This window comes from Chaetodon auriga, chromosome 19, assembly GCF_051107435.1.
Source record: "Chaetodon auriga isolate fChaAug3 chromosome 19, fChaAug3.hap1, whole genome shotgun sequence".
NCBI classification, from domain to species: Eukaryota; Metazoa; Chordata; class Actinopteri; order Chaetodontiformes; family Chaetodontidae; genus Chaetodon; species Chaetodon auriga.
The window spans coordinates 13,130,891-13,411,741 of NC_135092.1; the positions used below are offsets into that span (position 1 = coordinate 13,130,891).

At 42.4% G+C, this 280,851-nt stretch overlaps 4 protein-coding genes across 7 annotated transcripts; 3 read left to right on the forward strand and 1 right to left on the reverse strand.

The window, feature by feature from the left end:
• The first annotated feature begins 11,647 nt into the window (after nt 1-11,647).
• Nucleotides 11,648-28,824, forward strand: opn4xa (opsin 4xa). Of its 2 annotated transcripts, none has more exons than XM_076757917.1 (10): nt 11,648-11,735; nt 20,791-20,926; nt 24,680-24,813; nt 25,150-25,353; nt 25,458-25,629; nt 26,112-26,273; nt 26,512-26,619; nt 26,704-26,878; nt 27,247-27,374; nt 27,518-28,824. In XM_076757917.1, exons 1-10 carry the CDS (start codon nt 11,729-11,731, stop codon nt 27,543-27,545), a joined length of 1,254 nt encoding a protein of 417 aa, XP_076614032.1. In that variant the 5' UTR covers nt 11,648-11,728; the 3' UTR covers nt 27,546-28,824. The 2 variants fall into 2 exon arrangements, with proteins under 2 accessions (XP_076614032.1, XP_076614033.1); XM_076757918.1 differs by having other exon boundaries at nt 11,653-11,735; nt 27,250-27,374; nt 27,518-27,666.
• A 3,496-nt stretch (nt 28,825-32,320) lies between these two features.
• On the forward strand, nt 32,321-67,793 carry pdlim5b (PDZ and LIM domain 5b). The gene is made up of 13 exons (XM_076758813.1): nt 32,321-32,404; nt 37,344-37,449; nt 47,769-47,920; nt 55,393-55,426; nt 55,763-56,286; nt 58,868-59,022; nt 59,815-59,842; nt 62,736-62,884; nt 65,224-65,404; nt 65,549-65,729; nt 66,199-66,319; nt 66,399-66,514; nt 66,643-67,793. Exons 2-13 carry the CDS (start codon nt 37,351-37,353, stop codon nt 66,730-66,732), a joined length of 1,830 nt encoding a protein of 609 aa, XP_076614928.1. The 5' UTR covers nt 32,321-32,404; nt 37,344-37,350; the 3' UTR covers nt 66,733-67,793.
• A 580-nt stretch (nt 67,794-68,373) lies between these two features.
• Nucleotides 68,374-118,524, forward strand: bmpr1bb (bone morphogenetic protein receptor, type IBb). Its single transcript, XM_076758679.1, has 14 exons — nt 68,374-68,493; nt 71,756-71,825; nt 73,850-74,014; nt 103,124-103,460; nt 112,301-112,460; nt 113,078-113,180; nt 113,526-113,628; nt 115,136-115,232; nt 115,314-115,458; nt 115,962-116,154; nt 116,262-116,559; nt 116,661-116,836; nt 116,935-117,065; nt 117,441-118,524. Exons 4-14 carry the CDS (start codon nt 103,373-103,375, stop codon nt 117,564-117,566), a joined length of 1,620 nt encoding a protein of 539 aa, XP_076614794.1. The 5' UTR covers nt 68,374-68,493; nt 71,756-71,825; nt 73,850-74,014; nt 103,124-103,372; the 3' UTR covers nt 117,567-118,524.
• Nucleotides 118,525-118,612: 88 nt separating this feature from the next.
• Nucleotides 118,613-228,849, reverse strand: unc5cb (unc-5 netrin receptor Cb). 3 transcript variants are annotated; one of them, XM_076757958.1, is made up of 17 exons: nt 228,054-228,849; nt 166,775-167,005; nt 158,886-159,029; nt 153,577-153,680; nt 141,800-141,980; nt 139,997-140,164; nt 139,565-139,729; nt 135,731-135,787; nt 132,863-133,054; nt 130,885-131,247; nt 128,113-128,200; nt 127,781-127,952; nt 123,987-124,220; nt 123,112-123,261; nt 122,787-122,951; nt 121,861-122,039; nt 118,613-120,586 (listed from the first exon to the last, which is right to left on the reverse strand). In XM_076757958.1, exons 1-17 carry the CDS (start codon nt 228,169-228,171, stop codon nt 120,427-120,429), a joined length of 2,871 nt encoding a protein of 956 aa, XP_076614073.1. In that variant the 5' UTR covers nt 228,172-228,849; the 3' UTR covers nt 118,613-120,426. The 3 variants fall into 3 exon arrangements, with proteins under 3 accessions (XP_076614073.1, XP_076614074.1, XP_076614075.1); XM_076757959.1 differs by lacking the exon at nt 135,731-135,787; XM_076757960.1 differs by lacking the exons at nt 135,731-135,787; nt 139,565-139,729.
• Nucleotides 228,850-280,851: the final 52,002 nt, after the last annotated feature.

A 280,851-nucleotide genomic window follows, 5' to 3' on the forward strand; every position in this document is an offset into this window, starting at 1 on the left:
CTTTCTGGTTTTAATTTAACATGCAAAATGCTGCTAAAGATGGCTGTTCAATAAAAGGATAGAAATCCCACCACTGACACTTTAAATCCACTCTGACTTATCTGTTATTCTGTGGTATTAAGGCTTTTATTTGTTTGCTCATGGGCTGAAACGTCTTGTCAATACATGTTTTCTTCCAAGCATTTATGCGCGCCCTGCCCATTCTGGAAGCATCTGCATTGGTGCTGAGCCAAGTGCTCATTGTATGGATTCCTTTCTGTCATGTTCTCACATGGTTTCATTGTATTAACCTGACAGCTGCCGGTGTTTCCTTTATCATGATCCAACCCTCTGAATTCATATCACCTGTTTTTGTTGGTAACTTTATGGTGATCCGTACAAGTTCCGCACATAACGACACATTTGACGTGTTCGGGTTGTCCACGCTGGCTGAAGTCACGTTTCACCGCTGAGATTGAGACATGACCTGGATGTACAGTGTATATGAGCTGTTCTGTCATAACTGAAAGTGAGCCCAGTTCCTTCACATCAGCGGTCATAATTCTCTCTGCCCTCACTGAAGGGGCACTGAACCATCACACCAGCTCAGGTTTGTCCACTCAGCCGCACTATAATCACCCAGTGTGCTTCTATAACTGGAAGACAAATGAAATTTTAAAAAATAATATATTTTTTTCTGCATTTGTTTCAACAGGAATATGGAACCGTTCTGAAAACGGCACTCTGCAACGTCTCCTCTGCCAGTGCATGCTGGGATCGCCTCCAGGTTGCCATTTGCTCCCAACAGGAATAAACAGGTAAAGAGAATGAATGAAAGGAAACCATACTTACATAAACAAGCTCCGATGCATGAATGTAATGTGAACTGGCAAAACAGAAAGTTATAATGAAAGCCTGAGTCATCTGAAAGCAGAGCCAGTGTTGTCAGAACTCTGTGCGGTTCTGCAAGGTTATTTAAAGTTCAGCTGGAGACTTTTAGTGAAGTCGGATCTGAGAAATCTCAATCAGCTGCTTCTATGTCTGCAGTCAAACAGACTTACATTTGCAAAAACATATCTGGTTTAAAACTGATCTGTTACTTCTTTTATTTATTCCATGTTTTGTTCTTTGCTATTTTTATGCTTTATGTATCAAACCTAAAACCATAGAATGGATACTATGTACAGTAGATCTTTTATCAAACATATTTGAACATGCAAAGATCTAATATTTCTCAAAAGACAATGATAATACACATGATAAATATATAGAGAGTGCAGTATATTGAGCATGAAAATGTATATAAATACAGTACATTTTAAAAAATAACATTATGCCGCATATACTGTAGGCCACCCTAATAAATCTATTATTCAATCTATTTAAATGCTACTATATCCCACATAGAAAATCACTTCAATTGCATTTGTAAAAGGAGATGACAATGGATATGAAAATTAGTATCGTTAAAGCTAATTAATTTACAGGACTAATCCTCCATAGATGTGTTTCTATGACAGTGCATTTAGTTTACATATGGAAGAAAGCTAAATTATTTCACTGGAAACTCTCAGTGAACATTAGTTCACAAAAGTCAGCGATGGATCAGCAAAACTGATGCATCGAAACCTGTGACCTTCCTCATTCCTATGACGACTGGTTCGGTAGCATAAAACAGACGTGATTAATGACCGGATAACTGCAGCAGCTCTCACGCAGGAGATATTTCTTACATGTCATCGCGTATGACATCTCATGCTGGGACACAGCCTCGCTCAGAGATGTGCCAGACAGAGGCTGTATTGTTTGCTGATATCTGCAGCAGTGTCACCAAAGGATTCCTCTGTGACCCTCCTCTGTCTCACACAGGCAGAGTTGTGAAGATAATGGTCACCGAAAATAGAAGCATCTTACAGAGTTCCTTTATGTGGGAGCGCTGCGCAGTCTGAGGGGTGCCATAAGTCCCCTGAGCTGAACACTCCAGTGACTATAATAAATATTAATTTGTTTGGAGGAGAAACATGAGTAAGCTGAACGAATCACCACCACATGGGGTGTGAGGAAGAGACTCGTCACTCGCACAGAAGAGCCCTCTTTCATTATTTGTGCCACTGATGGGACGAGCGCCTCACTTTTTGATGTCGAGCCTGCGCAGAGCACTGACAGGCCATCAGATGGAAATAACAATGACTCCCCATAGAGTTTATATGAGCGTATAATAATACTCAGACAAACAATCCAGATCACTGCAGCTGCTTCAGTTTAATGTAGAACTGTAAAAAATAATCTGAAACAAATGTCCCGCATGGCCGCTCATTTTTCTTCGCCTCTGCGTTGCCTGTCTTCTTGTGCATATCCCTTCATAAGGACTTGCTAAGTTTAAATGACTGTGTTTCAGGTCAAAGCCATATGACAAATGGTACGTTAATGCGTTTTCCGCCTCCTGACTCAATGAGTCACTGTTGCATGTAACATGCAATAAATATGGGGCATCTTGTTCAACATGTTTCATTTCAACTACACAATGTCGCCTTTGATGAATAAAAGATTTCGACACACTATGCACGACTCCCTCAGGAAGACGATGCCATAAATATAACTCGAGGAGGCAAACAACAACTGACATTTCATTTAAAGCATTGTTGCGGCTTGGATGGTTAACATTTCGAGTTCCTCAAGAGATTCTAAGGGTAAGATGCAAACAGCTTCATCAGCGTTGGCTTGTTAGTATATTCAAAAATCAAATTTCATGTTCAAGGCACAGTCTGTCAATTAACAGTGATGGCACCCATCTACCTTTGTTCATCAAGGTGTTACAGAAAACAGAATGACAATAACCTTTTAATCTATCTATCTTCTTCTATCTTCTATCATCTATCTAATTTTCACTCCAGATGAAGACATACAAACTTTGTGATAAGCTCATAAAATGGGATGTGTTGCTATAGATTCAATTATCCAACAGCATAAATTAGCTAAAAATTAACTCAACATTAAACTGTTCGCACATTAATGCATCAGAAATAATAGTTATACAATATATTCATCAGGATAATCAGTACTTTTACTTATAATAATTTCAAAGTAAAAGTACCCTTTGCTGATAATAGGTTTTGTACTCTTACTTCAAGTAACATTTTGAATGCTAGACTGCTGTTTTTACATGATAACCAGTATTTTGTTTTAAAAATCACTACAGACATGAAGTCAAACGAAGTCACATGTTCAAGCAACTTTAAATAAAATTATGAACCTATATTAACTAAACTGATGTTTTAGTGTGTGTTTAACTAAAATAATTGATTATGGCCACCACTGGAGACTTTGAATATTAACACTGAGCTGACACTGCGCAGGTTGAAGCCATCCATTGACAGTTTGATGAACAGTACATGGACACAGCTTGTGTGACCCTTCTGTAATATTCATGAGTGGACAAATTGACTATCTTACAAAATCCACCACAACACCACCTCAAACTATGGTCATTAGCGGGCTCTTTCATTTACTGTCATTGTGTCCCTGCTGTGGAACAGCAGCTCAAACCCCATATCACAGTGCTTTTTGGCTTGAATGCTGACCAGGACAGTGGCCTCTCACTTTGTATTCTGCATGTACTTGTGTGCAGAAGTGCCGGTTGTCTGCCAGAGTGAGCTCAGCTGTCAGCAGGCACAGAGGCCCCCAGATCACCCTTGGCATAGAGACGGAGAGACAGAGAGCAGGTAGTCATGGCAGATACAGCACGATTGGCATAGCTTTCAGCTGATCCATTAGGGTGTGCTACAATTCAGATATGGCGCGTGGCCAAATGCCCAGCCATTGTGCCATCCAGTGCAGTATTTCCATCTGTTTCACTCATTGCTCAAACATTCTATGAGTATTTGTTGGCATCAATCGTACATAGATTGTATGCGTGTGAAAATATGTGCTAGCATGAGTGTGTGTCTGTGTGTGTGTGTGTGTGTGTGTGTGTGTGTGTGTGTGTGTGTGAGATAGAGAGACTGTGCGTGTGAGTGAGTGTGTGTAAATGAGATCACTTGGTACTATCAAAGTGCAGGCAGGACTATGACACTGTTATAAATAGAAGGGAGGAAGTAAGGAAGGTTAAATCTCTCAGACACAGACACTAAATCTGTAGAGGGGAGCCTTTTAAAAACCCACATGTCCTTTCAGACCCATTTCACCACATGTATTTACATTATGTGCATTCTGTGGCGCTCTCCTCCGGTACAGTGTGAATGGTGGACTGAGGTAGTCATAGTAAACTAGAAGGAGCTATGAGGTCCAATATGAAAAGTTGAAACAACTCAGTTTTCCTCTTAGGGTCAACGCTGTATGAAGGTTTAGCCCGTCACAAGAGCCTGCTATAGCTGCATACTGTGTGAACAGCTTATTATTGGTCAAGGGTGAATTATCACCCCATGAGGGAATCGAGTAAGCTCTCTCCCATGGACCAGTGACTTCATTGGGCCATAGTAAAAACGATTAATTCAAGGTCCTTCATTATTGCTGCGTAAGCATTCACCAACCTACTGATTTTTTTTTTGTACTTTTCACATATACTGATGAAGGATTTAGGGAATATTGTAGCCTGAGAGCACAGGGCTGGACAGGTGGGATACATAGATGGACTCTGAGATGCACTTCATCTTGGCTACTGCCCAAACCCCGAAGACATCACGAGCTTCTGTGTTCAGCTGTCGGCGTGACAAAAGCTGGATTTAATAAAGGAATTTCAGAGGAAATGCATTTGTACATCATGTATTGAATGGTGAGCCATATGTCCAAACATACACAACACTATGCTTATAGACACAGCAAGGTTGCCTGTGGTTAGACTGATAAGAGTTGGTAGACACGTTTAATTCAGGCTTCCATCCTCCTTCCCTGCCTGTCCTCGACAGCCCATGATCCTGGCCACTCGTGTCTACCTGCCGGGACTTTGACCCCTGACTTTCGGCAGCTGTCAGTGGCGCCCCTCATCGAAGAGGGGACATGTGGGATACTAGCACCCCTCCCCAAGGTGGCACAGTGTCAGACTCTTTGCTGGCTTTACGGTTTTGAGCATTCAAAGAGCGCCCGCCACGGCCTCCTCCTACTGTGTTACTAAACAAACAGTGCTGGCTAAGTGCTGATCACAACCACTGGGCAAAGATGAAAAGCTCCCTCGGGGGGATGGGACACGATTGCTCTGCTTGTTGTCCATTTGTTTTATGTATCTGGATCAGTTTACAGATTTGAACCGAGCTATTTTGATTGTAACCTCTAGCCTTCAAGCCTCCTCGCTGGGCGGCTCTGCTAAAAGTGTGCTGCATGAAGCTGGGTCTTGACTTTCACAAAGCTTCTCCGTCCCAATGTAACAAGGTCATACTAATTGGAGAAGGAAGTGTAGAGGATGTCTTTGGGAAGGAGCGGCAGTGGTTAGAGAGTGATAGCAGTGAGGGTCAGATCCTGTTTCTGCTCTGGTTCCCTGTTCTAATCCAGCCTGGTATGTGTTGAGATCAGAGCAGGTCCCTTTCACTGCAGCCATCCGGTCGCTGTGCAGTGGGACTCGCTAAGTCCGCATTTCCTCTGCTGCTGAAAATTCGTTGCAGAAAGTGTGAGACGACTTGTCTGCTGCAGACTCATCCCGGGAACCAAGTTCACTGAAAGGAACTTGAAATGAAATGACCCAGGAGAAACAGTCCCACAGTCCATTTCAGGTTCTAACCCCTGAGAAACATGGCAGCAGACAGCTGTGTGTTCCCCTTGATGTATTTATGTCACCCGCTTACATAAATACACTATGACACACATACACATTCACACTCATACACGTGGGCCTGTGTGTAAATGCACGCTCCCACACGGACACACACTAACACACACAAACGCATACAGCGATGCACACACTCACACACACCGAGGCATAGACACACACATACCACGCTCCCTGTCAGTAATACCCAGAGGATATTATGTCTCTCTCAGCAGACTGGACAGTTGATCAGAGCAGCATGACCACATGGTCACTTTGATGTAAATCACGAAGAGCAGTCACCTTGAAAATCGCCTGAACTGTAAATACGAGAGAAGAAACTTGCTCTGAGATGAATCAGTTCATAGACTCACTCACACCTGACTCATTCATTCACAGGGGAGAGGAGTGTTTTCCTCTGTTTAGTTCTCTTTTTGGTCTTGGATGTGATTGGTTTAGAATGTAGACAGATAGCACGGGTATCACAGGGGTCTTTCAGCCAATTCAAAGCTGTGGACTTAAGCGTATTGTACAAATTGCTAGAGCTGTCTCTGAAGAGGTCAAACTACAGCAACACTAGAATATATATATATAGTACACTGTATTATAGATTTATTACATCATATATTTATATAATTATAGAACACACACCAACAGCTAAGCATGATTTAGTACTGATGTAGTCCTCCTAACCGATTGCAATCTGGGTTATAGCTGGCCAGGTACTGCTGTAATGTAAACTGTTTCCATCAGATGGATCCACTATTTCACCACAGGCTTAAGTTAAAATCCTGCATCATAAGATAACGCTTTCAAACACTCTCACACCCGAACACTGCAAGCTGGCTACACAGAAACACACACCTCCATGCGTAGAACATGGCTCTCACACTGCTCGGGTTAGAAGTTCAGATTTTAACTGGGGCCACCCATGGTAATGTAGAAACTCTTGGTCGTGCCAGGCGGTCTAAATCCATTAAGGACAGATGTGGACTTTTCCAGGCCTGACAAATATGACTCATGATTACGCTAAACAGGATGTGGTGTTTCCCTGTGTTTCATATTTCACTATTATCAAATTACACGACCTCTTCAACACTTCACAGCCTGGTGTATCAGGAGTATTAGCACATATTGTTACTCGGTCATACCACTTAACAAACACTGCTCAGTTGTTCTTGTAATGAAAAGAAAGGCGAGTCAAATGTGGCGGCAACCTTGACCTTTGTTTCATGAATGGCACATAAAAAGTGGCATACAATAACAAACAGTATGGAGCTTACAAAGAGACAATTGGATGTAATGCCACGATAATCTAATCAGTTCACTTGGGAGTAGAGGTTGTGGGAAAGTTGACTTGCAGTCTTAATTTACCAAGGTCAAATAAATTAGTGATAGCTACGGGCTGTGTTGGTGGATCCTTGGATCCTAGATTAAATCAGACATAATATGATATCACATGTGAACTAATTAAATAGTTAATTATATCCTTGGTGGATACTATATCTTATTAAACAAGAGTAAACATGCTATGTGACTCCAAGCTAAACCCCTTTAATACCTAGATGGAATTTTTAACTCTTCAAATATCTTCAGTTTCATTTTTAGACGCAGCGGTGGAACTGGGTATGTGTGTCGGATCTTGCAGGGATTACTGACAACACTCTAGAGTGTGAACTGCTGATAAAGAAGCAGACAATTAGGGAAAAGGATGCTGGGATAATCGTGCATGTTATCATTATCAGGATATGGAGGTCAGGTTTATTTGACAATGACTCGGGTCATTAGCTCCAAGGACAAGAATGATTTGTACACAACAGGGCAGTGAGTCATTCAGGGTGGAGGGAAAACTCTTTTCAGTAGTTGTTTTGAGTCTTGCGGGTTGCTGAAGTATCTGGAGACATACGCTTAGGTTCACAGGTCAAGGTTCAGGTGACAGCCGGTGAATTGCTCTGGGCATACTGTTGTCTCACGTCTACGAGAAAACAAGTTTGTGAGCTTTGAAACGAAATATGTCAAGTGCATAAAACACAACACTTGGACCAATTTTAAAGAGGTGTGACTAGTCTGTTAAAATCCTTATTCATGGGACCTTATTCATGAAATCCAATCAAAGGGCACTGATGACACATCAGTCCTCTACGTGTTTGCTGAGACACATGACAACATACGAACTTTAACTGTAGCAAGATAATCTGGCCTCATATCACACATCACTGCCATTCCAAGACACTTTATCAGTTTAAGCCCCAGTCTGAAAACACTACAGCTGTCTTTTTGACCTGTGACAGGCGATCTCACTGCAGGTTAGGATGCTGAGTCGGCTCATGTTACTAACAATTGGCATGTGCGGGGTTTGTGTGTAGAATAACCAGCAACACGGTTGATGCGCTGAAACAGCTGAGAACACTCTGGATGAACGACAGCCTCACAAATGGATGTGACAGATAGATAGATATATGGCTGCGTGGGTAGCCACACAGGTGATGGATGGATAACCAGACAGATATATATAAACATATTTATAGATATCACAGTGGATGCTACAAGCTTGCAGACTGCATAGCATTAAAAAGTAACAGAATACAGTGAATGTAAAAAGGTTGCAAACTGGAAAAACATTCAGTCCCTGTATGGCAAGTTCAGTGTTGCGCCTTTTGTTGTGAATTATAGGTCAGCTGAAGGGTCAATTATCCAACTCTTAGTGAGGATCAACACACTCATGCATTCCTTTAGAACTGTTTTTCTGCTCTTTCAAAAAAATATTCTGTTTTCACCAGGGGCACAAGGGCACAGAGGGCAAAGCTTTGGAAAGAGACGACTATCGTATTTCCAATACATTTCTTCGGAGAACAGAAGAACCTTCGTACCTGTCGCAAGTGTAAAACAGAGAGGTGTCAAAAGCGAAACGCGATCGGCATATCTGACAAAGGGGAAACTGCTGTGGGGGATCAGTTCAGAGAGAGAATGACCCGCGTCCCCACAGCAGATGGGGGCTTTATCGTTAGGGCCGGAGGGGGAGAGAGCCACAGAAGAGAGACGCAGAACCACAAAAAAGGTTGGAGACGCGGCAGGGCTGTGACACATGTCCCACTGCGGAGGGGGATTTTACTCACCTGGCCTTTGGTGTGTCATCATGTTACCAGTCCTGTCATGAGTCTCCACCCTGTCCGCCTGCGCTGCATTGTTCTGTACTGCATGTGGACAAGGGAATAAAAGAGAATAGATAATGAAAATGAGAGTAGGCTAGGCAGTGGGAGTGAGCCGCATTTTGGCCTATTGTTACTGCTGTATCTCTTTTTTAACAATACTAAAGTGAGGGATAAAGCTGATCAAAGGGGTGTGTATGATTGCTCTGGTGGGTGTAGGATCATTGGTTGGTACGGCAGCAAGAGTGAATAGAGTGGGGGGTGTGATGTGCCATGGAGGAGGAGAAAAATGATGCTGCAGATGAAGAAGTGTATCAACAGTGATATCGTACTTCATCTGGCAGAACTTGAAAAGACACACCTGAGGACCGCTCACTGAATACCACACCTGGGCTATGTTTTTATATCACCCGACGTCTGTTACCATCTGTCTCATTCAAAGTAGCTGCACCCAAAATCTCCCACTTGTATGTGGGACATCAAGACATTTTATAGCTTTAATGACAACTTTTGTTGTGCGTTGACACAATGCAAGAGAAAGAGAGAGGAAGGTAAACGGCTTGTGTGAAGATCTGAGTTGAAGAGAGTCCCTTAGTCATAACACACCCCAGATGTGCTTAAGCCCAAAATAAGCAATAGATAAGGCCAGTTTTACTGTGTTCAGTCCTATTTACACTGATGTAAAAACAAGCCTTCACTTGCACTGTGTAGAAATGTGTTCATCTGCAGAATTAGACAGATCAAACAACAGAGGTGAAAGACAAGACAGCTGACTAGATATACTATATAAAACTGAAACAACTGGAAACCATAATACACTGAATTGACACAGAGGTGCACATGCTTTAACTTTAAATGTGGTCATGTTTTGACTGAGGTATTTATAATATAAACAAACTCTGTAACAAGCAAGGATATAAAAGTAACACTTCGAAACATGAGCCATTTGGAGCTCAGAAATAAGTTACGCAGTCCCAAAAACCTCCACGTCAAATGCCTTTGTAATGGAGCTGTTTTTCTAAATAGGACCGTGCGCACACACATGTATGTGTGTGCACGATACAGTGGACCTTGGAGGTTCTTTACAGGGAGACTGAGTGAGAGAGCTGTGTGCCAGTGTGCCGGAGGTGCTGCGAGATCAAGAACAGTCCACCCCCAGGTGGTAAAGCTAAGCTTTCAGGGGTGAAAGTTCACAGACACCGGAGTGGTCACACACGTGTCAGAACACTATTTACAACTGGAGAGGCCCACCTCAGACCACCTACAACTGTTCTTCCACTACAATTCTGTACATCTGCACAAAGTGCTGTGCTTCACGATCCACTAGGTGGTAGTAAAGCTCCATACAAAGCATCTCCTCATCATGCCATCCTGACATGAATGGCTCTTATCCTCCATCACTAGTATTTCCGTAATATATCTCATCTCTGATCCTGGATTATACTGTATAATAAGAAAACCACAAAAAGAAGAGAGGATTACATAGGCATTCATTTGCTGCTGAAATGAAACCTTAAAATGTGGTGGCACACAGCTTCAAATGCGTAAGTGGCCATGCATGTTTGTGCATAACTATGTCCTTAATTTGAAACGGGTCCATAACCTTTGGGCTCTTGTTCAAGGTCGCGAAGGAGTTCAGAGTGGTTAACGGTATTGGAATGCAAACTAGTTCTGAGCAATGAGGTAGACTTACTAAATTTATTATTCAAATATTTAAAATAGAACAAAACTCTATACGTAATATGAGAGCATCATCTCTCATTGCGGCTCCATGAATATCTTTCTGTATCCAGTGATCATACATAATTACACTCATCCAAGTCATCCAGTTCCAAGTTTGGTGAAAAGACACAGCGACTGCTCCTCAACATGCAGCCAAAAACAGAAGACATGACATGTAACATTTATATGCCAACAATGTCAGAATGGCCTTAGAAACACTTAAGGCTCATTTTCTTTAAAAACAAATGAAATTGATCAAATGTATTAGCTGTACAAATTGTTCAGCAGAGGATACAGTGAAATTTAACAATGCCATTGAACACGTCGAACTGACTGATGAGTAGTAAAGATGCAATATAATAAGTAAGATGAATGATTCTGTGACAGTGCAGGACAGTTACAACCTTGTCCATTTACCTTTAAACATCAGTCTGGTAGATAACTAATTTAAGTAAACCCTGTTAAGATTGACTGCCATAATTTTTCTTGGAATGATTGATTGTTGTGCACTGCTGGAAGTCAGTTGCTGTGACTCACAAAGCCTACAGCATCTGAACGTACTCCACCAGATCCTTAATGGTTTGAAAGCAATTGTGCGGACAAATTTCAAAAGGCCGTCTTACTTCAGAAGGCTACAAAACCTCAGCCACCAATTACTTAAAAAGAAATAAACAACCCCAAATGTATGGGGTCCACATTCCAGAGGGGGACTAACTACAACATGAGAAGCCTGAGAGCTTTGCACAATGTCAGAAATGGAGGTACTCCTCTGCTTCTAAGGGGGTGGGTTGGGTGGGTTCATGTAGGAGCATTTCGCTTGCCTCCTACAACATTGGAAATTGAACATGTTGCCCTCTGGTGGTTGTTAGCAAACATCACAGTAAAGCACGCTTGACCTCAAAGGTGTCCATTGTGCTGAACCAGCATGCACCTGCCAGACTGTCAAAGGTGTCTGTAGTGTGTGGCAGGGGGTACAAGTCTCTAATGGTGGTTGCATTCAACTTCCTGTAATCAATGCATAATCTGTATCTACCATCCTTTTTTCTTCCATGACCAACAGGGAAAGACCAGGAGTTACCACTTTTCCCCGATGGCATCTTGTGAAAGGAGCTGCTGAACCTGCCTACTGATCTCTGATCCTATGTTGGGTGAGCCTCTGTGCACTCTCTGTCTGATAAGTGGATCATCTGCTGTCTTGATACTGTGTCCGACCATTTTAGTGCATCCTTAAACTCACTCATTTACACCCTAATCTGACCACACGCACCACCGAAAACTCAAAAACACATATAACAACACCATTAAACTCGACTGAAGATGAGGTATACTGCATATTATTTAGCATGTGGCCACTGCCAGAGCAAGTGCAGCAGGGTCACTGGTCTTAGTAAAAACAAATCTGTATGAAACAATACCACAGCGATGGAGAGCAGGAAGAGGAAGAGGATATGGAGCACATACATCACCAAGAGGAAGCAGCAAGGTGTGTCAAAACACTTTCAAAATTATGGCAGAAAAAATGCATGAACTGCAAAAATGTTGGGAGAAAGAAGTCAGTGTTTGGTGTCCTGATTCATTACTGGAGCAATGTCTGATGTGCCATCATCACCTCAGTTTCAGCAGATATCCTCTGGGTTTGATTACTATGAGTCTTCAACATAATGCCAAATGCTGATATAGATACAGTAGTCAACATATTTTCCCAGAGAATACTTATTATTCTTACATCTGACTGAGTTTTAGCTTTCCTCTTGTCTTATCCACTTACTGTACAGTATATTCTTGTTTTTAAGTTGCAGAAGAGTAAATAATAAATGACTGGCAGATTTTGTATGGCATTTTGGGAGGTAGAGTAGCATGGCACCTGAACTGCAGTTGGACAGGTTTCAAAAAAAGCTGGACACTTGAGAGCTTCACTGACGCAGCACTGACTGCTGGGCTGTTGTATTGGATTGCGTCATGTAGTACAGGTGTTATGGCGTGCCCACAGATGGCCATTGCCAACAGTACTTTATGAATGTAAAGTTCACTGTCACAGTGACAGAAATTTAGAAGTGCAGGTGAGTCATGTAAAATGACTGTAACTGATAAAGAAATCTATTGAGCAGACAAAATAAATCATCCTCACTGAAAGATTTAAAACTGTGTATGTGAGAAAAATCACAATGTACTTCATAATTCTGATACTGATACTGATATTTGAGAGTACAGTGTATTGGCCAGTATCTTTTTTAAATATATATATTAACACATAACATTAGCAACTACTTTTGATAACTCCATTTGTTGTTCATTGTGAACTCTGAACGTGAAGTAGTTCAGTTTAATGTGTGTACTGAACTTTGAGCTAGCTCTCATCAAGTGTGAACGTGCACAACAAGGGTGTGTGGTGAACAGTGAGGTTCATCAGATATCTGTCAGTCATCAGCATATACTGTAGCTGTATTGTTAAAATGCTTATGATGTTCAATGTAAATACCATGGAGTGAAGAACCAATAGCCATAATTCATTCATGGCTCAGTAAAGCCTCAGTCATAGCTTCTGACACAGTTCACTGTGTTACTGAGGAAAGCTTTATCAATAATCTCTTATTCCTGTGAGTTGCTGTGCCACACTATAACTAAATCTGTGGTAATCCCTATAGACAGGTCTACAGGAGCCCTTAATATAAATGGGTGGCTGATCCTCTGTGCCATTAGATAATACTTTTCCCCTGATGATGGCCTTGGATTCAGAGTGTACCTCCAACCATCTACTGCCTCACTGTTGCTGATGCTGAGACAATTATGTAATGAAGAAATATAATCAATGTAAGCACATTCAGAATGCACAAGAACACACTGTGAAGGTGACTAGTCGTTCATTTAACATTCCTGTCAATTCTGTGCATGGAGTAGACTGAGGGCAGGTGAGGTGAGGAGGTCTTTACCCATGCCGAAGAACATGGAGACAGGCAAGGACACCCTTGAAATGCTGAGGGCATTAAGGGGCCCATTTCCTACAGAGCTCTTGGTATAGTATTTGTTGCAAAGCAACTATGCCTGGTGCTGAAGCTAAAATGAGTAATTACAAATTTTCTGCTTTCCATTTTGATCTTAAAGATTTTTAGAGACGGTCTCTGGCAAATCGATATGCCTCTATCCAGAGCTTTCTCTTACATGGTTTGCAGATGCATTCTGGTGCAGAATGAGATATTGTGTGCAGACCCTCTTGAATTTCATTCTGTAGTCCACTGCTTGTCTCTAAAACCCCTCAGGGCAGACAAATTCTCAAGTCCAAGCTCTTTTGTCGAAATGTATTTTGCATGTTGCATTTGTCCTTTTCACACCACAGATGGAGTGACAGAGGTGACAGACCATTTTGACAGTAATTGGATGCTTGATTGTTGTGTTGGGGTCACCGCAGGCAAGAGAAGCAAACAAACAGCACTCTCTTCTAGCCTGAATAAAACTGTAGTAGACACCCATTCTTGGGTACTTGCTGTCATTTGCCTTTCCCATATTCATACCTCTGAGATGATTGGAAGGCCATTCACTTGTTGTGCAGGGTATAGAGACTGGCTCATAACTGACAGCAGCTTGGTGCACTCCCCTCTTGACAAATCAGGGTGTAACGATGCCCTTTCTTCTGGGCTTAAGTGAAGTGGGGAATTGCACACCCATGTCATTCTGACCCTTCCTCAATGTTCTGCAGACCTCATTTTAGCAGATATTGTCAGGCAGAAACTCTGTCTGTCTGGCCTTTTTCAGATGTCTTTGCCATCTTTTATGTTTCTCATTGAGGGCAATTTTGGGCATTCTGGAGCCTAGTTTTGGTTAATATTAAAAAGAGGTCACCTGCATTAGGGCAGAACTTAGTGCTACTGATGCAAGAGCATTTGCTTGCCTAATGATAGCCTAAAGCCTGCAGGGTTTATCTGGTTTCTTTTCATTAAAAACTCTGTTTATTATTAATAAAAAGGCCTATTATTGTGGAGCCATTTAATCATAATTGATGAGGCATTTGTTCATTATATTAAGTAGGGATTTTATCATTGTGACAGCACTTGTGCGATTTGTTCCTCCCAGCAAATGTTTCCTTTTTCTTTTATGTGGTTGCGAACTGGTTCTCAAGCTTCTGCCTTATCAGCTGAGAAATCAGTACCACCACAAAGCAACTGATATTAGTAATACGTCTGTGCGTCTGTCATCCTAATTAGCTGCAAGACACCATTTAATATTAATAACCACTTACTGGTTCGTACAGGGACAGTTGTGTTTTCAGTGACTCTCACATCCTCCATTTTAACTGTCTTCCTCCGAGCTATGAAATAGTCAAGCAAAGTGGCAATACACAGTTCTGCCTTGTGACCACATCATCTCAGTATTTACTACAGTCATCAGCCACATTGAAATGTGTTTTGCTGGACTACTGTACTGGATTGTATTGAACTGCATGTTTAAACACTGAATTCACCCCTGCACATGCTTCCCTTGGAAGCATTTCAGATTTAGCTTTCTGATCAAGTGCACGGAATTACTGAAAGCTCTCTTTGTCTTAGCTACATGAAGACAACAGTTAAGCTTTGTACCCATGACGCTAAACGCCCTCTCAGTGAATCAGCTGGTCATCACAATTGTATAGTTTGACTCAGAAAATAATGAAACAAGATTCCAAAAAATGACACAAACAATATAGAAAACAACTCCAAAAACACAACAAAAAAACAAATATCTGCCTCCTTGTGATACCATGTCAGATCTCATTGTAGTGAAGCTAGCGGGTTGGAAACTAGTGCATGTTCATAGGTCTGTTTCTCTTTCAAGTGCAATGACCCGGAAGTGTAAAGGCTTATCTTCCTCTTGATAGATGGTATCCACACTGAATCTTCACAGAGAAAGCTCGTTTTTTTAAGTCGCTGCATCCCGTTTTAAACCCACGCAATCTCGTTGCTATGACAGAGGCCAGATTTGAACAAAGAAAAATGAAAATATTAAGGGCAAAAGGAGGTGCTGCAGCTGTCTGCTCAGTTGTGCATGACATGATAAACACTGGGAGGCTTTTATCGGAGTGCTTTTCTCAACATTCTCCTCACACGAGGATGAGCAGCCAACAAGTCTGATAGAATGTAAAAGGTTTGGTGCTTTTGTAAACCACAAGACTTCACTTTGCAATTCTCAAAGCACAGAATGGAAGGTAGCGGCAACTGCCCTCTGTCCCTTTCTCACCTCTCATGTCATTAGCTACGGCATCTGGTGCTCCCATTCAAATGTGCCACTGGCAACGGATATAAAATACACAGAAATCAACACCACTTTGGAAAACACACCCTTTGCCTTGATTGAGAAGCTGCAATGGCGCAACATGCTCTTGGTGTTTAAAAAAATGTTCTATTGAAGCACATTTTCTTTGTAAAAGTATTTACAAGAGTTGTGATTTTCCAAGTTTTACCAAAAATGTCTTTAATACAATCAGACCAGCCACTTGACTTCCCATGTAAACAAACAAACAAACAGTAACACACGCACATCCTCACGCACGCGCACATGCCACACGCTGGCTTGATCGATGCATTGTGCTATATGAAAGCTGTGTGTGATGGGTAGCCAGCAGGGGGATGGGTCAATGTGCTGCTGCTCGCTTTCTATCAGTCTTTGTGTGTATTCTCATATTCTCTCGAGCGCTGATAGCAGCGGCTTACTGTTGCTGCACTGTATGAGAGAATCTCCGTCTAACTTGAGGATTAGAGAGGCAGTCATCAACCTTATCCATTTCAACCTTAAGCGTGGTGGATTTGTAACCAGCAGTTTTACATGCTGTACAGCCTCAGTGTCTCTGTGCTGGAGAGGAAAAGGGACTTCACTCTCTGGATAAGGTAAAGCAACACTTTGTTTATATCAGGACTTCATTAAGTTTTACAGACTAGACCTCCTTTCTTTATTTTCTGCTGTTGCATACTAGTATGCAAACCATGATATGTTTATCTATTGGAAATCAACAATATGAAAAAAACTTTCTTTGACAGCTAAAATGGTCTTCAAGAATGTCTTTAATCTGATAATTGTATCCTGGGTTGTTTTCAACTATGCATGGAAAGATTAGTCTTTGGTTCTCATACTCTTGCTTAAAAACATACTTTTTTGTTTGAGCTTGCTTGATGTACCAGTTTCACGTGAATGTCTTCTTGAGGGGGGATTCCTTCCGAAATGCAGTCACTCATTTTTAGTTCTTAGTTAAGATCTTTTTTATTCTTACCACCACTTCTTTAACCAAAACAGATTATACCCGGATCATATACAGTAGTGCTGATATCAAAAGATGTTTTTACCACATTATTTGTATATTATTTATCATCAAGACCTCTGACAGACACACTTGTTGATTTGAACAATGCTGTGTAATGCTTGCCATTTCATTTGTCAAGAGTATTTCTTTAAGCCATTTACCAAAAGATTTGCAGTTTCATAATATGGTTTTTGAATGCATTTTACAATCCATTTAACAAGTAAAAAATAATGTACTTAAAACAGTACATGAAGCAGACAGCGCATGCTCACTCCCCTCTATCAAAGCTGTTGTGGATCTATTTGCTTTCAATGAACATGAACTTCGTACAAGTAATTTCTACATGAAAATGAACACATACGATGCTCCTGTTTCAGTTGTGAAATGTTCATAAAAGACAGTAAAGAGTGCATTTCACTTTTAGGGTGAACATAGATGCACTAAATAAGAAATTGACTTGATTTATGGAACTTTAGCCTTTCATTTGAAACAATGCATTCATGCCTAATGAAGGGAAGTCAGAGGTGATTGAGGGTTCCTCTGACGCACAACCCTTCACTGAGCACAGCAAGAGCTCCCTGTCTGGGCCTGACACACTTCATTCCCATGTGTACTTCATCCATCCATCCACTGTGCTCTAATATAATGTGTATGCTTGTGTTTTCATTTTTTTCACCAGACAGAAAATGCCGGACTATCAATTTACAGAATTTAGTTCAATGAGTTTTAATAGTAGGAGCTGTATATAATAAAGAATATTTTATGCAAACACACTAAAAACATTTTAGTCATAGCAACATGCTAACATGTTTTTCATGTACATGTGCTAAGAGTCAGATTCACTAATGCTGTGGTGGATTAAGTACAGTACCATCACCCATCTTAATTTTGGATTGCGCATTGCAAGTCAACAATGGGTACAATTAACAACATGTTCTTGTTCTTAAATAAATTATTAATGCGATACATAACAGATGTTTTACAGCATCCTCTGAAATGGATGTGGCAGAGATCATTGTGTTCCACCCAACTCTTTTCTATATTGCAGATCAGAGGCAGACAGGAAGTGGGTTTACATAGGCTGATAAATGCTGTTAATATTGCGTGACTCCATGCGTACTCTTGATTCCATCACATTAACAAAACATCAGAAATCCTCTTATAATCACTGCCGCAGCAATGGCCACATGCAACAGCATGTGGAAGTCCATACAGCCATTTTCATTATAGAAATACTTAGACTTAATCACCTATTTAAGAAATAGTTATCAGTCATTTACAGCACAGTAATCACTGAGCATTTCTGACAAATAAAAAAAGTTTACTGTTACACTTGCATAGATCTTGTCTGAAGCACTCCCATCCATTATTAAATGCTATGTTGCGTTATTAGTTTTGTTGGCCTTTTGCTGGCTCTATGCTCTGAAAATGTGTGTTGTGGCCTCAGAATGACCTCAGTAAAACTCAGTTCACTAAAAAAATAAGACCAGTTCAATAATTCTAAGTGAGGCCTCTCCTTTCTGACCACAAAGTCCTTGGAAGCTTCACTGTTCTCTTTTAGTGATTAATATTCGGCCAACCAATTTTACGGTTTGCACGCGTTAATAATTGATATTAAAAGGCACTTCCTGTCATAATCATTAAAAGACATGTAATTCATTACAGAAAAAACCACACTCATTATTAATTTGTCAGGTCAAGTCACCAAAGTGAAGTGGAAGACTTTTTGGGGGGCTTTTTAGTCCAAAAAAGCAGTGTGGGACAGCAATTTTGTTTTAATGTGTCAGGCTTTAGGGAAGGCAAAACTTGTCTGATATCAGTCCACTTTGCAAAGGAGATTTCTAAATCTCAATCATTGCCAAACAGGTGCATAAGCCTGATCCCTGCTCCCATGGTTAACCATAGATAGGTGCAGACACACCTTTAATAATCTGTTTGCACATCAATACTTCAGCCCGCTCCACCACTCCTTGGATCTATCACTGAAAATAACGTGCAATTTTACCCATTATGCTACTTCAGTGAGGTTCTCTAACAATAGCTGTCATTACATTCAGGTGTCGCTTTTTACAGCAGCGATATCATTAATTCATTGTATGTACCTATAGACCATTGACTATGTCAATCATCTTCAGAAACATTATCTGTGATTTCGTTTATGGCGTGCATGTATTTCACACATGGCTGTGTTGACTGCAAACAAATTACACAATTCATGAAACTGGCCAACAACGCAAACAAAATAAGTGAGGCAGAATCAAAATATCTATTACCTTATTTGTCCTCTCCATCTCACCATATCACTCTTGGATCCCTCTAGAAATGTACACCTGATCTATATGCACAGGGAGGCACACACATTCTTACCAGACATTCTGCATTTATTCATACGTTACATGCAAGGAATGGCATATGCATAGTTTGTGTGCCTGCACATGTTTAATGCATCTGGCCCTCGGAGTGCAGCAAGAGTCTACAGCCATGCTAGCAACACTTTGAGGCTGCACTTAGGCACAGCAGAGCTTTGAGCTAAATGTGAATGCTCATAATGACTATGCCAACATTATGATGTTTAGCAGGTATAATGTTTACCATGTTTACCATCTTAGTTTAGAATGTAAGCATAACATTTGCTAATTAGGACTAAACCAACTACAACCCTGATTCCAAACCTAAATAGCGAGAATTACCGCCTCACAGTTGTATGACTCCATGTCTGTCCAGACTCATACAAAAGTTTGGGAGAATCTTTTTCAAAAACTTCACAGGGATGCTAGTTTTTCAGATATTTGGTCATAAGCTTAAGTGTTAATATTTTGACTTGATGGTGGCAGAGGAAAGCTTAAAAGACCCCTGAGGGGAACATGAATGTCTATACCAAATATCAAGGCAATCTTTCTAATAGCTGTTGAGACATTTCACTCAAAACCACAAATGTGAATCTTAAAGTGGCGCCAGAGGAAAAGTCATGGGATCACCAAAGTCATCAGGCTTCACCCTCTATGGACCATTACAGTCTCTACAAAATTCCCTACAGATCTCTACAAATTTTCCTAGAAATTCATTCAATAGTTATATTGATTGAGATATTTCAGTCTGGACCAAAGTGGTGGATTGGCCAACCTAGCCTCAGACTGTGACATTGCTATCCATGTAGTCATGCTTTTAGCAAGGCTAAAAAGGTGCTCAGGTGTACAGTTTTATGGCTTTTCAATGCTTTTCCATACAGCCTGAAAGCCAGAAAAGAAAGAGTCTGTACCATCCAGTCAAACAAACAAACATACTGTGTGGTACAGGCACCAGAACGCTATTAACTTTTCCTCAGAACTTACAGATAAACTGCTCAATTGTATTATAGTGGCCAACAGTAACCCCCAACACTTCCTGTTTGAAAACTCAACAAAGTTCATAGTTGAGTTTCCAACATCAACAGTGAGCTGGGAGGAAATGTGGCAATTTCCTCAGATTACAGGTGAAATAGTGGATGTGGTAAAAATGTGCACACTCAACTGGTACATGTACAAAGCATATAAAGAAACTAAAAATAACGACAATGGATGTGATGAAAAATTAAAAGGTGGATAGAGAACGTAAAAACTAATTTACTGCATGTTTTGTTGATACTATTAAGATCACATAAATGTACTCAGATTACTTTGGCCCGCTGGCTCAACTAAATAAAATGTTGACATGAGGGAATGCCAACTGAATAAAGATGCAGTGCTGCAGACACAAGCTGTATGCCATCACATCTTTTCATATTTGTGCCTGCAGACATTTCACTTGCTGATCATGACAAGCACTCTTACATAATGCTGGAGAGTTTAGTGGATCAGAATGACAGAGAGGAAGATTGGTTCTGTATGAATGTCACTGGGACACGCTGAAAATAAGATACTGATAGATAGATGCTGACATTCGTGTGGTTGTTCTCACAGAAATGGACGTGGAACACGGATTCTATCGGCAGGTGGATGTCCAGGACCAAGCTCACTACATCGTTGCCTTCTTTGTCTTGGTGATTGGAGCACTGGGTGTTACTGGGAATGCCTTGGTCATGTACGCCTTTTTCTGGTAAGCAATGGGGTCATTAAAATGTGCTCGTCGGTCATTGTCAATTTAAGAGCCACATTATTTAGCCAGTTGTAAATTACTAGCCTTCTCTACAGCTAAATACCTGTGCAATAACATTTATTTATACTCCTTCTTAACCTGAAAACAATTGCTATTTGTAATTCTGCAGCCTCATTACAAGCCTTTTTACTAAAGGAAGCGGTGTTGTTTCAATTGACATTAAATGCAAAGGCAAATTTTGACCACCTTATTTCTCCCACAACATTAATCACACGATTATTCCCTTATATGTAATTGTTTGTGAAGCAAAACTATTGCAAATAAAAGGTTAGGGTTTGGTTGAAGTTATCTAGAACGGTGTCTAGACATCTTTCTAACTGATCTAATGAGAAGGACTGCATGTTCTCATCCAAACAACAATGTACAATGTACCTCTATTTCACACTGTAACAAGCCTCTGTTTGCCGCAGTACTTATCATATTTCTAATAACACATTCTGGGAGGTCAGGAAGAAGGGTACAGTTGGACTGTCGGAGCACAGTGCTCTACTGTTCAAGTTTTATTTGAACTCCAAACAAGTGAGTTCGCAGACTCTGTTTGCCTGAGGACTTTTCTGTTAATAAGATAACGTTAGACACTTAACAGTCCCTTTGGTGACACATTACCAGAGGTGGAGGAAGTTATCAGATCTTCTACAAGAAGTAAAAGTCTCAATATCTCACTGTAAAAATACTGTGAAAAATAAAAGTCCAGTATTGAAAATGTTACTTAACAAAAAGTATTATCAACAAGCTAACTGTAAGTATTTTATATAGTTTAATCTATAGCAATGCATTTTAGGATCGTTATTGTTTTGTATGTAAAATCTAATCTGTAAAGTAACTAGTAGCTATAGCTGTCAAATGAATGTAGCAGAGTGAGTACTAGTTTGTCAAAAGTGTACTTAGGTACAGTAAGCAAGTAAACATACTTAGTTTACTTTCCACCACTGCAATTACAATAACTAACAGCACATTTGAGAAATCTGACGTATATTATATCTGAAGTACATTTTTTTGAATATCATAAGTAGTGACTCTTTACTAAAAGTTCTATACCAGAGAGGAGCAAAAACAAACTCAAAGTCATGCTGTTCATGTGATATACTTTCTACCCTGCACAGTACACTCAGGAGGTCTTGGGTGTTACAGAGGTTGGCGGTGCTTAACAGGGGAAACAGTGCGCTCTTGCATTAGGAAGCACAAATATCACAAGCACAGGCAGAGAGGTCTTCACAGCAGCCTGCAGGCATTCAATATCAGGAAGCAGCTCAGTGATTTTCTAACTGTCCTGGATAAATCAATGCATAAATTCAATAATTCAGTCCGCCACTCCCTTATTTACACACAGTCAGCAGTGGACTACCACCTAAACCACATGAAGTTTAAATAACATTGCTGAAGCTCCCATTATACACTGACGTCAGACAATGCAACCTGATTCTCAAGCCTATAACGTGCCCCCCGTCTCATGATTTCCAGACAAAAACTCAACCCGAGATAGCATTCACTGGCGTTCATACTTAAAACCTGAAGAAGGGAACTGCCTGACTCTTGTGCGATATATTTTGTCTTATTTTTTGGCAGTGCTGGGAGCAAGACTTGAATGACTAGAATGTATATAAACACTGACTGCATATTATTCTCAGGTAAGAGATGTCAGAGATGATCCTATTTCATCAATTTAAGTGTTAAAAAAGGACTCTAAAGGCTATACAGTATTAAACTGCTGTGTGTGTTGCATACAGTATAAATACTATGGCTACTACTGCATGTATAGTATACCTGAGTAGTATACTCCTGGGTATATAGTATTCGAAGTGAAGTGTTAGATAAAATCCTGGGCCTGACATGTTTTTTGCATTAGGTCTAACCTCCAGTGATACACAGCTATCTCAAATGTTGCATCACTCGATTTCTTCTCCAGTCACACTTGGTCAGTACACACCCGCTCACCTGCATGGAGACACACAAATATACTCCAACTTATCTGTCCACTCAATGTTCACTCTTTTTGGTGTTTTAACAGTCAGTGGGCAAAGCAAGGAGGACAAAGCCAAGCAGTTATGACACTGTGTGAACACTGGTCTGACAATGAGATATTCAGAACAAGGAAGCGTATATCATTGTTTTTTGAACAAATATTCATCCCACATCTGTGTCCCGATACTCAGTATACTTTTGCGTCACAGTAATAAATGCCAGTGTAAAATGCTCACTGACACAGATTAAACTGACACTTCATAGATGAAACACATCAAACGCAGCCATCAATAGGTAATATTCTGAAGCATTCTTTACATTTAGGTGATCTTAAGACTTTATCAAATAGAGAACATCACCACACACTGGTAGCCCTCCACACAGCCTGGTGCCATTTCTGAGTGCTTGTTTCAGCACAACAAAGGCATTAGATAGGATTTACACACTGTGGCCAAAAAGCAATCTGAGATGTATGTGTGTGCAGTGAACTATGGCATGCTAACAGAAGGTTATCAGAGTGCACAACAGTACCGTGCATTACAACAGGACCATCTGTGCCCAGCCACAGCCTTAGAAAAAGCACTGTCAACATCTGCTGTGGGCCCTACATGGACTGTCAGTTCCAAGCTCATTATTGTTAATAAGTTTTACATGTATATGCAAATGTGTATCAGAGGTTTTGAGTGTAAATAGCAACAAATTCAGTTTGTCCTAAGATATGCTAACACAGTCGGCGGATCCAGCTTACACTAATTGCACAGGAGGAATGGATTTTTGTGTGCATCTACTTCGGCTTCATGTTGTGTCTGTTCAGTTTCTCTTGTGGACAACACAAAACAGCAATGTTACCCAGACAGGACTGACCTCAGGAAGATTTGAGGGAAGTTACAAGGCGTTTCCATCAGGGACAAAGCTTGAAAGGTGCACACAAATGTAATCTTCAAGTGCAATTTAACGTTCTTGTTCAGCTTGTTCACAGGCTTGGCTCCAATTGAAAAAAAAGAGTTGTTCATTTGTCGTTCATTTGTGGGAGACACACAGATGTTTTGACAGATGGTCGAATTCCGTTTGCTACCTTTAATCTGCGCCCTCTCGGGAAATACAGAAGTTTGTGTTGGAGTCAACAAGTGAATATATAATGGCAATGTTCCTTGGATTTTCTTTTGGATATCCTACTTGCATTTGGCTAATGGTGTTTTCCTATTGCTTTCCTGACAGTGCATCTCCATTTAAAGGTCATTCATAATTGAATTTCCGACCTATAGTGATGAAGTGCCAGCTTTGAGCTTTAAGGACATTATTAGTGTATAAGTGCAGGTAGTATTTAATGATCTCCTGATTCCCCTCCTAAGAGTTGCAATCTTATATCTTTGATCAATCTTTGAATTGATCTTGCCACCAGAGAGTAAGAGCATTATAATGGCGGCATTATTGAAAGTGAATGTTTGGATATGCCATTATCATTGACTTCCACTCCTATGATACATATTGCATTGGCCAGTGTATAAATCTCTATGTGTCTGTACACTGTTCTGGGGCGATTAAAAAAAAAAAAAAAAAATCTTTCAAAGCGGTTTAGCTGCAAAGTAGAGTAACATCGTGTTATGTCTGTTACGATAGCCAGCAGCATGTACAATTAAGTGTGTGAGTAACACAATTTGTGAAGTGCATATTTAACAGTACATAACAAAAAGATCATATTTGAGACTCTTCAACCATCATGTGTTTCAGTAACAAGAAGCTACGGACTCGCCCCAACTTTTTCATCATGAACCTGGCAGTCAGTGACTTTCTCATGGCAATTACACAGTCACCTATCTTCTTTGTTAACTCCCTTTACAAGGGCTGGATTTTTGGTGAAACAGGTATTCTTTTCACATTCAATTAAACACTGTGCACTCTAAAAAAGCTATGTCATTTATGTATTTATCTATTATTTATGCATGGAGCTATGTGTGACATACAGTTCTAATTTATCACGTTACAATTTAATGTAAAAACATTGTTTTTTCCCCACACAGTACTTTACACTACAGTGTTTTTTAGTGTCTCAGAATTCTGCATGTGTTAAGTTAAGGACAAGCTTTTTATCTTTGCCTAGGAAGACCCCCACTGACCCTACATACCTCATACAACCCCACTTCAAATAATCCAAACTATCCCTTTAATGAAATATTGTCTTCTTTCTTTGTTCTCCACAGGCTGTAAAATGTACGCATTCTGCGGTGCTTTATTTGGAATAGCTTCCATGATAAACCTTCTGGCCATCTCCGTAGACCGCTACATTGTCATCACCAAGCCTCTGCAGGCCATACAGTGGACCTCCAAGAGACGCACTTGTCTCATTATTGCCCTGGTCTGGCTGTACTCACTAGCCTGGAGCCTTGCACCACTTTTGGGGTGGAGTAAGTGACTTATTCTCTCATCTCTGCAGTCTTTTTTATTTAAATAATTTACGCTTGTACACCCTACAATTCCCTTTTTTGTCTTTGTCATTTTTTTCCTCAAGGTTCATACATACCAGAGGGTCTGATGACCTCATGCACATGGGACTACGTGACATCTACTCCTGCCAATAAAAGTTATACTTTGATGTTATGCTGCTTTGTATTCTTCATCCCTCTGGGCATTATATCCTACTGTTACCTGTGCATGTTCCTGGCAATCCGCCATACAAGCAGGTGAATGAATTAACATGGGTGAATACATAGCACTTTCATGTACTAAGCAGTTTGAAAATGATTGAAATGCTGCAGTTTAAAGCAAGTCTATCTAATAATTGTATAAAACAGCAGCATACTAGTTTTTCCTTTTCTAGTTTCTCTGTGGGCAAATGTGGATATTTTTGCCTGTTTTTTCACATCCTGCCTGTCCACCAGTAGCCCTCCATGTGCTACGTCTGTAGCTGTTACACATTTGCCAATTCACTCCTCAGCATAAAACTGTAGGTGGTAATTTGTAACAAGCTTGTGTGCAGGTGATTAATTACCCACTACCGCGACACCTAGTTAAAGCATACTCACACACACACTCACAATTACCAAGAGTGACTGTCAGGTGCAACTCAAATACATTGCTGGCTCCTGTAACGTAGCAGTCTTGTATGCGTTACACACTAAACTGCCTGCGAACACTACATTGAATTTTTCCTCTGTCCCTACAGAGATGTGGAGAAGTTGGGGTCCCAGGTGAGGAAGTCGACCCTCATCCAGCAGCAGTCTATCAACACTGAATGGAAGCTGGCCAAGATTGCCTTTGTGGTCATCATAGTGTTTGTGCTTTCCTGGTCACCCTATGCATGTGTCACCCTCATCGCCTGGGCTGGGTAAATAGGCTCCTTACGTTTTAATAGTCTGAACTCATTTTTGTGTGTACAGACACATTGGTAAAGCCTGGTATTAAACATAAGACATAAAGGATTCTTGCACTGTGAATTCATTTCAGCCATTAACTATATTCCACCTCTGGTGAATACCATTGTATATGGCACAATGAAATGCTATGCAATAGGGTAAAACCACAGAACCAGTACCATCATACTGCTTCTCTTTACACCGTCTCAGATATGGAAGCTTCCTCAATCCCTATTCCAAAGCCGTTCCTGCTGTTATAGCCAAAGCATCAGCCATCTACAACCCTTTTATCTATGCCATCATCCACTCGAAATACAGGTGGGTGCAGTCATCCAACTAATCAGCAACCTAAGCATGAAAAGAATATGGAGGTTTTTCAGAGAGATCATTATTTTTCCACAGGGACACCCTCGCAGAAAAGGTTCCCTGTCTACACTTCCTGTCCCAGGCCCCCAGGAGGGACTGCATATCAGTGTCACACAGCGAGTCTTCCTTCAGGGACTCAGTGCTGAGCAGTCAGTCATCAGCCTCCAAAACAAAGTTTTACCGAGTTTCCTCCATGTCTACAACAGACACAGTGAGTTTGGCTTTTGAGGTTGTATCCGTGTAGGTAGTTTTCTGTGTTGGTCTTGAACCCTGTTTTGTGCAAGTGACAGAGTTGCCTTTTGGTCAGTAAAAGTCACTAGAAATAGGCCATACATTTTTTTAAAATAAACAAACAAACCCTCATAAATAGCAGACTGTTAAGCTGTGGCAGAAGTTCAAATGTGGAATAAATATTATCCTTCTTACCTTGAATAGACATTTACTGCTGGGTTTGCTAGATAGGTCTATACCCTGGAAACAATAAAAAGTTACTAAGACATGTTAAATAATAAGCAGCCATTAAGTCACGTTAAGAGTCACATTATTACATTCTTACCTTGATATGCATATCCCTTGTAGCAGTTGTGGAGTGACATGGAGCTGGACCCTATTGGTCATCATTCCCTTGGAGCCCTGAGGGACAAAGAGTACAATTTATTGGCAATGCAAATGGAGGAAAAGGGAAGCCAAAGCCAGAAACAGATCAGGTAGGCACTCATTGTTATATTTTTTGAGTTTAGATTCAAATAATATCCAATCAAAGGCTGTAAAGGAGTAACATTTCATCACAATCATATACTCAGAAAAGGGCTTATGTCATGTCCATTACCATTGTGTTTTATTGTTTTAGACTCCCATCTCAGGGCGAGGCTCAGTGAACAGATGTGACCACAGCCTATCGCCCACAGCCTGAGTGTTTTAACATACTGATTCCCTCAGCGTGGGGGAACTGAATCCTGCAATCTGGAATAAGAAGAAGAAACTGGAAGATGAGCAAGAGAAAAAGGATGAACATGAACATAGAGAGGAACAGTAAGTACGGCAAGAGATCGAAGATGAAGGACATGTAGGTCCTCATCCAGCCAGACTCTCGGGATAATAATGTATGTGTGCACTCTCAAGCAACTATCAGACTAAACTCAAAGACAGACTTTCTGGACCGTGGCTATTGTGAGGAACAACAATGCACACAGAGCAGGCAGAGCCATTTACAGCCTCCAAATTGTCCTGCTCAATTATTTCGAGTGCAAAGATTTCTCTCCCCAACACCAGGAAGCTAAACGTTGAATATTTTATCTATGTGATTATGTGTTGCGGTGTCACAGCAGAGTGAACAAGTTTTTTCTTTAAGAATGTTGAGATTATCTTTTAAAGCAGCTGTGAAGACCATTACTTTTACTATTTTGTCATGCAACCAAATACATATGTTTACAGGTTTTTGTGCAATAGTTATTTTCACATATAATCCTGACACACACACACACACACACACACAAACAAAACTGAACCTTAAAGGACCTATAGACAATGAGTTCAAAATGTTATGCACTTTTGTCAAAAAAAAATGCAAGAATCAACTGTATACCAAGAACAATTAATTAAAGCCAATCATATTTATGATCAACCTGTTCTAAAGAGACCAAAGATTGTGGAATTTTGGAATGTTTCTTGTGAAATCTGTGAAGAAGCTGATTTTATACATTTTTTTTTTTTTTTACTTTGCATCTAAGGCTAGCCATGAGCCTTGCTCATTTAAATGACCAATGAGGAGATTTGGTCACCACTTCATATGAATGCCATGTCTATAATGCACTATTAACACGATAATTATGTCTACAATGCATTTATGAGTCAGTGTAGATCTCATAATGTGTGTATGACACTGCATAACAGTGTTTATCATGTTTTGTAAGTTGCTGACATTATGTGCTAATTCACAAGTTCAGGCACTTTAGTAATGATGCATTGCAACCCAAGACTTTCATTCACTGCAGCTATTTTGGAAACATTTTACATATTTGATGGCAGGTCATAAAGACTCTTGACACTTTGATGTATCACATACCATCATCTCTTATTATCATTCTGAAAACACAACTCTGAATTAGGCTAATCGTGTCTTATTTGTTGTGGGAAATAAACTTTTCATTTGGTTCTCAACACATTTTTTTTTTTAATCTACCAACAAATACTTCTCTTCCACAAGAATTCTATTTTGCCACTTCAGAGAATTGTGTCTTTACATTTTGCTGTAGCTATGATATCAGTTTCTTCTTTAATACAGTTAGGAATTTGCAAGTGGTGTTATGAAGTGTTATGATCAACAACTTACACATAATAAACTCTGATATATGGTGTTATGCATAATCATTTCACTGGGGGTTTATAAATGTTTTATCGCGCCTGCATTGCCAACATAGCCCTCCAGAGGTATTACAACAAATTATGTATCATATGTGAGAGCCTGCAGAACAAATGTAGGTTATATACAGTGCTCTCAAGAAGTAGATAGAGGTAGATATTTTTTTCCTCTAATTCTTTTTTTTAACCCAACAAATCTCATTTATTTTCTGTTTGTCAGCATATTTGCACACATTAGAGCAGCTAGAGTAAATGGAGATAAAGAGCGGGGAGATAGAGAAGGGGATGACATCTAACAGATGTCCCACACTGGATTTAAAACCAGGACATACGATGCATGTGCGCTGACCATCTGAGCCCACAGGAGGACCAAAGTCGATTAATAATATGGATCTGTTCAATGTATGACTGTGTCAGCAGGGGGTTGCTGCACTACATTATGCCTGCTTTTTCATTTTTATTTGTTTTATTTATTTGCTCATGTAATCACACGGTGCAGTTTCCTCAAAAGGTGAGGCCAGTTATCTGACTCTTAAAGTGTGTTCTTCCTTCAAATTCAAACACACACAAAGCCCCCTTCCAAACGGTCCTTGAACTTTAATTCCAGGATTTCCTGAGAGGTTTGCTTATCCAGTTATGTAAAGATGATTTAAAGGTACGTGCTGCAGCCTTACATAAAGGACTAGTACACTTCAGTGGTTCAGAAACATGCACGGGGGGATTTTGCTGCTGGGCTTTCCATCGGTTTCTAACCATATATTGACATGGCACACATATAGTTGAAAGAAAGCCGTATGCAGCATAAAGGAAACCACAGTTAATGGTAATCTGTAGAGTAGGTCACACCAATTAGTGTGTAGAAGGAATCAATGCATGTTTATTTAATAAAATATCACAGTGCAAAAAAAAAAAAGATCAATTCATAATAAATGTCCAGTGTGTAGAATTTAGTGGCATCTAGTGGCGAAGAACTGAATGCCTTGTCTACTAACATAGTGAAGCAGCACTGCAATTAAAATGTTTAACAAAATACTGTGCAATGCTGATGCCTCAGTATGCACATTCCTGAATTGTTTGAAAGAGAGAGATTAAGGGGCTTTTGTCTGCCAAATGGGACTGCATACTATTTTAGCTTAGTGTACAGGACAAATGTCCAGACATGCCATCAAATAGACAGACTGAACTGAACTGAACTGCCTAACCTGCTCTGCTGCACTTCACACAGAATCTAATAGAACATGTGAATTAGGACTAACATCAAAATCAATCTGCCAATTACTATTTGTATATTTTTCTGTACATCTTAAAATATTCGAGACCACTTTTATCTAATCTTAGTTTTTAAAACCTTGTTGATTACATTTGGACCCTTTCAGTTACATGTTGTTGCTTATTCTAGGAATGGCGAGTGAGTTGGTGACCAAAGCTCGGTGAAGTGAGAGACAACATGAGAGAGCAGTAAAAAGCATAATGAAGCCAGGAATGTAGTAAGCAAAGGTAAAAGCCTATTATCGCACACTATCAACATCTTTCTGTGTTAATTAAAACTTTGGATGGTCAGAGCTCACATTGTTTTTTTAATGCCTTGAGTTGGCTTTAAGAAAACCTCAGCCTTGAGCCAGATGACAACAAGACGAGCAACAAATTTTTACATACCAACCTGCCATTTTACAGAGGAAGGCAGGACTAACATTGCACTCCCTACCCCAAGGCCATGGATTACACAGTGTCTTAAATCCACAGTAAATGCATGAGCTGTGAAGCATGCACTTTCTTTGCGTACCACTAGAGAGCATACCAACACCATGCCAGTAAAAACTGGGGAGCCTGTTCTGATACAGCATCCAAGTTAAACAAGAACCACTTAACACACTTGTACATAATGAGTCATAAAATCAAAAATAACCACAATTCTTGCTAGTAACTAAAGTGATGTTACTATACTGCATTTCATATGTCACATACTGTATACCACTATTTGTTCAGGTTTCTATTTACACACCAGCACACTTCAGAAATGTCCATGTGACTTGTCTGTCCTGTATACAGGAGGCATTTTGTGGGAAGAATGACATCAGTGTTCGCTGATGTAACAAGGAAAGCTGATGCCTGTCACATGTTCAAATATTTTTTTCAGGACATCATGCAAACACATCTACCTCATGCATTCCTTTAACAACTAACAATTTCCTTCCTTACTTGAATGACAGAGCTTTCCTTAAAAATGCCAGTGCAAACATTTTTAATTCCTTGATTTTAGTGCAAGCTTAATCCAATCAAGGGCAGATATCACGCAGTAAAGTTTTCCACTTTTTTAAGATCAAATCTGGAAGCGATTTATAGAGATTTCTGCATTAAATCAAGCAGGAAGGAACAAGTGGCACAAGTATGTGTGGGGTTCCAGAGAAGCTATAATTTGTGAGAAGGGTCTATTTAAGAGCTTACATAGTACACAGTGTTCGAGATAGTTACACTGAACTGTTAGATATGTGACACAGTCAAACACCAAAAATTAGGACGGCTTTGGATTTAGGCAATCAATAGTGAAAGCCTAAGTTTAAAATCTTCACATATAACAGGGACAGCTTACATTTCTCATTTTAACCGTGTAAAAAAAAAAAAAAAAAAAAAAAAAAGAAAGAAAGAAAAAAAAAGAAACACCTCGCTTCCGGCTGCCATCTTCGTCAAAAATGTGATTTTTGAAAATATTATTTAAGAAAGTAATTGTGTTCCAGCTGGATGTATAATTGTTTAAAGACAATGTAGTATAAACAGTGATGTTGTCCAACACTCAGCCACAGCGTTTGTTTGTTTGTTTTTCAGTGTTTGAAAACAGTTAGAAAAACAGTTAGAGTTAGCTTAGCCTGGTGACTCAGATGTAAGCTAACCACCAGTGCAAAAGTGTGAAACTAGCCACAAGCTGAGGCTCGTTTGACAACACAACAGCAGCAAAGTCAAATTCGTGGACACCTGGGAGGGTTTATCAACTTTCAGACAGGTAGTGATTTGGTCCTTTCGCATATTGGGGCCAGGCTTTATCATTCGCCTCTGGAGGGCTAGCTTGCGTTTTGTGCTTTGCGTTAGCCTTAAAACTGCTGCAGTAGCAGTTGGCTGAAGGACGCTCTGGGTGTTAGCTCTGGTTGGACTCACCTGTATTATCCCACGGTGTGACAAGCCCACGCCTGCTGCTGTGCTGCCTTCAGTCAACAACCTCACACACACTACTGTAAACCCTCCTACCGGCAGCCAGATGGGGCTGGCTTATATGCGGAAGTTTCAGTTCCGCTCAGTCCAGTTCACTTCGAAAGTGAGACCTGAACGGACTAAAGCCACGCTTCTCCCTCTCTGAACAGCAGACCCGGCTTCACGAGGCAAGGTGAGTACCGCACAGTACGTCTGACAAAATATTTCAGATACCGAGAGAGAGAACGCCACCGCGCGTGTTACCGTTATCATTTCACGGCTTTATTTGCCTGTTACAAAGGTGCAATTAAATGAACATCAGCGCGCCGACCATAGTTGCATATCTGTTTGCTGACTTGGCTTTTAAATAGTAACGAGCGGGCTAAAAATCCGTCAGAAAAGTGAATTAACTATGTCAGACATGTGCTTTCTGTCACACCCACTGAGGAAACCAAATTAAAGTTTCCGTGAGAAGAAAAAAGTAGCCGCGCTGGATTGTACAGACGCTCTTGTGCGTCCTCAAAGTAAACACAAGAGTGAGGACAAACCTGTGAAGCGACCTGATGTCACTTGGTGCCAAATAAAATAAAAAAAACTTGTTAAAGGATTACTCTGGAAAGTTATATTATGTGAAGTGGTCTGGACTTGCACACTCTGAGGTAAGAGCCTTTAGTTCATTAAAAGTAAGCATTTGAAGAGGAGAGAATTGGTAATAGATGTACTGAATGTAAGAGTGTGTCACAGGGGTTAACTGTTGCTTCACACCAAACATGTGTAATCAGCCTGTGTGTTAAAAGTGTCCCATAAAGTCAGGTTGGAACAAGTTGTTCTACTGACAGCTGCCAAGCCAAGGATACTGAAAGATGCAGTTTACTGTGAGACCGTTAAAAAAAAAAAATCTTCGAAGATGGTGTTTTCTTCCAAAAATTGACCATTTTTTAATATTTATTCGTATGAAGTATAATTTTGGTATCGACTAACAATATGCACACTAGTGAGGTACAGTACATTGTGAAATCAACATGTCCTGGAATGATGTCACCAGGAAACGTTGAGAAATGAGCATGACATCTGAAACTCTGAAGAGTCAAATCGTACACTCTGCAAAACTTTGAGACATTGTCTTTCCAGTAACTAAAGATCACTTGCAGGAAACATGACTGGACACAGCTGTAGTTTGACGCTTGCAGCAGAAAGGTCATGGAGGTCAGGGGAGTGAATGACTCTTGTATTCAATTCTGTTGACCTGTGATTGAGTTCCAGTTAAGAGAGATTTTCTGCTGTGTGAGGAGTTAAATTCAGTATCTAGCCTGCTGATTAGATCAAGCAAGTTAAAATAGCATCTACTACGAGAACACAGACATGTCTGAGATTGTAGATAACTTGGCCAGCAGGACCCATTTGTGCTGTGCTGAAAGGATTTTGTTGTAATCTTGTTTTTGGTGTGAAAGTGCTGAAATATTTAGCACGCAGAAGCGCCCTTATGGCAGGAACTTGAAAGATAAGGTGGAAAATAAGCAGAATTATGCTCAAACCAGCTCAGAGAAGGGTTGATGTGAGTGCCGCTGATAAAAAACGTGTGCACAGCTCATAAGTTTTCCTCTGTTTGGGAACACTAAAAGGTGTGTCTGCTCGTGTCTATGCATGATATCATTAGAGACTGCAAAACAAGCAGAGACTTGAGATGTGCTTAATGTTTGTTCTCTCCATATTAGGAAAAGAAATGCTACTGATATGAAGGTCCAATGTGACTTGAGCATGAGCCAGGTTTCAGCATCAACATTTTATGTACCTTTACTGAGATACACCCATGTGGCTATGAAATCTAATACTTAAAGAATCCATCGTGAACAGCTGACATAGTTGTAATAAAGCTGTTCAATGCTGTGTATTCCTCAAGGGCTGTTCCCCAGGCCGTGAATTTTTGGCTCAAAGTCTGTTTTTCTATACAGAAAATGAAGTGCTTGTCACCATTGTCAGTTCAGAGGCGCAGGCTCAAATGAACTGGTAAACAAAGCTTGCAAATGTGTGAAAGATGTCATTGAGTTCCTCATACTGAGGTTAGGACATCAGCTGCTTTCATGTCTTTGTTGGTTTAGCTGCAGTGGATTGCAGTAAAGAATGATAAAGTCAAGTTTTTTTTGTGCTTAAACATCCAAAACACCTGTTGTTAATCACAGTTTTAACAGTCATCTGTACAAGGACGTTTCTCAAATAATGATGATGGGAGTGGAAATAGAATGCGTTGAAGTTCAATTTATGGGCCATATGCTGGTTTAGGCCTTGTAATTTCCCCTAAAAATGAACATCTTGGCTCACCTCAATGCTGGGTCACCTTGAAGAGGGAGACAGCTGTCTTCAATTGGTTGCTGCCTTATTATAGACTTGCATATTCCGCATGCATACGTGTGAGTATTTATGTTGGGGTATGTAAGTTTGATTATGCTGTATAAATAGGAGAGCTACGTGCTCCGTGCTTTCCAGGTGTTCACCTCCTGCCTATCACTTTCACATGTGATTTTATTTCTTCTCCCCACCTCCCCACACCCTTTTGTGGCTTCTCTGCTGGCTTCTTTAAAGAGCCTCCAGGCGCGATGGTGAGACAGCATGTAGACCGGCCCTTTGATTTGATCTTTGTCTCATACATCTGACCAGGTGACAGGCTGCAGCAGGTGGTGCTGCGTCCCTCGGGGGATTTGTGACGGCAGCATGACTTACAGCCTCAAAATGACATGCCTCTGGAATGACAAGGCATTATTATTCATGAAACGGTTGTCAGAGAAGCATGTTTCCTGTGCACTGCCCAGCGTACAAATGTGTGAATATTTCCTCCTCCTTCTTTTTCAAAGGAGGCATTGAAACATTTAATTGCTTAGTTTAAGAAGCCACATTCACACATGTTCTGCAAGCCACGGTTTATGCACTTTGTAAATTGAAATCCTCTTCACCAAAAGCCAGAAATAAACGAGCAGATATTCAAACATCTGTCGTCAGCATTACACGTGAAAACTTAAAAAGTTCAACACCAAATGAAATCCATCGATTCACTTCCAGTTTCCTTTACTGCCTTCCCCAATTTGTTCAGCAGAAACACCAGACCGTTAGGCCGTTTTCAGAGTTACACTCAGCTTTAATTCTACATTTCCCCTTTTTCATGTAATTGCAATGTACTGTACGTGACATATAATGCCAGTGAGCTCAGCCTTTGATGTCGTGTTTTCATGTCAACACTCGCGCTTCCTGTTGGGCAGGGCAGAGGTGATACATTTCCGCGTGATCTGTGGTTTTATCTGAACCTTCGCATTGAGCCTCGCAGGCACACAGACAGATCCAGTACAGTCTGATAGCTGAATGCTCATACCAGACCAGAAAGTAAAGTGTATTCTGCAAATATGGTATACCGATTTCCTCAATCTCCAACCTAGTAAATGTAATAATGCACTAAATTTTAACATGTGACTGCACTTAACCTCAGTCTCGCTTCCAATAAATAGCTTTCAGCTTTGGTTTTTTGGGGGGGAAAGGAATGCATGGCAGGCAAGGCTTAAACTGGTGAAACTCAATAGTGCATGAAATATTTTACTGCACCAAATACTCTTAGCCCTGTCTCACTTTTGGACCTGTTCGTTTAACTTGAATGCACACATGTGCAATCAGGATATGATATATGTATCCATCCATGAGGTAATGTAGATGAATGCAGATGTCGCCATTGAAATGGTTGAAAATTATGAAAATGGCAGATCTGCCCTCAAATGAAAATGTTGTCAAGCCCCGACCATCCAGGGTGTCTCTCACCTTTACCTTTCCCTGTGTTGGCCCAGCAGCATCACAGTTGCCCGAGGAAAGGTCGATGCTCACTGCGTTACATACAAGGGATTAACAGGGGTCTTAGCAAGATGTGAGTGCACGCGAGATATTTTTTATCAAGGTTTCAATCTCTTAATCACCATTTCTAAACCCCGGGAATGAGTGTTGAGGATTATACAGGTGCTGGGCAGGTCAGTAGACCATGTTTTCCTGGGAATATCTTTTATATATAATCGTATATTGTTTTTATCTTGCATGTGTGTGAAGACGTGCCATTGTCTATCTACAACAGGCTGGCATACATTCTCTATTTTTTTTCTTACTTCAGAAAAATATAGTTTGTCTCAGTCTGGGTACCTTTCATCGGAGCGTTTTTTTTTTTTTTTTTTTTTACAAGCAGTAGGTTCAGTGTGGGGACACTGACATAATAGGTCCAAAGTGCATCTCCAGAGTCGCTGATGTGAGATTCTTTTAAGGTAAACAAATGATTGTCAGTGTTTGTTGTGGCTTAGTGCAAGCCCCGTTTCCCCATTCCAACAGCATTTAATGCTTCTGTGCTCTAAAGTCTAAAATGTCCAGTGTGCTTTTTGTCAAATGACCATGGTGTAGCGGGTCCACACTGAGGTGTGTGTCACAGGATTTTAACTCTCACTGAGTTTGACTTCCTGTTGTATAATAAATCCTGCAATGCACACCTCATTATAGGTTATGTCTTATGTCTTTGTTTGCCAGTTCAGTGTAACTGTCAAATAGTACTTCAGAGGATATACTGTGCATGACATATTGTCCACTTACCATAACCTCCATTGTAAATGGCATTACCCAGGACATTGATCCTGCTATAAAGCTGTCAACAGAGAGCTAGCAGCTTCAGAAGAGGACTGTAATAGACAGAATATAGATAGCTTCACTGTGATAAAATTTGCCAGGTCTGGTTAAATTTTGAGTATTTTAGGCATTGGTTAACAATTTCATAACGCACATTGATGGAAAACAAGCAATGGCATACCTTTAATATAGACTCAGCGGAGGCATGTTTCTGATTGAGTTAAGCTTAATTTACAGTTTACAGCGTTCTCCCTTGAAAACAGTAATCTTTTCTTGATGCCAGTTGTTGGCTGCACAAGTGTATATTACTGTGCATGATGTGCTGTTTGTTTACATCTACCTTTTCCTGTTATTCTCTTCCTCTCCTCTGTAGTCTCTCTTGTATCTGTGATGTTTGTTCTGCCTGCGTGGAGTCTGCCTCCTGTTGGATTATATGCCTGTTAATAAGGGTTCATGCACAATCGAGTGTAAAGTATCTGTTCTTCTGTCTCTAGGTGAATCATGAGCAGCAGCTACACTGTCTCCCTGGCTGGCCCTGCCCCCTGGGGCTTCAGACTGCAAGGAGGGAAGGACTTCTGTCTGCCCCTCACCATCTCACGGGTGAGTGGAACACACACACACACACGCCACTTATGTACCCTTCACTCCACGACAATCACCTCTGAGGAATGCTGCTCATGCTCACTATGCCATTTGCCTAGTCAGTGATTAAAGTTCATGTGCCATTCATCACCTGTGTGACACTCATTGCTGGATTTAGACAACTTCTCTAACAGTTCACGGCCTCTGTCACTCAGTCTCCCGCCAAGGCTACAACTATTGTCATAATAATGTTACATAACTGAACCATAACCACAACATCCGCCAATTTAAAAAAACCTCTTTTGAATTTCTCTGATGGCCTTTCAGGATATATTTGGAGGACTAAGCCAATAGCTGTTAACGGCTGCTGTCATTTTGGTCGTTCAGATGAGTGATAGTGCGAAGTGTCCTGGCCTTTCTCCCTGGTGTTATTCCTGATGCGAGGCCCAGGAGACTATGTGTACTGGATCTGCAGTGGAAGCAGGAACCTGTCCTTAAACGGCCCATCTGATTGAAATTCTAGAAAGCCACAGTGGTTCTGTAATAACTATTTGGAACTTTGGGCCACATGCACTCAAATACTGGGATTCGGCTCTGAGTGACCAGGTTCTGTTGAGGCCACAGCCAGTAGAAAGGCTGCTGGAGGGCTTGGAAACAAGCATGTTTATGACAGTGGTTCAGCCTCAGCCTATACATAGTCACACTGTTTATGTTCGTGTTGCAGCATAGCATGCTTCCGTGCAAAACATTTTGATAGTTGTATAAATCAAAAGTCTGCAGTGCAGCTAACTGTTGGTTTGTCAAGTAGCAGTCTTTTTCAACCCAAGGGCATCTGAAGTGTCTCAATTATACTAACATAGCTTCTTGTCAAACAGGATTAAACGTAGGAAGCTTGTAGTCTGCGCTTTGACAACAACACTGGCTGCTACAGAATGAACACTGTTATCCAGATCCTGCTGCTTCCTGTTATGTAATTGTAATCTCAGTGTCATGATCAAGGTCAGTCACTGTTTATTTGTTGTTGGCTGGATCAGTAACAGAATTTTGAACGTTGTATATGGGGAGGAGGAGTGTTTTTTCTACAGTGGAAATGTGACCGTCTGTGTTAGGACATAGTTACTCTAAGAGAAGAGAAGGCCAGCATAGCTGCTCAGACTATTTTTATGCCCCTGCCACTATGATAACAATGGAATGCAGGACTTAATGTTGTCATAATGGCATGTAGCTGTCAGTAGACATGTTAACATCATATCTAAAAAAACATTACAAAAAAACATTACATGAATGAAGCACTTCCACACTTATCACCTGATTAGTTTTGGGAGCACATTCATATATAAGAATATACAAAAATAGAAAAAGCCTTTTCAGACAGGAAGAGGACAACAAAATCAACATCAAATTTCCATTTGCCTCCGTTGCCCTTGCAAATTTGGCACTAGCCTATGAAAATGCAACATCTGGCCAAAATCACCCTTCATTTGTAACAGGTCAAAACAGTTCCACTTTGAGTTCCTGAGGGCCTGCATGGACGAAGTTGCACTGACCCTAATTTCACATTGAATTTTTACTATTTACACTTGACTTACCTTCGTAAGAGGTAAGAAAGATTTTCAGTCAATGCTGTGCAGTAAGCACACTGTATAAAGCACACAGGACAGATGAAAAGCAGATGTGCACCTGATGTATAATTATGATGTTAGCAGGGATGAGCCATGTCATATTTTTACTAGAGAGTTTAAAATAAAATCAGACAGGTGAGTTGGGAAAGGTGTCAGAAAAGCACAGCAGAAGCTTTGAGTCTGTTAAAATCACAAGTGCATGTCATATGGTAGGTATGGTTTTAAAGTATGGCTTTGATCATTTCTGCTCCATGGACCATAAAAGTGTTGAATACCTCCTGTGTCCACCAGCAGTCCTGTGCTGTTGAGTCATAAGTGGTCTGGTGCATGCCACAGCACTGCTGAGCCAGGCAACATGACTCTCACAGCTTTTCATTCCATCGCATTATTGGTTAGTATCATTCCTGTGACATATTTTCAACCCAGCGCACGACCAGTGAATGGCACCACGAACGCCTCGGATTTCTTCTCGTTGTCCAGATGCCAGGAATAAGTGTCCCTTTTGTCTGTTTATCTTCCAAAACCTAATGATCCATAAGACACAGCCAAAATAAAGCATGGTGGACCCCTTTTTCCTGCAGTAAAGCGGAAAAGTTTGAATCTAATAGTCTTAAAATTGCTACTCCAACTAAGTCATCTGTAATGATTAGTGTATTCTAATCTAAGTTAAAGGAGTAACTGTATAAAGGGAGGAGCAAGTGAGTAGAAGGTACATACGTGGAAACATCTGCATGCAGTTTAACTATTACTTCAGTTCCTTCATAAGATGAGTGAAAATTGTGTCGACCACAGGCCTATTTTAAGGTTCATTAGCAACCCACAATGCTAAATAGGCTTTGCAGTAAAGAATATGCATCTGTCGCTGTCACATTAAAGCTTATATTTATTTATCTTAGATGGGTGAGATTACCAGGGAATAATGATGTAATAAGTTTACATATGCTTACCATATGTAACTGATCCACAGATTACACACGGCACAGTACGGTATATAAGGCTGGTTACTTACGAGACCACCACAGCCTGTAATCCTGATGCCTTTTTTAGGCATAGTTGGTTTTGGCCAAGCAATAACACAAAATCCAAATATGTGGTGGAATGCATACCATAAGTCATATTGTGTGTGATATTGAGTTGGGTTTCACACTGTGAACACCAATGCTGACAAAATAAATGTTCAAAAGTTGCCATACTAGCCACTCCTTGAAAATAATCATAGAGATGAAAGTTGCATTAATTGCAGAGTTGTTGAATTGGATTGCATTGTATTATATACTGCAGTGTTTATGTGTTAAAAAAGGTTAAAGAGTCTGCAAATGTGGACATTTTGAGACTTAACCTTCAATAAAGCAGCTGGATTGTTTAAAGTGAGACCACCCAATACCATAAGGATGACTTTCTGTCCCCCCAGACTCTTTCCGTCCCCGTCATCTGTAGTTCTTCCAGCTCCTTTTTAGGCATTTCTTGACATGCTTCCACATGGGAAACTCACTCTCAAAATTCAATTATTTTTGCATTGCTTATGAAACAGTGGAAAACGTAACACTGGAGTAAATTATATCTTTAATCTTCATAATCTTCATAAATTCATTGGACTAACATTATTCTCAAAACTGTATTATGTAAGAAAAGGTTATCAGAGCTGAAGCTCAAGTAATAACTGAATGACAATAACTCTCACCAGTCTAAATGTCTGCTTGCTGTAGGTCACGTGGGGGTCAGCACAGTAAAATTTCCCCCTCTTTTCCCACCAATCCCTCACTTCCCCCTCTTATCTTTCCTTATGATTGTTGTTTTAGTGGCGTGTGATACTTTGAGTAAACATTGTGACTAATTTTAGCTTCACATTTGCAGTCTGAACCTCCAGATTAGTTCCTCTTCAAGTATCAACATTATGTGTTAATATGGTGAAGCTACTTTCACTCGCAGAGAAGAGGAATGTGATGATGTAGCGTATCTGGGCAACCCACATCAACATGAGGGGTAAATGGTCGTCTTTGTGCATATGTATTAAGAGAAGAGGATCCGACAGAGCCAGAGAGCCCTACACTGAGAAACCCAGTGAGAAATGTGAGAAATCGTTATCGTGTCACCACAGCTCAAAAGTGTGTGAATGCTAATGCTAGCTGTTGTCTAATGGAAGCTAATTGGTTATCAAATATGTTGTTTTGCCTTGGAATATGGCCTGATGTCCCTCTGAACTTTCACTACCCATTGTCTTTTCAGTTGCTGATCAATCAGGACGCACTGAAATGATCACCATTTGTCAGCTTCACAACATTTATACGACTTGCATCTTGTATAACAGCATTAGAGTTTCCCACCCCGAGCGTGACGTCAGAGTAAAATGGACACTGTGTGAATATGGTTTATTGTATGTTTGTCATTGATTTACATTTAATACAGGAAGAAGCTTGTATCATGGAGCTTATTGGATAAAGTATCCTCTGGCCTGCTCTGTCGGACATTGAGCCATAACTTTTGGTCCTGCTCAGGTCCAGAAAAAATAAAATCAGGCAGTGAAAAAAATCCCTGTGGCATTTCAGAAAATCATTGAGACAGATAGCTTGATCTGTGCTGCAGAGCTGCCAAACAGTTTGTGCGTATTTCTTGATCTGTCTCTCGTATTAAAATCTCTTGAGCATTCTTACATGGAAACTGGAATTTGATAGAAACCAGTCATGTTTATCCAGTATTTTACAGCTTTCTGTGTACTGACTTCATAAGGCATATTTAATAATCTGTGATTCCGTGCAGAGTGCTAAAGATGCGTTCAGGTTACATATGGGTTTAGTAAAAAACTATTATCTGCAGTATGTGTTTGATCCCAGTGTGATCTCCCTTCGGTCTGTCTAGAGTTGTATTGAGGACATCTGCTTTCAATCTCTCCAATCTTATATGGCAGAGCTATAAAGAATAACCAAGCTGTCACTTGATTGTGATTTAAATCACTCACACTGTTTTTTTTATTATTTGATAAAAGCTATTTAAAGGAGCAATCTACTAAATTCAGAGACACAATAGGCCACTGCACGTGATCTGTCGTCATGGTTGCAGCTTGGACGACAACCCATGATTATCGCTGTTTTTTTAAGGTCTGCTGCATTTAAGACGTCATCACCACTGATAGTCACAGTGACAGTCACGGTGATAACAGCATTGTAAAGTACAGTACTTTGGACAGCTCTCTGGATTGAGGTGTAATATAAATGCAGTCCATTTAACAGTAACCACCGTCATTGAAGTAAAAATTACCTTCACGGTAATGCAAAATATGTGTTGGTATTCGAGTGGCTGTCTAAGTTATGTTGTTGTAGCTTTCACAAACCTGTGCGTTCATGTTGCAGCTTTTGGAAAGCAGAGAAACTGTATATTATGCTAACAGGAGGTGAACTTGTCTTTTTGTGTCAGCCCGCTCATTCATAAATTACACAGCCTGAACATTCTGCCATCCAAACAGTAGGTGAAACCTAACGATCGTCACGCTCTATGGCTGAATCTAAAGAGGTCCGCTTCAAACCCTGCAGGAGAGTCGGATGAATCACGGATGGAAGTGGAAACCAGCGCTCGCTCTTGGCTCAAACCCCACCATGGCTAAAAGCCTTTTCATATCATCTGCCTCAGCGGTGCTAGTCAGCCCGGGTTTGTTTCTGACCTGACTAAAGAGCATTCAGTATTCAGCGCCGGATTGGTACTGCTTTGTGTTGTTTTGTTTGCGTCGTCATGGCGATTTGAGTAAGAGCTCGTATGTAGGTCTGCTTGGCATCTCGTGTTTTCCAGCAGCCTGATTGATGTAGTAAGAGACTGGGGTCAAACCATGACAACCGCGGGGCTACCTCTGTTCAAGTGGCCTTAATTGCGATGTTTGGCTTGGAGGAAAAAAAGGGATCTTACTGTTTAGTCTCCTCCCAACCGCTGTAGGGTACATTGCCGCTCTTCTCATGTCTCCGCCTCATTACAGTTTGAAGAGTTTGTGCGAGGCAGTGCAGGTGTGCAAGCGTAAAAAAGAGAAGACTTCTCTTGGCGATAAACCGTACTTCATGGCGTCTGCTGTGCTAGCGCAGCAGGTTGCTGTGCGCTGTCTTGTCTTGTGTCCTCTTGACAGATTCTTCTCAGAGATCCAGCAGGGTTATGTATTTCTTGATGAGTTTTGCAGGTTGAATGCATGCAGGAACCGCTGTCCTGCCTCCTGGATGGGGAACATGATACTGTGTGATGAGCTTCAGAATTCAGAGACAACATTATGAAGTCATCACTCAGGTTTTTAGATACATTCAAAGTTGTTCCTGTTATTATTGCTGCACAAAGGTTGGGCACTTTTTAACACTAACGCATTACTGATGGACCATTGTTTGTCCATGTTAAAACAATATGTACAAATGTAATGCTTGCACCTTAGGTCTCAAACAAAGTCAATTCTCTACTGATTTGTTTTTCTGAAAAATGCCATTTTAGTAGCAGAATGTTTGGAAGACATGAAAAATGGGTCTAATATTTAGTTCTTTTCACTATGGGAGCAAGAGAGTCGGTCATAATCTGTGCTCACATTCACCTCTCCCATTGAAGTGAACAGACTGGTCTCCTAAAGGGCCAGGGAAAGCCATGTGACACAGACTCAGGAAATGACTGTACGTGTGCCGTCTGCTTTCTGAACCGTCTCTGGTTAAGAGTAAGTCAAACTGCTTTAGCTTTGTGTGTTTGTGATGGCATAATGTTAGACCCAAGTCTTTTCCATATAAGGTCCTCTGTCTTAGTCTACCCTACACAGACATGACATGCATCTCACAGGCCTTCAGTCCTCACCACAAGGCGCTTCCTGTAACATGGCTTCTGAAATTTGAAATGACCACAGCCTTCATCCTTACTCCATAATTTCACTGAAGGCGGGTAGTTACACCAGCATGGAAGACGATTAGCATCCCACAAGTGCTGAAGTGTTATCTTAAATGTGTTACCTTACCTTAGATGTGGCTGGTTTTAATGGAAGTGCTGTAAATAGAAGCAATATTCTCCCATAAAGAGCTTTGTGTGAAATTTAAAATGTTTGCTGTTATGCTGTAACTGTAAATCAGGTGCATTGATCTGTTTAGTAAAGCATTCTGATGTATTAAGAGATTTGGCAGCAGCTTAGGTTTTCTGGAGAGGCGGTGTATTTCATGAATTTAGCCGCGTCAGCTACTTAACAAAACTGCTTTCACTTTGTTGTTTTAACCAATAATGAATCTTAGAGAATCCTTTATTTGTCTTATGTATTAATTTATTGCCTTATTATGGATAAGTTGAAGACCGAGTAAACATCTAAATCTTCATAATGAACCTTTTTTTTATCATTTGCTTTTATGGCTGTATTTGATTATGGTTGAATAATAAATGGAAGACACATGGAAGCAATGGACTGTTAATTTTTCTAGGCTTCTGCTCCACTTCTTGTGTTTTTACAGTTAGCCTGGTGCATAATCCCTCTCAATTTCTTTTCATCTCTTTACAATGAGGGGAAGATGGCGTTCTTCCACAAAGGCATTTGTAGCAGCAATAAATTAAGGGTCTTTTTAGCTGGTAATGTCATAATCTCCAGTGTCCTATAGGATTTAACTATAAGCCCCAAGATAGATCTGCCAAGTATTGTGTAATATTCTGTAGGCTACATTTGACGGAGCAGAGGCACTTACATGTGTAGTGTGGAACAGCTAGTCATTACCAGTGACGGCACAGCAGTAAAACCAGCAGTGCGGAGAGGACCACAGCAGCACAGCAGCTCCACCATTATGTAGCTGGAATCCCATTCATGTAAACGCAGTTGGAAAGACACTTCATTCATTTGGAAACATCCTTCTAATCTGCCAAACTAACACACAGCCCCAGCTCGTAGCCTTTTTACTCTCCGAATTAAACTTTAATTTACACTGTGTGAAACTGCCCTGGATCACTCTTTTTTTTTTTTTTTTTTTTTTTTATTTGACCTCGCAGGGTTTAAAATAGTAACGCGTGTTTTGCAAATTTTGATTAAGTGCACAACTGGCACAGTGTGATGTGGTTGATTTGTTGCTGAGACATCCTGCTCTCTTGAGAGAGTAGCACAGCCAAAGTTCCAGTTCATTACTTATCTGCTCTCTGTCACGAGTGCTTCAGACCTCTCTTGATTTATATTTATAGACTGTGAATGCCAGGGATTCTTACTGTAACATGTATTTGTTTTGTATCCATGTGAGAAAGACAGTGTTTGACTGAAAGAGGTTTGGGCCTATAAAGCTCTCTCTGTTCGCACAGACTGAAACATTAAACCCTGTTAGCCACATATTAAAAAAGTCCTTCATGTCTTAAAAGAGTACATGTTTGAGGAATTACCAAATATAGAGCTGTATACTATTCTTTCTCACATCCCTACAAGGAGATAACGTCAGATTTCTTTTTCACTCCCTCTCCTCCTGTCTAACAAACAGAAACACTCGCACAAAGGTGCACAGGCAGGGAGACGTGGGGAGACTGAGAGAAAAAGAATCCATGTCCCAGGGATGAGTTCATTCAACAACCCTTCAGCAGCTTTCTTTCTTTCTTTCTTTTTTTTTTTTTTTTTCTGCCAATGACCTCTGGAGCTGTCTAGCAGAGTTCGGCAGAGCCAGCAGATGCCAGTGATCTCTGAATAGCGCTCTCTTTATTAGCCCGTGCACCCGAAGAGCAATGAGTTGTTTTATTGAAAGCAAATGAGTCAGGGCAGACTCGGTAAACGCTGGCAGGTGTGTCTGTGAGTCTGTGCCGGACGCCGAGTCAAGTGAGTCAGTTGAAGCAGTGTTCATGCATGCGTAGTGAATACCCTGCCTCTTTTGTGAGTAACACTTAGCATGTGGCTGCTCTATGGGTTTCCATGACGTCGGTATGCATACATCAGCCTCAGCTATGCGCTCCACACGTCCCGCTACTGATCTACTTGATAATGACATGAGGAAAGCACGGCTCCAGAGAGAATGTGCCGGTCACTGTCACTTCCTCATTCTTTCCCTCCCTCCCACCCTCCCTCCCACCCTTTTGCTGTTTTATTATGAGGGTTAACACAATGGCACATTCTTTATGTCTCATTGGCTCCTTTATAAAATTACGGGAAAGCCGGCTTAGTGTTATCTAATGTGAGTGCATTCTTTAGCAGTGGGCAGAGGGGACATCTTGATTTGTGTTTAACTGTCTAAATCAGAGCTGGCTCATATAAACAACTGCTCTCAAGTGTGCGACTGAAGATAACTGCATCTTCGTTACACTTCTCAGTCTCTCTCAGCACATTCATGGGCCTCACTTAGACTAGAATGTGCTTCCCATGTTCATCTTTTGCTTAAACGTTTGAGGCTTCAGCTGGCGTGAGCGCTGCTCTTTCATGCAGCTGAGACATGAAGATGATCGTGACAAAGCCTGCACGAGATAATAAGGACACAGTGTTCTTTTTTTGTTCCCGAGTTTGCAGCCAGCGTGGCTGTACAGGTGTGTTGCGAGTGCGCGGAGTGATTGATGAGGTGTGCGCAGCCTTGTGTAATCAGTGCTCGATCACCACACCTGCAAGAGAGTCATCTCATTGTCATGGTTTTATTGCGTTATTCGCCGTGCGTTAAATGCGAGTCTCAGCGTGGTGAAAGCAGTAGAAGATCTGATAAACCTCAGCCCCACCTCACTCTACTCTCTGGTGAACCAGCAGTTATAGAGCTTTAAGCTTTTAAGCTCTTGCTACCATACATGGAAGCTATGAAGTATTAAATGCATGGATGTTCTATAAATATTTAATTAGCTTTTCCTCACTTTGCCCATAATTTACACATAGAGGGTTTGAAATACAATGTGTTCTTCATATACAAGCGCTTGGAACGACATTCATTTGTGTGATCAGACGGACAAGAGGTACAGCCAAATACATTAAAATCATGAAGGAAGAGGTGAAGAGGTGCTCCAGAGCACATGAGCTGCCCACCTGTCAGCCCCACAATAACAAAGCACAGCAACAAAAACCCTGGAGTGGATTCAGGTCTCTGAATGCACTCAAGAGACACAACAACAGCAAAATGCTGAGGGCAGAACAGAAGATTACAATTTAGAGGCATTCAGTCTGCATTTTGCTTTGACGGAGCTTGAGATGATCAACAAGGGAGTATTTAAGAGTCGTGGATTTCCCAAATGCAGACTTGCAAAGCTGGGAGAGGCAGGACCAATCCCACCTGATGCCGTATTCATAGGCGGTGGTGCTCTTTCCAAGTACAGCACCTAAGTAAGTGTGTAAATTAGAAATTTCAGTTTTTTAACTTTTAATAAATTTCTGTATCTTGAGTGAAATTCACGCTTCGGTAGTCGTCATTGTGGGAATGTTTTGACTCTTTTAAAGGGCAGATTGCTTTGGTGGCGGGCCCATGGATGTCGTGATGTTGTGAAGAGATAAGATGATATCTCATCTGACAAAAGTTACATAAGACAGGAAACGGAAAGGAGAGCACAATTCTTGGTGATTACAAGAAGTAAATCAACACAATATACACACACAACATTTTCTCTTTTCTCTTATTCATTTTGTTTGAATCTACAGGTGCAAACCCTGAAGTTCCAAATGTTAACACAGCGTAATCTTAACACAAGAGGCAGAGTTGATGTAACTGAATGCTTTGTGAATGCTCTTCTCTGTTTGGAGCAAATATGTGCACGATGGGCTTCTTTTTTAATTTTGTTTTTGTATGTGTGTCATTGCAGCTCACTGATGGAGGCAAGGCGGCCAAAGCCAAGATGAGTGTTGGAGACATCATTCTGTCCATTAATGGCATCTCCACAGACAGCATGAATCACCTAGAGGCCCAGAACAAGATTAAGGCCTGCACAGGCAATCTCAGCCTCACTCTACAGAGGTAACATGCGCACACAGCACATGGACTGCTTTTCACGGGGTACTGAACACACAAAATGATCTTAGATGAACAATAGAAAACTTGATTGCCATTTGGTTTCAGTTGGCTTTTTTGTTATTTGAAACAAATGAACTCATGTTGTGCTCATTTGAAACATCTCAGTGTTTCTGTCACAGCACACGCTATGCCACAGAGGTCCCGTAAGGAGTTCAGGAACATTGAAAAGATGGAATTTAGCTTGATGTTTCTTACACGATAGCAATGGTTTACGTGTCTTGTCATTGGCATTAAAAATAGAGGACAGGGGGTGGCTGGCATGACATCGGGTTTATAATGATTCCCTTAATTTTATGTAGGGCATTTTAATGGAAAGGAATTGTGTAGTTTACGGCGTAGCATTACATTTTAGACCACATTAAACACATTCAGTGCAAATCAGTAGAACTGAGGGTTAAGTCTTCTAGTCTTTGACTTATCCAAACTTCAATTCCACATCAGAAAGATGGAATGAAGAACCTTTTGATTATGTTTTGTTACAGAGAAGCTGTCAATTAATGGTTTACGCATGTCCTTCCTGGCTGTGTAGTCTATGCTGCAGAATCTCTAAAAGTCTGCAGATTAGTTTTGGTTTGAGCATGTTGAGTTCATCAACGGATCCTCTGTTTCTCCCATTAGACAAAAGGAAGAGCCTGGTATTCTGGGGCCCTTCAGTGTGTTAAAGCTCTAGTGCAGTATTGGGAGCACTTTCAATGAAATCCCTCTGTTCCTTAATATGTGCTTCAAAGAAAAGAAAACAGGGATTCAACTGAGGTCCACCAAGAAAAGGTTTCAGTCCAAACAGCGTTTATAGTCCATTTACAAGAAGGCCAAAGCGTCACTCAAAGGGACACCTTCAGTTGGTTTTGTAATACAAAGAAATAGCTCAAATTTAACATTACTTTTCACAGGCGCTGCTCAAGTTCACCCAGTTCAGATGGAAAAGTGTTTTATTTTACCTTGAAGAAGATGAATCAAAACAAAAGAGCCTCTCTGGTGGTTTTTAGCCAAGAGCTTTAGCCAAGCGCAGTCCATTTTCTGCAGTCAAGTGTGAAGGAGAGTAGCTTTAGTGTCACACAAACAAATGGAAGCAAAGCACGCACACTTCCCAAACTGTAAAACATGTTGACAGAAAAAGTCAAAGCCTGGTTTGCATGTCCTGTCATTCCATCACCACTTCAAAGCCAGAGAGAGCCTCTGCGCTTTAATCGTGGGAAAATAGTCCTAAAATAGCCCCATCCCACAGCTGCATGTAATCTGCTGTGGGTAATGGATGCACAATGAAACATCAAACATTCGGGCCTCACAGAACATGTAAACTACAACTAAAATCACCAGCTAAACAACAAAGGTTTCTTCGGTACAAATGATACATGATTGTTGTTTGTTTCATTTCTGGCTGCGTTTTTCGAGGAAGGCTTGCATGTTTAATATTCCATCTCACAGAAAGATGGATTTTAGAGCCACACACTGCGAGGGCTGTACCAAATGTTACATTTCACATGCAAAGCCATTATTGAGGATTTTGAATGAAGCGTCTCTCACTGTATTTTATGAAGTCACCCTTAAAAAAAAAAAAATCCTCCAGCTAAATCCTCAGTTTGAATAAAGTGATTCATGGGATTAAATAAGTCATTAAAAAAAATTAAAATCAACATTCTTTAGTGAATATAACATCGATAGAAATAAATTTCAACTTTTGGACTTTTTAACACTCAATGATCACTCGAGTCAGAAACAATCCTCTGAAGCCTCCACTGGGATCTAATTCTATAATTAGTATAATACTAATAATATTCATGGAGCCTAATCTGGGTTTAAGCCGAATGAATAGAATGAAAGAAATTGTTAACTTTTAACTTGGGACTCGAAAATTAAGTATATGATATCAGTGCAAAGAAGCTTGAAGAAAGTAGGATTAGACGTCTTACTGACCTTTATGCTGTCCTTTCGTGTACCAAAAGCTCAGTGTAACATACTATATGCAGCCCTATAAGAACACAGTCTAACTACAAGAATTCTCTCTGATATGCATCACTTTCTCCATCCATGTTCTCACATTTGATTTATGGTTTTGATGATCACTGATAAGTCTGCCAGGGTCATAATAACATTCCAAGAGTGCCAAGAGATGATTAATGTGACTGCAGTTTAGTACCATTATGGCACTTTGTCATAGTTCACATTCTCAGAGCACTTCCTCAAAAAGACACTTGTGCATCCAATCCAAGTCTGTATGTGCTTTAATCAAACTGGAATCACTCATTAAAAAACATTTAATACAAGTGGCTATAAAATGACCGTCACATACTTTCATATCTTGTTTCCAATAGCTGGAAATAAAAAAAAACATCCAATTAACACAATTAAAGTATTGCATATCTTGAGTGTTTCCTTATATTGTCTTGCCTAAAAGGAACTCGCCGTCATTGATGCCAGTGTGTTTATTTCCCTGTTGCTAGGTGCTTTTTTCTGTTAATTCTCGCTACGCGTCCATCGGGGAGGCTTGTTTTCATCAGGGAGAGGAAATGGACTTTGGGTTTGAAAGTACTCTCCTCATCCTGTTGCTCCACCATATAGTAAATCATAACAGAACTGTCAAGATGAGTCTGAATGAGCAAAGAGCTGTTCTGTGTCGTGTGACAGAGGGAGAAACCAGGTTTCGCTTTCCAAGGCTGTGGTCTCAGGAAAGAAGGCGAAGCGGTGTCCGACAGCACTCGCTAGCTCTAGCTAATACGGTTGTTTTCCTATCTTCCATCCTTTGGATATTTGCTTACATGGTTATGACCAGCAGTAATCAGTGGATTTTACGGGTACTTGTTGTTCCACTGTGATGTGAGTCTTGTTGCTGAGCAGCAAACAGTCCATTGCACCAGGCGGCCGTGGGAAGTATCTTCAGGAAAGTATGATAATTAGTGTTTATTTATTGTCATTGAAATATGCAGCATAGCACAATGAAACACCACTCCCCAGAGGCTGTGGCTGCCTGCACCTGGTTTCAAAACCTCAAAGATAATACAGATCAGCACTGCTGGCTCTGCGATCCAACTTTTTTCTGATGTTTTACGCACGTACTCATGTCAGCTCCCTCAGCGCAAGATTGTTTCAGATTTTTGTCTATTTCCCACTTTGCGCGCGCATATTTGTTTCTGGGGGAATAGGACAGCGTGGAGCTTTTGGTAGTTGTTAACTGTTCACAAACTCAAAAACATTCTCTAGATGAATAGTGGAAACACCTAGACCTTCAGGATATCCTCTTACTCTAGCTACCCTCTTCCCCTTTTGATTACACAACCTCCTTTGTTCCAACTTTAAATTTGATTTACCAAAACCTCCAGTATGTGATATAGATATTGCTCCTTTTTCCCCCACAGGCCACTTACTATATCTAGATACAAGTCAGCTCGGCGGCTGTGGGTTGAGTCTACATACATTCTCATACATTGCCAATGTACACCCAACAAGTCTTATGGAATGGTTATAACAGGGTGAAGGAGAGGACAGTCCAATGCGGCCCATAGCCCCCACTGACTCCTGGCTGCCTCAGCCAGATGTGGTGTGGTGGTCGGAAGAAAAGTCAGAAAGGATGGAGGCTCTCTTGGACTTGCGTTAAAAAAGATGCATTAACTAGAGTTGCAGTTTATTTTGTTGTGGTCGCTGTGTCCAGAGATCTGACCTTAAGGAGAACCCCTTCATTCCCCTGCTTTATTCTTCAATCTGGTCTCGATGTGGGTTGGATCGCTAAATGCAATTAAATGCAATCTGAATTTTATTTGTTTAGTCCTGTGGTTAACTATCATTCCACTATTTGCTTGCCAAGACAAGCACACATGACCAGAGAGTCATTGCTCACACAGCGAAGCGCCATAGAGAGGACTTTACAGGGCACATGGAAATGAATGTTATGAATGCCTTCCATCACAACAATGCATGTGTCTGCTGATATGGGCAAGTACACCGGGTTCCCACTTGACACGTGTGCAGACACTGGCAATAACCATTTTAGCAAAGTGTAACTGGCATCTGACAGCAGCAGCAGGCTGTCCAGTTCCACGTTAATAAGCTTTAGTTCTGGAAATAGCAGTCACGTTTCTGTCACTGTTAGGGCTGTCGCAGTTTTAAATCTCCGTCCTCGACTCTCTGTAAAGAACTGCCCTTGTGTGCACTACTCAACAGCACAAAATTCCCTCTTCCAAGATGTTCATTCATGGTGAAATATGAGGGAGCAGTGAGAAGAGGGAGAGCATGGAGAGACAGGATGTGCCAGACACAAGCTGTGAGTTTTGCCACTGAGCGGATAGGCTGGCTGCACAGAAAAACAGAAATACAGAAAGAAAAGTTCTTTTCCACACCCGCTAATTCCACATCCCTCTGTTGGAGTTTTTTTTGTTTTGTTTTGTTTTGCTTTCCTCTGTTTTTTTTTCTCCTTGTTTTCCTTCTTTTCCGTGCTTTGGTTCAAATTTTCATGCGGCGGTAAATCTGAGAAAACACACTGTGTTTGCCAGGTTTCCCACAGAGTTTTAACATTTATCACACAAGTTAAATGTAAGAGGGCAGATCTTGTTCAACAAGGTCTTGGAATAATGTAACCTGTGCATGACATGCAGAGCATATGTGAAATCTACTCCTCTCTATCCTCCCACATGTCGTACAGTATCTGTACTGTGTTCTCACTCCAGGCAAGATTTAATATGATGAGTTTTCTGCTACAGAAACTATGTGTGGAAGTCAAGTGAAAACAACGCATGGAAAATGAAAGGCTGCTCTTATTTGTGCAGTTTTCCCTCCATGTTAAAAGATGGATATGTGAGTCTATAAGCTGCTAAGACGTGTATGTGTGTGGTGAGAAAGCTGTGTCTATTAGCCTCTCCATCATTCAGTCAAATGCCATATGCCAGACTATTTCTCTTGGCCCTCAAAGAGACAGGAGCTGGATGGAAATACGTCAGTCTGCTTTGCCCTCAGGCTTATTCCTCCGGTTATCCTCCACATTCTCGTATTCTGGAGCTGTGTGTGTGGACATGTATTACCCATGTTGTGGGGATGTAAATCTGTTTACACAGTCATATTGGGAATGGGGACATTGGGACTCGCTTTACTTATGGGGACAAAATGCAAGTCCCCAGAATGTAAATCATTAAATTTTAGAGATGAGACTTGAGTTAAGTTTAGGTTTAGGTTTGGGTTTGGGTTAGGGTCAGGGTAGGTCTCCAGGAAATGAATGTAAGTCTATATGTAATGTCCCCAAAAGTGATGGAAACAGGATATTGTGTGTGCTCGTGTGTCCATGTTGACGAAAGCCAAACGTGTTTTTTTTTTTTCATCCAAGTACACTTTTACTGTCAAGATAACCTGTTTAGCTGTATCTTGCACTCATTTATTAGCTTTTTTAAAATGATATATTCTATATATCTGGTCCATAAATACATCTTGTAGATATCAGCATCTGTAATCTAATAAAGCAAGACATCCTTATTAGATTTAGAAGAACCAATTGAAGTGTGCCCTCGGCTGAGCAAAGCCATGACTGCATCCTCGACAGGGCCACAGATTCTCTGTATTATGAACACATGGAGTAGCACAAACTGTGGTACTTTGACACGCAGGGAAAGCTGACTGATACACCAGATAAGTTGCTAATATACATCAGAAATGCCTCTGCTTTATATCTTTTGTACTTATGGATTAGTTTAGTTCATCTAACATGAGAGAAAACCCATAAAGTATCACATTTTGTGATGAATACATATCTACTGTAACACAGAGGATAGTACAATTAAGTGTTTTCTTCATGTTCTTTTTTGAGAGAACCTGACAAATGAACATAAATATGCTGTAATGACACAAAAATGTATAAAGAAAAATACGTAACATACTTTCTTAATACACAGTTTACATTTGAGTAGGTGTTCATGTGTTGTTTGCCGAAATCACATTCTATGTCCGTATGTAGTCATTGGCTCAATGAGAATCTAGCCTTTAATTGTAAACCACAGATAGCGTGCTGCAGATATACCATCCAAAATCATTAAACAGAAGCCATCTCCAGACTGAAAAGTAGAAAGATAGTTGACATAACGCCAAGAAGACACCTTATATCACAGTGACAGACCAGTTGGAGTCACGATGTTATTCAGTTACACTGAGATTCAACATCAGAAAGTAAATATACAGTATGCTTGTGACCCACAGACTCACCCGGTGTTTGTCTTTTTTGTCATATCAGAACAAAAGCAGGTCTGGCAGGGCAGGGAGCAGGACAGCACAGAGGGGCTGAGCTGAGCAGATGTTCACAGGACCACCCTAGCAAGTGTTTGTTCAGTTTGCTCTGGGAAAAGACAGATAGAGACCGAATCCGCCCAACCACCTCACTCCGGGCCACTGATGGCAGATACACAGTGCCTCATTGTGGACTGGGTCCTATTTGTAATGGAATGTGCTGTTTGATCTTTAGACCTTTAACCGTTTTCCTTGGCACATCGCGCTGTTTCTCCATAAGCAAGTCCAATAATACAAGTACATTGGAAAATAAGCATACTCTATATTAACTGCTAAGTGGAAACTGTAAATGCAAGTATGGGCAGAGATGACATCAACATCTGGTTGGAGGGTGAGGCTCTTTAATAACGTGCTGCAAGCCTCAGTTGTTGCGCCTCTGCTCAGTCAGAAAGGAAGTACGTGAGAGTTTGTTGACTGTTTTCCTAATATGGCAGAGAAAGGAAGGACGTCAGTGGACATACCGTAGCGCCTGCTCCGGAACCAGCCTTGCTGACTCACTGTCTTTTTGTTTTTTTGTTTTATGAGGAATTAGGGACACCCTGTCTGCGTATCCGGACCAAATATAGGACAGATTGTTAACAAAGGCATCTGTCTGCATTTCAGTTCCAGTGTGTCACTAATGGCGTTGAGTTCCCTAACAGGAACTTACAAGCGCCTTGTGTGACATGTTGGGGGGAGGGGGGTATACGATGTCTTGGACTTCTGATATTCATTAATACACAATACACCCTAATACATGAGTTTTCCAAATGTTGATATTGTGGTAGACACGCTAGCAAGTATTAATGATGAAACAAAAGGAGGGGATGAACGGTTTGTTGGACACTTGCCGGTTTCTATCCCGGACGTCTCAAGAGAAGAGACAAACAGACCATCCCCCCCTCCCATAGGTGATAAAACTGTGGCAGCTGCTTCAATCATAAGTATAAATCAGTCGTACGCCAAACTTCAACACCAGTCTACATGTGGACATACACCCTGAAGTACAGCGTGTTCACACAGACTGGTGGTTTTGCATGTTTTAGCACCTTGACGTAAAATCACATACGATTATTGTTAGCCATTTTCCAAAGCATAAAGTTTTGAATATTTTCTTTATTGCAACATTATGAATGGCTGCCATAAGGATGTATGTGCTTTTCTTTCTGTCTTCACAGACCATCCAGTACCCCTAACAATGGAGTGCCAAAGGTATGAAGTAAAATATTCACACAAATTCCTGAATTCCTTTTGTTTACTAATATTATACCAGTTTATTAGAAAGTGAGCATGCTTATTGTGCCCTTCTGAGATTATGTCTGAACACAGATTGGTTTGGCATGCGTAGCTGACCGCAGAGGCCACGTGTAATAGCACCTCTTAAATTTGTCTGGCACAGGCATGACTTTCATTCATCCAGCAGTGTGAATTCACTGTTGATTTGGATGTGGTTGTGGTGCAGTGTTTGTAGGAATGCTGGTTTACATGCATGAGTTGATTGTGGATTTTTTTTGTATGTGCATGCTGTGTGTCTCCACCTTCATCCAGGACGAACCTCAAGAAATCATTAAGCCTGTTCCAATCACTCACTCCGCCCCAAGCACCACATTCACCAAGCCGTCGAGTCAGACTGGTCCTGCATACAACAAGACAGCCCGGCCTTTTGGGGGGGGCAGCGGTGTGGTCACAGCTTCTTCCTCCCCGGATGCCCCTAAAGTAGCCACCATTCCCTCTGCATCATCCGCTTTCACACCAGCTGCCCCTTCTCAACCACCCCAGCCACCATTTCCGCTGAAGTCGAGCCCCGCTGCCCCAGACTCGGCTCCAGCCAACTCGGTTCCCAAGTCCGGCCCTGGTCGCTCCACCTTCACCTCCCCCTATGCATCTTCCTCCTCATCTAACTCCTCCTCTCCAGCCAGAGTGACAGCCCCCTCCTCCCATCCTAATGTCCCACAGCCCTCCGTCTATAACACACCTATCAACCTCTACTCCAACACCAATGCCTGTGAGGTAGCTATGGGACAGAGGCGAGGTCTTCTGGAGAGCCAGGGGCTGTCAGAGCACTTCAATGGGTACGTACCATTCATCAAACCCAGTTACCGTTTGTTTTCTCTTACACTGCCCCTTTTTAATCTGAAGAGTAAAACTGAAGTCATACATATATGCTCAAACTCACTATTTACGTTGGCTTGAGTGCAAAATGTTATTGAATGACTTAGTAACACACGCACGCTGTGTGCTTTAGTCAGCAGGTCCTGAAGGAGTTGTGGTTCACAGAGGCCACAGATTAGAGGACATTTTTGTTATGCAGTCTACCTGAAGAAATATATTACAGAAAAGATCCCAATATATTACAGAAAATATCCACTGGTATTACCTCATGCCTATAAATATGTGTTTCATTTGAAAAGCTAACACTGGAGCAGCCCATCACCTATGTTTTCACACAGCTGCGTGTAAGGAAAATCCGAAGCATGCTGCACATCTTGTTCAAATCTTCCACAGGGCAACTGGAAAGGAGTCTAGACAACATGCTAACCGATGCTACTGCCTTACTATCTATAATTGACAGTGGGGTTTGCAGGTCTGCCAAACACACGGTCTGCCCAACAGGCACTGCTGGTGTAACACTTGTTTCTAATTAGCCAGAATCCTGGCAGCTCTGTGCTTTTAGGGATCGGGGACAGAGCTAAGTTTGGCTGGACCGGGCTTCATCCGCAGGGTTTGACTCACTGGTTGGGTTACGGTAGACTGAGCTAGGTTTAAGTGATTTGCCACTCATTCTTTATTCCCTGTCACCTGAAAAAATAGGTCACAGAAATCTGTTTTTAAGTGGCTTCACACTTAAACACATCTGGGAAACCTGCTGATATCTGTGTGTGCTTCACAGGGTTAGCAGTAGTGGGAACAGCCTCTACAGGAATGTTGTTGTTATAAAATGAAGAGTCATTGTCAGGCACAACTTAACTGTGTCTTCTCGTCAATCTCTCTGTTGCCTGAAACCTTGGACTGTCCGCTTATAGAGGTGGAGTGTATTGCAGCATGTGCGTGTTTGTGTCCTGACCTGCATGCTTTGTTTGTGGTTTCTGAGGTTTTCTTTACGCACATTCTCTCAGAAGGGCCTTTCATTAAAAGGACATGTGTTTTGGGACCATGGTCTGTTCCTAAAACTGGTCTATTCATGCTCCATCTTGGCTTCAATCCTTTTCCATTTACCCCTTCTTTGCCCACAGGAGGAAGAAGAGACAGACACCAAGTTAGTGCTGTGAATGATAATATATGTGCTGCAGTAGCTTTCTAACCATGTGGAATGTGATTATAGCCTTCACATCTCTCTGGTTTATGATTACCAAAGGCATGCTTGCACCTCTTTGAGCTAACTCTGACAAACCTCACATTCATGCTCATCCACTTACAGTACATGCTCATTTTAAGGTCCAAACAAACTGCAAAACCACCCGTAAATAATCCCATCTGAGACACCGTGGGACACCCAGTGGGGGTCAGCTCATACCGGTCGTTCATTCTCTTAGTGGCGTCAGGCGGCGTGTTAGCTTATACTGTATTTACACCCAGTGTAGGCAGGCCTGTCAGCGCGTAGGGCTGCTGCAGTGACCCAGCTCTGCATCTGTCTTCTTCTCATCTGCTACCGTTGTCAGCATGTTTACTCAGGGCTAGACAAATCACTGCCAAGTGTATTCTGCTTTGGCTAAGAATAGCCTGACTTGTCTTTGATCATCCTTCACCTTGACTCAGTTGACACACAGACGCACACACACACACTCACATAAACGAACACACAGACTAAAGATTGCACACTCTTGGACTTTTGACATTAAATTGACTCACAGTTTGGGACTAAATTCGAACTAAACTCTGCATGTAAACACTTTGCATAAATATTATTGCCTTCCAGAGCACCATCAAATTACTCTGGGAAGAAAAACTGATCCATATTTTCAAAGCACATCACTCCCACCTTGTGGTGAGATATGGTCACTGTCACTTCCATCTCTCAAACACTCACTGTTGTTAATATGCAGTTGGTGTGTTTCATTTCACCATTTTAGTGTAGTGAATCTAATTGCTCCTCACCTTTTTACTCGTCAGTCAACACCCTTTATAGACATTACGATGGCCTTTTATGGTAATGTCTGACTTCTACTCTGTGGTTTTCTTTTCCATTAGTGAGCCTCAGACAAGTCTTAAGTAAGTATAGGTCAGAACAGTTTCTTCACTCTCCCGTATAAACAGTGCAGTGTCATACTGTATACTTAGCACTTAATGTTACTTGTGAATTTCTCAGTGATTCTGCCTTCTCCCTCACCACCTTCTCATTGCCCACTTGCAGAACTCCACCTCCAGCTAGACCTAGGAGGTAATTGTGAAATCAAGAGCCATTAGCTCATAGTGTGAGACATGTATCTACAAGCTGCATCCTTGAATGGGGAACACCCATCGCATTGTATACTACATGTGTGCTGTGTGTGTGTGCTGTTAGTATGAACGTTGTTTCTAAGCCTGCATGTGTGTATTACCTGGATCCTGTACCTGTGGTAGAGGCTCTGTTGTACTGAACAGTAGATATTTAACAAATTCATAATTGTTTCAACAGTTGTTTTTAACATCATCTTTTCTTGGTTGACTGTATAGGAAACCTGACGTGGAGCCTGAGAATCATGCGTCTCCGCTGAGCGATGCCAGCAAGAAGCGTCTGATTGAGGACACGGAGGACTGGCACCCCCGGGGCGGCACCTCGCAATCCCGCTCTTTCCGTATCCTGGCCCAGCTCACCGGCACTGAAAATGGTGTGTACCGAGAGACTTAACACTCTGACTTCTTGCTGTGTGTTTTTTAAGTGCTGAAATGGGCTGAACTTAATTTTGGGCAATAGCTGAGTATTGTAAGGCTAAGCTTGGTATTGCTGTCATTTCATTTCAGATCCATTAAACCTCTTTAGTCTGGGGCACATGACAGATTTATGCAAAGGGTACCAATTTTAGGGTAATCCATTGCACCATAATTTATTTAGAAGCTTTAATATGACTGTAATTATGTCGTATTTCTTTTTAAAAACTTGATTGCTCCTGTAGATTATGGTGATATCATACGTACTTGTGTCATAGTAGCTTTCATCACCAAATGATTTAATATATTTTCTATGTTACTATTTTGACTATAAGTGACATTGATGGTTACATGAGCAGGCTGCGGCTTTGGGCCTCCATTCATAGGGGTTGTGTGTATGTGTGTGTGTGCGGATCTGCTTAACTAATGCAAAATGACATTTACAGTAACTCACTTATTAGAATGAAGTAAGATGAGAGATTTGTCTTCGTCTGCCTCTGTCTTTTTGTCAAATGATACAACCAGGCCAGGAGTATGTGATGAACTCTGAACATTTGATGGATCTCCAATAGGGGATAGCAGGAGGTCCAATCAGGGTCTTGTGTGTAGGGATGGCACTCACTCAGTCATGTAGTTCTTGCTATGACAAGATGAACTTACTGTAGCATTGTTTTTAACATTGTGACTCACTGTGACCATTGACCATACATTTTACTTAATTTCTGTTTATTATTTTTCCTTCTCTGTTGCAGACCAAACTCCAGAGAACAGCGGGAAGAAGTAAGTGGTTGGCGGTTTTAGATATAATCAAATCTGGCTTGTCTCTGTGTCTGTCTTTCTCTCATCTGTGAGTACTTTTGCAGGAAATACAATAATGCATGTGTTTTAGCAATGATGTTCTTACTGTTACAGTCATTTCGTGATCATAAAGGTTTCAAATTCAGAATTGGCCCTCAAAGTACTCATGTAAGCATGTCTAGGAGCCTGTAATTCAGAGTGAAGCCCTGATTTCCTGATCTTATGGTCCCACAGTATCATGCTTAATTTAAGGCTTAATTTGGAGAAACCACATCGAGAGCTCTAAGAGGCGGACGGTTGAGTGGCGACAGCCATGGACTCAGCACAGGCTGTGATTGCTACTACTGTTCCCAGTCATGAGTCGATTTAATCTGCAGTAAACACAGTCTGCCCTCTGTACCAGATCCCCAACCAATCAGTGTGTCACTCACTGGAAACTGTGGGTAATGAAGTGGTATTGTGGGCAATAGCAGCTCTGCCAGAGGGAGATTCCTGCTCTCCTTCTGTTAGTGAGATTTAAAATAGGGCAGATATTACACATCTGCCTCGGCTTGTAATTCCATACACATCTGCAAGCAGAAAGTCTCTTTTGTTTTGTGTCCGTCTCCTGCTGTGCTATTTGTCCTCCTTGTTTTTATCTTTTACTTTTCTGCTATGACCTTAACATTCCAACTTTCCCCCTTTCTCTTCCTTCTCTTTTAATCCTGTCTTGTGGGGCAAATCAGAGCGAACAAGTTGGACCCAGAAGTTATAGGACACAAGTACAAGAAGCTGAGAGATTGGCATCATGATGTTTCAGCACGGGTGCTAAATGTGTAGGAGGCAAGGTGTTGTTTTGTCTTGTTTCTTTTGTTTAACTTGTTTAATTTATTTTATTTTGACTATTATTAAACTTCCATTGCCTCCTTTTGCAGACCAACGTCACAGCCTTCATTTGGCACTTATCAAACATCCCAAAACTTAAAACAACTCAAGATACACAAGTAAACAGATTCTGTTGTAAACAATGTTTTAAGGCGCATATTATTTTGCTATATGTAACTATATCTCAAAATGGAAATGAAATACATGCATGCAAGTCATATGTGCATGTGTTCGGGAATGCAGCGTTACACTTTATTGCCGTGTACATCCATAGTGTTTATGTCTGAGCCTCCACTTTCCTCTGAACACTTTCTGTTTCTTCATTTTTCTGAGCATGTCTGTATCATTTCTCTCTGTTTTCTGCACTAACCAAAGTAGTTCCATTTGTCACCTTTTGATGAGTTTACCTCAATAAACTGTTTTCTTTCTTTTCTGCTGTTGCTTCTTTCTTCATCTTTTCAATTCCTTCTTTTTCAGAAAAGTAAACTATGAAGATAAATAGATGGTTAACAATGCTTATGTGTGCAATGAGACAAAACATTGTTTAGAGTAGTCTGTTCTCTAAGCACTGTTCAAACATTTTAACCTTAGGAACTATTTGGTGGTGTTATTATTGTCTTTGCAAGTTACTGGCCACATAAATCTACAGCTTCATATCAGATCTTGTCACACATTATTCAAAGCAGTAAACATGTAGTTCATGTGCTAAATCCAAATATGGTATGATCTGTATTCCATTATGAAATGGATAGTCCCAGTCCTTGATTATGCCATTGTAAGAACACACACCTGTGACTGCATTACATCAGAATTTCTGTGCCAATCAAGCTCTTTCAAAATGTCAGATTTTGTTGTGAATTTTGATTTACTGGGTGGGATGAGCGTGGATGAGTGTTGGAAAGAGATGAGCTGGATAGAGGAGGAAGATAAAAAGAAAGGAGACATGCTTGAATTACATACAGACACCATAGCTTGAAACCAGCGGGTGATTGAATTGCATTCTCTCGTCACGATCGTTCAAACAGAAACTCCTTACAGGCAGAATAAGAGAACGAAAGCAAGAGAGGATTAAAGCTATGATAAAATGCAAAACCATGAACCTGTGATTGACAGCACAATAGGATCTGTTGTGGGTAACGTGCAGTGTGCTGTCACCGAAAACCCAAACAGCTTCAGGGCTACAAATTGTTCACCTGTTGGTGCAAATCCTTTGCTCAACCGGTCTATCTGAGCAGCAGCAGTGCCTGAGTAATCATGTCTTTGTCTGTGTACCTATAAAACATATTTTCCCAACGGATGCCGGCTTTGTTCCAGTAACATTAAGGATGCTTGAACCGGAAAAAAAATCTTTAAGATTCAGTCAAATATTGTAGAACTGGAGAAGCAGATCGTATGTACCAAACTTCTAGCTACTGTTAACTGTTAAAGTATTCAGTCTTCACCCGTTGAGAAATTTTGCTGCCTACAGGAGGTTCTCAGCTTGTAATGAAAGCTGTGAACTTTTTACAAGGGGCGTGGACTAGACAGACTAGTGCTTCACATTTTCTACTAAAATATATTGCAGCTCTTAACATTTCACACCGCCACAGGAAAATAAACCTCCATCTTTGCTTTTTTGAAAAAGTAAAAGCAATAACCACCACTTAAATTAAACCACGGATCATCTCCAGAAATTATTGGAGGGTGAGCTAGATGTACAGTAGATACCACGGCATCGTCACTGTAATTGTTTCCTTATGTCAGTCATTGAAAAACCATATGGACAGTGGGCAGCGGTTTATTTAAAAGTGCCCCATAATTGTCTTGATTGTTTGCATGTGTCACTGAGATTCTGACCTTCTCATTGTAAACGTTGGTACCTGCAGTTGACCTGATCACGTGCCTCTGGTTGAAGCTGTATCATCAGACGAGAGAGCTTTTTCACTAAAGATGCATTAATTTAAGTATGTGTGAATATATGAGTGTTGCAGTGAGTTCTGATTGATACAAAATATATATATCTGTTCCCCAGTGAGGCAGTTGACAAAACCGCTCCCACTGTGCACACCTCGCCTGCAGCAAAAACATATTCCAAATCTGCAGCAGCACCCAGGAACGGCAACGTCATCCCTGCTTCCGCGTTCAAGACCAAGCCCTCCTACCAGCCCGGCGGTCCATCAGGTAGAGGAACACATTCAGATATCCTGTCCTGCTCCTGTTTACTGCCATTGAAGAAATGCTTCTGCCTCTGCAAAGAATCTTGTATTTATTTTGTGTAGTTGCTTCTTTTAGCCTCCAGAGGGCAGCCTTATTCTTTTCAATCACTGCTGCTCAGCCATTTAGGATTATGAACTCTATAAAAACCAGAGGTATTCCATTAAGGAGCTCAGATTATTGGCTTTTCCCAAGATCCCCTTATTTAAACAGGTTTTGAAATCGAGAGTTATGTATTTTATTTTGTGTGAAAGCTGCTCTTTAAATACAGCAAGCCCTGCCACAAAACCCCGGATTGGTCTGGGTAAATATTTGCTGAAAGGCATCAGTCAGGGGTCATTATTAGCAATACTATGACACAAATATGCACTTATTCATGAACAGATGCACTATGTGCCCCAACATATTTCCTTAAAGACCCTTTAGGGAACGGCTGCTGAAAGGTGCCACGGGGTGAGAGCAGGAGAGGCCACAGTTCGCTCTCTGTCGGCTGTGTTATTTATCAGATTAACACATACTTGAGTTCAAGTAAACAAGCACATATCTCATAGTGGCCGTGTAGAATTGGGCCGGGCATGTGGAATGTGCTACGTGACCTTAGAATTTATTTACAGGAATTAAAAAATTAACCTAAACTGCCAGCCCCTCCAAAAGCAAAAATATTTAAGCTGTGCATATTTTTCAAAAACTCTATTTAAAATACGCTTTAATCGCATAAAAATTTTATACATGGGGGCTTTGTCGGAGTGACTCGTATGCTTTGCTTTCCATCGCGCTGTCTCTAAATTTAGAGAGACAGAACAGACGAAACAGAGCTTTGCAGTCCTGCTGTGATTCAGTTCGGATGTCTACTCATGCTGACCTTTTTTCTCCTTATCTTCCTTATGCAGCAAGACAGCAGTGGCAGACTTACAAATGCCTGTTTCACTTTCTGTCCTATTTAATGTGGCTAAGCCCTCAATCTTTTGCTCTTGCCAAAGGATTCGTTTAGACTGACAGCTTGTCAACATCCACCTCACTGTTCCAGCTTTGCACACAGTCACATTGTGCCAGTGAAAAAAATACTTTGACTCCAGAGTAATTCCCTGCGTCAGTGTGGCTTTCGATTCAATGGGAGTCTTTAAATCCAACGTTGGTTAATGGATAGTAGACGCTAAATCATGATACCATTAAAAGATGTTTTTTGCACTGGCATTTCTTCCTCTGATGAACAGACTTTTTTTGGCTTTCTGTTTCTACCATCACTGTCATTTTTTGAATTTACTGAGGTCATGGGTTTATCCATTTTTACATTTTCTGTTAATAGTTTGATGTTTTCTTTTACATTTTATGTCCCACCGGAAAGGCCTTTTTGTAGTAAAATATAAACATGTTGGCTCTAAAAATATTGGAATCAGCCTATAATATGTCCTCCATGTGTGCATACTTAATTGGAAGCTCATCCCAGGTTACTAAACCCCCAGACTCACAGAAAAAAAATAGCACTTTTACCTCATAATTGCAGCTGTGGCCCTGCTCAGACACAAATTTGTTTGATAATGTCACTGGAAATTGGCTAATAATGCTTATATCAAGAGCAACTCTTTATATTAAGCATATTAGAAACATTATTTCAGCGAGTTATTATCAACTAATAAATCCTTTGAGCATCTTCATCACACTTAGTGTCTTTCTTACCGTTCTTACCATAAAACCCGCACCCACAGTCCTCTCACACCCCTGCTAGTGCCCCGTTCTGTTTATTCTTTTTGCTCTCTGTTACACGGAAATTTAGGAAGCACTTGTCCCTTGACCTCCTAAAGTCTTTGATAATGGTGCTCTCTTTCAATAGTGTCTCTGTCCCCGATGCCTTTACCCTCGAGCGCTCCCTCTGAGGCCGGACGACACTGACCTCCTGTCCTGGATGTGTCTGTGCGCTGTGAAAGAGAATGAGGGAAAACTGTGCATCCTCTCCATGTGTTTTGAGATGAGAGAAGGGGGATTATTTTTCCAGGTGTCTCCTCTGACTCTGGGAATGTGTTATTTCCCTCAGTGGGAAAAATTGATCCCTTGTCTGGGCTGGGTGGGGTGGTTCTGTCCAACCCAGCTGTCTCATGCTTCAGGCATGGAGGTTAGAGATCGTCAGATCAGTCCCGTTCATTGTCTGACAACACATACCTAAACTGTGCACATGTAGTGCAGTGTTTATTAATTTCAAATTTTGGAAAGTACATTTTGTCTAGTACTTTATCGAGTACATGCGTGCTGGGCCAGCTATTTTTTCCTTCCATTTGAATACTGCCCCATTATTTTCCCTGCTGGTTTAGGTTTTCCAAAGGGTGGAGCAGCTCCTTCATTCGGCAAAGTTGCCAACCCTGCTCCCAAAGGTCCAGACCGCCCCACCCCACAGCCACATCCACAGGACCTCAACTCTCTGGTGCAGCGTGCTGAGCACATCCCAGCCGGCACACGCACCCCAATGTGCGGCAAGTGCAACAGTGTCATCAGGTAAATAACAGCAGAAAAACTGCATTCGCAATAAGAACTCTGGAACAATAAACATTTTTTCAGTGATTATACAGTTCAGTGCAAAAGTCTGCGCAACTGCTATGCAGAATGTTTGAACCCCTTGTCCTTGCCTCCTTTTACCAGGGGCCCATTCCTTGTGGCCATGGGCAAGTCATGGCACCCCGAGGAATTCAACTGTGCTCACTGCCACTCCTCCCTGGCAGACCATGGATTTGTGGAGGAGAAGGGCCAGGTGTACTGCGAACATTGCTATGAACAGTTCTTCGCTCCTTGCTGTGCTCGCTGCCAGCAGAAGATTCTAGGGGTGAGTTGTAAAACTAAGGGGATACTGTTCTCTGCCTCCAATGCAAGAAACATCATTAACTTGAAGAAATAAAGCAGAGGCTGGCTGCTTGCAGTGAATGCGATCATAATGCTCAGATTTTAACATGAAAACAAATGCAACCCATGTACATTATCTGGTTATTATGTGGTTGTTCATAGTTGCTCTTCAGTCACAGTAGAACAAATGAGGATTGTTTGTTGATGCTGTCAGTCCAGAAGCGTTAAAGTAGTGTTGTCAATGATGCACTGTGATCATTGGGAAATGCAGTTCAAAACACATAGAGAGACACATAGAAATGACTTGTTAATTACTAAACGTGTCACAAAATCTATGGATAATAATAAGAAAACAACATAATCTTCAAACTTTCCTTGAATTGTTTTGATGGATCATTTGATGGACTGTGTAATAATAATAACTTCATTTATTTCTCCTATTTGCTGCGCAGGAGGTCATGAATGCCCTGAAACAGACCTGGCACGTGTCCTGTTTCACCTGCTACGCCTGCCAACAGCCAATCAAAGGCAACATGTTTCACATGGAAGATGGACAGCCATACTGTGAACAAGGTGCAGTAGGAAGCCCACAGCAGTAAATTAGATGTAAAGAAAATCAGAATAACACATTGTCAATGTTCCACTCACTCAGACTACTACAACCTGTTTGGGACCAACTGCCACGGCTGTGACTTCCCCATCGAGGCGGGGGACAAGTTCCTGGAGGCTCTAGGATTCACCTGGCATGACACCTGCTTTGTGTGTGCGGTAGGTCCAGGAGACAGTGTGACTCACAGCAACAGCGAGGGTTAGATCTAACAATAAGAAAATGCTGAGAAAGTTGAGAATAATATGAATAACAGCAGCGCTCTGCGTATGTTTGGCTCTCTCCACAGGTGTGCTCTACTAATCTGGAAGGTCAGGCGTTCTTCTCCAAAAAAGACAAGGCTTTGTGCAAGAAACATGCCCACACTGTCAACATCTGACCTGCCCCCATGAATATGGATGATACAGGGCGGCAGTGTCAGTTTACAGCAGTTTATATGTCAGTCAGATGTTAAATATTTGCCGAATTAAAACGATCTGATTTCTCTTTTTCTGTTAGAATAACAATGGGGTCAGAGGTTCCACTGTAAGCTTTAGTTTTGCTCTAATATTTTCACATCCTATCAGTTTTATAGACGAATGCGTAGGTGTATATTTCAGTACACTGTTAGCTCAGAATCTGTGCAAGTGGATTATCAATACACACGTGTTTGTGCTGAGCTTTTTGTTTGTGCTGGACGTGTGTCAAGCTCTTCATGGGGGATATCTGTTTCACGCAGAATAGGGTAGTTTACTGCAATGACCTACTGAGCCCCTCAGGGGTCACACACAGTATTAGGAAAGAAATATTGTGGAAAGATATGCTATCAGTACAGCGAGTGAAAGGTTTAGAACTATTTAACGTTAAGGGGAAAAATTATTTATTTGCATTGCTCAACAAAAAGCCTAAAGGGTATCTGGCCTTCAGAAAAAAAAGAGAAATTTTAATGTTATATTATTATTTTTTTATTGTTTTAAAGTAAGCTAACCATTCCCAGTATATAAAAGCACAAAAAAGTAATGTGTATTCCAGTGTGTAAATTAGACACTGTATAGGTCAAGTTAGATTGTTAATGCATAAAAATTAGACACAGGATTAAGTTCAATCGATCTGTTATGGAGAGGACTCCGTAATAGATCGAGCAGTGATGTTGGGTTGTTTATGTATATTTTGTAATGCATATAGTTCAGGGGCAAACTAGCTAATGAGAATGCTTCCAGTGAAACTGTACTTCATTCAACTAGTTCCAGGCATTAAAATGCTTATGATTTGAATTATTTGTTCAGTTAACGTAAAACAATGTTAATATATGTTCCAGTTCTCCTTTGTTGTGCACAAATTTCTTTGATGAGAAACAAATAACCTGTATGTACTTGTGCAATGGATTTTTCATTGGACACTGTGCATAAATAAGCACCTCTCTCCTTACTTCCATTTCAAATAAAAGGGTTCAACATTCAATACCGTAGTCAAAGCTCCTAAGTATGTCACACAGACTTTAAACGCTATATTCTTTTCTTCTTAGCTGACACCGGACCGAAACATGAAATTCCTCCTGCTACAAATCTTCTGTTTATGTTTTGTGCACTTTTCACATGTTTGTCACTGCACAGAAAGCATTGCAGCAAAGAACTGATGCATCCTGTATAATAAATCTGTAGCTGCAAAAGTAATTATTCAGAGAAGTTTGACACGTGGGCAGACAGGCACCAGCATGAGCCACCTTATAAACTTTACCTGCAGCAGGAGGGAAAAGTCCACATCTCCATAGGGCCAGGAGGAACAACACCCACCTGGCACACATTGATGCGTTTTTCATACGTGATAAAAATCTGGTGATAAACAGTCGCTTTATTTACAGTAGGGGTGAACAGACACCCCATGTTGAGTGTCCTGAGATATGCAGTGTTATTGCAGTGAAAATGCACCTTTAGGGGAACAGATGAGCTGAGTGCGCTGGTGTGCACTTCTCCAAGACGTCGGAGGTGGGAGCTGTGCGCGGGGCGGCTGCAGATTGAACCAGCCTCAAATTACGCGTGGTACACTTGGAAAACTCCGCCACAGGACAGAGGGACGCGTGCGAATATAAGAGACCACAGCTGGGATCAAATCAAGACTAACTGGGATCTTGTTGAACTACATTTAAAGCGAGAAGGAGACGGTAAGGACACTTTGCCTGAGAGAGGAAAAACGCCCTCAGTAGTGTGGAGTGTCGGAGCGCACTTTGAGCTGCAGCGCTAGTCTTTCTGATGATCAAGCTTTCCTGCTGTCCTGCTGTTCATTACATCTCAACCGAGGCGCTCATTCTGCTTAATGCGCTGAGGTTGATGCTGGCAGCAGATGCGGGCGAGCAGCCGGACCCCCGACAGTGTTATTGGAGGAGTCTGTGGCGGTGATGATGATGGTGATGATGATGCTTATCGGTAATTGGTGCCATGATCGCCGCTCAGTGTGTGTTAACGTCTGACCTGAGGGGGAATATCGCTTTCAAGCAGCGATAAGATGAGATGCAGTTGAGTTTGGAGTCGTTTGGAAGAATTGAGCTTTGAGCTGCTGACGAAAATAGTTAAAGTGATGAAGGTCTGTCCAGGTGAAGTCTAAAAATGTCGCTGAGTTCTTGCTGCTTTGTGATTATGAATCATTTTTAATATGACTGATAATATAATCCCACCTCAAGGTCCACTGAGCTAAAGTGCTGGAAAGCAACTGAGTACATTTATTTAAGTACTCTAATCATGTAGAATTTGATGTCCTTGTCTTTTACTTGAGTATTTTCAGCTACTTTGTGCTTCTGCTCCTCTACAATTCAGAAACCTACCACTGTGTCAGGTCATTAAAATTTGCCTCACCTTTACCATCTTCAACATGAAAGTGATTAACACATTAATGCATCAACATTTAGAATTGAATATTATAATGTAATAATTCTGAAATGGGCCAGTCTGCATGATGGGGACTTGTACTTCTAGAATGTTAAGTATATTTTGATGCTACCACTTTAGTACTTTTACCTAGGTAAACTTTTGAATGCAAGACTTTGCCCACTCATCTGAAGGCATCTTATCCCTGTTAATTTAAACATTGAATTGTCAGTTCCATGACAAACGCCAACTGCTGATAAAAGTTAGATATGATCAGACACACTAAATGGATCTGAGTGAGACTCTCAACTTCTGCTTCCAAGGTCAAGATTGAACTTTAAACCTCAGCTTTTGTGATATGAGTCGAGGATTCTTGTGCTTACTTTTCAATTAGACCTCAGATAAAGCTCATCAGTGTGTAGGGAGTTAAATTCCTTAAAAAAAAAGGAATAGTGGCATGTACAATTTTTTGATCCAATGCGTGCATGTTTTTGCATCTGGCAGCGAGCTAAAGACTCCATCGCCTGTCGGTGTATAGTGGCATGGGGTCAATGGCAATATTTGACTGTTGAATGCATGAAACAAACCTCTCTGTGCTCTGCAGTTGATCACTGAGCGTCAGCAGACCAGAGCCTGTGTCTGTGACATCACTGAGGTCTTGATGTTTACATCAGCATCTCAGAGCCCAGACAGAGCTGTTCAAAACCTGCTGCTGCACCTCATACAGGCCTGCGGTCCTGTGTTTGAATGCCCTGTAACTCTCCACAGGACAGAGAAGCTCATTGAAGCAGAGCTGAGTGAGTGTTTTTGAGTAATATTAAACACACACAGAGCGATCAAACCACCACCCACCACCCAGTCCTTGCCCTGGCTCTGCCCCTGGCAGGAGTAACGCCCGTCGTTAGGCTTACATGATGGGGATGGCATGTCAAGCGAGGGTGCATGGCAAGGCAGGGCTTTGTGGTCTACCACAGACTCAAGCATCAAGTGTTTCAGCTTGTTGGACTCTGGCACTGATGGCTAACACAGTGTGTGTGGATGTGGATTACTTGCGTTGTGGGGACACAAGTCTTTTTACACATTCACATTGAGGAAACGTCTTTGACTTTGGTTAAGGTTAGGGTTAGGCAAGTAGCAGTTATGGTTAGAGTGGGATAAGATTTATTAGTACATTTTGTACTCTGGCCTTAAGCAAGAAATCAGCTCAAACAAGATATTTTATAGGGGTTGCGGAAGCCATCATCATCATCATCATCATCATCACTGAGTACACGTCATTCATTCACTCTCTGATTCTCATAAACACACAAACACTCCTTATCTAGGTAGCCTGAGTCTGGGTTTGTCCACAGGGCTAAACTTAGCAAGCTGCGACCCCTCACCCCAGTTTCCGCCCTCATAATTGCAGGAAATGAGTTTAGCCAATCAGAGCAGAGGTATTGGGCGCATATTAACAAGCTCAACGGGAGCAGTACTTGAGGACTAGACAGGTAAACGACCAAATATGTGGGAAACGGGGATGGGGGGTTGCTCGGGTTTGTAGAGGCTGCAGGAGATTTCAGTTTGAAAGCAGAAGAAAAGTAGCAGTAAAGGTTTGAGTTTATCATCTCACACAGTAGTTTGTCATGTAACAGGAGCGCAGTGACTGTCAGACAGAGCAAATGGAGGAGCTACAGTATATCAAGAGACAAACTGTCAGAGATTCAGTCCCAGACAGACTTTAATCAATGTCTTTTCCAGCTGCCAGGGCATTTTTTTCAAGATTTCCTGTAGTCCCTCCACACACACATACACACTGATAGAGGAGCATCTCATATCAAGGCTTTCCACAGGTATGGCTTCTCCATCTGTCATTGACTCGCTGATTTCTGCCAGTGGCCCCACATACTAACCCTCTGTTCTTTGCACACCCACACATACCAAAGGAAAGACACAGTCACACAGCCATATTTTCTTTGTAACAATAACACTATCAACACAGATGCTGCCTGTGATGCAGGCCTGTGCTTGCATTTGTTCCAGACAGCCTCTCTGGAGGACAAATAGATAGACTGAACGATCACTTTGTGGCTCATACACCGAGCGTTCTTGAATTCAGCTCAAGTTTGAATGTCAGCGTTGAGATAAACATTATGATCACTGGGAATGTTTTTGCTGTACCTCCACCGGCTTTCATCAGCTAGGAAGTCGGCCACTGGCTCCGTGACAATGACCATGCACAGCCCCGCTCATCGCTTCATCAAAAGTTGCGGATGAGAGACAAACACAGGCAAGAGGAATCACTTCAAGTTGCTCTGCTCTTTGCCTGGAAGGTCAGCAACCACGTGAGAGACATCCTGTTATTAGAGAATGGGACAGAAAAAAGAAGGAGAAAGAGGCAGAGGATAAGTGGGGAGGGGTGATTGAAGATCGAAGAACAGAAGAGGATCAGGGGTACTTTGCATGATTGGGTGAAAGTCAAAGTGGGGAAATGACTGGAGCTTGAAATTTAGTCTCAGTCCTTTCAGTTCGAGATGGCAGACATACGAGCTCCCTCTAATAACTCTCCATTTTTTCTTCCAGAGAAAGACAAGTGCTGGAGCTCCGGCTGGGTAAAGGCACAGGATGCTTTCTGATGTCCTGTGTTTGGACGGTGAGTCGAGCCCTCAGCTGCTCTACATCTGTTTGCCCGAGTCTGCTCTTGATTATAAAAGTCTTATTGATAAATGTTCAGTGTAAACTCTCAAATGTAATTTCGAGTGGTTTCAGTTGATGCTCCAAACTGCTAATTTTGTGATGAAAGTCAAATCCAAAGCGAAGAGCTACATTGATCAAGATAGACTGAGTGTTGATTCTCCTGCAGTAGAAGTAGTATTTGGCAGGGCTGATCCTGTGTGTGTGTTTGCTTGTGTGTTTTGGGATTGTAATGCCGTCTCGGCAGCAATTTGCCCCCGAAGTGGAAAGCTAATTGACTTTCTGCTGAGCATGTGGATGGCTATGTAAAATAAACCACACCGACTATAATAGAATCCTGTTTTCTCCACTAAAGTATCAGGCGAGACACAGGCTCCGTCTACCGACTGGAGTGCCGGAAATGAATGAGATCCGCATCTGATAGACTACAGTAAATTTTAGAAACTCTCAGAGGCTTTAATTTCACCTGAGCAATTTACCAAAGCACTCAATGTCTGCTCATGTGTACGAAAGATGAAACAAAGATGTCCAACAAATGATTTTATTTTATCACGATCCTGACAGATTTAGGTAACAGATATGGACATTTTTCTGCATAGAAATGTTAATTCGGCTCTTTACTGTTGATATAAAGACATTTTGCACATGCGCATGCATTAAGTGCACTGCAGCACAAAGAATCCTTGTTAGTCTTTGATGAGTTCGCAGATACACTTTTTATTTTTGCCCCTTGATTTCAACAGTGAGCAGGCGTGCTGCATCGTTTAATTAGCATTCCTTTTACATTAAGCAATGAACTTGCCACTACAGGACCCATCGTAAACAGCTAAATATGCTGACACAGCTCCAGCGTGGCGTACGGTCGGGAGCCGAACCCCCTGCAGGGCTGTGAAAAATAGAGTTACTGTACCTAGAGAGGACAATAGTGGCCTGTATACGCGGGTGAGGCTTTGCTCGGACTCCTCCTGTGACAGCGACCTGCTGGCAGGAAGGTAAAGAGGGCCGAAGCCGAGTTTGAGTCGGAGAGTAACTCACACCCGTGAGGAATGTCAAGAATCTGTGTGTTAAAGTTCACACTGTATCACCATCTGCGGTTGGATCCTGGCAAATAAAAGACAGCTGTGTGCGAGGCAGTGTGTGTGTGTGTTTATGTTAACGTGCATGTGCCTCTTTTAGTGTGAAACATAGACAGAAAACGGCAGAATATATAGTAATTATGCAAATATTATTACTGCATTTGAATGCCATTTTTATGCAAATGTGTTCACATGGCAAATATTACAGCATGCACAATCTCTCTCTCACCCTCATACACACACACACACACACACACACGTCTGTCAGGCAGGTAGCAGGCAGGACGTCAGCCCATAATTTTGCTCGAAGTTAGCAGTTTATTAAGAAAAGGCGGGTCAGCGAGACCACCCAGAATCACAGTATAACTCACCTGTTTCAGCCGAAAGGGAAAGTCCGACATTCAAAACTCTCGTCTGTGTTAGTTCAGCCCTGTTACCAGCTGTGACTCAGGGTGTTATTTCGCTGATATAATCTTGCCTCAAGGTTGCTGGAGTATGTTTCATGACACTTGCTTTCTTTTCTGAGATTTTAAAGTTCCTAAGTCTTTATATCTGTATGAAGAAGGGGTTCTGTGTTTCACCACACTCAGAACATATCATCATGCTCTCCCTTGACAGTTTGGTCTTTCAACAGACCGCTCTGAGTGAAGCTTTGCTCTGAATTCTCGAATGTCTGTTCGATTGTAGGCCTTATTCTGCACCGTGTCTGATTCTGCAATTGATCCTCACGCTTGTCCGCTAAATAGCAAGTGACAGCGAGTGCCAGTCAGGCCGTGAGAGGAGATGGAGAAACAGATGAAATCGATTTCTGCCTTGTTCGTGTTCTTCCTCTGTTGCCCAGCCCTGTGTTTCTGATGACAGATTGTTAAATGGGTTTCATGTGTGCCTTTTTTTTTTTCCTCTGTAGATTGGGGAGAGGGCAGAGGGCCTTTGGAGTCATACCTGTGAGGCCGCCTGCAGGGAAATGTGCTGACATCAGAGCTTTGCATTTTAAAACCGGGGGATAGAGAAGGATGAGGAGGATGCTGCGGTGAAGATACAGAAGAAGCTCGGTTTGCATAGATCATATCAGGTGAGTCCACCCTCAGACTGACATCTCTTATCAATGCAATGCTAATCCGTAAATTAAAGACTCAGTCACATCCTGGAACAAGCAGGACAGAATGGAGCGTGCTGTGTGTGGAGTATTAAAAACAGTGTTACCCTAAACCTGATGATAGTGAATAATAACAGGAACAGCTGCCACTCTTGCCAAGATATTGTCTATAAGTCTGTGGGGTGGCTGTAGCTCAGTCTGTGAGGACTTGGCTTGGGGAGTTTTCCAGTTCTCCTGCAGCATGGGCTAGTTGATACAGAGGTAGTCTTGTCGCTGGAGAGGTGCACGTAACCCATGACCGCTCTGGCCGCTGTGCTGTAGTGACATCTCTGCGCATGTGAGCATGTGTCATAAGAGTGCAAAAATGAATTTCCAAGTCGGATTAATGAAGGAATTCTTCTGCTTCTTCTTCCCTTCAATGCTTTTGGGAATTCTCATGTTCAAGTGCTTGCATTTGCAGCTTCTATTGTAATGTTTGGCTCTCAGCGGCACACTGCTTTATCTGGAAACAAGCTCTCACACACAATACTACATCGCATTGCAATCCCTGTCAGGTTTTGGCTTCGGTTGCAGGATTAGAGAGCCAGCCAAAACAGGTGACAGGTGACAAACCCATGTCAGCACTTCATGAAAAGGACTTGAACATTGGATTAGATTAATCGCTATAGCAAACAAAAGGTGAGTCATGTTACTGTAGGTTGCGTGGCAGTTTGCAGGAGTTATTCCCACCCCTATTTGCTGTATACATGTCTGTTATATCCCCGGTGGGTCGTTTCAGCTTGTGACAGCTGCTGTTCTTTGTTGAAGCAGTTTGTGTTTTGGCATGAGTTGTCATGATTTTCCAGATTTTCCCCAGTGACATTTTGAATGTTTTTTTTTTTTTTTTTTTTTCTGTTTATTTTTGACCAGTTCTCCTGTAGTTTGGGTTGAGATAATGTGTCTGAATCTGAAGCTCTATTACGTGTCTTGTGTTACTTTGAAAATATCAAAGTGCAGATGGTTAAACCTCTTTCATAGCTATAAATACTCCTCCAGTAAGTGGCATTCAGCCTTCAATTATGTACTTTGTTTCTGGTAGAGAGGCCTGAAGTCGTCACTGAAAGAAAAGTTACAGACTTCCTTGAATAAATTGGTTGTGTTGGGTCTGGCCTGAATTGACCATGTGGGAAAACAACACTTCCAGCAGTTTGATTGACTGCTTTTGAAAGTGTGTTCAGTATCATAGGACTGAATTATTTCATAGATGACTTTGCATACTTTTGCCATGTTGTGACGTATAACAGTTTGATTTCAGCCACATCACCCAGCCCCACTGGCAACTCTGCAAATAGATGTGTGACCTTCCAGTTCAAAATGCTGCCTTGATGGAGACAAGCAGAGCATTTTTCTGCATTTCAAATCAGCTTTCAAGGGGAAAAACGAGTTAGCCACACCAATCACTCCTTGGTCCTTCATCGTTAGTTATGGTTGTGTCCTTTCTAAGAGGAGATCGGCCTCTCTCCTTGTCTTTCCAAGGCTTGGCCTCTTCGATGGCTCTCAGAGCTTTTACGTAGAGGGGGTAGCTGGATCAGGTTACAATAAAAAGAAAGAGAGTAGCAGCTAGCTAACCTGCTACAGCCTGGGTTGTTATTGCAGGTGTTCAAGAGCACACACAGCTGTTAATTACCTCTGCGTAGCTCTACAAGTGGCGATGAAGTCACACATGAGTGGCCGTGTACAAGTGCATGTTGGCATGCCAGAGTCCACAGATTAGGATTTAAGGATCAGGTAGTTTCAGAGGATGATATGGTTTTCTTGTCTTATAGAATCCACTGGTTGGATCTTTTATTTGCTTTGGCCTTTTTGCTACATGTATGTTTGAGGAGGGCTTAGTCGGTCACTCACATCTGTTCACAGAGCACTGAAAATGTATAATCTTTAAACTGTGCTTCATCTGTGCTGTTTGAATGACTGTGTATGTGCAGGTGTGTGTGTGTGTGTGTGTGTGTGTGTGTGTGTGTGTGTGTGTGTGTGCATGAGTCACTGTAAATTCTGTTAACAAATTGTCTTATGTATGTTGCCAGCTTTGTATGTTTTGCCTTCAAGTTAGGTGCCAAGAAGCTTTTTTATCTACATCTGATATGTAGATAAAAGATCTCGGCCTGTACCAGCTCTATTTGGAAAGTGTCCTGAGACAGCTTCTGCTGTGATTTGGCGCTATACAAATAAAATTGAATTGAATCGAACATAGATGGACATGCTGAAATCTGTCCATCATTTAATCAGCGTTAGCCGTGTATCAGCCTGACATCAGAGAGCGTTTTGCTCATCGCCATCTGTCTGATTGAGAGCTTCTCCAGCTCTGTCCTCTGCTTGTCAACACACCTCAGTCCCATCATCATATCCTGAAACAGCATACTGTCGAGAGCGTAGTGAGTATTCACTGCCAGTCATTTCAGTTTGAGGAAAAAAGCTGAATGAGTAGCTGTTAAATTGAGTGACTAGCCGGGAAACAATACTCAAGATACCTTTGAGCAACTTTACATTCACATTATTATAACACATAATTATATCAACAATATTTAATCTGCATCTCAAGTCAGTTATGGCAGTTTTTTTTTTTTTTGAACAGCCTTTATCACAAACACTTCTCTGTTTTGGAGTTCGTGCTCACTCCCTAAAATTTTATGAGGTACGTGTGTGTGTTTTATGATCGTGCTCACATTTGTGTCAGCTGAACAGCTGCTCCTCCTCTCCTCCACCTGTGTAATGTGGCTTTGAACAACAGTAGTTCTCTTGTACTTTTCGTAAAGATCAAGTTTAATTAATGATTGCGCACACAGCTCTCGCTGGCAAGAAATTGGAAGATAAGCGGCTTTTGTCTCAAGTGCCAACATCTTGTGGCTTTATTGGTTACCTGATTCTGGTTTGAGCTGGAAATGCTTGATTTAAGCACACATACAGACACAGGCACACACACTTTTTCTACAATTAAGTACTGTTTTCTGCTCCTGAACACAAAACGGCCAAGATGGTGGGTGTTCCCCACCTTTTAAAACATGTGTTTATTTTGCTTTTTAAAAGTGCTGCAAATTAAGCAGTAAGTAACCTTGGGTGGACTGTTCCATTGGAGTACACGGGGGTGAGAGGGAAGGGGAGAAGAGGGGAGCTGAGAGAAAAAACCTCAAATGCGAAAATGGCTGGGACTCCGAGGGTTTTCAAAACAGAACTCAAGATTTCATTACACATACCTGGACAACTGAGGGCATGGAAAAACCCCTCCTTGTGTGCACGTGCACACACACATGCACTCAACAGCTGGGCTGGTCAGAGAAATAATAAGAATAATGTTAACTAAATAGAGCAGAGACGACTCCCAGCCAACAGAGCCAACATGGGTCAGCTTCAGAAGTATGCACAACCCCGGTCATCAATCACAGACAGGAGGCTCTCAGTCTCGCTGACAGGCTCAGACAGAGAAGAGGCAGAGTGTTTTTGGCCGCTCTTTGTGTGTGGACGGGCTGGTGGCGGCCGTGTTCCCAGACCTGCCTACAGCTTCTTGAGTCAGGTTTGGTTGGGACTCATCCAAACTGACTGACGAGGCAAGCTGATCATCCCTCGTCAATAAGACCTGTTGGTGGCATTCATGTAGGTCCTCCTCTGTTTTGTTTATTAGGTTAGTGTTGCTGCAAGGTGCGGATCGTGAAAAACATCTATGTGAGTGTGCTGTGGGAATATTCTCATGGTGGATTGACAGTCTGCTGGTAACAGTATAACTGCAGGCAGTAAATTGACCTAAACCAAGCAAAACAGAGCAAAGGGAGACAGACAGTCCTGAGGGGCCAAGCAGGAGTTTAGTCCCTAAAATTGAACCTTCACCAGGGTTCAGAAGGACAAGGAGGGATTGAGGGATGTTGGGATAGAAGGTGGGGGTTGGGGGATCCCTGGCAAAGACAAGGCCCTGAGGGTTCCTACTCTGAGATCTAACTTCGTCTGTATAAACATGTCTGGAATGACACACTCAATGTGTGTGTGTGTGTGTGTGTGTGTGTGTGTGTGTGTGTGTGTGTGTGTGTGTGAGTCAAGTGTACATGTGAAGCCTGCTGAGTACAGCTAGTCTGGCTCTGTCCAAAGACTTCCTGGACTTTCTGATAGTCGCCTGGACGAGCTAGGCTGTTTTCCCCGGCTTTCAGTTTTTATGCTAAGCTAAGCTAATTTTCTCTAGGTTGTGGCTTCATATTTAGCCTACAGATGTAAAAGTGGCATTGATGTTTCTCATCTAACTCAGCAAAGCAAATACACTGGTATTTTTTAAATTGTCTTATAATTTAATTTACTAGTGTGCATGAAAAGGCAACCACCGTCTGTCTTTAAAAGCATAAATTAGACTTTTGAGAGGACTTTGAAGATACAGTTCTTGAACTGTTCCGGATCTTTTGTTTCAGATGATATGTTGCTGCAGAAACCCAATGAGGCTGTATTTCTCTTGTCCACTGACAAAAGTTAATACTGCGGACACTGTACAAACAGTTTCCATCATCATCTTGATGTTCTCAACCCCCCATGAGTTAAATGGATGTCTCACTGCGTCCAATCGTTTCTTCACCCACTGTCTGTCTATATTAGACACAGGGCGACAGGGCAGCTGTCTCTGTGCCTCATCTCGGTCGTTGTGTGCGTGCACATGGATGCACGTGTGCCTTTGCAATAGATCTGGCATGGCAAATTAATGTTATGTGGCTTGTTTGACTGGGTATGCCGTCTCCTCGCTGCAGTCTCTGATCCTGACACTGGACCGAAGAGGGGAATCATCACCAAAGAATTTGGCAGGCTTTGATCACAGAGCTGTCCAGTGAGGGTGCAGGGTTAATGTGCTGTGTGAAGAGGAAAACATGACAGACTCACCCTAAACCAAAGAATGGGTTCTGTGTGACGCAAATGCACAAAATTTATCATCTTGAGTGTGAATGTGCTTTGTCAGTTAGGCAACTGTAAAATTGCCTCCAGTGGTCGATTGTCAATCAAATGCAAGAACACAATTCCCTGCTGTGAAACACAAAGAACAAATTAACAATTATGACTTCATCTTGAAGGCCGAGAGCCGCAGATGACTGTCATAAACAAGCATAATGAGACTTTAATTGCTTGCCATGACTGTTTACATTCTTTCACACAGAGCCTTCAGATAGAAGCTGAACAGATCATAAGAAAGTCAAAACTGCTGATTAGCCTCTGCTAAGAGATGATACACGTTCTGTGCAAGATCATCCTGACATTTCAGTGACACTTAACCCAGTTCTCAGTCAGTCTAAAACAGTTTGGAAAGTTGTCAGCATCAAAAACATTCCCCTAGCAGCATCCTCGCATTAATGCTGAACATATGTTGAGAGAGAATGCAGGGTCATGCTGTCAGGATTGCTCTGCATTGGTTCCCATAGTTCACTGTTCTTTCATATTTTAATTAATTTAGAGTGATGCAACAGTAGAAAAAAAAACCTCAAAGCAACCAATAGCATGGTAAGCAACACCAAAGCCATAGTACCCTCACTGTAGATAAGATATTCCTGTAACCTGACAATGATCATGAATGCTTGTCACATTTAATATCACTTTACTGATTTTGCAATTAAAGAACTAGGAGGAATGAAAGTGAAAGCTATGGAAGGAAGCAGCAATGCCCACGTAGCTGCATGAAAAGAGTTGCAAAGCAGCCAGTTTCTGCACAGCAAAGAACATCATAGGAAAAGAGTTTTAGCTGCTTTAAGCATCCAGGGCTCATCAGCCCTGCGCAACAGCACTAAAATAAAGCTGAACAGGAACAGAGGTCCTATATAAGAACCTGTAGAGTGGGAGGAAATTGCCATCCATCATGAATAGCATGTGATGACATGCCTGACCTGGTGTCCTCTCTCTGTCTCTCCCTCTCTCCATGCACACACAAATACTGGTGCTTCACCTCAGATTACACTGTTTCCTCATTTAGCGACATTTAGCACTATGTTTCAGCATGGAGAGCCAAGAAAATAACATTTACTTTTTCCAGTCCTTACACTGACTTTTTCAGCTTGAGAAAAATACTCAGTTATTATAATTATAGCTCATTTACATAATGTGATAACAGATGCACTGAGTGTACGTTATGTTTCTGCAAGCCTCAGTTGTTGCCTCATAATTCAGATACATACAACCACAGTTCCTAAAGAGATAGAGTGCTGTGTAAAACATAAATAAAACAGACTGTGATCACTTGCTAATCCTTTTGGACATATACTCTACTGAAGTTCATTGGTAACAGGTGAGCGTATCATGATTGGGTTTGAAAGGAGCATCCTCGAAAGGCTCAGTTGTTCACAAGCAAGGATGGAGCGAGGTTTGTGAACACATGATTGTATAAAAGATATTACTACATGGGCTCTGGAACTCTTCATCAAACCATTGTTGATAACATAGTTCATTTGCAAATGATTGCATTCTGTTTTTATTGATTGTTTTATGCAGCATCCCAGCTATCTCCACCACCCCCATGTCCACTCCTCTGTGACCTAGCAAAAACTTTTATCTCTCCTTTTGAAATAAGCAATGTTAAAAAAGAATTTACCTTTGCATCCAGTAATGCATCACAGCAACATGAAATATGTAGATACAGTAGGCATTGAGAACAATAGGGTTTTCACTGGAAAGCCAAAAATGTGCAGGTTCATTCAGTGAAACACTGAAGCGTTGTGGTTGAAGGCGAGTTTATCAGTGCAAGTACAAAACAAGTCTTATTGCAGGTTGGAATTAAAACCTGCAGACTCTCGGCCCTGCACGGCAAACCGAAACATTAAACGGAAGGTCCACTGTGGAACTTTGAGTCAAATGTAGAATCCTTGTCAAGGCATCTTTCCTCTCACAAACCTCCCTAGCGAAGACTCTTTGCCTCTCCTCGTACATGTACCACACTTTATCGGGGAACCCCTTAATCTACCACAGCTGTGCAACTGTAAATACAATTAACCTCAGTAATTGTGTAATGTTGACTTTGGGTTTTGTACACTTTCTCACTGACTGGCAGTAGCCCGTGCTCTCTGAGGATGACATCATGGGTTTCAGGTTGCCCGCTGTGGCTTTGGTTCCCAGGGGGGTCAGGGGATCCTGAGCGTAGACCTGGAGAGCAGATCCATGCTGTGAACAGACACTGGTTCTCTCTCTCTCTCTCTCTCTCTCTCTCTCTCTCTCCCCCCTCCTTCTTCTGCTCAGACACATGCAAACACAGTTGACTGACCTCTCTGCCACCTCCCTCTGAGCTCAGAGTTTGTTATTGGCTCAGTTATGATGTGTTGACAGATGAGGCAGATGTGTGTTCCTATGTTGGAGATAGTTTTGTCGGTGTTGTTTTCAAAGTTGAAAAGCTCCGGAATCCGGAATTAGCTGAGTAAAGACAGTGATTTGGTTAGGTGGTTTCTATGTTTAAGAAGCCTGTGATTTCAATTAAGATGTACTGTTTTGCTAAGTGTGTGTGTTTTATTGAGGTGTATGCAGTGTGTGTGGGTCTGCTCATATTCATATTTCTCCTTGTGTTGATCTCTGGAAGACAGATGACATATTTTATCCATTGTTGCATGTCAGGTTTGCATTTTCTGTGTGATTTTGCAAAGACCAGAGTCACACAAGTAGCTGTCGGACCCTCATGTTTTAAAAGCCACTTTATCTCTGCAGAACAGTGATTCAGAACAAAAGTCAGAAACCAAGGACAATGCCTACATTTGTTTTTGTGACCATTTATAAACCACCAAGGCAGTGAGGCAGGAATTCTTCGCTCAGGATCACTTACTAGAAGTCAGCGATCACTGCCAGTATCAAGTGCAAAATATGACCATAAAGCTTAATGTGGATTGGTCTTATGGATTTCATCCCAGGCAGGGCAGAGCATGCTCTCCCAGTTCACCTCAGTTAAGTGTCAGTCATTCTGTCAATCATCTATTTTGGTTATTTAAAGTCACTGGAGCCTGCAAAGTCAACCTCTTCCACTGTGACGTCCAATTTTGCAGCGTGGGCCAGCTTTCCTCTCTTCCTTTATTTTTCCACTCCCTGCATGGACACACCTGGCGATGGCAGCCACTGGATCAGCTAAGAACACACACACGTGCAGCCAAAACTAAGGCATCCTGAAGGAAGCGCTGACTTTCAAAACTTAATTTGGTTTTCTTGTTTCTGCCTCGTAGTTTTATGTTAAAATGTGATGGATAGAAGTGGAAGGTTCATGTATTTGCCTGTCTGACAGGCAAGCTGGAAAGTTCTGAAATCACCTGGCTTCATGAGGGAAAACCTTTAACACTTTAGGATTGTCCGCACTTAAACACAAGGTCTGAAGGGAGGGATTTGTCGGTAATCCTGGTATTGATCCTTCCTAGACAGGCTGTCTGGTGGACTGACACTCTGCCATACCTACGGGCGCACAGCCACGCTGGCTGCGTGCCTCACCACATCTAACTATAGAAGCAAATACAAGCTGAGACCAATTTGTGGCAGATTTAATGGCTCATAGTGGCGTCGTTATGTTGGGTTGAGAATGGCAGAATTGCCCACTTTGTTTTCCAGTTTAAACGTCGGTCCCAGAAGTCTGCGCATTATGAGCTTGTTGTATGCAGAGCCTGTGTGTCTTGGACATTTCACTGCGGCTGAGTAACACACTGCACCCATCTATCCTGATCAAACTGAACTGCACTCGAGGGAGAAGCAACATTAGAAAAAGCAGGCAGCCAAGAGTTTGGAGGAGTCTCTATAAACAGCTCAAATTTAACTCCCTTGCTTAAAATGTCTATACTGTCTCACAGTTTGTTTCATTACGCTAAAATGATTAGAGGTGTTTATGCTCTGTAAGCCAGTCATCATTAGTCGGTAAGTAAGTGGCTCAGATTTGGTAAGGCAAGGTAAATATTAATTGAAACTGGCATCTGTAATGTTTTTTTATTGATCTGTAGCTAAGGAATCCAAATACCCAACCCACTGCCCTACTCAGCTTTTTAAGCCATGCTAATAGCACGGCTCTTGGGACGGCAGTGCCGGTCAGTCAGTCTGCAACTTTTTCATTTGTCAAATACTTTTCACCAAATGCCTGCAAAACGTCTGACCCTCCCATCAGCCCCAGCTGTACTTTAAGCAAATGTTAGCATGTTTACATGGTAAAATAAGATTACCATTCTGCGAAACATCAGCGTATTGCCATTACCATTGTAAGTATGTTGGCATGCTGATGTTAGCATATAGCTCGCATATAGTTACATATTGCATATAAGTACAACTGCGCCAGTACAGCCTCACAGAGCTTACTGTTGTTTTGTCTTTTTGTTTTGTCCTTTTTTTTTGTGGTCATCGTCCATTCGATAATACCAAATTAAATGTATCTAACGCAGAAAGCATGTATAGAAATTGTTGAAAGAATGAGGACAGTTACATATTTTCATGAGAAAAGGGTCATTTAACCACCTGAAAGCATTAATTGCACAGCTTTGAGCATGATGGAATTGTATGCATTTTCATTGGCTGAGAGAACTGCAGATAAAACAGGTGTCTAAGGTAAAAGTTAGGCTGTTATGATTGGGGCAATGCCCACACATAATTGCATCTTAAATGGTGAATGAAACACAGGTACATTCATTTGCAAACAAAATAAACTCACATTATGCATTATTTAACACAATTTCCAGTCAATATTTCAGGAACTGCGATGTGTGCCAGAGTACTGAGTGGTTTTGCAAATACCTTCCGCCCACTTGCAGAGTAAAAAGATGCAGCCATGCAGGGAGCGGTGTTCAGGTGTGCTGTCAAAAGCTGCTGCCAACGCCTCATTGAGAAAGAGTCAAAGAGCATTGAAGGATCTGTGAATGAGAATTAGAGTGAGTCAGTCTGAGGTACAAATCGTTGGTTGTAATTTCCCAGACTTCCAAGCTTTGACATATGGAATGAAAGGAATTAAACTGTTTGGCAGGGAATCAAGTAAAGACTGAATCGCTGCTAATGATTAGAACATGGCTATAAATGTTGCCCTTCAACTACATGCTGTCCAAGTAATTAGTTGACTTAAAGACCCAGGAGTTTAATGTAATAATGTTCTAAGCTTATGGCCAGACACTGGTGTAGTGCAACCACAATCTTGATATCCGATGAACTGAAGTAGATGTTACATTACTGAGCTTGATGTTCAACAAAATTAGGTAAAATGTTATTGTATTCCTCAAGAAATTTTTATCACATCATTCAAGGATAAGTACTACATATTTTGCCGTTATGTCACCAACCTCTTTTTCTGATGAAGAGACAAAATGGCAACGGTGCTGCAACAGCAGCCTTGTGGTAGAGAGAAAGTCTCAAAACTGAACCAGAAATGTACTCACAGGGAAAAAATGCGTCTGTCTTCAGGCTGTCTGCATGAGTTTTGTCGAGTCATCTCTTGAGTAAGCTCAGGTCAGAATGAGAGAATAAGAGTTTGGAGTTTAGTAGGTGTTGCAGTTTTCTGTTATTGTTTGCATGTCAGCTCAATAGCATCTGCTGTTGCATTGTAGGAAGTGAAAGAGCCAACATTTTCAGAACATGAAGTCAGGATATGTCGTCCTCTGCTGAATCAATTTCAGCCATTTTTTTTTAAAATTGTGCATTGCAAGCTTCATAAAAACAGAATAATAATTAACAAGCAGTCACAGTTTAAATGGTAAATGCAGCCTGCTTGTCTGAGGCACCTGTCTGCAGGACAGCAGTTACCCAAAAATCCCCATCAATCAGTTGGGAGAACTCAGCCAGTGGCCTTGGTGACCAACTGGGGCGCATCTCTGCTTTACAGCTAAATGTATGAAGGGGGAGGCATAAAGCATTCAAGGTCTCACAACACAGTGAAATTAAATATATGAAGCAAAGTGTGTGGACAAAGAAAAAAGTCAATCAGGGCAGTGACAGGGTGTATATCAGTGTGACAGAGAGGATGAAAAGGTAGAGAGACAGCGCAGGGACAATGGCTGGAGTGTGCAGTCAAAACGTGTGGTTGCATTCTCGCTTTGTTCCATGAGATCACAGTTGTGGCAGATGCAGGATAGACTGGGAGCAGCTGTTTTGCTCTCCGTTCTCCAGTTACAGACGCTGGCACTGCCTGCACTCTGGGGATGGGCAAAGGGGCACGTTGTTGAGTTTTAGTAGTGTTTGTTCTCCGAGGGTGGGCACAAAGAGTCCTCAGACCGAGCACTACTCCACCAGTATTCTTGGCATCGGAAGAGAGGGATGTGGCCGAAGGTGTCAAACAGAGTGGGACTGGTGACAAGACATAATACGCAGCTGGTCCCACTCTCGCAGGACCCATGGCGCCATTAATTACTGTGGAGGCTACAGTGAACTCCAAATCTCATTGGAAAATGCACTAATTTATTTGTGCTTGTATAATTTATTGTGCTTGTCAGTTGAAGCCAGAGTCGATATGAATCAGGTGGAAATCACTTAAACTGACAAACGTGATAAATGTATAATGTTTTTAGAAATTTCTAAGAAATACCGAGAAGTCACCTGGCGAATGTGGAATAACAAGAGCTTGTTTTATTGCAAAGGAAAGGAAAAACTGAAAGCTCTAATGAGAATTTAGGCACCGGGCTGCCTCACTTAGTGCCATGAAGTTCAGTTACGATAGAGCATACAAACAGCAGGCCTCACTCTACTGCATTATTAATTAGCTTGTGTGTAGCCACTGTGCTGTGATTTGACAGCATTTTACAGGCAGAAGTGCAATTTAAAAAGTTTTTGAACAGGTGCCTACCACTTATGTCATCTTCTCCATACGTTTCTAGGATTAAATGGGCTAAAGAAATGCGCTCAGATGTTCAGTTCTTAGCAAGAGATATATTACTGGAGCTCTGACATTTACACCCAATGTAAACAGAGTGGATTCGAACACACTGGGTGTAGTTTTCTCAAATTGCTCTAAACTTAAAACATTTCATGCCAAATTCACACCAGCAGTAATGCATTCTCTGGCTTGAATTTTAAGGTTCAGTCTTGCACCTTAATGTGCACAATAGCTTCCCGCGCTGTAGCTCAAGCCTAGCTTTAACAATCATCACAATAACCAAGACTTGTAATTTCTGTTGTTCATTCCAAAAGTGTACAGATGTCTCATAACCTTGTGAAAAGCACGCAGCGAGCAGAGGGTCTGAAGGTGGAAACGGTCTAATGAGATACTTCTGCCAACAACTTTCCAGTCTTCACAGCCAGCAGCCCCAGTCAGGAGAGCAGAAGACAACCGAACACAATTATTGTGAGAAAATCAACACTTTTCCATGGAGTCAGGGTGGATTTTACTAGTGTGTGCTGACGACAGGCATTCTCCCGTTGTGAGTCAACTTCTGGGCATACAGTGTTGATCACAGATAAAAGGAAGAGGTGTTCAATGGATTTAAGGATTTAGATGAGAGATAGAGGTAGCTGGTTCTTGTTAATCAGGTGGAGAAATTGACATCTCGCCAGGTGTATCGAGGAACAAGACAGGTGTATCATACATGTAATCAATCGATTTTTTACAGGTGAAAAACAAATGTGTCAGTGCTTCCTGGTGGACAAACGATATAATTAAAACACTGTTAGTGCATGACCTTAAATACATCTTTGGCATTTCTGTACTGCATCTTCCATTTACTTATTGGCAAGCATATATACTTATACTAATATATCTGCAATTAGCCTGTACACAGGGACAAATAGGCCAGGCTGATGGATCGGTCCAGCTCTGTTGGAAAGGCCTGAGGCTTTGTGTTTCCTTCTGTGCCTCCTTTTCAGATCAGTAAATGAACACTCATCCACGACAGATGTCTGATAGTGTTTTATCGAATGAGAAAATCTATATTATATTCTAATTTAATTGTCCTGTCAGTGAAACGGATAAGAGGTCAAAGAGTTAAAGCTAACTAGACTCTAACTAGATTCTCCTTCACTTCTCCTGGACTGTTTGTCCACATGTTCCAGTAGGACTTTTCTTTAAATTTGCTCTGAAGGATTAGTAATAAATACCAGCTCTGTATCCAAACGATGTTGCGGTTTCAGAGGATATGAGGAGAAAACTGCATATTATCATGCATCATCCTGAAGGACTGCTTTTTAGGTTGTTCCTTGCTCCTGAAATGTTTGAAGCACTGGCTCATATTTTACAAGCAGGAGCCTAAATCAGACATACCGTCTGTTTCTCTGCAACTGTAGTGGTGAAAACTGTGTCTGTGGTTGCATCTGATAATGCTCGCTCCTAGCTGGGGCCGCCTGGTGTTGTCTTCCTGCCTGTCAGCAGTGTGGGGATGGTGCCCACAGTGATGCACGCTTACAGTAAGTGAAGGAGTGATGTTTCAGAGATGGATAGCATTTCCAGTATTTATCGACTGCTGCGAGGCGGCCCTGGATGACACTGCATTCAGATACATTAGCGGTAGGGGGAGACTTGACGGCCTGTCGGAGAGAAAATAGGGGGCTGAGAAGTGAGGAGGGCAGACGCTGAGACATCGCCGAGCTCATCGTCGGACACAGCGGCATCGATCGCAGGCCTGTTGCTGTCCGAGCTGCTTCCTGTGTTTTCATTGTGCTATCATTGGAAGAGAGCAAACAACAACGTCAGGGGGAAAGGCTGCCGATAGCTCCGTATCTAATGCGCTCGGGTGTCTGGGGAGAGAGATTTACTTGCACTAGAATGCCTAAATGCCACTGAATGAGATGTTAGTGATGGAATGGGAGCAGTAATACCTCGAATAAACTTTCTCACAACACAATTACGTTGCACAACACACAGGGTTCGTTGCCCAAGGTATTGGCTCACATTTGTCTAATGGCCGTCTTCGCTGGTATTAAACCAAATCCAATTTCAAGTATTAGCCCAGGGCCGCTCCACTTATACATTCCATATTTTATCTCGAGGAGCAGCGCAGTGAACGTTAAAGCCAAGCCTGTAATTTTTCATCATATCAACTGACTGAGCAGTTTGACTTTTAGATGAAAAATAAGCATTTCGTGTTGCATGTATAAATCAGGGGCCCTGATAACATCGCAGAGTAAAACCAGGTAGCCCAGGAAGCGAAAGAGGCTGCTCTGGGTTTTACTCAGCAAATAGTAAATCCGCTTATTGATTTAGTCAATTCGGGAGTGATTACTGGCTCCAGTCTTACAATCTGTTATACATTTTGGAACTGAGACAACCCTTATGTTTACATTTGGATTGCGAATTATTCCTTTAGTTCTGCTGGCAAGTTTCTAGCTTTGTCACCTCCAGCACTTCTAGGCGTGCGTGGTTACAGGCAGGATTAGTGTGTGTCTGGGTATGATACGTGCACCTATGGTGAACAAATTTGCACACATGGATCCAAATAAATGAACCGTATTGTGGCCTGTATTTGTTTTTTTTTCTGTGTTTTCAGTGAAAATGAGATAATTTGTTACAATTCAATAGATGAAATGATTGGCTAAAGCTGACAAGAGGAGCGGCTGCTGTGCGATGTCTCCACTTGTCTGAGGAACATGTGCACAGACTCCATGATTCTTCTGGTAATTTCCACACCACTACGCATGAATTATGTCCAAAGGGCTCTATAATTTCACACAGATGTGAACTATTAAGACAAACTATTATATATTACATGTGGCACTCCCTCACAGACAGTCCATCACAAACATCAAACATGCCTTCTGTTATTCCCACACTGAGGACACGAATATTTCAAATTACATTACACTCATATTAAAGGATTTTTTTTAAACATTCTTTTACCTCAAAAACAAATGTGGGGCCTAAAATAATAAATATTCTGCTACAGACACATTTATTTTCATCTGCGGAGCAGGACTGTGAGATATGCAATACGAAATCAAAGGGTTCGGCATAATTTTTGTGAAACATTTGTTTCAAAGCTGCGAAAACAATTTCATTACAAAGCCAAAAAGCAGGTGTCAGATTTTTCCACTATGTGTGTGTTGTGGGTGGCTTGATAAATGAGAGGGAATACAGACAGAGAAGGGGAGAACTGTAAACCGACTTGCTTTTCCCACTGAGTTGCATGTTCCTGCGGAGGCCAAGCTCAAGCTGTTGAACTGCTTCTCCTAATTAAGGGAAAAGGTGCCTGACTGACGAACGAGCTCTGGGTCAACCAACCAAACAGACACAGGGTTTCCCTGCCAAGACTGCAAGGCCCCTGGATTTCCCATCAGCCAGGGGAGCAGATGGTTTAACATTCGCTCAAACTTACATGGAGGAAGACAAGCACGTCTCATCTGCTTCTGTCAGAGTTGAGGGATTAGCAGGAACCCCCCCCCCCTTTGAGCGCAAGCAACAATTTGGATTACGGTACAAAAAGTGATAAATTGGATTTGTTGTTCGCTGATTTCTTGTTATTGATTTATTTCCCCATGCGGTCAGTGTGGAACTTCTGAGCGTGTAGACTAAGTGCATGTGATGGAGATTTGATTTTGCTTAAGACTCGACCTTCGCTTGGCTTCATACTTAACTCCAGATTACTGACTTGTAAACTGTGAGCAACTATGCACAACTGAATGTCACATTTAAAACTGCAGCAGTGTTGAATGAGCTGTTCCTGGTACATATTTCATGTTGTTCCGTCATATTGGTGCAAAGCATCCAAACGTCCACATCTGCTGTTACCTTGCTAAGCTTTTTGAATAGAGGATGGACACCAGAAAGATCTTTGTATATGCTAGTTATCATCAACTGTGTTTCTCTTTAAGATGAGCTAAATAACAGCTGGATGTGGATATCGCCGCCAGCTTCTGTAAGTCTGTCTCCCCTGGACAGGATTCACCCCGAGTTGGGAAATCCTTAAAAAGTACAGGCTTAGCTATAGTGTTGTGATGGATGCGTGTGTGAGTCTGGTGTGTATTTTTGTTGACAGGAACAGCAGAAATATCGGTTTAGATTTAAGCCATCTGTATTTATCATTTATCAGACAGAGCGGCTTAGCAGTACAGGATATAAGGTCATGAAGAAGAAGAAGAAAATGTGGAGGGAGTGGATGGAGATGACACGGGTGATGAAGTGTGATAGCGTAGAAGAGTTTGTGAGATTTGGACCAGTCAGCAGGGTGTCTGTCTCCTTAGGCTCTGTAACGGTGAAGATTAGATTTTATATGTAAGTTGACCTGTTTTCTATCCTCTACTTTGGTGGAGTTCAGTTCATTTTACTCTTTTTTTTCTTCTATCTGCAGCTCTTTTTATGCTTTCTTTGCCCTCTGTATGTCTGTTGTACAATAGAATTTTTATTTTTTGCTGTCATACCACTTTCTATTGTTTTTCATACACAGTAAAGGGCTTTATTGCAATATTAACACTGACACAGTCATGTTGTATTCACTGATGACTTCTCTGCTTACACCCTTTAAGAAAAGTGACATAATGAAATTCATTAGTGAAATATGTGTTTCTAGATGCTAGGTGGAGTAGTGATTAGTCACAGGGCAAGTTGTACTTCAGCGAGCTTGCATATGGGACAATAAGTTGACAGCTTATTAAGAAGACGGATCGATTCATAACTGTTTGCAAACATTTTCTCTTTTGTGGAGCGTTCATACGCTGACAGGAGAGGGTTAAAGAGTAATTGGGAAAGAGGAAAAATATCGCTGCACAGGCCAGGTCAAAAAACACTTTGACCACAGCAAACTTCATAGCTGGGTGTCCAGATCTGATCAAGAGCTGGAATGATGGGTCGATTAATCGATTAGTTAGTCAACAGAAAATTATGTGGCGCTGATTTTCATGAAGGATTGATGGCTTTAAGTCATTTTTAAGAAAAACAAAAAGCAATTCTCTGGTTGTACTTTCTCTAGGATTGAGATTTACTGCTTTCCTCTTTTATACATCATTGTACACTTAATATATTTGGGTTTTCAACTGCTGGTGTGACAAACAAAGCCTTTGAAGAAGTCACCTTTTGGTTAGTTGCAATCTTTCTATTTGTTACCACATCAAACTGTGATGTAGTGCTATAAAATATGCCACAGTTCCAGTGGAATGAAAGTATTTAGCTGCAAAATCTTGTTGTTTTAAATGCTGGTGTGACCATTCTTATTAGAGTTTGGTGACGTCACCTTATTCCCAAACAAGCTCTGCCCACTTACCTGAGCAGAGGTCTAATCAGCCAGCATGAGTGAAAACACCTGTGTGGCTGAGCAGGACTATAAACACTGATTTGAGTGCTTCTTTTGGGCTTTTGGTGCTTTTGTTATTGCACTCTTTATGATTTACACAAAGAAACATTACAGCTTGTAGAAAAAACTTGAAGTACATTTTCTCATTACACTGATTGCACGAGGTCTAGCCAAAGCATTCACCTTGAAATAGGTCAATTTGCAATTTTGCAGTGGCTTGAAAATGTGCAATACATCCCTCAAAGCAGTGCTGTGGAAACCTCTCATGCGTTATAGCAGCAGTTTTGCCTGACAGATAAGAATCGCCTGTTAATGTAGCTCTTTGCAGATACTTTTTTTTACAGAGATTATTTCTTTATCAATAAAATGAAACTTGTATTTGTATTTAGTAGGGTGTATATCAAAAAGAAACCAACTAGAGCCATGAAAGTAGCACAAAATAGGTTTAATCTGCACTATGTCCTTGCTTGAGCAAGCATGAAAAACACAAAATTGCAGTGTGACACCCAGTTTGTACCTCTGCTTCTGCCTCAATGTGGCATTAGGCATCACAGATGGAAAACAATCCACTTCAGCAAAAGGTCACTGTGCTTGAGTTACTCCAACATGGAAACAGGACCATGGAAATAAGTATCAGCAGCTGTGAGATTCACGCAATACGACATTAAGAGTACTGTGTGTCTTTGTCCAGAAAAATAACCCCTCATTTCATTTTCTAGCTTAGACATTTACTTCATGTGGAAAGGTTGTGATTATGGTATTTGTGTCTTTTTATCTCTCTATACTTGTCTCATTGTCTTCAACAGCCGTCTGAGTGGGTGCTTATAGCCTCCCAGTGCATCTCCACTTTAGCTGAGGTTGATCTTTATCATCATGTGCTTTTGCGACTGATAACAAGGCTGAAAGGTTTGAATGGATGTTGAAGGCGGTCCAGAGTCATGCATGTTTGCATTTCCTGGTTCTCACTGTCAAAAAGCTGAGGACAAAGTGGGTCTAGGCAGGAAATATTTGAAGGATAGACAGTTTAATGTTGCTGTTGTTCTGATATGACAAATAAATCAAAGGTTTCATTGCAATTTTCAGTCCCTTCTCTCTCTGAAATCCTCCTTCAGACAGACAAAGAAGCTGCCAAGTCAAGCATAAGTTTGCCATATAAATGTTGATCGCGACCATGCAGTCAAAGAACTGAGGTGTCTGCTGTATCACTGCAGCCTTCACACCACTCACAAACACACAAAAGAGCTTTCAGCACGACAGCCACGGTAGGGGTGTGGGTGCACATGGAAAATATGCACAGAAGACTCCCCCCTCCTGCTCTGGCCACGCACTCCCTCTCAATCACACTCCAGCAGCACAGAGCAGGTAGTTTGACCAGAGGCAGTGGACCGGCCCCTTCTATTAATTCCCGCTGAATTATAAAGCAGTAAAACTACATTTATCCAAACACCATTAATCACAATGGCAAGGAGCGTCTATTTTAATTTTCTTTCTGGGGGCATCTACGGGCAGTTAATTTGCCATTTAAACCCCACCTGTCTGTGTCAACTAGTCCGTAGAGAGGTGGATAAATGTCGTCCAGTAGCTTTTCCAAGGGTTGGGTTGTAGCCATTCCTTCATGCATTACTACAGTCATGGACAGGGCACGCTGAAAAGGATCCAGTGTGCAAACGGTCCTGATGAATTAAGTAGAGGCTTTTCATTTCTCCAGGAATGCTGTCGGTACATGCAGCCAAATGTCCTGATTGTTTATTGTGCAGCTTGTCTTATCTGTGGATTGGAGATAATGCATTCATCAAATGGAAGTAATTATATCTGCATTTAAGAAACGTGATGATGGTGTTTTACTTTTGTGGCATTGGCACTTCCAGATTATATACAGAGTGCTGAAACAGCCTTAAATGACAGTATTTATTCCCAAAACACTCCAGCCATAAACGCTGGACCTTTTCCAATGTGATCTTGTACATTAGATTTGTTGTATGCTCCTGATAAGCATTGGTCAGTTGCAGTTGGTTAAGTGGATAGCTGCTTTTTTGACACCTTCACCTGCTTGTCCTTGTTCACAATCAGATTGCTGCAGCTCAGCTGTGTAGGAATCACTTGGTGTGGGGGTTTTGTCTTGTGCTGATGATGTCCAGAGGCTGAAACTTCAGAGATTTAGCTGCATAAAAAGTGGAGAAAATGACAATTAATCAGTTGTTTGTTCAGGTGAAAATGATAAAATGAGTAAGATCTCTTTTTTTGCTTTTGCTTTTTTGCTTGAAGAGATCTTAGTATTCTGCTGTGTATTGAGCACCTCTATTGTGTTTTCTCCTCATTTTCTCATCTCTATCTTTATTTTACCACAAGCTTTCTGTTCTGTCCTCACCATAAAACATCTACAATACAATGGAGTAAAGTGTCCTGAGTGAAAACCATTTTTAACCATTTAAAATCTGTATTTTTACTTAAAACTGGTCAAATTTGATAGAATTTTAAACTTAAATAATTTACATACGTGCTACAACATTTCTTTTAAAATCATTTCATGGCTTTTGTCACAAACACATGAAAGAGGTTGGCCATTCAGTGACCACCCTGTGCAGTAAGTTGTGTGGCCACTCCCCTTCCCAGTCACCTCAGGTTCACGCCTTCCAGTTTATATCGTTTTTGACAGATTTGACACAAACCATGTCGTCCAAACGGCTCTCTTCATTAAACATTTCCTGCAGCTTTGGTACGACATTCCTACACGCGCTCAGTGCACACACACAATTAGCGCTCGTTAAAGAGCATGTGATATGGTAAATACACCACCATTTTCCCATAATTACAGCCTCCTGTGAACCTTAGAGGAAGCAAGTGCTCTGGGTGACTTGCCTCATGTCTTGGACATCTAAAACTTCCCCCTAAATGTAATGCTTCCTCCTTTTTTCTTTTTTTTTAGAAAAATATGCCCTCTTAAACTGAAACTTAAAGGAAGGCTAAATTATTATCATGCTCATCCTGCACTCTCCACACACGGTTGGACACACACATTCATCCCATGCTTTTCTTGCATTTTTCCCATTTCTTTGACCCTTTTTTCTGTCACTTCCCTCTCTGCTGGTTATTCAGCACATCAGTGGCTAGCAGGACTAATTGGAGCAAGAGACAGGTGGAGCCACTCTGTAGCAATCAGTCTTGTTAGTGGCAGGGCTACAGCTCACACTGGTGATCTTTTTGTTTTTGCAGCGTGAACACTGGAAGGAGGGCATGAACTTTTGACACACTCACATATGGGGCCCCTTAGCAGCCTGCCAGGCTTCACTTATTGTGGTTAATGTCAAGGTTCTCTGTGTACCACCAGTTACTAAGTCAAAACACCTCTCTCCATGAATATGCTTTTGAAAGAAGACGATATCATGCTATGTAAACTCTGAAAAGGTAGTCTACATGTCATTTAAACTTTTTTCCCCCTCTGTGTGTGTTCATCCAGGTATTAACATATAAGATGACACTGCCCTTGCACTGAGACATGACTCAGAATCCCAATTTTCTTGCTGCATTTCTTCAAATGGGGCACATATATCACTTAAAGGTTCACTTGTTTCTCTTTCTCTTTACCTACGTCTGCGTCAGTGTGTGTGGTAAGGCACCAGTTCAGTAATGATGTGTCGGTGTGAGCGTGTCCACTGTGCGCAGACATGTTCCGGTGTAATGCAACCAGGCAGGTGTGAGGGTCACAGCCAGTTTGTGGGCCAGCGTCTTGACCCCTGCTGTCTGCTTTGTCTGACCGTCAGAGGAACCCCTTAATTAGACCCTTTGGTTTGCAGTGTCTGCCCGACGCAGCCCAGCAGACACTCGGCAACAATCCCTTCATTAAATGCTCCTGGTTGACTTGGCAAGAAGAGCCTCGGTTTCCCAATTCCTGCTGCACAAAGGCCACGTTAAGGAAATCTCCTCTAATTTTTCACTTTGAATTGTGAGCACCTCTTCCCTTTTTTTTCCATTATTGAGAAACAATGTGTAATCCTTACTTAGTAGCATATTCAGATTCACCAAGTTGCTGTAGATGGTTTGAACTGTTTCATCATCATCTTTGTCCTTTATGATTGGGCACTTATGATTGCCTGTGTCTACATGTAAATCAATGCAGAAAGTGTAAAACTGCTTCTGCTGGGAAAGCTGTCATAATGCAAAAGTGTGCTGCTGAATTGCAACATACAATAGGTGTAAATACATTCATGCAGGCTAATGTATTGTGCACGCACTTGTTAATGTACTACATATAAGCCTATGTCAAATATGCTCTGTCGAACATTGCATACATTTTTCTTCTCCTCCAAATAGTTTTTTTGTTCAGAATGATTAATTGTAGCTTTACACACTGCTGCACGGTGTTATTTCAACAAAATGTTGCCTTTGGTTGGTGTATTTGTGCAATGCGAGTACATTACTATTATGTAAGACGCCAGAGTAGAGTGATCAAGTGGCCAGAAAATGAATGGGAACAGAGCTGCGAGGGAATTAACTTAAGTACAGCTCACTGGCAGCCAGGCCTGCTGACAAAAACAAGGAGGCTCACTCAGTAGAGATCCAGCAAGACCTGGCCCAGTGACCTTCAGTGGTAGAGAGACTGAGAGCGAGAGAGAGCGAGAGAGGGGAAGGATTTCATTCTGCTGTTCTTGGCCGGTGCGCGTGGTTGCCCCGGCCATGGAAAATCACAGAGCGCTTTTTTAATGGCACCTTCAGAACCAGACAGACACTTCTTTACATGGAACCCATCTGTAAGGTTGTGTGGCTGTTTTGTAACCACTGTGCCCATGGGTGAAATCTGAGCCACAGGTGTGTGTGTTTCAGGTGCAGCCATCGGTTGGTCCACAGAAAGGGCCTTGTGCATTGTTGTAATCGCAGCCTTTCAGGTAGCCTCAGTGTTAGTTGTTAGAAATAAAGAGATTACAATATTGTCCCCCCCCAAGTGATTTGATGAGGTTCTCATGAAGCAGCTACATTAGTGGATGAAAAGACGGTGTTTTATGAGGAAATCTGATAAGGTTATTGGCGGCTGACCTGATATTTTAGCTTCCACTTTGTTATGATTTAGCACAGCTGTGGTTGTTCAATACAGTCCTCAGTAGAATTAAAGAATCACTTCAGGGTTGTTTCACCAAACTTGTAACAACAGAAGGGGATGATGTCAATTTGTAATGCAATATACTTCCAACAATTGTGCATTTGCACAATTGTTGGAAGTATATTATATTACAAATGGAGCAAATAAAAATAAATGACAATCAAACTCTGTCTTTCGAAACAGTCCATGCAACTGCTGCAGTTTAACATGTAACACCATGTTTTCTCAGTGATTTGCGAGACAGTGTGTGGTCTTCTGAAACATAACCATAAATAACCATAGAGTAGACATTATTGTGAGCAAGTTAAAGGAAACAAAGCCTGTGTAATAAAATGCTCTCAGAAATGTTATAATTATCAGTCTGAGCCACACCAAAGCTTCTTTGACAGCTTACAAAGACAGGGTTTGCCAGCTCACAGTATTACCATTCACACTGTGAGTCTGCTGCGAGTGGACCTACAGCCTTGCCCAGAAAGTTCCCCAGTTCCCTCAAGGTAGCTTCAAGATTCAAACTGTACCAGTGCTTGAAGTGGAAAAAAAAAAAAATAAGTGCCACTGCTCCCCTTATTCATATGTTGGCGCACATATTGGCCGGAATAAGCAGATCATTAAGTATTACATAATGAATTTCCACAGTGAATAAAAGCATGGAGATATTTCTGATGTTCATAACATCAGTAATTTAAACAAGGGGACAACCATTCCAACTGTTAGACTAAGGAATAATTCACTGTGTACACTGGCTACTTCTTTGTATTCTTGTTGATGACAGAGAAAAGCAGGTGGGTGAGAATGGGGACAGTTGAGCATCATGTAGTGCCTCCTGGGTCATGCAAGGGCCATTATGAATCACCCAGAGAACCCGATATGGAGAAATCAGAAAAGACTACTGGCAGCTTGAGAAGTGCATGTGTACAAGAAAAAAAAACAGTAAAATGCTGAGCGGTTGGATATTACCTGGTACTTTTTTTTTTTGGTATCACCTCAGTTGATGTTCCAAGCGAGCTGAGCTGATAACAAAAGGTGGAATGACCCTAACCCTAAACACTGCAGACCACTGAGAATCGTCACTTGCACGGCACAGGACGTTCTGCACAAGCCTGCCATTTTTAAATAGCCAAGCACCTCCCAATAGTGTGCTGTGTTTGTTAAGATGCGGGAAGGAGTGTAGCAGTGGAGAAGGTGGATTATGGTGGGCTTTGTAAGGCAGCACGGGGAGTTTGCATTGAATCTGTCGTAGTACAGGTGGGATAGAGGCTGGGTGATATATATTCTGTGAGATGATAGAGATTTGTCTTCTTGTAGAGATTTGTTACTTCGTTTTAATGTCTCAGCTTGGAGCAGTCCTGCAAATCAAAGAGTTGGATTACTTCAAGGCATTATTGGACTTGCAGGATTTTGCATCAGTGTGATGAAGTACCTTGATTTCTCATTTGTTTAATTCACTGCCACCGAAAAGAGACCTATCATTTCATTTCATTTCTCAATACCATGTGACAGATTGATGCTTTACATGCCATCTCAGGGTTTAGGTTGCTTGACTGGCTAGAAGCAGCGTTAAGTGAAATGTTTATGAGTATCAGAAAGGTCTTGACATTTACAACCTGACACAGACAATCGTCTCACAGAAAGTGTGTTGTTGCAAGAAACTTAATTATTACCTGCACACTGTGCATCTACATGCATGTCTGAATGTTGTAAATTCAAGTATGTGGATACATCATGTTCCCTCCTCATTGCCTGGAACAGAGTTATGAGTCACACAGAGCAGCGATATCTGACATAATCTCATAGGAGCATTTCATTTTCTGTTTGAAACTCGAGCTGAGTGACGTGCTATCATAACATAACTCTCCAAAACTGATTGGACTGCTGCATTTTCCCAGATGTTATACTGGCCAACGACGTAAATATTGGCAGAAAAAGATTGAACAGAAGTGATCACGTTTCAGTGTTTTTCAATATCTCACTACGTCGTCACATCGTGAAAGAAAGGGACAGTGAGACAGTGTGAGAGAATGAGACAGCGTGACAGACAGAGGGAGGGAAAAGAGGGCCAATCTTGCTGTGACAGCCTTTTCACTCCTTATGAATGACGTTTTTCTTCCCCCACAGCATTCTTTGAGACTTCAAAGCGTCAATCTCAGCAGAGTGATTTGGCCCTGCTATTGTGTGAATCTTGAATATTCATCAGGGTCTTTCTTTGCCTTGAGGGCTGAGACTCTGCAGGGATCTCACAATATATTGCCATTATATATAACAGTGGTGGATATAGATGTTGTCTGATGTCTTGTGTGAACATGGGTGTCTGGTGTTCCCTTCATGGTCCCTTTACAATTCTGATCATTGATCGCAAAACATTTGCTGGCTCCACTTTCTCACATGTGAGGTATTCTCCTTTCGCGTGTCACTGTAAACTGAAATACCTTTGGGTTGTGGACTATTGTTTGGACAAAAACAAGCAATCTGAAGCTCTCACCTCAGGATTTTGGAAATTGTTTTCACTATTTTCTGACATCTCGTAAATCATTCATCCATTAAACTGACAAACTGAGATAGAAAGTCACTAAATAAAAGTCGCTGAGCGAGTTCTGCCCCATAGTGCAAAACATGTCGGCGCTTCTTCCAACTTAACGAGGAGAGGAAGCTAATCTTTGTCTAGCTGGATGATGAAGATGGTGTCACGCTTTCTCCGCTCTTGGACCCCGATTGGACCATATGGGGCAGACAGCTGTGCTGCCACGGTAATAAAGTGCTTTCCAAGATTCTGTGACAGCAGTTTTAACTCTGAGCTGCTGAAAATCCTCCCAATTTCACAGAGCTGAGGGTCAGTTTGGCCGCGGCTGGAACATCGCTCATGATACGCATTCCATCTCATGCCCAAAGTAATTTCATCATCTGTGTTCTGCCATGGCTTTTTGTTTCACAGGTTAGCGGTGATTTTTCACAGTCATCCATCCCACTCCTCTCGCTGTGCGATGAAAGGTGTGTTTGCTCCCTTCAAGTCCTTTTCTGAAATAAAAAACGTCGCTCATTTTCATGGTGCGTTGTAACACTACTGCTAGTATTATTGTAAGGTCTCTATTTCATAAGCAAATGTTTGCCTCATGAAATGGAGACAGATTATTACAAACAACCAAGCTGCATTAATTGATCTCTGACTGCTGGAGGGCAGAATGTGGGGAACACAGACTCTGAAAATAATCTCACGGCTAAATTGCTCCACACACCTCCCTCCCAGTCGCTCCCAAATCAAAACTCAACGCCCACCTTGCGAAGAGGTCAAAGCCAGAAGTGGAGCATCGTGGATGAAAGTACAGTGCCAGCAGAAAGGTTGTATTTACAGTCACCATGACAAGTGAAAGCTGCTGGACTTGATTTATCGAAGTGCAAGATGTGCAGAAACTGCCTGACTATTTTTTATGTGGAGAAAAATATGTTTTACACAAATTTTATTCAAAGACAATATGTTCTCTTTGATGTGCATGGTGTTTGCAGAGCAGATGGTCTCTGTGTGGCCAGCACATAGCTCCTCAGAGGATGGTGTCTGTTTTTGTGGCAGCGGAGTTTCTGTGATATCTATCAGTACAGTACTGCAAATTTACCACTAAATGCTGTGAAACAGGCTTCGTTGGAAGGACCTTGAATGTCTGCAGTTGAACATCTGCCATGTTTTGCTAAAATTGTAGGCTGTTAAAAAAGGAGCAGTGCAACCTAATCGCCGAAATGAATATGGCATTGTATCTGCAAACCATGGATGTGTTGACACTTTACATTTCTTTATGCTCCAATTTTACATTGATTTCCGTTCAAACTTTAGGTTTCTTAATGTTCAAACTTTACATTTCTTTATGCTGTGACAATGCTGTGGTTAAGATCTGGTTAAGTTTTGAAATGTTGATGCGATTCATATGAAATTTAGAGGAGGGGTGGGCAGGAGCACCAGTGTGGAGTTCATCAGTCTGGTGAAGAAGGTTAGAGAGCTGAAACCATGGATGTTCCACAGCAGCCCTCCATTCATTCCAATAAAAGTCGCTCTCTCAACACGTGCATTGAAAAACTTTGCTTGTATGCTCATTCAAGTCCTTCTTTGGCTTAGCTGGCTAGCCAGCTCATTTCAAAGTGTTTGTGACACTGGAGTTTTTGTGCCAATTGTCGTCCATAAGAAAGTTTATTTGGACCTTCAATTCAACTGAAGCCACTCAGTAAAAAGTGCTGTCCCTGCGTACTTTGCTGGAACAAGTTGGCTCACATAACAAGATCTGTGGTGGATTTACAGGCTTTCATATAGCAAAGAGTCATTTTCTGTATGTATGTAATTACATACATTAAAGAGGTACTCAAATAACTTTATTACTGCACTTTTCATACATGTCCCATAATACACTCAATAGCATCTTTAGTCAGACTGGAAACACCCACAACCATTAAAGTGCACGTCTGAAACACAGGATTTCTGTTAGAAATGTTTAGTCTTGAAAATCAAGCCAAGTTAGCCAAGTCAAGCCCGTGATGAGTAAAACTGAGTCATAATGTGTGAAATCGCTGGAGTGCCCCTTTAATGCAGCTTTTGAATTGTGTTCTGGTGCTTGCATGTCTGATGTGACTATTTCTCACTCCAGTTGCAACAAACATTGTGGTTTTACAGAAAGATCGAAGTGCTGACAGAACGATTTCTCCGGCAGTATTAATCATGCTGTAACTATGTGTGCGATGACAGATGGGTTCTGCAGTTAAAATCCTAACTAAGAGAGGGGAGGGGACGGAAAAGGAGGGGAAGTGAAGAGTTAATTTCACTGAGAGCAAGCCTTCCAACCAGTCTGCCCCACTTTCAACCCCTTTATGTGGTGGAGTGACCCCCCACCTGCAGAGCCGCTCACTGCCCTGGACCCCCCATCCCTGTGGGCTGAGTAGGCTGTCTGAGAATACAGGGAGGCTCCACGCTGGGCGTTTGATGGAGCGCAGAAGGGTGTGCGAGGTGCACTGACCCCTTCACATTGCTCCCCATGCACTCGTGCTCCAGAATAGGCTGACTTATCACATGTAATACACAGCAATGCACAAATCAGGAGTGACAGCCATAGGGCCAGTGGAGCACTGGAGGGGAGAAGTGGCTTCTGGGAGCTGCTGTTCCCACCCAGTCCAACCAACAGCCAGTGTTTGAAATACCAGCAGTCGGTGCCCTCAGTGCACACTTAGTTTTCTTAATCCGTATTGGTCATGAGGGTCTTAATGAAAATTGATATTTAAATCAGTAACACTGTAATCAATTATGTTATATAGTGATGTGTATATCATAAAGTATTGTATGTATGTTGTCAGAATTGCTGCAAAAACAACACATTTGAAGCAAGTTTAGTTATTTTTGTCTGTTTTTTTGGGGAAAAAAAAATTGTTGACTTTCATTTTTGAGCCACGTCTGCAAGTTTCAGTCAAATGCATACACATTTTTCTCCACACAGCAAAAAAGAGAAGATAATATAATGACTTATAATAAGCATTTTCAGGCTTTTGAAAACGCTGTGCATCAGGGGCTGAGCAGCGGACAGGTGTGGGGTGGAGAAGCCCATTTGGCTGTTTAACACCACAGTGAGGTTTTTTTTTTCCCTCTCTCCAACCATTTGGGATAGATAAACATCCTTCTCTTCAAGAAAACAGTTACATGTGTGATTGTGGCATTTCGGTCATCTCTGACATGTTTATGATTTCTGTAGGTGCTGTGTTAGACTTGATGTAATCTGTCTAATAGCTCTCTTAATCCTCTTAACTTGTAACCCACATAAATCTTTCACCAGTGGAATGTGTCCCTATTGTTACCGGTTTTTTTCTCCCTGTGGTATTGCATGTTTGCATATGTGTCTGTGTGCGTTGGATTAGGGTGAAGTTGCAAAGTTGTGGCGGTGCCTGGAGGTGTGAGCTCTAATCACCTCTAATCACCTGACGTGTGATGGCCTGATCCCTGCAGCTCTACAAGTGTTTGTGTTTTCACCCCTTTCACACACAGACTCACATGAGGAACTCCAACGCGATTCGGCCCACGTCTGAACTTTAATACCAGACTCTTGGTTACAGATTAATGCCCGATCGTTGCCATTCAAACAACACCTGTGTCTGCAGCTGTAGTTCTGTACTCATTACGTTTTTTGACTGTTGGGGGTTAGTTTCAGTTCAAGGACTTTTTTTAAGGTGGCTGTTAGTTGCAGCCTCACTTTCATCCTTCTGGTGAACATCTCACTCTTCAGTAACAGAACTGCTTGAAAATTGAAAACTTGTTCTCTAAATTCATTTTAGAGACACAAATCTGTAGCTACTTGTGTGTTGTGCCTTCCACACCTTTGGGAATAGTGTTGCTGAGCCAGGATGGATAACCCACGTCGACCTGTTCACACCAACCTGGGTTCAAACAGTTCTGAGCTCTGACTTGCTCTGCCTTGCAGGATTTGATTCCAGGAGGTTTTACCACAGTATATGTACATGTCCTCTGTAGGTTTATCCACCTTAGTTCTTACTGCTGTTTCTGCAGCCCTCTTGGCACGCTGTGTGTTTGTGTGCCTGTGGCAGTAAGTCATAATGCTTTCACTGCTGCCTTTCGCACCTCGTTCAGCCCTGTCACAACCACGGCCCCGGTTCACACCCCGTTGGCCCCTTCAATTCTGCTCTCCTTTCTGTGAGTGGTGTTAAAATCTGTAATGTGTATGTGTGTGAAAGAGAGAGAGGCTGTGCACAGATCCAGATATACTCAGCTGTTCCCTCTGTAGTGAACCAGTTATAGAAAGGGCTGGACAAATAGCACAGTGAGAGAGCAACTAAGTAACACCCTCCTCCCCCCTTTTCTCCCCTTCTTCTTTCTGTGTCCGTGTCTCCCAGGCTGTCAGTGTGGAGTAGTGCTGGAGGCTGCGGGGCGGCTGTGTGCTGTGGGACGTTCCTGAGAGCGCACAGAGGCACAGTGGCAGTCACTCACAGAGAGACACTTGTGCAGAGAGACTGGACTGGCGCTCTTTCACAGAAGGATATAGGACACGGTCTCACACCTCCGCCTCTTTGCACGGGCGTGTTCGTTGTGGCAGCACCTCAGGGATTTGAAGGAGGCGGGCGACTGGGGTTGGTGCTGGCATCATGGTGGTGGTGTGGCTGCCTCAGGAGTGGACCTGGCAGGCTGTTCTGCTGGTGACCGGGGTGGCATCGCTGAGCCGTGGGTCTCATGGTGAGTGAATAAGTCACTGCAAGGTTGAGGCCTTCATGTGATTGCTTTTGGTCTGACTCTCATTTGCTGAACTGTAATATAGAGCTGCAAGAAACAAAATGAAAGAATTTGTTTTTAAATTTGTTTTGTAGGTATTTATATTTGAGGTTTAGGGTGCAGAAAAGGTTAAATGCATTGTATTTTTCTGAAGTCAGATGCATGTGTTCATGTATTGTTAGGTTGCAGGTTGATGGTGCGAGCAGTGAGGTTATCTGTCTATTTTTTTACCCTGTGGTATTTATGATGAGCAAAAGCTATTATGATCTCCGCAGGGGCTACCATGAGAAACGGGTGTGCATTTATCTGCCGCCTCCTCTCCTCCCCCAACCCCCCCTTGGTCATGTTTTGAATTGTTTGAAGATGGACAGCCAGTTGTCTTTTACGATGAATGCCAACAGTGTCACGGTGCCCCGTAAGGTTGTGACAGGCGGGAGGGTCGACAAGCTCCCAGCCTCAAGAAGATGACACTTGTGCATTTGTTCTGTTTCTCATCACAGACAGGACAGAGAGATTTTTGGCCAGTATGAGCTTTTCTATGAGTACAGTTTAGGATTTCATTGTTTTTCTGTGCAGATGTTAAAACAGTAATTTAGCCAGTTTGTTTAAGTTGACTAGTCACACATAAATTATTTATTTTTCATGATGTTTCTCAGTGTGGCTTAAAGCTGAAACGATCAAATTATTGACAGAATTATCAATTAAGTAATTTCTTGGTATTATATGACAGTAAACTGACTATGAGTATTTGACTGTTGAAAACAGGCCATTTGAAGATGCCACCTTTGGCTTTAGGAAACTGTAGTGGACACTTTTCACAATGTTATCAACTGATCAATAGAAAATGAATCCACAGATGTATCAATAATGAAAATAATCATCATTTGCAGCCCTACTTGTAATAGTTTATTTGGACAAGCTTGACCTTTGCAGAAATGCTGGGATGTCAAATACTTACTAAGAACACAGTTGGGTGTCAGGCTCTAAAGCCAGCATCTGAGTGCACACAGACACACACACACAGACACACACAGACACACACAGACACACACACACACACACACACACACACACACACAAAAGCACTCCCCTTGTAAATATTGCCAATAAGAGATGGTCTGGAAAATGTCACCATGTGACTCTTTGCTGCAACTGAATTTCCTTGAAATGGCAGATGGTGTGTCTAGTTTTATTTATACTCTGCTGATGCTGCCTTGGCCTGTTAGAAAGTACTCTTAGTGTGTGATACATCTATGTGTTGTACATGTACATGTTTATAGTACTCATTTGAAATAGATTTGTCAGGGTGTTAGTGTTTTTCCCCTCGTACAGTAAAAATCAAACATCTCAGACCAAAGCTGTATATTTATAGATGTGTTGTTTAGACATAGACTGGAAAGCTGTAATGGCAGGAATAATGCACAGGTGATGTGATTATGGTAAAAGGTAAGGTACATATATAAAGGTAATCGACTTCACATTGGAAAACAGAAAGGTTTTGATTTGAATCCTGGTACAAAGAGATGCTTCACTGAAGGTGTGTCAAAAATAAAGACCAGCTGTAAACGTAGGGGTTCAGAGCTAGCTGTAACTTTCGCAGTTGGTCACGAAATACCTCAGCTGCTGATGAACGTTGCTTCAGACAATTTCCTTTGTTCTTATCTTTGCAGACTGAGCTAAGTGTGTCTCATCAAATATTAGTCCAGCGAGTTTGAGGGTCAGTAGACAGATATGAAGGATGTGTGAAGACGGAGTGAAATTGAGACATCTCTGAAGAGTAGCATTGATTCTCATTCTCCCAAAAGCCTGTCTACAAACTGACTGGAGGCACGGTTTCTGCTTGTTCCTGTCTGTGCAGACTGACAAATAGTAGGTGAAATGAAGCCGTGAGCCTTCCTGAGGAGATCTCATACTGAAGCTCTCTCTGCAGGGCTGGGCTTCCTCAGTTTTAACTCCCTCTGTCCACACTCAGCCACCAGTTGCTTTTTCTGTTTCCTCTGTGATCTGATCTTTTAAAGCTCTCCCAAATGAGTAAAACATGTGGGAGGTTGCCCGTAAATCTAAGTAGCACGGTCAATTTGCCACCTGTTTCTAAAGGCTGGTAAGGTTCACAGAGAGTCGATGGGCCCCAGCCTCACTCTTCCGGTGGCACTGCAGTGGAAATGGGAAGGATTCTGTGCTGTTTTATGGCAATAATATCTTTGTCTGGCAGACAAATGTTTTAAAATTGTATTAACTGTGGCTCATTTCCTCCATCCACATTTTAGATTTGCTTTGTCCCGTGTTTGTAACCCAAAATTGCCGAGCGATCATGAAAACCCAGTGTGTCTGGGCCATATCTGCTAATATGACTTCTGCCAATTGAGGAGAAGCACTCACCCACAGTGCTCCATCACTTTTAAAACTGATGCTCACTTTAGATACACAAAAACCCTCCAGAAAGCCAACATCAAGTTCACTCTACACACCACTAAAGCTGTCCTCTGGTCTTTTGGTCTGCCACGTATAATCAACAGGACTCTCTGAGGAGATGTTTTCCAAGTACGTGTGTAGTGTTTTCATTCACAGCGAATGTCTGAAAATGTCAGTGTGTCTCTGTAGGAGTGTGTTTCTGTTGGAGCATTCAGAGGGGGTGTTAGTTTTGTCTTGATCAGCAACTATTCTGTAGCTCTGCTTTGATAACATGCCTTTAAATGGAAGAAATTAGTGATTTCATTGGGAACTTATTAGAATTACAGGAATATAATTGGTGTGTAAAATACTGTGTAAAGATATCGAGCTTCAGAGGAGATATGGCCTTTTTTGGTTCTCATGTTTATGTGACTAAAACTGTTGACAAGAAAAGTCAGATTGAACCATATGTACTAGAAATACAAAGAGTTCCTTCAGCAGTTTGCAAAGATTCAGTATGCAGAGTGCTGTGGGATAAGATCAGGGTGTAGTGTGGTGCCGTGGTCCAGAAGTACAAAACAGCAGCAGTTGGTCCTCGGCAGGACCGGGCTCCTCCAGCCTTCTGCGCGCTGCTTCCTGTCAGGATGTGGATACGGTTCCCCCACACAGAATTTGATCCCCAGGCAGATGTGCTGCTCCAGCGGTCAGGCATGGGAGCAGATAGTGTGTGTTTGTGTAATAGTTGTTGATGAGCACCACATGAGCATATCTGCCTTGTGAGATTTGGAAGAATGGGACTACTTAGTATTAAAAGGCCAACTTGAGTACAAACGTCCTCCAGTTCTAAACTATAAAAACTGCTGCTTCTGAATAATGACTCTATACTTACAGTTCTGTAGTTTTAGTTAACAAGAAAATCACATAATGTTGGAAATTCAAGATAATATCAACACTGAAACGATTCAGCCCTTGGGTCAGGTGGAATTGGTTCATTCTTTTTAAGCATATCAGGTTTTAAGTTTTATTGAGACCTTGAGCGACCTTGAGTAAAAACAGAAGCTTCTACCCACTTTTTTGGCAGAGGTAATATTATGGGGTAAAGTGACATATTGTGGTGGCGCTATGGCTGTAGTCTCTCAATACGTCTGTAATGGAGCCCAGCATTAGTCAGTGGCTTGTGGCTTATTCCAGTAAGTCCAGACCACACGGACAGATCGACGAGCAGTGAGATGAATTGACGGGCATCGTGGATAGACGGTGTTCAAAAAATCTATCCTGAACTTAAAAGGAGCAGGAATAAATACGAGAGCACAAGACAAGTGTGTCGGGATGAGCGCCACACACATGCACACACTGTGATCGGTACAAAGACGTGGTTTCAGAGCGTGCCAGCATCTACACCTGTTCTGTGTCCATCAGTCTGTGTGTGAGAGAGTTGGTGTGTGTTTGTCTGCACAAGTTAAAGGTGCAGCAGATTGTCCAGCTCTGCATGCGTTCTCTGTGGCTGCTTTGTGGTAAAGCATGTTTGTTGTATTATCTTAAACAGAATGTGAATGTGGCTTTTCTAATTACAGAAATTCATTTCTCTGAGTAAACCATGCTGTTTTTAAAGGAAAGCATGTGTGTGCGTGTTCTTCATAATGTGGTTCAGAGAATCGTCCTGCTCAATCACTGTTTTTGTCACCCTTTCACATGCGAGATTTTCTGTGATTCATCCGTCACTTTTTTCTTTCATGGTGCCGGCGTGTGTCTGCTCTTGACATTTATTGAAATATAGCAGAAGTCAGTCTGTCTGCATGTCTGCTGTGTGTGTGCCTCTCTGTGTTTGAGTAATTTGTTGTGGATATAGCAGCTCTCTGCTGCATTCACACCCCTGTGGAAAGTTTTCTCTGCGCACTGAGTGTGAATCCCTGACAGTCGAGCCTGTGTTCCTGAAGGTGGGGCTGGGGAGGTACGATGCAGGCAGGGTCCCTCTCCATAAATCTGTTGTGGCATTATTGCTGCGGGTGGTGGGATCCTCAAAGTGTCCATCGCATTCCTCCACAAAGGCCTGGTCACGGCTGGTAAACACAGAACAGGTTGCAGGAATCTGCACGGCGGAAATAGATGACCTGAGGTGGGCGTAGCAGCAGAGAAGGAGGAGAAAGTGCGGAATGCGCTCCTCGGACACGTTCTGGTGTGTGTGTGTGTGTGTGTGTGTGTGTGTGTGTGTGTGCGCGCGTGTGCAATATGTGCACATGTGTGAGTGCCTCGTGTGGCAGAGGCCTTTGAAGCCTGTAGGGGGTTAAGAGGGATGGTGGCAGGGCAGAGGAGGATGTATGGCCCCTTCGCAGGTTGGCTGTGACCCCCTCGGGGTCAGAGTGCACTCTGGAGACACCGGGAAGATGTCTGCTTTGAGGAGGTGATTTATCACGGCCACCTGGAGTAACTTATCTCCCTTTTCTCTCATGTTCTCCTCTCTGTCTGTGACGAACACTGTGTATGAAGGTCTCAGCTCCAGATTAAATGGCTGTAGTGCTGTGAAGTTGGCTCTTGTGAAACAACCGTGTTAAATGGAGCGCTTTATGCAGGGACCCCCTGAAATTCCCCTGTCAACATTTCTCTCCCAACTTATCACTTGTAATAGCAGTAATTCTGTTTTGCATTGCCTTCCAGTTACGCCTCAATTGAAAAACAAAGCCCAATATTATAACAGCATATTTAACGATTGCCAGAGTCTGTCTTGATTACAGCTTCACTTGGGTCGCATCACATAAATTTCAATCTCTGTTGCACAGAACAAATCCGGAGTAGACGTGGACCATATGAGCATTTATCAGGAGTTAAATTAATTATTGTTTTCATTGGACGCAATTTCAGCTAAATGCTTCCACCGTGCAGAATAGTACACACACAGATATTGAGTTACAAATGACTGGAAACAAATTGACTTAAGTTTTCAATTTCAGAAATGTCGAGCTCACATAGCCCATTCTCTGCGATGCCTCCTGACTCATCACTGAGTCATGAGATACAAGAAGTCATTCTCAAAGATTTTCCCCCTTTGAAACATTTAACTCAAAGCAGTTAAAGCAGTTTTATTATATTCGAACTGTCTGTCTGTCTCTCTGTCTGTCAATGTCTGTTACTATATACAGATCATCCAGGCATGTGTACATTAGTTTAAGATAATCACCCTCATCACCATTCTTGAACTGGTATCAAGGGCTTATATGCAAGGTAAAAAATACTTTAAAAGAACTGTATGTTTGTTTTTGTTGGGTGTTTTTTGCATGAAGGTCAGAGGATGGGTCGTGGCATGTTGGTTGTACATGGTGTAGGGTGGATTTGTACTGTATGGGTGGCTGTATTCCTATAGCTTATTTTTGCTTTATTCATTAGTGTGTGCTACTGTCTGACACGCACGTACAGCGGAGTACATGTATCCTTGAAAAAATAATTGGAACAAGTAAATAAACGAGTATATATGAAAACTCCAGTCTTGTATAACAAGTCAGCCCATGACAGGCCAAGTTTGTTTGTCCTTGCCTCACATTTCAGAATGACACATAGTGCACATTCTGCCTCTGTCACCATGGAAAACTTGACTGGGAGTGAGGAGGGAGGAAGTGTCACAGAGCACGCTGATAGTGTTCAGCCACGGCCGTCAGAAATGAGAAGAGATGACAAACACAGTGATGAACATGCCAGACGAGCTGCCATCGCTAATGCAGACACATTTGGAAAAGCTGAAGCCAGTGAGGAAGTGCCCAAAGATGCAGGGCCGCTGATGGCGATGAGCTGCGTCTGAAAGTTCTCCGGCTGGAGTTATTTACTATATGTAACTTCTAATTAGAAGTGTGTGTGGATATTACACTGACGTGTGTGTGTGTGTGTGTGTGTGTGTGTGTGTAGTTTGAGGAACAGCCTGTGGAATGTGCGGGGGATGCAGATCAGATTTCGGGGTGACCTTGAGCGTGCCCCGTAGCTGACACAGCAAGTCTGTTTGTTATGTGTGTGTGTGTGTCTGAGACAAAGAGACAAAGAGGGGTGCAGCTAACATGTGACAAACAATGAACAAATGTGGTGTATTAATGATAATAATAAGTTGATATTTTATCTTACATACCCAAATCTATTAAGTTACGTTTGCATGTTGTGCAAACAGACGTGCTGCCACTTTGCTGGATACTCTGGAGAGGCAACACTACTCCTTGCTGTGGATTTCTAAGGCAGCAGTCTGATTTTAGCTTGTTTTACACGTCAGCTCTTGATCATCAAAGTTTTAGTGAGGCATCGCTTGAAGGCCTTGAATTTACACACTGCATTCGCTTTTTACTCTCACGTCAGCTTTCCTCTAACATTTCTCTCTGCAGTGACCTGCCCCCGTCCTCTTTGCCCTCTTGCTCCCTTTCAAAGTTTAAATAAAGAGGAGCTGATATGGACAGAATGTAAAAGCCTGAGAAATGCTCCTGGAATGTGTGATCGACAACCACTGTGAAAGAAGATGAGAACACCTCTGCAGGCTTCCCCTCTGACAGATACAGTAGCATTGATTAGGTTGGAAGGACACAGAGTGCCACTTGAACAGCAGCCGGTGTGTTTATACCACACTCAGCCTTTTCATCACATACAGTCCTGTGGAGGGTCACCCATGTCCCCTTTCTCAATCGCTGGTTGGCTTTCAGGCTGTTGCACTGCTTAGATCTACCAACCCATCCACTTTATACTGAGGCTATTCTTGTATTTTATGGATGGATGTCATGCAGAGACGTACACCTGTGATGTCTTAGATGTCTCGATGTCTCAGCTTTCATAGTTGTGAATGGTCTCTGTCATGCAAACTTACTCGGGATTTTTTGGTGCAAATGAATAACTGAGTAACTTGATACTTGAAAACCTCTAGTTTTATGATAAATATTACAATAAAGAGAGAAGGAGAGGAAAGGGAGAGAGAGAGCGAGAGGAAGACATCCATCTAGTGTGGCACAACACCGCTCACCTCTCTGACCACAGAGGCCTTCAGGGACGAGCTGCTGTCTGAGCTGGTTTTATTCTGCACTGATGAACATGTGCACCTTCAGCTGCTCGATAGTGGGGTGGAAAAAGGTTGCACGTTATTATTGTTATCAGTCTTAATGAATAACTCTTACTACTTAACAGAAGTTTTATTCAAATTATGAAATTCTTAATAACATTACATATACATGACGTATATGCGTACGGTTCAGTAAAGTTCCAGTTGATAATGTCGGCATCATGTGGCTGACGGTCATTTACACAACTTAATAACTACTACTGCTACTACTCTAAGTACACCTTGGATTGATTGGATGTTCAGTGGCAGCTGCAATAGTTAAAACTTTCAGGGATGAGCAAGTCCACAGCAATAATATTTATCCTACTGCTGGTTTAAGTGAATGCACCTGTGCTGTATTACTGCACTTGGCTTGGTACTGTACACATGCTTTGGTACTGTAGTTCATTGTAACCTCTGCCAGCTGGAAATGCTAGTTCTCATTTCAGAAGATAAACACTAAATCATCCCATGTATCCAGTGGCTACCTATGTACTCACTTTTGGCAGTTTTGACAGCAAATTAATGGATATTGAAATAATTAGAGATTGATTCTGGGATGGAATTGATTGCGATTGTGGATTCAGACTGGATTCAATTTAGAAGGTAAACAAGGGATGATGAGGGATCGTTACTGTTGGTGTATGTTTCAGGGTGTGACCACGATCTACAATATCATCATTTTCAGCCTTGATGACAGTAAATTCTTCTGTTGGTTTGGATGATTTTGTTTTAATGTAGAAAGTGATTAAAGTGCAGAATACCATTAATGTTGTTACAAATGAATATTGAATATCGCTGTAATGTAATGCGCATGCACACACACACACACACACACACACACACTCACACACACACACACACACACACACTTGTAAAGCACTACTCACATAGTCACACAAATTACACAGGCACTTGTAGGCAGGCAGACATACACACAGGCACACACACACACACACACACACACACACACACACACACACACACACACACAGCACAAAGACTTCTTTCTGGTGAGTGGTGTTATTCTGGTTCCAGACTTCATGCAGGTACATTGAGTCCAGTCCAGAACAGCAGGGTCGCTTTCAGCAGCACATATTCACACTTTCTGTGGATCGCATTGCCATGGTAACAGTGCCAAGGCAGGCAGAACGCTGATGATTTTTTTTTTTTAATATATATTTATAATTCAAAAGGCCCATTTCGAATGAGCAGAAATGGTGTTTGGGTCCTGTGATTTATTCCATCTTTAATTTTCCTGAGGTATGTGTACTTAAGTTTTACGCCTCTGGCTCCAGCAAAGCCAGATGTTCTGGTCTGCCATGAGTCCATTTTGTGTGTGTGTGTGTTTGTACAGCCAACATGCTGGACACCATGCTGCTGAAGAACGGATGGAAGGGGGGATCGGAGCGGAGGACGGAGGAGAGCAGCAGCACGGCCACAGTTTCAGCTCAGAACATGCTTTGGTGCCACTGCTACCACCACTGCCCCGAAGACTCTGTCAACAACACTTGCATGTGCGGTGAAGCGCACACAGCTCACACAGATACACACAGACTGCAAAAATAACTCTGTTTCAAGGCTATTAAAGGACAACACAAATAATTATCCAGAGTAATTACCCGAGCTGCCTATAATTACCTGATCTGTGTTTGTCTGGTACACAAATGTTTACTTTAGCTTCATTCTTTAATGAGATTCCTGAAGCCTCTTGAGACAAAGCTTATTAACACTAACATTAGCCAACCCACTTGAATAAAGTGGGATAAATCAAGCTGAGTTGCATTTTGGGAGATGTAGGCACCAGGCTTTGTTAAAGAAGAGGATATCACCATCAATTTGTGATTCCACCAGTGTTTCACTGCACAAGTACGATGCTAAATCAGTGAAGTACTCTCGTAAGATCGGCCTAATATGTAATCTATCCGGCAAAATGTAAGCATGTCTTTTCTGGAATATTTACAGTTTCAACTAGATTTGAAAAGGATTTTAAAAGACGCCCAACTAAGTAATTTCAATACTTCATTCAGTTTCAATAAAATCAAATTTACCCCCAACTCCTATGATGATGAAGACAGTGATGAAAAGGCTCCCAGGCAGTGTTGACTCATATGATGCCGTGTGTGTTTTCTAGGACTGACGGCTACTGCTTCACCATGGTGGAGGAGGAGGAGGGGGGTCTGGCAGTGCTCACAGCAGGTTGTTTGGGTCTTGCTGGCTCGGAGTTCCAGTGCAGAGTAAGTCCACTGTGTAGGTGTGCTTGTATGTGTGTGCATTTCTGCCGGGGTGAATACCTGCACTTGCCTGTCTATGTGTGTCCTTCTTCATGAGCCGTTGTTAAGTCTTTACGAGCTTTCCTCGACTCACTGCAGCTCTTTACGAGACCTGTTTAAATCTGACTTGTCCTGCCCCGCTATCTTTACACGCAGTGGAAAAAAACCTTTAGTATATTGTAAAATGTTCTCATTAGGAATAAGCGTGGCTGTAAATATCCGTTACTCCTGTGTCTTCATTAGTGTTATGTAGGAATAAAAATGGCTTACGTGCATCCGTGTGTGTGTGTGTGTGTGTGTGTGTGATAGGACACGTGGAATGCACGTTCAAGGAGAGCTCTTGAGTGTTGCACAGATCAGGACTACTGCAACAGAGACTTGCATCCTACTCTCCCTCCACTCATGACGTCAGGTGAGACACACAGCCACACACACACACACACTCACACACACACACTCACACTGGTTTTCACACACTGAAATCCTGCCTCACTTTAAAGCGCGAGTGGCTTTTAGAACGGGCTCATTCAGGCCACGCCGGGCGGTGATGGGTACTGACAGTTTAAACTGTTACAAACCACAGTGTGGTGCTGGAGTGAAGTGGCACTCACTGCTCCCAGCGAGGGGAGGGGGGGCCATCGGGGGGTCGGGGGTGGGGGGTGGGCGGGGGGGGGAGAGAGTCAAAGAGAGAGGCAGGTGAAACAGAGCCTGCAGCCTTGGCTTGTTCTCTCACCCTCTAATGAAAAGGACAGCCTCTCCCCAGGGCCTGCTTGAGTTTCTTGCCTGAGGACGGATGCGAGATATCTGTCCATCTGCTACTCCGCAACACACACACACACACACACACACACACACACACACACACGCACACACACTCTCTTCTCTCACTCCCTGCGTCTGTCACACAAAACTCGCGCTTTTACACGGCCTCACACACTTCGTTTTGACCTTCAAGCAAACAGTGACAAGCCGATTTGTCAAGTCAGTTGGAAAGAAATAAAGGATAATTCTGTTTTTTCTTTTTCTTTTTTTCAGCGTTTTGGCCGTCATTTCTGTCAGCTATGATAACACTGTAACGGCCAAAGTAATCACTGAGATCTGAGAGTGTGGCAACATTGCTGCAACAAAGTCAGACGGGGCAAGAAAAAAGCTGTCAGGCAATCAGATGAGTTATAAACAAGCTAACGGATTAGCCAAAACATTGAAAGAGCTCTTTTTAGGGGTAAAACTGAAAGTGAGTGCACCTGAAATGTTGATAATGATCCCCAAATAAGAGTTACTGTTATAATTATAGTCAATGTTGAACCAGGAGGTCAGCCTGTAAACGGTCAAGGATGTTTATAACACAGAGTTTTGGTCATAATTTGCCTTCCCTAAAGCGGCAGGTATCCTTTAACTCCTGAACTTGCACAGAGATCATCGGACACTTTGCTGTTCAAGCAGTTTCTCTTTATCCACTACTCCATACTGTGTGTGTGTGCACGCGTGGTTCTGTGCATACCATGAAGTATCCGATGTGTTCATGCGTCTGTGTTTGTGTGTGTCTTGAGTGGCAGGAGCACAGCAGAAAGGCAAGAGCCCCAGAGCTGCTTTAAGCCTCTGGGGCTTCTGTAGCGATGTCAGAGTGACAGCTGATCTGTGGGATTCAGGAAGGGGATGTGATCGATCACACGCTGGGAGAAGGGGGCGCAGGGGAGGGTTAGAGGGAGGAAGGGGGAAAAGGAGCTTGTCCCTGCCAATGAAAATTAGAAAGATGTCTGAGGAGATAACAATGAACAAATGACTGGTACAGCTTATCCATCAGTTGTAATTTTATGGACTTTCTGTCTCACTTAGAACGTGATTGTTCACATTTAAGTGTGGTGAAATACTAAAAAATGGCCTGAAAATGATATGAATACATCTTCCCTTTTGTTTAGATTATGTTGACAGCAGTATCCAGTACATGGCTCTCTTCATTTCAATCACAGTCTGCAGTATCATCCTCGGCCTCATCCTCGTCTTCTGCTACTTCAGGTACGAAACCTGAAGTCTCATGTACAAATTCACACTTCCAGGCATGCAGTTAGTAAACACTGCGTCACCTTTCTGTGGCAGATATAAGCGCCAGGAGTCGCGACCGCGCTACAGTATCGATCTGGAGCAGGAAGAGACCTACATCCCCCCAGGGGAGTCCCTGAAGGACCTGATAGAACATTCCCGCAGCATCGGGTCTGGCTCTGGGTCAGGACTCCCTCTACTGGTAAGAGAAAATCAATGCACATGACCTTCTCAAGCTCAGCCCTCGTAGAACAGTGAGAAATTACTGCATTGTCTCATGCTGTCACCTCTGGCTTGGTGACATGTTTCATGCTATAGATATTAATATTTTTTGAAGTACAAATATATATTGCTATATGCCAAAGACATGCAAAATACCGTGACAATAATCACATTGATTGTGAGTGCAGTAAACTCTCTGCATCACAAATTTTGTAAAGCAATAACAAAATATGATTCCCTTGGAAGCACTTAAACAATAATACTAAATCACCTAACTGTTATTTTGCACATAAAGACAGAAGGCCCACATAATGCGTGAATACCTTCCATGGTAGTACAGCTCATAGTAAAAAGAAACTTAATTTGATAAGTTAAGAAGTGATTGTAATAATGCTGTTCCAATTATCTGTACTTCAATTAAGATGTTAAAAAAAGGGAACTGGCTCGCAAAATCCCACATTTTGTACAATAACCTGTATCCAGGTGCAGCGCACTATCGCCAAGCAGATTCAGATGGTTAAGCAGATTGGAAAAGGGCGATATGGAGAGGTCTGGATGGGCAAATGGAGAGGCGAGAGAGTGGCTGTTAAAGTCTTCTTCACCACGGAGGAAGAAAGCTGGTTCAGAGAGACCGAAATATATCAGACCTTCCTGATGAGACATGACAATATACTGGGTAAGGTCATATAAATGGAGTGTGAAGAAATAAGACTGAAAATTGTTTGTTATTTTCCGTCTGCATACACATTTCTCATTCCTCTCATCCTTTTTTCCAACCCTCAGGATTCATAGCGGCAGATATTAAAGGAACCGGCTCCTGGACTCAGCTCTACCTGATCACAGACTACCACGAGAATGGATCGTTATATGACTACCTTAAGTCCAACACCTTAGACGTCAAGGCCCTGCTGAAGCTGGCCTACTCCTCCATATCAGGCCTCTGTCACCTGCACACTGAGATTTATGGCACACAGGGCAAACCAGCCATTGCGCACAGAGACCTGAAGAGCAAAAACATCTTGGTAAAAAAGAACGGATCGTGCTGTATAGCAGACCTTGGACTTGCTGTCAAGTTTAACAGGTAGTATGTGCATTTTGAACGCTCGTCTAAATACAGTTTGGGAGTATGTGGGAATAATCCTGAACATCTTTATCTTTTTCTGTTCCTCCTCCCTGTCTCAGTGACACCAATGAGGTGGATATCCCTCCCAACCTACGAGTCGGTACAAAGCGCTACATGCCGCCTGAAGTGCTGGATGAGACCCTGAACAGGAGCTACTTCCAGTCTTTTATAATGGCCGACATGTATAGTTTTGGCCTCATCGTCTGGGAGATGGCCCGACGTTGCATCTCTGGAGGTCAGGAAAAAACATTTGTTGTTTTAAATTCAAGCATGATCTCTACATATTTTGATGTTTTCTTAATTCAACTGATTCCAACTTATTTTTTCCTGAAGGTATCGTGGAGGAGTATCAGCTGCCCTACCACGACCTTGTGCCCACTGATCCTTCCTATGAAGACATGAGAGAAGTCGTCTGCATGAAGAAACAAAGACCTTCATTTGCAAATCGCTGGAGCAGCGACGAGGTATTTTACATGCTTTTATTCGATACCACTCTCTTTTTCATAGAGCAGTAATAAGCTGCTGAAAAGAACACCTGGGGTTGCCAAAATCTGTCAGCGTGTGATGTCATGAATGAGTCATGAGTCATGGGCTTTTCACATGATAAAAATCCATTAGGTGTGCAGTTATAGCTAGAAATGTGGTTAAAAAATTCTTCCTGATTAATTACAGATCGGTTATGCCAGAGGATTCATATCGGCCAAATGGGATTTTCAAAACCTGCAAAGCTCAGTGTTGCAGAGTCAAAAATGACTGACAACCAATTATTAATAAACCCATTTTTCACCCCTTATAAATAGTTTTGTTGTATTCTCATGCGTATGTGCGTGTGTCTTCAGTGTCTACGGCAGATGGGAAAACTGATGTCGGAGTGCTGGGCTCACAACCCGGCCTCTCGCCTCACAGCCCTGAGAGTGAAGAAGACCCTGGCGAAGATGTTAGAGTCCCAAGACATCAAACTGTGACAGTCATGAGAGACGCTTTCTCAGCGGAGACTTGTCACCGCCACTGGCATGGCGCCACTTACACTGGCCAACAGAAGAAAGGGAAGAAATAGAGACTGTGAATGATAGGACAAAGGAAACTGACAGCAGGGATGAGTGATAGAGATAATGGTCGACGGGGAGCCGGAGTAATGAGAGGTGAAAAGATTTATCACGTCAGAGGAGATCTGCCCTCCCATTGTCTGAGCCACCTCTGCCTCAGTGTTGAGGCTGTGCTTTCTGTGAAAGCTGAGCGGTTGTCGGGTCCTGAGTGTCCAGGTGGGCCGGCGGACAGGGACCCTTGCGGGAGAGGAGGACTAAAATCCCTCTGATCTGCTGTAAACAGAGGAAGCTCCTGCTCTGCCCTTCTAAAGCCATACAGCAGTATTCTACGTGCAGTCTTTTGTACTGTCGCAGCTGCCTTCATGTTTCTTTTTGACTGCTAACTCCATCCATAGTGACGTCATCCATCCAAAGAAATATCTAATTCATGCTCGCTGACCTCAATGTCAATGACTATTATTATTATTATTATTATTATTATTATTATTGCAGAACAAAGCAGAGTGAGACTAAAGTAATTAAAAAACACGTCCAGCACAAACAGATTTTTCTATATATTTCTATGTACATTTTATTTCAATATTAAAAGATGTCCTCTGGGTGAACACCAGTTTTGTTTGTCCTTCAGGCCTTCGGAGCGAGACCTTGCTCTCCCTCACTGTCTCCTCTCACACTCCATTTGTACATAGCTGAAGTCTATTGAAAGTTATTGCCTTGCTGGATGTTAAAATGTGTTCTTGATGATTTATCTGTGTACAGAATAAGTCCCGTCCACTCTACCACTATGGCATGTGCCTTATTTAATCTGTACATATGTGATTAATGAGAGTGCATGAGTGGATCTGGAAAACATTCCCACATTAAAACTATGTGTCTCAAAGGTTTGTCTATTTATGTCGAACACTGCTGTAAGATTCGCGTTATCAATCTCACAGTTCAAACAAATAAGATCCTCGTGCTCCGCGTTCAATGTTGCATATAAATATAATTTATTATTAGTCTTAAAAATTCTTTCTTACACTTTGTACAATAACTTGACAGATGAAATGCAAGCAGTTGCGAGGAACATTGTGAGTGCCAGAAACAGACAGGCTACATTCTCACTATACACAATAATAATCATGAAGCTGAAGAACAACTAGGGAATGCAAAGGCTAGCCCACTGAGAATGTAAAGATTGTTTCAGAAAGATGCAAAGTTTGCATAGACGGCTTTACGAAAAACTGGGACAACTGCCATACGAAAACAAAAAAGAATCAAGAACCAACCAAGAACACTTGAACAGTCACAAGTGCTGCTGCATCAACGGAATGTTGCATTTACAACTATCGCTAATTTTTTATGCACAGAGTCAGTGTCGTCGTAACATTGATGGCGCCTGCCGTTAATGTACAAACACAGAAGTCTGAGTGAAAATCTCCGTTCTCCAAAATCACAGATGAAGGAGTCTTTCAGCTCTGAACACAGGGAATGACACTGTTTGAAATGGCATTGGATGTCTCCGTCATCACTCTTCTGTCTTAAATTTAAGCTCATACACTGTATGTCAATTATTTGGTAAAAAGCAGTTTTATTCAGTTGCATTGGTCCTAGAAAAATATACGTATTTGACTCCCTTTTCTATCTACGTCTCTCTGCCTGGTCTCTTTAATGTAGATGATATCATCTTGAACAACATACAAATCATCATCAGTCATGAACTTTATTCAGTTTGGGGAAAATGGTCCTGATCAACCTCCATTTAGAGGTAACAGACCAATTAAATGACCTATTAAAAAACGAGAAAAAGAGTTTAAAAAAATTATACCCAATGCAACTTATCAAAAATATTTTCAAAACTTAAAAAATAATGTAAAATAAGCGCACATAATTGAAAAACAATAATTATACATAGCATGAATAAAAAGTACTAATAGTAGTTAAGACAACACATCTAAAACTGTCAAATGATTACATCATTGATTTCCTTCTGTACATGAAAATGTGGCTGACAGGATGAGTCATTACAGCGAAAGTCCACCAGGAGGTGCTCTGATACAGTCAAACATAATGAAAGATGAAACAAAAAAAAAATGCGAGGACACTGCAAAGTACTCCTTAACAGGCAGCGTAAAATGCAAAAAAAAACAAAAGATATGTATAAATAGGCATATTATTAAATACTACGTTATCACAGAACACATACTCGTCCATGGAGTGGCTATGGAGGCTGATTTTGGAGAGTGAGAGATGCTTCCTCTGATCCGAGCCTTGCTCCGTTGATCCTTTGACCTCTGATGGTGTCTCACTACTCGCCCTGTTGTCTATGGCAAGGCCATGCTCATATCCGCACAGTCCATCCAAATAACCGGACAGCTGTTTCCCAGGAAACCAGAGCCAAAAATATCAAGTTGTTGTACCAGAGGGGGAGAGAGAGAGAGAGAGAGAGAGAGAGAGAGAGAGAGAGAGAGAGAGAGAGAGAGAGAGAGAGAGAGAGAGAGAGAGGAACAGCCAGGGAGAAATGACTGGCAGAGATTCTTGTTTACCCTCCAAGTTGTTACACCCTTTGTTGCCAATGTTGAACTGGGTCATGGCTGAGTAGACCTCGCTGTTTCTATCATCTTTGCTTCTGAGTGCGCACACACACGCAGCTATCTGCAAGTGTGTGCGTGCATTTGTCATTGTGACGCCAAATGACTCTCCTGCTTCTGGGGCGTTCGCCTCTCTTATTTTCTTATTTATTTATTTTTTTTCACGTCTTCTTCCTCCCTGGATTGTCGCACTCCCCGGTGGGCAGATGTCAGTGTTCAGTCACTGCAGGAACAAGGCTGTCATGGCGTCCCATCTCCTCCAGTACCTGGGCCAGGCGACTGAGGTTGCCGTCAGGAAAATGCTGGGCCTCCCACAAGTCCAGGATCACCCCCGTAGGACTGGATTTGGTGGCAAAGTAGTTAAGATACCTGCATGAGTGATTGCGACGGAACAGAGAGGGACGGGGAAGAAAGGGAGGTGAATTGTTAACGGAGATGAATGAGTTCGCTTGAATCAGAGGACAGGACTTGGCTGGTGTGCTGACATGGTTTGAAAAATGATTTCAACAGTTTTTAGCTACAGCAAACATTTCAGTCTTTTTCCACTTGTTTACATAAACACGTAGCGTAATGTGTTTATGAGCACTGATGTATAGGCATGCCAGCATGTGTTCGCTATTTGAGAAGCAATGATCGCTTTCCTTTGTTTGGAATCATTTTTTTTAAAGGAGCCAAAACTGACTTCCATCTGGATTTCATGATTCCTGCTGCAAGACGAGGCTACGTTTTGGAGTTTGTAATAAATGAAGTTCTCTTGCGACAAGCACAGCGCAGAAAACATTGTACTTCCTAAGAAATTAAGAGAAAAGTGGGGGGGGATATGCAAATGAGCTGCTGATTACACACCAGAGTCCCTTTTAAGTCAGTTAAAAAAAAGGTTAACTTTTGGGGCATCTGTGCTGGAAAGGACATTTTTAAAATCCTGTTTTTCACATTGATGTTTCTTGTTTTAATCCGTTTCCCACTCGCTTTTTGATATTCGAAACAAACGCTCATACTTTCCTGGATTTTCATTTGAAATTAAAACCAATGCGCCCCACGTATACACCACTGTTCTGTATGTGTCATCACTGTGGGCTGTGAAAGAGGTTGGTTCAGGTCTCTCCCCTGCACGCTCCTTCCTTCACGCCACACTCTGTCAGTGGTCTCGTCAATCTGCAGCTGCTGCCTGTGATAAGGCCGCCCCGCTGAGCTGGGACCTTATAAATGGACACACACCTCCATCGCGCACACCCACAAGACTATCAAAGACACATGGGTGACGTTTTGAAAAGAGCAGCTGCTTCTATCTTTGTTTCTCTGTCTGTCTGTCTCAGTTCAGTTCGGCTCAATTAATCTCAATTCAACAGATGCTTATCGAAGTGACTCGCATTCCCACAGAACAATCAAAATCAAACAAAAACAGAATTGTTATCTACAGATGCCAGCTAAAACTGCACATCAACAACTTTTTGAAGAATAGTGTGTTTATGCTCATTTCTGAAACATGCCGCTCTTACTCCTGCATCTCTTTCATTTTCCCTGAACAAAGTGGGCAAAGCCTGATGACAGCCTGTTCCTGCTGACTGTCACCACTAAGGGCCTAAATCTGAGTCACCATCTCACTCCTTGTCTCTCTCAGACAACCCTGTTCCTCCACCCACCTGTCAAGGTTAAGTTTGTGGGCCAACATCCTCCAGTCATTTCCCCTGGTCTGCGGCGCATCCAGGCTGCCACACAACTTCTGTCGGATGGAGACGGGGATGCGGAAGGCGTTGGGCCCCACCAGTGTGGTGATGTTACTGGCGGGGTCCAGCAGAGACGTGTCAATACTCTGGGAATCCTGCAGGAAGACAGAGAGACAGAGAGAGAGAGAGAGAGAGAGAAACTGTCACATGCACATAATTGAACACCATCTCACAAAACCAAACATAATGTAGCTCAAATGGATTTGTAGCACAGAAAATTCCCATTTCTGGGTTGTATAAAAAGTGGAAATTCTTCATTTTATTGCCACCCATTTATGGATGCATGCTGAGTGATTTTAAAATATATTGCATCTGGAGGATTAAGTGCTGCAAGTCTGGCTACGAAAATCAGAGCAAGACCTGGAGACAAATGAGCCGAGGCCAGGCAGAGACACAGCTTTGCACTGCATGTACTGTAATTCATCTCATTACGGAGCACAAAAGCCTGTGTGCTCCTCCATCCCTCAAGCTCTATTCTCCTGGCCAGATGGCCTTTGTAAAGCAAGTGCAGCACGACTAGAGGGTGATTATTCCCCCTCTGGCCTGTCATAGGCAGGACTATATGAGGGCCACAGGGTCAAGACTCCCTGTCTTCCATCCTGGCAGTCTTTGTGAACATCGCAAAAAGCCGGAAGATCATGGGAGAAAAGGTAATCTCATTCAAGCTCCCACACAACAGAGAGATAAGGAGCACAAAGTGGTGGAGGAATTGCATTATCTATGCATGCAAAACTTCAGAAGACAAGAGGGGTCAAAAGTCGGACTGATCTCTAAAGATCTTTTAAGCTGTTCTAAATGAAATGGAAGAGTTTAGGCTACATTCATGGAAGAACTGACCCTACCTCTGACAGTGTGGTGTCCAGCTGAAATATCTGCCCTTCTCCCTCCACTTGGCGCACACATATCTTACAGGCCAGGTCCACAGTGCTGGCAGAGAACCGCTCCAGAGTGAAGCAGCAGTGGAGGTTCCGCTGTGAACCGCACCACACCTGCTGGAAGGAAAGCTCCTGCAGAGAGATGAAGAGGGGTGCAAGATTTAGTCAGCTGTGAGGTGAAATTGTTTACTCACTCTCACTCTCTCTCTCTCTCTCTCTCTCTCTCTCTCTCTCTCTCTCTCTCTCTCTCTCTCTCTCTCTCTCTCTCTCTCTCTCTCAACGAGCAGTTTACCTGGTACTTGGCTAGAAGTTTGCTCTTCCACAACGTGTTGGGGACATCGTGGATGGAGAGTCTCAGGTTGTGGGTGCTGTCTTTAAAGTTGAGAGTCTTTGGTTCGTCCAGCAGCTTCCCACCCATTTGCTTCTCCATCTGTAGGACTTCCTGAATACGCACACACCCACACCCACACACACACACACACACACACACACACACACACACACACACACACACACACTTGTTCAGTGTGTACAACCATGCGTGCTGACCTCAAAACAAGTTTGTCTACTTTTGTGCTGCAGTAAACTGTTGTTATATCCTGTTTGCTTCAGCAGTTTCTTGCAAATGCTCTCATGTACATTTACAAATGAAATGTTTTTTTTTATAGCACATTCATCACTCTCCCCCGGGGCTTTATGAACCTGGATCTGGACCTGCCATCTGAAACCAACTTCAGTGTCCTTGCTGCAGGATCACTATCACTTCTCATTACCCATTCCCAAACTTAATAACCGTATTTAATATCCCTGCTCGGTATAATAATCCCCCCTTATCTTCCCTCCATGTAGGTAGATGGAGGTATTAAACAGAAGGAGACAACAGCAGAGTCGGGGGATAAATGTGGCTTATTTTGTGTTGGGGCAGCAGCTACATCTTTTTAGGAGCAGCAACAGTATTGTGACACACCAACACAAAGATTTATCATCCCGCCACCCACATCTCATCTGCTGGCTATGCCCACACACACATACACATTAACAATTCAGCCAAAGTGACACACTCACAAACATCATTAATGCCTGCGAACACATTTAATTTCTGCCACATACAGTAACCTTTTGCAGGCAAAAGAATGGGAGCACACGTGCAACCTGCTGCGGATTTACCTTGAGAGCGTCCTGTGTGTCATCCAGGCAGTAGACTCTGATGTGATACTCCATGGCAGGGCAGGTGACGGGGCCAAAAATGGCTAGTTTGAGGCGCTTGATGGTTGCAGCGCTGAGAGATTGGCCCACGAGGCAGTAGGTGCCCAGCGTCTCTGTCAGGATGTGGCAGGCCTCGTCATCCATTTGGATGTAGCACGGCGTGGTGAAATTTTCTTCTCCTACCACCACCACATCCTACGGGGAGGACAGGAAGAGAGGAAAAGTGACACAAGTGTGGGAGATAATAGGCTAAAAAAAAAAAAAAAAACGCGGTAGCCTCGGCAGTTGGAAAAATACCATTAACAGGAGGGAAAAAAAAGAGAACAAAAGAAGACATGATTAACATTTCTAATACCGTCACTGAGGCTCAGTCCCACCTACTGTTAGGATCCTTTTATGTTTTCATTTGGAAAACTTTGGAAACTGAATTTGAAGCAGACACGTGAAGAACTGGACGATCTAGTTTTGTTCTAAATATATTTGTTCATTTAATTCCAGAACATTTCGGTTTGGTTTAATTGAACCTAAACTGAATTTAAATGTCATTTTAAAGGGAAAGGTACAATCAAGGGTCATCACATAAGCCGTGTCCTTTAGATATTGCACTTAGCAAGTGTGTATTACTAATGTCTGACACCTTGCTATTATGTGTGTGAGGTAATGGAAGAGTGAGTATCCAGACCATTTGCAGCTGACCCCTGTAATAGCACTAATGACAGGACATATTTCTCTTTCATTAAGACTGTCTAGTCTGAGGACGCTTATGTGGCTCTCTCTCTCTCTCTCTCTCTCTCCATCTTTCACCCTCTCTCTTGATCTCTCTTGATCTTGCTGTCTTTCTCTCTCTGTGTCTTCCTCCATCTAATCCAAACACTCCTGTGAGCAGCACATTGGCATTAATTCAGCCTATCATGAGAGACAGAAGAGGAATTACAGTATTTTATTGTGAGCTAGGCCGTTTAACAGCAGTATTATGGCTGATCATTAGACTCTTTAACTGCTCCTGGGGGAAGGCGCTGGGGATCCTTATTGGGGGATAATTAGAACACACAGTGGAAAAGTAGGCTTTTGCTTCATACATGTGTGTGCAGGCACAAACAATCAAATATGCAAACACACGCATATTCACATAGCATAATTTATTCACTAATTTTTGACACCATCAGCAGGGATTTTTACCTCCACCAAGAAGGTTATGCTTTCGGTTAAGTTTGTCTGTTTGTCAGCAGGATTATGGAAACAGCACTCACCCAATTTTCATGAAACTTGGTGCAAGCTTATAGCATGGGCCAAGGCAGAAGCCATTGAATTTTGGATTTGAATCATGGGAAGACACACTAATTATTTTTGCCATGCATCTTAAAAACCAGCAGAGGTGTAGGAGTAAGCACTCACTGACAGTGGTTTCATGGGAAAACTGGTACGATTCTATGTGAAATACTAATAGCTTTGGAAATACATCCAGACATATATAGTATACTACAGTGGTTGCGCTTGCAGATTTGCATATCATAGAAAAGTATTGGCCTTGGTGGGGGTCTGTGCTCTCTGAGAGCCCTTTGAGTTTTTCTCTTTTTTTTATTCAGAAGCATGGGAGGATAAATCTTTGCATGAGAGTTACTGATGCAGAAAGCCCCACATGTTCCTCATTATATGACCTGCTGTCTTCATCATCATCACAACAGCATGTTTTCTCAGTGACACTGTGTGTGCACGAGTGTGTGCTTCGACAGGGGAGGGGTGCGACATACTGGATGCCAATTGTAGACGCGCTCGCTCGCTCGCTCGCTCCCTCTCTCTCTCTCTCTCTCTTTCTTTCCATATATATATGTATGTACCATACACACACACACACACACACACACACACATATATATATATATATATATATATATATAAATCTAGGAAATATTCTTTCTAGAGGAGCTCATCTCTCCTGTTTCTACTGCAGTGATGAATACACATCTTGACAGAGCATGTCATATCAAGCAATATTTCACATATGCAGTATGACTGGCCTCAGTCGGAAATGAAGCTTACATAAAGGAAGCTGCCGTTACCTTCGATATTACCATCTGCATTCCTGACAGGTCAGAGATGTAATCAATAATAAGCACGCAGTCACCTCTGGGGAGCAAAACCACCCCCCATCCAACACACACACACACACACACACACACACACACACACACACACACACACACACACACACACACACACACACACACAGAGGATATAAAACAGTGCATTACTGCTCTTATACATATTCACATACACACGCCCACACAGACACACACACCCACTTTGTCCCCCAGAACATCTGACTGAAGATTTCTTCTTTGATCAATAGTTATACTCAGTTTACATTGAGCTTTATTGGCTGCCCCCAAGTAATTCATCAATGTCACACAGGCATGTGGGCCCAGTCTGGCACTTTCTTTCTGCTCCATAAGTCATATCATCACATCGGCAGTGGAGATTGTGCAAAGACTTCCTGAAAATGATATTATTCCAGCCACTGCTCGATGATGAGCTGACAAAGGGACATATATTGGATATCGGCCGTTGCTAAGTGGGTGGATTTTCAATATGTGACTGGCCCGTACACTATGTCTGCCTAGACTGCAACTAGTGCTCCGGCATCAGATAGCAATAGCAAATATAGACAAAATCCAAATGCCCATGACATAGAAACATTTCTGCGTACTCTATTCCCTTTCTCCTGCTGTTCATTCTGCTCGCCTTGGTCGGCCCTGCTGCTAGACAAATCCTCACGCTTTGCTTTTTGAAAAGGTCTCAGCACACTCAGACCTCTAAGAGTCCATTAAAAACACATGGAAGGAAAACTTACCCAGAAGTGCTCACTTGACAGGTAAGAAAACAACACAAATAACCACCTGCAACAAGGTCAGTGGTGTTATTATCTGAGGTGTAGATAGAGATTTTTGGGGAGAGAGATGACAACTGGACCACTTCTAACAGGTTTACAGCGGTTTTTGTGAAGAGGGTGGAAGCGTTGTTTCTCTACAAATGATCTCTTTGTGGTAATTGGAGTGTTTATGTGTGTGTGCGTGTGTGTGACATACAGAGGGAAAGTGAGGTATAGGAGGAGAGAGGGGGATAGGTAGAGCTCACCCTGCTGCCCTCAGCAACCCAACTTATCATCATCAGCTCTGTTAATGATGGAGCTCGCAGGCACGGGGGCTCCCAAACTCACAAACACAGCAGAGACACACACGTGTACACACACGTGTACACACACACACACACACACACACACACACACACACACACACACACACACACACACACACACATACACACAATGGCACACAAAATCAAAAATAGGAATTCATGAAGGTACAAGAAAACAGTCTGGGGAAAAACAGTCCCAGCCTGTTTCCTGCTATCAGAGGTTTACTATTTCAGCACCTGGCTGCAACAGGGGCTCGCTCTCAGTGCGGAGCTGCAGAAACAGGAGGACGTTGATCTCCTTCACCTCCTCCCTGCTCTCTACCATCCCATGCCATTTCATCAGTTTGTTTTTCACAGTATCTCTCCCCTTTGATCTTTGCCGAGCAGAATTTTCAACCAAACAAATGCAGGAGGGATTATTTAACGGATAGCTCGTCTGTGAGTATTATCTTAGGTGGCAAACATCATTTAAATACTTCACGTGGCTTTCAGAGGCGTGTTTTCAAACTTGACCACGGTAACAGACGTTGGGGTCATTTGTCACGCATCCCGTATCTCACCTCCCACTGGTTCTGCTGCGAGTGGTTCTTGAGCTGGATCAGCCAATCCTGTTGGCCGTCACACACGGCACAGTGGTGCATGGTGATGATGACCGGTCGAGTCAACAAGGCCCCGGGGGGCCCGCAGCTCACCACAGGGCCCAGCACTGTTTGGCCATCATCCACAGAGGGCCTGGAGGTGCACAGAGAAAAGCACACACACACACACGGACAAACACACACATGCTGTTTAGTGGCGATGTGACAGCAGCCGCGGCGTATTGGTGACACGGCGGAGCTGACAGGGGTAAACACAGCTCTGGGCCATTGATGTGGCAGGCGGCACCGCATACCTCATGTTGTCCTTCCTCTGAACCGTCACATACATCTCGTACACTCTGCCCTGAGGAATGGCCCCTGCTGGAACGAGCAGACTCACCCCTGGAGAGCAGACAAACAAACAAACAAACAAACAAGCAAACAAACAGGCATATGTAAGAGTTGTGAGCTGTCAGGTAGAACAGAGGAGTCTTTATAACTATCTGTGCTGTCAATGTGTGTCACCATTGTGTTTCTGCTGTTGAGTGGAAAGTCAGTGAGAACAGACCTCAGACCAGCATAAAAACCAAAACCTCTGAATATTCAAAACACATGTGTATATGATGAATCTCAGCTACAAACCCACTCTGACATACAGTATAGATGGAAATTAAGGTCTGTAATGCTCTGCCTTTTACATATAAAATTAAAATATTAACCATTTTACTTGTAATGGATATATCTTAATGCATTACTGTCACTACTACATAAGTAAAGAGCAGTTGAAGCCCTAGTGAATCATGATAATTATTTTTCTTAGCATAGTAATAATCGCAATTCCTCTCAGGCTTACGTGCAAAAACTATGGCATCAGGAAATGATGTGACATTTCATTTCTAAAATCAATGATCTCTCTCCTCTTCATAACACCCTCATATTGCTGCAGCCAGCATGATTTACATTTTTCCATCTCAGATTGATTTGATATGATGTCCTGTCCGATGTGTTTTTTAGGACCCCACCCCACGCATTCCCTCATGCAAACACACACTTTCTCTCTCTCTCTCTCACACACACACACACACACACACACACACACACACACACACACACACACACACACACACACACTCTCTCTCTCTCTCTTTCTCCCTCTCTCTCTCTGGAGGGGGTTTCTCAGATAGCTCATTGATTTCCCATGTCCTTGTACTGAACTTTTCAAAAGGTGACAGACAGCTTCTCTTGATAGCTAGGAAGGCAATCACAACTCTGCCACGGGGACGTCTCGCACACTGCCACTCTCCCTCACAGCAAAGCTTCAAAGAGATGGGAAATGCATTTTAAGATGCAAAATACCAAACAGCCACACTGACAGTGCCACAAACTATTTCATTACCCAGACACACGCACAGATCAAATATCAAATGTGCTCTTTCCTCTCCCTTTGCCTATGTAACATGATGAGGTGGCTGAGCGCAAGCAGCAGCTGAGAACATTTTTACAGGAATCAAAACGAAAAAAGAAAAACTTAAGAAACTTGAGAAGTCGGTGTATCCTTTAATGTCTCTGCTAGTTTGCCTAAGCCTGTCAACATGCATCTGTGGCATGTTACAAACAGCCCGCATGTGTTTGAAGTGAGGACAGCGCGGCTAATGTAAGCGGCCTGAAACAGAACACCTCCGCATCAGTTCCTCCAGCGCACCTTAGGTATCCATCAACCCCCGTCACACTGTGTGCAGTCAGTGCACTGACAGGTTACATATGGTTGAGCATATTATTTCAAAGTCACGTCTGTGTGTGTGAAGGTTATCCTGGTAAAGATGGTGGGGTATGACAGAGGCAGCTCAGATCTCGTACGCCTAGAACACAATTTATACTGTATTTCCTTTCATGTGTAATGAGCAGCCTGGTGAGCTCTAATATTTCCACATCTCCCTTATTTATTGACTGATGGAGATGTCTGTAAAGTGACTTTATTTAGTGTGTCACAGATTAGCAATAACTTGTCTTAATTGTAGCAGCTTGATTTGTTTTCCAGGCCAAAAATGTGACACTAAAGGCACACAAATCCCTTTACGAATGTTCTCTGTTCCAGTGGAGTTTCACTTTAAAGCTCCATGCAGTGGTAGCATTGCTTCCTTAATGAGCTGTATTTCCTGTTGAAGAGGGTCAGTGAGGGAGCAACCTTGAAGAGATAGTTTTTGGGGAAATCCGGTTTTATTTGCCTTCTTCCAGGGAGCTGGTGAGAAGATGGATATGACTTTCATGTCGGTCCACTAAGCATGAAGCTACAGCCAGCAGGCGGTTAGCTTAGCTTAGCATAAAGAACAGGTGGAAACAGTTAGCCTGGCTCTGCCTGAAGGCAACAAAATCTGTCTACCAGCATCTCCAAAGCTCACTAATTAACATGCTACATCTCGTTTGTTTAATCAGTAGAAGAAAAAAAACGGAAAAATGATAAATTGCAGTTTTGCGGTGGACGATTTCTTCGCCGGTGAGGCGACTTCCTGGAGGCTTGTCATCACCATAGGGTCGCTAGGCAGCCAGCAGAGACGCTGGGAAGCTACTGCGCCCTGCTAAGACACAGTCTGGAGTTTCAACTGCTCATTTCATGGGATCTTTAAGGGTAAGATTTGGGGCTGAGAACATCATCAACACCTTATCATGAATAAATGAAGAGTGAAAGAAGAGCTGATGGATGATCTCTTCTCTATGTCAGGAGAGTTTTTCTTTTCACTACACACACACGTGCACACACACAGTCACATACACACAAAGGAGAGCTCACTAAGCAGCTGAAAGGAGTGCCAATGGGTAAATGAAAACATGCAGCTCCAATCAAAACAGACAAAAGACAGCAAATGTGTTTTAAGATGAACTATGACAGAATTTGCTGGAATTAGCGTCTCTCTCTCTCTCTCTCTCTCATGAATCAGAACTAATTATTCCTTTGTGATGCTACGTCTCTCTTTGCATATTTTTAAATATGCAACAGATTTTGCCTCGTTAAAAATATCAATATGCACTGAATCACACATCAAAACACACATGTGAAAGCACTTCCTTCCCATTGTTCGGTACAGTACCTGAGTTGGGCACGATGAGATGTCCCCCCTGGGAGCTGAAGGAGCCCAGCGCGGTGCAGGATGGATCCCTGGTGCGGAGCAACGTCTGGGTCTGTGTGCGCCGGCCCATCGTGCTGTCACTGTTGTCTAAGAGGCAGTGCGGCAGCTTAGGTGACAGTTTAGAGGAAAATTCTCCTCCCAGGTCATCCTGTGGAGTCACTAAGCCAGAGGAGTTGTACACCTTAATCTTCAGGTTGGGAAGGGGGTCCAGCAGAGGGGAATTGGTCATGGGGATTTTGTCAGCCACATCATGGAGGGCGTAGACGGGGCCGCGGTACATGGCGGCTGCTGAGGTCAGGTCAGGGGGCGCTGTTAGGAGATCAGCTGGAAAAGAAAAGAGTGTGACATCAGTAAAGCAGAGCCTCAAGAGAAGTACTGCGATCATTATCAACTGTGAATGTGGAGAACCGGAAACTTGAAACCAAAATAACCACGAGGAAATGAAGCGTTGGCAGCAATCATCAAGGCTGCAGTCCGTCTTTATTCATTCCTTTTTCACTCATTAGAGAAGTCCACTTCACCACCAAGAAACATTACTCAGTCAGAGACGTTAAAGGCGCAGCTGTGATTCATGAGTAACAGATGGCATCGCTAACACTCAGTTTACCCGGTAGGTACGACGATGAATGTCCAGTAGCTGGGTGAGTGGGTGGAGCGATGGCAGCGTGAGCTCACTGCCTCCAAACGCAAACTTCATATATGATATGAGTCGGGGAAAGTTGCCAAACTTGACGGCTGGAACAAATACTTGTTTAGTGGTAGTTCTACAACTGTGTACAGTAATATTAGTAGTAGCAGAGCTTGTGTTATTATTAATGATGCTATCTAAACACTAATAACCTACATGCCTGTGCCTGTTGCTTGCACATGCTTTCTTTTCATTGGCTTGATGTTGGATTAGCAGATATCTATGATTCAATTAAGTCCCACATTGATGAGGAAACTGACAGAAATAGCACATTTAGATCTGAATACAAGGTGGGCAGCCCAAGCAATTATTTGTGGCATCTATCCTTCTGAATTGTACAGTATTTTAAATCTTATTTTCCTGTCCGTGCTGTCTGTTTCTGTTGTTTTCTCTTGTCCCAGTTTTCCTCTCTCCTGTTCCCAAAACCTCCAACTGACTATTTACAACACGATTACTCTGATCTGTCTGTTTCCCTGTTGCCTTTTTGTCCAGCTCACTGCCACCTGTCCTCATCCCTGCGGTCTTACTTTTAAGTCCTGCGTCACCAGTCCAAATCTAATTACAGCTTAATATGCGACATGCAGCCTGGCCTTATTATGCCTTAATGAAGGGGCATAGTTTGGCCTCCCATCACAACGACAAGCATCTTAATAGTTTCATCACCTCGCCCGCACAAACATGCTGTCTGCTGTCTGTATTTCTCTCACAAGCTCGCTGCTCATCCGCAGTCAAAATGGCACATTTACATTCACATCGTCACGAACACACGTGTGCGCAGAGAGCCGCTGAGTCAAACATATCTCACCAGGTTAATGCTATGGGTTGCTAATGCAAGCAATTCCCGATGCCTGACAGCACAGGTGTGTCATGTAAGGCAGGGTATTAAACCTCAATACTTTTTTTTGGCACCACCTGGAATGTGTTTGTAACAGGGTGTACACAACTGTAAGTACCAAAAGTTAGGACTTATGTATGTATCAGTTGATATTTACTGATTTACTTTGCACCATAAAATATTCTTAAGGTGGCAAAGTTCTTGTGTGTCTGCTTGACTTTTTAAAACTTTGTTTAACATAAACTTGGTTTTGTTAAATGAACAAAAGGGCTCCAAGTTTCTTCAAGTAAGATGATGCTAAAAGTTCCATTTTGGTGTCTGTAGGCGATGCAAAAGACAGGGAATAATGCGTGAAAACACCACATAAATCATGCACGCAGACGCACACAAAAACAAACACATATCCTGTGCCTCACCTTTGCGGGCCGTCTTGATGCTGACTGGCTGGAAGCCTCCATTAAGGGCGGAGGTATCAATGATGTCGGAGTCAAAGTCACGGTGGTTCTTCCTGTAGATGAAGAGCGCCACGACGACAGATATGACCAGGCACATGATCACCGCTATGACAATACCCACATACAGAGCTACATCATCTGTACTGGGGGCCACTGGGGGAGGAGGAGGAGGAGGAGGAGGAGGGGGGAGGTTGGGGAAGAAAGACAAAAGACAGAGAGAAAAATAGTCTTTTAAGACCTCATAAGTTCACATCAATACTGTTAAGCTTTCATTCTCAATATGCAGGAGTTGTGATGAAGCCATTATCAGCAGACTAATATCCTGGTTTAAGATTGAGCCGGATATTAATAACCACCTACTGGGAAATAAATGCGTACAGTTATATCTCTTGTCTTTTTTTTATTGTGGTTAATGCTGGTCCGCTGCAGTAAATAGTCTGAGTGTTGATGAAATAATATAGGACGCTCTTAATTGTCAAACGCGAGAGGGGATAATGATGCACGTACTGCACCGTAGAGTGGTGAGAGCGACGCACAACACTGGGACTTTCACAAAGTCACAGATTAATAACTCTTTTATGAAGACATATTGGGTGAGCGAGGGTTGTATACCATGCATCATAAAGATAATAAGAAACTAAGAAAACAAAGATAATGATGATAAACTCTAGGCACAAGGGCACAATTAATAGGGACAGCTGCTCCAGTGCAACCCAATGACACACTGTCCTAACAAGCAGGCTCAGAAGCGAGATCAAAAGTTCTGAAGACGGAGATATAGATGTTTTCATCTTCAAATTACCGTGCTGTGTTGGAGTTCAGAGTCTGTCTCTGTCTTTGTTCTTACACAGTGACGATAAGATCTAGACATAGCTTGCATTTCTCAAATTGTCTTTCATCTCTGTCTCCCTCCCAGAGTCTTTCTGTCCACTTTCCAGCTGGAGAAACCTCTGTGATTAGTAGGCCTGGCATGGATATAGTGGCTGTTAGAAACGCAGACTCAGACAGGCACGCATTACAGATCAGACCTTTTAATGGATGCCTACTGACAGTCTGAACTCTCTGTAGTGTTTGGTAAAGAATGTCCTTCACTGTCACCAAGATGACATATGGGGAGAAGCTCTTCTGTTGAGGTAGCGAAATGCCAGAAGGCGTGTGCGAGCCTGCATGTGTGCATTGTTGCAACATTTGAATATGCACTGTACATGTCAGGGGGGCTCTAGAAGAAGTCAAAGACCAAAGCATGTGGACGCATTCTTATTTATGAGAGGATGAAGTTATTTTGATGAGAGAGAATTGGCTGCTTTTGAGATCATTTGAGTATGCAAATGGGGCAGACTCAGCACCAGCAGATGGCAGCATCAGCCACAGAGCCATACGCGGCACTTTCAGGGCATGCATGATGGCTGAGGAATTGTGTAAATTAGCCTCATGTGTTTCAGGGATACAGATGGCACTCAATCTGTGTCTCTTGTGTTCTCCCCCACAAAGGAGGAGAAAGGCGAAGGAAAGAAAAGCGAGAGGAAGGGAGCGCTTTTGTGATGACTGAAGGCCACAAGTTGTGTGTTTTTAATCACATCTTTGGCCTGCAGGAGTAAAAGTACTTCCCTTCTTTTTCTCTAGCTATAACTTGATGTTTATATCTATATGGATAAATAGGTTTTTTAAATCGAATTACACAGGTAAGCACATTCAACATGTAGTCAGTCTGAAATTGAAAGGAAATGGGGTCTGACCTTCACCAGGCCATTCCCTTTCGCTCACAGTATAAGCACAGTGATTGAAAGAAAAAGTAGTTCATTTCTTTAGATGTACTGAATGGCCACATTCAAATGCTGTAGTTATTTCAAAGACTTTATTTCCCTCAGCACCCAGGAAGGACATATGTGGCCTGGCCCTCTCTATTCAGCCTTAACTGAGACATCACATTAAAGAGGAGTGTCAAGATATATCCTCATATATTGTTAGGCCTCTAATCCTTCCTCTAGCACAGACATGAACAGAAAACAGAGCAGGGAGGCAATGATGAAAGTCTGAAAATGTAATTTCACTGTGCTCCCTCTGCCAAGCTTCCCCGCAGTTATTTAACATATATCCCCTCAGTCGAACAATCTTCCATCCATGCTTTGATGATAAAGGCAGCAACCTGCTAAGTGTACGCATTAAAATGTATCACTTAGATTAATACATCCCTTTGAACATGAGCCATTGTCGGAGAGGGAAAAGTACAACAAATGGAAATGAAAGGGATTATTGAACACTCCATTCTGTGAGGACGCAGAGATTTACAGACGCAGGAGGAGATACAGAGAGAGAAAAATATTAAAGATAGACAGAGAGAATGACAGTGGGTTAAATGCTTTGCCAGACTCAGTGGCTGAGCTGACGGCACGGTGAAGTGTCAGGGTGAAGTTCAGCAGGAGCAGCAGGGTAAAGGGCGGCGTCAGCTCGGAGTTAGAGAGCGGTGACATGGCTGCGAACAGGCAGCCGGCAAGCAGAGGCGCAATATGAGAAAGGACAGAACGGATATCAAAGAGGGAAGTGGCCTGAGATGGTTATCTGCTAAAAAAACAAAAACAAAAAAAAAGTAAAAAAAACAACAGAAGAGCAGTAATGAAAGATAGATGGACATGAAATAATAATCTCGTTTTGTTTTCTGTTTTTAGTGCAAAAAGTTAGCAAAAAAGTTATATTTTCTAATGATACATCTGCAACTGTGAGTGACCTTGCGCGTAACCTGCCGATAAAGATCAAAGACAGACACCAGCATGAATGTAGAAATAATGTCAAAACAAATTAATGATTAAAAAAAAAAAAACAATAACTCACATGAATTTCCAAAATCACTCTTGTCTTTTGCCTCGGACGACTTCTGATATAAGGAACCTTGAAGAAATGAAGGTATTGTGGATGGGAGAGAGAGCAGGGGAGGTAAGGAGGGGGGCGGGGTGGACAGGAGCGGGATGATGGAAATCAAATTTAAGCCAACAGAAAAACAAACTCAACAAATGAGACAGCAACAAACTCATGAGTAGGAGTGATGACATGGGGGAAGCGATCTTTCTTGATTTGGCCCCTCCTCTCCAGATCTGTGTATAGAGTATAGAGATGGATGAGAGGAGTGGGGGGGGCACGGAGGTTCTGTGAGGGAGTGGCGTGATCCATCAACTTGGCTTAGTGCCTCAGCAGCAGCGGCAGGACTGATGCTGGCAGGTGAGGGGGAATGGAGGGGCTGATAAAGTGCGGGCTCCAACACAGTCAATAGAACCAGCAGCCTTGCATCTGTCACTGGAAGGTGGATGGAGAGCGTAGTGCATGGGATGAAAGGAACGATTATGTTAGGAAAGCAGGAAATGAAAAAAAAAAAACAGGGTTGAAGGACAGAGATTTGGAGAAAAATCGCCCACGTAGATGGTTTCTGGCGCCAACTGGGCTTTTCGGTTGCGCTTTTGTTGTGGCCAGGTTGCACGCTGAAGTGGAAAGCAGCGTAGAATGGCAGCCAGGGATAGTGCACTAGCACACATAATATTCAGTCTCCCTGGGACATCCATAAACAACTATACAAACAATGAAGTCCTTATTGGAGAGGGAGAGAGCCACAGGCAGACAAGTGGACCGACAGGAAAATCAATGGCTTGATAGATGGGGCTGGTGTGTACATGTAATCAGGCAACAGGGAGGCCGGGCTGGAGCGGGGGGAGGTGACTGTCAGGGTCAGTCTAACTGATGGCCCATTTGAACCCATCCTGTAGAGTTTCTATTCATCTGTGCATTTACAGTATAGCCAGAGTAAAAGCATGCATCGGTGGGTGGGCTCAAAAGGAAACCTCAGAGACCCAGACGGACAAAGATTATTCTTTCCTGACAACACAGAGCTGGGGGGGGGGGCAGGAAATCATTGTCTGTGTTTCAGCCATTACTTCCTTGAATATGGCACATTTCCAAACTCATAGAAGGATACTGTCAAAACTGATGTGATCATCAGGGTAGCCAAAGGTTAACTTTTGCTTCTTGGTGGAGAGCTGATGTTAACTGAAACTGCTGATTATACGCCAAAGGTATTTATTTACATTTAATCAAAACTTTTCAACCACTTAGTGTAAATAAGCTCATGTTCCTGGAAGGCTGACGTGAGCCTCAGAATCGAGATTTTTCCAGTCTCTGCCGTTTGATAGCAATAAAGCATTTGCCCTTGCAGGAGTAGGCGCTCCCCTTTCTCTACATCAATATGTCAAGAAAATGTCATGTCTGAGCGCGGGGTTACCAAAGGCTTGGAAAACAACATCAGAATCAAGGAGGACAGACCACAGAGGGAGCGCAAAACAGAGATTTAGTCAGGTCAGCCGCAGTGAACTGTGAAAACTATACCCTTGTGTTAGAGTTCGGAAGTTCCATCTGAACAGGCAGAGTGCAACCTCTCTAGATCAATCTGTAGGTGCTTAACTTTGTTAAATCCACCCCCCAAACTCCAGGACAGTCTAAATGTGATAAACAAGCTACAAAGTAAATTATAACAAAACTCTTCGCTTTTTGACTCAGGTCAGGTGTGTTTTCACGGTGGGCACTGTCTCTCGCTGAGTTCTATTTCCAGCTCTGGTCGTATCATATTCCTTTGCCAGATTTCTGCGATGGATTGCAATTGAAATGATTTAAATAAATTCAAACAACCGAAAATAAGATCAAGCTGCAATGGAATCCAGAGACACGTGTTTGCTCAGATCCCAGCCCGGCACTGGAGGGAGCAGATCAGCGGTCCGAGGTGAGTTCAGATTGCACACAACTTCCATTCCCAATCATATTTGCCATAATGTGAGCTTTTAGATAATGGGCCGTTCTCCTAAATGCTCATGGAAATGGTCATTAGCATTGACATAAGTGGCTTCACCCTCTTAGCTTCCAAAAAAATCAATCCCTGAAATGATCCTAAATCTATATCATTATGGCTTTATATTCTCTGCAAACTGGCCATCAATCTACCGAGAACTAATGCTTCGGAGATAGGCTGAGTCGCGTGCAGTGGGGCGGGCTGAGCGTATGTTGTGCCGCAGAGGGAGATAAAATAAGACGAATAAGGCAAATAAGAGCGGGTCTTCCTGTAGATTGCTCCCTGATGTTTCTATACACTGCAGACATATGACCTTGGCTATAAAATCAGCTAATGCATTCCTCTGATGCTAACGTTTTAAATGAAATCACTGAACACTGAAGTCATAGCTTCCCGTCAATCCTCCGTACATATGGACATGCAGAACAGCATGCGCTTACTTTGGACAGAGACATGCAGAACCATCAGCCAGCTGCGTCTAAAGATGCATACTGACCACCGATGTGATGTCAACCATAACCTACAGTACATCATGTCGACACCATACTGCAGGTAGCAGTTTACAACCCCATGGTGCAGCAAAATCTCAGATCAGCTGCACACAGTGACGGCCAGCTGTACCAAATTCTAGACATCCAGCAGCCCGGCCTCTGTTATATTATTAGTGTCACGATCACCATCTGTAGTGGGTTATACACACGATGGAGGCATCTGTGACAGTGTGTGGGTCTAACACCTTCAAAGATGTTTATTGGAGAGGATTTTTATTAAACCAGACACAGAGTTTAACTCAGTTACTGTGCAGCCTTTACAGCTACCTCCTCCTCACCCTCTTTCTCTTGTTATCACAGAGAAGAGGGCAGAGACTGTTTTAGCAGATGAAGCTCAAGGTATCAAATTCTGTATACGGTGGTTTCTTAATACTGCAGCTAACACACGCATGCACGCACACACTCGTGCATCAGAGCAACTGCGGCATGATTCCAATCTGTGAATGTATTACAAAGGAGTGGGAGCAGGATTTTTGGCTCAAATAAACTGCGTGGCTGTTTTTAACTTGCTTGGAAGAAAGAGGAGCAGAAAACAATTCGTTGCCTGCAGGAAAAGATCTGGCCGTACCACAAACTGCTTTGGCCTTTTTTTTATTTAGGAACAAAACAGTAAAACCAATAGGAGAATTGTGATTTATGCCAAAGACATGCTGGTGCATCCTGTAGCCTTTAGTGTACTTTGAAATTATTGCAGAGTGGAGTATTATGTACAATACTTGTTCACTTTCCAGCACATGTAATTGTCAGCACTTTGCGGCCTCATGTTTCCTCTCATTGGACCTAAGGAATCCAGAGTTTTTAAATTAAGGTAGTAATCAAGGCAGCCTTGGTAGTTGTGACCCCCCTTATGTAATTACAATATAATCACTTATTATTATTTTAAATATAACTCCCAAATGCTTAGCCGGTGACAAGGATAATTACTTAGAGTGCTTCCCCATGTGGCCAAGTCTTTTTTTAACATACATATATCTGCAGCAGAGCTGACACAGGAAAGGATGTGCAGTGGTTTCTGCTTTTATGTCACTTTTATCCAACAGCTTTTGTGTTTCATGTATGTGCAAATAATGAGATTGAGTGCAGAGGACAGAGTGAAAGGCGTTTTGGCATGTCTTATTGTTTATGTATGAGTGAAGAGCGAGTGAGCGACAGGGTGAGTGTGTTATGTGGCGATGTGAAACACAGCGTGGTGATGAAAGAGCAGAGCGAAACTCATGGTCAAAGGGTGAAGACATGTCTTTGGTTGGCAGGTCAGAGAGAGTAGCAGAGGATTAGTCGGGTACTCACTCTGCATGCACAGCCCATCGGTGCAGTTCTTGGACTGGAGCACCATGCCCTCACAGTCCTTTCCCCCGTTTTTGGGTGCCGGAGCGCTGCATTCTCTCCTCCTCCAGTGGGTGCACTCTGTCCCACAGGTGGACCACTTACTCCACTCTGTCCACAGGCCATCCACTACCACACAACAGACAGAACGGATGGGGGTAGATTGAATGAAATGGCAAATGAGAAGATGAGGACAAACGAGCGAGTGATGAGTGGGTGAGCGGATTCCAGACAGCGGGAGATATGTGGGAGAGAGGCACACACGTAAGGGTGGAGGCACAAACAGAGCGAAATATGTAAACACAGAGTTGTATCATATTTTATGTATTTTGTTTTTGTGTACCTGTACCCTTTCCACCCACTTCTAAGTGGGTGTATTGTAATTTTAAGCCGTACCTGGGCAGAGAGGGTTACACGCCAGCTTCTGGATGCCTTGCCCTTCGCAGATGGCGCCGCCGTTGAGTGGGGCGGGGTTGGTACAGCTTCGTGTGCGTTTCTGGTAACCACGGCCACAGCGGTTGTTGCACACTGACCACTCCGTCCATGTCGACCATCCACCGTTCACTGGAACGCATGGTGATAAAACGGGTTAAGATATCACTCAGACTGATTGTTTGTTTTCTTACAAGGATCAGGATGAATTAAAATATAAACTAGGATGAAATGAAACTCAATTTAACAAATGAAATGGGACACGCAGTAAAAGCACAGAGAGACACAGAATAAAATCATTCCATTTGGATTCGATTAAGTTTGTCAACGCATCTTTAACTGGAATCCCTGCAGTCTTGGACATCTGGATTCACAACTGTTTGCCACTGTGAAATGTATATATAGAGTTTTTGTGTTTTGACCCTGAAATCTCTTCTGGTCAGATTGCTGCATTTTCCATTCACTGATTCCTCCTAATGCCTCTCTTCCCTCTCTCATCCATCTCTGTCAGCAGTTAAATCCAGTGCAGAGTGACACCAGGGCTTGTGGCTGAGAACAAGTCTGTGGCATTTGCAATGGTGGAACTGGGCCCCTTGGAGCCTCCGACTTTCAAATGTGACATGCTTATGGGTGAAGCCCAAAATACTGGACTCTGGGGGAAGACTGCCAAAGCCCCACATTTCTTTACTGTCTGCTTTCTTTCCTCCATGGATCATGGATGTATCTTCGCTCTTCCTCTTTTTCTCTGTCCTGTTTTTTTTTTTTTTTCTCTTTTGTTGCCAGCTTGTGCTCCTGTTTCCAGTGTCCTTGTAACATTTTGGGCTGGAAACCGCTTGGCTAAATGCACACTGCCTGTCGTTCTCACTTTCATCACAGCCCTCTCTTATCCTTTGGGTTTCTCATACTGGTTTACAGGGTACACATAGAGCACAACCATGAATGAATGTGCGAGGAACCAGTTTTGTATAAAGAAGCAACGAAGGCACAAATTGATGGAGTGGTTTGTTGTGCTTCTCTCCAGGATGAGCTGACAACAAAGCAGTTTATTCGACACTTAAACAGCGACCCTTGTCCCTGAGATCTCTCCCTCTCTTGGATTTATCATTTATGTTCCTGAATCACCCTTACATTGATCCCCACAGCAACATTGTCCTTAATGTTCACATAACTGTAGATAAACACAACAAAAAGGACGCTAACAAAGCACCTCCAGCAGATTTGAAACTCAGCCCTGGTAAAAGCATCAGTTTCAAGCATCTGTTCACTTTTGTTTTGTGTGCATCTTCCACATGCATGCAGCACCTTTTCATTCAGCCTGAATATGCATTGCCTCCAGCAGGCGTTGAAGTTCAACTTCGCAGCATTGCTGTGCAATAACAGTCATGTCAGTTGATGTTAGGGAGACGGTGGGTGAATCTGTGTGAAACCACAGCAGGAGTCTCTTTAAGTATGGCTCAGCACCTTGCTCGCAGTTCAGAAAATCACAAATCTTCCAGTCTTTGCACACCTTCCGGCAGGAACAAAATGAGTGAGTGTTACACGCCGCGGGAGAGAGAGGGATTTGCTTTATGCAGAGTGAATTTCAAATTGGCTTTATTTTGAGTTGAGAATCCAAATTTTGAATTGGACACCTTTTTCTCTACACTACTGTCTGACTTCACTGATCTCTCATCCGGCCAGCAAGGAGCGTGGCTGTTTGCAGGTCAGGAGATGTGAGACCAGCGTTGGATCTCTTTAACTGTGTTGCTCAGTGTTCAGAGAGTTTACCATAGACAATAACTGTGGCGGTGGTGCTGCGTCTCTTGGCCACGATGTTCTTGGCCACACAGGTGTAGTTGGCCGTGTCAGAGAGGCGGGCCTGTTTGATGATCAGGTTGTGGTCGATGGTGATGTAGAAGTTCCTGTCATCTGCAGGATCAATAACCTCCTCGTTCTTTAACCACTCCACCTGAGGAGAAGAAGAAGAGGAAGAGAACACAAGGTGAAAAAAGAGAAAAGACTGGCAGCTCAGAGACAACAGAGGAGCATTTCAAACGGATGCCGTGAGTGAAGGTGGGAGACAGGTTGACCTCATTAAACTGTAGAGAAATCACAGCAAAGTGTTTAAACAGCTATAGTTTTTCTTGTCTTCAGGTAACCTCTCAAATAGCAGTGAGTGCCAGGATTAGAGGCACAATTGTTTATGTCTCTGAGGTTCTGCTACAAAAAGTCAATATCTATCATGCTCTTTTTATTCTCCCCCAAGAACAAAGCGCTACAGTAACAACAGCATCGTCAGACAACAGACAGGAAGAAAACTCTCCACAATTCCTGAAGCTGAGAGGCTCTCTGACCTTTCCTTATGAGTTTCATTTCTCTAAATGATGCTGATATTGAACTCCCTGCACTATCACAGAACAGGGGACCATTTAGAGCCTTTATTTGGCTGTAAATCACCAAGATCCTTTTTTCTTTTCAAGGGGTGTAAAGGTTTGGAAAAGAATAACACGCGCCGCCTCACACTCTGCAGCCACTGTGATTCAAAACATGTCCTGGTTCTCTGGTTTTCTTCAAAGAAGCTGTCCAGTGATGAGGAGGCGTGGAAAATAACAGACTTCCTGTGTATTGTGATATCCCACGAGGAGCAGGCCGTGATAAGAGATGAGACACTAAGGAGCAGTACAGGCAAAGATAAGCGGGATGTTTATAAAGAGTCTTTCTTGTAAGAGATTAAGTATCTCAAAAAAAGTGGGGCAATAACCTGATGTAAGGTCTGCCAAGACAAAACAGTGTGCGGGCTCACTGTTGTTGTTGGATTTCCTAAGAAAGAACACAGAAACAGCATGCAGTGGTGTTTAGGTGTACAACACATTGGCCATTGTTGTAAGACCAGCATTGTTAGAAGAAAAGATGGGCTGATTGCGACCTGCGCTGGTTTACACCAGCTTCACTAGTGTGTGTGTTAGCGCCAGATGACAGATATCAAAGATGCCATCAGCGTCACACCTCAGCAAGGCTGTCAGCTGTCTCACCCGGTGGGAGCGCATTGGAGAGACTTAGAAGAAAATATTTTCAATACTTCACTGCACAATTACTTCACACTTAACCTCTTCTTATCCCGCCCTCCTTCAAATCAGTGCACACAAGACTTTGATCGTGCAGCTCATAAAGACAATCATCCCTGTGACAACTTCCATCTGAACAAACACTGGATGCAAACTTAATATCAGCAGAGCTTTACAGTAAATCTCTGTAAGCGTGGTGCATATTCTCTGCTGATTTGGCGCTTATGAGTGTTTTTCTCCATAAACATGTGTTGGCTCAATCAATCTCATGGAGCCAGGAAGGAAAGGATTCGCCTCCCAAGCCGTCTACCAGCTGAAATTAAGCCTCTCTCTCACAACAGCATAATGCAATAAAGTGCTGTGTGATGTAAGTTCGTCGTGCTCACTCCTCGACACGATGCTACAGCATTATGAGCATCTCTTGCCACACAAAGAGAAAAGCATGTTTTCATATTTAATTTAATTTATAACTAGACGCAGCTTCATTATTACATAATAAGTGAATGCTGCAGTATGAAAACAAAAGAAAAAGAAATTTGAATCTAATTTAACAGCAGATTTGTTAGAATTACTGACTTCATGCCATTTAGGGAGTGAGTGAAGTCTTATTTCTGTGACCTTAAACCTGCATAGGTAAAAACACATTCAGTAAGACTGATGGCGCGAATAACACTTGAATCCCAAGTTAGGAACACGATTTAACTCCAGCAATTTATAGCAAGGCATGTGCATATATGATAGGTGTACATAATTAGACATTTCGGTATTGTGCTATTGAATTGGCTCCCGTTTTAATGTTATTACGACTAATCTGTTGTGACATCTGCTGAGGTGGCAGTTAGACATCTGTCACGACTTTCAGAATTGAAGCACCAGAAGAATTCAATGATAACTCACTAAACTGCAGCTTCTGGTGATAGATTTCAACATCGAACACATCTTTTCCTCTTATTATCTATGCACAAACACAAACAAATAACTCCTGTGCTTGATGCATGATGCACATTTACCACTCCATCATTATAGATTACAAGATGGCTACAGTGATTACAGTGAATGCATCAGTGTACTTATTGAATAAGGGGCTACGTGGATTTTTGTGTGTGTTTTTGTGTTGCAGTATCGCCATCAATCTTTAATAGTGAATGAAACTAATAAACATGACAAACGCGACCACTGAGAAAGACCCTCATGTTGAGGGAACAAAGATCAGACAGTGATCCGATTGCCATTTTGTGCATCCTTTGTTCCATATGTCATGATGAAAAGAGAAGGAACACAAGTCCAATAAAACAAATAAAGATGATGCAAACAAGAGAAACGATGGTTTTTGTTGACATGCCAAATATTTGTCTCTCAATGCACACATCAGTGTGTGCAGGGCACAGGGCATTATAGGAAGTAAAAGGTCTGTTCTTCGAATAGAGATTGACACTGACATACAAAGAGGTGGTTAACCAATTTTGCACCAATCACAGAGGCAGCCTCTCCAAACGTGCTGCATTCAGATGTCAAGAGCACTTTTATATGAGAAGGTAATTAAAAATTGAACAAAAGAGCTTTTCAGCGCAGATGGAGAGGTGGGAGGGAGACGGAGTGACGAGGGATAGAAAGTGGTAGAAACTCATGTCAGAAGTGGGAATGTGTGTGTGTGAGAGAGCAAAAGTGAGCAACAGTTCACCCATCATTTATTCTGCGCGGACTATAATTGGGACTCATTAATAAAACCAGAGATGAAAAGGTAAGCCAATCTCTACACCACACTTGTGAAAAGATTTCAAATGATTAAAATTCAGCAGCAGACTACATCTCATATAGCACTTGTCCAACTTTGTCTCATGCCAACAGACTCAAACATGCACGCAGCGACACACAAACACACACACATGCTAACACAGCCACGCACTCGCAGCTCGTTAGTGTCTGATTGGCAGCGAAACATCCGGAGAGGTAATTGGCACATTTCTTGTCATTAACGAAGGGAAATTGCCACATGTCAGCTGTCATAAAGAGAGGGAGTCTTCCTGTCTGGTCGGAGGAAGTGACAGCAAGAGAGAGAGAGACAGATGGAAACTTAAACCTAGAGAGGAAGACAAGGAGAGAGACAAAAAGAAAGAGGTAGGTAGATGGAAGACGGAGAAGGGAAGATACTAGATGAGCGAGAAGGAGAGCAGACGCAGGAGAGTGACCGCTAGTGTGCCAAAATATATGATACATCATGACTGAGACGCAAAGACGACCAAGGCAGAATAAAGATGGGGGATGGAGGAAAAAGGTTACAAAGAGGTGACTTAGTCTTGCAGAGGTGAAGACCGAATGAATGAGAAGGAAAAGGGATAGACTACAGCAAGACGTAAACAAAGAAGAAAGAGCTCCGACTCAGAGGAGACAGCTTTCTCATCTCTTGAACTCTGGAAAATTCACAGAGTGGGATACATGAGACGGCATTGAGAAAAATAATACAGACAGGTTCGAAAAGGGAGACGTCAAAAGGACGATCTATACAGGATGGAAGAGGGAAATCAGGGACGTCTAAAGTGATGAATCAGTGACATGTATGTGTATGGGAGGAGCCACAGCATGCGTACATATGGTACAGCCACAAAAAAGACACGGGTGCCCTGGTTCATTCATGTGGAGGAAGCCAGAATTTGCCTGTCAGCATCTTGTTTTCAGCTGCAGTGACTTGTTTGTGGTGCTGCCTTTTACACACTGAAACTGGGTTCCATTTTGGAGGCAGGAACCTCTGAGGTTTGCATTTCTTGACCAAATATGAAATAACACTACAACAAAGCTTTTTCCATTTGAAAGGCTTCTCTACAACCCGAGACCAGCTTTCTTTTGCCCATTTTTTTGGACAAAACAATGCATTGTGCACTGGTCTATTTTTAATGGATTTCTTCTGATCTTCATCAAGTTAAGTCAGGAAATTAGATAACTAAAAAAAGCCACAGAAAGGTGTAAATATATGAAGACAGGCTGTTTGTTCTGTCTGAAAACAGTTCTGTGGCTATGTTTACCATTGGAATAGCATCATTACTCCTTAATGTGATGTAATTCATGATGAGACAGGATGCTGAAGCAGAGCACTAGATAATGAGCAATCAGTCTAGCATGGGATGACTCCTGATGACGCACTGTTTTCCCTATTTCGTGTGAGTTTTCTGACCATTTAAGGGCAGTGGAAACAAGCAGTAAACACATGAGCGACATTATCAACTTAGAAAGCGGATATAGGAGCTTGTTAGCAAATGGTTGCTTATGTACACACTCTTCGGATACAGAGCATTAGCATTCATTCAAAGTCGCGTTTGTGTCCACCTGACACTCCGAGCCCAGTATTCACTTTGATCTCAGCTCTGCTTTTGGTCTCCAGCAACTCCTGAGAAAAATATCTTGCTCTTTAGCCGCTAACTGCTCGACTATGTTAACCAGCTTGTCACGACTCCTGTCTGTCAGCCTTTCGGTGCTGAGCAGGTAGCGTACAGTGGGGTTGTCTTTAACGTTTTTTGCTGAAAACAACTGCTTACTGCGGCTGCAAATGAGACTGGTGAGACTGAACCAAAACAGATTGATTACAGCCACCTTAACCTTATACACAGGTTGACATTTGTCCTGCATGTGTCTACAGTTTATGTCTAACATCATACCTTGAACTGTAAACAGGTGTCAAGACAACTGACTTGTGATAAACTTGTAAAACAAAGGCACACTTCTGGCCTTTCATTCTTGTGAGGGACCCACCATGGTGGTCTATACGTCCTGAACTGGGACGCAGCTTCAGTCTTTCCACTGGCACTTCTCCTCCTGCTAGCAAACAGGACTGGCTACAGACCTGGCTGCAGCAGCAGCGTAGGAGTAAGCATGGAGTGGGATGCTTCTGTGCTCTGCCAGGGTGTGCCAGCACAACACTAATTAGCCCAATATACAGAACACACTGTATACAATCCACTTACTTGTTAAGAACCAGTGCAAGGCAAAACCATTCATTACTCATTGCTGTTGTGTCAGAAATAGAACGTACAGCAGAGTGTGGGGGTGGAGCGGGGTGTGAAAAGGAAGAACGGGGAGGGAAAAAAAATGTTCCACAGAAATGTGCGAGACTCCTCTACAGAGAAGTCATTATGAGCGCTCCTGCTTCTCCACATGAAGTCGAACTATCTATCCGATGTAATTTATTCATTTCCCTTTTCTCGCAGCATATATCCGCTCCAGGCTTGAATGACACACCTGGAGAATGAGCCACAAAAGGTTACAAACTGATTATTCAATCATTCACTACGAGACAACAAGCCATATGCTCTGCATCTGCCTGTATGACAAGTATGGAAATGTGAGCTGTATAAATATTAACAAGCTGAAATACACTAGGTGTGATGTCTTGAGATGTGATGAGAGAAAATGTTTGTATGTGTGTGTATGCCTGTATTACTTGCTTGTATCTATATATGGATGTGTGTTTGTGAGGGTGTGTTGTGTGGAGGAGCTGGGATGGGATGGGGTTGGGCGGAGGAGGGAGACAGAGGTGGAGTCGGTACTACTGCAGGTGCCCATAGAGAAGACAGATCACTGAGGCTCGAGCCGGGAGTAATGACCCCGTCCAGCTCAGTCCGGCCTAAAGCTCTCCACAGTCTTTTGAAGGAGAACAGCCATTTCTTAAACTAGCTCCAAGGACAGCCAGGCACTTCGCTGTTGCAACACAACTCTCTGTTTTCTCTTGCACAGTTCGTATGCCTCTTAAAATACGACTCCTAGAATCACTCACCGCCTACGGTAAAACCAAACCAAAGTTGGGGGTAGTTCATGTTTTCACCACTCTCTTCTTGTCTGTTTTTTAGGGAGGTATCCAAAAAATTGTTGATTATATAGTGGTGATGTGAGTATGGGATTTCTGCCATGATATTGTACATTTTGTTTTCAAGCCAAATTTTTTTTGATACATCCATGTGTGGGTGGACAAGTTGGCTGCTGAGAGGCACACGCTATTTTATGTGAAATAATAAATAATAAACGAATACAAACTATTACTAAGGCTGCAGCTTTGCAAGCTGGAGAAGTGAGTGATACACTCTATGCATGCAGTCCTTGGTCTCCCGGAGACTCCTCTGGCCTTTTAGAAAAGCTTATATGATAACACCAGCCAGAGAGAGGGTTTTTGTGCACTGATAGAGGTCAGAACTCTCCCTGTATATAATACTACCTTCAGGAGCAAGGATAAAAATGCTGGAATCGATTCAAAAGTTCAGTTCAAATGGCTCAAAAATCATTTTAAAGTGATAAAGAAACAGTGGCCAAAATGAGAACTCTCTCATTTATGTTTCATTGCCATGTTAAATGAAAATACCACCTGGCATCCTGCAATTCACCTTCCCTACGATTCCAGGCTGCATGGAGAAATGTCATTATTTAATATGCCCTTTTTGGAAATGTAAACAAAAGAAGCTGCGTTTACCTCAAGGGCTTGGGAGAAAGCTGTGATGGCAGATGAGCCAGTGATTGAAGAAGAATGGCAAAGGGCTTGTCAGTACATGCGCTGGTTTTATTTTCTAGTATCAGCGTAAATCTTTGCATCCTTCTAGAGCCTCAAGCTGCACTTTTCGTCTCTGTCCTAGAATGAATAATGTTTTGTTTTTCTCATAGGTGGTCTGTTGGAATATATGTGCAGAAAATCCCTTGGGTCTAAGATTTTACATGCAAATGTTTGTTAAGGCCTGACCCATTGGAGGTAACACTAGAAAGGCCAGTGACTTACAGAGGACAGCAGAGCTCACAGATGTTGGGCCATTAGAGTAAATCACAGCCTTTGCACTGATTGACAGGTGAGTGCCTGAAGGGCAATCTTTAGTTGGTTGCCACAGGGATTTGGTTTGGCCTCCTGACACCTTCTCTCCCATGGGCAACCTTAATAAAAACACACTTCCTGTTTCACCGGGCACTGAAGTGCTGTTACTCTTGACATCACTGCCCTCCCCCCCTTCCTTCTCCTCATAACTACACTACACACCATTTTGACTGGGAGGAAGCACTCAGCTATTTCTTGACAAGGTGACCTGACGAGCTGCCGTTTGCGCTATGCCTTCACTTTGCCTATTAACTGGAACTGGGCCTAAAATCAACATTAGTCACTGACATTTACACAGTTTGATGGGTGGAAAAGGGGGATACTGGATCTCCATAAAGGGCCGCAGTCTAGATATTTGAGCTGCATTGGATTTTATGACATAAAGCTCAGGGCTGAGAGTCACTATCGGTACATGCAGTCAACAACAAAAAGTGAGGAAACATAATTTGAGCCAAATAACAAAATCCACTGTCCATATGGATTCACAGAACTACATGCGAACCCCTTGAATTTGACTCTGGCTGTTCTCCCAGCTGTCTAAATTCAGCTGCTTTCCTCACTTCTCTGGATGAGGGGGTGTGAAATAAAGATCTTTGTGCTTCCTGGCTTTCTTCTCAGTAAAGCCAATGGACTTAATCATGGCAGCAGGGCCTCTTCCCTGCAGAGCATCAATGACTCGTTACCCATGATAACACGGCAGGACCCCGGCTGACTGAGGAGATGCCTGAAATAAAATCCCGCTTCCATGGAAACAGGCTCAGCAGCTCACGGCGCTGCATCACCTCTGAACTCTTGTCTTTCTCTCAGGGCTGTGACAAGTGCTCTGAAGTGGAGATGGAGATGGAGGGCACGGCGGGAGGAAAGAGAAAGGAACAATACAGCTGCATTCTTTCACAAAGGAGATTTAAGTCCATTTTATGAGCCTGCCACATATTCATCAATATGAAAAGAGGCCCACTGTTATGTCTGTGGATGCTCTTAAGATGTTGATGAAAGAGACTCACGGAGGTATTCAAGGAGACGGATCCGCGTTGAGCTTATGGAAAGTCTCCATCCCTGTCTTTACCTTAATTGCTCTACGGGCAGAACTCAGCAAGTAAGCCCACGTAACACAGAAACCAAGCCTTTCCTGCCAATTCACTCCCTCTCCATTCCTTCCTAGAATAGCCTCAACAGTTACATTTTCCTTCTGCTCTTGATTAAGTATATATCAAATATTCATATCTATGGAAACGTGTAACAATGAGTTTTAGAGAGCCTGGCGACTGTCTAATGTATTCAGACCGTACAAGACGCTCAGATGACTGAATCCTTGTGCTATTTCAGAAACCTCACTTGCAGTATTTCAGTCCTCCAAGGCCAAAGTTCCATTGGTAATGGTCGCAACGAGAGCCAAAATAAATGCCTGCTGCTTGTTTTCTTTGCATCTGTGTGTGCCTGCATGTGTGTGTGTGTGTGTGTGTGTGTGTGTGTGTGCGTGCCTTCCACAACTTCAGGTCTCTCTGTACACCAGAAAATCAATGTATCAAGTGTGAAAAACCTGTCAAAAACAAGAGCAAGGATACCTCTGACTCGACTCCAAATATAAAAACTTCTGTTTCGTATGTTCTGTTGCAAAAAGCTGCTGCATCATCACAGGAGCAATCCTGATTATTCAGCATAATGTTTCGTTTTTGAGGGCAAGGGCCCCCGCAGAAAGCCAGCAAAGACTCAAAACCACTTAAGTAGAATCACAGAATGTCATTACTGTGGTAAACCATCGTGAAAACCTATAATGTAAATCATCTGAAAACTGGGAAGACAAAGAGGGGACACAAAGCTCGTACCGGATAACATCAAATAGCGCAGTTCCACTTTGTAATCTGAGATCAAAACTAATTGTGACTGACTTTGATTCTCAAGAACATGGGCTTCGCAGCTCTGACACTGTGTGTGTGTGTGTGTGTGTGTGTGTGTGTGTGTGTGTGTGTGTGTGTGTGTGTGTGTCTCGGTGTGAGTGAGTAACTCTGGTAACTGCTTGTTTATAACAGCTGCTAAAAAACTGCCACTACAGCTGACCCCAATAACACCACTTCCTTAAAACCGAAGTAAAAACATCAAGAACATAAGAAAGTGTCAGTGCATTCAACCATTTAACTGCCGGGAAGCTTTTCTAACAGTAAATTGTCATTTGAGTACCGTCAACGAGGACAACAGAAAATAATGATAGCTGTGATGAACCGAAATGACAGATTTTCTTCGTAAACCTCTTTTATTCAAAGTCCTTCTTCCAGAACATCAGCTGCGCATCTTCCTCTGCCAGCTGGTCAGCCACAATCACACGGCTCTCTCTATAGATGAATGGGCTTTCCGTGCTCAGTTGAGTTGCTGGCACCATGTTATCTTCTGTGCTGTTGCATGCAGACATGTTAATGTCCTTGCCGGTACTTGCCGACATGTGACATTTATCAATCAGTCGGTGCAGTGTGTGCGTCCTGCTTCGTCTTTCACATGAAAGAATAGCTTTGGAACCCTGCAACAGGGCACAATGTCCATCACATGCAATCCAAATGATTTAACAAAAGTGCTGTAAGAGCATGGGTTTTATGGCTCAGCCACAGCCTGCCATCCTGCCAGCCTCTCCCTCACTAGGCAAAGGCCTGTAAAGGAACCACAGAGCGAACTGACAGCCCACTGGAGGCCTGACAACAACCCACTGGATCCAACCCCGACAAACCTCAACAGCTCTTCTCTCTCTGCCTTCAGCCTCTCTCATCCTCTCTCTCTCTCTTTTTTTTTTTTTTTGGTCTTAGATGGCTGACAGATCTTTCCTTCACAATGACTGCTACGTATTTCTGCAGATTCATATGCAACCACAGACTTAGCCCATCTGCTTTTTCCGAGCTTTTTTTTTTTTCCTCTAGCGGGCTTCGTGTGAGAAAAGGCCTGACAAACACAGATGAAAAAGCAGCACTTTGGGTTTTGTCCTTTTTTTTTTCCCCACTGAGGCAGCTGTGTTTGAGTTCAGGAAAAAAAGAAAAAAAAAAGACGGGAAAAAACAACTTGTGGAATGGAACTGTTGTCTTTTTGTAGCCATGAGGTAAGTAGGAGTAATTAAAGAAGCTGAAAAAGTGCCTCTGTACACACAAAAAATTCAAAATCACAGAAAGAAATGCAAACAGAGAAAACAGTCACTGCTCAGAAAATGATGCAGGCAGGGAGAACTGAAAACTGTTCATGCTTTCTCCCCCTGGAAGAAGTGAACTGCTTCAAATGCAATTTCTACTTTTAGACTGTACCTATGCTATCAATTGTTGAATTACCCTTCACTGTACATCTGGGTTGCCACGGCAACTCCATATATCAGAAAGCATAGATGTGTCATGATTGGACCCCGGCTGAGTCTTTAATCGCAGCACTGAGCCAATCCAGGATTGACAGGGAGACCTCAGACAGGCGGACAGAATCACCAATACTACAGGGCTGTTACAGCAACACGATCAGACTGAAGCCCGGCTTGTATAAGGGGAGGCTGCGGAGTGCCAGTCCCAAACTTTAGCCCATTTAGTCTGTCAGCACTTTCAGCGGGGATAAATGCTGTGCAGTTCCACTCACTTAACTCGGCTTTTCCAGGTCAATCACAAGCCTTTACAGAGTTCAGTCTCTACAACCCCCCCCCCCAACTCAAAAAAAAAAAAAAAAAAAAAAACCACCGAAGTCCCCCACCTATCAAACCACCCTTTCATCCTCTATTTATGTTCCTGCAATCTCAACTGAGCCTTTTCAAATGCAGCTATAACAGTTTTCTACTGTAGGGCAGGGAGGAAGTAGAGCAGGGAGGAGATACTGGCCGAGCTGAGGTAACGCAGGGACACAACTGGTTTTATTCTTTTTTCCCTTCAGCAGATAATTGCAATTTTCTCTCCTCTGACCAAATTGCAGCGACTGGCCAATGTTCAGGAAACACCCAAACAGCTTAAATAGCCCGGGCAGTGGTGGAAAAATGTCCTTATCTGTGTTCTGGACTGTGTCAGATTTATTCAGTGTTATTTCATTACAACTTGTGGAAATGAGTTCAAAACGGGGCACAATTCTGCAATCAACACAGTTTTCACCTTCTTATATGGAGTAGAAACACAGAACCAATGACAAATGAAGCTACGCCTGCAGCTTACTCCTCACACCATCCTGCATTCACTCCTCACACATGCTCACTCATAATTTCTTTGCTGTCGCTGTCTGGGACTGTTAATTGAGATATCTGCTGTGCTCATCATCTGTCCAAAAGCACAGCGACACACCTTCATTGTGAGCCTATCATCTCGCTGCTGTCTTTTTAAATATGATTCCCTCTCTCTGCTACAGTTCTGTCATGTGGCTGTTATGACAACTACAATTATGTAGGAGTTGGACATTTTAGCTACCCATTATAAACTACAAATGATAGCGATATTTCCAGAAACCAACCCCAAATGGTCAGTGAAGATCTTCATGTAAATCTTTTCATAGCAGTCAGTTTATTGGATTTGAGGTGAGAACTTAAGGCTGGGCTTAGGACGGATAATCACAACTGCCTGCAGTGCTGTGAGAAACATGTTAGAAAGTATATTTTCCAAGCAAATAATGTCATTATCCTAATAAGCACTGACTGGCTCAGTGAAATGCCTTTTGATCCTTACCTCAGCGGCTGGGATGCCTTCGGGTGGGCGACATTGCAGCAGCACTTCCTGTTCGAGTGACACTTCCTTCCCAAGAGGCTCCTGGTCGAACGTCTTCCTCAAGTCTATGATGAACAGACAAAAGCACATTGTGTATCATTTAGCCATATCTCATTGACAGGTGGTGAGGGCTGTTTTGAGAGATACGTTAAATATTAAATGCCGAGTCACTCAATAATAGAATTGGTATACGAACAATAAATCATCAAAAGAAAAGGCCGGGGAGTTCATCAATAATATGAGTTTAAATGTTAGAAAAAGAAAACTGAGATTTATGCTTTCTTTTTATCTCCCCCTCGCCTTCAGCACACAGATAAACTCGCCTGAGTAGATGGAAGGAAGATAGGGAGAAGGGGATCACTCGCCCTCCAATGAAAAGCCAATATTTTTGTGGTGTGAGAGCCCTGATAGAGTAGTGCAGAGCAGGGATAGTGCAGCTGACAGGGCAGGATTACTGAGGGTGTCATGCTACACTGGAACCCGAAGCCCATTAGACATATATCATCACCTGCTGCACAGACAGGAGCGGCGGGCGTCATATACAACACAGGGGAGAGGAGAGGAGAGGAAAAGGAGAGGAGAAGAGAAGAGAGCAGAGGAGAGGAGAGGAGAGGACTTAATTGGGAGTTACGGCACCACTTGGGAACTTTGGAGTTACTGAAGCATCAAATCTACAATAAAACCTCCAAACTCCACTGATACCATTTCTACAGCCTTTGCAATATTCCTGGCAAACACACTCTTTATCTTTTTTTTTTTTTTACTGACACATTTAATCTGAAGGCACAACCACATCCACCACAGCGTGGTCTAAAATAACATGTTTTTCCTATATAACAATCCTACATACATTCGGGTTTAGTTTTCCAGGGACACATGCACAAACACAGCCTCTTTTACAGTCTGTAATCTGCAACAAGAGAATAGAGAACCTGAACTGAACTCTGCAACTATGCCATCATTAAACCGAGCCAGCCCTGGGAAGAAAGTTAAGAATGGCTGAGGAGGGAGACAAACCAAGCTGAATACCGGTGCTATGACTACATGAGAGGTTATAATGAACCTTAAAGTCAAGTTCAGATCTTTAAGAGCTGAACTAAGCAAGAAATGTTAACATGTTAGAAGACCGTGTGAGATAAAGCACTGTTGTTTCTGATAAATCAGCTCTGACAGAACTGCAAACAGGTTGTGACAGTCGCAGAAGAGCTAGAAGAAGAAGTCATATGTTTTGTTTTGTTTTTTTTACCTACACCTACTTTTTCAGCGAAAAGATATTCTTCTTCTTTGCAGAATGCTCTTAATATATGGACTGCTAATGGCATTGTGTGCTAACATTAAAAAGCACACTGGCTTTGAATTGAAGTTTTAAAAAGTACCGGCAGACGTGCAGTGACAGACTGTAAGAGAGTTTGTACTCCAGAAGTCAAAAAGATCGCACATAATACGTCCCTTTCTTTTGGTACAATGGCTGTAGAGGTGTAAAAGAAGTGCTACAGTACCCACATCTATCAATAAATGTTCCTCTGTGAGGATTGAGGTATGTGTGCAAATGAATATACAAGGACAGAGCATTCCTGCTATGGTGTCTGGTATGTGATCACCTGCAATAAAAACAAATATCCCTAAAACCGGACCAAGATAGAGGTTCAATTTACTGATTTCATCACTTGTTTCTTTCCATTCAATACCTATTACATGAGGAGACATTTTGCTGAAACAAAGACATTTCACTGTTCAGCTGACTGTTCCGCATCCCCTGCAGGAGAAGCTCGATCATGTTCTTATTACAGAACACATGAACAGGCTACACCCGCAAAGCCCGAAAGAATACCTACAGTCATTTTAGGGTTCATTTTTTTATTTGATAAAATGAACCTTAAAATAACAAGTTCGACGAGAGCCCTTGTCCCAGTTCAACCTGCGAGTACGCGTGTCTTCCGGGGAATATGCCATAACTCCACAAATTTCTATGTATTACAAAAGCTGAAAGGGTAAGTGTTGAATTGAAAGCAATTTCCGTAAAAGTCTGGTATGAAATTAAAAGAGGGAATGACTGGAGGGGCATATTCTGGGACAAAGCTTTATGATATTTGATCCAAGGACAAACAGTTTTTCTTATGATGGAAAGGAAAGGAAAGGAAAGGAAAGGGAAGGCAGCAAAACTACGTCTCAGAAGGGCACCGTCGTTTGAAGTTGTAAGAATCATTGTGCTGTTGCTCTGATGTCTGAAGTGCAATGTAGAGATGGATCCGAGTTCAAAATGCCTCCAGATGATAAAAGAAGATGGAGTCACAGTATGACAGGTGATATGAGAGTCAGGCACACCTTCTCCCACACTGTGACACACTTTATGATCTACAGTACTATACGTGCGCTACAGTCAAATCCTACAAGCTAAAGATGATTTCTCCATATAAAGCTGGAGAGTATGCAAGTCTTCACTGGGTCCTGGTCTGGCTGCTCAGTGTGCAGTATTTCAACATGCCATTTGGTGGTTTAGAATGGACCACAATGCCCAGCAGCCACTTACTGGTGGTAGTGTCCATGGTAAGTGCAGGGTCTGGTTTGGAAAAAACATGTTTTACAATGGAAGACAGTGAGTTCATGATGAGAAGAAGGCTAAACTCTGCAGAACCTCCTTAAACCTAAGCAATATGAGCAGAAAAAGGATTACAAAAACCTGCAGAGGGTCACAAAATGCTAAATAATAAATGTGTTGCATTTCTGTTTCTCTTGCCATAAAACCCACGCAGTGTTTTTCTTTATTGCTTTAGTGCCAAACCAGAGACTGTTACTGCCACAACTACCACCAAGTGGATGCATTGTGCTACAGAATTTTTATTCCGTTTTATTCATGCTTTTATTACTCATGCTTCTTGTAGCGGATCAACAGCTTGTTAAACTAAAATTAAACACCCAGCGCTTGTATTATTTTTTTTCCCCATCATGATTTGCAAACTTTTGGCATTACTCTTGATGAAACACAGTAAGTGGCAGGCAAGTGATTATTTTGCACTGTATATTTTATTGGGTTTAAATTATGCTTCCCCTCCAGAGTCTCTCCTTTCCTCACTTCTCGTAACCCTGAACGGGACTGCGGGACACTGAAGGGTGTGGGACCAGCTGAGTCGACATTCCTGTGGGAGTCACACAATTCCCTCCTCAGCAGACAAACACTTCCAGCCTCGCTTGCCCTCAGAAGGATACACATATGACTATCATTACCTTAAGTGGATATGTTTGGCTACTTGTAATGCTAAATTACACATGCCTCACACTTCAGAAACAGTTTCTTCCTCGCTTGGTAAATCATTAGGTATTGGTGCAAATCTAGATCAGGAACGACTCACTGAGTTTGAGTTTTAATCATTGGTAAAGTCACTAGCAATAATGTTGAGGTTTGACTTATTAAGTTGTACTCGTAAAAATTACAAGGCCACAAACAAACAGGAAAATCAATTCCCAGCTTTCTCGGTAAACACTACCCTCCAACAATCTTTTGAAAGGCATTTCAGTTGATTTGATTCATTTATTTAATTTTCTTCTGTGCACGTACTTATTGCCTCTCTTTGGCAAGCCACTGCTACTCCCAAAGTATGGAGGCCAATCAAAAAAAAATGCGTTTTTTGAGGTTGCACGAAAAAAAAAAAAAAAAAAAGGCAATCACTGGGAATTTATGCAGAAACTCTGACAATACTTTTATCCCGACCATCCTTTTTGCAAGTCTGAAAGCCAGTTCTTCAACACAACAACCTCTTAACTCACCAGCGCTGGCTCTGACTCACCGTCTGATTAAACTGTATATGTTTAGATGATGGGAGAGGAGAGGAAAACAAGCCCAGTTTCCATTAGCCTAACGGGATAGAGTCTGGCTCTGACAAGGAGCCTGCCTGAAGAGAGAGCCCAGCAGAGGAGCTAATCCATTCAGCAGAAGCTAATGGGAGGGGAAGAGGGGTCCATTGTGATTTGAGGGATAGGTTAGTGCTGGAAGGCTGCTCATCATGGGTGATTATAGGAGGTGGAGCAGCGGGAGTGGGCTCGGTGGGAGACTGAGAGGCATGATTCTGATTCACAGAGGCAGTAATGAGAAGAGCAACTGCTGTTTGAAAAAGAGGGCATACACTGAATTCAAAGAGAAACTGTAGAGAAAACAGGAGAAACTGGTAAGAGAGAGTGTTACAGAGACAGCAATATAAAAATGCAGAGAAAGAAAATGAGAATTCAGTGAGGGAAAAATTGAGAGGGAGAGGTATATGATTGCTAAGTGCCTCTAAATGGAGTAGATCAGGTGAAAACCATGGATAGTGACTCCGTGCTGTGCAACTCTGCTGTACTGTAAAGTGAAGATGAAATCACTCCAACAGTGAGTTGCCAGCCAAACATTAAGCTCAAATGATATCCCCATGCAACAGCGATAGCAATATATTTGATGCAGACTACAAAACACGCTGCAAGTGGGTGTTGAATATTTTTATTTTTTTTTTATTAATTTTTTGCCTGTTTGCCACGAGTCAAAACAGAAACAGGAAAGCTGGGCGGGATTTGTCAGTCACAATGACTTGAAATGACTTTGAGAGGAGTTGAAAGTGATGATCTAGCTGATACTACAAAAGACGCACCTTCAGGTGGAACTGTGACAACAATGTGTAAGCAGTTGCGTTATGTAATATGTGTTGTGTTGCAGAAGCGCTGCCTTGATGTCGCAGCTATACCCTTACAACTCTGCTTTCCTCACCATGTCCTCTGGGGTTTCATTACTTTTTCAGATTTTGATTGGCAGATCCATTGGGGAACAGTTAAAAATGAGCCTAAACTTTAGAGGCAACAGAACGTTTCTCATTACTTGGAAACAATTGTTCTGCTTTTCAGTAGGAGGACAAACAACACAGGCAGAGAACAAATGAGGACCACCTACAGGAAAAAGAGGGAACACTGGCATAAACATGTGCCATAGCCTCTCTACTGTGTATATGCTGCTGCAGCTCTCTCCCTTCCTCTGTGCTGTTTCTCCAGGTTTCTACTGTAGACAAAGAAACTGATTCTAATTCCGTTGGCTTTTTACCAACTCATGTTCAAAGGGACACTTGAGTCCCATGTTAGTAAAAACTTTTTTTCACTGCCTCTATCTCCAGAATCTATAAATCTGTCATGATACATAAGTCGGTCTGTGAGATGCATTTCCTTGGCAGCTGAGAGATTTTGTTTGGAGAGCAATTCAAAGATGAGAGGATGATAAAGACTGAGTAATGGAGCGGGAAGAGAATACTCACAGGCGATGCGGACATGGGCTTTGCGGCTCTTGGTGGTCCCTGCGGAGCTCCAGGCCACACACTGGCACCAGAAGTCCTCCGGCCCAAACAGCTCCTCCACCTGCTGCCGAGTGATCTCTATGCTGGCCTCTCTCACCACCAGGCCTATGAGGACGGACAGAAAGGGGTGAAAGGGAGGGAGGTGTAGAGGAGGCATGCAAGTGGAGAGGACAAGGATGGGATGGAAAAAGAAAGACGAGGGAAAGGAGGGAGAAAGCATTAGTACATATCGACAGGAGAACTAGAAGGGCACTCAGAGAGCACAGACCTCTGCCAAGGAGGCCAACAGTCTATTCTTCTGTGATATACATATCTGCAAGAGCAAACTTCACAGTCAATATTATTGCTTTTTCCCGTGAAGCGTAAAGTTCAAACATTATTTCTGAACAACTCAGGTAAAGCTAATTGCAGACAATTTACGTGTGGATGTGAGTAGGAGTATTATTAGCTGCATGATATGTGCGTGTTTACATTTCCATAGCTACACCTTAGTTTGAAATAAAAGGCTTTGGTACAAACGTGGGGATGTTACAGGTGTCACACTGTCCCCGGGTGCTCCATAACAACTGCTTTCTGTGTGAAATATGAAGTTTGAGTCACTACATGTGTAGACCACCTGAGGGAAACAGGTACCCATGACTACAGATTGTGATGCGGAGTCATTGCATTTCAACAATTGATTGTTTTGTCACTACTCAACTTTACTACCACTTACTGGATTTTAAGATGTATGGCATCTATTCTGCCAAAGCCAAACGCTCTGTCTCACAATGTTAGCAACAGTCAAAAATTATTTGTGCGTAGGCCCCATAATTCAGATCCAGTCCAAAATTAACGGGGTTCTTCCTTGGCCCCTGCTACACCCTTCCACAAAGTTTCATGCCAATTGTTAAGTAGTTTTTCTGTAATCCTGCAGACAGACAGACAAATGAACCAACACACTTGATTTAAAACATAACCGTCTTGGTGGAGGTAACAAGTGAAGACCAATCAGTTGCCATCGCATCACCTTCACACTATCCACACACTAAAATGCTGTATTCTCTCACCTGGGATAGATCGATGCTAACTCCAGTCAAACAAACCAGTACAACTTACATCAGTCACGTGACATGTCTTCAAACTGTCTATTTGCGCCTGTGTGTGTGTGTGTGTGTGTGTGTCAGTCTGGCACCGCTTCTAGAGCCAAAGCGTTGAGCTGTTTGGGTCTGGGCCCTGTGGGGGAGGATTCTCTGCGTCATGGCTAACACAATCCTGTTTGCTAACTCCTCTGATTACTGCTCATCTGGGTGCCAGGACCCAAACAAACAAATCATCCCCAAAACAAATGCCTCTACCCACAGCTGCCCCTCTGGAGCAGATTATGCTGCTCCTACAGCGAGTGTACACATATATGTCTGTATATGTGTATGCGTGAGAGCACATGAATTGAGCACATGCCTGTATGTATGGATTATGTGGCGCAAGAGCATTCATTGGAGCTACAGATGCTTCCAGCGCAATATCGTTCCTTACTCCAGCTTATTATCCATTTTTGATCAAATGGGATATTTGCACGGACAATGGTGGTTCCAAGAAATCCTTGCAAGAATTTGAAATTTACCACATTAAGACACATATTTAAGACATTATGGCACAATTAATACTGCCTTTTATCTCTTGAATATCTGAACCCCACATGAGCAAGAAAATAATTAACGCGTCTATTCATCGCTTATGTCTAATTATTCTATATGTGTTGAGACAGTCCCTTTTGTTGCAGCTGGATGCTGCTGGTCTCCAGAACAACTTGAATTTCAATATGCATGGCTTCATGTTGGAAGCACTTTACACTGACTCAACAGTGGTGCAACAGCTCTGCAGAACATTCCTGCTGTGGATATCCCGTGCCACCTCATTCCCCAAGTTCTGCTCGATTAGGTTTAAATATGGGGGGTGGTGCAGCCCACTGTCATATTCCTGGAACTGTCACGCTCATGTACCTGGTCAGCAATAACGTGAAAGTGGACTTTGACATTCCAGTTATGCCCAGTTGCTACTAAGGAGCCTTTTGTGCGCCTAGGAAATATCCCCTACACCATTATACCACCATCACCAGCCTGTACCATCTGGAAGGTGGTGTCTACAGATTTATGTTGTTGCTCTACTAAATTCAGATCCTGTCATCAGCATTACAAACCACTATTTGTCAGACCTGGCAGCTTTTTCTCCCCACTCTTTAGTTATCGGGGATGACTTGCTCTGTAGCGGTTTTTCATTGTTAGCTGACAGAATGACAGAAACTGGGAGTCTTATGTTGCAGATGTAGTGCATCCAATTCAAAGTTTAATGAGTTGTGCACACTATTCCTGTACTGAGCTGTTATGTGCATGGTTATATAGCCTGCCAACAATATTGACCAAATTTTGCAATTGCTGACATTTCTTCCCAGGGACTGCTACTGTGTGCATGTCAGTCAGCTTTGAGTCAGTCACGCGACTCACTAGTTTGAACACTCTGTTTACCAGAACAGGGATGTGTATGTTTTATTACTGTTGTAGATGTCACACCCTGTTTTTTGTACATTATAATGGCTGAAGTTCATGAAAATGTTTTTATATGCAATTTTCTCCAACACTCTGTCCTTGCTGCACCTCATTTCTAGCTAATTCAGAAGGAAAGGTGAGGTCGGTGTCTCTTGATGAGACACAAATTAAAAGGGCTGCAGGGAGAGCATGCCAACTAAAACTGGAGCCAGTTGTGGAATTAAGGATGTGGCCATGTTGTCAAAAGGCCAAAAGTACTAAGTGCTGCTACTAAAGTGGGACATGTCCAAAAGTAACCAACTTTAGTTACTCTTAGGGTATTGATACTTTGCCAATCAACTACTCAAGCTGCCTGTATTTAAGCATAGTATCTCCTTATTCTTCCTGTTTTTTTTTTTTATTAGAAAATGACTGGGTGAAGAAGGAAGCTTTAGACAACCACCGATTCCACAAAAACAATAACAAGCAAAGATCTTAGGGCTTCTAGTGTGGGAACTTAATCACCAGCTATCTAACATGATGGCAAAGTTTGCCACGGTAAAATATTTTCATTACATTTTTCACAACAGCAACTTTCAGCTGATACTAACAGGAGGCATAAGTCTCTTTGTCTTGTTTCTAGATTACTAACAGTTGTTTAAAGCAAGAGCGAGAGAGACTTCGCTGTAGTGTCAAACTTGCCTGAGTCAAACACCTCATTACTGTTTTTCTTAGCTGCACCTGTTTTTATGCAGACTACACAACTGCTTCTGTAAAAATGGTGCCTTGACAAGCAAATTTAGCCACTGTTCCAGCTGTACACTGTAAATTTACCCTTGGTGTTGTTTATTTCTTTTTAACTAAGCTTACCTAAGAGATAACATGTGTTGTTGATGTGACATCATTCATCATGCGCTGCCTCGGAAATGTGTCACAGATAACTGACTCATTGTTGCCCCAACGTTCATCCAATCAGTAACCTAATCTTTGACAGAAATCTAATCCATTACACAGTGATTCACTGCCTACTGAACTACAGAGAAAACTGACCCGTTTGAGACACACTGTGAATCTTCATATCTAAATTAAAAAAAAGAAAAGAAAAAAAGTTTGAATTGTGTCAGCTCAGGAAGGAAAGGACCAAAGGAGCATTGCTAGGCTTCTTTAATTTACAAAACATTTCACTGGGTTCGGCTTCACGCTTCACTTCGCATCACAAAGCATACAAATGATTGTAACTGCTGTTAGAGATATTGCTACAATTATAGCTATAACATGAGATTGACGGTATCTTAGTACTCAATATATTCGTCTCACCCTGCTTATGTGTATGCTAATAACCGTTATCTTTCTACTCCTCCTCTGGATAGCAACAATTTGCACAAAGGTTCAGGATCTATTCTGCGGTTCGAGTAGGTTTATACAGTAGGTGTCAGAATATCTGGCTGAATGAAAAATGCAAAGAGACTGGATGGTTAAAAAATGAACATGCCAGTTTACTTCAGGTTCAGCGCATTCACACAGCCCTCTTGTTCTGGCACACACACCAAGCACAGTGACATCCCACACACCAGCTTAGCTCTCATGTAAAATTTACACAGTGTGCCGACAGGCAGACGAACAGCTATGTCTGTAGTGTGCGCATTATGCTGCTGCGTGTATGTATGTGTCCAGGGGTGTGTGTCTGTGGTTGTCTGTGTTGTATGCCAATGTGTTTGTCTGAGAGGATGTGCATTGGTAGATTGCGAATGTCAAGGATGGATGTGATGGATGTGAGAACATCACACACTCAGTAGCAGAGGCAAAATCAATAGTGGAAACAATAAGTAGATAAGAATTCTCAGAGGGTGCAAAACACACGCCAGAAACGGTTAATTCTTTTCTGTCTGCACTCCACACTTTTTCCAAAGAAGGTTCTATAGCAGTGAACTATCTGCCTGACGTAAGAGTAAGCCTTCTGCACCGTAAGATAGCCTAAAGTAACGATGACGACTCGCTCTAAGTCTGCTTTAAGAGTCATTCATGACTTCATAGCTATTACTAGAGCAGGATTAAACTCTTCCTGACATGTTGCACTTGAAACACATCAGAAGGGTCGCTCTAGGAGAGGAGCAGGGCTCTGAAGTGAGCTTGCTGACCTCATCCAGTGACTTCATATGTTTGCTCAGCTAGCAGCCCTTCGTACACTGTATAATATTACAATGGTAACAACGAAACAGACACTGTCTTCCACTCAACTGCAATCAAGAGAGCCAAAGTATGTATGGCCCACGTCAGGACCAGCACTGAGGGGCTACTTCACACCCGTCAATGTGACCATTAGTGGTAGAAATGATTCTGCAATAGGTCCCATTAATAGCTGGCTGAAGCGGGGCGCCTCATTGGAGATGATTCATTATTAATGTCATCATTAAAGTGAGCTAGCCTAGCTCCTTATTATTAGCACTGGCTAACATTATTGATCTGACCAGTCAGGCAGAAGAGGAGGCATTGGTCACCGAAGGAGTACTGAAGGAGAAAGGAGCAGATAAGTGCTCTGATTATCTGGCCAGATGAAGAGCACTCCTGTTTGATCTTCTAACTCATACCTCAGAGAGAGTGACAAGCTGTCTCCAGTGTATATTACACTAGCTGTGCCTACTTATAATTAATTTGCTGCTCATTTGTTCCAATCAATGCTCCTTTTGCTCACAGGAGACTGCAACCTGCCCTCAACACTGGGAGGTAAATGCTAAAAGGTAAATGCTATTGTGATCAGGTGACGGGTGGCGATGTAAATGTAAATCAGTACTGTGGAGAAGGCTATTTGTAAAAACGCCATTCACGCCATTTTCTCACCTGCTCCTTAGAAGACAATAATGTCCAAATATACCACTTGAGATAGTAATCAGTATCATGTACTGCATGTGTTGTACTTTGTACTGTCACATGCTTGTGTGCCACCAGGGCTCCATGTGGCCCACGGCATGTCACATCCATTGAAAGAAAAAGCCTCTGGACAGAACATTTATCTAGTATATGTACATGAGGCCCTGTGAGAGCTGCAGGTCTGTTCTTCCCTGCTGTGAAGAACACTGTGCAGGAAAAGGTCATCAGTGAACCAAGCCTCATATTGCTAAATTGCTAAATTGCACGGAAACTACTGATGCACAAATTATACTTTTAGCAGGTAGCTGTTTTGATGACGCAAACATTTAAAAAATTGCTGTTATTTGCATCATGTAGCGCCTATAAAAAGCACTCAGCCCCTTTGAAAATGCCAGTGTTTTATTGTGTTACAGCACTGAATGAAAGCAGACTCAACGTGGCTTGTCTGACGCTGATCAACAGAAAAGGTGATTTCAGTTCATTACAAAAATAAAATACAAAATACTTGCTTGGATAAGTACTCACCCGCCTCAAGTCAGTATTTAGTAGATGCTTTGCACATCTGGACACTGTGTTTTTCCACAATACTGACTCACTAAAAGTTGTTCCAGATACAAGTGAGATCTGCTTTCACTTTGACATTAAAGGGTCTTTTCCAGTTGGAAAAGCCACATTAAATCTAGTTTGATTCAATGTTGTAAGACAATAAAACATGATAACCTCCAAGGGGGGGCTGAATGCTTTTTTATTGCCACTATATTTCACCCTTGATGAGAAGAAAATACTGTGTAAAGGCACTTATTGTGGTGATTTAAAGCGGACAAAAACGGATGAATCCCTTGCCTGACCTACTGTTGTTTTCAGGACCCCTACTCTGTTTCAAGTGCCAACATGTAATGCACACAAACCAACAGCTCAACAATGTTGTTCCTGTGTGTGTGTATGAACAGGTTGGCACCTCACTTGTCAGAAGAGTGTGTCAAACATCTGGATAAAGATGCCGTGGATCTTTATCCAGCTTGTAGCGGAACACCAGCATTTGCAGGTTCTGCCCTCACTCTCTCTCAAGTCTCTTGCACTCTCTTATTCTCATTATCTCTCATTTCGTCTTATTTTCATAAGATCACAAGTTCTCGACCACATGAAAGTAAGACATAGAGACAGCACGACAGAGAAAAAGAAAAAACACAGGGGGTAGGGGAAGAGGAAGGTAGAGAGAGATCCAGTTTCTCCAGGCTACACTATCGATGGTATTGACCAGGCTGGCTAGTATCTATCGGTGCACCTTTTCTGTCAATCTGGGGAAATCAGAGAGCAATGGAGTGGGCTGAGAGGCTACCCACATCCACTGGGCTCTAGTGGTGTTGCATGTGTACGAGTGTGTGTGGGGTGCAAGAGCATAAATGAATGAATATCTGTGCAGTAAATAGCCTGTGGATATGGCTGTGGAGAGTGGGTGCGTGTATGATGTGTGGGTTGTTTTCCATGTTGATGCTTTTAGCACAAAACCTTCTGACACAAAAGGCTAAAAGCCACCGCTACCTTAAACCTCTTCTTTGTCATAATCAAAACCATGAAACACATCCTCAGATCTGTGTATTCTTCCTAAAGTACACTAGGTCAAAATGAAAGGATTTCAGGTTGGGATTCAGGTTGTTTTTCAATACTCCTTTTATATACTCCTGCTACTGTATCCTGTACCTGTGCTGCAACAATGCTGCATTTTTCAAACAGCTCAGCGAAACAGCACTTGGGAGGCGTTTGCATCAAATTCCTCAGATACACAAAGTGGTAGAATGCCATTCCTTGAAGTGTATGTAAGTGTGCACCTAAACATTCACATTTAAGTGAAGGAGCAGCTGTCAGCCTGTCTGTGTGCAAGCATGCCGGCATGTGTGTGGCAAAACAGCGGGATGAAAAGGGTAAATGCGATGTGATTGGTACCTGTGGGCGACAGAAAGAACTCAATTTCCAATACAGCAGCTGAATGCAGCCAATCAGTGCTGGGCTGTTGTGTGTAATGGCTCTGGTGCCTTTGGGGGCTGAATTCTGTGGAAAACAACCCTGCTGGAGCTTCACTTGGTTTACTTCCTCTCAATGCTTACAAACATGTACATAAACACACACCAGCACACACAGAGGTGTGCACACACCGGGGAAGTGGAGTGCCAAATGAAAGGAAAGATGTCTTCACTGAGACGCTTTAAGTCAAGTCATTTCTGCAGATAAGGTTGATGCCACTAGTTGATCAAATAAACTGGCCTGCAAGATTAATGTGTGTATGTTTGTACACACAGAAGTTACATTGGAGAGAATTTTTGGGCATGCAAAGCACAAGACTTTGCATCCTACATCCAACGTGTTGCTAGGTTTAAGCTACTAAAGCATGTGGTTGGAGAATGATGAGTGCATTCTGTGTCATGCTTCAAGTTAACATTGACTTTTGTGTGTGTGTGTATAGTGGATCTGTTTACTGACCAGAGTTCTCGTCGACCCGCTCCTCCACGGTGTGCTCCTTCTGGTGCACCCACTCGCTGTTGCACTTGAAGTAGATCTGGGTGGCCGGAGTGGCCTTGCAGTACAGGTTGACGGGCTTGTTCTTGACTATGTAGGCCTCCTCTGGTTCCATCAAAAACACGGGCAGCGGCTCAGGGGGGTCCGAAGGGAAGGTTTCCGGAAGATCACCCAGGCCAATAAAGTCATCATCAACTGTGAAGAGAGAGACGATAATAAGATGGAGGAAGAGAGAGACAGAAGAGGAGATGAAAGGAAAGATAAAGGGAGGGAGTAGTTGAGAAGAGAGGCAGAAAGCCCCAGAAAGGGAGAATGGATGGATTGGGAGAGAAAGAAAAGCAGACAAGAGACAGTGGGACAGTGTATTATAACCACAGTCTTTGCATGGGATTATCCATTCGCACAGCACACAGTGAAATCCCTATCATTTGATATTTTGGAATGTTTACACAAGTGTATTTTAGAGCGCAGGAAATTCTGGGATTCCTCTCAGGCAATAAGGCTGCAAGGATTTACAGAAACCGGGCCTTGCTTGGCCTAACCACAACCAGCTACTGCTGAGAAACGAAAGAGAGGCAGAGCCAATAATGAGAAGCAGAGTTCAGAGGTTGACTCTGAGGAACTGAAGTTATAAGCTGATCTCTCTCTGTCTCCCATTTTCTCTCTTGCTCTCTCTCTTTCTCTTCGCTTTTGTCTCTCTCTCTCTCTCACTCTCAAACGCACCAGCTTACAGACAAATGCATGCATGCACACACACATGCAGCAGATCTAATGACCTCAGGCTTTTGGCCCAGTTTGTGCCATTCCTCGGATACTTCTGCAGTAGACAGATACGCTTCCCTGTAATTACAGCTCCCTTTCATCTCCCTGTCTTAAATCACATACACACAACTGCATGCGTATGTGCACTCACTCACACACAAACACGAACAAATGCTCACAAAACATCCCGAGCACACAAATGTATGGGCATACACACCCACGAGCGAGCGCGGCTAACTTTCTAACTCTTTGAAGAGTGGAGGATGAAGCCTATTCGCCACCCCATTTGTCACCTCCAGAACTGTTCTATTCTTACCATCGAACCGGTAGACATCAATTATTCACAAGTGTGAAAGAAAGGAGGCAGAGTAATAGAGACAGAGATACAGTGGGAAACAGAAGGTGAGAGAGAGAGAGAGAGAGAGAGAGGGAGAACACAGAGAGACGGTGAGAGTAAGTCAGCCAGACAGACATAGATTGAGACATCGAAACGGAGTTGGGCAGACGGACAGAAACATGGCTCAGGAGGACAGAAACAGGAAGGCAGACTGTTCGGATAACAAAAGAGTTTATCAGCCCATCAGTAATTCTTCCATGTCCTTCTATCTACCCGCCTCCCTGTCCTGTGTGGACTTGCTGGAGCCTTGTTGTCTGACAGAGGTTGCCTCCTGGATGCTTCGGGAGCACTAAATAACGTCTCGGCTGAGCAGATATCTCCCCACGATGTCTCTCTAATGTTATCTCTCCCTCCATACCTGCCACAGATTGAAGTTGATTGCTAGGAAATGAAAGGGCAGGGGGAGCCAATCAGAAAATGACCAAAGCTATCCTCACCACGAGGAGAAGGGGTGGGGGGTGGGGGGGGGGTGGTTTATCTGTGTAAACTGTTATGAAATTGTTTGTGTGTGGCCTGTGGGTGTGTGTGTGACACCGGGTTATGCTGTTTAAGCATATTTAGTGTTTGGCTTTCATGAGAAAAAAGTTCCAACTGGCTTCACTCTGTACTCTGCTGCTGTTTGAGTTAAGGCAATAGTGTCTCAGCTGACCTCTGACATATAAGAGTGGCCGGTCCTTAATGTACAGCGTTTGTGTGGTTGCAATGAAGAGCTGGAACAAGATCATTAGTTTTTTTGACTATCTTTCAGCCTCCGCAGTCCAAACAAGAAAAACACGGTCGAGCTTTTCATCCTTCATGTCTTTATGTAGGTGATGACTCTTTAATGCACAATTATATTTCTGCAGACCTTGGCTCAGTGTGTTCTGTTCTGCTCCATAGTGCTCAGTCCACCCACATCCTCAGCCAGGGGACCCTGACCCAGAAACAGGCAAAGAAAGCCAAGGAAACTCATTAAAGATTGTGTTAGCCTTCTTTCACCCTCCATTCCCATTATCTCTCCATCTCCCTCCCTCCCTCCTGGCTCCGTCGCTCTGTCGAGGTAGAGAGATCTGAAGCAGCCATGAAAGCGTCGCTCCCTTGCACACACAGAGAGACGCCCGCCTCACGCGCTCACGCACATACACACCCCGCGCGAGCATTCATGTGCGCAGAGGCACACACAGACTTGCTCACAGTTATTCGAATTCATCAACTTCCTCAGCGCGAGAAAATATAAATTCGAGTGAATGGAACTAGCCCTCCAGTGAAAAATCAGCCGAGAAATGAAAAAAGACACCACATGACAAAATGAAAGACCCTGACTCTTACCAATCACACTGCTCTCCCCTACCGCTCCCATCTCCCCAGAACCCAACAGCCAGCATCCCAGCACCTCCTTCCTCCCTCCCTGGTGAACACAATACTGAGAGCAACAAGAAGCTCAAAGAGAAACATTACTTTTTTTCCTGGCTCCCCCTCCCTCTGCTTCCATTCATAGGCAATGAGAAGACAGTTCATGATAAAACAGTTTAGAGGCATTGCCGTGTTCAAGATGATGCAATCTTTGTGCATACACACAGCTACAGCGTGTATAATCACGAACCTAATGCTCAACAAATGCGGAAGTTATTGCCATACTTCTATGCATTATGAAATGGTTTCCCCTCTCTTTTTTTAGTGTCATATCCCTTAATAGGAACATTAATACGGCATGACTCCACTGTTTGATATGCAATATGGATTTTTCCAAGCAGTTGTAATTCTGTGGCTTGATTTTAATCAGAAATTGCCTCCATATTGAGTGTTTAAAATTTAATGAAATATGTCCTCGCAGCGCTTTTATTTAAATTGTATTTTGCTCTGTAATTGGGCAAGTTTTCCTAATTCTTATTGTAAGTCTTATTAGTGAATATTTTAAGAGTCAAATTGAATATTAGTTGAATTTTACATCAGCTCCACATCCCAACGACAAAAACTTTTGAGGATAAATTAGCTGCATATTGCCCTCAAAATAAAGCTAACGTACGAATGAAATTTGCCCTCCTGCATTGTCAATGAGTTCATCAGGTAGAGGGCAAAATGCTCTAGAAAAAAAGGCAATTTAAAAAAAAAAAAAGGATAAGAATAAATCAAATAAATCCAAGCTTAGCAAGTGGGAGTGAAGAGAGGTATGAGAGGGTCTTGGCAGTCAGCCCCTCTGTGGCTTGAGTCGACTCCAATAGCTGTAGGAGTGGAGTAACATTAAGAGATGATTACATTTTGGACATTAGCGAATCCAAGTCAAACCATAACACTGGCACAGCGACATGTTAAAGCACCGTCTCAGAGATAAGACATAAACCAAGTTCTAAAAGAATGTGCACACAAAGAGGCACGTCGTGAGCTAAAAAAAGAGCATCCGTGTTACATAAATACTTAAACTGTTACACAGAGAAGTGCAAAACACCCACACCAGACACAAACAAACAGAAATTCACATGAAATGTATGAGGTTAGAGTGTGCACCCTGTAGCAGTTTGGTCTATTTGCTGTGTGGTAGTTCGCCAGGGCGTGAATAACCTGTAAAATTATCCAATTTCTCCTGTAAGTTTGTATTGACAGTATTTTCTTTTGACGTTGTCTGGGTGACCATCATCTCACTGGATCGTATATACAACGGGGGCCTAATGACTAGCTTACATCAGTGATTTCTATTAGAAATGAGCACTGGATGGCTATATAAAGACTTATCCAGCAAATGCAGTTCAAGCATACCCTGAAATGAGCTCCTGACAGATATTACTTACTGTAAATATTACTCCTCACCTATGCAATCAGCAAGCTGCAGTTACTGGATGAGGTCTGTTGTGCTGAGAACAGTGAAAACTGATGACAGAACAGCTACAACACATTAGACACCGAGTTAGCGTGCAGGCTGCGATGACTTCGTCCTGGGCTTCAGCTGCTCCTCTATCGCCTTTTCACAAATGCACTTAAGACCATAATAGCTCTGGTAATTTTACATGTTGACATCATGTGTAAACAGGAGCCAAAGTCGATTTTCCATGAAAGATGCTCTGGAAATTTGCCAACTCAAGACCCAAAAGGATTTGTGCAGACTTCTCAGGAGTGAGCAGAAACAGCATTTCAAGGCAGAGCACACACAAGATTATTATGTACTGAGTCACCAACAATCTGTGTTGTTGCACTGGAGATCGGGTCTCCCATTCAAATCGCAGGGGAAAAGAATAATTGAAATCTATCCAAATATAAAGCACTGCATCTTGCCAATAAAGCCATTTCTGCAACTTTTCGCATCAGAAAGATGTAGTTTTACCGACATTGGTGTTGGAGTTGGACCACTGAAGGTGTAGTAGAGACGTCTACAGGGAAGCTTTTGTATATGAAACCTTGTTTTATGTTTTATCGTCAGTAAATGCTTTCCAGATCATTTCTGTATGGACATTTTGCATTGGCTGATGCATGAAGAGGAACATTGACATACTTAACATGAAAATATTTCAGAGTAAAATAGCACTGATCTATCCTGAACACACTTCAAAGGTGCATTAGTTCTTATTATTCAAAACCCAAGAGTGTAATAGTTTAACATCTTCACCATCATTTCCCAAATACATACAGATTATCTTACATACTATTCTACTGTATACACTATATATGCAGCGCTACAGTGGATCTATCACCTGTCTTCCTGCACTGTACACATATGGTGAATAATTGTAAGATTGTATTTCGTGTATCATATATTTTGTCCGTGAGTGTCTGTGATAACAGCTTTTGAATGCCTGGCTCTGACACCGTTTTGCAAGATAAGCTCTCTCTCTTCTATCTGTGCCCACGCAGATTTATTGTCCCAAGGAAAGCACTGTATCAGAGGGGCCAATGTTTCCCTTCAATCAGGGGAGAGTCAAGCTGAACAAGGGTGAACACTGGCATAAATCTTCTCCCTCTTCATTCCTGTTTTTATTCCTATTTGTCCTCTTCACCCTGCTCTCGATCCGTCTTGCCGTCTCCCTTTCTTTCCGCTCATCCGTCTCGTCCTTCACATATACATTCTCGCTACAGATAGTGAAAAAGATTGGTAAGTGGTTGTCTAGATAGGTAGACGACAGGGAGTTTTACTAGGCAATGTTTTGCTATGCCGCAATGGGGAGGACAAGAGGTGGTTTGCAGCTGAGTGGTCAAGCAGAATAATAAACCACTCAGCTGTCATGTCAATTGAAGCAGGATAAATAGACTGTCAATCAGATCTACCTATAAATGTGCTTTGAGCACACCTACCCATTATATTGAGTGAACATTAATCAATGGTAACGACTTTCTTTAGTCAATACTTGTTAGTATTGACCCCATGCATCGCAGTGCTTTAAATCAATATGTATGGCTGCTGTTTAAAAGCGAAATCTTTCAGAAGCTCCACGAGAAACAGGCAAACTGATCGCAGGCTCCCTTCCACTCTAATGTCTCTTTCCAGCCAAGTGCTTTATATACACTAATGTGTCTACACACATTGTCCACAGGGCCCCATCTAACGCTTGGCTGCAGCAGGTATTTATTGATTACTGTTAGGGGCCCGGTGACCCCTCCTTCGCCCTGTCCTATCCAAGCCTCTTTGCTGGGGCGTGCTAAGCACACTCATATTTCACCTCTAGAGAATCCTGCTATCACACAACCTAACAGGGGAGGAGAAGTCAAGAAAAACAAGCGGGCATTCCCTAAAGTTAAAAGTCAGGTGGCTCCGACGTTAACCTCCCAAATCAGTTCACAGCTCACGGTCGTTACATCACAGCCCAGAATCTCAATGAACCGAGGAGAGCCCACGTACTCTAAAGCCGCCAAATAAACCAAATGAATAATTCAATCTGGGCATTATGGAGTGGTCCAATTCATGGGTCTTATCTTCACTAGAGTATGTGATGTAATTGGAAAAATGAATCTGCACAAATTGATCCATCCCAGTGCAGTAAAGTGTAAACACACAGCTGAGAAGAAAGCAGTTGTAGTGCTGAGGAGTGGGCCTGGAGACGAGCATTTAAAGTCTACTACTACTGCTTCCCTCTTTCATCCCTCTCCCACGGTGACCTTAAGTGATTAAGTGGACAGAAAAGAGGAGAATCTCGTATAAAAATAACATATGGTGAGAGCAGTCATTAAGTTGTGTAATCAATTTCACAGCACCGTACCATTTCTCTCTTCCCGTCGTTGCACAGCCAGTCATGTCTTTCTCATTGGGGGTGTTTACATGTTCTCTCTGGTGCTTATCCCTGACCTTCACTGGGCCCTCTCTGGCTGCACTCTGGCAGGAGGCAGCTGGTGGTTGCCAGGGTCATGCTAGGCCTTGGCCACTGTCTGTCCAGTCACATCACAGCGCCAGGAAAGGCAAGGTCATAGCATCATGACAATTAAAGCTCATCATTTTCTTTCTTTTTGAATTTTAACCCCTTCAAATATTTCTAATTATGCAATAAAAGTTTACATTGATTCTCTCCCAGGTTTTATGTCACCACATATCTTAATGTTTCCTGAATGCACTCTCCGCCCAGTAATAGAGGTCCTCCAAACAAAGACTGGACAGACATTACTTTCATTAGACGGAAGATAAACATGGGGAGAAAATGGAAATGAGCCAAATTCCATCAAAGTGAAAAATCTATACATGAAAAGCTGAGTTTTTGCACTGAACGCAGCATTTTTAAAATCGTTTTTTTAACCCGATTTTGTATAATGGGATACGGCAAACAAACTTCTTCAATCCATGACTAACAGAGATTAAGTCAGAGAATTCCTGGGAGAGGCTGAGATGACTATGAGATGGATGAGTGATCTGTAAAATCCATAAATAGCACCAAAGAAGGATTAAAATCAACCCTGTTAAAATGTACAAGCAAGACATTCAAAATACACGTGAGAAAAACAATGCAGGTCTTTCAGCTCAGATGAGCAAAGGTCACTTTGGTTTGACGAACAAACAAGTAATTATCGCTGCCAATTACGATGCATTAGCTGTTTTCCTTTAATTTAATCTTTTATACTGAGAGTGTGATTGTGTGCTGGTTGTTTGTATATCCTTAGAGTGGCTATTAAAGCCTTTTAATGCGTGACTGAGTAAAATCTTTTTATCTATTTATTCTCATTTTGGGATTATTTTATCGCTCTCACCCGCATCACAATCTCACCATCTCAATGTCTCTCCTGCCTTTCTAAGAGTTTTTTTTTCTGCTCACTCTCCAGCAGTTATGCTTTTTCATTGTCCTCTCTGCACTGTACGTATATTCCCACCCTCTCCTCTTCCCTCCCCCCCCCCCCCCATTTGCTCCCTCCTGGATGAAAAGCCATTTTGGTGGTTGATTGGAGAATGATGCTGCTACTTAGAGAGTCACTCCATCAGCACCAAGGGAGGAGAGGAGAGCGCGCAGAGAGAGAGAAAAGCTCAGGAGGAGTAGTGGCTCCCTGGGGCGCTGTAGCTGTGATGGGTGAGCTGTCAAACGCCCCATTGTCCAAATTACCCAGCAAGCACCATGTCACCACCCGGGACTAATTTACGGTGCGGTGCAGTACGGAACAGACATTGCTCTCTGAGTAGAGTCCACGGGAGAGACAAGAGAGGTAAAGGGGTGTGAGGAGGGAGATGGGAGGGGTCCAACCTAACACCTTCCAAGAGGTAGAACAGGGCTTCAAACACACGGTCCCAATAGGAAAACCCCAATTAACTTCATGCAGGTTTTGTGTTTGCTGTCTTTATGCTTGAAGGCCTCAATGACAGGTGTCAATATGAATATGTGTCATGCTCCTGTGCCTCCCTGCCCACCCACTGCCTGCCAAACGTGCACATTCACTGATGCACAAACACTTAAATACAGTTTTAAAGAAGCCATTGCATACAAGAGCATCTTGCTTCACTTCACTTGCAGTCATAACGACTGGTCCTTTTAGCACAAACTGGCATGCCCATTCACTTGTCACATGTCACACCCCTGGGTGCCCAAAGCCAGACAGGGCCATCACCCTACCCCATACCGACCGGTGGGCTGTGGAGTGAAGCGGTTCTTGTCAGAAGAGACGTGTCGCACTCTCTGACCCCTCACTGTGCCCAATAGCTTGATGTGATGCCTCTACTGCGGCTAATTGGCCCAGAGCAGCGGGCAGCCTCATTCTGCCACCAGTGAAAGGCCAAAGGATCAGAATGCAAAACATACAAGCAGAGGAGGGACAGGATCATCTCATCAAAAAATAATATCACAATAGGCTACATCACTCTGTTAGCGACAGAATAAACTCTAGAAAAGTCATTTCAGATGGAAAGAAGTGTCCGTGGAATAATTACAAACTCTTCATATTTCACAGGGCACAATTTGACATCCCAACAAAGACACCGCCTGAGAAAAATTCCCACAAATTCAACATGTACACCTACATCAAAATCACATCAAAAAGCATAGTTACTATAGAGCTGTAATAGTGACTTCAAAAATATATTAAAAAGGAAAATGAGCTGAAAAGTTCCAGATACTGGGAAGGCATTAAAAATCATTTTATTTTGACATTATTATTGACAATCTCAGATATTTTGTTCATGTTTCAGGTTTTGTTTTCGCTGCCAGATTTTATCTGTCACGGTTCCAGCTCCATAGTTTACCAGCACATCTTGCCTAATATGAGAGCTACATTGAAAAACGTTTTATATTACAATGTCTGATTTGAAGCAACTCTGAAAGAGACAAAGAAATGGATTCAAAGAGTCAACGAGAAAAAAAACCTCTCACCAGTCATTATGCCGTTCACAACCACTGCGAGCACTTTGCAAACTGAGATATCCAAGAAAATGAACAGTAACTTTTTCATTTCATCTGTATCAAATTACAACCCTGAAAAGACAACCTGACGACCTGCTCATCTGTCTTACTTACATAAAGTTGCAGGTATGTAGAGTTCAGTAGAAGTTGAGAGTGCGTTCCTTAAGTGTTCCTATTGTTTTTAACCAACTGTATATATTATTCCTCACACTCGACAACGTAACCCTAATGGCTGACTAAGTAAAGATGGCATTTTTCACATCTTTATGTTTATGTCTGCTCTAGCCTTGCCTTATGGAAACAGGTAATTTGAACGTGTTGTGTTTCTGTGTGTCAAGCTAGACTTGAAAAAATGTGAACCTGCCCTTTAAGGTGGCAATCATTCTTCACACAAAGGACTTTTAAATTTAAAGCACCATTATTCTACAATACTGATACTGTCTTTAAGGATTACACAGAACACATTTTTAGGATTTTTTTTTTTCTTGATGCACAAAGCAGTGACACCAGCAGAGGCAGCAATCCATGTGTTTAAACGACCAATGTTAAACACCACGACAAGGCTAGAAGAGACATGAACACATGAACAGTCAGTCCAAATGACAGCAAGAAAAGATAATTATCAGTCAGTCCTTCAAAGTGTGTTCACAATGCAAGAATGAAAATATGCAGAGGAGTGTGTAACCACCCCCCACATACACACACACACCTCACACATATCCTGAAGCACTCAAATATCCAACCCTCCTCACACAAAAGATCCCTGGCAACACTTTATCTGAAGGACACTACAGACTGGAAGTGTGTCAGAATGTGTGAGACATAGTCCCCAGAGCACAGTCTGTCGCTGAATCTGGTTGCCTGCTTATTCCCCTGTGACACACACACACACACGTACATGCATACACACCCTCCATAACACATCAACCTCTTGATCGCATTCTCGTCCATCTCGTCACTCGAATTGCAAGGTGAGAAACCTGGAAAAGGTGTACAGTGCTTCAGGAAGTTCTCTTTTTTCTTCAAATGTTCTCTCTATGGAGCCACATCCTCTCCTGTGTCCCCAACCCTGCTGCTGAGCTGAATAAAGGTACCTGCAGTCATCTACTAAAGACCTCAGATGGGATGGGAAATGAGAAGATCAGGATTTACTGTATGCTGTAATACACCAAACATGGGTGTATGCCCTAATGCAGGCTTTGATGGTGTAACTGTGTGTGTATGTATGTGTGTGTGTGTGTGTGTGTGTGTGAGTGTGTGGTGGGGGGGTGGGGGTTTGCATGTGTGTACATGTGTCTGTGTGTGATGGATGAATTAATGTGACAAGGCAGATGTAATGCAGAATCATAAATCTTAGCCCCGGGATCAGCAGAGGGAGAGCACGAGGTGATATATTAAAGGGCACACACACACGCACGCACACACATCCATACACACACACACATGCACACGCGCACATACACACGCGCACACACACACACCACCATTATGATGCCGATAATAAAAACAAGACCTCAGCCGCAATAGCCAGCTAATAGACATGACTCTATATCTGGTCCTGAGGGTAATGACATGCACATGCACAAACACACATATGCACATGGCACCACAGACACACAAATACACACAAAACACAAACTCTATCCCCTTTACCAGCAATTTATTATGCTGCTTTGAGCCCAACAGCTTAAGTGTTAGATATGGCTGTAATGCTGTTAAAATCTTAATACTGTTACACAAGCTCGCTGTTGTACAACAGCTCTTTACTTACTGCGTAGAGAGCATTGGCTGGAGCTCTGAAAAAAACATGACAGCGTCTCTGTTGAGAATAGTGCAGCAAAAACACAGATGAAGCTGGCTAACGTTAGTGTAAGTTCTAACAAGCCTCGCTGTCAAAAGCACCCTGATCAGCAGATCAGTAGTCAGATTTCCTCAACAGACTGCTCAGAAAACTCTGACAGCTGTTCCTACCAAATCAGATGGTCTTTTACTGTAAATACTCCACTGATTCAGTGTTTGGGGTTTTTATTGTGCTCTACAGACCTGACTGTTGGTTCTAATCGTGATTGTTCATTATATTATGAGAAAGATGAACATCTTGTTTAGCGTAAAAGGATGAAGGAAACATGGCCAGCCAGAGTCAGTGCAACACACTGTTGTCCTTTAGTGTTGCTGATCTACATAATTGACCTTCATTCATATAGGTTCATTTTCATTTTTTCCCAATGGATTTTGGTACAGCCAACACATTGTCATGCTTTCATGATGCTGGCTTTCATCTCAGTGAAGAGCAAGAGTCATCACACTGGCACATACGCAGTAGGCCAAACTGGTTCAGCTGCAGACATATTTTCCCATGAATTAAAACAATAATTAATGCAGCTCCTCACACTGAATCTGCAATCCTGAGGACACTTGATATTCAGCTCGTATTCAGAATTATAAGAATACATCTCATCAGACTTGCATCCTTGTAACTGCGACATACTTGTTCCTTCACGTGCACTAAAGAATGTCTCCCTTGTATGAGGATACTTTAGTCTCGCTACTGTATACGTGGCGCATTTGCTGAGCTCACTGAAATGAGAAAGGTTGGAATTAGCAGGAACTGCAACATGTTTGGCCGCCTCACAATAGTTTTTGTTGTGTGGAATTTTCCCCTTGTATTTCGATACCACTGCTGTTTCTTCCTGCATGTTTATTCAAGGGTATCAGAATGCTTAATGGGCTTATGCCTAAAATGAAAAGGGCTTTGTAAGCATTCACGGGAATTGCAACATCCTGGTTGCTGCACATAGGCCACAGTAGGTACATGTACAATTCCAGTAGGGTAGTGGCTGCTAACTCAGGACTTGATGAGGGAGCTTGCACGCACTTGATTAATTTGGGGGCCTCCCTTATGTGTAAAGGACTTTTTCATTATCTAGAGCAGAGACTCCTCAACAAAACCACAAATCCTGCACCTCGAAATACTGTATGTGTGCCAGATTTGCCAAACCAACATATCAGGCTCGTTATACTGGCTTCAATGGGCACAAGAAAAAAGCTGTTGTCTCAGCCCATTTCACATGGTTCCTATCCCTTGTAATATTGGCTTGCAGAGGAATGACAACATAGCCGCTATTACACTTTGGATAGGGTATCATATTCACACTGGCTCTTATACAGTGCACTACAGCATACCCATCTTGGATGATCGATTGCATCCTTGCTAAGCCAAATGGCCGCTTCTCACTGATATCACTGCCCTGCCTGCCTGCAGCTTCCATGCATGGTTATATGAAAGGGGAGCTTATTCCAGAAAAGAGCTGTACAGATAAATGTACAGTAATTGTGCTGCTTCTTTATGGTACAATAAACACTGACAAACTGACATATGAAGCCATGTCTACACACACAAAGATATTGTCACCGTGACCCTGTTCAAACACGTTATCAGAGCATCAGATATATCCGGACTGTTTTTATATCCGGCTGAGATAGATGGCAGTTCACATCCAGAACCTGAGTCAAATATATCTTGAGTGACCACTTTGGATCAAATTCTGCTGTCCTGCTCACATTTTTATTTTCTTTGGTGGAGAGAAAATCTGTACACCGGTTTAAACTACCCGTCCCTGGAAAAAGCACTCCAAAACCACAAGAAAAAGTTGAAGAACTAAAGTACAGTATGCTGTTACAAATCAGAGAGAGGGAGAAACAAGAAACAAGATGGAAACTTGCCTCTGGTGAAGGCTTTTGTTGTTGTGTTTGGAAGCTTTGGCTTGCCAAATGCAGCAACAATGAGGCTGTTCTTTTACATGTGGTCCCATGGATCCACAACCACGTCAGAATTGGGCCTGAGTGATCGCATCACATCTGACATGTTCTCATTGCAGTTTTGGGTGCGTTCGTATTTGTGTTTTACAGATGTCTCCGTGTGACTAGGGGCACAGACACACACACTCAAACACAGTCACACACACAGACAAGTGCCAAAAGGAAAAACCTGAACAAATGCGTGGAAAATGCAAATGCTTCCATAGAGGGAACAAGAACTCACTGAAGTGTTTGATGAATATGAAAATGCTGTTCATTTGCGACGGCTTTCGGTTTAACACATTTGGGAGATCCTGGACATTAACAGCACCAAATGGTACCTTTTGGAAGCCTTCAGTGTTTAGAAACAATATTGCCATATTGATTCATTGGCCAAATAGACACGGAGAAACACACAAACTCTCTAACATACGTTTCACATGCGCATACATGAATAAATACACAAGTACACACAAACCTCACACCTGTTAGTGGATGTGTTAAGAGGCAAAAACACTTGGAGGGATGGAGAGCACTTAGTGTGTGTGTTTGTTTTGTGTGAGTGTGTCTGTGTGTGTGAGTGTGTCTGTGTGTGTGTGTGTGTGTGTGTGTGTGTGTGTGTGTGTGGAGGGGGGTGACTGCATTAGGGAATCACACACCCAGCTCCGCTCACCAGGGGACTTCTGTCAGCCTGTGATTTTGCCCTGTACCCCTCCCAGCTCTCTCCTCTCCTCTGCTGCTCACTGCTGAAATAGGTCAACCACATATAATGCAGGGGCAATAAGGAGCAAGTATGTGCCCCCACCCCGCCTCTGCCCTGTCCCTCTGCACTCCCCCACCTGCTACCTCTACCGTCCAGCAACAGAAAGCAAGCTACGGCCCCCCTATGGACACACAGAGGCTGGCTGTGGAGAGACAGGCACAGCCAGCCACAACATCCCGACCTCCCAGCCAAAACAGCCATTTACGCAGCCACGCTTGAACAGAGCGGATTCCAGCATCTCGTATGGAATGCGCGCACTCACAAGACAAATTCGCACCAGCGGCTTAAAATGCTCATCTCTGCAAAATTAAACGAGAAGGGGAAAATTGGAAAAATTTAATAATGGATATTGTGTGTATTGTGTGGAACTGTTTGCAATCGCAAAATGGTTCATCACTGTCACTCTCCTAGGGAGCAGGAGATGGAGGAGGAGAGCGGTGGAGGTTAGCGAAGAAACATGGTGCAATGCTGCAACATTAAAAGGATATTCAGAGAAAAGTGACATCACCAAGGTAGCTCAACTTCTACTTGCAGACCACAGCGCACATTCACATGCAGGGAGGGTCTTAATAAATACGTTATTGAGTTGCATTATGGCAGGAGTAGGTTGTTTTTGGAGCAAAGTCAGAACAAGTTGGCCTGTGCTGCATTAATTCTGACCCTTTTTCTGTCTTTGGCAACCTTATATAAGTGCAATACTGTACTAAATCACTTGAGTACCCTTTTTAACCTTAGCAGGATGGCATTTTAGACATACACCATCATCAAACTAAGCAGACAAGTCAAGATGCTTTATCCTGACAACGCATGCCTAAGAATATCTCCAGGTAAGACATGCCATTCTGTCTCTCTCATGGTTTCCTCATTTATGAGCACTCTTAAGGAGAAACTCCCTGTGTGTCCTTGGTGTTCTTCCCGGGGGATTTACCCTTGTGATGCTTCACCATCAAAATCTACTCTCATGTATTGTATACCCTCAACAAGAAGTGCTCAAAGCATCATGTTTCTGCAAGATTTGCATGAAGATACCTGCAAGGATAAACCAAAGCAACAACACAACAGAAATTTAAGGTTTGAGGTTGAGTACTGATGTGGAGAGACCATCTGTTATCCTTGCTTTGGCTCTGTTCCATAGCATGTAAATAGGCATACAATCCTATCAACAACCCTTGAAAACAGCTTCATTAAAAAAGTGCGTTGTTTCGAATAAAGACAAAAGGCTGGCTTCTGCAGTCCATGTAAATGTAATTATTGATTCAAAGGGTAAATCAGATATTCTGTTATCCTTTATACTCATGTGACATGCCAAAACATGCATTCACATATGCACAAGTATGCATCCATCCACATGAGTGTGCAAAGACAATCCATCAACTACAAAATTCTTCTTCATTATCAGCTTTATTTTTTCATCCTTCCTCTCTTCTGTCCCTCTTACTTCTATCCTTTGCATCTTCCTGCATTCTCAACTCATGCTGTCCTTCCTCCTCAGTCTCCACTGGCTGTGACCTTTTCTCCAGTGGAACAGGATACTGCCCATCTCCATCTTCCTCATGCATTAATGATCTGTGGTAAGCTGAGGGCATCTGTCTGACTCCCAGCCTGTCCGCTGCTCACCCACTTCCAAGGACGGAGCTCAGCCAGAGCCGAGCTCAGCCACATTCCCTGTCACCCACAGGGAAATGCAGATAAATAGCCACAGATAGCGATAGCTCCACAGTCTAAAAAGTGGAGGCTGCTCCTTCTCATCTCCACCGCATTCATCTCTGTGACACTCCCCAGTGGCAGATATCTAAAATACTAAAGCAGAGAGATGACAGCAGGCAACAGTCATAAAGAAACTCAGCCAATTATCCTGGTGTCACACCGAACCTCACTGCAGATACAAGCAGCCAAAATGAGATTCCTCCATGGGCTAGCGATGCAGATTGTTCTCTTTCATACCTTCTATTTGTCAGCATTTAACATATACTATGGTAATGAGAGCTACTGTAAAATGCATCCCTCCACTCTTTTTCAAGCTATCCCGATGTCCTTTTCCCAGCATATGTATGCAGCTCTTCCTGAAAGATCCCCAAAGTGCTCTCTTGGCAAAAGCTCCCTCTTGTCAAGTTCGGGGAGGTAAAAAACTGAGATAAAGTGATCTTGTAAATCCTGCTGCGGCCAATTCAATTGGCCGTACATTTGGAAATGGTACCGGTGATTAGTTCTCAAGTTCTTCACAATGAAATTTCATTAGTTACAAAAGCCCTCTGAGTTTTCAGCCTTTTTCAAGCCAAATCTGTTGTCAGGACCTCAGTAAATCTGATGAGACAGAAATCATATGCAACATCTTGGCTTCGTGTATCTGTGGTCAACTTTGAATCACTACCTACAGCTCATGACCATTTGAAAGTTTTGCTCTCTCTTCACCGCAACAATCTGATATGGTTGCCTCATTTTTGCTGCCAATGCACCAATCTCACAATGTTTCTCACACTCACCAATCAATAAGTCTTCAAGAGTCCTACCTCAGGCACCAGCACGTGGGTTAAAGTGCTGTTAAAAGTGCTGCCTTCAGCAGAAGATATTCTTGTTATTCCTCTACAGTGTCACACTCAGTTCTCAGGTATTGTATCTTCCACCTGTGCTGCTTTTAAATTGCCTGCATTAAAGACAATTAAAGACAACAGAAAGGATAGAGATGCTGATACAAACTAAAGGTTTTTACAGGGGGATATACAGAAGGAATACCATCGCTGAAGCTTAAACTTCAGTGATATTTCCCTGTACGACAACAATGGTGAGTTGCTTGGCCTAACAGAGGGATAATGTAATCAGCTTCTTTGGTGTACGTATCTCACCCTGTCACCTGCTGGGAGTCATTCTCCAAAACCCTAAGACGCATTCTGACAGCTGCAGAAATCCTCATCTGGGGAGGAGGGATGAAAAGATTTCTTCTGCGCACCTCCCTGCCGTTTCATACCCAAATATTTGACTTTGCATGTGATCCGTAGCCCTTGAAGGCTTCTGTTGGGCTTTTCCACACGACTGATCTCTGTTCTCAAAGCAGGTGTTTAAAACACAACTGACACAGAAGCCTCGCTAGTAAACCAGAGCAAGAGGAAGACAGAGAGAGGGAGCAATGAAAAGAGTAAAAGGCAAAAAGAAATATTTAAAAATGCTTGCAATTTTTCAAACATGGCTTCCATACTGCATGCTGGACATTTAATATACTTAATTCTATAAATCAGGCTTGGCTCAAAGGTTAAATTAGACATGACAACCACATCAGATAGTGGCGTGTCTAGCCATCATGCTGATGCAACTCCATGGGGTTCCTGTCGATGGCGAGCCCTTGATGTCACTGTTACACACTCCTACACATATGGCCTTCAGTCATGAAATAATGCACACGCAAACACACATGCATACCGCACTGGCATGCCCACCCAGGAGCATGTATTTAATGGCTCAGACTAATGCAGACACACAAATGCACTAAGAAACTTCACAGGGAGATCAAGCTGACAGATCAAAGAGTACACATACAGGGATGAACCTTTCAGAACGTTTGAAAATCTACCAAAGGATGTTTTCCTAAAAAAAAAAAAAAAAACAATTATCCCTGCGGTTGTGTTAAGGAATGACCACTGCTGTTTCCAGTTCATATCTGGATTCCACAGAGCATAGTGGGGGCTTTTTTCCAGGCCCATGTGAGCTACACGCAGTTGACACAGAAAGCAGCTTTACCAAAGAAAGAAATCCTTTCAAAAATACATTTCTATTGTTTTCAGCTGTCAGAAGGTGCAAGTAATTATGTGACAACGCATCATGCAAAGCGTGAGTCGCACTTTACTCTTGCTTTTGAGTCATTTTTAGTTTGATGACCATGTGTTTTTGCATTTATCTAATGGGTTTTGACATGGTTTCATGAATCAAGGGTGTGTATGTTTTTCTCATCCCATTAGAGAGCATGTAATCCTTGAACCGAATTTAAAACATGAAAGGTTTTCACTCGACAGCGACGATGTAGAGTTGCTACAGTGACATTTACTGTCAGATCAAATTAGTCGGTAATCACAAAAAAACAGCACAAAGTCTGCCTACGAAGTGTACTGCATACAAATACATGGACAGAGATACATAATTCTGGATGATGTGACCTGAAATAAGTAACAAGATCATAATTTACCTCAAAAACAGATATAATAATAATAATCATTTTTAGCTATTCAGGCAGCTCAATAGGATGGCAATGTCTGAAATGCCTGGACTGCACAACTAACTAAAGCTAATTTACTGTTCATTAACAAATAGGTTAAGAATTACCTGCTAAAAATGAGCATGTTAGCATTGCCAATGCGAGCACATTAGCACACTGACATAAGTGTTTAGTTTAAAGCACAGCTGCGCCTCAGTGCAGCCTCAGCTATAGATTCTGGCATCATGCCCATTCAAACTGAGGGATTTTATATAGATTTTCTTTTTACATTTTATTACTTTTTTTTTCATAATATGTTATGACATAGAGTAAAACGTATACCGCTGAAAGTCACACACGCCCTGTTTCCTGTGGTATTGGTTTCGTCAAAATTTGCAGGATGAAATCAATTCACAACAGCAGCTACACACAGAGCACACAACTGGGGGAGATGTGAGCTGCAGCTTAACGGTGTGTCGCTGAAGTGGTTAGCGGAGCATTAATCCCGCTTTCAAACATGGGAAAATGAAATGCAATTAGTTATACACACTTAATTGCATTTGAGAAATAAAGGCACAGCTTAGTTTGCAAGATAGTTGGCTAATACCAACTACAGTTATTAGAAAATTTGGGGATAGTGATGATGATGGATCTTTCAAGGAGGCTGAGCTTTTATTGGCAGACGCTGCTGTGTGATGTCAGCAGAGTCTCATACGTACCCCTGCTGCTTCCCTTGCATTGTGTTTGAAAATACAGCTAATACCATGTTGGCAGGTTCATTTCATCTGTGGCTTTATTATCCACGTTCTCTAAATTAATTTGCATTGTGGATATAGTCTGTTTATTTGAATTCATGCCCCTTTAAATGTTGGGGTGAAGCAGGCAAGATTGAGCTCTTTCTCAAGAAAATTGGAAGCAGTGTAGAAGAATAAGTGAGTTTTGTATAGTCAAATTTTCTTTTTTTTTTTTTTTGTTTTTTTCCTGGTAAAGGACCCCAATCTCTTTGCTCCAATTGTACCCACCACCACCCCTGACCATTGAAAGACACTGGGCTGTTGACTGATTGGTTGCATGGACAGTTTACAGGCATTTATCAAAGTTGCAACTGAGTACATTTAGGTAAGAGATCAAAAACGCAAGTAGTTCAATACATTCAGGTTATTGCCCTTCCCACATTTTTACTGTACATGAACTGTTACACACAGACATCTCAGATTTCAATGTAACTGTATCTCCACTTGACGTGCGGTCTGATACTCAGCAGTGTGAGTGACAGTCAGGCCCCAGAGATACATACCAGGGGGTAAAGACAGTGCCTAAATAGAGGAGATGAAATCATGGCTGGTATGAAAGAAGAAGGTGACAGAGAGAAAGAGAGCGGTAGCTACAGCTGGAGAGATGCCGTGATATGGGGGGGGGCACTTTGCCACAGGCTAGTAGTTCAGCTCACATCACCTTGCCAAACTGTCACTGGCCCCTACGCCACACCCCCTCCGAACCATCCCCCCTCTCCAGCCCTGCCTCCCTCCACTCTCGACAGAATGATTAATGGTGTATCTGGTCATGCGAGCACCATTGTCCCTGACTACACTAAATATTATCATAACTTTTTTTTTTTTTTTCCCCCTTTTTTTGGCTATAATCACTGAGACTAGCCTGTTGTCCTCCATGGAACACAGAAAACTAATGTTCCTACTGGAAGCATTGTATTTTGTCTATCTGTCTGTCATTGTGTTAATAACAGGAGGGATAAAGAATGTGCACCACAGTTCTGGAGGGAAGACTGATAAAATCAGCATCACATCCTATCTGCTCCACACTGGAATAATCTAAAACTATTAAAATCCAAAGATGATATTCCATGTACTCACTGGGGGACTGCAGCTCAGCACTGAGCCTCTCCCGGCGCCTGGGTCATATTTTCCTGATGTCTTTTTAATATAGTCATGTCATATTCCTGCTGTTCGTCTAAACATTCTTGCCTATCATGTGCTGCGCAGTGTGTCAACAGCGCCATATTAAAGGCAATATACCATGAGAGTGGCCTACAAGTTTCATATCAGCTCTGTATCCCCACAGGATCCATTACTGTTTATAGGACTGTACATTAGCCTCTGTCTGCTGCCATTATCTCCTACACATTGCTGGGGACACATTCAGCATATTGCTCTCCACAAGGAGAGCTCTACACACTATGCACACACGCATACAAAAACATCCACACAATCACCACACATCTGCACAGACGTGAGAGGAACACACACACACATTGAAATCTCCACCACAGAGGGTCCTTTCTGCATTCAGAGCACAAAAGTGGTGTGAAGTGTGTTGTGCTCCGATGTGTTGTGCGGTAAAATTGCAATTTAGATGTGTGGCCTTTCCACACAGCCTGCCCAGATTTCTTTTTCATTGGAGGAATCTGGATTTGGTCACTGCTGAGGTTCAGTTTGGGTTTTCCAATCGCTCTAATCACAGGAGGGTGAGGAAGAGCATGCACCATCTCTTTACATATGGAAAGCCTCATTTTATGGCTGAATTGCACCCCTGTACAGCAGTGGCACCATAGCAATGCTGTGTGTGCAAAAAGAGGAGCAAATGACTTATAGCTCTGGGTAGCATTAACTTTTTTTTTTTGTCATAATTCTATGTGAAAAAGTAAACTGAAGCATTCATTTGTTGAAAGAAGGTCAAAGTAACAGCATTTACATTCTCTCATATTCACTTTGTGAGACAAGTGGTAACAATAACTGAGAAGAGGGAAGGTTTGCACTGGAAATTACTTCTATAGATGAGCAAAAGTGGATTTAGCTTGAAAAATGATGACCTCTTTCATATTGTGAGGAATGTAACAAAGACCTGGAAGACCAATTAAAACTTGTAGAATGCAAAGGCCGTGCTTTTAATTCAGTGGAAGCAGGCATTGCAGACACTTGCGGTGAAGGTATGCATCAACACATAAGTGTGAATCACCTTTTATAAGCAGTTAAGACTCTCTCCTTCTCTGAGGTTAATAGGGGATAAGAGCATAAGAATGGAGGGTTGATGTAACAAAACATAAGCCAAAGAGAGGGAAGGTGGAGGAGGAGGAAGGCAAAAGGAGGATCCTCAGGACACAGTGGCAAACAAATCCACATAAATCCCGGCTGTTTTTCCTTTTAGCATTACATGTGTAAAGGGAGGAACAGAAAAAGCAAATAAGCATTCACTTAACCACACAGGAACAAAAGGTATAAAATGGTGAGTTTACTCTTTGCAGGAATAGACACGAGTATTGTAAATTCACAGGGGAATGAGCTGAGCAAAGAATATGCATCTCATTTTATGTTAACAATGCAGCTCCACCCAAATATCCCAATGCAACAATGCCTCTTGGGAGATATACTTTACAAATTCTGTTGATTTTGTTAATTGGGATGATATGAAGCATGATATTTTCTATCTGAGACCACACAGTTTAATACGATTCTACGCTGCAGCAGTGACAGAGGAGCCTGTGTCCTCTACTGCCAGGCCGTGTGCCACTCTAACATAACCTCAAGACCCCGCGCTTTTCGGGTGCCATCCAGGACCCGCTGCCAGACCACGGTTTGCCAAAGGCCACCGCACACAGAGGAAAAATATCAGCATGATCTGCCGGACAGCAGTCTAAACTGACACGCACACAAACTGCTTCCCCTGAGCAGCATCACGTCTGCGATCTGCTGTGAACACGAAAAACATCTTTTTAAGGAAGACTGAATTTATTCGAACATATCCATACTGATAGCATTCGCTAAGGGGCTAATGTGAGGTCACCCAGGATGCAAAATGCAAAAAAAGGCTTACATCCACGTGTAATTACTTAACTTAGCCACTTACAAAGTCTACACTCCCTAACACCTTTTTCTTGGAATAAAAAACTAAGCCACGTGATTAAAACACCTACACTGCACAGACTACACTGCATACCCAGTAAGAGTTCACAGACCATCCTGGTGAAGCCCGAGGCATTGATCACACTGAGTTCTGAAGTTGCTGCCTTCATACACGTCTCCAGGCATCACCACGCAGGGTCAGTTATGAGGTCAAGGAGCATGCACCTCCCCTGATCCCTCAACAACAGATCCATCCTCATTTCAATCGCATCTAACAGCACACACCTCTCCCTCTTCCTCTCCTGTCAGTTTTTTACAGGCCGGTCAGGCTGCAGGCCAGATGTTCTTTCACACACCCACGTCAGTTATTCTTAATGTTTCCTCTGGAGAAACCCGGTCTCCTCTTCATCTCCCTCTATTGAAAACTTGGCAGATCTCTAGCTGCGAAGGAGGCACACTCAAGATGCAGCATGTACACCAAATCAAAAACAACAACAACAACTTTATTTTCCTCCTCAGCTCATGCAGATGATGTACTCGGCAACTTATAATTGCGCTACTGATTAGGCTCGTCCCACTGCATATCTCTGCCACTTCACAAAGCTCATCAGGCACATCTGTTCCCAACAGCACCGAACAAGAGGCACATTAACAAACAAACAGATAACAATTAGTCACGTTTGAAGTCCTCTGCTCCATTAGAGAGAAAGCTGGGACTGTTGGCTCCAAGGAAGCACAAATGCCAACTACAGTAGGGGGCTTCCTGGAAATAAACTTTCAGCATTTTGCATCATGGTGACAATGCATTTTACATCATGAGACTGTGGGAAAAGGTACAAAGTACAAAGGGACAAGCAAAATTAGAATTCCAGTGTCCTATAGAGAGATTGCTGTTTTAATCTGGAGCTTAAATTGATATCAGTCTGAGTTTCTTCTTCTTCTGTCTGCTAGAGACACAGACGTAAGAATGTGAAGCGCTGCCAGGCTGTCAGTCATGCTGCATTAAGAGACGACTCAGGACACGGCTCAGAGTCAGAGGTTAAAGCCATTACGAGCTGGGTGGCTCCACTTTCTGACCTTTGACCCTAACTTCACTACACCCTATCTGTCTTCTCTCCACAACACTTCAAGCTAAAATGGACCTGGTTTGGCAGCAGGTGCTATAAAGTCTGCAGCTCTTATGCTTAAACTCAAGCAAAGCTGCAGCACAAAGCCAATTTTTCGCAATTTCTCCACAATCTTTTCACTTTAATAATTCCTTTAATCTTTTATTTTTAATAATTCAATTGTTTTGCTGGTGTTTTGCAGATATCCCCCCTGCTGTTTTCCTGTAGCTATTGTAAAATCCTTTCTTTCTCTTACCTCCCCTCTCCCTTTTCCATCTCCCAAATACTTTACAGTTGCTGTCCTTTTATTTTTGATGAGAGAGGGGAACAGGAGGTCTACCCCAGTGCACTCCCAGCCTTATGTTTTAATATTTAATGGAGATGTGCAGTAATACCAGCAAAACACACACACACACACACACACACACACACACACACACACACACACGCACACACTAGCACTGTGTGTTGCTGTGAGAGCAGGTGTCGTTGGCGAATGCTAATTGAACTAGTCCATGGGTCAGTGAGCCTTCCTGTTCTCCCTGTGCAGAAGTGTACAGATACATTCTGGCAGGGAAGATATCGTCATTGCTGGAGGGCACTTCTGCCTCCCACTGTACGACAACTGAGCTACTCTTAGGCTGTACAGTAAACTGGGGAAGAACCTCTGAGCCCTGCGATGAGCAGGATTGGGGAAGGGATGAGTGGCAACTTGTTATTTTCTCTTGGCTAACCAGTGGAATACAGATAAGGATGTGCTGGTGAGCAGACATCTATATATCTATCACCACATCCAAGTGCTTTCATTTATGGCTCATTCACAGTGGGCAAATATAAGGAAATCGAAAAAATCCTTGATCTATTCCTCCTCCAAACGCGCGCACACACACACATAAACAAGTCACTGCAGGCATTCCCATCTCACCGAATAGACCCATACAATCATCCCTGACATAGACATTATAATATAAATGAGAAAATGTGAGTGATGCAGAGTGACACATGCCAAGCAGGGACAGGTTCATGTACAACCTGGATTCCAAAAAAGTTGGGATGCTGTGTACACAAACTGTTTATAGACAGCGGTTTTCCAAAGTGTTCCTGAGCCCATGTAGTAACAGCGTTTATACAATCATGTGTTCAAGTTGATGAGGTAAAACATTAAATATACTGTCTTCATGCTGTTCTCAGTCGAGTATATGTCAAAAAAGATGATAAAATTATCACATGCTGTTTAACCGCAGCCCAACGTTTTTTGGAATCAGGGTTGTAGGCCGATTCCTACATCTCATTAAGTTAGTGGCCAGCCAGTGCTCATTAGTCTGCCTCTACAGTTACGTAAGTTCAACCACCAAAGCAATGCCTTTTGGTGCATGCATGTATAATTCACACTGGTGAACTCGAATTATTACAGATGATTCTAACTACACAGATATGGAATAATGTAGCAAGAATACTTATTTAAGAATGTGCTTACCTATATGCAGTGGAGTCACCAGATAGAGGGAAATTTGAGGAGGGAGAGAAAGAGAAAGACATAAATTAGCACTTGTATACATTTTAGAATTAGATTTAAATAGGCTGCAGCACATTTAAACTTTACGGAGCATTTTCTTTCTACACTACTTAAGAATGGTGCATAAATGGCACTGGTGTCTTTGTTGTATAGTCAGGAGAGTGTTTCTACAGAGCATGAGCACAGCAGAACATTGGACGAAGGGGAGAGTGCCTCTGAAAGTCATACCCCTGCCCCCTGTGCAGCCACACATGGCTCTGTTTCAGAGATGGAGTAATTCAGGAGGAACACATGTTTCCGGGTGCACCATCAAGTATGTAGAACACAGCAGAGTTTACAGAGTAGGGGTACCGGCTTTAATTAGAGTTAAGCAGACCTGGTTCTATTTGTTTTCATTTGCGTGATTTATCCCCTTTCATTTGGCAGCTGGCTAACATGTCCCAGACCCATCAGACCGACTTTGCCTGAGGTAAAAGGATACGGCTGGCCTTTGGAATGGAGGCTTGGAAGTGGGAGAAAAAAGGAAGAGAAGAAGCCTTGTGTAGTTTATTGGGCCGCAGTTGAGGCCACCTGTCGTGTGGATATACTTGCAGGGTACGTGAATACCAGTGGAGGTGGTCAGCTGCAATATTGCATGTGACAAACCATATTTTCCTTCGGGTAAACACATTTCCTGCCATTGAAGGCCTCGGGGGGACAGGAGAGATGAGTAGGATGAGGGTGGGATGTAGCCTAAAGACCAAAGATGGGTTATTAGATATTTGGACAAGCACTCCAGACTACATAAAGCTCTGTGTGCCTCAGGGGATATCTGCTGATGGTTTTAAGGCTTTAGTCTGTCTCTGTATTACAAACAGTCAAGGAACACAGAGTGAGCATCTGTGAGCATCTGTGAGCTATTCTATGGCGAAGAAGAAATCAATCAAAGCTAACATCTGCCTCTGAAAATGCGTTCTTTACTGCAGTAGAATCTACAAACCATAAACTCCAATATGGAAGAGGAAATGATCCAAGAAGTGTGATCTAGATGCCTGTCATTGTTCACTCGCAACGACCGCTCTTACACACTTTTCTCTCTCTTTTTCTCATTTTTTCCCATTTAGCTCTCACTCATATTGCAGTGAATGGGACTCATAAGATTACAGCTAATGTGTATACATCTTAGTTTTGTGATCAGATTACCCATTGCTACTGAGGCTGATCCGTTTGATGTAGAGACACGAGGGCTGAATTCAGCTGTAACATATCATTGCCAGCCTGTCATGGAAAGCGTCTTCACGAAAAACAAACAAAACACGCCTCGGGCTAAAACAAATTAGATACAGATATAAGGGCACACCAGCGGAGCCACATGCTTTTACTTGTTTGAACTTTTGTGTCATTGTGCAAATTGGCAAACCACAAAATGTTCAGTATGTCCCATCTCCAGCAGGCAGCAGGCACCAGAAGGTTACAGCCTCAAAGCAGAACAAAGGGCTTTGCAGAAAAAAACACATCACTGTTCAGTTTTGACAAATGGTTAGAGTTACTTTTTTTTTTTCTTTTTGTCTAATGACCAAGCCTGCCTTCAGTCAAAGCCTCCCTGCGAGCAGCTGATCAAGCCCAGGTAGTAGATTTACAGTCTGGTCAGCCTGCAGGCAGCTGAGGGGTCTAGGAACATCAATAAAGGGTTAACCAGCACCGTTAAGATTTAAAGGGGCAGTAAGTGGCTCCATTAGCCCGGCTGACTACAGCAGCCGTAGGGGTAGAGGTGGAGGCAGGGTGAATGACGGAGTGAGAGAGACAGAAGATGAAGTGCCCCTGAGACATCAGTCCACAGCAGAGGAGAAAAGAGGGCTGGAGGGTAAAGTTGAAGACTGCTGCTCAGGCATCAAATCAAAGCTACAGCCTTACCTTCCAGCCTCAAGACAGAAGCAGCACAGTCACTAGGAAAAGAGCAGGAAACGCCACAGGAAATGAGAGAGAGACCAAGAAGGGGTTTCATACCACTGGGCCTACGCAGCTTCACAGTCTGAACATCTGAGTCTGATCAAGAATCAGTGCAGTTGGCATTCAACTGCTGGCAAAACCTGCCGTCTGAGTTTATGAGCCGGTCCAATCATTAATCAGAGATATTTCCTGCTCTGCTCCCTCTCTAAACTTTGACTGCATGTTGACATTTGTTTGGTAGGGAGCTACTGAGGGATACTCCAATTCCAGCGAAGGAATGAATGTTTATAAGGATGACTGTTCCCACTTACTTAACGTTGTGTCAGGGGCCCTGAATTAGCTGCCTGGGTGCGAGGGTGACTGTGATTGGCCAGGATGCCTGAGGGTTTAAACCTGCGCCCATGTGTTCAGCCATGTTCAGCCTTCCTTTGTGGAAGCTTTCTGTGCAAAAGTTACGATTTAAATCTAGCAAATACACACAACTCTGCCATGGGATTATATAATGCATTCAAACCGTGCAAACTGGACTATTTATTATTCCCCCTTTGTGCCAAATTCTGCCTCAATTTACAAGGATGTGTCAGTTTCAAATGGAGCTTGACTAAACCATCATGTAGCTGGGAAACAAAAGCTTGTGCATAAAAGACAGAAAATGACACAAAATACTCTGTGAATACACAATCCTGTGAGCTAAGACCTTCCCTACCCCCTCTAGCATGTGTCTTTTTGTGCGACTTTCTTTGAAGTGACAAATGTTGACAGCAGTGACTTCCTGTGTGACTTTGCACATAGACAGAAAATATAGAGAAATGGTAAATAGTTTTCCGAATCACAAAAAAAAAGTGAAAAATATCTGTATGTTGAGAGTATATCACATGTAAATACTATCAATATGAGTCAGAACATATGCACAAAATCACACCGAAAGTAAAAATTCCTGGGAGAATTTCAATGGTCTCCCTGGTCCTCTGTGCAAATACGTGAATGATACTGTAAAAGAGATGATAGCCTCCTTTTAATTTCCCAATCTTTTAATTCGCTAATCTACAGCTTTCATTTCAATTTGTGCTTTAACAAAACACATAACACGCAATCCCTGCTCAGCAGTTCTGCCCTGTAATAAGTGGAGGTCTCAACCCAGCACTTTAATAAATGTGTTAATTCAGAGCTCACCAGGCAGAAACAATGCCAGCATGGGAGATAAATTCCCCAGCGTTCATTTCCTCTGTCTGTCTTATGGCTGATGCTGAGCTGGAGATGGCTCACGGGGTGTGTGGGGGGGGCGACGGGGAGATGAAGATCATACATCACACTGAGGCATCCCTGCGACTCCAACATGGCTTTGTCTCTGGTCTGTGTCTGTGCATCTGTTTATGTCTATTAGCTGTGCAGTAATAATACCGTATGGTCATTTATAGGTTACCACATGATGCATAGTATAATTTGGTGTCAGAGGAATTCTGGAAAGAAATAGGAATTGAAGACTTTATGAGTAGATGGGACAAGTAGAGTCTTTGCAGCTGAGGATGTCAAAGCCCGAGATTTAGAATCTGCAGTTTTCTGACAGGCCATGCAATGTTCTCTCTGTGTGAGCCAGTATGTGTGTGTCACTGTCCACTACACGCCGACAGAGGCTTTTTATTACCAAACGAAGCCCTGTGGAAATGCTGCCTCTAGTCAACCTGAACATTTCTATTATTAACTCTCAGCACCGCAAAATCCTCAAGGCAAGAGTTCGGCTGGTCTGCGAGGGAAAACATCTTTACTGGATAATAGCCCTTCCTCTAATTACAATGCCAGCAATCACACACACACACACACACACACTGCACAGAGAGGAAGGAGGAAGGAAAAGGTGACACACACATCATGTATATAACTCTGTGGAGGTCTGTGTGTCTATGTTTGAGTTTGTTGCAGGCGTGATAAGCTGGAATCATTAGTGCCGGCTGGGACAATGTGGATGACAGGATATAAAGAAGCTTCTGTCACATTTACAGAGCTAATCACTATTAAAAACCAGTGACTGCACTTGAAATAGATTGGTATGTGACAATCATATTATATCACTGTGTGCACAGCCTCGAGAAGTAAACTCAGTCAGTGGTCTGGGAGCAGAACGAAGGTTAATCACCAATGAAGCTGTCGTCCAGGTCTTTCCCTTAGGTATGCCTGGTTGTCTGCCTGATCCTCCCTGTGCACTCTCTATTCTTTCTTTCTAGAATCTGTGTTTGCTATCTCTGATTGAGCTCAATACACAGAGGCCAAAGGTTAAGTTGCTCATGTCTGGGGTTCTTCAGAAAGCTCCTCATTCCTGACCGGCTTGCACCATCAACAGGGAGCCCTGTAATCTTCTCTCCCCACCACATAAACACACATATAAACGGACATAAAGACTCAGGTTTCAGGCCATCCATAAAACTGCACGCCACCCCTCTTGTGTCACTTCGTTCCCCCTCCCTGTTCCTTTTTAATGGCTTTTTGAAGGGGTCTGAAAGCTTTTCTCCTGACTCTCGCTCCCAGCTTGTTTAAACAAGTTAATTAGTGCGGTTGATCTGATGGGACTCCGGTGCCTCTCAGGTCTGTCACAGACTCTGCGCTGCCAGTCAGGGGGACAAAGAGACACTAATCCCAGTGTAACTGACTGGCTGGAAGTAGTGAGGACAGACGACAACTCGACGAAACACACTGATGAATGAAAAGAGGATCTAGAGGGCTGAAAAAAGACATCAAAGTGAAAAAACTTATAATGAAAAGCACAGTGAAAGTCAGTGTTAACTCCTGTTGAGTCTAATCAACACTTCAAAGCTAAGATTAGCAAAGATGAATAACACATGTTATGACACAACCTTCCTGAAAAGCACAAAAAGTAAGCTTAAAACCCATTTATCTGGCCCATCTCAGGTTTTCCTCGGGCAGCTCAGATATCGGTATTGACATCATTGTAAAACTCACATTATAAAGCTCCTCTTTTATGGATCAGAGGACTCATTAGTATGCATGAACTATTACTTCCAATCAATGTATCACCAATGGCAACTCTTTCTGCTTGGTGAGAGCACTAACTATCAGGCATTTTCCCAAAATCACTGAAAACTGCAGCTGTTAAATCCCTTCTAAAGAAAGGAAACCTGTATCCTCCAATATTAAATAATTACAGGCCCACCTCTAATTTTCCCTTTATCGGAAAAGCTATCAAGAAAGCTGTTTTGACTCAACTCAGCAAATTCTTAAATGTAAATGGTCTTTTGGACAGATTTCAAACATCAAAGCACTGACACAGCACTGATAAAGGAGTTCAATGACACATCTGAGTATTGACTCAGGTAAAACATGAGTTTTGGTGTCCACCACGATGCAGAGACCCCCCCAGTTTTCGATTATTGGGCGCTTTTATTCAACCTGTACATGCTGCCTCTGGCTCAAATCATACTTGTCAATAACGTTGTTTATGACAGCTGTGCAGAAACCACTCAGATTTACTTAGATTCAGACTCACTTTATCGATGCTTAGAGCAAGTGAATAACTGGGTGCAATTAAATTTCCTTCAATGAAATAAAGACAAGAGGGAAATCATTATATTTGTCAACAGGGGGGGAGAATGCAAGTAACTGGTTTGCTTGATACCAGAGCCATTAAGACAAAACTCAAGCTGGAAATCTCTGTGTTTTAATAGACTCAGATCTGAGCTACAGCAGCCACATCAAGGCAATGACTAAACCAGCATTTCAAGCAAAAAAACAAGAATTAAAGGTCTCATGGCCAGACAATTTCGAGAAACTCATTTATGCCTTTATTTCCAGCAGGGCGGACTATTGTAAGGGTCTCTTGTCTGATCTCCCCAAAAAGACTGTTAGGCAACCTCAGTTCATTCAGAGAAGCTCTAATGAGAACCAAGAGAACTGAGCACGTTACTCCTGTTCTTAAATCTTTAAACTGGCTTCCAGATAAATTCAACAATCTGGGGTTAAAAAACATGTCTGCTCTCCAAATAGAATATAAACCTAGTCGGGCCCCCAGACCTTTACCAGTTGAAGCAGTCTAACAGTATCCAATCCTTAGCCATTTTCAAATCTAAATGAAAAATTCAGCTTCTCTCCTGTGCCTTTGATTGATCTACCGCACTTTTATTTGCTTTGTTGAATTCAGGGCAGCTTTTTAAAAATCATTGCCGCAACACAACTGCGCTATTCTGTATTTCTATTCATTTATTATTATGTGTGTATTATGTATTTTACTTCATTTTACATATTTTATTTTACTTGTTTTTTTAATGTAATTTTATTCCATCTGAACTGACTTTATTTTGTTTTTTATCGCTTATCGTTTCTGAATGTCATTCTAATGCTTTTCTTCTTTCTTCTTTGCCCATGAGAAGCACTTTGAATTGCATCTGTGTTTGAAATGTGTTATATACTAAAAAAAAAGCCTCCTTGCCTTGCCTTGCCTAATTATTGATCACAGTGAAAATTAAAATGGATTTGCTGGATATTTCTGCTCCTCAGCCGAAGCTCCATGTTACTCAAACCTCTGCTTTTAGTAGGCTAAAATGTCAGAGCTGCAGGAATAAATCATAAATAGACCATGTTCCTCTGGCGAAAGCTTAAATTCATTTTCTCAAGGACTGCCTCAGATGTTAGATATGGTACTGCACGAAACCACAAAAAACACAAAAAATATCCTAACCTTTCCACTTAAAGATGTCACAGTAATCAAAGTCCTAAAACAATAGCTTGTTTACTGATCCCTGGGTGATCCAAGAGAACTGGATGACCACACAATTTCTTTGTTATTAAGCTCTTAAGAAGGAGGTGTGACTCAATCGGGAATTGGAGGTGCAAGTGCGATGAAGAGATATCGTAGATGGAGAGGAAAAAAAGAGATACGTGGAAGGGTCACGTCTCTAGAGCGATGGAGCCGAATGAAAATGGCTGCGTATGAGGAAACACCGTCTGACATCCTCTTCAAAGGAGAAGTGAGACACAGAGAGCAGGAGGAAATGCAGAATGCTGAGAAGGAGCTGGGGGGGTTATTGATTAAGAGAGCAAGAACGCGTGAGAGGAGGCAGCCCAGCAAGGGAGAAAAAGGTAGAGGTAAGAAGGTGGGATGAAAAGGATGACTAAAATGGTGAGAGGAAGCACAACAAGGGGAGTTGAAAGCAGGTTCAGACTCAATCAGCAGGTAAAGAGGAGAGAGACAGGACGAGTGGGTATTGTGAGTAAGACACAATTATACCCACACATCTCCTAAGTAAGCCTCTGGTGGCTGATGAGCGGATGAAAGTGGAGTAGAGGAGCAAGCAAGAGAGTTAGTGATAGTGAGATAGCGAACATGTTCCCAGCTATCCCCGGAACCCCTGCTGTCCCTGCCAGTCAGCAGGCACCCTGATCTCTTCCTAATGAGTTGTTTACATCCATGGCAGCAGATCAAAACCTCACCTCCAAGTCATGGCTGGCAGCATCAATACTTCCAGATACATTAAGAATCTTTGGATTTTTGCAGCAAGTCCCTATTTGAAAAACAGGGGCAAGCACATTAGCACAGTCATAAGCACTTCTCTTCCCTTTGTTCATCCCTAATTCCTATGAATCGGATGCCTGGGGATTGTGTCAGTCTTCTTTAATGACCAAGATTAATGTTAAGTAGCATTATGGTAATGGAGGTACCAGGCCTACTCCGCTTTATTAAATAAAGCTGCTTGAAAATGACTATGATTCTGGAATCTGCTGTCGTTAATGGAGCGTGGCGGAGAACAATGTTGACTTTTCTTCTCATTATTGTTTTGATATGATGATCAGGGTGTGTGTTCTGCTGCGTTGTGTTCTGTTTCATGTGCACCCACGCTCGCACGCACGCACACAGGCTTCAATCTGCATCTGGTAACATATAATCTAGCATCACAGCAGGGACTTTTGCGCGCAGAGGTGCAGAGCGAGAGACAAAGTAAGAGACAGCAAGAATTACTGTACGCTCCAGTGGATCCCCAGCACTGCCTTCAAATTTCATCCACAACAGAATCATTCAGAGCTCTGAAAAGGCTGCAGAGCTGTAGGAGCACCCCGTGAAGATCTGCAGCAGCCTAAAAATCAAAACTTCTGCTGTGAGAATTTTAAAAATGTACAAACTTCCTTTGGATTACAACAGTTTGAATATCATTCCTGCACCCCTCTCTGAGAGGAGCCCTGGGATCTTTAAAGACAGAAACATGAGAGCTGTCTGGATTAGAAGAGCTTTTGTTTGAGGCTCACCACCTGTATAGCATGTGCCTGCGCATGTATCCGTGTGAGCATGCACACGTGTGACACCGAGGCCGATCTCATAAAACCTTACCCAGCTTTGAGGTCTCCCCTCATGGGATGATCTTTCACTTGTCCTCTTCTGCCACCCTCAATTTCTCCCAGAGCACACACACACCTCCTTCTTTCTTCTCCCCATGTCCCCTGAGTCCCAGACACCAGAGCACTTAACCTCAACAGGCCCCCCCCCCCCTCTACTCAGTCTGCCCCCGACACAGACGCAGCGTCACATCAACTCGGCTCATATTTAGCCCTAGATATAAAAGATTAATGGGAAGAGAGGGGGGAATCAGCGTTTGGGTCTGCCAAAGGCTCTGCGCTCCTCCAGTCAGGGAGCTCTCACTTGTGCTCCTGAGGAACTGTAGAGGGTCTGTAGTTTCAGCTGAAGTGCTGAAAGGAAGAAGGCATCATGCCGAGCTTTCCACCCTGGTGTCACTTTCAGTTTACCTTCCCCTGCTGAGAATCCTCCACCAATTATTTGGGCTATAGCACACACTGCTTTCCTTCCTGCAACAAACAGTGACATCAAATACTGTGTCTTCCGGGATCTTTGAAAGAAAAAAAAAAAAAAAAATCTTTGGATTTTTGACAACTTTCCATGAAAAAAGGGGGGGAGCCCGAGCTGCAAATTCAAGCGTAGCAAGCAAAGAAATTCCTTGTGATACCTGTCTTACAATACCTACTGACTGTTAATTGAATATGCAGAGACTCTGTCGATAAACATTTAAGAGGCTGCTTTTTCTTTCTATGAAGAGATATAGCCTGGAGTAAGGTTACAAAAGGAAACACAATTGGATAAAAAGATGAATCAATGATATAAGTGGATTACACCGCACCATCTATTTCTTTAAGCAATCCAAAGTCTCTTTACAGTCTCTGACCTGAGACATTGCAAGAGAGGCGGAGAAAGAGAGACGGTGAGGAACATCCTGATGAAATACACACACTAAGCTCCACTCAGCACATCAAATATTAAGAGCCAATATTAGCCCTGTCTTTGTCACCCCATCACCATTGCCGGTACGGGAAACATCCTCATGAGAGCGCATGTGTGTGCATGCATGGGTTTTTGTGTGTCTTGTGGTGTGAAAGTAATTGTGACAGAGGCGTATGTGGGTACAGTAGCCGTGAAGAGGCAGAGGTCACTCAACGGGCACGGCTCAAAAAAGGCACTCCCTCATTTTTGTGTTGAGTTGGAGTTGGGGTTGAAAAAGGGTTTTGAAAGTGAATATTTGTACTGCGTGGTTTCAGCTCTCAGCGTGGGAGAGATGGCGTGGGCAGCACCAAGCCGAAGAAGCTGACCTCATCCAGTACAGTGGTATGACCAAAACTGGTGACCCCACCCATCTGAAAGTCTTTCCATGCTCTCCCTTCACCCTGCAGAAGTGTCAGAAGTTCAAATCTGTTATATCTCAGCTCACACGCTTGAACCTGCTACTTTTTTAAACCCACGCGTCAATAAAACATCCAAGCAAAACACCCCCTAAAAGCCAGCCGAGGGCGGTGGCCACAGCACAATGCTCCCAGAGGTTCAGTGGGACTTAATGGTAAGTAACTGGGGTACAGAATAACTTCTTGCTCTTTCTGCAGCGACAGCGAAGGTTGCAGAGCATTGCAGAGCTGTCTTGAGCTCACCCTCCCCAAAGCCCTTCTCTCTTGTTTGGCACTTCCCCTCTCCCCTCCTCACCACCACCACCACCACAACTACTTCCATCAATCCCCAAGACGCCTCAAACACTTTTTCACAGAATAAAACTGAATATTAAATCACTGGGAGCGCTCTCTGTTACTGGGGCAGCTGAATTGGGTTTGGAAAACACAGAAAGCTCATCCAAAGGGCAGTTTACGACCACTTTGTCCGGGTTCAAAAGCAATGTGGGACTCGTGCTCTTGCTCAGGGTGGGATGAGGTAAATGTTCAGGGTTGGCACTGGGCTAGAAGGTGTGGCCCACTTTGACAGAAGCACAGTGTTGTGCTGCTCCCTGAAGTACGGTGCTAGAGAGGTCACGTCACCCAGATTACAGCTATGCTTCCATTTAACTGTTGCTCAGCAATTAAGCAAGTATTTGCAACTTTAGCAAAATAAATTAAGAACAAGTGTGTTTCCACCAACTCCCTTTGTGTAAACATATTCACAAGGATGTCACAAAATTACAAAATTAATAATTAATTAATTAACACGACTCAGGTTTTTTTTTTTTTTTGATCCACAAACTGAAAAGACATAAAATTATGCTAAACTCAAAGCACAGTTGACCCAAAACACTCATTTCTTCACCTATTTCTCCCTCTGCACCATCCAGCTATAGCCCTCCAATCTCTGGACAGAGCCCTTTATTCATTATTCAGGTAACATGGGACTAAATCGATTTCCTGCCCTCACCCCTCACCTCTCACCTGCCTCCTCTTCCTCTCAGATCAACATTCCCCACAGAGTGCAAAGGGCCCGGCCACACGAGCAAGTATTCAGGGGTATTTGGCAGAATAGCCCACATTTGAGCTGGTTTAGGATTTCACATAAACACACCTTGATCCCTAAATCTCAGCTAAGCCTGTTTCAGTTTCAAACAGCAGGAAAAGAGCCTGCTCAAACACTTAGGTAGGCAGGCTGCTGAATAGATCATGTACCGTATAGAGACTCCACACATCCATACATCTCGCTGAAAAGACCATCTGAATGTAAATGTCTCTAAATGAATTAGTATTGCTTGTGCATGTGGACAGTGTGTTGGAATATCCAGAGTTCCACATGTGCAGTATCTGAGCGTGCGTGCATGTGTGTGTGTACGTGTGTGTGTTCATAACCCCATGCATGCATGCAGCTGCCCTCCCTACAGGGATCCGCTCCTTCAGACACATTTTCACCTCATCTGCGTTTAAGGGCATTAATATTGCACCAGCCGCGGTGGCAGGGTTAAATGGATGACTGGGGGGGGGGGGGGGGGGGGGGGAGAGGGGGACTGAATGTCAAATGCAATCCCTCCACTCCTCCTTCCCTCTCCCTTCCTCTCCTTTTTGCTCTGATCCGCAATGACATGAGGAGTCCAGGGTGATGCTATAGCTGGCTCTCCGCAGAGATGAGATCCAGACGCCATAGCATCAGCGTGTTCTCTGTTTAGAGGCATACACAATCCTTTTCATCTGCATTTACATTAGTGGCTCCTGCTGTTCCTTCTCTCTCCTTCCCTGTCGCTCTCCATCCATCTATGCATTTGTAATATCCAACAAAAGGGACCAGAAAGAAGAAAGAGAGGATGGTGGAGGGATGTGCTGCAGATCTTCCAGTGTTACCGTTAATTTCAACAAACCTCAGCCTAATAACTGTTAATTATAGAAGGAATATTGTTTGAAATTAAAAAATATTTACAGCTTGTTAACATGTTAAAACGTATCCTCAGAGACCAGGACGGCATTCACAGCACAATACAGTGCATTATCCATCCCGATCACATTAATCTGCCCTGCTGGGACTATCGTGCTATGCAAAGACTGAAGGCTTTCATGTTGCTTCTCTAATTAAGTCCCATTCCTATCACTGAATTCATCACTGAGACATTTTTGTGGGCCGGCTGAGAAGAAGAAGAAAATAAGGGGCGGGGCACAGTGGCCCGGGAATACTGACATCAGCGAGGTCGCTCGGAGGTTAAGTTAACAGGCATATGAGCTCCTGAAAAATTAAAAGCTCGAGCTCACGAAAGCTTCACTCCGAGCACAAGTGGCATGACCTGGAGGATTTGTGAAGAGCGCAGCTTAGATGGGCATGCGTTGCAAACACACACACACACGCGCACACACAGCGCTGGTGTTAATGCACTCGCCGTGTTGATCAGCTTCCGGTTGGGTAACCCTGCAACACAAGTATTGACACACACACTCTCATTCCTCCTGCTCAAAGTCAGACACAAAAATTCACAAACCATTCCCAGTGATTGAGTGCTCAGTGGAGTGAACAGCTGCAGGTACACACCAACAGGGCAGATGCACCGGCAACGCTGCTGATGGACAGATCATATCTCTCGCTCTGTTTTTCTTTCTTTTTCTCTCCCGTCTTCATCTGCACATGCACACACGTCCAGCGGTGGTCGTGCTTAGTGAAGTGTGAGGTATACATAGAGTGTTGTTTTGCGGGGTCATGGGGGGCAAGGTGTCGGCACTTCATCTCTGAAGTGTTAGAATGCCAATTATGAAGCGTCTTCTGTGCCTCACTGGCAGGGGTTCGGTTTCAGGAGGAGGCGTTCAATAACGTCAGTGGTTCTTCTATAAAAATAAAACCCATATGTGAATGCTTTTTCCAGCATTATGTACATTTATAACGAGCTGTGATGAGATTGGATATCATGCCATAATAAGATGTAGGGTTTTGTAAAGTGTGGGGGACATACTCCCTCTCAGAATCAGCTTTATTGACTACGTGTTCATGCAAATCACAGAATTTGACTTGGATTTCTAGATGCTTTAATATTCCACCGTTATTCTGAATATGACAATACTCTGAAGACAGGTGGGATATGCCAATATCTTACATGTTTTACGAGCATTCTTTGGGCATGCAAACAGTGCCTTCAGAATATGCATCTCAGTTGGGTTTATACTGCGGTTTGTGAAACACAGACTCCTGCCTGTTTACTGCCAGCTCGCAAACAGCTTGCAAGGCTGGTGTAGAGATGCATGCACAAAAGAAAATCCCAGAGTTCTGGTCAGACAGAGAAATACACTTAGTTTAAAACATTGTTTGAGACTTGGTTAAAGAACAGGTGTTTGGATATGCGCAAATATCACAACACAGACCTTTTCAGGAAGGTGTTTGAATGAATGAAAGAGGGGTGCTGTGTTTTTGTTCATGCACATATGCACAGCTCAACGTAAACAGGCATATTAGTGGAATATTTGTTTTCATTAGCCATGGAAACAGCTCAGTAGAAATATGGCCTTTATCAGAATGAGGGCAAAAAACGTAATGTTTTGTACAGGTAAACACAGTTAATGTGTACATATCAGGAGGCGAAACAAATAGATGCATATATAAATATAAATTTTTAGTTTTAATTTTAAGTGGATTATGAAGCTCATCGGCCTAACCAGCTCAGTATCCTGACAAGCCAACCTAAATTTGCGTAACACCAAAACACTGCCATTAGTTTACCCGTTCAACAGCATACCCTTCACTTTATGTCATTTTAAGACCATAAATACATATTAAATATTTCATTGTGCTTCTTGCTTTATCCTTGATGGAATAACTTTGACTACTAGATTGCTTATTAAATGCCTCTCACATCTGTCAGCGGTGGCTCGTCTGTAAACAAACATGTTTTGACAGCAGAGATCCAATGAGTTGATACAGAATAATGAGTCAGTTAGCAGAAGGGGGAAAAAAGCAAGCTGCCAAGCTCATCTTCCCTTATTGACTATCTGCCTCTGCTGACCATACAGGCACTTTTGTGGCTTTATTCAAAGACGTCTTTTACAAACAGTTAGTAAACATAAGATTAGCTCTGAAGAAAATGTCAAAGAACGTGTTTGTGAGTGCTGCCGTACAAGAGAATATAAATGCAGTCACACTTGAAACGTTCAATTTCAAGTTTTAGGTATGGTGTATTCAAGATGTCCTTGGGGTACATGTGGAAATTTTCCAAATTCCAGATTTCTTGATGTCTTGGACGCAGGTGCATAAAATGCGGCATTCATCATTCAAAGCTCTATCTGAGCTTCTTCTTTTCCAATTCCCCATGCTGTGTGCCATTTCATCTCACGTGTGTTGTTAAAAATGAAAAAGATTGTTCAGTTTTTCATCTCTTGTCACACTATTTCTGGGTTTTCAGTAAGAAGGCTGTCATTGTTGCTGAGGTTAGGAATCCTGCAGAGTAAAACTACACAGCAAGTTGGATCCTGCACGGGTCCAACAATCGCCGCGGTTTGCTTGCTCAGATGTGACTGCATACTGTCCCTGTTCCCCCGAATACAATGACGCACAGACGGACTCATTTACTCAGTCTACACTGCTGAGCCTATGCAGATGTGACACGGGCTGCTGCAGATCTAGCACAAAGCAAACATAACTTACAGTAAATGAGGGTGAAAAGTCTATTTTCATTTGGCCAATTCGCTGAACTGGATGAGACAAGTATTTTGGTGTCTACTTTCATCAAGGTGTAAAACATGAGATGAGCACAAGGCCGACCAGGGAGGGGAAATATCCAGTATTTTAGAGATGGAATCAAAAGAACACTTTCAAAAAAAAAAAAAAAAAAAAGCTTGCAAAAGGAAATCTTTGCTTAAAACTCTTAATTTTCCCACAAAGATGTGAAAAATCTGAGGTTTGACATCAAGCAAAAAGAGCAACAGCACATCATGAAAGAATCAAAAAGAAGCAGACAGCTCGGTGGGGAAGAGCAACCTTGACATTATCAGCAAAGTCAAATTTAAATACCTGCTGATTTTCAAAACACACAACATCAGTCTCTTTCTCTACTCACTCCACTGTGCACTGATTTGAAACCAGAGGTAAACAGGGGGCATCTGTGCAAATGGTGAGGCAGACGCGTGTATCCTTCCACCTGCAGGTTAACTGACAAGAGAATGGCAAGACTGAGGCAAAGGATGAAAACCGGCAGTCAGGGGCGCACGCATGTCTGAACATGTAAGGGTAGATGAGCTCTTGAACATGTTTTAAAGTGCAATTCATTATGCTGGCAGCTGTATTTGTTTATTGGTAATGAGCAACTACATGGGTAATTTTTTTTCATGAGGAAACTTGGCTCCAACCAAGCTACATTTCCCTAACAAACATGCCAGCAGTCTGTAACACAGTGGCCCGGCTGGCCAAAGTGTTTCGTAAAAACATCGTGAGAACATAATCAGATGACAAGTCCAGAAATGTCAAGTGGCTGGTTCGTGCACAGTGCCAATGCCACATGAAAGAAACCTACAAAATGCTCAAATTATGCTTTTAATATTACGGAAAAAAAAAATACTAAAAACATTTTTCAGGTCTCTGAGTGATGTTGCATGTGATGGCAGCACAGCTATCAAACTCTTTTTGAAAGAAGTGGAAGATGATAATCAGTTTTCACACATATTGTATTCGCCTTCAGCACTACAATATTAGATAAACTTTAATTAGGGCCTGTGCATCCTTCTTTCCTTTGATTCCTCAACATTTTTGGCACCTGACAGGTAGTGTCACTTCAACAACTTGTGGTTTAATAGCTGGCGAATTACTTTGCGACGACTGACAGTTATGGGCCCTGTGATTGGCTGACAGGTCTCCACCAAGTAGACGAGTAAATAATAGGGATGGTGATGGGAGTTTGAGCTTAATTGAATACTTTTCCATGGCAACACTCGAGACTGAAATTCTCCCTTTAGTCAACCTCATTTCACAAATTCTAACATGATTTTTATGGTTGGTGCAGCCTTTAGAAGAGTCTGAGGCCCTGTTCTGCATTTCAAAGATAAGTGGTGTTTATCTTATGCATAACACATACTCGGTGGTCCCTAAAAATACCCTGAGATATTACTGTAAAGCTCAGGTAATGTTGTACATAAGAGGGTCCTCAGAGAATTAGCATAAAAGTCGAGTACAAAGAACTGAATGATAAATGTGGCAATAAATGCAGTGGAATGAAACTTTTTTTCAAGCATTGTTCAGAACAACCAGACTTCAGAGTCTAGCCAAGAGGATGTCAGTGAGTCATTCATTGCGCCCCCTGGGACTACATTCAAGCTTTCTCATCTCTGGTGTCCATTCTCTCTGTGTGTCTCTCTTTCTTTCTGGTGCTTCGGCTTTCTTCCTCCCTTGTTCAACAGCTGTGGAGCAGGGTTAGGGTCAAGGGAATCTCACACACACTCGCACACACAGACACACAGGGATGTGCTACTGTTAGGCTTGAATGGCTGGATTTTCCCATGCCAATAGTTAACTGCAAGCTGTATTCGAAACTGTGGGGAGACCTCCACTGCCCTTTGGATCCCTCCCCTGGCCCCTGGCCCTTGGCCCAGAGGCTGTGTCCTCTCCCCTGCTGGGACACTCAATGGACTCTGTGTGCATGTGTGTGTGTGAGCTGTGTGTGTGTTAATGGCCAATCTCAGGAGGGGTTCTGTCATTCAGTCATCAGCCATTCAGCCACCAGCCTCCACATTGTGGGCCGCCAGCCCTTCGCCCAGGGCGAGTCATCTGTCTTTAAAAGACAAACTGCGATCTTTCCTTCCACCCTAAAAGCTCTGCTCATTTCCCTAATGCTCCATTTTTCTTCAAGTCCCTGATTCATTTTCGGAAAGTCACTGTCTTGTTAAATATATCTCTCTGCCTGCCCCCCCCACCCCACCCCCGTGTCTCACGCTCACAAAATTACTGTTTGCTTTCCTCTGTCCCTCCCTCCTTCCGTCCTTGCCGACATCCATCCAGTCCCAGGGTTTGTGTAGGACATCTCCTGCAGAGGGAGTTGAAAGCATTCCTCTGCCTCCCCTGTCATCATGGCTTATTTAATAACTATCCCAATAAAGTCAACAACAAGGCCCACGATGCGAGCCCCCCTTTTCCACTGTGGGCCCCCAACTCTCGCCCTCAGGTCTGATGAATGGGGCCATCAGGCATGCCAGCTGCCCCGGAGGTGAGCAGGCTGCCCCCGCCGGGCAGCCAGGCCACCGAGCCAGGGGGAGGAAGCGGAACAGAGCAGAGAGGGGCAGGGCAGGACCGGCATGCCAGAACTCACACTAGGCAAAGCTTGGACAGAAAGAACTAGTGGAAATATGGAGAAACATGGGGAGGGCCGGTGAAGCAGAGGGGTACAGGATGCACATGCGAACAGGGGGCCAGCCCGGGCGCCAGCAACACAGTGGGCAGCATGGATACACTCACAACATGTTTTTGCTCACTGCTTGCTCATGACTTTCCACTTCTCTTGACAACAGTTGTTCCATATTCTACTAGGCGGTACGTTGGCCTGGTAGCATTTGGAAAGCTCCGAAAAAAATGGAAGAAATCCAATTCAGAAAATTTGCATTTGTACAATGTGCTTTGCATTAATTAGACAAAATGTAAATCTTGGAAATGTGTCATGGTGCCAACTAAGGAGCATGTTGTACACCAAAAGCTGATATAAGCCTCTCACATAGTATTGTAGGTGCATAAATTACATAGTGTATGGTATATTTTTTGCATTTGGTGTAACAAGTTTAGGCTTGTGCATGTGCGTGTAAGACAGAACCAGGGAAAAGAGGGCAAGGGGAGAATGAATCCTTAATTGGGCAAACAAACATTGGGCATGCACGCATATGCATTAATCTGCAAGGCCACACTCATGAATTCAGAATGGGTTGATAATTAGAGCAGCCAACACATGGTCATACAGCACAAACACACATGAGTGGCAACTGCTCCACAGCTGGCAGCTTAATACTAAACCGCAACTATTCAGAAAACATGATGAGCATTGATCATTGGCAGGCCAAAGTTGTTTCCATGCTACCTGTCATAATTCTTGACTCTGCCCATACTAACAGCATATGTGATCCCCTCCCATCAACTCCTGCCAAAGAGCTAGCCATGCCCTCTATTCATTACACGGCAGTCTCCCTGCGCCACTCATATAGCTGCTGCCAGCCATGGGTCTGTTGTGCAGACACACAGAGATGGTAAATTGGTCAAAGCAACAAAGCTGGCTGAGAGATATCTTGACAGAGGCAGAAAAGAGCAGAAGCTGAATGTTTCCCCGTCACACATGAATCTTAAAGTGAAAGAGGAAGACATCCAGGATGAGGGAATGTTATTCAACTGGGACTGTGCATCAAGCCTGCAAAAGACATATGGCTAAGGCAAAAAAAGTACAGTATCAACATTCACAACACCATTTTTCTTAATCGAAGCTTCTAGAGAGGAACTGGCTAGATTTATTTAAGGATAGTTTGCCCGCTAGAGTCTTCAGACTACCACTACCTTTGATTTGCTGTGGAGGAGCTGCTATATTCCCTAGCAGCCGCTGGGTTAGCTGCTTCCCTACCTGTTAAAAAATCTTTTATCTCCATCCAGCTCACTTTCTCTCTTTACGTTCCCATCCCTCACCATTGGGGAAATCTTTATTTTCGTATCCAAGCAAACATTTTTATAAATGCAAACAGGCTCTCTGAAGACAGCTTCAGAGGCGAGACCTGCCCTGTACCTGAAAGCGTAGCAGCATGTCTCTCCTGGCCCCAGCCCTCAGAGTAAGCACAGCTGTGTTGAATATTTCCCTCACTCCTCAGTTCATTTGAGGGTGATCTGAGCCCAGTTGGCCCCCAGGACATGGAGCGGTAAACAGGCCTGACTATCAAAGCAAACCACCCCAGTCAGAAAGACTGGAATATGAGCCTCTGACCACTAAAGCTGTGGATGCAGGTAGGCAGGCGGGCAGGCAGGCAGGCAGCTGGTCAGAACTAAAAGGCTCCCCGACAGCCGCTGACTTGACCTAGTGCTTACAGGCTGAGAAACAAGATTCCCTACATCATCAGTGGTTAGCCATTACTGTAATCACTATATTCAAAGTGGGAATGGCTTTAACTAACTTAATAATCACTCTGCCACTAATTGATTAAACACTGGGAATTTTTATACAAATTCTGTCAAAGAAAAAAAATATTCCTTACTATGGACCTTGGCCAAGTATCTTTTGTAAATATGAAATATATTTTATGAATGACTGAATGCGGCAGAATTAATGACATTCTGTATTTTTGTGTGTAAAACCTGAAATTCACTCTTGTTCATTTTGTACATTATGTAAAACGCCCCAAAAAGTTACAAAATGAGTGTAAGACCATATCAAGGAAGTGCTACAGGTAGAGTCTATCTCTGACTCTCTTCATATCTGCAATTTCTTTTTCCACCCCCCAAAGAAACTCAAATTTCAATCTGCATGACAACACAAAAACAAGGCGATTGGCAAGAGCTGGATCTCACGAAAGGCAGGCAGGGTGGCGCTGCACGGCTATTAAAAAGAAGTGAAAGAGATGATGAATCAGGAGAAGGGCTTCCTCTCTAAACTCCAGTTCAATAGGTACAACTCTTCATCTGGCTCCAGTCAATCTTCAGGTTAGTCATTTGGCTGGGGCTTGACCACACAAGTCACTCACTGAGGGGAAAAAGACAAACAACTTCTTTAATGGCCCAGCATCCACGTGGCGAAGAGGCCGAGGAGGCAGGCAGCAAGGCACCAAAGCGGCCGTGCTGCGACTGCCCACATCCTTAGTTCGACCCATCACCTAAACACAGACTCGTGCTCCAGGGGAAATGACTGGATGCATTTAGCTCTCCTCATCACAGAGTACTATTCATCTTCAGGAAATAGCATGCTCTGTGAGGAGTGTTTAACTTGAGAGCGTCAGAGGAGACAGAGCTAATGTCCTAACCACTAGCCTCTTGTTGGTTTTGCAGAGAAGTCAGTGGAAACAAAAAACTGGAAAGAGTTTCTCTTTTTTTTCATGGCATGCATCTGCATCTTTCTAAGTATCTGCATTTGCTGAACTGGTGTGTGATTGAGAAGCACAAACCCTGGGTCAGTGTCATCTTTGCACTCTCATATTATCTCATTATAGTGCGCACAAGGCCACAGCCCTGGGGACAGATCTTCACCTCTGTCAAGTTGTGTCAACCTCTATAAATGTCTCTCTGCACCAAGCGGCATAATGTGTGCACATTATTGGAGGGCTAATGCTAATTAATGCTAACAGGTCCATCAAAGCCTGCCCAGAGTAAGCAAAGATTAAGTTCAGGGAATCCATGTTCCCCAGCTTGACATACATCTGGAAACATCGTTTGTCAGCGTAATCACAGTCAATTCTTTTCACACAGAGAGCGCTAAAGAAACACATGTTTGATATAACCGTCCGCTTTTGTAAGCTGTTGAAAAGCAGGGAGAGAAAAAAAATCACATGGAAACACTGACTTCATGTATTTCTTTCACACACAGCTGGGCATGTTTTGCTGAATGTGTCACCAAAATTAGCAATGATGTCAATGATGGATGTCCCTCTGTAAGCCATACTTCAGAACCTCCTTTCAGAAGACTTTCGAGTGTTTCAGCGTCCATCTGGTATGGACTTCATTTATGGGCCGACTGTTTAACCGCAGTCATTGTGACACAGGATACGTTTAAAAGACTCTAAGGGTTGAAATCCTTTTCATGTCAAAGGAATGAGAAGAGTGGTCGAGCAAAAGAAGGGAATATCTTACAGGAATTAAAAACAAAGAAGTGTGAGGGGGCACTTCAGAAATCCTTCACAAGCCTTAAATGTCCCTCTGGCCCTGACCGATTCCACTCTTCACTATGCTCAGCCTAATATCCTTTCATTTCTCTGGTGTTCACAATGTAATTTCTGCAAAGGACTTAACAAGATCTTTGAGCCTCGTTGGTTGTGCTGAGAAAATGCAGAATAATCATCTTTTTTAGAATCTATTTTTTGCTCCGTCCTTTTAGATTTTTTTTTTTCTTTCTGGGTAAAGTGCCATTTCTTTGTGAATGGGCACAAATAGCTACAAAAAATAAAGACTGAAAACTAAAGAGAGTGACAAAGTGTGTGTGTGTGTGTGTGTGTGTGTGTGTGTGTTCCTGGTAAGCTCCTCAGAGGTGGGTGAGGGCTGTGAAAGGCCACATTGTTGATGTCAAGGCCAGTCAGCATCAAAGGCATGATTCAGGTTGTGAAAGGCGTCTCTCTCACTCCCTCTCTCTCTACACACACACACACACACACACTCACACACTGTTCCGCTCAGCCCCCTGAAGACCCCAAAAACATCACTGCTTACTGTTCCTCCTCACAGCTAAAGAACAATATTTGGAATTGACGTGCAAACTCGGAGTGAGGTCAAGGGGCGCACAGTAACATGCTTCAGTGTGAGTGAGAGGGAAAAGTGAAGTGAGGTATTCCTTATTCCCCTGACCTCCACTTGACTCAAACCTATCATTCATGTTGTCTCTGGTAATGCTGGGGAACTCTTCTCACACTAACCTCACATCAGCTCTGCATGAGCCCAAATGGTTGTGTTTGGTAGATATTGTTCACAAAATCCTCATGCGTCACCTTCCGTTCAAACGAGGAGTAGGGAAAACCCCGAGGCTTATTGAGCGCTTTAATCACACCCCACCAAAGTGCATTATATCAGTGACTTCTGTGTGTGAGTGTGCATGTCTAAGTGTGCATATGTGTGCACGGGGGCATTAGTGTACGAATTAGTAAAGTTAGACACCAGGAGCTGCGCCGCAGTGTCAGGATGAGATTTAACGAGCTTTAATAACAAGCTTTAATGAGCTTAATTAGGAATCCATGCGATCCCCATGGAAACGCCACAACCCCACAGAACCCGGCTCCGGGTCTGAGGAGCTTTCAATTGGATTACTGCGGCTAATGTCACTGAGACACAACAGTAAAAACAAACAGAGTGCCAGAGGAGAGGCGGGCGAGGAGGGGATGAGGTGGGATGAATGGGAAAAAACAGGGGATGGATGTCAGAGAAAGACCTTTGGCAGTGGAGGAATACCTGCTGAGGGATGACGGGAGGAGGGGGGATAACCAGCAGAACCAGTAGGATTAGTGTCGCTCAGAGATTTGGCTTGTGCACAGTAGACACAGGAGGGTGAATCCCTACCTCCACACCTTTTTCACTCCAGTGATAATTGTGCTTCCAAACCTAATTAAACCCTTCATGGGCTCACACTTATTTTATTTTATTTATTTATTTGACATCACTCCCCTATTTCTTTCCCCCTCCCTCATTTTCACAGAGCAGGTGGGTTTTTGCTGTCTTTGCATATATTGTGAATCAAAAACTAAAAGGAAAAATAAGAAAACCTGCTTCTGCTTCTATTTCTTGTTAAGTTTTTGCATATGTATAGATGAGTGGGAAGGGAGCCCAGCATTGCCTTTCAGTATTCTAACTGAATATTTCAATATTTTTATCTAAAATGAAAATGGAAACACAACATGCAATACATGTATAGATGAAAATAATAAAGTTGTCCATAAAATGCCTTATTAGGAAGGATATAATGCTGGAATATCATAAAATAAGAGCGGTGCAGGTGCTATGTAATCTTGTTACAAAACAAAGCAGCTGTTTGAAATGCTCTTTCATTTGTATTTTCCTCTGCCAACTTTGGGAAATTTCCTTCAGACCGGTGCAACATTTCAAAGCTAACCTGATCGCTTTTGACCCTTTCCTACCTCTGTCTCCCCAGGATCAGTTTGCCATGCAGTGGCCACAGGAAGGATCTGTAAAGTGCAGTCCGACAATGACGGAGTGACCTTTCAGATAAGCATGATAAAGCTGCCCATCCCTGCTCTTTCCCCCTTTCCTCCCCTGTTATGTGCACACACACACAACTGAACGTGAGCGCGCACACACACACGGAGGTGAACGCACGCACAGACATATCTGATGACCTGCTCTCTGACAAGTCCTCCCTGAGGGATTGTCACACATGCACACACACACACGCACACAAACTAGTCCCTCTTCTCAGGCGCAGGATCATGGGGTGTCATCTGGCAGGTAGGGTATCAATGGACCCCGGGTGCTGGGAATATGGGGGGGCTGACCTTAGTGGCTATATAGAGGTCTCTTGGACAACACAGTGCATCTATACATCGTCAGCCTTGAGCTGGGCTGTGCGGGGAGGTCATCTTTCACCATCTATCTGCTGCCTTCTCCCATGCCTGTAGCAAGTCCCTTCATGGTCTCGCTATATATAGTTCCCTCGCTTCCCAGGGTTCTTTGTGATGTCCTGCTGCGGTGGAAAGAGTCTGGGGCTCATCATTATAAATCAGCCTGTTAGAAGGAATAAAATTTTAAAGAGCTTCTCCCTGGATTCAAACTGAAGTCTCCATTAGTGAGGCCAGAGCAAATGGTTGCCTGCATGGCAACACATAGCAAATCAACACAACAACCCCTTTAATCACCCTCTCAGTCCTTTTGTTCTCCACACGATCGTCCTCCCCTCAGTGATAAAGTCCAATAAAAAAAAAGTTTTTAAGGAGGAAGATCATCCCAGGTATGTGTTTCCTATGCCATGTCATCAAATATATTGTTCATTACATCTACTTCAACTCTTATCTGCTGCACAAATTGTACTTCACTGAGATATATTTTTGTAACCTTGCATAGGTCTCTATAGGTCAAGGGAGATGAGTAGGGAGGAGAGGAGAGTGTAAATTCATCTTATCATGCTGTGGTCTCTGGCAAGAGGCTGGACTGCTGACAGTACACAGAGAGCAGGCGGTGGGGATACGCGACAGGCAGAAACACAGACAGGGCCCACAGCGGGAGGGCCCAGAAAGGCACTGATTAGAAGGCAAAGAGGCATATACACAGAGCCTGACAACAGAGCTTTAAAAACAAAAGATGCAGTACAATGTACCAATTTCAGAGCACACAAGCACGCACACACACACAGAGACACAGACTATGATTTCATTTCATGTCAGCCTTGAGGGAGGACTGAACTACTCGCCTCATCATCCTCCTTCTCGATCGCTCTGTTCTTGGCCCGCTGCACGCCTCCGGGGCCAGCGAAGGCAGCGATTAACGACAACAGGGAGAGTGTGTGTAAGTGTGTAAGTGTGTGTAAGGCCTGATCGTTAGAGCGGCCAACTTGTGTAATACAATTACAGAGGCTGCAGAGAAACTGCTAATGTGCACGCAGGCAGCTCTGTCATATGGATCAGGTATTGAGTTTTCTATGCTTAATTCACTTTCCAGCACACACATGGGTGCATTAGTTAGATTAGAGTAGCGGGAGGGGACGGGAGGTGGGGTTGGTCTACCGCCGAGCCGGGCAGATTTGTTTAGTGGTGGCTGTCAATTACAACCCTGACCCTTGCACTAAATGGCTGCACATCCAGTGGAAAAAAGGGAAGCAGACAAAAGCCAGATGAGATTGGTAAAGACGTGGCCATTTGCTGCAGAAGATAAGAAGTGGCATGTTGTGGAGTAAACAATGGTCAAAACACTGCGCATAATGCTACACCAATAAAACAGAGTGCCGGGGCCTGAAAAGACAATGTGACCATCAGTAAGATTAGTCAGGCAATGTTATCACAAGGATGCTGCAGCAGTGAGACCACACAGGGCCAGCGGTGGAGGAGTACTTAAAAATATGAAATGGAAAACAAATGATTCGATTTTGCTCTTTTGAAAAGTCTGGTGCAATTCAAGAGACTGATTGAGGATGCAATCACTCGAAAGCTACTTACGCCCTTTCTCTCTTTTCAGACTGCATGCTGCTACATAAAAGGGAAATGTTACAAATAAGACCACATAATTTATTTATACTCTATGATAGTACAGTAAGTATTCTTAAAGTACTTTACTTTGGTTATATTTTTAAATCTTTTCCTTTCATGAATTCAGAACTTCTTACAAAGATTTTATTTCTTTATTTCTGTTGCTAAACTTCATCTTGGTAATAGTGCATATTATATAAAGTTGATAAATAATTCATGATCACACAGATTTTAAAGTATTTTGAAGAATAAGAAAGCTGTGGTAAGTCTGAAATTTTCAACATACTGTGGTTCAAGCACGAATCTGCATATGGCCTATATTTAAGTTATTTTACAAAGCAACACTTACATAGAGCAAGAAAAGCAAGTGTGTTTCAGTTATTGCTGGAGAGAACATGCTACACATCCCTCCTCACATGCTAACACATTCATCCGTGTGTCCTTGCGTCTATGTAGAGACATTATAGCTGTTTTTTTTTTTCACTGAAGCCGGAGCCACTCATCCCAAGGGAATGGGACTCAGGAAGACACAATCGTAATGCTAGTTAGAGAATCATTATAACTCTCTTCCAGAGACGCTAAATAAATTAAATCTCCCAGCAGCTCTTTTTCTCCAGTAGCTAAATGGGCAGCAGGAGGGGGCCGCAGTTTCCACAGTAAACACCTCCCTCCCATGTAAACACATAAAATCGCAACAAGATGGCCAGTGGAGCTCGGCTTGTAATTGTATCACTGAAGTGAGATGAGTGAGTTTTAGGAGGGGGAGAGCTCTATTTCTGTTTGGAGCTTATTGAATTAAAATGTCTGCTTCACTCCCAAGAGACCACCCTGATACAAAGGACACACACTGTCTTGCATGTAATAGGAGGGGGGCACACAGTCACAAATAATTTTGCAGGACTTTACAAAAACTCTCTTTGTAGGCTCCGACAGTATTTTTTTTTTTTTTCTTTTTCCATTTGACACCCAGCTCCTTGTAATAGAGTAACAGAAGAGAGCCAAAGGGAAAGAAGAATAGAAATGAAGAGTGGAGTTGGATGTGACAGGCTGAGCAGGGAAAATCTTTAACCACTGATAGATGTTAGACAGCTACATCCCCTCATTGTGACACATCCATCAAAGCGCTGATCACTTTTGTCCTCCCACTCGTCCAGCCCGCGTTACGTGCCTGTGTGTGTCAGAACCACTTTCACCAATCCGTTTGACTCCATGACCGCTGACTTCAGACGGAGCAGCGTGTCAACGGAGTGACCACTGACACTCCTTGGATTTGACATGCCCCGTCGAAATTCCTCCGACAGCCTACTGCATTCTGTCAAGTTCCTATTAAAACAAACTACGGCGAACGAACGAAAATGGAAGCTACAGTGTAAATATTCCAGCTTGAGTTTCTCATGCCTTCGCCCTCAAATTCAATCAAGGTGGAAACGACTGCCAACGAGAAAAATGGCAGTCAAAACCAAAACCAGGTTGCGCCGGTATCTGGTGTTCCGCAGAAAAGCAACACAATAAGGTTCAGATTACTTGGTCAAATTTCCCAAGAAATTGCAGGGGGAATGGAAATATGCATATATCTGAGTTGGTAATTCCCAGAGCTTACAACACATTGGTTTGTTCAACATTGTTGCATTTGTTTACCATATTTTTGCCTCTTTTCCATGAACAAAAAGCCACACAAAGCAGCCCAGAATAGCTGTGGGTTAATGTGCCTGAATCCTGGATGCTCTCGGGCTGTTCATCCTGTGGGTAAAAGCCACGCAGCTTAAGAGCGGCTATGCTATCTCTGTGTCATTCCGCTCCTTGTCTGCACCTCCTCTTCCTTTGGCCGGTATCGCTGCTTTGGTTGGCGAGGTCTTGTGCTGGAGCAGGCTGCTAAATTAAACATTTGGCATGGAGAAAAAGCGATAACAAAAAAATGTGGCTTGCAGCACGGCAGTAAGACATTACAGACTTGTAAAAAGTAAAATACCATGATTTAGTAATGTGCGGCTTTCTACATGTGAGGGGTGCAGAATGCGCGCAGCAGAATTCAAACAAACAGCTATTGAAGGAAACTCATCAGGAGCTATGATTTACCGATGCGCTGCTTCTTCCTTTACACAGCAGAGGTTACTCTACTTTGCCCCCCACCTCCATGTCTCTCCAGTGTAACCCCCACCCCTTCTGCTTTTACCTGACAGATCAGCTTACCTCACGTCAGCCTAAAAACCATGGGAACCCCTATGCATAGTGTGTCACCACTGAATTATCGGTTTCCGCTGCACATGCTCCAGCATATCTGCAGCAAGCCATTATGGCGTATCAGTTTACAGTTAGTGTGCTGACTCCAGTGCAGCTGGTGTACTGTATGGGGTCATAGTTTATAGAGGTCTGGAATTAGAGAAACAACTCTGTCATCTTAAGCTCGGTCATTTTTTCCAAACGGAGGTCTTATTTCTCCATCAACTTGACTTATGGGAGAGCTGTTCTACAAAAGCTCCCACTGAGCAACACTCCCCATCAAACTCACAGGTAGGTCGGCATAATCCCAACCGACTCCTGATACTACCAATAAAAATATGTATGCACAACTACTAATCATTCAATCTGACCTCTATTAATAATAGAAGTAATGCTCGCCACGCGCCAGTTGGTTTAAAAAGGTATTTGAAAATGCAGAAACTGATCCTCCATGTTGTGGCAGAACTGCATGTGGCTCAGTGATGTCCCATAGTAGCACACATGTCTCTGTAAATGTCTGCACCAATATTTTGGGTTCCATGCCTGAATGGATTGGGGGCTTGTGGATGTTAAACAGCCAACAAGACTTGTGTTTACAGTAGGAATTCTTCAACAAAGATGCTCATCTGTATACAAAGTAGGGCCAATTCAGACATTTGACCTGGTTTAGGAAAACCTCCTGCACTTTTTTCTCACTCTCTCTCTGCATTTCAGGGCAATCATCACAACAACATCCATTATTCACCTTCTGCCTACTGTTTGGTTTGCTCCTTGAAAGGGGCAAGTGCACAGCTGGAAGCGCTCCTCTCCTGCCAATCCCTTATACAACTTGAAGATGTGCTTTTATTGTGCAATACATAATTCCGAGTGAATTAAAGCAAGCACTCTTTCAGCCAATGATGACATGCATGCACTGCACTGCAGGAATATTGTGAATTTGAGGGCAGCTATACTTGACTTTGTTCAATCCTTTCATGTTGGAACATCATGTAGGACATGCAGGGACTGACACTTTGAGCTCATTAATAATTCTGACATTTACAGCAGTGAACTTTCAGAGCTGCGCAGACTGCCTTCTGTCATAATCAACCTCATCTCCATAGTACTCATTAACTGAAGAATGCTTACAAATCAAAGACAACACAGCCACTTATTCTCCATGTGGAACCCTCTAATTTGGCAGATTTTGAACGTTAGCAGTGCTTTTTGGTTCCGTGACAGATTCCTGGAGAAGAAGAATACAGTACAGTTTGCCTTCTCTGGCAAGCACACAAATTGTAGCGGCTACGACAGCGTGCTTTACATGTTCGGAGTCATAAAGTAACCCTTCACTGTGGGGCTTCTGTCTGGGCCCCATTTAAATGAGACCCATTGAGCTTGCCCCAGTTAAACACTGTCTGCTATTACTTAGGTCAACGGGGACTGATCATGGAGATATGGTGCGCGCACACACACACAGGCTCACAAACACACGCTGTACAAACACAGGAAAGTGCTGACACCCAACAGCAATCTCGGGTTGCAAGCCATTACTGGACTCACAGTAACAAAGCCCAAAATGAAGAAAAGAGGTCACGCAGTAGGGTGCTGTGTTGGTGGGAGTTTGGTGGTAGTGATAATGGCGGGGTTGGGCGGTTAACTCCTCTCTGAAACTCTTCTTTTGCTTTGACTGTGGAAACAAAATGTTTTCCAAGATGCTGGCGATGAATTCCACAGCGTTTGCTGGGACTTGTACGGAGCAATTACACAAAAACAGACAAAAACAGCCATTCATCACGTGCCTTCAACAGTCAAGGTTGATTTCAGTGGCGTAATTTTTTAAAACATCTCTTAACACACATTTTGACTCTTCCCCACTCTTGTCAACATGAGTACATGGAGGGTGGAGGAGAGGGCTTAATCACACAGTGCATACCAATTGTGAAGCTTTAATTTAGCACCTCATTTAACTCAGTAAAAACAACAACTTTACAGGCTGGCATTCTGACACACATTTAATTCTGCCCTCTGGTAATGGTCTGCTCTGTTTAAAAGTCTGTTTGGCAGCTCTGTAGATAACAGATGGAAGAAAAATGAGGGGAATTATGAGAAAGATTGATTTCCTGGGGATGAATGGTCTGGTATTCACACAGATTTATCTGAAACAGACTTTCTCGGACTCTGTTATTATTGAATAAACACACGCGCGCACGGACACACACTCTGCCACCATATGCAGACAAACAGAGAGACGCACGCACACACACAACACTAAAGCTAAGAAAACAGAAGCCCAATGAGCTCTGTGAGTCAGAGGAAAAATATCGCACGAGGTGATAAGAGGGGAAAGAGTGCAGACTGTTGAGGACACAACTATGAGTTTTCTTTGCAAAATCACCTCTCATTCCCAAGATCTAACTGAATTCATGTATAGATGGACATATTATTTCGCACAAAGCAAAAACAAATGCAATATAGTCGAATAATCCACCCCTTCTTGTGCCCTTTCCCTAATGTCTCATAAAAATCTATTCCTTTAGAAGAACAAGAGCAAGCATTGTCCTTTTAGCCCATCTCTAAGGAACCGTAATGTAAACCAGAGGCTGTAACTTCTCTTGTGGCATCTCAAAGCAGACACAGGAATGGAGCAAAAGAGGGAATGAAGGGGGGGGGGGGGCGGATGAAGTCCCTCATTTGAGGCCCATAAAAAACAAGGAGGCACAAACATTTATCTGTGGCAAGGCTTTCATCGGATGCTTTAAGAGCACAGGAAAAACAGAGAGCAAGATGCTGATAAAGTGGAGACAGGAAATGGGGAGCGTGGGTCTCCTGCTCTCATGTTTCAGTGGTCCCATACCTGCCCCCCCCCCCGCCCCCCCCTTCCCTCCTCACCCTTCTCTCTGTTCTGCTGACATACATAGACCACAACCCTCCCCAAGCAGACATTAGTGCAGCGTCTGGAAACCACCACCCCTCTTCACAATGCAGAGATGTGACAACAACAAAATGAAGCGAAGGTTTCAGTCTGCAGGTACATAAAATGCGTATATGGATGTATGCACTTGACAAAATATACGCCGGCTTAGAAAATGACTTATTACAGATAAATACTGTTCCTATTCTTCAGGAGGGCTTTTATGTATTTGCTTTAGTCCCATTCCACTCGTGAGGCTCCGGCTCTGAGCACAAGACAGGGCAAAGCCAGGATTAAGGGTTTAGATTTGTCAATCAGAGTCAGAACAGAGGGGAAAGATAGCAGCTGTATTTCCATTCTGGGGAGCGGGCTGGATTTCCATAGAGAAATTCAGGTGATTGCCAAAGCCTCCACACTGCGTGTATGACTCAGGTGTTATGAGTCACCATTGATATCATCTCACTCATTACCGTCTCAGTGGTACATTGGCCGTTCTCATCAGACCTGAACATATAGCCTGGCTTTAATATCAAAGGTGCCCCGCCGGCGACGGAGCAGAGGATTGAAAGCACCTTGAGACGACGATATACGCGCCACAGACTGTTTTAAGGACTCTGTTTTTGAACGATCCCATTAACTGCTAAAGCGACAATGCGATTCCTTAAAACCATTTAAAGGAATTGTTCGTTTTATGTGGAGTTTTTACTATTTAGCAAAAAATGTGGATGCTGTTTTGCAGGTTGAAGGTATGTGACTTATGTGCAGTATATATATGTAGGGAGGTAGATGAGATTAGCTTAGCTTCACTCAATTCCTGGACATCTATGGGATCTACAGTAACTCTGGTTGAAGGTATGGAAACATGCTACACTTTCTCCAAAACGTTTGCATTTTTTCACCATTGTTTTCACAATTCAATGCAAAATTTTGGCAAATCATTCTGGAAATACTCAATCCATCTTCCAGCACCTCACTAATTGGGCATATTCTGCAAACTGCTGCTGGCTGTAGCTTCGTATGTGAGAGTGGTATCAACTTGCTCATCTAACCCTCAGGAACAAAGCAAATAAGCGCTTTTCCCAAAATGTTGAACTTTTCCTTTAAGACCTCAATTTTTGGAGGAACTTATACTTCCCTTACTTTGAGCAGTGCTGCTTCTTGGCCCCATGGACATGCAACAACCGAGCTGAGATAGGATTATCTCACACCTGCATGCAGGGCATGTTTGGCCTAAATTCTCAGCCTACCGTCGGAGCTTCTCTCATCTTGCCGTGCCATGTTAGGACTGTGCTTGCTATGTAGTTACCAAGGCTGTTCCATGCACCACGCTGGGACGAGGAACCAAGACTGCAGGGAACACTGTTAAAGGACATCGGGGAAATAACAGCATTCCCACTGACTCTGCCTTTTACTGCTCATCAGCACTTTGAGCTTTTTATAGTGTGTGTGCATACGTAAGAGTACCAGCATTCCTCTCCCAAATCCCCCCTAACTCTGTCTATTTTGTGCCCTAATCCTCTTTGCTAGGTAGAATAGCATGTATGGCAACAGTACAGGACATTTAGTTTCTGCTGTGTCCACAGATGATTACATCAGCTAAATTATGGTGAAATGCTGACAACAATCACACCACTATAGAACATATGGATATGGGCAATCCCCCTAAATGACCACGGTGAGGAAATGTAAAAGATCATAACTATAAAACAAAAATACATCAGGATAAAAGTTCCTTCCACCTACTATTTTTTTAGCTACTCCTCTTTACCTATGTTTGTAATGACATGTCCTTCACTCATTTCCTTTTATGAACACAAAAATGTAGAAGGACATTAGTGGTTGAGCACCAGGGGGGGAGGCCATGGTGCCAAATTAAAGGGCAAGAGTGGAGTGTGTACTTACACTCACTCATGATGTGCTCTGTCAGCCCTGCTGCTTATAATGGCATGAGAAGGGCCACTTAACTCGTAATCACTTCTCTCTCCCCCCTTTGGCTCTGTCGTCCCCCCTCAACCCCTGATTTTCTGACTGTCGGCTCTGAACCCTAATCATAAATGAACTGTAGATCAAGAGCAGGGACAGTGGTCCACACCCCCTTCCCCCTTGGCTGAGATCCTGTAATCACAGGGCTCTTGGCTAGTAAGAGGCCAACAAGCCTTTGAATGAGAAATGACTGTACCTCTAATGCATCAGCTATCTCAACTTTGAAGAGCCATTTTCTGGCAGAGGGGATATCACAGGTGGAAAATCAGGTCACCACCACTACCATCATCATCTTTACAATCATTATGCCCCGTCTCATCCAGTACCGTAATTGAAAGTGGAACCTTTTATACAATTATTTTCATTTGCTGTCCAAAGCCTAAAAAGCAAAACTTGTTACAATATGTCTCAGAACTGCATGCCCTGTGGTGCACTTTGACTCACCCACAGAAACTCTCACACACATGCACTATCTAGGTGGTGCAGTGCACATCGTGTCGAGACACAGGTCAGCCTTTCTGGCACAGGCCTGCCTGTCAAGTGCTGCTACTTGTGCCGAGCTCTGCTAATGGACTGCTAATAGAAGTGAATGTTGCACTGTGAAGCTCCCCTGTAGTTGAGAGTGTCACACAGGGTGATTAATGACACACTCCTCTCCTCCCCTGTCCGTCCCTGTCCTCGCTCCATATCTCGCTTTCACCATTCTCTCTCTCCACTTCTGCCTCCAGCTCACTCTCATCTCCACTCCTCACCACTAATCTTTCTGTCCCGTTTGCCTCTTTTGTGTCCTTGCGATCACCCTCCTCTCAGTCTTACCATTGCACCTCTTTTCCTGTCTACAGCTCTCTGGAAGGAGGCGAGACGATAGAGATGACACAGGAATCTGAAATCATTGTTACTGTACACTCCCCAACAGGCAAGTTTATTTTGCAAAGCTCTAGTTTCAAATGGTTTTGCAATACCTACAATATGAGCGCAAAAAATAAAAAATGGCAAGCAAAACCTCCAATGGAAACCTCATTAGGAAAAGAAAAGCTTTTAGGTTTACTTTACTGGTAGTCTTGCACAGCCAGATCTATCTGGTTTGCATTTCAAACCAATTAAAAGTGTCTCAGGCGGCGCAAAACCTAGGATGCAGTGATGGTGCCCTGGCAAAATAGTGTCAGGGGGACAAAAGGCAGCTGCTAGCTTCTTTACATTCATAGTTAGGGTTGGGGTAACTTGCCATTTTCAGCTGTGGATTGCTGGCTTGTTGAATGTTGTTTCCTTGAAATTCAAAATGGCCTGCCATTGGCTGCCTGAAATAGGTGACCAATGGCAGCCTTATACCCACAATCTACATCTGGTGAGCCAAACTATTTACTGGAAGAGGCATCCTTCCACCAGGCTGGTCAGAGAGCATAAATATGCTGAATAAACACTAAAATTGTTTGGACGAACCACTCACATCTGGTGCATGCTTGGCAGCAAGGCACCTAAACATCGGGAGCATTGTTGATACTGAGGTTATGTTCTCTGTATTGTTCCCAGGAATTTGGTTGGTTTTAACAACCTGGGGAGCAGTTCACATTTTGTTACTGTACACAAATTAAGCATTGTGGGTTTTCAAAGCTGATCAGGTTGATTATCTTTAAATTTGACAAAGGATTTCTCCATCAGAATTCTATCCTGACAGTATGGGGAAATTTCTGAAGCACAGTTTAAACCATTACTAAAGGAGGAAAATTAGTTAAGTAAGTTAGCAAAGTTAAAATCTAAAACAATCAAAACATTTCACAGGCGTGTTTGGTGGCTAGTCAAACATTTCTGATGTGGACTGAGTTGCACTGAAGGGGAATTTGAACTCATGACCTCAGTACTTCTAAAATCCTGGCTACAGTGACAGCAACAGTATTCGCCTGCACCGGCACAACAAAAGATGTCATCCACCAGATGACTGCAGAACTGTTCCCAGCCCCAAAATAGCTCCATGTATATTTTTTGCCTTCACAACAATAGTATATGACATCAAGTGGAGCTGGGACGCAAGCTCAGCAGCCACTTTTCACAGTAATTATCACTCTCTACCACGCTCCGTCTGTAGCTCAGCTAGCAACCAGCACACACCTCTGACCCCTCTCAGCACTGTCAGACCATACTGTACACACTGTTTACTTTGCCCTATTCCTTCACCTGCGCCTAGGGGAGTGTGTTTCTGAATCTTAATTTCCTTCAATTACATAAAATTGCCAAGTGCAACTGTGTTATATTGCCAGCTCACGGGTGCCAGCGAAAGGCTATGATAGGAGGTAATGTGTGGGTACTGCTCCTTACACACAATGTGCTCATTGTGCATACACGCCCTGTTTATAGAATGACCGCAATGGCTGTAATGTTAGTGGCCCCCAAGGAGCCAGTTGTCAGGCCACAGGGAAGCTTGTTAGCATAATAATGATAGAAATAACATTCGCTTTTACCTGCATTCTTAAAGCAGCGCTCAGATCAGTCTGAAAGGGACTGCGGTATGCGAAAAGTAGCAACGTCCTACTGTGCAGTGAGTCACGATATTTCAGAAACCATATATAATAAAGATCCTTTAACTTTTCACTCTAGATACAATCCTCAGAGGGCACATCATCAGAAAATGGAGAAACGGCAGAGACAGGAACATGGAGGGAGGAGGGAAAGTAAAAAAGGAAGAGAGAGACATAAGAGCAGCATTGTGGAAAAACTGAAGTAATCCCAGGAAGGCCAGCACCCTGGGCTGGACTTTATATCCAAACTGCCCCCCGCCTAACACACAGACACAGTCCATAAATGCCAGTGTTAAGGTATACTGTCGGCAAGCCTTAAAAATAAAAAAGAAATCAATATAGGAAACACCTTAAAATGAGATTTTCTCTCTCATCTTCCATTTAACATAGAAAACCTCTGAATATTTCTGAAATCCTGAAGAGAAGCTCTGAGGTGTGTGCAGAGGTAATATGTGGGATCAATAAAGCAAATGCAGCTTTCTCTTTAATTCATGGATAAAAAATTCTAACATTTCAGATTCACCCATAAGGCCTAAAAACTTCCCCCGAAAAGGAAAAACTGGTTTAACAGTTTTTTTTTCTCTCCACATATTATCACGAGGAAGTTTTCCATATATTCCCATAACAACTTGACATCCTCCATCAACTTTTAAAACAGCATGCACACAGATACGGACCCTGCACAGAGAGTACTGCACCACTCTGCCACTGTGCTGGAAATACCTGAAGTACATCTGTTCTTGCACCAAGGGTTTCCAATCAAGCTACTGTCACAGAGCTCTCAGCTACCTTTCTGGCAGCTCCCAGCTTATATCTGTCTCAACCTGTCTCCTTTGTCAAGAGTTCAGCAGGTTAATGAGCACTCTCATTTCCCAGAGCTCACTGCTGCCTGTAGATGGGATGAGAGCAAGTCCTCTCAAAGGCAAAGTCAGGAAGTAAAAATAAACTGCAACAGTCAGATGAAACGTGCCTAAGTACACAACTTTTGAGAATATGTTCTAATGACTCCAAAACAAAATATGCAGGAAAGGGATGGCACGGCGAGGAGTGCCTGTGTAAGTGAGCCACTTTAATCACCAGTAGTTTTGCACTGAAGAAGTGACTCTCCAGCGATTTGGAAATGTGTAGAGCTCATCAGTGCCCAAAAATAGCGGGGCCCATTAATTAGTCTCAAACAATGTTCTCCTGGTGTATCAACTTCTTAATGGACAGAGAAGGACCTTGTTCGTATTCCCATTTAGTCAATGACACAGGGCTCTCCGGGGGTTTGGAATGGGTATTATGTCATCTCACCCTGCCCTTCAGAAACCGGACCTGTGCTGTTTTTCATTCTTCCTCTCGCTCCTTTGCTCATTAACTATGTAGGAGTGAGATGAAGGTCTGGAAGAGCTAGATAAGGTTGCTCGCAGACCCTCATCCCCGTCTAGTATATGTGCTTGGACCTCCAATTTGCGCTTGTGTTGCTCTCGCACGAGCAGCAAAGCCTTAACTTTTGAACTAAAAAAAAAAATGTCAGGCCATTGAAAAATCTGCTACTGTAGGTCTTTCCTCGTGGAGGTCTGTCTGCAAAGCGAAAATGCGCTCGTTTCCCCCCATCTCGTCACATTATTCAGCCACAGTTCACTCCAGAAAGAGCTGGCAGACCACCTACCTAAATTCCAGAGGCGTGCACACTTCACGGCATCTGACACACATGCACAAACGCATTCTGAACATTCACCCTCACACACATGGGTTCCTCCCATAGCTCCCTTTGTTTGACAGACAATCCCAATCAGGACAGAGCAGATTAAGTAAGTGGCTTCAGGTGTTTGGGGCATTCTCTCAATGCTCTCCATAAGTGACAGCCACCACGCTTTATAAAAAATCTTTCATCTTTCAGCCGACTCCGCTCTGAAGGAAAAAAGGCTGACGACACACCAGTGAATAAAAATCTGCTTACTGCTTAAAGTTAAATATAGTGATTATATGTGAGGTGTTCTGTTGAACATGAAGATTTGCCTCCCAAATTGCGCCGCTCTGTATTTCAAACATACAGATTATTCAGTCCGAATACATAGCAAAGGTCAACGCTGTTAAACAGCTTTTAGTAGCTGCACTGGACCAATCGTGATTAGAGGGTCTGTGTGTTTTCAAAGAAAGGACTTCTTATTCTGGAACGAAACTATTCATCTCAGAACAAGGTTACCCAGTATTTCATATCCTTTTCAAATTGTTGAAACCTGGAAATCAAACAGCTCTGGAAATGGAATGAACACTCTCATCTCAAAGGTTTTCACAGTGTGAGCGATGTCCAGATAAAACTGGGCAGAATTTAAATCTAATTTGGTTCCTAATCATTACAGCAAGGAATGGTCTGCAATGGACGACTTGAACCACGACTCAGAATGAGTTGAATACATTTTTAAATATTTTTTTAAATGTGCCAGACCATTTTTATTTGGGTAAATCTACTCGTGCATGAAAATATTTATGGATGAGTTTGGGGAAATGTAGAACAGCAGCCTACACATAGGCTCGATTTCATTTTTGATGGTATCTCGGTACTCTGCTGGGAGCACTTCTCCGTTTCTTTTCAGAGAGAAACAGATGTGATAGTGCCACTGATTCTGTTTAGAAATGCCAGTTGTGGTTTCTACTACTGAAATAAGCATGATTCAGTCTCCTGAGTGAAAGTGTGGTGATTTTGCCACCCATTTTCCTTTCATCATCAGAGAAGCGTTGGTGGTTTGCCATGTCTTCATATTTAACCTACATCATTTGGAGCTTATGGCTGTTGGCCTACTTGCTTTGGTACAGGCCGAGTTTGCGCTTTAATCGTGTAAGTACCGCGACGCCAAAAGGTGGGTGACTTCTATTTTATTATTTAAAAGTGTGAGTAAACTAAAGTCAGGTGGTTCCTCCTGTCCACTACAGCGTGCTGCAGCCTTTACGAGTTTAAAGAACTTTTACAGGGAGCAAAGCAAAGTTCACAGGTCAAAAACGGGGTTTTAACTTTACCTTGCGCCACGCCGATATCCACCAGGAGAAAAAGCACAAGCCAGGACACGGTCAACATCTCAGGAGAGGATCTCGGCACTCTTCCTCCTTCTCTATCAGTTTGTGCACCGTACCCCATGATGAGGAGTCAAACTCCGCTCTGAGGCAAGTCCGAGTCAGTGAGAAAATGCGCTCAGACGCGCACTACTGTCGCTCGTTGTTGTGCGCCGCAGTCGAAATTTCACCCCTCAAAACCCCGAGCGCAAAGGAAATGGCTTTGCGGGAAATAGATCCAGCGCTGTGTTTTTTGCGGTCATACAAAACTGTGACAGTTTACGGAACAAGAGGCGTGTGCATCCCCCTCCGTCAGGAAGGATGTTGCATTAAAATCTGTCTCCGATTGCTTTCCCCCTGACACGTTCACTTGGTTTGTCTACAGATGTGGATCGATGTCTTGACGGCAGATTCATGCTCCGATTAGTCCCACACCAAAACCAAAGTCCTCCGCTGAGCGCCTCTCTGTCGCACCTTTCACGCTTCCATGCGGTGTGTGTGAAGCCGTGTGTGTGCGCGCCGCGCCTCGCGCTCCACTGACGGGACTCAACCGGGGGAAGGAGCAGTCTCTGCGGGCTACCTTGCTCCTTCAGCCAATCCAAGTGCTCCGGCAAGTGGCGGCGCTGCACCAAAACCTGGCCCGGACAGCGGCAAGGAATGGATGCCGTCTATTAAATCCATGATTAATGGAATGCCTTGGGTTCGGTGTACATGCCAATCACTGAAGTCATAAAGCAGCCTTCCTCTCTGTCCTCTGTGGCTTAAAGGAAAAATAATAATTTAGCATTTTATTTCATTTGGTCTCTCCATTCTACATTAACGGAAAAGCATTTCTGAAGCCATTCAAGAACCGCAGTCTGAAAATGAAAGAATAAATTAACAATAAAAATAAGATAATAGTATTTTAAGTCATGTAGTATTTATTGCTGGGATGCTGTACTGCAAGTGACGAAGGAAGCAGCCTACCCAGATCCTACTAATTCTACAATGTAAAAATATAAAACATAAAATATGTATATGTACTCCTGCAGTGAAACATTCCCTGTGACTGATATATCTTTAGATTTGACATCATTACATTATACATACTGATGCATGCATTTTATTCACTTTAACTGTGTTTTCCAACCTAGGGGTCGAGTCCCCTGCAAAGGGTCCATTATGAAATATTGATCTCTCTCGGTCATTCGAATGGAGTTTAGAAATGTCTCTTCAGTGAAACTGCTATGAACTCATCTGAAACAAGACAAGGAGCCCTAAATAGATTGTGCTTTTTATAAGGAGTCACAAGATAAAATAATCAATGTAGTGGACAAAGAGTGCAATATTTCCCATGGCACTGTAGTGCAGCAGAAACAGCAGAAAAAGGAAATATTCATAATTACACTTAAGTACAGTACTGGAGTAAATGCACCTACATTCCACCCCTGTGTATTGCAAACAGGTGCTTCCGTTTTCTGGTCTCTCTGTGTATTTTGAGAACATAAATCCTCATTAATTTAGCGCAGGCACTGCAACAGGAAGCAATAATTTATCTGACTGGGCCGTGCACTCGCCCTTGTTTCTGCCACTCTAATTGTTATTTAGCAGTAGTAATAGCATGTCACAAAACCTGATCAATAATGATCTCAGCCTTACAGGCATACTCTTGAACACACACATACACACACACACACACACACACTTTTTCTTTGCAGGGGAAGACTTGTTCCAGTGATTCTGATAAAAGGCTGATGAGAAATTACATATGCATGACAGATGTCTAGGCAATGCCCCTGATACTTTGTGATTAATGTGAAATATGAGCTTGACACTATCTCTGCAGCAAAATGAAATGTGATAACTTTTAAAATATGAGTCTAATTTAAGGAGCATGGTATTCTCCTCCCCTCCATCACCATTTTTTTTTAATGTATGGTGATGTCAATGGGCAGCTGTCATTTTGCTGGCATTTCAATTTTGGGTAGGATATGCAAGGGAATTGCTTTTATTCTTGACTAGGACAGAAGTGATAGCTGTGCTTTGGGTCCCCAAAAATATACCGCATATTGTATGGCTACATAATGCACAGTATGTGTTAAATGAGGAGCTCTTTTTGCCATTTCATTGAGGCATGGATTCAACAAGGTGCTGTAAACACTCCTCAGGGAGGTTCGGTCCATGCTGACTCCACAGTGACGCATTCATTCTGCTATCAACACATTCCACATCATCCCAAAGGTGCTCTGTTTGGTTGAGATATGAAGAGAGCACAAGCTATGGGAGGAAAACTGAGTTCACTGTCATGTTCCTAAAACAATCTTGCAGCAATGTGTGCATGTGAAATGACATCTTATCTTCCCGCATGTATCCATTTGAATAGCGCACCCTGGCCATGAAGGCCACATCCTGACACTGACACCGGTATGTCACATCGCGCAGCAGGATTACTCAGATCACGCTTTATTTTCTTCTCCTCAGTCTTGCAATCCTGGCGATGGCTCATGTAGCCTCATTTTCTTGTTCTTTGCTGACTGGAGTGGAAAGTGGCATAACCCTCTGCTGCTGCAGCCCATCCAATTCAAGGTTAAATGATGTGTGCTTTCTGAAATGTCCTTCTGCGCGCTGCTGTTGTACTGAGCTGTCATTTATTTGTGACTTGTTAACTTGAACAAGTTTTGCCATTCTCCTCTGACTTCACTCATGAGCTGGTGCTGATTCCACTGACATCCTGAGCTCTCTGTCTGCTTAAATGATCACATCCCCTCCATTGTTTCTGCCTCCTTTTGTTGTGAACTGTTCGATAAGGCAGAAACACGGTGGAGTCATCTTTAAAGGGTATTAATTTCAACTAAATTGCAATATGAAACTTAAAAACCTCAAAACATAATCACACAGGACCCGATCAAAATGCTGTATTCAGCAAAACAGTTCACGGGGTCTAAAGAGGTTAGGTCAAGGTTTAAAATTACATTTACATTTCTTATTAACTGTCTCTGTGCAGTTGAGCGGCATGACATTTGGAAATTACTGTATTTAGTCTGAAGGAGTGATAGATGTGTTTTCTGCACAGAATGAATAAGAGAAAGACAGCAGATGTCTTTCAAACATTCATGTAACCTAAAACACTCAATGCTGACCTGGGTAAGCTTTTGAGAAAGGATATAGCGTGTGCACCAGGAGTGAAAAGCCTGGATATCACAGAAATACTGAGGCGTAAATGCTCCCCAGATTGTTAACATGCCCCTTTCAGCAAATAAAGAAGCATTTTTGCCCATGGCCTTGCTGCTAGATGGATGTTTTAGTCTCACAGGAAACTTGACACTGTAGTGCAGGACAACCCCAGGAGGGCAGCCATGTCTGAGATGCTGGAAGTGGAGCGTCTGGAGCGAACAACCCCAGCATGCTAAAAGTCACTTGAATCAACATCTTGTCCATTTTAGCTTTCAGTTTGAGAGCAACTGAACCGTTGAACTTTATCTGCATCTGTTATGCTTTATTTACACGTGACTCACTATCTGAGTCACTCGGCTGTTTGCTTGAACTGGAAGATATCTCAGAAGATGGACACTGAGTCTGTGTATTTCCCCTTTATTGCCTCCAAAAAGGGAGAAGTTCACCCAATCTGAATTATATTATGTGTGAAAATATTCTGCGTCACATTCAGTGCCTTTTCAGGAACAGTTAGAAGTGTAGGTTTAATGTTATCAGTGGCTATTAGTTTGTATGGGAAAGAGGCTGAAGGTGTGTTGTCTCAGCCAAGCAGGAAATCTACAAGGATGTAAATTAGATCTGTCCTCCCCAGAAGCCAGAGGGATTTCACATATCTTCTCATGGGTTTAAACAGTCTTTACTGACATTCATCACAACAGTTTTTAGCCATGTTAGCTGTATGGCTCTATGGCAATGTCTGTAGGTCTGTCCACCTCTTAGGTCCATATTGAAATATCTCTCGGACATTCATGTTCCCCAAAGGATGAATCCTACTGACTTTGCTGATTCCATAACAGTCACTTATTATCTCAGAGAGGTTGACATTTCTCATTTTTAGTCAGATGTCTCACCAACCCTGAGAACAAGCCGTGAAATGAAATGAAAAAGGTCTAAATCTTAAAATGACTACTACGTCTTTCCTAAATATCTGTAAAACTGAGACATTCCTATCAGCTTCAGCTGTACTTTGTGTGCTACTTAGCAAATGTTAGCATGCCAACATGGAAAAACTGAGATTGTAGCCAAAATATTGTACCTGCTAAAAATCTTTTGTTCTGTGAGCATGTTAGCGTGCTGAAGTTATTAAGTAGCTCAATGCACCGCTGTGCCAAAGTGCAGCCTCACACAGGCTGTAGACTCTTGGTCTTGTTACTATGTATACTCTTCATCCTTTGTTGAGGGATATGTTTCTCAGCACTGCACATGTCAGACATCCCGTATTCCTGCCGAGCATTCACAAGACCGCTGTCTCTCCCGCCAGGCTGTTGATCAATTAGACCGAGCGACAGACAGTCAGACAGATTGACAGGCAGACAAACAAACAGAGAGATATGCGGGCAGACTGATGATAATGCAGAGGCAGTTTAATGCAGTTTGTATGTCGTGCTCACTCCTCAACCCATCCCCCTTCCAACCACTACACATGCACACACACTCACACTCACAAACACACACACACACACACACACACACACACACACAAATAGGCCTCAGCTTCTTTCTAATTTTAAAGATAAACATCAGTGTGTGAAAATGGAATTGGAAATTAATCACAGCTATAAATTAAGTCACCTTTAGGGGTATCCTTCTTCCTCATCCACAGAGTTACAGGTAGAAAGTTACTCTGTGTGCAGAGCTGTTGGATAGAAAGGAATGTGAATGATGACAAATGGAATAATATGATTTGCACACAAAGCACTGGTTTGGGGCTGGGTTTTTTTTTTTTTTTTTTTACAACTGTGAGCTACAGAGACACAGTGAATGGTGGTGTCGGCAGTGTGTGCCACACAATAAAGCTGCTTTCCATCGCTTTGGGCACACTTTACTGCTGCTCTTGATATCAGTATTAAAAGTGATTTGCGGCTCCGTATGTGGCAAGGAATCAAAACTTAATTTAGGCAGATAAAGATGCCATTTGGGAGGGAGATAAAGTGCTGCATCATGGGAGATGTGTTCCCCAGCCTGCTCTCAGCTCCTCACCCTTACAGCGCCCTCAGATTTACTAGCTCTTTTTTCCTGCTCCATAAAACAGCAAATCTGCTCACCAGGCGACACAGGCAAATGTTAATGGATTCATTTGTCAAGAACCTTCCACTTATTTACAGTCCTCTTCCATTACCGTTGCTCCTCCTGTAAGAGAGAAACCAGTGGCCAAAGTCAAAATATCGATTTGCCTGTCCGTCACGACTGTGAGTCACCCTGTAAAACACAAAAAGCCAAAGACACTGCTGCCACTAGGAGTGTGTTTCAACATGACAGCTACACAACCACTGCACAAGCTTTTCTTTTTTTGGTGGTGGTGGTGTGTGTGTGTGTGTGTGTGTGTGTGTATATGTTTGTGTGTGCAATTAATCTTTGTTAATTTTGTGTCATGCTGAGTCAAAAATTCATTTCTTGGTTTAAAAGAATCTTTCTGAAATAATTTGTTGGTCTTATAAAATTAATAAAATTTACACAACCAGTGAGCATGTCAGCATGGGCAGTGTTTCATTTAATCATTATTTTCTTGCTTCAGATAGTGTTCAGAGTGAGGCATGGGGTTTTCAATATTTTACATGGGGCATGTCTTACTGAGAGAATGGCTCTGGGCAAAAAATGGAAATGAAATACAATACACCAATACACCTGAATGCTGAACAGTTTTACTTGAAGTTTAATTTCTGCTGAGCTTCTATGAGAGAAGCCTGCAGAAGGTTTGTTAATACAGTTTATACTCAGCGCATATACAGTGCTGGCTTTGATTATATTGGTGTGCTGCAGCTCCGCAGACCACCAGGGTTGCTCCAGTGTGACTGCTGAAGCAAGCCAGACTTTGACCCTGTGCACCAACCACTGATAGTTCAGACTTCTCATCTGAACACTCAGCCTGGAGGAAGGTGAGAAACCCGCTGTGCCACAGACCAGATATCTCCCCAACAACACATCTTATATCTCCTCCACTGCCCAGGTTTGGCTGTGCAGCGTGCCTCTGGATCAAAGCTTCAAGCTGCACTCTGTTTAGTATCTGTCCAACCTGTCCTAGATCAGATCTGAGCCAAGCAGACATCACAATCTGAGCAGAAATATGACCAAAGATTCACAGCTACTGTTAGTGGCAAGCCCAGTTGTTGTAGAAGTAGTAGTAGTAGTTCATTAATCCCTTTCGGGCACATTGCTTTATCACATAAACATCAAAAGCAACATAAGATGCAGTGCCAAACACAAGCAGGTCACACACAAGCCAACTGCTCATACATATGCACTGCCAATTTACTGATTCTAGATAGCATGCTGGGAAAAAATGCTAGTGCAAAGTTCATTCCTTGAGGAATAAATATAAATTAGTTCTTTGTCATTTGTTTTCTCCCTTTTTCTTGCAACTAAATGTTATTTACAGTAGGATGCCTTCAATGTGGTTCGTCTGTGCTTAATGTTTCTGATCGCATTGTTAGTTTTACTGAGAAACTGAAGCTCATTAAGGTCCTGTAGATTTCTTTCACTCACTCAGATGTCAACACTTAGATAACAGCCTGGACTGGTGGCATTTCAACAGTGGAACAGCACAAAAATATCCACGAGGCAGTCACGGGATGCCTGTGATTCATTGTTTAATAAGCACTGAGTACATCCTTGAAGAAATGTATTTACTCTCTTTCCACAGCACACTGTGACTCAAGTCCACAGAGGTTCCTGCATGGCCTTTGCTAACCGTATAATAGTTTCTGATTATCTCTTGCTCATCTCGGCTCACAGGCCACACTCTCGTGGCATATACACTGCAGCGCTGCAGCATCTCACAGTCAGCCATCCATACATCTGTTTCATCCCCCTCTATTTCCTCTTTCCTTCTTGTTCTTTTTCCTTTTCTACAGTCCCCACCTCCCATCCGGGGAAATGGTTTGGCCTTTCTGAAGTAAACAGGCATTAATCACTCCTTGAGAGAGAATCGTCGGGGGGGACAGCCCAAGGCATTTGAAGGGGGCCACACAGAGGCACATGGGACCAGGAGATAGATGCTGTAGGGGTGCCGGGTGTTATGGCCCCCTATGGGAAGTGTACAGCACCAGCTGATGGGGTCAGCATGTCCACCTTGGGTAAGTGTGTCAAGGACAGTGAGAGGAGGAGGTGGGACTTTGGCTCTGGGTGAAATACGTGGCTGTAAACTAGAGCAGTGGGTCGACAGCAAATTCTTTGTTTCCTCTTTAGCTTCTCTTTTCCCCTTTTTTGCAAGAATACAAAGAGTTCACACATGTGGATAAGCATAAATTAATGAGTGATCTGTCATGAATATGAGAGAGAGTGAAGAAGAAACATCACACACTCTCACTGGTAAATGTCAGAAAAAGATCCACTGTTTACTTTCACTGCTGCCTACAAAATGAAGGAGGGGATGCGGTATTATTTTGTATTCTTTGACATTTCAAAACTCTGATATTTACCACAAAATCTACTTTTAGCAGGAAGTGTTTGCCTGTAGCTTCAAAATAATGTAACTGCTCCTGCCCTCCAGTCAAGACAATTAGGACAAATATTTATGATTCCTTAGTGCTTCAGGTACTGTGCTCATCAATAGCTCAAAAGACAGACACAACACAGTCTAACACGGTTTATGAACCATGAATGGCAAGTACAATTTGAATCATAATTACTTGTTCTTCTCGAGTGACCATGTTAAAAGTGTATTTTTAGAGTTTTTGATGAATAATGCAAAATGTGATGTATCAAATGGATAAAAAACTGAGGATATTATTGACTGCTAATTGAGATGAATGTTTTTACATTACAGACTTTTATACGAGCCACAAACCAATATGTTCTTACTCATAACATTTGTGTTTCAATTTGGGCATCTTCCTCAAATGTATTGCATTTTACACACACCATACTCCCTCTATTGAAAAATATGGGTTAGGGTTAATAAAGTCAAGTATATTCTGACACCAACCAGATATCACTGACATTAGCAATCTCAGCTAATTAGTTCTAGTATACTCGTGACATGTTTTATGATGCAGTGAGGCATAAAGATGCAGCTAAATGACCACAGACCATTGCCATTTATCCTCATCATCTGCTGTTTAATTAGAGTCCACAGTGTGTGTCAACCAAAATGTACTGTATACAACCCAGTATTATCCAGTCCAAAAACAGCTTTGTGAGAATTATTCATGTCTAGAGTGGCATTTTTGATGGCAAAGAAAAGGCTTTTGTAAACAAAAATTCAAACTTAATCCACAGAAAATCCAGAGAAAAACACGTCATATTGCACATGGTAGTGGCTGATTTTTCAGAGCTCCGGGAGAAGTACCATGGTGCAAAAATACCACAGCAATTTCCTGTTTTTACCATTTCTTATCATCATTGATGTTGCCAATGTCTATAGAAAATCCCATTTAAATAATCAAAAATAAGTACTGCTTCCTAAACTCTGATAGAATTACACAAAACAGTGTTTATGCAGTTAAATTCTCTTCAAATTACGGCTAGGGTGCTTGCTTGCAAATTAGTTCAATTCTCTTGCACAACAAATGATCTCATCTCCCAAACCTACTAAACATACAGAAACGGGACGTTATTTTGTCCCACTTTTTCTAAAATAAAGACTTCCCTCTACGCAGGTGAAGTTTAGCCACGTTAACACTGTGGCTCTATGGATGGCAATGTCGGTCTGTCAGTCCATTGGTCATCCACTTTGGTCCAGACTCAGATATCTAAACAACCACTGGAAGGGTTGAATTATTTTCTACAGACATTCATGGTGACCAGAGGATCAGTCTTACTGACGATGATGATCCCCTGACGTTTCCTGTGGTGCTACTATCATCAAAGTCTCACTTATCCTGTGAAATATCTCAACATCATGATAGACTGGACTCATTCTTGTGAAACATGACTATTGGATGTATTCCCATGACATTATGTGCAGACACTCGCACTCTTTTGAAGAGAGTAAAGGCTTATATCATATGTGTATGTATATATATAGCATCATTAGCTATCTTAATTAACTAATTAATTAACCTATCTATGAAGGCTTTAAAAAAGAAACATATCATATAAATAAATGCAGCGCTGTCTGAAGCCAACTGGCGCACTTGGTGGATGCTTTTTTTTTTTTTTCCTGTCATGCCGTTAATGAGTGTCAGAATCACCCGAAACCCTCATTTTAGTGCATCAACAGTCAAGTACCAACACTCATAAGCATGTTGGTGTGTTTCCTTGCTGAGCTGCAGTGGAAGGATATTAACACAAACAGGGAATTTCATGCTAAAACGCTTGTAATTTTCAAAGATACCCTTGCAATTTTCCAACCCTGACTGCCAAAGCCTCATATTACCTTCAGCTACTCTTAAGAATACATTTTTGCAATGAGGACTGCAGGTTTTGTCCTCCAGTCTCTTACATGAGAATTAGGAAATGATCTCACCAAAAACAGTTTCATTGGGCACGTGAGTGTTGTTTTAAGACAGAAACCTGAGCCTATCCTTTAAATGTTAATGACATCATGCATCGTTTGTTAAGTTTTGTGGATTTTCAGTCTATAGCATGTCTTACAGGCATTGTAGCTTCTGCTTCTCTTCAGCTTGTTGCAGCTGCAGCACTCAGTCAGACAGCAGGGAGACAGAAGTTACTCATGTTAAGTGGTGCTTTAAAACGTATTGATGGTTTAAAAGCAGCTAGTAAGTGATCAATGAGGAGTCTTCTCCATCTGTTTGCGTCATGATGGCAGTATGGTGGTCAATAATCAACCGTATTGATGGAAACTCTTGGAGAACTGCGCCCAAATGTCCTCAGTAGAAGTGCTGTTGGACACATTTCAAACTGATTGAAATGATCCAGCCTCATAAGGCACGTCCCTTGTGTTGCTATAAATAGACCTGGTTATAAATGAGTTTAATGTGTCATTAATATCACATATCACAGTATTTGCTTTGCCATGAAATCACTGTGGAAATAAGCAGCATTAAAGGTCCTTTGCTTTAGGGGAAGTGACAGTTGGACAACAACTGGAGTCTTGGCAAAGCAGGAGCAACCCTCTGATTCCAGTCAGCCAGATGGCTGCCAAGCAGTGTTTGGGTGGAACTGAGAAGGAGGGGAAGAGCAGATTTCATACTTAAATTTATCTGTCATGTCTTTAATAACCAAAATCTCCACAAAGCTGTCAAAAATTTTCAACATTTTATGTTTCCAGCTCTTTAAAAATGTCTTTAATGTTTACACACAGAACAAAAGTTGTATTTGGAGTAAGGAACAGGAGTACAATCTAATATGTTTGTATAGAATTACAGTATTCAGTTCTACATGAATAATTTAAGAAATGGTTTTCACCACCGTTTCCACAAAGAGAAACTTGGGGTTCTTTTTTATCAGAATTTTTTCGTTGCCTCTTCCTATTCAACAACCATCTAATTAACTGTTTCACAGTAGTCTGAATCCCTCTCATTTGGCAGGTCCATAGTTTGGCAGGACCATGCAAAAATCTAAATTCCGAGTAGATGAGAGAAGACAGGGCAGCATCATATTCTGAGGCATAAAGGCTCTCCACTTTCTGTAAGATGCTTTCATCTCGCTCGTCTGAAAGTCGGGCCTGTTGTCCTTTGTTAAGGTGTGAGTTTCAGCTATGTTTTGAACTGACATGACACAGGCAGAGATGTTTGTACATCCAGCGTTTGAATTACTGAGGAGTAAAGGGCTGTGTGGTGATGTATGAGCGGGATGTCAGGTCTGTCTGTTAACAATGATTTATGAACGCTTGAGGGGGGGAGCAACGCCGGGTTGCGGTAATGCAGTCAGACTGAGAAAGCTACTGTAAACACACCTAATGAAGGCTCACACAGGAATCCATTACACCTTTTCACATTCCACTCTTATGATATTGCATGAGAAACTGTCTCATTCCAGGGGAACAAAAGCCGCCAGAGTTCATTCAAACACCTCAGAGAAACATTGCTATGCTGACAAATTCTGACTGCGTAAGTCAGCCGCCTTGAGGTAGAAGAGGAAATCCAAGAAATTAATCATCTGGATGATCAAGACAATGATGCCAGAGGAAAGTTTTAAATATGCATCTGCTCTCGTGATGTTCAGACCAACATGACAGACCTCCAATCTGCTGGATGACTGGGATCATGTTCTCCTGAAACCTGAAACTCAGGCTCATCAAACAAATTCCAATAAGCAGTGGAGACATTTCCCAGAGAGCATCCTGTGGGGTTCCTAGTGGCAAGCAGCACTGATGGGTGGGGTCAGTGTGTCAAACTCCAATCCTGCCCCATTACTCAGCATAGGTCCCAGTTAATGCATCAGCCACTGGATCTGCACAACTGCAGAGCAGGGCGGGGGGCATGTAAACAGTTAGAGCCCGGAACTCAGGGAGACGGGGATGAACATGGAGAGCTGGATTCGACATGGTTGTTGCATGAAGTGCAAGCCATTACTGCACCTCACCGCTGCAGCGTAGGCATTGAAGCACACTGTCAGCACAAGGTCAAATCAATCGAAGAACAGCTGATTTACTTGGGACTCTCTAGAGGTTATGAATGAGCTAAGACATGCAAGGAGAGAAAGTTTAAGTGTGTCTCTGCACGTGTAGTAAATGTGTGTCTCTTTGTACAGCTGTGCGTGAGCGCTCGTGTGTGTGTGTGCATGTGCGTGTGGGCGCACTCAACACAAAAGAGGGCAAAAAGCATGTGTCTCTTCATGTGTAGTCGCATGGTAAGCATCCTTTTCTGGGAATGACCTGCTTGTCTCATTAATAGCTTGTTGCCGGAGGGGAACAATATGCAAACCAAGCAGGAAAAATGTAAATCAAAATATTTTCTCTACCGCCCCCTTCTATGGTCACACACACTCACTGACATAACACACATAAACACACACACACACTCACCATCACAGTGCATTCAATTATTCAGCTCATAAAGCACTTACAGCTTTGATAGGTAAGGATTTTAATTTGTAAATAAATGTGTGCCACAAACAGACAGACAAAACTCACTTAATCATATTTCTTTGGCATATAAGCTGTTTGTGCAGCTCCATCCATGTAAAAGTAAGTAACCGTTAATGGAAGACTTTGTATACTAGGCAGAGATTTATTTTCGCACCTTGTACATGCAGTATATTGTTCCACAAATCTGTTTTAGTACCAAGCTTTAATGCACAGCAATGAGTGAACACCACGCTTATGTTCACTGGGGGAATTAACAAATCAAAAAACACCATAAAAAGTAAAAAGCAAATGTTCCTAAATCCCATTTGCCTAAAACAATTAGGCAGAATGTTTTGGAGCAGCATGTTTAAAAATGCTGCACCTGGACCGTCGTTGCTGTGTATATTGGACAGAAACCAGTGGTATAAAAATGAAGAGCTACTACAGAGGATCGTGTTATTGATCCGACTGCCTTAGTAGTATACAGCAGACATTGGGGGGGGTGCTGATGAAAAAACAAAAGGCGGCTGTAATTCCATTTTTCTTGTTGTTTCTCTGCACCAGATTGGAGCCCAGAGAGCTTTCCACCGGACCCCTGCTGAGATGGGTTGTGGCGGGAGAGCCCCGGCTTTCAGGCAGACTCCAGGCTCAGAAAACAGGGTAGACAGGATCTGATGGGGGCCCTTTTGGGCAGGGGGCGGATGATACCCCAGGACCCCTGCTCTGTTTCTGCTCCAGGTTACGGCGGCTATAGCAGGGGGTCCTCCCCTTCCAGTCCCTGAAGGGTCTCCTTACCCTGTGGATGAACCTCAATTAAAATAAGGTTGAAATCAAACACACTGTCTCATCAACCAGCCGAATGGTGAAGATGAAATGGGAGAAAAGAGTTGTTTGAAAATCTGGATTTCATCCAAATTGTGTACCACATGAATCCTGCCCTGTCTACTGACAGGAGATTTAAATGTATTTATTCATCTTTCGTTGGAGAGAACTCAAATATTGTGTAGAAAACACACCTGAAAGATGTTCTTCATTGTGTTTTTGTCACATAACACAAACATTGTTGCACTGTATTGCATAATATACATCTTTAAATTTTCTTGATCATATCAAAATTCCTTTACTTCGATGGCAGTTTTCGCACTGTAACAATAACAGCTGGAATAATCTCACAACAACTCTTTTTCCATCACTTTCTTTTTTTCGAAATTTGTTATTTCCATTTGAAAGCACAAATTCTGAAAATGTGCCATTTCTTTGCAAAAAATGCAAATATATGCTCGCTTGCAACTATTCCAAGTAAATAATTTGCATTCAGACAGCCTGGCACTTGCAGAGTTGTCTGCAAAAAAACGATTGCAACAAAGTTTCAGTGACCACGTTGCAGTTTTATCCCTCATTTTTCTTCCCACACCTCTTTCTACTGTTGGGGTTAGCTGTCTTGTAGGTACAATGCAAACACTACTGGTCTCAATTTCATCGACATTGTTGCTACACTTAAGTGCAGTAACCTAATCCCTTCTGAAACAGAAGGGTTTCAACCTTAGCCAGCGGGCTGGGAGGGGAGGAGAGCGGAGTGGAAGTGGAGGAGGGTGTTGTCACCGCACTTTACAGCATTATGGCGTACTGTAGAAGTGGCAGGGGCCTCAGGGTCATTTAGATAGGGTTGCTCTACCCCGAGGTGTTAAATTCAAAACCACATTTATTATCACAAAAAAAGCTTTTCTTTCAGCATCTGCTCACTTAACTTTAATTATAGCTTCCTTTCAGGGGAGGAAGGCCATTAAGCTGGGTTGGGCCCTTCATTCTCTTCTCTCTCAGTGCAGTGTAGAGCACTGTGTCATGGCTGGATAGAGCTCTGATATATGGAAAGGTGAAATTTATTCTCCTTCTTCACTGTGCCAGTAAACACTCCACAAGCTGAGATCCACAATCCCGAAGGATTGAGACAAGCATTTTGAAGAAGAAATTTCAAAAGAAAAAGTAGGCAGCGATATGAAAGGCTTGGTCTGCAGCTGTCGTCACTGTAAACACAATCCATGTATTTAAGGACTACTGTGTTTTGGTCTGTGTGTGAGCATTTGGATTCACAAGTGTGCACTTTTGTTTGTGCACGTGTGTTTATCCTTCTATAGGCCTCGTGCACTTGGCCCATTTTTCCTCATTGTGCTGCGAGTACCCCACTGGGGAGGAAGACGAGGGAGATTAACTATGTTTCCTGTTGGTGAGGCTTTGATGTTAAGTCCTGGGGGAAATGCTGTTCAGTCACATTTTCCCTTCATCTGCTGTATGTCATTCAACGTGTACAGCCACCTCCAAAGTCACCAAGCCCTTCATGCTGTTCGCTGCCTGCATTTAGAGACATCAGTAATGTTGTAAGAGCAGCCCATAAGTTTGACCTCAACTTGGTGAAAAGGGTCTTTTTTTGTTTTGTTTTGTTTTGCATGAGAAGGCACAAGGAGCTTTAGTGAAACACAGGAATTGTGGGTCTGCATGCATGCCTGTGAATGTCAGCTACACCGCTGACATACAAAATGCAGAACTGGAGCACACGACAGAGCAACACATACATACAAAACAGCATGAAGCACAAACAGTAGTACAGCACCATTAGATACTATGTAATTCAATTACTGGCTCTAGATCATTCATACATGATTGATCCCTCTTTAAGAGAACTCTGCTGATTTAGCATTGCACTGCTATAAGATTGTCAGATTGTCACTGGACAGCTCTTAAGACTCACTGGTTGTCACAGTTTGAACTGGTCTGCCTTGGGTTTGAAGTCATGCCATATATCGTTGAAAAACTAAGATTCTTGTGGTTTGATTGATGCAAACCATTTGTTGTGCAAAACTGCAATAATAAATAGAAAGAAATACAAAATTCAAGTAACTTCCATCTCTGACAAACACTTTCTCAGGAAATACAATAAAATCAAGCTGCACAAAGTGAAAATAGAAACTGACTTCAGGTACGGCAGCAGAGGAAGTTTCTTTCCCCCAACCAGCTCAAACACAACAAAACCCTCAAAATGCAAAATTAGTTCAAAGTAACTCTTCTTCCCTCACAGAACTGCAGGAATTGACATGATTGTTTTGCGTAGTCCAAAATAACTTCTCTTTGCAGCATCTCAGTGTGTGTGTTCGCATCAAAATATACAGTACGAAAAGCAAAGTGCTCTATATGCTGAATGGCTGAATTTCAGAATAATACATTTTATAGGATTATAATTATGAATGCATTGCATGCATGTGTCCATCATCACTTTAATGTTGCAGCTGGTAAAAGTGGAGCTCATTTTAATGATTTCATTTACTGCTGGGTAGTTTAAATGATATTAATGAATGGTAATTTAGTAGCTGATGTATACTTTGCATTAATAATTTCAATCAGCAAAGTAACTAAAACTGTCAGACAAATGTGGAGTAAAAAGTACAATATTTTCCTCTGAAATGATGTAGGGTAGAAGATACAAGTACCTTAAATTGTACTGAAGTATAGTATGAGACTAAATGTACTTAGTTACATTCCACCATTGACAGAACCTGGACAGAGAAACATATCATGACACTGTTATTTTGACCTACTGATGGCAAGTTGAAGCCTGTGGCTGAGGCACTGCGGTCTCGTCCAGCCGTTAAGTGTGACTGCTTTGACCACGCTTTGCTCCACTGTGAGTGACTGGGCATGCTTGCCACTCTTCTTTAAGCCCCCATGATTCCAGGCCTTCATTCAAGCCTTGTGCTATCAATTCTCCACTGTGGTCATCAGAGAAATATGAAGTCTGTAAAATTTATACCAGTGTACTTTCTATACCACATATGCTATTCACGCCTAACACCTAGACATAGTGTTAGAAAAACATACTTAAATATTCATGTTCTGTGGTATTGCTGTCAATTCATATTGAATTTGGACTAGGGTAGGCCTTCAAGCAGTGGTCCCATTGTGTTTTCCAGCTAATCAGGTCCAGATATAGACATCTGCAAGCATCTATTTGCAAAGAATTATGCAGATGGAAATAAAAACCTTATTCTTCATTGTGTTCAAACTTCTGTTACTCAATGCCTGTAGTACTTGCAGTGATTCCAACTGCTGGGGACAAAACTTCAGAGTATTACATTTCAAAAGAGACCAAGACCGTGCATGTTCTCCTAATGGTTCCAGAACAGCAGCTTTTAATTTACTTTGGGTATGCCCTGGATAGGCGATCGTTCTGATTCTGATTCTTCTTCTTTCTTAAAACCTTGCACCCAGATTCCCCACAATGCAACTCCAGCACCAACGTTTCGGTGTGAGCTTCAAATGTGTTATGCTAGTAGTGGCTAGTGTGTCCTCTAGCTGCTAGACTCAAGCAGAAATGAGGAGCAGGCAACAGAAGTCTGACAAAATGTAATGTATTTAATTTCTTCAGACTATAGCAGCAGAGGGATCTTATTGGCTTCCTGGACAAAATTAGATTAAGACATAAAGGCATTCTGCCTTAAAGTGTTTTGTTATATTCATGTTATACAGTTAGATCTTTGATAAGCATGGAAACATTCACATGATCATTTAGTAAGTGCCCCACGGAGTTAATTATCGTCTTTTGCTTTTATCACAGACTGAGTGCCTCACATAAAACAGACAGATACAGAACATCACCTGTTGAAACTAAACACAGCGAATTTCGATAATGATCATTCCATGTTTAATCATCTCAAGTACATTTGTGCAGAGAAGAGGCAAATTATTTTGATTCAGCTTCTCAGATTTCTGCAGTGTGATAACTGGGCCCCGAAACAAGGAGGACACAGACGTAGAAAGCGACTGTTCTTCTATGTTGAAGACGCATGTGGATCATATTTTTTATTATAGCATTGAATGCATATGTAGATTTCATATCAGAGCATGTTCAGACCATCAGTTGAGATTTAAGGAGATTCTGGGGTCATCAAGGAGTGACAATAAGCAGCTACAAAGGTTTGGGATCAGGTGAGCATGTTTTATGTGTGTGATGTTGTTTAGGAAATCCTATCCTGTCCTGATGCTGTGAATACACCTGAAATAACAGCACAAAATGCAGTATTTTTTTCCTCTTCTGTTTATTTTCTGTTATTTGCATTGGTCATAAAGTCCTCTTCATAAGCTTACCATTAATTATAATTTACGCAATATTTAGAGTTATAACGAAAAGCATTTGGCCTCCATGGCAGCTGGAGCCCTCTCTCAAGCTGTCAGTATGATTGACGACTGAGACGGTACATGAATTTCAAATCCTAGAGGAACATACGGGGCTGGCAACATAAACAGGTACAAAACTCCAGTAATAGGACTCAAAAGTAGGCAATTAACAGCTCTAAATGTAAATCAGCTGCTTCCGCCGGACTCCCACTTCTTCCATTTTGTTCATGCCGGTGAACTGAGGAGACCCCCTCCCCTGGTTTGTCCGGTCTTCCTGCTCAGTCATCAGGGACTGGCTTGAGGAGAGAGAAAAAAAAAAAAAAGAGTTCCTGCACCCTTTGCATTCAATTATGGGTCATGTTTAAATTTCCAAAAGAAAACAAGAACAGAGGAATCCAGGATGGTGGCCAGCTAATGCAGACAGATTGACAGACACAGATCCTGTTTGGATATCTGAGCGTTGGAGTGAAGCCAAGCGTGGCTGTGATCGCCCCTTTTCACACATCAGCAAACGCCATTTCTCCTGCATGAACACTGGCTTCATGTTCTGCAGCTATTTTCAAATATTCAGTATTTTTTTTTTCTTCCTAAGAGAGTATATTTAAAAGAGGGCTTTCCTTGTATTTTCACAAATGACAACGAAACAAAAAGAGAGCAATTAATTAATAATGTTGAAAAATATTGTACCATCCCTCTGTTCTGTTTATTTCTTTATTTTACAGTCTGCTCGATATCACTTTAAGATCTTACCCTCTGGTCAAAGTAGCTGACTGATGTCATTTTTTGAGAGACTCCAGATTGGACAGAGTTGATGAGAGGACTATGATTTACCAGATGGCACATTGTGTGTTCTTCTTTTTTGGCAGTCTGACCCTACTGAATATTGAGATGAGAGACCAGCTTGGATTTTCGGGAAAAAAAAGGAAAAGCGTGAAATTTCTTGGAGTGAGTGTATTGCCTATCTGTCAGCTTCTGTATTGGACTGGATGTGCAGTCGCTGACAGCAGAGATTGTAATGTTATTATAAAGCTGTGATTTGGTATTGTTAGTGAGAAACAATGACATCAATCAGATACTCATTTGAAAGAGGTAATTTGATGGTTACATAAGCATATTTAAGGGATTCTCTTTATGTGTAACTCTGTGCTTTCTGTCAAACGAAGCACGATTTGCTGAGCTGCAGGTCTAAAGAGATTCAGGTCCAACACTTTTTCTTCAGCGTGCAGACAAGCATCTATGAAACATTAAAACTTATTTTGTGCTTAAAGAGACAATTTCCGGTTCCTTTGTTGGAACGCAGAACACATGGTCCACGACAATTCCTCAGCCTGAGACCCTAATTAAGGTTTTTCTTAAACTACGTTAAATGCAGATTTCAGCTCAGGTTGTATCTTTTCATCATGAGCTCTGGACCCTTTCATTAACCTCTTAGAACAGTGTAGGAGACAACAGGCAGCTGGATTGCATTTGGCCACAGACTGGGACCAGCCATGTGTTTGGCCGGGAGTGTGGCGCTGAAGAGAACTCGGATGTGGAGAGGGAAGTGTCCAAAAATAAAACACTTGCCACTTTACTTGACCACTGATTCCCAGTGAAGAGCGCTGCAGACTGCTTTATGCTGCAGCTAATCTAATTGATGCTTATGGACACAGTGTTGTTCCAAACAGGAAAGCCAAACAGACTTGGTCAGGACGTACACATGTACTTGACCAAACTATCAAGTTAAGAGCACTGATTCAGCATGTGTTGGCAGGAGGAGATTTGACTGTTTATGAGATGTCCTCAGTGGGGTGTAAGGCAGTGGCTGGGCTGCCACCTTGAGGTTTACAGGTGTATTTAAATTTATTTAGTCATATGTCTGATGAAGCATGAGACATGAGAAAATGTAGAGATGACTGGAAAACAGACCACATGTTTTACCCATCTTCTTTATGAGTGAGGCTCACCCTAAATGCCAAATCATTTTGATTTGTGGCATAAGAGAATGTATTTCAGTGCATTTGTTCAACATTGCATTTGCCCACATTTAGAGTAGGGTTTGATAGTACTTGATTTAAGTGGATTAAAATAAGGATAAACTATAGCGGTCAGTGTATATTCCCAACTTTCATAACTCAGTGACTTTGCTCGTTATGGTTGTGACCGGCAGAGAGAACCCCCTGCGTCATGCACTATAGATGTACTGCAGCCTCCTTTCTACCAGACACAGTGAGGGCTGATGGGAGAGGGCTGGTTGTATGTCACCGTTAGAGACAGTGGAAATGCATCGATGGCTCTGCCTCCAACCGAATAGGACACATGCTGGCAAATTTATAGAAGTATTAAACATTAAATGCTCTGATGCAATTGCGATTTCATGACAGGGGAATGGGATAGTTAATAACTGTCTCAGTGAGCAGCTTTCTAGCATGAGATGAGCCACAATTAGGTCAAACTAGCTGGTGCATTAGCAGAAGGACAAGAGGCAGTTTCAGGACTTTTCTTCTTTGGGATGGGTGAAACGCGGCATTAATCACAGTAATGTTGCTGCAGTGGCGGTAGAGACAGCCCATGACGCCTTCTCTGCATAATATCCTAAAGTGAACACTGCGTTCTCCTGCTAATTTATGTACTGCCAACAGGGCTGTACAGTAAAGCCTTCTGAAGATGCTTATTGCTCTATAGCTCACGGAAAGGATGAGAATACATTTGGCTCACTGCATAGAAACTTTACCATATTGTTTCTGCTGTAGTTTTATATCTGCAGACTCTGATGAAGTCTGCAGTGTATCAGCTGCAGTGCGAAGGCTCGGCAAGTGTGTGACAAGCGGGAGCTGGTGCCAGCCTGAGTTTCTGTGGATAACCTGTCCACAAAAAATGTAAGAAGATATGAAATGTTAGAAGTGATACTGCAATAACTTCAGGATGGAGAAAGTGGCACCTAACTGACTATCTGTTACTGTTCTGCAGCAACTTTCCTTCCTGCTCATGTGTCGCTCATTAATCATACATGCTTACGGATCCCAAATCCTTGTAATTCAGGAGTTATTACTGAGAGAGAGGCAGTATGCAACTTCAGAATTATGTCAGTTGTTCATCCATGTTGACATGTTTTGATATAATTAAGTCCAATAAGCTGCCTAAACATATAAAATAAACATAAATGTACACGCCAAACTCCATTTAATAGGCAAAAATAAATGATTTAAATGCTTTATGGACATAACAGTGAGGCAAATTTCCAGTGCATGTCAGTGGTACCCAACTATTCAAATTTCTCTGTAAAATGCATTATTAGGTGTTGGATAATGTATGTGCCCCACAGAGTTAATTATCATCTTTTGCTTTTATCACAGATTGAGTGCCTCACATAAAACAGACAGACACAGAACATCACCTGTTGTCTTGTCAAAATTTTAACAAAACAAAAGGAGAAACCCTTGCAAACAACTAATAGAAACAAACTTGGAAATAAAATTAAAGATCAGCCTAAAATTAGAAATTGCTTTGATGCTGCTGCTTTTCTTTGTCTGAACAGTAATATGGTCAGAAAAGTCACGCAGCCACATAAATAGCCTGCAGATCTGTGTGATTAATATTGCAATGCTGCTCTTTCCTCTCCACAGTAAACACTGTGTGCGTCTGTGTCAACATACCAAGATGGCTTCAACTGCAGGCTACAGTACATGTGGGACGACACGAGTGCAAGACGATGTAGATTGAAATACTAGATCCAATGAGCCATTCAGTGAGTAACACAATATTGCAAAGTGTGAGAAAAAGTTCCTTGTCAAAGACACTCTCCTCTTCTGCACATCTGCATGGGAGAAGATGATACAATTTGTGCTATCCATCAGATCTGCTGAAGCAGCAGTGTACATCTCAATGCTTCCCATCTCCCATGCTGACTGTCAGCCTGATATGGGAAGCAGCAAGCTAGAGAGAATCAATTAGTGGCCCATACGTTTGAATGGCAGCAGGGATGGAGTAGATTTAGACAGGAGGATCGGGATATTCTCTGGAAATTGTCAGTGGAGCAAAAAATAAAGTCGATCAGATGGAGTTTTATCTCTATTCCAATCAGTGCAATAAATCTTTAACATGTGCACACACACATGCACACACACGCTACCACAGTGCACAACAAGTAGCTGTACTCTGCATAAAAAGCTAATTCTGCAGTGATGAAATGATTCGCTGGAGGTGACACAGCAGAAACTGGCAGCGATGTGACATTGGACGTGTTGAGGATAGAGTGATGATGTTTCTATCATAATAAGAGAACAGAAAAACACTAATATTAACTAATGTTATGCACAATGTGGGACGAAACCACAGCAGATGAATGGAGACGAACCAATCCACCATCTTATTTTGTGTTAAGGAACTTTTCATGTTTAAACAACGTATCATCTTATCTTGTTAAATTAAGAAACTTTTCTCATTCTACCGAATTAAACAGGTGTTATAAAAACAAAGTTCTATATGATGTCGTTATGGGAAAAGGATCCATCCATAGTCAAAATACAAGACACTGTAACATACAGCAAAAATGTCTCAAATCACTCACTTCAACAAATTAAATTTACTTAAAGACATTCTGTTCTTTTAACTGCAGCAGATGATACACAAGATCCAGCCTTGTCAATGGATATTCTACAGTGAGCATCATATTCCAACCTGCTTTTTGATCTGGAAACCTCAACAGGTTTAACTTTGGCACTGCAAAACTGATAGAACTGATAGATAATTTAACACCATGCAACAAATGATGACGTCCTGCACAAATCCAAGGACACGTCAGTGCTGAAACACCCAGTCACCTCTGTGATTCTCCCCGCATTAGCACAGAGAATAATTCACTCCTCTAACTGTATATGAATTTGAAAAAAAAGCGCAACTGTTTATTTCCAGTTAATGACAAAATGCTGAATGAGCATAATATGATGCATTGTTATGTGCTGCCCACCAAGGCTCTATAAAAGCATTTACTGCTCAGTAAATCTCTTTAATAGATGAAAAAGTAGGAAAAAATCAATACTAAAACAAATACAAATTAGTGAGGGTCTACCAACCACACACACACATGCATATATGATCGTATGAATAGTCCATAGCTCTGTTTACTTTATTTACTTACAAATGATTAATTAACAGATAAAAGCTTTAAAAGCTACAGACCTGTTTGTAACTTTATGGAAGGTAAATTGATGATAAAATGCTGTGTGTATTTCTTCAGTTGTAAAAAATTATGTGCTCCTTCTGCACCCAAACACACTCAGCACATTACACACACTTTAAGGTTTGGCCGAATGTGTTTCTTATTATAATGGCATGCCGGATGAACAACTTATTTTGTTGGATATGCTAAACCATTTAGAGGCTGTAAAACGCTGAAATGAAACAACAACAAAATTGTGAGAATTTATCCTTGAGGGATGTTGAATACAGCAGGAAATTTCACAGCAACCCATTGAATAGCTGAATGAAGGGTTAGGGTTATTTCACTCTAAACCACAAATGTCAACCTCATGGTGCTACAGGAAAAGTCAGGGGATTCATCCTCTGGGCACCATGAATGGCTGTTTAAAAGCTGTTGAGATATTCCAGTCTGGACTGAAGTGGACCCTGATTTAAGATTATTTTGTCAAATGCTGTTTCCAAGATGTAGAATAAACTTTTACTGCTAATCAAAGTTGGCCTACACTACGAATAAATACATTATGCAAGCATTTCATAGACATCAGCATGAAGGGGGGTGCACATCACATTATGTGAATTATATTTAAATCGCTCATCTCTCTGTAAATGCTTTCTATCTTTTCATTCATGCAGAGAATAGTTTGGATCTTCGTTTCTTCTCAGAGCAGGAGAAAGACAGACAGTGTTATTTATACAGCAGTCAAATGACATGCAGATGACCTAAGTGACGCTCACAAGATCCACTAAAGGTCTATTTGATATGTCTGTCAGCATGGTTGACATACAAAAGAGGGGTGTTTGTCTTGGCTGCACTGACATGCTCTTAAGCCTTGGCAATAACATGCAATAAGCTTATAAACTAAAGAATAGCAGTTCCTGTAATATCAAGAAAACAAATTACATTAAATGGAAAAATTAATAAGACGATGAAAGCGACCTCGCCTCATTGATTTGACTTGGTTACTAAAAAAATGTAATGTTTATGTGACTTTGACATTAGTCTGGACAACCAAATGATCGTAAAACATGCACAACAAAAATCAATCTAATTAAAAACAAACAAGGAAAAACCTAGAGGTAAATAAAATATATCCCCATTGCCTTTTTATGCAGATGAGCTGGGCCATTGCTGTCTGAAGAGCTAATGTGTTTATTGCATTTATCAATTAAAACCCCTCTTTGGGGAGCTCAAGCAGATGGGAATACAGCTGTGTAAAGGCAGAAAATTATCTTTTTAATTACTATTAAAATCTGCAGGGCAGACACAAGTCTTGTGATGTACACAGCCCATAAGACCACCCAAAACTAAGTGTAATCATGTGCACTGTGTCGTTTTCATTGTTTCACAGAATATACATAATATGGATGTGAGAGCTATGTATCTATCTATCTGTCCTTTCTTTGAAAGAGCACAGTTTTCTCTCCGGGTACGTATTTCAGCAAATGATTAGTGGTTTCAGTTGTTTTGACTATCATGTTCATGCAGGGAGACATGCCATGCTAGTCTGAGTCACACCCAAGATAAGGCTGCTCCATTACAGAGGGATGGCTCAAAGGCTATTCCGACTGTCCGCCTGCCCCATTAAAATTTAGAACAAGGAAAGACCACAGATAATCAGCAACAAACAACCCACAATTTCATTATAAGGTGTAATTACAATGCACGGGCAGAAACTGCATGCAGACGCAGCTTTATTTAACAATTTGAGATGGGTTTGGAGGCAGGGAGTAGCCGTAAATGTATGCATATTTGGACACAGGTTAAAAATGGACACACGCTGTTATCACACCAGTAAGATGCAAATCAATAGTGATTTAATGACAGTGTCTCATGACCTCTTTTTCACAAAGTTTACTAATGAATTATATAATTTCCTTCTCCATTAAAGTATGGCTTTAAGCAAGTGCTGAGGCATCACTGGGGAGTAAGTGTGTGTGTGCGGTCTACATGCTAATGATGAGGAAATGGCTCAACATCTTGATGGACTATGGTGGTGTTTTAGCATGATGTAGCCCATTTACTCTGAATGCATACACTGTACATGCTTTACATTATTACTGACCATTTTCCAGAGATGCTGTAGTGTTTTCCTCCCTTGCAAGCAAGCTAACATAAGCTTACATTATTTGCAACAATAAAGTCTCAAGTCACTTTTTGAATTTGAATGTGTTGCAGAAATAATAATAATAATACTAATAATTCGTCTTAAAATCACACATCTGTTCCTTGAAATTCTTTCAGTTTTATTAAGACTACATTATTTTTCAGTCGTCAGCTGTGGCAGTTCAGTGCAAACTCTTTAAAGGGCTAACACTTTCATCCATTTGGTTGGAATGATTAATTTCCCTCACTCATCGTTTCTCCCTGATACTACGCATGTTCCCATTCCTTCACAGAGTGCTGGGTCTTTGGACTCCTCTGGGAAGTTCTTTAGGGAGCGGGGCTAAGACTGCCACACTGTCCCTGCTCTACCAGACTGGGGTGAAATCCACTAATCGGCTTTTGTGGCCAAATGTGATAAAGCTGCAGCCAGGATCAGGCCAATTTACAGTGCGCCAGTTCTGTCCGTCCCGTGTGAGCTGCATATCCACAGAGCAGCAGCTCAGCATCCTCCTCTTTTTAAAAAAAAGCTTTCATTGCTATCAGGCCGGCATTGGCAGAATCTTGTGGAATAACCCCATTGTGAAGAGCCTGCCTCAGTCATTTCTACAGCTGGCGGCTCAGTGGAAGTGACGAGCTAAGATGGTGCTCTTCATACGCTGTCTCAGTGTGGGGTCCCTCCAGCAGCTCTGCACAGAGGAAGAGCCAAATGTGTGTGCTACAACACATCTGTGCAGATGGTGGCTGATCAGCATACGGACAGCCGAGGACATGATTTGGTGTACTGTATCTAATAAACATTGCTATAAAACTGTTCAGCTTCCTTTAAACCCTTATTTTTCCTTTGATAATCAATCTAAAAGCACCAGGAAACTATAAAGTGGAGTGACAGTTATAATTTACTATTGTCGGAGTAAAAATCTCAAGAATGTGGATACATTTATTTGCAAGCTTTCTCTCATCAGTCAGTGAGTAGGAAAAGGTTCCTGCACCATTCTCTCTGAATAAATTATATTTTTTTGCGACTTTACTGCCGACTGATGTGTTTCCTCTCAGCTTATACGTTGCAAAATAGATTTCCTGCCATTCAGTTAGTTTGTAGTCTCAGCACTCTACCCATAACAAATTTTATAAGCAGATCTGTGGAATGTCGGAGTTCTGGGAGATGTCCATGCAGGATACCACAGACCAGTATCGCCAGACCAATTCGCAAATGCTAATTAGTCCAGAACTTCTCAGTTCGGTTTCGATTTCCCAGATTTCGACTTCAACGGGCGCAGATCAAAATGTCTGTGGACACGACTGGATAGAACTATAATGAATCAGAGCAACGAAACATGACGTGGGGCTGAGCAACAGAAAAATATAACGAGACGGTAGCGTGCAGAGATGAGCTATGATGGCGTAGCACTGACATGTCTGTGATCATTACTACTTTGACATTTTGTAATCTACATGTCTGATGGACAGCAGAAAATGTTCTGGAATTAGTCTTGTAGATCACCTCAGCCAGGCTCCAATGACTATAACCCCAAGGATTACTTAAGGGTGCCTATGCCCATCAAAGCTCATCCACTAAATGTGTTCACTTTTGGTCTGACAACATTATGGACAAGGATCTCTGAAGAAAGACCTTTTTGTTAAAGGGTAAAATCCAGAAACAGCTGTTGCATCGCTCTCCTCAAAGCCACCAAACTTCACTGACAGAAACAGTGATTTTTAACTCTCAGATCATCATAAAACCACACACAAATTCACAGCGTTAGATGGGAACATATTCTGACTCTGCACCCTGTTTTTCCCCAGACCTCCCTCTTGCAGCCATCTTGGTTCTTTCGTATCAAAGCCACCCCATATCACCACGACCAGGGTAGCGAATGCATCTGTCTGAGCAAGTGCAACATGAGTTCACAGATTTGTTGTATTTCAGCAAAAGAAAAAAAAATCCCAGAACATTTAAGTCTCAAGTTTTGACCTGGCAAAGCACAACAACAATGAGAGAAATTAGACGAGCAGTCCTCGCACAGCCACATGCCTTGAACATTTGATTACAAAGCCTCTGCACTGAAAGACCTTGGTCTCAGCTATATAAAAGCACATCTTTGAAAAGAAAATGTCCAAACTCTGGGTCATTTTAATCATCAGAATTCATACACCTGAAGGACTCCCAACTGATTCACCATTTGCAACAAAAGACTTCCGGTGCAGGATTAACCAGGCTTTTCCTCTACATCAAGATGAGTCGCATGGTCTCCCTCTGAGCCTCAGCAATGATTGTCTAACAACACTTCATTATCATGTCCAACACCTGCCCTGACGAGGCAATTTTCTTATCAAAGCAATTATGTACCTGGGATGTTTCAGTCACATAGGGCAACATGTTATATAAGACAGTGGGAGAATAAGCCTCTGCAGGGATGTACCTGATATTTTAATTTAACTGATAACAAAAAAACTCCCCTCCAGCAGGAGCACATTACAAAAAAACAGGGCCCAGGACAACAAATTAGTTTATAACACCTTTGGGAAGAGCAGCAGAAGGTGTAGATCAACACAGAAGAGAAGCTCTTTATTTGGCTCTTAGACTGATTAATAGTCGCAGAATACTTAAAATCTGGACGGCTTTAGGAGTGCAGTTAATCACAGGTTTTATTGTGGGTCTTAAATCAAGAGGGGCAATTCTGGGCTCAAGTAATTTTTAGAATATTGCCATCATTATTTTTGAACAGTTCCTATTTTTCCCCAAAGCCCTTTTGTAGAGAACAGTTATGTACTTATAGTAGCTGGAAGCACGCTGAAGCATCTCAGGTGCTGGATTTGGGGAAAGGGCAGAAGGTGCCTGCTGACTTAGATAAGGAGATGCTTTAACAAATATCCTCAAAGACAATGAAAGTCATGACAGTATGTTCTCATCATTACACTTTGCTCTCTCATGACCTTTGCTTCTGCAAAGTCACACTGTCACAGGTTTTGTGTATATCATGAATTATTAGGTTAGCATTTGCGTTGCTTTTGTATAAACTGAGTTTTCTCCAACGTGACCAATTTCATCTGCATAATAGTCGCACTGCCTTCTTGAGGAGAAAAGGGCTCTGTTATCAGAGAGAGGGAAACAAAGAAAAATAGAAAGAAAGAAGAGGAGGGAAGAGAGAAGGTATGGCTGGATGGTATGTGAACAGCAGGACAGCACCATGGCTCTGACATCATTTTCAGATGGTGTGCCAGCTTTGCTGCCATGCACAGATTTCCGCCTTGGCCCTGGAGCTCAAACATCACATGTGTAGATGCAAGGACCCTGTGCCCTGTGGGCAAATACACTGTAAAACCAGACTGCGAGTTAATATCCACAACACATCCAGTAATTTCCTCTGTTGACTCTTCACTTTCGAACTGGCTGTGAATTTGCCGTATGAGCTTCAGTGCTGCGTACTGTTACCTGTTAGAAGCGTGTTTTTGAAAAAAAGGCATCACAAAATTAGACTCCATGATCTTGATGGTTAATCGCTGGTTGGCTAAAAGCTGCTGATAAAAGTTTTCCTGTTGAAGTCTGTAACCAAAGACAAAGTTTCCTCAATTTTGTGTAAAGGGCTAAATAAAAAAAATGATGGATGAGCTTTTCTGTTTTTTTTATTTATTTTTCAGTGGCGGCAGCTATAAATTAATGCTGCTTGGCAAGTGATTTTACCTTCTGTCTTTATACATGCTGGCAAATTAATCTACCCAAAATAACCACAAATTCAACAGGCCTGGGACTTCTCAGTCAGCTGACAGTCAAATAAAAAATTGTGATGAACATAATAACCTGCCAGAGCACTCCTGCCTCTTTTCTCCTCTCTCATCAGCCTGTTTGATGAAATCTGTCCATTCCTTTTTCCTGTTTTCCTCCAAATAACCACTGCTTTAGCTGGGCAGTTCCTCCACCTCTCTGTCTCCCTCCTAACTTTAATGATCCATCTGTCTCCTTCAGTCTCATTGCCCCATGCCCTCTTGTCTCTACCTCCCATTCACAAAGACATTGCAGGTCCAGGCTCAGGGGCGTCCTCTTTGTCATTGGCAGCAATGACCTCCACGTTCCCCCCTTGGCATAGGGTCAATTATTCACTACACGGGAACTACACCTGTGTCCCTCGTGAATCTCCCCGACAACCAGCCGCCAGAAAAAAATGAGTCTATTACCATGGTGGTGCCAGGTGATGGATTTCATGTTCGCTAGTGGAGTGCAGGTAAAAACCTGGGGAAGCCACTGAAGGTGACCTTCACAGCTAAGGCATCTTTACCGGCCGTGCGTGCAAACATACTGACTCCCATGAGGAACTATCAAAGGAGGGAGTGGAGCATTGGTTTCCATGTCAGACTTGTTTGTTTGTTGTGGGTTATTGTTGTGTATGCTGTAAACCTGAGCGACCTTGAGCTGCAAATTCCTCCATAAGACGTTCCCTGGTGGGCCATAATGCCTGTGTAATATCTATTGGACCAGTAAAAACATTGTTCACTGGCTTTTTGCATGAGACATACTTGAACTGTGACATAATAAAACATGCATCACAGAATCTTTGTGTTGTCCAGTCTGTGCTGTATGAATGATATTTCAGTTCCTTTTTAACCTTAACTGTACAGTATCAGTCAGACCAATATGATAAAAACTTTACAGTCAACATAAAAGGCTATGTGAACAGTTAAATTTTACTTTTAAAGCTGCATGGGGCCGGCTTGCAGTGAAGTATCATCACCTTTCACAACACATTCCCAGTGCCCACTAGTGAGGTGGCATCTGCAGCGCTCAAGGCAGGATGGCAGCCATGCAGGATAGCACCAACCAAGCTGTTAGGCCTGCTGTCTGCTAATCCATTCCAGTGTGGCAGCACAGTCGGTGAACCCCATGCAAGCAGCACTTCAGGTCAACAGATATGGTCAATACATGTGGTCAGAACATGTGGTCAGGACAACAGTTCTATTGGACCATGACTAACAGACTGTGTGATAGGCTCGCTTTGGTGTGTGCCTCTTTTTTTCTTTAAGTACGTGCATGTTTGTCTGCCTCCCCGCCTGCTTGTCTGCAGCTATATTGTGTCCTCGTGTGTTTGTTTCTGGCTGTATATCCTTTTGTCTTTGTGCACCAATGCATGTTCGTATGACACATGCTGCCAGGAGACTTGGCTGCACACACGGGGGACAGGTGAGACATGTAGAGGGGACAGGCAGGTTTTTGGAGCAGCCTCACCTCTCTGTAACTTTGGACCGTTGATGTGTCTGTCTTAATATCAGCGTGTGTCAGCTGTCCTCAGCATGCAGAGGCACTGGAGTGTACAGCTCCAGTCTGCTGCTCCTCGGCCTCACTCGTTTCCCAGTCGCTCCCGGGCCCGCCAACCGGCTTAGACATGGCACAAGACAGAGGACGAGCACCACACGACACAGGCTTGGTCACCCGGCTCTTGCTTTTGTTCAAAAACTAGATCTGTTCTTGCTTTTGCTCAAAAATTAATCTATTTACTGCAGATGAGGTCATATCAGTCAGCGTATCTTATTCAGAAATTAATTGATATTTTAATGGTTTGGTAGAGAAGTAAATTATTGAAGAGTTGGTTTTAGGCTGTTGGGTCAAAATACAACAATTAGTCCATTAAGTTTGGAACTTATAGTGGAAATGAGACCACCAAGTTAGGCTAACTACACATACTGGGGGTTAAGAAACACAACTGTGAAACATTTATAGTACGCTTAGTGTTTTATGGGAGGTTTTATTGCCCAGCTGCCATGGGCACAGTTGTAAGTGCTTGAATTTACTGATATGTATGAAACTCTTACTGAAATGTAAATTAATTGCTCAGTTTTTTATAATTGAAGTGTTCGCTCCTCTTTTGTATTTAATTGTCCTGAAGATCAAAAACAGTAATTTTCCAAAATATGCTTGTAGCTGTCATCTATGCACATCATATAACCTTTGTCCCACAAGCAGAAAACACATACTGTATGTGTTTTATACATGTTAATAAATGCTCTCACAAAAACCTCTTTATCCTCTAATCTTGTCAGAGCTAATGATGTCTAATTTGAACGGGTGACTTACGACAAATGGCCGTGTCCATTAATGAGACAATAAGCATACGCAATATCCCTCAGAGTCTGTCATCAATCACAAAGACCAAGGTCATGTGATTTGGCTTCAGTCTGAAAAACTGAGAGACAGGACATGCAGATTACTGTACAATAATCCAGCGGGGAGAGAAAGTGTGGAGCTGTCTCTTAGGAGGCAACTTAAAATACATTTATACACATTTTCAGTGTGAGAAACAGTTTCCTCAAATATGTCCTGAGACACCTGAACGCTGTGTCTGACTATCAGCCACAGTAAAGCCATAGGTGTACAGCAGTGGGTACAACAGCACCTCCTGAAGGCACACAGATGAATTATGAATCTACATCAAAAAGACAAAGCATGTCGCCACACAAAGCCACAGCACACCCACTCGCTGAGTATTATGAGCTCAAACAGCTGTGTGCCCATTTATCTGGTGCCAAAATTACCACTAGGGGTAAGTGTGAAAACATATTCTTTGTGATTTTGGTGAATGGATTCTTTAACAACATAAATATTGTTGCTGTCCAATCTGTTTGGAGGCGATAGTAGATTCCAGTGCTGTGCCTTTTATTTACGTTTGAATCACAGTTTGGGCCCTTAAGCCTCGTCCCCAGAGTTCTGATAATGAACTTATGTGTTACGACATTTAAACAGGCAGGCCTGGACAGCCTCTCATAACTCAGAAAGGTTATTCTCCGGCAGCAGATATAGATAAATGTCAGCAACGTAGCTGAGGCTTTACTGAAACAGAGCAGACATGATGCTCACTGCTGATATTTACACAGCAGAGCCAAATCTGAAGGATGGGGGAAGACATGGCCTGCTGACAAAATCGGCTGTCACGGTAATCCTTGTCCAGCGATGGAGTTTGAGAGCAGACACAAAGCAAATAACCTCCTCATGTGTCAATCAAGGTGATCTTCTCACAATATGAAATCCTGCTTCATTTGGCTGACATAATAACCTAATTGCTAATATTGCAAAATGACTGATAAATTTACCTTTATACTGGATTTAATTCACTCATCTCTTGCATGCACTTATTCCCCCTCTGCCCAAGTCTTAGTGACAGGAGGTCGAAGACCAAAAATCACCTCAGTCTGCCGTCATTAATCCACGGAGAGGCTGAGGCATGTCTCTGCGAGAGGTTACCCCCAGAACTCACATGAGGGATGGGAGGAGGAAAAAAAGGAGGAGAGAACAGAAGAAGGCCAATTTGTGTGTTAGCCCCAGCAGCAGGGCAGGCAGGCACTTAATTCTGTGGAAGCGCATCATTATATGCACCATTTACCAGATGCCCATTTAACATGCAATAATTAGATCACTCACTTTGGAGAGGAAAAAAAAAAAAAGGCTGAATGTGAGCTATACTTAAAAAGGGTCCCTTGCCATAACATTAGCAGTCCCCCACAGGGTCACTTGTCAAAACAGTTTGAGAGATTAATTCTTTGGAGTGTCAAGAAGAAAAATGTATGGCCAGGCTCTACTTTTGTTTCTTTCCTTTGTCCTTTGTTCTACAGTTTTCCACTAAAATGAAACACAGGAGGCATTTTTACAGTAAAGTTCTGCATATTCTTCCAGAATGAACGCATGGTACATGTACATAGGGTTATGATTGTCAACATAATGAATAAAAGTCAAGACTGAACTCCCGTTATTGTGAACGTTGAGAGGCAGAGTTCTGGAAATGCTCATTCTTCCCTCTGTGTCTCATTTAAAGTGATTTCTGAAAGTATGTTTATGTTTTTTGTCAATCCTTGTGAGTCAAACAAATCCCATAATTGGATTTTCAAATATTTCCCCTACACAGCAACCTTTGTCTTGTATATTGATATTGATCATCACATTTCGCTTCACTTCTAAACCTATTTCATCTCACTATGAACCTGTCTCTCAGTAAATTACTTTTACATAAGTACAGTGTGTGTCTTTTATTGCGCAAACCAGACGAAACCCCTCTCCTTTGAACTCCCTTCTATTTGGTTTGTGTTAATAATGCCCATCCATTTCAGATGGAGAATCATTTCATTTCTCTCTGAAGCAACTTCAGTTCATCACACACACAGCTACTGCACAGAGTCCATTCTCTCAGCCAGGGAGCAGATAATAAACTCGACACCAGGTAGACCCAGTCACTTTTGTGTGATGGGCCAAAACCTGTGCGCTCTGTCAGTCCTGAGAAGCAGACGTTGAATCCTCTGCCTTTCTTGGTGCTGTTATGGAGATGTTAATGGAGTAATTTATGGAAGATATAAAGTAAAATAGGTCATCATCAGCTTTCAGCCCTTTCATTGTTAGTGTGTGTGTGTGTGTGTGTGTATATGTGTGTGTGCTACAGCACTCCCTTCAGCTGAGGGCAGTCATGGAGCACCAGTACATCCCCTGGGCCGCGGAGAGTGACTGGTACCTGAGGAGTTAAATGGCCTGAGGAGGACACGGTCCACCATGCCTGTATTCTGTAAAGCTCTATAGAACAGCCTATTACAGTGCTATGGGAAAGGCTGTGCTTCATTTATGACCTGAAAATGTGTGTAGTGCAGCTATAGTCATATGCTGATCCTGGCGGTGTACAACAGTATATAAATATATATTTATATATAGAGTATAGTAGACATTTAAATGAAGCAGATGTGCATCAGAAAGCTGTGAGATGAAAAAAAAAAAGACATGTTGAAAAAAAATCACCCAACCTAAACTTTATTCACTTAACAGCCTCTTCATCCTCGTTTGCATTCTCCTCGCTCACAGCTGCTGTACTGTAAGTTGGCTCCATTCCACAGCATGAAGTGGTTTGATTATTTGCTGAATGATAAATATAATTGATACTCAGAGTACCTCAGAGAATAATGCTCATTTACGATTGCTATTACTTAAAACCATGAACAGCTTGCTTGCTAAAGCCAACCAAGGTCCGTTCTGAAAACGCCACAAAGCTTTATCACTGGAAGTGACAGTAAGTCAACTCTTCTTCACTTTGAAATTAACGGTGTTTTGTGAGTAATGCAGCCATTGTCATCTAAACTGTCAGTGTCATGCAGGGATGATATACCCATTTAATAATAGAAAGAGCTTTTATATGACTGTGTCCCTGGGATTGGCAGACTTTGATTGGCTTGCAAGACCATTTCGCTTTGCAGATAAAATGAAACTACCTTCAACATAATTTATAGATGCAATTTTGTGGGACAGTCCTGAGCTCATATTTGATATGACAATTTGAAGGTGGATGTGTGTGTGCGCCTGTGCGCGTGTGCACGTGTCCACATATAAAAGCGTAATAAACACAGAAATTAGATTTTAAGCCAGCTGTAATTTGTACGATTTTTGAAAGTCTGCTCGATCTGCAAGAAACTCAGCAGGTTGAACCTCATATGACCTTTCTGAACACCAATAATAATGATATTTTCACATTATACCAATAGTTATACACAGTCAAACTAATCCCCCTTGTTGATTAGCTGCATTGAGTGTCTCCTATTGGTCTCCTATTGTGTCATCTCTCCTTAAAGTTAACCTTCAGTCACCTGCACAAATTAATGAAGCTGACCCTTCCATAGGACCCATATCCTAGTGTGATCGTCCACAAAAGACAAACACTGCCTAGTCACAATTTAAACCAATGTCCATTATTTTAACATTACTTTGGGCTGTAAGTAGCATATTTCAGAGAAATACAGTATGAGATATTTCTGGACTTAGCAGAAATGAAGAATAGGGGGAAACAAACAAACAATGTCTGTCAACAGAGTTAAATCTGTCCCAGATTTCATGCCAAAGTATTAAAATGTCATAGAAGGATGCTTTGACGTGACAGCATCACATCAGCATGGACCAGTAATGAAAATACAAGCTAATGCAGCTCCATCCGCAGAAGAGGAAAAGGCTCCAGGCTACGACTGGCACTTCTTCTGTGATCCATTAAAGTTCAGGAGGAGCCTGCTTGGGTCTCAAATCAAGGAGGATGAAATTGACCAAAATATCTGTGAGGCAGAGGCATTCATCATCCGCAGATAAAAATGTGCTCTCTCAATATGGCTGTAACATTTTACAGCCGCACAGGGGGGCTTTAGTGTCGACAAAGTCTAATTCACAGTAACATGGCTGCAACAACCAGTTGTCAGGACAGTGGAGTGATTAGCATGTGACCTCTCTGGGATGCATTCCATTTTTATAAGAACGTCCTAACATTGCACTTTGAGATGCTCCTCAGTGGCTTTTAGTAATGCACTGACATGCATTGAGTCCTTGCAAGGGGTCCATTATGTGAGCATTAAATGGCAAATAACATGAATTTTACACTAACATGCTGGTCTGGAATGTAATGTGACAGTATGGTTTGTGCGGGGTTCTCTTCAGAGACTCTGCCCTGTGGACCAAAGGGTCCTATTACTTAAATGAGCTCTATTAGTGTCTCTGTGGGGACCGCCGCGCCGACCAAACTTACAAACCTGCTCACAGACTCAAAAACAGCTTTTGTTATGCCACCCCTCTATTGCCCTCCAGTTTCTCACTGATTTACATACAAATTGATCTTGAGGTAAATCAGATGTCACTTTTCTCCGGGTCACGGAGAACACGCTGAGATAATGAAATCAGGGTCCGCTGAGTGCTACACTTGCCCAAGCTACCAGATGGGTCTCTCCCTTAATGCAATGCCTCGGTCTGCGTGTGTGTGAACGGCTGGATGCACACACATGTTGGTGTGAATGTGTGTACGTGTGTGTGTGTGTGTGTGTGTTTGCGTATGTAAAAATGACTTAACATCCTCTATTTATTTTGCCAATAAAAAAGTAAATGCGTGTGCTCATGTGTGATCATTCATTTGACAGCTCTGTGTAGAATACATGCCTCCCTTGTGACTTTGGGGATTGTTCTGTTTTGCTTGGTGAATAAATTTCTGTGGGCGCAAACTTACTCTTGGTTGAGAGAAAAATATGAAAATTGTCGACACTGTGGCCTGCAGTGTTTTATCTATTCGGTGGCTTATTTTCTTTATGCTGTAAATTCGTATTAGTGCAGCAGACAAAGTTCTTTTCCTTAGACCAATTAATCACTCCTTGAACGGATTCCTCCAGGCTTCTCCCTCAGAAGAACAAATGACAGTTTGGCTTGAAGAAGGAGGGACCAGAGAGGTGACAACTAGAAGGACAAGAACCCGATGGACCATCACATCCCATTAATGCTGTCTGGGGATGAATTAAAGAGAACAGCGAAATGTGCCATGTTTCTGTCATGGGACAGACTGACTTTGGGGAGAGAGTAGGTGTGACTGATGATAAGTGCTGATAAAAGTCAATGACTAAATGAATAAAATTATTTCCAGCATGTTATTGTAGGGATAAGAATGACCCATGTTTAAGCACATTTATAATGAATTACATATGCAATCTCCAATTTTCTTTTGATAGATTAATGTACTGTTCCAACATTCTGGGCAGCCCTTGGCATCAATTAATTTCTTTAAAGTAAGAAAACTGACTTGCTGAAACTCATTTGAGTTTGGTAATCCACTGAAGTGGACACTCTACTTTGTATGTTTTTATTATGATGGAAAACCAGATGAAATGTTGGTTTGACAGGTTTGTCACCATGATGTGTTGTTGTTACTGTTTATTTAGTATTATACTATTTACATCATACCTTTAAAATCCTCTTTAAATTCATTAGTTTTGTCATTCTCAGGATCCGTAGTTCATAAATACTGCAAGGCTGTTCAGCAGCCAGTTCTGAGACATCAGAACTTGCAGAAATGTGAGTTCACCGCACCGCAAATTAACACCGAGACAATGGAGCTTTGAGGAAAACAAAACCAAAAATTAAGTTCATTGTGATGGATTTAGTTATCTCAAGCAAGTTTCAAGTCTTTGATTTTCATCCAGTAGCTTTACTGAAATGCATAAAAAGCGTGACTTGCTGCCTGAAGGGCAAGGAACAGATCTAAAACACGCTTTGGAAAAATGTTTGGAAGTTGTATAAAGCATACATGAATACAAAAAATGATTAAAACAGACCAGTACTTGTACAGTTCTTTCATCTGTTTTTATATTTCTTGAATACATATGTCCTTCAGAGAAAAAAGGAACTACCTACAGCTGACAGTCAAAGGAGGATTTAAAATAAATGCAGGAGACTCTGCAGACCGTCTGTGTTGTAATTCCTCTACTTCAAATCATAAATACAATGAAAAGAAAGAGGAACGATGTGAGGCCCAGAAGTCATCAGTCAGACTGACAGGCTTGAAATGGAACAATACCATAGTCTCCTCCCCTCCTGGGCAGCAGACTGGTTTAGTATTTGTTAAATAACTCTTGTATTCATGAGACTGCTTCCATGCACTGCCTCTAAAGCTATCTTATGACAATCAAAGGGAATGTGAAAAATCGCTGTTAATGTGCCCACATCAGGCCAAAACACTGGCCCATTACATGTGAAGTTATGAGTAAAATAAATACAGACACATGCAGTGTGATTAATGTGTACTTTGTGAAAATACATGGTAAAGTTATAATGGAATAAATATTTAATGGCTGAGATATTAATGACAGTATCTTATACTTTATAGAAACTGAGGTAAAAATTTACCGTGTATCGTGTTTCCTCTTCCACTGGCTTTTTTAAATGATAAATTTTGCTATCAGACGAGCATAGAGCAGGTTTCTACAGTTGAATGAGTCAGTATATCTTCCTCCTTCATAATACTGTCATCAGAGGATAAGATAGCTCATAATGGAGCAGTAGTTTATTTTACTCTCTGTGGGCAGTGGAGGCAGTCTCTGGCCAGTTTCTGTGCTATGAGGGAAATAAATCAAAGGAACAATAACAAAAATGACCACAGACCTCTCAAGCACCAGGCTGCACTTGTAAGGGTGATAAAGGTGGGGCCTGATGAGCTCTGAGCCAATGGCAGTACAGCCTTGGCATAATAAATTTAACACAAATTGCCTGCTTTAATTGGGTTCGTGATCTGTGGACTGGAGTGTCAGGAGCCCCCAGTAAAAAGGCCAGACAAATGGGACACACAGATTTCCAGCACCATTTAATGCAGTTATAAAGATTGAAAAAAATACAGGAGATGTCTGCAGACAGAGTTGGATTTAGTGGCAGACTTTGTGTCACCTGAATGAGGAAGACCAGGCAGGACTCACAGGGAATACTGTGGTTTATACAAAACCGGAACCAGGACTATATAATGACTGTAAAAGTTTGTTACATTTTCTAATTAACATATTCTGTCCATGTGTTTAAAATTTGGTTGGCTACCTAACATAAAGCAAGTATGGATGCTGTGGTGCCAATAATTCTTGCAACTGTTTTGTGCCATTTCTGTGAGCATACGGCGCCTTTCATTCTCTCTGAACACATGGGCACTTTCAAACTCTGTCCAAGTGTTTGTGCTCTGAATAGCTACATACAATAAGCAACTAGAAATCTTGGTGAGAGACCAGCACTGCAATGATGGTATGCAGTGATACAGCTTGATCCCCTCAACAAGCCTTGCACAGTCATATTGCTGGCTCTGTTCTGTTTAGCTGTGAGCAATGTGCAGGTCTGTAGCCAGCGGGCACACATAACAAGATATATTTTCAGCTCCTGTTCTACATCCTTCACTTTTAAAGTACACTTCAATACTCAGAGTTTTGATCTGATTTAAAGGTCTCCTAGTATAGCGCTATGATGCAATGCATGCAAACAATATGATGTGATTAACATTCCTGCCAGAGGTTTCACACTTTCCCACTGAATGGCAGTAATGTGCCAAGAAATGTAGCAATGCACCAGCAAAGAAAGAGAAGAAGAAGATTACTACAAAGTAAGCACGGACGTAAGGAATGCTTACTGAATGTTTTTCAAAGGATAGTACAGCACAATGCATTTTGGTGAGTCATCCTGATTGTAAAGAGGAACATGGGGTATAGTTAAACATCCTAATCCCTGCTTCAGTTTTTGATAGTTCAACTGATGGCATAGCCAGTGAGATCATTAGTAGCTGATGTTAAGTCAAGCTTGTCATTTTTATTTGCATTTATTTGCAGTCTTGTTATAAGACTGTTGCAGGTAAAACATTGGCTTACAGATTGATCTACTGAGGACTTAAGGGTTGATAAAGTAATGTCATCTGCATAAAACTTCACACAATGATGCTAATGAAGGTACAAGTGGAGTGCCCAGAGTGGGCTTTGTGCCCTTTGGAAATTTCAAAGAAATGTAATTTGATACGGTGAGAAAATACACACCGTGCTTTGTTAGTTGTGGGTCATATTACATGTGTTTTATCTAAATAGCATATGTGATCATCTGTAAAATTGTCCAAACTAACTCTACAAAAAGAGAAACAGAGTGTTAGTTCTTGCTGAGAATGCATAAAATGTTCATAGTCTTTAATGATAGGCTGACCTTTGGGCAGGCAATAGATTATACAGTATCTATACAATGTCATCATCTTAGCCTTGACTAGTGCCCACCTTTGAAAAAAAAATAATAATTTCACTGCATGTTAGCTTGAATGAGAGTGCTCTGGTTTTCTCAGAGAAGAAAGAGGAATGAAAACATTTCAAAGAGTCAGAGTGTCTGGAGTGGCTAGCAGGAGAACAATCAAAGGCATGATGACACGCAACATCTGGAGTCATGAGGGAAACAGCATGCACTCCTACGCCCAGAACCAGCAGGATCACTAAGCAACAGACTGACACACAAACCAGAGCTGGTGCCCGAGAAGCAGCCTGCACATGCAGCCAGTCACACACAGCTGGCTGCACAATAAAAGGTCAGTTCAATCACACGGAGAAGTGATGACAAAAACTTACAGAAGTCATTCAGATTTCATCTTTGCTACTTAAATTAGGAGTGTGAGATAAACACAAAGTGATGCATTATCCAAGGAAAAATGCACATTTGTGTGTTTTAGCACCACATAGCATTCCATTCATCTCCAGTGTGTTCTGGTGGCAGCAAAAATCTCCAGAACTTTAGCAGATAAAACTATCCAGGGTACAGTGAGAAAAGAAATGCTTGTGATTTGGGTGAACTGATCCTTTAATAAATGGGAGTCTGTACAACAGCATTAAAGCGCTCTCAGTGTGTTAGTGCTATTGCAAACTATGCCAAAGCTTAGCTCTGTGTCTAGAGACTGCACAGTAATTTCATTTAAACACCCTGATTGTGACCAGTCTGATCATAATTTGTTATTATTTTTCATTGCAGGGGACATCATGACTATTTTGCAAATCCAGACCTCCACACCATGCTTGCCATGCAGAGACTCTTGTCTGCATTTGTCAACATAAACACTTGGTCTGGCACTCTCACAAAGACAGACTCACACACAGGGAATGCAACCAGCAGTGCTCCTCTGCCCCGAGGACCAGCTCAGTGTCAGTTTTACTCAACAACACACACACAAACACACACACACACACACGCACCTGCACACAGACAAACACACAGAGCCTGGACAGAGGTCCTGGAGGCGAATAGGGATGTGATACGGAAATCCCTGTCCACTGATATCTTCCTCTGATAACTATGTGTGAAGGTCATTTGTCCCCTGCTTTGGAAAGACTCTCCATAAATCATTGTGGAATTGGCATGATGGGTATTCATGGAGGCAGCTACTGCCTCCCGGACATTCCCTCACCCATCTTCTCCTTGTTGCCTGTAACCCAAGCAGATGTGTACAATAAATAATGACACATCTGGACAATTTCATCTATTACAGCACACTTGCAGCAGACACAGCATAGCCATCATCCCACCTGAGGTCTTCATCTTTTTTTTCTGCCTTCCAGTATCTTGACATTTCAGCGTACTAAGTTACAGCAGTCTACATCGACAGTACCTGCTGATCAAGAGATTTAAAAAAGGCTTGAACAAGTATCTAAATGCATGTCCTTAGAAATTATTTAACACCAAGAAGATATATACATATAATAATATTACGTATTTAATTCTTATTTATAAATTAGAACTAATGTCATGTATTATATAATATTTTTGAGTTGTTTGTCTGGCAAATGTTACTGTTATCTCCTGCGGGTCATCAGATATCAGAGAATTGACTATTTTGTGTCCCTGGACATTAAAGAGTACATTGATTGGCCTGCTGGAAACACTGCAATTCAAGACATTTTACATCAAGCCCAATAAGCCAAATTTGATTGCATGTACAAGGAGAATCTTTAAAGTCAATTATCAGACTACAGGATCCAACTGAGTAAATAAAGGTTGAAATATTCTAATTTTCAAATGCTGCTGCAACACGACTGGTTTGACTTTGACAGAAGCTGGAGGGATGATGCATTTCTGGCAGTGCATGCTGATGTTAAACTTGACATTGCACACCAAAAATGTTTGGCTTATTTCACTGTCAACAACTGCCTGAAGCGATGAGGCATTTTACAAAACAAATTGATGACTGGAAAAAATCTATAGACTGAATAATCTTAAATCAGTCTTTTATTTAACCTCCCCAGTGTGATGCTGTTGCCTCGTTTCACACACAGCACAAAGACACACCAAAGGCATGCAACCAGGCTAAACCAAAACCGTTTTGTCACATTCTCATGCAGATGGCAGTTGTGTGTGTGTGTGTGTTGTGCATGCACATCTGTGTGTGTGCGTGCCTCTGTATGTGTATGTGTGTGTGTGTGTGGATGTGTGTGTATGGGGCGTACTTTTAAGAGCGGCAGGTTTGGCCCCCGAGGCGATGACAAAGCGATCAAACTCTATGTGTCACATATAAATTGCTTTGACCTTTTTCCCTACCAGACTCATGGCTCGATGGCAACGAGGGACATTTTACCCAACTGGAAAGAGTGCTCAAGTCCGCAAAACATGAGGAAATGGCAAGCGAGGAAATTAACGGTGGTAAGTGTTTGTCCTCTACGGGGTCAAAACGCACCACTTTGTTCCCTTGTGTTTATGCTTTGCCAATTTCCCAAAAGACATCTAAAAAACCTTGAGCATTTATTTCAACACTTTGTGCTCTGAAAGAAAATTGAATTTACTTGTGATAACAGATGGTGCGATTGTGAAAACAAAATGTTGCCCCATATCAAAAATTCTTGCTATAACAAGCAGACAGGTCAGCAGTGTTAATTCAGGTGCAACGGAGCTGCCCACTCGTGTAGCGTTTAGCATTATACCTCTTAACCCCATTAAGTAGAGTGGCCATTTTGTTTTTGGAGCTCTCAGTTGTCACACTCTTGACCACTTTAATGTATTTCAATTCCTGATGGCTGCATAAGTAGACTTCATAAATGAACCTGTTGTCTGCGGTGGCCATCTGGCCAGAAGTCATGTATATAAATGGACCTCTAGACACTTGACTTCTGTAGCTATCGGCCGTGATTACTCTCTTCGCCTAATACAATATTCATGCATTAGAGCAGGCTTGCATTACTTTCTTTCTTCTCCTCATGCCGCCGTCGGTAATTGAAATTTCTGAAGTGCAGCATGTTTAATAATGGAATTAATTTCCCATGCAAAGTGTATATGATTGACCATGCACAGGGAGCACAGGGAGCACAGGGAGCAGTCTCTTTCAGAGAGGAGGAGAAGATATCAGGCTGTTAGCCATATTGTTAGATTTATGAATCCATGATAAAAAATAATGAGAATATCATTATTTAAGATCATTTAGAATTTTGATTACATTGTATATAATGCTTGTTGCGTATAATTGCTTTACCACCGCATAATGAAAAAAAATTCTGCAATTTGAATCTAATGATTTTTCATGTCAATAAAATTGACATTTTTGGATGATCAATAAACAACTGAAGCCAGCAGTCAGACAGCATTTTTCAACAGGGACTGCAGCACAGAACCACAGCTATGAATTCTGGGAGGAGAAAAATAAAAAAGAAACTAAAACGGAGGCATAACTTGAGGAAAAAGGCACGGAAATATGAAAAACCGTTTAAAGTGAATGTAAAAGATGTGGGAGGGGGACTGAGCTCCTTGTGAAGGCTAATGATCAAGCTGGTTTTGACCTCTCAAGCAGTTAATGTGGAACAGACTGTTCCTAGCAAGCCATGTCCAAATGATAGGCCATCAGAGGAAAAGAACAAAGGAGTCGCTTTCACAAGAACACCATTCATCGCTGCATGGCTATGTTTTATGAAGGCAGGGAATAAAAGGAAGTGTATGTCCAGCTTCAAAAGCAGATCTCTGATGCAGACAGGAAGTGCGTCCCATGCTGATTTCTGTACTCAAGACTCTTTGCATAGCTTTGTCTCCCACCCACATTTTGATTACAAATCACTAGTCCTATAACCATGTCCTCCTGTTTCAATGCTTATTTTCTTGCAAATTAAACTGCATAAAGGGCAGCAGTCCCCAGTGCACCATGCCCAAAATATGAGAAGAATAAAATACAACCAGGAAACGTTAATACACAAGGAAACCTTATGTGCTTTGTGTAACCACAAAATGTGTACAGTCGTGCAAAGACTGAACACTGATAATATGCAGAAGAAATCTAAATCAATGCCATCTTTAATGGCCATGCAAGGAAACTCATAAATTAATTTGTGAAGCAAGCACTGGACAAAAACACAATTAATTTAGCTGCTTTTCAGTTGACAGCAAGGGATGAGGTTGGCAGGAAGGGAAGGGTCAGTGCAGTGAGAGTGTGGTGAAAACAGTAGGCTCAGCACAATAATATTGTATGTCTCAGCCAAGACATATTAGGTTAATGAAATGTTCACTGGCCGTAATTGTTGTAATGAGTGGTGAGATTGTGAAGAAGGAAGAGAGGGATGCAGCAGGAATCAAGGACCGCAGAGGAGAAATGAACACCGTGAAAGGTAATTATGATCTAAGGTGAAAATGTCCACAATGTATTTTTTCATCTAAATTAGACGACGCTGTCATGACATGATCTGAGAGTAGGATTTTGCATCACCTAGAAAACACTCAAATGCAGGGATTCTCAAATGTTCTGCTTGTCCTTATTTTCTATTCATCTACAATTTCTGAACATGCTCTAGGTATTTTGTGAAAGCAAGAAATAATCTCGCATTGAAAACAAAAACGCCCCATATTTCTGCTGATAAAATTGGAAAATAGCCACATTTAGCGCGCTGAAGCTACCGTCTTGTGATTTCCAATAACTAACCTCAATCCTTCAAACTGTAAAAGATGCCACCCTCACATCATCCTCTGACAATTCCACAGCTCAGAAATGAACACAGATCAAGAACAACACTAACAGATCATAAAATGCAAGGATGCGGTGACGAACACGAGTAATTCAAAACGGGAATGAGTGGGTGGTGAGAGAGATGGAAATAAAGTGAACAGGAGAAGAGCGCAGAGAAGGTGAGAAGGCATCAGAGAATGACAAGAAGTGGGAGAGAACGAGTTACATAGAGACATTTAGGGGAGAACTGAGTCGAATTCAAATACCCAATGATTACATCTCTTAAGGTGTCAAGTACATTTCCATTTAAAGTGCTTGCTTAAACACCCATGAAGAGGTGTTCTTCAGCTGCTATGCACACAGTAATGACTGGGGTGTCTCCTAAGACCCTCAAGCCGTGCAATTGTCGCTTTCTTCCTCATCTTATTGCCTCATCTGCCTCAGCTTTAAAAGAGTATATTGGGTCTGTAGCAGACCAACAACCAAGGGTCGGATGCCCCCTGGACATAATGCCACCTCAAACTTACGATGTGTACAATTTGAAAATTTACAACCGCATTTTGGTGGACACCAATGCACCCACTACCTGAGGACACAGAGATAAATGGGCTGACTGTGCTGATTTCCACTGGGATCATATCAGAACACATCAGACAACAGAATAATAAAATTCCATAATCACTAAAAGTTCAGCATACAAAAAATCTGTCTCTTTAGCTGCTAAATGCTCCACCAGCTACTCACTAAGTTTGTTAGTCTGTGACAGCAAGTCTGATAAGAGAGTAAACATAGCACAGCAAAGATGAAACCAAAACAGTGAGGTGAAAGACACTACAACGCCCTGTGGAATTGAGATGAAAATTATTTGATAATTATATTACAGTAATATAATTTTTACAAGTGACCCCTTTCATATCACATATTGATCCATTGTTTATCTTAGAATATTTTGCAGGGCATATTTAAAGTGAGATAAAATAGGCTAGCTGAGCAAGAGCCACTGTGACCACAAGTGTTATGGCAAAGCCAAATAATGCAAACTGGACTCAGTAATGCAGACTGGTAGACGGAATGAAATAGCAACAGGATCTATTAAAACCACAAAGTAACTGGTGAACAACTGACAGAAAACGCACTCTAACAGAGCGGAGCTAATTAAATAAACAAATTGCACAGACGTAAAGACACTGGAGAGATCAGGACAAACTGGCAACCAGCATGGTAGAGAGCCACCCTTAAATACTGCTGGTCCTGATGAGTCTCATACGCAGCAGGTGCGCAGGTAATTAGGCGGAGACCAGCAGAGAGTGAGTGTGGCCACACCCAGCCTCAGACAGACTGGGGAACAGACACATAACATGAAGGGAAAGGGGAAACACTGGGGACAGACAAGTGAGCACAACAAGTGGCAATAACACAGCAGGTCCTCAGATGAAAAATGACCATATAGTTTGTCGTATATTTTGCTTATTGTTTGTTTGCGACCTCTAGTGGGCATAGTGATTATGACAGGAGCAAAGGAGGAAGTTGAGTGATGTAGTGTAAACGGCAAGAAAGGCCACATATGTTGGAACAAACAAACACAGGACTTTCACCGAGGATACTGCTGTTCGTGTCCCGTGTGAAAGTCGAGGTGGACCTACTTTAACTAACCATGATCTTTTCCTGAAGCTAACCAAGTAGTTTTGGAGCATAAATCTAGGCAAACTGCAACATTCATCGTGTGAGGATGTCTTGCGATTATGGAATAATGGTTCTAATAATCATGGCAAATGCTAAAAACATAGTGGAGCAGCACAAATACAGAAAAGAGGAGTCATCAAAATCCTCTGAGTGTGCTGAATTAAGCAAAGACGTCTGTTGAATGACTGCTTTTGAATTTGTCATTTGGCAGGGCAAATACTCTCTGCTGTCTTTCTAAAGTTAATTAGTCTCACTTTAAGAAAAAAAAATACACAAATATTGCCTATAATTTCACAATTCTACATGAACATGTCGTATTGTAATAAAGACACACGGTGACGTTTGTTTGGCCTTCGGTTCAAACAGATTGAGTCTTGGAAACATGAAATCTGAGAGAAGAACTTGCTAATTCTGAACCGCATTCACCACAAAATTCCTGCTGACTGCATTCAGCATTGACAATCCTGTCACTCCCCACAGGTCCATGTATTAAAATGCAGCGCTGATGTTTGCCTTTGTGAAAGGCCTTTATTATTAAAGTGCCCTCACCTGCTAACACATTACAGCCCGTAAACAACATGAATGATGTGCTGAGCACTGCAGCCTAACACACATTTATTAAATTACACTTTTCAGCCGCACACCGGCTCTCTCCTTTGATTCATTTCCTTTAATGAGTTTGCTGATGTAGACTGGCATGCTGTAATGAAAAGGTAAAGACAAGCAAGCAGGAGAGCCATAAATAAGTCTCACTGCATGAGGAATAATGACAGGAGTTTAATGTCCAATTAGATTAAAAGGCTCTCTGACACAAAAGCAGGATGCTGAGTGCACTGCTCAATGAGCCTGTGAGCGACATTGATTAACGCTAAACGGATCTATTACTCTCATCCATGGTACTGATCAACAGCTCTACCTGCCACTTCTCTAACACTATAAATGTGTGTGTGTGGTTGCACCCTTTATCTATGGATGCAAATCTGTCCACTCATTAAGTGGGTTATAGATTAACAAAGCTGCTAACTAATGTTGGAAAGCCCCATCAGCCTGTGTATTTCCCAAAGACATCAAGGTCGGTTTTTGTGTTTGCTATTGTTTTATTAATTTCATTGTGTAAACAAAGGACAAGCTAACCGAGGCAAGTTTCACAATCTATTATCTCTGATATATGAGTTTCATAAAGCACACGGGAGTTTTCTCCTTGGGAAGCCTTGCTGAGACCTGATAGCGCTCCACATTATTGGCTTTAGCAGAAGAAACCATGATAGTGGGATGGGATGTCTGTCTATCATCATATTTGTTTTCAGACACTTCTCATAGGCTTCAGCTTGCGTCTTCCATTTAGGCTGAACATTAGAGGCGCTTTGTGGAGGTGTTTAAATCTGCCTTGCTGCAGGGGGAGGAAACTACCTTGTTGCTGTGGCTCCTCATTATTCTGCTGACAGAGCTTTGTGGATCTTTCCTCTGTTGAGGAAAGATAGATGGGATGATGAGAGATGTCCTCCTGTGGAGGAGTATGTCAACACCTTGGACATATGACACAGCCTACATTAACATTCGCAGTTCACAGGATCTGTGTGCACCACCAAGATCAAAGAGACAATGTTATGTGGCGGACCGTATTGTATATGTGCAGCTTCCTTTGAAACTTGAGGTCTGAGGTCCGTCTCTGGGGTCTGTAAAGTATTTATTAAAAGCCAGAATCCAATGTTTCACTCGTTAATGACACAAATCTTAACTGCTTGTTGTCAGACTCTTCCATGCAAATGTGCTCTGAATCTTTTACGAATGACATAACCATCATTGTTCTAAGGCTCATTTTCTAATACATACAGTGTGTGTCATGTCTCATTTCCACAATTCATGCATTGAGGGAATATCTTTTTCCCCGCAGCCTACTGTTACACTAAACAGCAAGAAGGAAAAACTGCATCTTACTCCTGCTAATGTGACAAACCGAACTGGGACAGTCGAAAATTACAATGAACAACATCAAGCCGCTGTTAGTACAGTGTGACTGTCAGAGCCTTTCTGAGCCAAGAAAGCGAATCAGTTTGGAGTTGCCTCGCTTTCTTAAAGCACTGCGTGTGTGGTGGATGGTCCTCTGTAGGCTATAGTTGTTTTGTTTAAGGTAAGTAATCTAGTGTAGGAATCTTGCAATTTCCAATAATTATATGGTTAAAAATTGACTTGATTTAAATGGGCTATATTTGGTCATAGGTCTGGAGTGACTACAAGGTTTTCAGTAAATGGCACTATGCCTGACATTAAGTCAGGGCTGTGAAGTGTGTTGCTGCACACTGACGAGGCATGGGTATAACTTGTGGAGGTCAAGAGACACCGATCTCAGTCTCCTTGACAGGCGTCTGCCTTCTGCAGTATAAATGGAAACTGCTTCATCAGTGATTTCCAGCAGAGAAGAGAAGGCACAGATCTGAAAAAGGATGGAGCCAATGAGGGTGAACCAGGTAAGTCAGGCATTCCTGCAAGCAATTATACACTTTATGGGCCACTTGTTATTATTAGAAAAAAGAGGACCCAATTGCAGAGACTGTTCATGTTACACACACAGTCCGCATTCAAATTCAGACCTTGTACACTCATTTGGAGGGTCTCATGCATTATTGCTTAATTACAGAATGCCGGTCACATAATGTTTTGATTACATACTTACATCTGAAATTGCAGCTGCCACACTTTCACATTCAAGAAAAGCCTGATGCCATATTCACGTGACACCACTCAGGAAAAAAAATCATTTGACTTTTGAAGCACGTTTTCTACTCTTGGTCCCAGGTGAGGGGCCACATGAGAGAAATCAATGAATTTCTCGAAGAATGTCCCAAAAGCCGCCTCTGCTAGGAAGGTTTCTCTCTTTTCAGGATTTGTCCCGGGTGAAGTCACCAAACCGGTGTAGCTTTATTCACTGAAGTCTGAGTTTTGAAGTATGGTTAAGAATTTCTACTTCTGCTGGGATACTTTAGGGTTTGTGGCAGTTTACCCATTTAATATATGGTGCATATATTTTGACCATGTCTCCCTTATGTCCTTTGACAGACAGCTCAGGAGTACTGCAGCCATTGTTGCATTGATTTGGTCTTTGTAAGGAATTTAAGGAATGAGCTATGCTGTATCTAGACTCTAGGTTAGGTCTTCTCAGCCATTTTGTTCATGATTATCATGGGCAGAATTTAATTTCAACAAAATTACCCTGATGCTCACCATGCCAGCCACTGTTTCCATGTCTATTTTAAGAGCCCACTGTTGCATGCACATTTCACACACATGCATGCATTCACCTGTGCATTTGAATGTCTTCTTTCATGAAGTGACAATGAAGATAATTCATGTTCTCCTTCATTCTGTTCATCTATTTCACATAAGAAAAGCTAAAGCCAATACTGATTTATGTGTCCTAAATGCTTTGAAAACACTTCTTTTGCAAGGCCAAGTTTTTCACCTTTTGGAGTCTAAATACTGAGTAATAGAAAAAAAAAATCCCAGATGATTCTGCTCATGGAGTGCAAAAATAGTGCAGCATTAGCACTGTTGCAGCAGAAACCCATTCAGCTACATTTTTCCATAAAGGTTTGAATCAATTTGTATTTTCACTCTTTATAAGTGCCTCACCTAGCCAGTGTTATTGCTTAATTTATTTCTTTGCAGTGGATAAAGTCACATACACACACCCACGCGTTTCTATATCTGGATCTTCCCTTCTACCTCTTCATAGCATTCAAACTCCACATCACCAAGACAACTCAGCAGCATAGTTCTTGTGCTCGTGAAATTTATTTTCCCTGTCTTCAGACACGCTTTCCTTTTTTGCTTTACTGACAGGCTAATGTCTGGTAGAAGGACCAGTTACTTTTCATGTATTCACAAATCATCTCAGAATTTTCAACTCACGTCTGAGTCTTTTAAAAATATTATTGATGTGCATCATGTCACGACTAATAGACATTTTTGTTAGGGATTTATTCCATACAAACAAGGCATCGTGCAGAGGAGAAGCAACGTCTATCAAACCTGGATCAGTAGCAGAGAATTAGCTTTGTGGAGCAGTAAAATCACAAGTTACATCGTTCTAATAGCAGGAAAACTTAATTAACTAGGTGAGCCTTGGGGGCTCTTACAAAATGCCTCCCCAAGCAACAGCAGAGAGCAAGAATGACCCCCAGCTACCACAAACCTGCTTACTGATACAGAAAATATGATTGCTTTTCATATTCCAGTGAATTTTCAACATTTCCCATTTTACCTCAGGACACACAGTCGCTCAGAACACATTAGAATAGGTGTATTGCAGGAAAAGGGGCAGCTCGTGTGGGCGTTATTAGCTAAATGAATTTTAATAAATAACACTGAAACATAATGAAACATAAGACAATATGAAAGACGAAATTAAATGCTTGTTGAAGTATGCAAGGCAGATAATGGGATACAGTGGTGAAACAGATGAGTTTAAGGAGGTGCGTGATACTGCGTGTTCAATTTATATGTAAATCAATCCACCTAATGGAATGACCTCGACCAGGTGCCAGAGGATAGGAAAACGATCCCACCCAAAAGCATTTCTGAATTTTGAAATCTCATGAGCTTTTACTAGAACAGGGTGTCAGCCTGGTGTTACAATAACCCATTAGAGAACAGGCTAATGAGGTGATTTATTCGAGTATCACTGCACAGCACCCACAACCGTCTACGCAATGCACATGTGTGGCATAGTCTGCATAGGGTGCCCATGTACAGGTGCCTCCGGCAGGGAGCAAGCTGCCCCTTTCACCCGTGTCAGTACGAGGTGGATGGATGGGTGACAAGCATGCCATCGCTATCTGCCATCGTTCCATGTCACCTTTTTGTCCTGTCGTAGTCTGAAGTAGAGATACACTATGAGTCTGTCACACTGACCCTCCTTGTTAGAGAGACAGCAGGGGATAATCAGGAGAGAACAAATGATGTGCTGCAAACCCCCTGCTGCGTGACCTTTGACCATGCTCGTACTGTAGACATGGTAACCGTCTACACGATGTCTGTGACATGCAACAATTACTGTATAGGTGAGAAGAAGACAGAAAATCTATGCATATTTCAACAACTTGTTTAAATTAAGACTTTTTCTTTAAAAAAAAATCTATGTGGGCGTGTTCTGCGGAGCAAAGGCGCTATAGTGCCACTGTCTATCAGTCACTAATGGTGTGGAGCAGTGGGAGGCCAGGACACCTGCGTCTGCTGCCTGATAATGAATATGATGAAGATGGATAATACTTTACCCTGTCTGAAACCGTGCTCTCAGCTAGGGAGTGATTACTGCTGTAATTGGGATCCATGGTGGCTGCCGCTGGAGATACTGATGATGAGGCTGTCTCGACTAAAATGTAGATAACATTGACATTACTCATATTGGACCCAGGAGTTACAACTTCACAAATCACCACTGACAACCTGTGACCTCTTTTTCGTTTTTTTTCTGGAGTTTCACTCCCAACACAAATTGTGTCGGAGTAAGAATTTTTATACATATCGCAAAAGCAGCGACACTTTTGCAGACAGAGTTAAGATATGTTCGGTTCAGGCTGACAAAGCATCACCTAAGATAGGCCCCGCCCTCATAAAGTCTTGAAGTATTGAGATACTTTAATCAATACCACACTGTAAAAATGCTTTATTAGAAGTAAAAGCGCTGCATTCAATACCTTCAAGTACCTTGAATTTGTACTTAAGTATACTTCAGTAAATCTACTTATTTACATTCCACCGTGGCCACAGTGAAGCAACTGGGCGTCAGTGACTTTGACATCCTGTGTTTATCAGCCCCAGGTTTTCCTGAAAACCTGGCCATGTCCTCATATATCCCCTGTGCTGGTCTAAACAACAGTGGAGTCCCAAACAACATTGAAATGCCAGTCACATAAAAGACACAGGGGCAAAAACACTTAACTGGAAAAGGAAACAGAGCAGGAAAGCACTGATGATATTATTCACTTTTTGGGAGCCATTTGGATCAGTGGTGTCGCTCTGACCCCCTCTATTTGTGCCACAGGGTTGACATATTGATTACACTGCTACATGGGCCATCTCCATACTTCATGCTGTTATTTTGAAAGATTTCACAAAGAGATTTATGAAGACCCCAGAGTGATCATTACTAGGTGGCCTTGTCAGGCACCACTTCTTCTTTGGTGAGATTTTGTGGGATTCCTGAGGGACGATGGGTGTCCTCTAGGTAGTGTCCTAGTGCATAGAGGGTGCCGGGACTGAAGGAAAGGCGGGGTTGGGGGTGCTCTTAATGACCATCTGCTCAGAGAGCAACCTTTTTAATGAAGACGGATGTTGGGAGGATCTGACCAGGGGGCTCCAGGCAGGGGTCTAATGACACACCCTCTTATGTCTGGACCTTCTAGGTTGTCTTACGTGTCCTGTCAGGCCTCACCACCATGCTGGCACCAAGAAATTCAAACAGGCCTCCTGAAGCTGTAACACTACTATCAAACTACTCACACACACCCCACAAGCATGTCCCACTTATCAGATAAGTGCAGTCGTGGGAGCTATTCACCCTGAGCCATATATGAGTCTAGACAAAATATGAAAACTATCATAATGAAGCATGAGGCGCATTCAAGAGCAAACAAGTGCAATACAATAAATAAGTTCATCCATGTTGTCAAGCGTCCTGAAAAGTTTGTCGATTAGTCTCAAATACAGAGTGGGAACAGGAGGAGCTACAGTACTGAAACCTATTGTAAGCTCTATAATTTCACGTTTTCAGATCAATTCAATTTAGCTTTATTTCAGACTCACAGGTCCATATCAATACAAAAATTAGAAGCACGAGGACAACAACACATATTGCAGCTCACAAGTCCACAGTCATTAATACAGACATCTGTTAGGCTCAATTAACGCCATTATGATTACATCTTTTAATCAATTAATCAAGACATCAGCTTGTACACAGAATTCGTCAACATGGCATGAAAGGTGGGAGCTATACTAGTCACAAACGTGTGACTTGCACTTGTCCATCTTGAAGCTTCAGCAAGATACTAAATGCATCACGAAGTCCCAGCAGATTCTTTTTCATTTTGTCCTTACTATAACTGAACAACAAGTGGGCTGTATGGAATGGAGTACAGCAGGCTCTGAAAAGACCACTTTTAATGTCAAGAATGTATAAAGAAATGCTCTAAAGCCATAAAGAACAAAGGAAAAAATTCCTTCTGATCCTCCTTGGTTTTAGTGATCGCGTCAGCACTCTTTTTAGAGTTAAATTTAATGTCATCCTGCACACCATAACTTGAGCAGACT

Coding starts and splice junctions, on each gene's coding strand:
- opn4xa (XM_076757917.1), top strand. Junction 24,814..25,149: donor CTGGATTTTTGGTGAAACAG/GTATTCTTTTCA, acceptor TGTTCTCCACAG/GCTGTAAAATGTACGCATTC. Junction 27,375..27,517: donor CAAAGCCAGAAACAGATCAG/GTAGGCACTCAT, acceptor TTATTGTTTTAG/ACTCCCATCTCAGGGCGAGG.
- pdlim5b (XM_076758813.1), top strand. CDS start 37,351: ATGAGCAGCAGCTACACTGTCTCCCTGGCTGGCCCTGCCCCCTGGGGC. Junction 55,427..55,762: donor CTAACAATGGAGTGCCAAAG/GTATGAAGTAAA, acceptor ACCTTCATCCAG/GACGAACCTCAAGAAATCAT. Junction 65,730..66,198: donor GCCAGCAGAAGATTCTAGGG/GTGAGTTGTAAA, acceptor TTTGCTGCGCAG/GAGGTCATGAATGCCCTGAA.
- bmpr1bb (XM_076758679.1), top strand. CDS start 103,373: ATGGTGGTGGTGTGGCTGCCTCAGGAGTGGACCTGGCAGGCTGTTCTG. Junction 116,155..116,261: donor GAGACATGACAATATACTGG/GTAAGGTCATAT, acceptor TCCAACCCTCAG/GATTCATAGCGGCAGATATT. Junction 116,837..116,934: donor CCGACGTTGCATCTCTGGAG/GTCAGGAAAAAA, acceptor TTTTTCCTGAAG/GTATCGTGGAGGAGTATCAG.
- unc5cb (XM_076757958.1), bottom strand. CDS start 228,171: ATGGGGTACGGTGCACAAACTGATAGAGAAGGAGGAAGAGTGCCGAGA. Junction 159,030..166,774: donor GCGGGTCGACGAGAACTCTG/GTCAGTAAACAG, acceptor CCGTCCTCATAG/GCCTGGTGGTGAGAGAGGCC. Junction 124,221..127,780: donor CGCAGCAGAACCAGTGGGAG/GTGAGATACGGG, acceptor TCCTCCCCGTAG/GATGTGGTGGTGGTAGGAGA.